At 43.1% G+C, this 271,023-nt stretch overlaps 2 protein-coding genes across 2 annotated transcripts; one reads left to right on the top strand and one right to left on the bottom strand.

The window, feature by feature from the left end:
• Positions 1-22,939: 22,939 nt before the first annotated feature.
• LOC119922839 (p53 apoptosis effector related to PMP22) lies at positions 22,940-51,459 on the bottom strand. The gene is made up of 3 exons (XM_038742461.1): positions 51,072-51,459; positions 24,963-25,103; positions 22,940-24,272 (listed from the first exon to the last, which is right to left on the bottom strand). Exons 1-3 carry the CDS (start codon positions 51,280-51,282, stop codon positions 24,046-24,048), a joined length of 579 nt encoding a protein of 192 aa, XP_038598389.1. The 5' UTR covers positions 51,283-51,459; the 3' UTR covers positions 22,940-24,045.
• Positions 51,460-109,682: 58,223 nt separating this feature from the next.
• ARFGEF3 (ARFGEF family member 3) lies at positions 109,683-256,637 on the top strand. Its single transcript, XM_038741335.1, has 34 exons — positions 109,683-109,808; positions 115,542-115,593; positions 138,357-138,438; positions 142,412-142,543; positions 149,316-149,384; positions 159,566-159,688; positions 171,042-171,084; positions 176,007-176,085; positions 183,415-183,519; positions 184,881-185,208; positions 193,382-193,494; positions 194,059-194,969; positions 200,277-200,443; positions 204,588-204,753; positions 205,816-205,923; positions 206,224-206,439; positions 206,614-206,724; positions 209,358-209,508; positions 213,427-213,750; positions 215,086-215,219; positions 219,794-219,939; positions 221,273-221,452; positions 226,125-226,269; positions 228,327-228,449; positions 233,584-233,690; positions 234,445-234,589; positions 237,367-237,495; positions 242,005-242,181; positions 244,031-244,145; positions 244,473-244,575; positions 246,066-246,197; positions 248,648-248,778; positions 251,877-253,098; positions 255,748-256,637. Exons 1-34 carry the CDS (start codon positions 109,724-109,726, stop codon positions 255,937-255,939), a joined length of 6,546 nt encoding a protein of 2,181 aa, XP_038597263.1. The 5' UTR covers positions 109,683-109,723; the 3' UTR covers positions 255,940-256,637.
• The last annotated feature ends 14,386 nt before the right edge of the window (positions 256,638-271,023 follow it).

Below are 271,023 nucleotides of genomic sequence, written 5' to 3'. Positions count from 1 at the left end.
AGCTGACAACCTTTTTGCTGCAAAGAGCCAGAAGAAATGACATCTTTGAGAAGCTGGTGCATTAAGGGCCAATTGTACAATTTAAACACACATTAGCCCGTTGTTGGGTAGGGACCATCTCTATGTGTTGCTGACTTGTACTTCCCAAGCACTTAGTACAGTGCTCTGCACACAGTAAGCACTCAATAAATACGATTGAATGAATGAATTAAGGAAACTTTCTTCAATCTAATAGTGTTTAAATCCCTCATTCTTCTCCCCCTCCACCCCTTTCCCCACAACAGGGTCAGTTATCAGTGCTTTGACCCAATTCCACCGGCTCACAATGTCATGTGCTGAGGGTCTCAGCATTGTGAGGTGTTTGTCCAGAGGTCATCTCTTATCCTAATGCCCCTGGCAGTGATTTTAAATGCTTCCCCTTTCCCCCTTCCCCTCCCACCCACAGCCCTGACCTCGAGCCCCATTATGTTCCACAGAGAACCAAGGTGTTCCAGAGCCAGAGGTTGCAGGCTCAATTAATAAAGCTGTTTATGAAGTTCTTACCATATGCAGAGCACTGAACTAAGCACTTGGAAGAATGCCATACAATACAGTTGGTTGACACAAACCCTATCCTCAAGGAGCTTTATAGACTAGTGGAGGACATGGACACTGAAATAAATTGCAAATCTGGAGAAGTAACTGAGTTTAAAGATCTTTACTTAAGTGCTTTGTGGGGAGGGCTGTGTGGAATATGTAAGTCCTTAGAAGCTGAAGGCTCAAGGGCTAGGTGACTTAATAAGGAAGGAAAATAGGGTAGGGAAATAATAAATTAGTCAGGGAAGGATTTCTGAAGGAAATGGGATTTTTTTTAGGATTTGGGGGGTTTTTTTGAAGATAGAGTGATATTGGATATAAAGGGAGAGAGGTTTTTTTTTTCCTATGGTATTTGTTAAGAGAGGAGGGAAGGTGTGAACAAGGGGTCAATGGTGGAAGATGAGAGTGTGACACAGTGAATAGGTTGGTGTTACAGGAACAAAGTCTGGGATCTGGGTTGTAAAGGAAGAGGATTGAGGAGAGAGAGCTGATTGAGTGCTTTAAGATCTCTTTTCCTCACTCCTCTCCCTTCTGTGTCATCTATGAACTTGGATCTGTGACCTTTGGGTATTTGATATTTGCCCCACCCTTAGATCCACAGCAAATATGTACACAATAATAATAATGATGATGATGGCATTTGTTAAGCACTTAGTGCAAAGCACTGTTCTAAGTGCTGGTAGGGATACAAGTTAATCAGATTGTCCCACGTGGGGCTCACAGTCTTAATCCCCATTTTACAGATGAGGGAACTGAGGCTCAGAGAAGTTAAGTGACTTGCCCAAGGTCACACAGCAGACATGTGGCAGAGCCGAGATTAGAACCCGTGACTTCTGACTCCCAAGTCCATGCTCTTTCCACTGAGCCACGCTGCTTCTCTACATATCTATATATTATATATTATAAATTATTCATTTGTATTACTGTCTGGCTCCCCCTCTAGATTGTAAGCTCATTGTGGGCAGGGAATATGTGTATTAATTCTGTGGTACTGTACTTTCCCAATTGCTTAGTACAGTGCTCTGCTCATAATAAGCACTTGATAACAACAATAATAATAATGTTGGTATTTGTTAAGTTCTTACTATGTTCCAGACACTGTTCTAAGTGCTGGGGTAGATACAGGGTAATCAGGTTGTCCCACGTGGGGCTCACAGTCTTAATCCCCATTTTACAGATGAGGGAACTGAGGCACAGAGACGTGAAGTGACTTGTCCAAAGTCACACAGCCGATTAGTGGTGGAGCCGAGATTAGAACCCACGACCTCTGACTCCCAAGCCCGGGCTCCTTCCACTGAGCCACGCTGCTTCTCTATAACTAATGATTGATAATGAAGCAAATGGTGAGGAGTTTCTGTTTGATGTGGAGATGAATGGACAACCACTGGAGGCTTTTGAGGAATGGGGTGGCTTAGTGGATAGAGCATGGGCCTGGGGGTCAGAAGGACCTGGGTTCTAGTCCCGGCCACTTGTCTGCTGTGTGACCTTCGACATGTCATGCAACTTCTCTGTGCCACAATTACCTCATATGTAAAATGGGGGTTATGACTGTGAGCCCCATGTGGGACATGGACTGTGTCCAACCTGATTATCTTGTATCTACCGCAGCGCTTAGAACAGTGCCTGGCACATGGTAAGCGCTTAACAAATACCATAAAAAAAGGAGTGGGGAGATGTGGACTGAATGGATTTTTAGAAAGATGATCCATTCATTCATTCATTCAATCATATTTATTGAGCGCTTACTGTGTGCAGAGCACTGTACTAAGCACTTGGGAAGTACAAATCAGCAACATATAGAGACGGTCCCTACCCAACAATGGGTTCACATCAGGTAACAAAGTGAAGTATGGACTGGATGGAGAGACTGGAGGCAGGGAGGTCAATGAAGACGCTGATGCAGTAGTTGAGGCACAATATGATAAGTGCTTGGGCAAGCGGGGTAACAGTTTTGATGGGGATGGATTCTAATGATGGATTCTATTACCTTGTATCTACCCTAGCACTTAGAATAGTGCTTGGCACATAGTAAGCACTCAACAAATACAAATTCTATAATTATTATTGTTATTATTATTATTAATGATGTTGTGAAGGTAGAACCAACAGTATTTGTTTTCAGAATGAATATGCAGGTTGAATGAGAAAAATGAGTCAAGGATAATGCCAAGATTGCGGGCTTGTGAGAGGGAGGATGATGCTGTTGTCTACACTGATGTGAAAGTCAGAAGGAGAGGGTTTGGATGAAAAGATGGGGCGCTCTGCTTTGGACATGTTAAGTTTGACATGTTAAGATGAGATAACTGAGGCACAGAGAAGTTAAGTGACTTGCCCAAGATCACACAGCAGACAAGTGGCAGAGCGGGGATTAGAACGCAGGACCATTCATTCATTCAATCGTATTTATGGAGCGCTTACTGTGTGCAGAGCACTGTACTAAGCACTTGGGAAGTACAATTCGGCAACATATAGAGATGGTCCCTACCCAACAATGGGCTCACAGCCTAGAAGGGGGAGACAGACAACAAAACAAAACAAAACGCCCAGGCCCGTGCTGTAGCAACTATACCATGCTGCTTCCCCAGCAGCATGGCACCAGAATAGGCAATAATCATGTTTCTGTCCTCACTAGTGTAATTGCAGGTGGTAGCCACATTGTAAACTCGTTTTGGGCACGGAATATGTCTATCAACTCCATTATAGTGTACTCTCCCAAGTGCCTAGTACAGTGCTCTGCACACAGTAAGTGCTCAATAAATGTGATTGATTGATTTGAATCTAACCCTTAGTCCTATACATGAATGTTCTAACAGGAATCCTTGATTCAGACATGTGCTTAAATATTTTGAGATTAAATTTGATATTACAATTGTGAGATAATTAAATTGAAATTGTCCACTTGAGTTAAAATTCATTGTCACATCACTGTCCCTGATCCTAACGAATCTATATATATATTTTCATCTATAGAGAGAAATGCTACCTATCAGAGAGTAAAGTAGTAGGAAAATGTCTCATTTTGGGGGTCTTAAGTGGACAGTATGTCCAAAAGTCAAACCCAGTGTAGGAAACAGAAATCAACACAGCCTAGTTACTGCTAGTTACAGTCTAGTTATAGCCAATTCCAGGAGAAGTGGGTTGGGGCAAATTTGGCCAACTGGCCAGCTCCAACAGTGAGTTGGCAGGGGAAGAGGGAGAAAGTGGTCCCACAGCCCCCTCCTCTACTCTTTCCTGGGATGTCTAAAAATGACATAAAGTGTGTTGGGGTCGGAGCAGAAGGAAGTCTGAGAGAAGAGGCAGTAGCAATGGCACCAATGAGGGGAAGGGAGGTCCCTTCCCACATTAGCAAGGATTCAATCCATCCATTATATTTATTGAGCACTTACTGTGTGCAATGCACTGCACTAAGTGCTCAGTGTGCCAGATGGACCTTGAATTATTTCAAAATTGTTTATTCTTTGGTGCCCCCAGGTGCTCTGTCATCTAATGATAATAATAATAATAATAATAATAATAATAATAATAATAATAATGATAGCATTTATTAAGCACTTACTATGTGCAAAGCACTGTTCTAAGTGCTGGGGAGGTTACAAGGAGATCAGGTTGTCCCACAGGGGGCTCACAGTCTTAATCCTCATTTTACAGATGAGGGAACTGAGGCACAGAGAAGTTAAGTGGCTTGCCCAAAGTCACACATCCGACAATTGGCAGAGCCAGGGTTCGAACCCATGACCCCTGACTCCAAAGCCCATGCTCTTTCCACTGAGCCATGCTGCTTCTCTAACATCCGGGAACATTTAGCAAAAGATATGAATGGACCATTTTCAACTCTAATGAAGGTAAATTGTACATATTTGGCCTGACGTTCCTGGTAGAATAGAGCAAACTACCCAATAACAGAAGCACCTGAATTAAGTGGGTACAAAAATTATCTTACTGTGAGCCCATTGTTGGGTAGGGACCGTCTCTATATGTTGCCGACTTGTACTTCCCAAGCGCTTAGTACAGTGCTCTGCACAGAGCCTGAGGCTTTAGAGAAAATTAATTTTAGAGGAAAACAAATACCATTGACTGATTGAATGAATTAGGGATCAATTCTTCAGTAATAAGTAAAAAAAAAAATGAATTTCTGCTCCTGCTGACCTTTGACACAGATTCAGGTACCAGATGATTCTTGGGAAATTTCCAGTGAATAGGAAGGGGAATTAGAACCTCTAGTTTTACTGTAGTTGTTAAATTATCTCCCTTACTTTCATGTGCTATTTAACAATCAGCCTAACCCAAAGTCTTGCACATTTATTAGTACTGTGGTAAGAATGGAGCATGAGGATCAAAATATCAATCACTGGTATTTATTGAGCACTTATTGGGTGCAGAGCATTGTCCTGAGGGCTTGGGAGAGTAGAATGCAACAGAGTTGGTAGTCACAATCCTTGCCCTCAGGGATTGTAAAATTCTACAGTCTAATGGGAGAGACAGGCATTCAAATAAATTATAGAGGAAGTAGGGGCATAAGTAGGATATATATACGTAAGTGCTGAGGATGGGGTGAATGTCAAAGTGCTTATATCTCCATTATAGCCAACAGACAGACCACCATTTCCCCATCTTCAAAGCCCTACTAAAATCACATCTCCTCCAAAAGGTCTTCCTCAACTTTCCATGTCTAAGCCCTGTCTATGCGCTTGAGTCTGTTCCCCTTAAGAACTTGGATTTTCACCTCTTCCCCAGCCCCACAGCACTTTCTGCACATACCCATCTGTCAGTGCACCTGAGGCAATGGCCTCCTTCTCTTACCTTCTGGAACTGACCCTGTATTTCAGGCCAGAAAAGTCCATGATCCAGAAATAGTTGAACCATCCAGGCCCAAGTGTATTTTGGTATCTGAAAGGTCAGAAAATTTACAGGGGAAATTTTGCCCCTCTAGACGGTAAGCTCATTGTGGGCAGGGAATGTGCCTATCAACTCTGTTAAATTGTTATATAGTACTTTTCCAAGCACTTAGTACAGTGCTCTGCACACAGTAAGCACTCAATAATACAATTGATTGATGTGGGAACCCAAATCCTCAGGTAAGCCAGGTGACTGAATTGTGATGCATTCCAGGCAAGAACATCCAGCCTACAGGAGAGCCTTTTTGGATGTCAAAGAAAACAGCCAACTAATAAAACTTGGCTGTCTACTTGTTTTGTTTTGTTGTCTGTCTCCCCCTTCTAGACTGTGAGCCCATTGTTTGGTAGGGATTGTCTCTATCCGTTGCTGAATTGTACTTTCCAAGTGCTTAATGCAGTGCTCTGTACACAGTAAGCGCTCAATAAATACAACTGAATGAATGAATAAAACAAATAGGACAAGTCTTGTAATCTTATATCTCCCCTAGCACTTAGAACAGTGCGTGGCACGTAGTAAATGCTTAACAATTATAATTTTTTTAAAAAATCTCACTTTTCAGATGTTGACTATCTTCAAACTAATTTTAGTCTCTATTATTTGGTCAATTGATGATATTTATTGAGCACTTACTGTGCCCAGAGTGCTACAGTAAGTATGTGGGAGAGTACGATAGAGTAGGTAGGTACGATCCCTGCCTATGAAGAGTTTACAGTCTAGTTGGCAAGATGGATATAAAACTAAGTTACAGATAGGGGAAACAATAGAGTACAAGGATCTGTACATAAGGGGCTGGTCCAAACAAACCAGCAAACTTGGAGAAGCCTTGTTCGAGCCAAAGGCAAGATGATGTTTTTGAGCCGAAGAAAAACTAGATTCATTCATTCATTCATTCAATCGTATTTATTGAGAGCTTACTGTGTGCAGAGCACTGTACTAAGCGCTTGGGAAATACAAGTTGGCAACATATAGAGGTGGTCCCTACCCAACAGTGGGCTCACAGTCTAGAAGTGGGAGACAGAGAACAAAACAAAACATATTAACAAAATAAAATAAATAGAATAAATATGCACAAATAAAATACATAAATAAATAAATAGAGTAATAAATTCATACAATAAATTTGTATCATACAGTAGATGAAGTGGGCCCATGGACTGCAACCCCATTTATAATCAGAGCATAACCCTCTCTGGGACTGGTCTTTTATATTACACTCTAACCCTTCTTCTGGATTGTCCCACCCTCCCCACTCTCATTAGCCATTGCTTTTGAGGTTGGCCCATAAATGGCAGTACAAAGCTAAGCTAGGAATTCATTCCCTGTAAGCCATAAACAGGCCATTAGATCAGCCTATTTTAATCTCATGTAGAGTATATAAAATCCAAAATTATCCATATTCCTAGATTACTAATACCTTTTATGGAGCCCAGATGACAGAATAAGGAACTACTACATTTAAAGGAAAATTAATGAGAGAGATCAAAGGAGAAGCCTCAGAAAGCAACACCTGCTAATAAGTGTCCAAGTTAGCTGCTGAGTCATTGGCTCATTGGCCGGAGAGAAGACTGGTGAGGGAAAAAAAACAATGAAGGGGTTACATGGGATTGCACATGGATTTGCACCCTTTACTCACCCCACCCTCAGCCCCCAGCATTTATGTACATATCCATAATTTATTTATATTAATGTCTGTCTCCCCTGTTAGGCTCTCAGCTCCCTATGGGCAGGGAACGTACCTACAAACTCTGTTATACTCTCCCAAATGCTTGGTACAGTGCTCTGCACATAGTAAGCACTCAGTAACTATGATCGATGTTTGATTGACTACAACGTGGTTATCCTCTTAGCAAAATATGAAGAGAAAAGGAGATTCTCTCCTCTTGGATGCAGGAAGCATAATGCCTTCATTTTTACCAGGGAACAACAAAAAGACATTTCTGTTTTCAACTAATTATGACCAATGGGTTCTCTGGCCATATACTCAGAAGGGCACTGAGGGGCTCTCTGGAAATGGGGGACCCTAATCTACTTCTTCTGTACCCCTTAGATTGCGATCAGAGAAGGGTACCCAAGTACACCCCCTAACCCAATCAAACGAAGCTTAGCTAATGCACACCTGCATCACGCATCATACCTGGTTACCCAATGATTGTTCTTTATCAGTAATGACCCTGTTATTTGGTGACATCCAAGATAATCCCCTAACCCCTGATCCAATCAAACATAGTTTAGCCAGTGAGTGCTTCTACCCTTGTGTCTCACTGAAGTGTTCTGGGGGTGAGCAGGGGTGATGCAGTCAGGAGAGAAAATTGAATGGGGAGAGGACAAAATTAGGGAAGGCTTCCTGACAGAGATGTGATTTTAGTAGGGCTTTCAAGATGGGGAGAGTAGTGGTCTGCCAGAAGTGAAGGGAAAAGGAGTTCCAGGCTGGAAAAAAGCATGAGTTAGCGGTTGATGATGAGACAGATAAGAGTGATGCAAGGTAAGTAGATTGATATTAGAAGAGTAAAGTGTGCAGGTTGGGTTGTAGTGGGAGAGCAGCAAGGATAGGTAGTGGAGAGGGAGCTGATAGAGTGCTTTAAAGCGAATCAATGGAAAAGCGTTTCTCTTGAGTCAGTCGATTGTATTTTGGGGTTTTTTGAGGAGTGGGAAGACATATCGGGAACGATAGTTTAGAAGAATGTTCCAGGTACAGCATGAAGTATGGATTGGAGAAGGGTGAGGCTGGAGGCAGGGAGCTTAGACAGGAGGCTGATACAGTAGTAGAGGTGGGATATGGAAAGTGCTTGGACCAGAGTGGTACTGGTTCAGATGCAGAAGAAGGGGTAGATTTTAGAGACGTTATGTAGATAGAACTGACTGCTTTGGTGACTAAATCTCCCTCTTTTCTCTCCCCCTCCCCATCCCCCCACCCTACCTCCTTCCCCTCCCCACAGCACCTGTATATATATTTGTACAGATTTAGTACTCTATTTATTTTACTTGTACATATTTACTATTCTATTAATTTTGTTAATGATGTTCATCTAGCTTTACTTCTATTTATTCTGATGACTTGACACCTGTCCACATGATTTGTTTTGTTTTGTTATCTGTCTCCCCCTTCTAGACTGTGAGCCCATTGTTGGGTAGGGATCGTCTCTATATGTTGCTAACTTGTACTTCCCAAGCGCTTAGTACAGTGCTCTGCACACAGTAAGTGCTCAATAAATAACGATTGAATGAATGAATAAATGAAAAGTCAAAGGGGAGAGAGAAGAGTCAAGGATAAATCCAAGGTTGTGGGCTCATGAGACAAGGAGGTAATGGTGGTGTTGTCAACAGTGATGGGAAGGTCAGGGGGCTGAGGATAAGTGTACTTAAATACCAAGGACAAATGCGAATTAATCAGAAAAGCCTTGCTGCATGTCTGCCTCTCCTCTGAGGGCAGGGAACTCATCTACCAACTCTGTTGCATTGTACCCTCCCAAGACCTTAGAACAGTGCTCTGCAATCAATCGATCAATCAATCAGTAGGATTTACTGAGTGCTTACTATGTGCAGAGCACTGTACTAAGTGCTTGGGAGAGTACAGTACAACAGAATTAACAGACTCGTTCCCTGCCCAAAACAATCTTACAGATTAGAGCGGGAGACAGACCCTAGGTAAGTGCTCAGTAAGTATGATTAATGGATTGATTGATTCCTTAAGTCTCCTCTGATGCCACTGTCAGAACCAGTCTCCTCCCTGACCTCCCCTTGGTAAATAAGAGATCTTAAGCTAAATCGCAAAGTCTCCCACAGCACTTAATAGAGTGCCTAGCACATAGTGAGCACTTAACAAATACCATAAATAATAGGCTGATGTTTGATCCTCATCCACAGTCTTCTTTTGTCACAGGATGATTGGAGAATAATTCAACAGCACTCTCACTTTCCCTGTTGATGAGCAACTGCCTTATCCCAGGCATATTGCATTGGGAGGGATGATCAAGTCATTTCTCTATTATTATGATTATCATTATACAATTATGATGATAATAATAATAGTGGTATTTCTTAAGGGCTTATTATGTGCTGAGCACTGTAGTTAGAGCTGATTTAATATAAGCAGATAGGACATAGTCCCTATACCACTTGGGGCTTACAGTCTTAGAAGGAAGGAGGAAGAAGAGGTATTTTATCCATCATACAGATGTGTGACCCAGAGAAATTATGACTTACCCAAAGCCATACAGCAATCAAGGGGCTCAGCTGGGAATAGAAGTCAAGTCATCTGACTTCCAGGCTTCTGTTTTTTATGATAAACAATGCTGATCTTTCCGTGAGCCGGGGGAAGCACTCAAGTCATTTAAACTAAGCTTCATTTAGGAGGTGGAAGCTGAGCTCTGGAGACAAAGCCTTGTTTCTCTGCCCAGCTATTAATCAAATAGTCAATGGTATTTATTGAAGGATTAACTGTTTGCAGAGCCCTGTACTGAGCACTTGAGAAAGTACAATATAACAGAGTTGGTAGACACACTCCTTGTCCACAAGGAGTCTACACATAGGAAAAATAGTAAAGTATAAGGATTTGTATACAACTGCTGACTTACTCCTTTCATTCATCCCCCCACCCAAGCCCCACAGCACTTATGTACATATCTGTAATTTATTTCTTATTAATGTCTGTCTCCCCCTCTAAACAGTAAGCTTGTTGCGGGCAGGTAATGTGTCTGTTTATTGTTGTATTGTACTCTTCCAAACGCATAGTACATTATTCTACACATAGAAAGCACTCAATAAATACAATTGGATGAATGAAATCCTGCTGGTTAAGGGGTGTATGTGGGTGGGGGACAGGAGAAGCATTCATCGGTTTACAAGTGATCTCTCCTCTGTCAATCAATCAACTGCTTATATTTATCGAGCACGTACTGTGTGCAGACCTGTGTCCAGCATGGACTTGGCACCAAACACCTTCATATCTGGTATTTTTACTTTAAACATCCAGCATTCCTCTGCCTTGGCTCCTGCTGCTAATTCCATGGCTCTGAAGTGACATCTGTTTTACCAGGGACCTGGGAGAGCTGTGCAATGGTTCTGAAGCAAGTAAGGGGGAATCCGAGGTCTTTCTGGAACTTGGTTTTAGATTCAGTTGGGCTTCATTCATTCATTCAGTCACAGTCAGTCATATTTATTGAGTGCTTACTGTCTGTAGAGCACTGTACTAAGTACCTGGAAGAGTACAACATAATGTAATAGACATGTTCCCTATCCACAATGAGCTTACAGTCTACAGAGGGAGACAAACATTAATAAAAATAAATAAATTACAGATATAATAATAATAATAATAATAATTTTGGTATTTGTTAAGCGCTTACTATGTGCTAAGCACTGTTCTAAGCACTGCAGAGGATACAAGGTGATCAGGTTGCCCCATGTGGGGCTCACAACCTTAACCCCCATTTTACAGATGAGGTAACTGAGGCACAGAGAAGTTGTGACTTGTCCAAAGTCACACAGCTGACAAGCAGCAGAGCTGGAATTTGAACCCACAACCTCTGAATCCCAAGCCAGTGCTCTTTCCACTGAGCCACGCTGTACATAAGTACTGTGGGGTTCAGAGGAGGGACTGAATGAAGGGAGCAAGTCAGGGTGATGCAGAAAGGAGTGGGAGAAGAGGAAAGGAAGGCTTAGTTAGACAAGGCCTCTTGGAGGAGATGTGCCTTCAGTATAGCTTTGAAGTAGAGTAGGGGAGCATAACTGTCAGATATGAGAAGGGAGGGTGTACCAGGCCAGAGAGAGAATGTGTGTGAGATATCGATGGTGAGATAAGTGAGATCCAGGTATAGCGAGAAGGTTAGAATTAGAGGAGCAAAGTGTGAATGCCCTCAAAACGGGACATATAATTTGTTACATTACACTGAGTGCCCATCAGAGCATAAGCTCATTGTGGGCAAGGTACGTGTCTACCAACTCTGTATATTTTACTCTTCCAAGTGATAATATAGTCTTCTACATACACTAAGTGCTCAGTAAGTATGACTGATTGATTAATATGTCACCTGTGTCCACATAAGCAAGGGCCTTCAGGACCACCCCAGCTAGGAGTCGCTTCCTTCTTCATCGCTCTACTCTCCATCCCTCGGTTTTCACACACACACACACAAATACACACATATTCCCTCTCTCTCTCTCTGTCTTTCATTATCTCTCGCCCTTTCTCGCTCCTTCTCTCTCCCTTCTATAGCTGCCTTTCTTTCAGCCTACAATATATAGGTGATAAAGTGCAATTACTAGAATTGACAGCTTTCAGTTTTGTCCTGATGACTTAAGCACCACTCTTCTGGGGCTTATTTCTTCTGTATTTTGAGCTCAGTTTTGTGTTGTGGCATCAATTTCTTAAAAGTTGGAGGCAGAACCTCCAGACTGGAAGAATAACAATGAGGAATATTCTAATCCTGTCAATCCCTTAGAAATTCATTTTGATCCCTTTGTAATTTTTTTTCCTTTGGGAAGAGTTTTTGGGTTTAGAGGGAACAAACAAGAGCTTTGTTAAATTTTTCAGATATTTTGAGCATCTATGAAACAATGCTCAGAATAGTTAGGAAGGAAAAGAAAAGCATTTGATGTGTGGTTATGTTGATTTTACAGTAATTAACTAGGGAAGATTTTCTTCCAAAACACAGCAAAATAGGGTGGCAGTCAGGACAGAAGGAGGGTTGCTCAAGGAAGGAATTAGTGGAAGGAGTGAAGAGCTGTCAAGAATCTTCATTTAAAACCATGGAAGACATTGCATGTCTAATTAAACAAAAGCCTTGTTTGCTTGACTGAAATATGTGCAAATGTGCCTCTTTTCTCAGGGTCAGTTCTTTTCCTCTTTCTGCTGGTTTATTTATTTGTTCAGTCATTCAATCACATTTATTGAGCACGTACTATGCACAAAGCGCTATACTAAGAACTTGGGAGAATACAATATAACAATAAGCAGACACATTCCCTGCACACAACAAGGTAACAGTCTAGAGGGGGAGTCAGACATTAATATAAATACATAAATTACAGTTATATACATAAGTGCTGTGGGGCTGGGGGGCATTTCCACTACCTCTCAAAGGCATACTCTCCTAAGGAGAATGATTAGGAATGATAGAAGAATGCAAGGTCTAAGGAGAGAGGGGAGGAGTCATTTCCAATCAGGAAATTCTGGAGTCCCCCCTCTCAGTGTCGCACCTGGAGCTTTTCCATTTCTCTACCAGTCTCGACTATGAGAGGGAGAGTCAAGCAGAGGCATTTTCATTCCTAGTTTGGGCAGTGGCTACTGAGTGGAAGGCAATGTGCTACAAGTCAAAACTCACCTGTGCTAGGCAGCAACAGCATGGGAGAGAGTCGAGGGTGGAGACTGAAGCTTACTGCGTGGAAGGAGACAGTGGTAAACAACTTCCATATTTTTACCAAGAAAACTCTATGGATACACTACCGGAATGACTGCATATGGAGGTGGGGTGTTCTGGGAGAGATGTGTCCATGGCATTGCTATGGGTCGGAGATGACTTGACGGCACAAGACAAGACAATTCTGAAGTCCACAGAGTTCATTTCCCAGTGACCGAGGACTTGTCACACCACTCTATAGAGGTGTGAGCCAACAAACGTCAAAATCCAGGCAGGGGAGTAAAAGAAGCCCATTAAAATAGGGTACTTACTTCTTCTATCCATTCGCTTGGTTCAATCTTATGTATCTCAATTCAGTGCAGGTGGTGGGCAAAGCACACACGTGTGTGGTATGTATGTTCCAGTGGCTGCAAACAGGCCCAGTTTCAACATGGTATACAAGTATCTAATGTGCTTCGGTTCAGGAGGAAGAAGCCACTAAAGCAAGACTTTTCAGGAGGCTGAGTTGCGGTCACCGACAAAAAGCCTTTCAGAGAAGCAGCGGTGGCCTAATGGGTAGAACACAGGCTTGATCAAGCACTTAGTACAGTGCTCAAGCGCTTAGTACAGTGCTCTGCACACAGTAAGCGCTCAATAAATATGATTGAATGAATGAATGATATCAGAAGAATCTGGGTTCTAATCCTGGGTCTGCCACAAAATGGTAATAATAATGATAATTGTGGTATTTGTTAAGGAACTGTATTAAGTGCTGGGGTAGATACAAGGTAATTGGGTTGGACACAGTCCCTGTCCCACACTGGGCTCACAGTTTTCACTACCATTTTATAGATGAGGTTACTGAGGCATAGAGAAGTTAAGTGACTTGCCCAAGGTCACACAGCAGATGTGGCAGAGCCAGGATTAGAACCCAGGACCTTCTGATTCCCAGGCCTATGCTCTATCCATTAAACCACACAGCTTCCTCATGGGCCTCAGTTACCTCAACTGTAAAATGGGGATTAAGACTGTGAGCCCCGTGTGGGACATGGACTGTGTCCAACCCGATTAGCTTGTATCTATCCCAGCACTTAGTACAGAGTCTGACACATCTTGTCTTGTCTTACGCCGTCGAGTTGTTTCCGACCCATAACGACCACCGACACACCTCTCCCATTACACCCCGCTCTCTACCTGCAATCATTCTGGGAGTGTATCCAGAGAGCTTAGTAAGTCCTTAACGAATATCATAAAACAAATAAACGAACAAAAGAAGAGCTGCCAGCCCTATCTCCTGGGTCTAAGGAGAAGCCTCCACCCATGTGATCTGCTGTGTGACCTTGGGCAAGTCACTTCTCTGCCTCAGTTCCCTCATCTGCAAAATGGGGCTTCAATCCCTTTCTCCCTCCAACTTTTTTATATGTATATGGTGTTTAAATACATAGTATTTGTGTATATATATATGTATATACACCATATATATATATATATATATATATATATATATATATATATATATATGGTGTTATTTACCATATATGTTTGGTATTATCTGGTATTGGCACCTGTCTACTTGTTTTGCTTTGTTGTTTGTCTCCCCCTTCTAGACCTTAAGCCCATTGTTGGGTGTAGGACCATTTCTATATGTTGCCGATTTGTACTTCCCAAGTGCTTGGTACAGTGCTGTGCACATAGTAAGCGCTCAATAAATACACTTGAATGAATGAATGAAGCAAGGTACCCAACAAGATCTCCCACGTTGTTGTTTTTTCTGGCTCCCAGGCCCTCGCTCTGTCCACTAAGCCAGGAAGATACTCCCTTCTATTGCTTCAAGTTTGCAAAGGGGGACATTGGGAGTTGGTCCTGTGTGTTAATGAGGAAATTTAACATTGAGCCAGGCTGACCTTAGGAATCAGCCAATTTAGTAGCTGCGGCCAGAATTTTCTCAGCAAGAACCGTAGGGAAAAGTCGTTAGTGAACCTGAGTTTTCACCCCTTTCAGTCCCATCTTGCTTAGGGGTCATGTGGATTGACTCCATAATGCAGTCACAAACTTGTGTGAAGCGGAGAGGTGATGTGGGACAGGCCAGTTTCCAATATGGCACATTGTAAGTGCTTAACAAGTGCCACAGTTATTATTCTTGCCCACTGGAAGATCATGTAACAAAACAGCTCTCTGTTGAACAGTTCATTTCTTCGATTCCAGAGGGAAAATAAGGTTGCATATTTTCAATGTGCAGGGCTGATTGATTTATTCACATAACTCTTTTGAAGGGAGGAGGGGAGTGCTCTGCACACAGTAAGAGCTCAGTAATTATGATTGAATGAATGAATGACATGAAAAAGAGCCCAATCTCCATGGCTTAGTTTTCCATCCTGCCTTTGATTTAGTGCACAACCTAAACACTTTTAATCCCAGGGAGTGTCTTAAGTGCTGCAAGAATTTAGCTTATTTAGTGGTTTGCCCAAGATTTTTCAATGAGTCAATGGCAGGGGCAAGTTTAAAAACTATAAAAAACACAGAATACTCTATTGAATCACCCTCAAAATATACCTTGAAACGTTCAGGGCCTGAACAGGTCCTGCTTGGAACTCTGGATTTCCTCAGTTCTGATAAATTAAGCTTTATTCATTCATTCAATTGCATTTATTGAGCACTTACTGTGTGCAAAGCACTGTACTAAGCACTTGGGAGAGTACAATATAACAAGCTTAGTTGTATCAGTCCTTAAATATTATAATGGATGGGATTATTGATACACTAACTGCTATTATGAAGAAAAATTGCACATCACTGTCTATAAATGTTATTAATAATAATAATAATGATGGCATTTATTGAGTGCTTATTATGTGCAAAGCACTGTTCTAAGCGTGAGGGAGGTTACAAGGTGATCAGGTTGTCCCAAATGGGGCTCACAGTCTTAATCTCCATTTTCCAGATGAGGTAACTGAGGCCAAGAGAAGCTAAGCGACTTGCCCGAAGTCACACAGCTGACAAGTGGCGGAGTCGGCATTTGAACCCATGACCTCTGACTCCAAAGCCCGTGCTCTTTCCACTGAGTAGTCAAATTTAAGTGACTGCAGAAATAATTTATGGAAAGGGTCATTTATTATAGAAGCTATTGCTCTACCTAGCAAGAATGTAATTCTTTTGCTGTATCCTGATAACTGTATAATGAATGTTGGGCTTTGATATTGGATCCTTGCTCATGCGCACCTTACCCAGCCCCACCTGTTCATACCATAGCCAAGTTGAGGGTTGGGTCAGATCAAGAGGGTCCGGGCTGAGGATTTGGTCAGTGGCAGTAGCCTTGGCAGGCTTTGGGTTGACTGCCCGGTGTAAGAGCAGCTTCAGCCATTGTCAGAATGCACGTTTGTACGGATTTATTACTCTATTTATTTTACTTGTATATATTTACTATTCTATTGTGTTAATGATGTGCATCTAGCTTTATTTCTATTTGTTCTGATGACTTGACACCTGTCCACATGTTTTGTTTTGTGTCTGTCTCCCCCATCTAGACTGTGAGCCCGTTGTTGGGTAGGGACCATCTCTATATGTTGCCGACTTATTCTTCCCAAGCGCTTAGTACAGTGCTCTGCACACAGTAAGCACTCAATAAATACAATTGAATGAATGAATGAATGCGTGGGGTAAGTGATGGAGGGGTCTGGGCCGTGGTGGTCCCAGCAGCACCCCACCCCTTCCCTCATCATTCCTTTCTTCTCCCGCTTCCAGCCGAACCCCTTCCCTCCCTCTCCTGCCTCAGCCTCGGCCTGTACAGCTCTCTGCTAAGGGAAAGGCTGCAGGGTGGATGCCTATGTACCCTCCCACTGGCACATCAATCAATCAATCAATCAATCGTATTTACTGAGCGCTTACTGTGTGCAGAGCACTGTACTAAGCACTTGGGAAGTACAAGTTGGCAACATATAGAGACAGTCCCTACCCAACAGTGGGCTCACAGTCTAAAAGGGGGAGACAGAGAACAAAACCAAACATACTAACAAAATAAAATAGAATAGATATGTACAAGTAAAATAAATAGAGCAATAAATATGTACAAACATATCAAAGAGTGGGCCCCTTCAGTACAGACCCATAGCATACCCAGCCTGGCCAATGGGACCAAGCCTGCAAAACTGTGGGCCCCAGTTGGGAATGTAGTAAACAAATGTTTGTTGCATTTTCTGGGCAGAGAGGCATTGCGTGTACTGGTATGGAATATAGCACCTGTGCAGGTTTCTAGTACGACATATCAAGCTACTATGCTAAGAGTACCCTCTTTTTTGTATTCATTGAGCACTTACTATGTGCTAGGCACTGTTCTAAGTGCTGGGGTAGATGCAAGCTAATCAGGTTGGACACAGCCCCTGTCCCAGTTAGTAATAATTATAATAACAATTATGGTACTTGTTAAGCACTTATTATGTCCCAAGCACTGTTCTAAGCACTGGGAGAGATAGGTACAAGCTAATCAGGTTGGACACAGTCCCTGTCCCTCTTAATAATAATTATAATAATAATTATGGTACTTGTTATGCACTTATGTTCTAAGGACTGGGGTAGATACAAACTAATCAGGATGGATACAGTCCCTGTCCCACTTAATAATAACTATAATAATAATTATTGTACTTGTTAAGCACTTATGTTCTAAGCACTGGGGTAGGTACAAGCTAATCAGGTTGGACACAGTCCCTGTCCCACTCAATAATAATTATGATAATAATTATTGTATTTGTTAAGCACTTATTATGTGCCAAGCACTGTCCTAAGCACTGGGGTAGATACAAGCTAATCAGGTTGGACATAGTCCCTGTCCTACTTGGGACTCACAATCTGATCCCCATTTTACAGGTGAGGGAACTGAGGCACAGAGAAGTTAAATGACTTGTTGAAGGTCACACAGCAGACACGTGGCGATTGTGGGCTAATAACCCAGATCCTTCAGACCCCCAGTCCCATGCTCTATCAACTAGGCAACGCTGCTTCTCCTCTTGTTTAGATGCTCAAAAAACCCAAAGTGGGGTTTTTCAGTTTACTGCCCATCTCCCTCCACTGTCCAGCTTTAAAAGGATGGTTAATTATGCTACCCAGCTGTGGCTCTTCATTGTGTGGCACTGACATACTAGTTCTTTGTTACATTAAGCAGTAAAAAGTATCTAACACGCTCAGGTTATTACCAGATGAGTGTGAGATAATTGTTGGGGAAACAACATTATTGAAAATAAGGATGAAAGGGTGGGGACTTTGAGTGTAATTACAAAGCTTCAAACCATCTCAGCTTTGCCACGGGAAAGCTACCTGCAATGAATAAGTGCTTTTCCCAGCCAAGAGTTTCATCACCTTCAGGCAGTCTAGAGATGATTGCCTCTCTGCAGATGACTCAAAGGCGTTTCCTACGTAGGACTCTTATCCACTGAGGTGTGGAGGCCCCCAGCCCTTGCTTACAGCCAGAAGAAGAGAGAATTACTAACCCAGTCAATCATATTTATTGAACACTTACTGTGTTCAGAGCACTGTACTAAGCACTTGGGAGTGTACAATATAACAATAAACGCATTCCCCGCCCAATGTTGAATCTGTCATACTGTGGGTTTCAGGGTTAAAAGTTCCTGCCACATCAGCTCCTCAGGACCACTGAGGTGTTTCTCTAAATCCATGCCAGCACAGTATTTGGGAGTGTTTGTAAGTTCACAAGGAATCCTGGACTTTTAAACTTGTTAATTCTATTGTTTTGTCTTATGCCGACCAGTCGTTTCCTACCCATAGCGACACCACTCACACATCTCTCCCAGAACACCCCGCTCTCCATCTGCAATCATTCTGGTAGTGTATCCATAGAGTTCTCTTGGTAAAAATACGAAAGTGGTTTACTATTGCCTCCTTTCATTCAGTCGTATTTATTGAGCACTTACTGTGTGCAGAGCACTGTACTAAGTGCTTGGGAAGTACAAGTTGGCAACATATAGAGACGGTCCCTACCCAACAGTGGGCTCACAGTCTAGAATGGGGAGACAGAGAACAAAACAAAACATATTAACAAAATAAATTAAATAGAATAGTAAATATGTACAAGTAAAATAGAGTAATAAATATGTACAAACATATATACAGGTGCTGTGGGGAGGGGAAGGAGGTAAGGCGGGGGGATGGGGAGGAGGAGGAGGGGAAGAGGAAGGAGGGAGCTCAGTCTGGGAAGGCCTCCTGGAGGAGGTGAGCTCTCAGTAGGGCTTTGAAGGAAGGAAGAGAGCTAACTTGGCAGATGTGCAGAGGGAGGGCATTCCAGGCCAGGGGGAGGATGTGGGCCGGGGGTCGACGGCGGGACAGGCGAGAACGAGGCACAGTGAGGAGGTTAGCAGCAGAGCGGAGGGTGCGGGCTGGGCTGGAGAAGGAAAGAAGGGAGGTGAGGTAGGAGGGGGCGAGGTGATGGACAGCCTTGAAGCCAAGAGTGAGGAGTTTTTGCCTGATAAAATTTTGCCTGCTCCTTCCGTGCAGTAAACTCAAGTCTCCACCCTCGACTCTCTCCCATGCCACTGCTGCCCAGCATGGGTGAGTTTTGACTTGTAGCAGATTGCCTGCCACTTGCTAGGCACTACCCAAGCTAGGAATGGAATGGTTAGGCCTCTGCTTGACTCTCCCTCCTGTAGCCGAGACTGGTAGAGTACTGGAAATTCTGCAGGTGCAACGCTGAGAGGGGTGTTACTTCTATAGACGATGGCTAAATCGGGGAACAGGGTTGCCAACTATGCATGACGTTAATCCATCCCAGTAGAATAAAAAAGGCAACATTCTGATGTTTCTCAAGATCCATCTTGAATTGGAACTCCATTATGGATGAGAGGTCCAAAATGGGTTACTAGAGGGAAAGTTAAGGGAGAAAAAAGTAAGGCAGTAAGGTGGCCATCCCGGTTCAGGGAGATGGATGTCAAGGAGGACAACCATCACCTTTGCTTCAAGGGATGACCCAGTAATGGTATTGCTTATAGTTTAATCTCCATCCACCATATTTAAGGAAAAGCAGCATGGCCTAATGAAAAGAGCACCAGCCTGGGAGTCAAAGGACCTGGGCTCCAATCCTGACTCTGCCACTTGTCTGCTGTGTGAACTTGGGCAAATCACTTAACTCCTCTGTGCCTCAGTTTCCTCATCTGCAAAGTGGGGATTCAATACCTGCTCTCCTTCCTACTTGACTGTGAGCCCCATGTGGGATCTGATTATCTTGTATCTACCCCAGCGTTTACAACTGTTCTTGACATATATTAAGCAAAATGCCACAATTATTATTATTACTCACGTAATTACCTCTACCACCCCAATTTTGAAGAGGAAATACAAGTTTTGGGGGTTTTTTTGAAGTTATGATAGTGGTTAGGACTCAACAGTTTTTGTTCGAGATATAGTGCCTGACAAATGCAAGGATAGAAGTACCATCTTACCTTTCTCTTCTTTCTCCTCTCCTTTTTCCTTTTTTCCTGCTCCCCTTATTCCTAGACTTTCCCATTTAACAGCCCCTCCCTTTTAGGTTGCAAAAATTATGCAAAAAAGTGGGGAAATTACGATAGTAAATATGCATGTGCATATTTCCCGTTTGTACGTATTTATGTAGAACAAATAAATCACAAAGAGGTTCTTGAAAAACGCACTTGAATGTTGATGAACTGGACGCAGGATATTTGCTGTGAAAACACTGCAAATATCTCAGAATTCTCTTCCTCCTCCCAGTAAGTCAGTCAGTTATATTTACTGAGCACTTACTGTTGTGCAGAGCACTGTACTAAGCGCTTGAGAGAGTGCAATGCAACAATATAACAGGCACATTCCCTTCCCACAATGAACTTACAGTCTAGAAGGGGAGACAGACATTAATATAGATTACAGGTATGTACATAGGTGCTGTGGGGCTGGGAATGGGGATGAGCTTGTCAGGGTGACACAGACTGGATGTCACTGTGCTTCAGGAATCTGTATCTTTTTTTATTTGGGAAGTGCAGCCTTTATTTAGAAGATGATATGATTATTAGGGTTAATTCCCACATGAAAATTCCAGGAATGGGGGAATACCCTTAGTTGATTTTGGTACTGAATTGTCACATAATCCACATTCCTATGAGCCTGTTGTGGAAGGGCATGCTCCCTAACCAGATGCCAGCCCTAGGCACAACAGCCTGTAGGAATTACGTAGCAGGAATTATCAATCTATCAGTCAATGGTATTTATTGAGTGCTTAAAGCTTGGAGGGCACTATACCAGCCAATCGCTCAGTTGAGTTCACAGACACGATCCCTCCCAAAAAGAAATTTACAATCCCCAGAAGGAGTTTACAGAATTGGGGATCCATCTACTTTTTTGTTGTTGTTGTTGTTTTAACCCTCATGCTTTGTCAAAGTTGTGTGAGACTGTGATGGTCGTTGCGGGAATAGGGGGTGTTAACCCTGGAAAAATTGTATAACTTAGTCTAGTTTCCGGGCATTACCAAGGGGTAAACTAAACAGAAGTATGAAGTATTTGGAGAAGCAAAGAAAATCTTGCATTTTTTCTTCCAGCAGCATCGATATAGCTTCCAAGGGAACAAAATCAAAAAGGTTGCATCCTAAATATATGTTCGTTTTCAGTTTTAAAAAGAGATGAAAGAGGACTGAGTAATTATAAAGCTTAGTTTAGTTTTAAGAAAGTAATATTTTAAAATTTACAATAGAACTAAAAAAAAAAAGAATTCAGCTACCTTGTGCCTACAGACCTTACAGCTGTATTTTTATATTCATTTCTTAGAAATGATGGGACTGTACTAATTCTCCAGTTGGTACCAGAATAGGGTCAATTACCTCAAATTAAGAAAATAGAACACAAAAAACAGTACCAAGGTATGGCAACTACCTATTTTGGAAGTAACATCAAAGATGTAGCCATTTTATTCAATTCTCTCCTCTATGCCAGAGAATATGTGTTTGGTGGTCCGGGGAGCAGAAGATCTGCTTCAGCTCCTCTCTATCTCTTCCCCAGCTTCTGTTCTTTGCTCGTGTTCCTACCTTTGGCATATTCTCTTTAGGCTGTAAACTCCTTGTGAAAAGATGTCATATCTATCAACTCTGTTGCATTTTACTTTCTCAAGTGCTTAGTACAGTGTTCTGCACACTAAGCACTCAATAAATCAACGACGGAGTTGTTATTGGATTTGATTATCTTGCAACTACCCCAGGCTTTTGCAGTTCTTTGGCACATAGTCAGCACTTAATAATAGCCCCAGTATTAATGAGTTAGTCACCCCATCAGGAACTGTGTGGTCAGCTCTTCCCAGACTACTGTTTGCGTAGACTGGGACACTCCTGTGCAAGGACAGAAAGCAAGAAGGGAAGCACAGCTGTTGGAACACTGGATTGATCATTTCTTAGGAAACACCTTCACCCCAGGGCTGTGCTTGGACCTGCCTAGATTTATGCGTTGCAAATGAAGTCGGTGTTTGTTAGTGAGTGAGAGGTGGGAAAGTGAGAAGCAGCGTGGCCTAGTAGATTGAGCACAGGTCTGGGACTCAGAAAGACCTGGGTTCTAATCCCGGATCTTCCATTTGTCTGCTATGTGACCTTGGGCAAGTCACCTAATTTCTCTGTGCCTTACTTATCTGTAAAATGGGGCTTAAGACAGTGAGACAGGGTATGTGTCCAACCTGATTAGCTTGTATCTACCCCAGAAATTAGTACAGTGTGCTTAAATACCATTGAAAATGAGAGAGGAGTACTTTCCTTGTCATTATGTGGCACACAGTGTCTAACCTGGTTAACATGTTTCTCCCCCAGAACTTAGGGCAGTACATGACACAGGCTAATAACAAATACCACAGGGAGTACACTGATCCACAGTGTGCATTTGATTTTTAACAAGGTGCCAAATTATAGGTGAAAAATCAGGAACTCAACTAAATTACAAGAGTAACCAAATATTTGAAAAGTTTCCTATTTGCTCTGAGACAACTCCCACATTTCTACAGTCCACTACCAAAATGTACCCCCATCAGAAATCAAATAAATGTGTAATGGCCCTTGATTCCATGTGTGAAATAAGCCTAAAATAATTTATTCTTACACTTTACTCCCAAATGGAATAAAAGACAATGTTCATATCAGAAACAAGTAATAGGTTACCTGGTTTATTGGGAACAGTCCATACTGAAAATATTTGTCATTTTCTCCTGAACATATAAAAGAATTTGATATATAAAATAAATTTTGATTTATATTATGTTGGGTAGTACATACGATAAAAAAATACAATCCAAATGCATCATCAAGTAGAGAGACGGTACTTCCCAGGACACTTCTGAAAGCAAAGTACACATTTTATTTTCAATTTTTAATTACACAAATTATTTGCATGGAATACCAGGATTTTCAAGTTGCATTTTACGATTAAATGTACACTCTTATACAACCACAGAAACAGTGTAAATTAGTTAGCATAGCACTTCTATCTCCCCATGCCCCAAGGTACCGCTTTAATAGAGAAAAGCTAATTATAACAATCCACTCCAGAAGGAGGGTTACAACTGCAACAGGCAGTCCACTGTGAAGAGTGACCTATCATTCTATTTTCATTACCCTGGATTATATTTTCAACTCAGGTACTGAGTTTTGCACAAATTCTGTGGTGAAAGTTAATGGATATTGCTAAGAATGATTGGTTTTTTGAGCTGCAGAGGATGTTTTTTCAGTAGAGATAAATAATGGCTTTGGGTTGGCGAATTTTTATTTTCAGCCAATGACAATTTACTAAATTTCACAAAGCATCTTCCTTCTTTCCCCATCACATCTTAGGCAACTCAGCCCATAGTGAGAAAACAAAAATGGACTCTACTGAATGACCTGAAATAAGAATGCAATTCTAGTTTGCATCGCATAAAACAATAAATTTGATGTGCTCTTTTTTGGGGAAAAGAGAACATTTTAAAATTAGAGCTAAATTATAGCAAATGTTTGCATGTTCTGGGGAATAAAACAGAGGAACAAAGGAGCCTTTAAATGACTAATCACACAAGACACGAATGCAAAAATATAATACCATTGAAGAGCTTTTATCTAAATTTTTTACATTTTTTTTTACTTTAAACACATGCTGATCCTTTTTATATTTGCAAAAGTACATGTTCAAAACACTCTGGGGAAGAAAAAGTGTTTCTCTGGGATTCAACTGTTAAAGCAATAGTAAGGGTTGGTTTTTCTGCTTTCATTTTTAGTGTTTAGGCAGTAGAGTAGAAATATCTCGGTTTAGCATTGCCCAAGAGGTCGTCTTCATAGTTGGGGAGACAGCAGAAAAAGAAGGCACAGCCGATTTCGATAATGGTAGCTGCCCATCCAAAGCCATATGCCCAGTTGTAGTCATATACGTTGGCAGGTCCACCTCTGTTAATGATATCCTGTGTGTACTTCACTGGATAAATTACCAGAGCAATTATCTGAAATACAGCTATAAAGAAAAACCAAAAAAAAAAAAAAGGCCCAAATGCATGAATGAGTGAGAACAAAAATGATGACAAATATGTTTCCAATGAGGATGTATATATCCATCACCAAGGTCGCTGGGCACACCCCAAGGCCCATTCTGTTGAATGAATCATCAGATCAAGACCTACAAAATGAGACCTTCTTTGGCTCTATTGTTAATGCCATAAAGGCAGAGAGCAAGACCATGTAGATATAAAATATACAAGTACAATTAAGTATGAATATACAAGTACAATTAAGTATGAATATACAAGTACAAAAGACTAATTTTGACCTGGGTTAATTATTTACATAAGAAACCACATGAAGGTCAGAGATATACTAGATTTACCAGCACTTTAAACAGTGCTCAGTGTTTAGAACAGTGCTTTGCACATAGTAAATGCTTAACAAATGCCATTATTATTGTTATTTACTAAAGGTCAAATCGTGACAACACCCCCCTAGATCAGGATAAATGTTTGGATTGACCCCTGCACATTACAGTGCTTTCCATATAGTATTTGAAAAATACCACGATTACTATTATTATACTCGAAATGTTTCAGAGGGAAGGGGATGGTGGGGGGTATTGGCACCCCTCTCAGATGTACACAAATTGATGTTCACCTAAGATTTGGGAACAAAATAATTTATTTCCATTCAATCTTACCAGCAAGTGCGAGCAGGCCTCCAATGACTCGCAGGAAGACAAGCATTTGTGGTCCACAGAGAGCAAAGAAGGAAAGGACAAAACAAATCACTAGGATGATGAAGCCAATGAGCAGCATGGCAGCTGTTGCTCTTCCCCAGGCTAAAAGAAAGAGGAAACAATGTTTAACCACATCTGAGACCCAAATCACACTAGTCTAAGGTAGAATAGCAGAGTACAGATAAATGTCATTCTCTAGTTTTCTGCAGGTGAAAGGATATTTCTTTTAATTTTATTTATAAAGAAGCACATTCAGTTAAAGCAACCTCACTGGGGAAAAATGAATACAGACAAATGAAAAACTGTTTGAGGAAAATTTTGTTTCTTGTTAAGCTTTGAAATCAGAAACCACAATCTCACCCCTCTAAAATGTAAGCCTACCATAGACAGGAAATGAATCTACCAATTCTGTTGTATTGTACTCTCCCAAGTGTTTAGTATAGAGCTCTGCGTCCAGTAAGCACTCAATAAACATCAGTGAGTGACTGTTTTTTTTATGGTATTTGTTAAGTGCTTACTATGTGCTAGGCAGTGTACTAAGCACTGGGGCAGATAAAAGCTAATGAGGTTGGACACAGTCCTTGTCCGACATGGGGCTCCCAGTCTTAATCCCTGTTTTACAGATAAGGGAACTGAGGCACAAAGAAGTTAAGTGACTTGCCTAAGGTCATAGAGCAGACAAGTAGCAGGGCCAGAATTAGAACTCAGGTCCTTCTGACTCCCGTGCTCTAGCCATTAGGACACACTGTTTCTCTTGATCGACAGACTGTGAGCCCACTGTTGGGTAGGGACTGTCTCTATATGTTGCCAATTTGTACTTCCCAAGCGCTTAGTACAGTGCTCTGCACATAGTAAGCGCTCAATAAATACGATTGATGATGATGATGATGACAGGGTAGGATGAATGCTATTGTACCAGGAGATGGAAGAATCCTATCAGAGAAGTGGTTGTTCCAGCAAGTGAGTGTATTAAATGTGCTACTACTTTGTTTCTCAGTGAAGCAGTATGAACATTTAGGAGCAGAGTCATAAACACACATACGGCTACTCCAGAAATAAAAAATTATTGTTGTACACAGTTGCTTTAAACAGACCCTATACAGCCTACAACTAGCCAACATGGGTACTGACTTTCAATCAGCATTCATTCAATCATATTTACTGAGCGCTTACTGTACTAAGCACTTGAGAAGTAGAGAAGCAGCATGGCTCAGTGGAAAGAGCATGGGCTTTGGAGTCAGGGGTCATGGGTTCAAATCCCGGCTCTGCCAATTGTCAGCTGTGTGACTTTGGGCAAGTCACTTAACTTCTCTGTGCCTCAGTTACCTCATCTGTAAAATGGAGATTAAGGCTGTGAGCCGCCCCGTGGGACAACGTGATCACCTGTAACCTCCCCAGCGCTTAGAATAGTGCTTTGCACATAGTAAGTGCTTAATAAATGCCATCATTATTATTACAAATCTGCAACATATAGAGACCGTCCCTACCCAACAACAGGCTCACAGTTTAGAAGGGGGAGACAGACAACAAAAACTTGTTGAGAAGGGGATGGTCCATAGTGTCGAAGGCAGCTGAGGGGTCGAGGAGGATTAGGATAGAGTAGGAGCCATTGGATTTGGCAAGCAGGAGGTCATTGGTGACCTTTGAGAGGGACTGAAGGGAGTGTAGGGGACTGAAGCCAGATTGGAGGGAGTCTAGGAGAGAGTTGGCATTGAGGAATTCGAGGCAGCGAGTTTAGATGACTCGTTCTAGGAGTTTGGAAAGGAAGGGTAGGAGGGAGATAGGGCGATAACTAGAAGGGGCAGTGGGGTCAAGAGGGGATTTTTTTTAGGATGGGAGGCAGCATGGCCTAGTAGAAAGAGCACAGGTCTGGACCTAAGTTCTAACCTCAGTTCCACCGCTTGCCTGCAATGTGATTTTGGGCAAATCACTTAACTTCTCTGTGCCTGAGTTTCTCATCTTTAAAATGGGGATCAAACACTTGTTCTCCCTCCCCGTTAGATGTGAGCCCCAGATGGGAGAGGGACTGTGTCTCATCTTGTATTCAATCACATTTATTGAGCGCTTACTGGAAGAACATCTTGTATCGTGTATCTACCCCAGCAATTTAGTTCAGGGCACGACACACAGTAAGCACTTAACAGATACCTGATTATTATTAAAAATAACAGCCAGATTTAATATTCATTTTCACTTATAAAATGCCTCAGTAGCTTGGAAAATTTTAGGAGTCAATGAAATGCAATTATTTTGCTGCAGACACATCTTTCCTTTAATAGGGTACTCAACTATAACTTTCAGAAAGACTATAGATCATACACTTCTAATTTAATCATACTTTATTCTATAGTTACAAATTTTTTTATTTTCGAAACAGAGAAGCAAACACCTTCCAAAATGATGGAACAATTTTCCCCAAATAAAACAGTCATACTTTAGAGCCAGCAAGAGTGAATGAATGTAATAATTAATATCTTCATAGAATTACATCTTTTATTTAGACAGTACAAAATGCATTTTCTGGAGAGCATTACAAAGAAGATTCATTGTGTATTTGTGATTGTTTTCTGCTTTAGAAAATACTAATAAAATAATTAAGAATAATTATGGTTTTTGTTAAGCGCTTACTATGTGCCAAGCACTGTTCTAGTATATGGTATGATGCTAATGATAAAAGTGTATATTGAGCAATCAAACTGCATAAACAATTTAAAGGAGATAGGTTTGTTTTGCATTCGATGTAGTTATTTTTAATAGACCAATTTTTGCCTTCATTTTTTCCTGAGGCCCCAAGAGTTTGTTGACTCTTTGAAGGTTATTCTTGTAGGAGCTTTATTTACTAAATGACAACTCCTTTCCTAATTTAGTTAGTTAAACCTAGAGGCATACAAAAGATAATTGAATGTGTGTAGACAGAATACTATAAAATGACACCATCACAGAGGGCATTGTTTTCCAAAAGGGGGTAAGTGCTATGGCAGGGGCAGGACCAATTTAAGAACTGTGGTTAAACCTTGAAAAAGCAAGAAATCATTTAAATGCAGAATTAGTGAGAAGCAGTCTGGCTAAGTGGAAAGAACACGGGCTGGGGAGCCTGAGGTCATGAGTTCTAATCCTGGCTCTGCCACTTGTCAACTGTATGACCTTGGGCAAATCACTTAACTTCTCTGGGCCTCAGTTCCCTCATCTGTAAAATGGGGATGAAAACTGTGAGCCCCACTTGGGACAACCTGATTACCTTGTATCTACCCCAGCACTTAGAACAGTGCTTGGCACATAGTAAGTGCCTAACAAATACCAACATTATTATTATTATTATATTCACAGCTCCAAAAATTTATCTGGAGGAAGATGGATCAAGTCAGGGTCTGAATATTAGAATCAAGTATTTTGAGGCTCCTTTCTCAGAGTCCCAGCATGGAGGAAATCCCTAAGTTTAAGACTAATGATGCCTGTTTTTGTTTTCATATCTGCTTTATTCCACCCTCTCTGGAAGGTCTCTCTTCTGGGTAATGAAATAGTTACACATTTGCTGGATTATAGCTGACTCACCACATACCCCTTGCCCATGTCCTGACTCTGGCCGGGAACTCCCTCCCCCTTTATATACAACAGGCAACATTCTCCCTGTAAGCTCATCCTCTAGACCGTAAACTCATTGTGGACAGGGAATATGTCTGTTTATTGTTATATTGTACTCTCTCAAGTGCTTAGTATAGTGCTCTGCACACAGTAAGCACTCGATGCAAGCCTGCTGTGGGCAGGGATTGTCTCTATTGCTGAATTGTACTTTCCAAGTGCTTAGTACAGTGCATCACACACAATAAGTGCTCAGTAAATACGAGTGAATAAATGAGTATATATGACTGAATGAATATCTTCTCCAAGATATTTTCCCTGACTAAACTCCCATTTCCCCATCTATTCACCCTCCACACTGTGTGGCGTATGCATTTGGGTCGGTACCCCTTAAGCGCTTTGATACTCATCACACACCCAGCCCTAAAGCACTTATGTACATAATCTTATATTCCCATTTCCCCTATTTGTAATTTATTTTGTTGTCTGTTCCCACACTGTGCAAAGGGATTTTATCTAATGATGGTATTTGTTAAGCACTTACTATGTGCCAAGCACTGTTCCAAGCACTGGTGTAGATACAAGGTAATCAGGTTGTCCCACCTTGGGCTCGCAATCTTAATCCCCATTTTACAGATGAGGTAACTGAGGCCCAGAGAAGTTAAGTGACTTGCCCAAAGTCACACAGCTGACAAGTGGCGGAGCTGGGATTAGAACCCATGACCTCTTTCCACTGAACCACGCTGCTACCAACTCTATTATACTGTACTTTCCTAAACACCTGGGAAACTGCTCTGCACACAGAAATTGCTCAATAAATACCACTTATTGATTGATTGATTAATATTCTGAGAGAAGGCGGGCAAAAGAAGACAGGAAAAATCCCTTTCTAAGGATGGTTGTTCCTCATTTGTTAAAGACTATATGCAGAATTTCTTACTATAATCATACTGTTTTCTTAGAATTTAAAAAGGTATACAACTCTATCAGAACATTTTCACTTGTGCTTTCTGGTGAGACCATGTAGAATTAGGGATTGTGGTTCGATCATGGAAATCTGTTTGGATACAGTGCGATGGTGTTGAATAAACAGTTGGTCAAATGTGTATTTGCATGTGGGTTATCAGACACGATGCACTCGACAACATGAGTTTTTCTTAACGTAGGTTTTTATAGACAGCAACCCCGTGTAAAATGGGGATTAAGACTGTGAGCCCCCCGTGGGACAACCTGATCACCTTGTAACCTTCCCAGCACTTAGAACAGTGCTCTGCACATAGTAAGCACTTAATAAATGCCATTATTATTATTATTTTATTATTATGTTAAAGGAGAACTAGGTGTACTGTCAAATTAATATGCTCCCTCTCATTATAGAGAGGTATCCTTTCATCACCCTTCTCATTGTACCACAGTTTTATTGAAGCTGTAATAACTTGTCAGTTCCTTAGAAATTCATCCAAGGTATGGGTGCAGGTGAATACAGAAATTTCTGGCAATGAGCATGTGGGTATCCTAGGGCAATCCTTCCCAGCTGCTTGTCCCACAACAATTAGCAATTGTCTTCTCAGGTGCTTTCCTGAACTACAACTCCATTTTCTAGGGGAGAAGGAAGCATAATCTGCCTCCCTCATCGATATTGCAGCCACCATTTTGTATGATTCCAGCCCCTGACTTCAGAGAGACAAACTGGAGCAAGGAAAAATTCTACAGTCTGGTTTTCCAACTTAAGAATCATTCTCCTTGTCAATCCCAAAGGACCGCCTCCAAGACAGAGTGAGAGTTACTTGTGTCTGATGTCCTAATTTTTTTAGGGAATTTGTTAATCAACCATTGGTAATTACCAAATGATTGCTAGGTGCAGAGCACTGTACTAAGTGCTTGGGAAAGTACAATACAACAGAGTTGGTGGACACACTCCCTGCTTACAATGAGCTTAGAGTCTAGCACTTAGTATGAGCCAGTCACTCTACTAAGAATTGGAGACAAGCCAAACAGGTTGAATATAGTCCCTGTACGACATGGGGCTCACAGATGAAGTAACTGAGGCAGAGAAGTTATGTGACTTGTCCAAGATCACACAGCAGACAGGAGGCAGAGCTGGGATTAGAACCCAGTCTCTTAATTCCCAGGTCCAGATTATTTCCACTAGAACATGCTGCTTCCTCTTAAGTTGCTTTCACCTTTTCTAGTCGTCTTCTCAGGTTCAATTCATTCAAGTCAAGTAAGGTTCTTAATTCCATTTCTCTTTTTCTCCCACCTCAAGTCTCTTTCCTGACACTTTTTAGGCTTCCTGGGGGAAAGGAATTTAATTTTGATCTCTCTCAGGAAGAAGTAACGATGTTTAAAAGAAAGTTCTCATTACATCTGACAACATCTGTAAAGAAGGAAATGAGTTTTGTGCAACACCTGATTTAGAAGTGGATACGTAAATAATAGATCCACTCCTAGAGAAAGCATGGGTCCTGTTTCCAGAAAGCTGGATTCAAAATTGCCAACACCCCAGCATCAATTTTAGGGCCTTGGTGGATTCATTATCAATTAAGTTGTAAAATTCTTATTAGTATAATGACTTTGGTTCACGGGCCTAGGTAATACACTGCAAGACTCAACGTGTATGTGTAGTCTAGTCCAATCTGGCTTTAAACTTGTTTAATTACATTCTGGTAAAAATACAATTCAATTGCATTCTAGTCAAATGGGATTCATAATGCAAACAATAGATTTTTACCAAGGACCTTATTTTAAACAGCAACAACAAAACTATATACAGCATTTTAGGATGCTTTAAAGGCCTAACTGATACATTCCGTGCAATAACCTTCAGGGATTTGATATTTATTTGAATTTTAAATTTTATCCCGGGCCAGAGCAGTTATGAGTATCGATGACTCATAGCTGAAATGTCATCTATTCTTGGTGTTCAGATCTTCTTAAAGTTGTCACAGATGAAAGTATTATTTGAAGATGGAGTGAAATTTGCCTGTTGCTAGCGCAAAGCGGCTTCACAAAAAACAACTCTAAGGATACCCTATTTGCTAAAGCTTGTCACAACACTAGAAATTAAATCAATCCACTCATCCTCAGATTCGTTAAAAAAGGCCACAAGTCTACAGAAAGCCAAGCTAGGCAGGGCCGGGACTACTCCTGGTTTTAAGGGAAGGTAAAATGCAAGTAGAAGCATGCTAACTCTGATCCTTTAAAGTCCTGAGATATCCATACTGAGTCATATAGCCACGAGTTATTTTCTAACTCCCACCTTGAAGAGGAAATAATTGTCATGGCATTACAGATTTTTGACTTTTAAAACAGACTATTCCACCCCAGCAAAAAAAAAAAAAAAAATAGGGCAGCTAAGGAGATTTCATTTTTTTTTTTTACTTCTGAAGCTGTGAGACTAGGATTTGACATAGTAAGTGGAAAATACTTTTAATAACACTAAGGGAAAAAAGGATCAAGGAAATGTTAACTTTCAGATATTACTGGGGAGAAAACCTATACGTATGATGTCTAATCCCCAGCTCTGCCACCAGTCGCTGTCTGAATTTAGGTAAATCACTTCACTTCTCTGTGTCTCTGTTACCTCATCTGTAAAATGAGGTTGTGAGCCCCGTAGTGCTCTGCACACAGTAAGCACTCAATGAATATGACTGAATGAATGGGGGACAGTGACTGTGTTCAACTCTATTTTCTTGTATCCACCCCAAGACTTAGTATAGTCAGCTGTGTGACTTTGGGCACGTCACTTAACTTCTCTGTGCCTCAGTTACCTCATCTGTAAAATGGGGATTAAAACTGTGAGCCCCATGTGGGACAATCTGATCACCTTGTAAACTCCCCAGTGATTAGAACAGTGCTTTGCACATAGTAAGTGCTTAATAAATGCCATTATTATTATTATTATTATTATAGTGGCTGGTACACACAGTAAGTGCTTAACAAATACCACAATTATTATTTAACTCTAGCGGCTTTTCTGGGTTTTTTTGTTTGCTTGGAGCTTTGTCTCTGTGCCATCTGCAATGAGAGAGTGGAAAGTCAGCTACGAAAGGGAAAAGTGACTAAATTTAATTTTTAATTTAATTTGCCATTTACCAAACAGTTACTATGTGCAGGGGTAGATACAAAGTTGACACACTGGACAAAGTTCCTGCCCAACACAGGGCTCAAAAGGTACCTTATCTCCATTGTACATAGGAGGAAATTGAGGCTCAAAGAGGTTAAATGACTTGCCCAAGGTCAAACAGATGGCCAGTAGTAGAGCCTGGTCTAAAAGCCAGGTCTCCTGGCTTCCAGTCTCATGTTCTTCCACTAAGCCGCAAATTTTAAAAAAAGAAAAGTATGAATTCCAGTCAGCAGAGGCAAATGATGTGCATTCCAGGCCTTGTAGGGAAATTGGAGACTACTCTGACAGAGTCATGCTGTGTACACACATGAAAAAAAGGATAAATGTTTTTGCCTAGTTTTTGAAAGGGTGGGGGGGAAAGGACAAACAGCCCAACTCAAAACAGTATGTAACCTAAATAACTAAGAAGTTACTAGAAAAAAAAAAATTAGGCATTCAATTTTTAAGACCCTAGAGGTCTTCAATAAACTAGGTAGCATATGTTTGAGGTAATAAAATCAATCAATCAACTGTATTTATTGAGTGTTTACAGTGCGCAGAGCACTGTACTAAGTGCTTGGAAGTGTACAATATAACAAAATAGATAAACATGATCCCTGGCCACAACAAGCTTACAGTCCATCTGTTCAACTGAAAGACTTTGACCTGGTCCTTCATCATATTTTATTAATAAATAATCAGTGGAATTTTTTGAACACCTACTGTGTGCAAAGCACTCTACTAAGGGCTTGGGAGACCACAATGGAATTAGTAGATGAGAACTTTGCAGTCAAGGTGCGAACAGTCGGAAGTGGTAGACAGACTAAAATAAATTACAGATAGGAGGAAGAAGGAAAGGGGGATATTTACATGAGTTAGAGCCTAAGTAAAGGCTGTGCAAGATATGCATATGAGTGATGCACACATCACTCTAGATTGTAGGCTCATTGTGGGCAGGGAACGTGTCTACAAACTTTGTTGTACTGCACTTTCCCAAGCGCTTAGTACAGTGTTCTGCACACAGTAAGCTCTCAATACATAACATGGATTGATTGATCAACTGATATGGGAGGTATAGGTGGTGCAGAAGTCGCTGAAGTAGAAGTTGGGGAATACGAACAGGGAAGAGTTTAATATTCTACTGCTGGAGCAGTGTGATTTCAGAAGGACTTTGAAGATGGAGAGAGCTCAGTCTAGTCAGGCTGGAATGGGGAGGAGTTCCAAGCAGAATGTAGGACTTGAACAAGAGGTCAGTAGCTAGAATAGACTTAACTGTGGTGAAATGTTCTGTAATTCTTCCAACAGATTATATGCAAACTCACGTCTACCAACTCTGTCGTATTGAACTCTCCTAAAAGCTTAGTACAGTTCTCTGCAGAGTAAGCACTCAATAAATACAATTAATGATTGATAAAAACATATGCCAAAGCAGAAATAGTATATAGAAACAAAAGGGAGAAATGATGCACTAAACAGGAAAAAATAACACCTTAAAGCACACTCAGAATGTGTGAGGGAGCTTGCCGATATAAGCTCCTATGATAATGGGAGATATTTAAAAGGCTTAGATCAAGCACCGGTTAGGAACTAATCCTTTCACTTGCTTTTAAGAATAGTGTATCTGACTGGGGTTTATGCATTTTCAGAGCTGTGAAAACGCTGGAAAGAGACCAAATAATAGTTAGAAAAATGATTTAAAACATGCAAAATGAGTCCTTTGAAGAAAGGCTAAAAGAGCGCTTAGTGCAATGTTCAGGACACAGTAAGCGTTCAATAAATACCATTGATTGATTGATGGGAGGTGTTTCACTTGAGGGAAAAAAAGGCCAATGAATGATTAAATAATCTTTTGTGTATTTGAAGACAATTAAAATAGATAATAATAATAATGGTATTTGTTAAGCACTTACTATGTGCAAAGTACTGTTCTAAGTGCTGGGGGGGACACAAGGTAATCAGGTTGTCCCATGTGGGGCTCACAGTCTCAATCCCCATTTTATAGATGAGGTAACTGAGGCACAGAGAAGTTAAGTGACTTGCCCAAAGTCACACAGTTAATAAGTGACAGAGCCGGAATTAGAACCCATGACCTCTGACTCCCAAACCTGGGCTCTTTCCACTGAGCTACACTGCTTGTCTAATGAAACTAATCAGTTATTCTACCTCCCCAGAAAGACCAAATGTGGGATCATTTTGGAGCAAGAAATATACAGTGCCCCTTAATTTAAAATTTTTAATTTCCCCCCAGGAATGTGTCAGATTCTATATCTTTCATATTGTAAATAGAATAAAAAATCATGGGGGTCTGAGGGTCAGTGCCTGTTGCTTTGAGTAAATACCGGTATTTATTTTCTGCTCTCGTGCTCTGAGAATGATGCTGCTGACAAGGGGATCAATCAACCAATCGTATTTATTGAGCACTTACTGTGTGCAGAGCACTGTACTAAGCGCTTGGGGACGATACAAAAGGATGATGATGAGGATGCCTGGGTCCCCTTTCTGACTAGGTGGGGTTCATGGAGGTTTCCTGGACTCTAAGCCCAGGAAGTCCACCTCTGGCTCCAGAGAGGGCACAGTGTAAGTGGGTGAATTTTGCCTCAGACCGTCTTTCTGATTTCAAGATTCACCCACAAGTGAGCCTCTCCATAAACCATATAAACACACAGACACAAAATTGAGGAGGATTTTTTTTTAAAAGATAATTCTTTTAAACCGGGAATTTTCCCATAAAAGGAACTAGTTAGATTTAAATAAATATTTAAGACCATAAACATGAAGAACTCCTTAACTCTAAAAAGGTTGTATAATTTCTCAAAAGTTGTAGACCCTCTCTCCCTAAATACCGCATCCTTGTGTCTTAGCTAGCTTCGGTACTGGATGAAGTTTAACTGAATCCCAGAGTGGGGATTTGAGAAAAAAGGACTTGACGAGCTCTCTTCCTCCCTTCAAAGCCCTACTCAGAGCTCACCTCCTCCAGGAGGCCTTCCCAGACTGAGCCCCTCCTTCCTCTCCCCCTCCTTCCCCTCCCCATCCCCTCTGCCTTACCTCCTTCCCCTCCCCACAGTACCTGTATATATGTGTATATGTTTGTATGTATTTATTACTCTATTTTATTTGTACATATTTATTCTATTTATTTTATTTTGTTAATATTTTTTTTTGTTCTCTGTCTCCCCCTTCTAGAATACGAGCCCACTGTTGGGTAGGGACCGTCTCTATATGTTGCCAACTTGTACTTCCCAAGCACTTAGTACAGTGCACTGCACACAGTAAGCACACAATAAATATGATTGAATGAATGAATGAACTTCCATCTCTTGAATACCTCAAGGCCAAGAAGGCATTCTCCCATCTAGCTCTGAGCCAACTTCTTGGATCCAAGTGGTGTAGAAGTGCAAGAAAATAAAGGAAATTTTGGCTGCTTTAGATTCAAAGTAGTGCACAACTATCACTTAGGCAACTGCCAGAGAGACACAAATCCTGCCCAGCTGCTCCACAGAACCAGTATTACTCCAGTCTTGCTGGATTTCAATGCTGATTTGCCTGGGGCAAGGGGTAAAATCAGATCATTTCTGGCATTCTACCTCTGAGATATGCACACACCCATAAAATTAAGGCACAGATACACTCTGACACCTCCTTTTACACAGAGTCCATTCAGTCACTACTAGAAAATGACCAAAGTTTTTATTTGGCCAAAAAATATTCAACAAAAGCTTTCATGGTTAATCACTGAAACCATGGGAAAAAAAAAAACCTAATTAGTTGCATTTACTGAGTACTTATAAGTGCCACGGTTTGCATTAAGTGCTTGGGGAGTATGCCAAAACTGAACACCTCCTCTTCCCTCCCAAATCCTCTCCTCCTCCTAACTTTCCCATTACAGTTGACACCACCTTCCTCCCATCTCTCACAACATTATCCTTACACTGCCTATCAACAGCATATTCAGTCAGTCACCAAATCCTTACCAGTTCTTTCTTCACTACATTTCCAGAACCGGCCCCTTCCTCTCCACCTGAACTACCACCAAACTGGTCCAAGCGTTGTCATGTCCTGACTTGACTACAGCATCATCCTCCTCACAGACCTCCCTGCCTCCAATCTCTCTCCTTTCTCCCTCCCATATTTCGCTCGCTGCCTGGATCATTTTCTAAAACAATGCTTTGCACATATTTCCCCATTCATCTCTGCAAAAAGCAGAAACACCTAACTTTTGGCTTCAAAGAACTCAATCAACTCTCTCCTTTCTACTTATCCTTTCTCCTCTCCCACCATCCTCCACCTTGCTCCTCTCAAGTCAAGCTACCCACTTTGCCTGATTTTTTTCTCTCTCTCAGCCAAACTCTTGCTCACACTCTCCTGCCTGGAACTCTCGCCCAGAAATCCCACCCACTTCACAGACAGCAGACCACTGCCCTCCCCATGTTCAAAGCATTTCTGAAACTACTTCTCTTCCAGGAACCTTTTTCCCTAAGTTACCTGTCATCTCCCCATTCTACTTCATCCCCTATAGTGACTTCAAACTTCTGTGTCACCTAAGCCCTTAGGGACTCATTCTCTTTTAAAATTTTGTTGCTCCTCACGACTTGTAATTTATTCTAGCATCTGTTTCCCCCAACCCTAACCTCTTTGAGGAGATTGTGTCTACTAACTCTACTGTGTTTTCCACGGCCTAGTGTACTGCTCTGTCCAGAGTTGGCTCTCAATTAACACATTTCATTGGTCAGAAGCACCACAGATAATAGGAGCAAGCAAACATCCCAAATATGTTCACTGTTCAAAGTCAAATTCATTCATTCAATCGTATTTATTGTGCACTTACTGTGTGCAGAGCACTGTACTAAGCACTTGGGAAGTACAAGTTGGCAACATATAGAGACGGTCCCTACCCAACAACGGGCTCATAGTCAAATCATTATCTAGTGAATTTGGGTAGTGTAGCCTGGAATATAGACAGAGAACATGTCTACCAACTCTGCTGTATTGTGCTCTCTCACGTGTTTAGTACAGTGCTCTGCTCACATTAAGGGCTCAATAAATGCCATTGCTTGGCAGTGATAATGCAAACTTTATTTAGAAAGAGGCATGTGACATGAATTGGAGAATTTGCAATTATTCCAACACAATGTAAGACCAAAGCGTTGTTCAGGTTTCAATTGAATAAGGTGTTTTCAATAGAATGAGGTGTTTAAAAGCTTGTAGAGATTTAGGTGCAGGTTACCTACTTGCCCTGCTATTTAAAAAAACCATAAAATTGATTGCAGTGGTCAGGACAGGATCACTGTTGACTGAAAAACTTTCCATGGAATAAGCTCTTTGTTATAAATGCTTGTTGTGGACAACCAACTCTATTGAATTGTATTCTTTCAAACGCTTACTAGAGTACTCTGTACCCAGTAAGCACTCAGTAAATACTATTGATTGATTGATCAATCTTTCCTTTTCCCCTTCAGCCTAAAAATCAGAAAGGGACCATTCAGCACCCAAAAATTCCTAACAGTCAGGATGAGGCTGAAACTGGCAAAAACATTTTCCAGGGTAAACATTAGAGGACCTCACTTTCCCCTAAAAGTGCAACAGAGAAATTAATCTATTTTCTAGAGATAATAGATAATCCAATAATAGCAACAGAGAAATTAATCTATTTTCTAGAGATAATAGATAATCCAGTAATATAATTTGCTTGAATTATTTTCTTTATTCTGGAAAATCTTTATACTTACCCTTTACAATGTAAAAACAACTGTTTTTGGGGGTTAAGTAGCAGAATCCTACAACTGGTACCAACAAATCTTATCACTTGGGAAGATTTGACAGTCTTTAATGTGAAACTGGGTGAAGAAACACATGCTGCCCCAGCTGAAAGAAGCTGGGAAGATAGTGGGAGATCAGTACTATCTGTGCATTCATTCATTCATTCAATCATATTTATTGAGAGCTTACTGTGTGCAGAGCACTGTACTAAGCGCTTGGGAAATACAAGTTGGTGACATATAGAGACGGTCCCTACCCAACAGCAGGCTCAAGCATTCCTACAGAGGGGGGAAAACTGGGTGTCAGATTCATGGTCTGGAGGCTCAACAGATCAACCACGAGGGTCTGAGAGTCAGAAGGTCATGAGTTCTAATCCTGGCTCCTGCTGTGTGACCTTGGGAAAGTCCCTTTATTTCTCTGGGCCTCAGTTACCTCATCTGTAAAATGGGGATTGAGACAGTGAGCCCCACGTGGGACAGGGAATGTGTCCAAAACAATTTGCTTGTATCCACCCCAGTGCTTAGTCCAGTGTCTGGCACATAGTAAGAGCTAACAAATACCACAATTATTATTATTAACCTTCGCTTTGGGAACTCACTGGGGTTTTTGTATCTTCAATCCTCTTCAGCAGTTGCAGATCACATCTGATTTGTACAGAGGCTCTCACAATAGTCTTTTCCACCCAGAGTTTCTGAATTCACAGAAAATCTTTTGGAATTTCTCTTAGAAGGGCCACCTTTCTTCTTGGTGGGAAGATTGGATAAGCAATCCCACACTACAGATAAGGTAGCTGCTGAGGGGGAAGGCCTGAGAGGTAGCTAGGGGCCATACTGTCACTATGCTCAGAGACAAATGTTAAATCATCAGTACTCCTAAAAGGACATCAATTTCAACAATCTTCTGTGATCCACAAAGTAGGAATTTTTCTTCTGTAAATGGAGGTGGTGTGTTCACTTTTAGGTCAGGATGAGGGTTTTGTGGGTTTTCTGGTTTGTTTTGGGGGGGAGGGGAGTGTGTGTGTGTGTGTGTGTGTGTGTGTGTGTAGACAAATACCAGACCACAAAAGATCTGCCTGGAGAGCTGTCTTCAAGTATTCACTTTAAAAGATAACACTTCCACTCTTCATATGTTGATACAACACAGAATCTGACTATATCCTGTTTGTACATTATACGGGGTGGCACCTCAGCCTTACTAAAATACATTTAATCATAAATTTAAAGGATGGCAAAACATAGCCTTACACAGTCTGTAAGCAAGCAGACTGGAGAGGCCAAAGCACCTCTCATTTATTTTTCACATTCAACAAAATTTAAGAGGTCTCCTTTCCTTTTGGTGGAAAATGAGGAGGCTAGGATCCATATCGCTGTTGGCAATGTCCCCTATCTCTAAAATCGACTATCCTGATAGAAAATACAGAGATTGTTTTATGTGTACAGAATGATACTACTGCCAAAGGCAAGGCAAGGGGCTGAAAGAGTGCAATGCTGTAAAATCAGTAACACTCCAGGGCAGCCCTACAACCCCAACTCAGTTACCTTATCTGTAAAATGGGGATTAAGACTGTGAGCCCCACGTGGGACAACCTGATCACCTTGTATCCCCCCAGCGCTTAGAACAGTGCTTTGCACATAGTAAACGCTTAATACCATTAAAAAAAAAAAACAAACACAGCACGGCATACCAACAGAGCAAAAATGTCTGCTTGAACTGCCAAGCCTGAGTTCCTGCCTTATCAAAGTTCATTTGGTTTTACAGCAGGCTTAACCTCTTCCTCCCAATCCCAAGGAAATAGATTATCTCGTTCATTTTCAAACTTCACTCAGTTACCAACTTTCTGTTCATTCTGTTCAACTCTGTTTCTGATGGCCTTACCATTACAAACCTTTTAATGTTTGAGTTTTTTAAATCAATATGCATTACACAATCCTAGCCACAAACACTAAATGAAATGCAGAAATATTTTCAGTATTTTCTTTCATGAAATAATAACTCAGTTTGCTATTACTATAGCATAAGGTTGAGTGCACATTTACCCACAGAGCTGTTCATTTTAAAGTAAATGAGTTTTCTGCTCTCCAGTAAGCTATAAGGACAGAAAAAGTTGAGTTAAATATCTCTGCTCCTTCAATTAGAGTCCAAAGATCAGATAGTGTCTTCAGTTTTATTCAACATGTACACACACAACTCTACCTGATATTAACCGGAAAGGCACATGCAGGCCCATGTATTTTCAACAGCTGAATTTATTTGTGAAACCTAAAGTGCTTTCTCAAAATAAGTGGTCTTTGGCATTTGCAAAGAAACAGAAAAAAAATTTTAATGACAGGTTTATAAATACAGATAAGCATCAAGAAAACCTTCCTTATGGAAAAACAATTGTTTAGAAAATGAACACTTTTTGTTTATGTATTTTATAAAACGAAGCCTCACAAGAGATTTTTGCATAAAACTCTTAATTATGTTTTCACTAATTCTCAAAAAAATCGGAAGTACTCCAATGAAAAACAACAACACAAAGAGTAGAGAAAAAGCAAGTTGTGACATGCACACAAAAATGCAAAGAAAAAAATCCTTCTCTGCTGCTATATCATTGTTATGCTTTTTAAGTTGTTAACCCTTAGATTTAAAGGCATAATCCCCACTCCATAGATTCTCATTAAATTATTTTAGGCTTCAGATTTGGGGTATGCTGTCTAATCAGAGAGATACTCAAATTCACCACTCAATTCATTTATTCAATCGTATTTATTGAGCACTTACTGTGTGCAGAGCACTGTACTAAGCACTTGGGAAGTACAAGTTGGCAACATGTAGAGACGGTCCCTACCCAACCAACATTTAAAGTATTGGTCTATGCATTCTTTGGTATCTGAAGACATCAATTGATGTCTAACAAGAGGCTATTCCCTGGAACCCCAGTGCAGGCGGGGAAAACTTCTGAGTTCCTTGAGTGATTTGAAAGAGTTACTACTCCTTCCAAAGTGCTTTCCTTACTGCCAGGAAATAACTTTAGGTATTCGGAGAATTGGGCACATAGAATAAATTGTCATTTTTATATTTAGTAATGCTTAAACCATGATTTTTTTAAAAGTCAGTCAACTATTTCTTGAGGAGATTGGCAGTGGGAGTCAGGTTGGCAGGGGTGAGCAGGGAGTCAGGTTGAGTGGGGGTGAGCTGAGAACATGCATGGTGGCAAACCAGGGAAATTAAAAGATAGGTTATTCATTCATTCATTCAATCATATTTATTGAGCACTTACTATGTGCAGAGCACTGTGCTAAGCCTTGGAAAGTACAATTCAGCAACAAAGAGACAATCCCTGCCCACAATGGGCTCACAGTCGGAGAAGCAGCGTGGCTCAGTGTAAAGAGCACGGGCTTTGGAGTCAGAGGTCATGGGTTGAAATCCCGGCTCTGCCAACTGTCAGCTGTGTGACTTTGGTCAAGTCACTTAACTTATCCATGCGTCAGTTACCTCATCTGTAAAATGGGGATTAAAACTGTGAGCCCCCCGTGGGACAACCTGATCACCTTGTAACCTCCCCACTGCTTAGAACAGTGCTCTGCACATAGTAAGTGCTTAACAGATACCATCATCATTATTATTATGGGGGGAAACAGACATCAAAACAAGTAAACAGGCATCAATAGCATCAATATAAATAAATAGAATTATAGATATATATACACATCAGAACAAGTAAACAGGCATTAATATTAATAGAATTACAGATATGTACATATATGCACAAGTGCTGGGGGGGGCGGTAGAGCAAAGAGGGCGAGTCAGGGTGATGGGGAGGGGAGGAGGAGCCGAGGTTATGAAGGACCTCTTTGAAAATGGCTTACATAGTTATCCAATGGAATAGTTTGGGATAGTTCTGCTTGGGGGTGCAGAGGATGACTGTGAGTTCTAGACTGTGAGCTCATCACGGGCAGGGAATGTGTCTGTCTGTAGACTACACTACAAGCGTATTCTCCCAAGCGCTTACTACTGGGATTTGCACACACTAAATGTTCAATAAGTACGCTTAAATGAATGAATGACCGCCCCAAGTCACAAAGTGAATATGTAGCATATATGAAATGAGAATTTATAAGATTCGGAATCCAAATTCATTTCTCTTTTATCAGACCACACTGAATTACTAGATTGTTGGGGTTTTTTTTTTAATTCTTCCAGCTACCGGGAGTGATTCAAACCCGTCTCTAACATTCCCTACCCCAACACGAAAAAACTTGTTTGAATGCTAGCTCCAATAACAGCTTAATACTAAAAAGGTATCCACCTTGACACTTTCCTTTCTTAAAACTAGGCAGGGAGGTATTCTGGGTGGAGTAGGTAAAGCATTAAGTGGCAAGAGTGTATGTGTGTATGCAATCAAATTTCATCTGTCAAGCAATCTCACTGACTCACTGTGAACACACTAATGAGAGTTGCTTGAGAAATACACCCCAATCTGTTAGTCAATATAAATTAAACCATTATTTGGCAAGTTAAGGTGATCTCAGCATTTTCTATTCCATGGGCTAAAATGTATAACATCACCCTAGATGAAAAAAATTGAACTCATCAGATAATCTAATTAAAAGAGCTCTCAAAAAGTGCTTACGGAGGATGCTTACATCAGAAAAATGAAATCTAATTATTTTCAAAACAGGTTAATAGTGTTTTCTCTGCAGAGGATTGTTTAGAAAAATAAGTTTATTCTCAAGCTCTTTGTAAACAACATATTCCAATTTGCCAGAATGGAACTGGCCTGTATCTCAGTTTCCACAGCTAGAAAATGAGGATAATGCTAAATTTATTGTGTCGATAATTACCTAAAAGAGATAGGAAAGCATTTGTAAACAAATGAATATTATTCATACAACAAACCTAATGAATTCACAAGATTTATTTTAATATGTACTATAATGTGTTTTGAATGAATATAAACAAAGTATGCATAAACTATTAACAGGGTGACAAGATTTTTTATTAATGAAAAAAAGCAACTTTTGTTTGTGGCTGGCCCAAAATATATCCTGTGAATGCTAGCTACCTCATTTTAGGCATAATCCTTCCAAGTACACTGGAAAAAGCAATTGATTTCAGGTACTTTTACTTTTTTAAAAGGCCCTTAAAACAAAAGACACAATAAATATATGCAATGGTAATTGTGTCTCTGGGGTTAAGCACAATGGCTAGTAATTCAGTGATTTTTCTCCCCCCACTCTGAATTACATTATCTGCCCGCTCCCTCTCTATTGAGGGGTTTAGCAGAAAGAGTCCGAGCTTGGGAGTCAGAGGACATGAGTTCTAATCTTAGTTCCGCCACTTGTCTGCTGTGTGACCATGGGCAAGCCACTTAACTTCCTCTGTGCCTCAGTTACCTTAGCTGTAAAATGGAGATTAAAGACTGTGAGCCCAACGTGGGATGACCTGATTACCTTGTACGTGGGATGACCTGATTACCTTGTACGTACCCCAGTGCTCAGAACAGTACTTGGCACATAGTAAACACTTAATGAATACCATTATTATTATTATTACTGTTATTGATAAGCAGTCCATTGGCTCTCTGTTCTAAACTTGGACTAACCCACCAAAATATCTAAACAAACTCCATCAGTGTCCTGACCTTTTCAATTAGAGGGCCTCTTGGGAAGTCTCCCCAGCCTTCTTCTCTCATTTCTATTCATTCAATCATTCAATCGTATTTATTGAGTGCTTACTGTGTGCAGAGCATTGTACTAAGCGTTTGGAAAGTACAATTCAGCAACAGAGACAATCCCTGACCACAACGAGCTCACAGTCTAGAATCAATAGTATTTACTGAGCACGTCCTGGATCCAAAGCACTGTACAACAGAGTTAAGAGTTAGAGTTAGTGAGAATGAATGGTCAAACCCAAAGGGTTTCTAGATTTTTAAAATTTCCATTTCCATAATCAGAGATTCTTTCAATGGTATTAAGTGCTTACTTTGTGCAACATAACAGAGTTGGTAGACATGTTACCTGCCCACACTGAGCTTACAGTCTAGGGGGGGAGACAGACATTAATATCAAAAATGTATAATATGTAATTTAAAGATATGTACATAAATGCTGTGGGGTTAAGGGTGGGGAGAATAGCAATGCCCAAAGTCACAGATCCAAGTGCATAGATCCATAAATCCAAAGAGATCTATGAATAAAAATTAAGAATACTTAAATCTTAAACAAAATTTAACAAACTTTGAGTCCATATACTGTTTGGAAGAACTGGACCCAGAACAGACCTGGACTTTGAAAATAAGGTTCAAATCCTTCATTTTTAATCCAGAGAAATTTACCAGTAGTTTATAGCCACAAGGAAAAAATTCTCCAAGATAAATGACTATTTGAATCAGGAGACCAGAGTCTTTAGAAGTGCAGGTGAAGAGGTATGGATGGTCATCCCAACTGCAACCTAAGTTATTGCAAGCCTAACAGGGACTCCTGTTGGTTGTGGGGATCTTGAAGCTTTCCCATTCTGAGTCTAAGAGCCTTTAATGGACAGAATTACTTCTTCAGTTCTATGTTTGTCTAATTCAGTGCTCTGCACACAGTAGTTGTTCATACTAAATGCTGCTGCTGAGGCTGGTAGTTCAGATGTCCCTTACCTAGGGGCACAGGGATTAAAGAAGGAATTAGGGGAGGGGAAGGAAAAGGGAGAGAACACCACATAGCATAAGCATTAGCAGCCCAGTGACTAAAATATCAATGGACTTGTCCGTATGACTAAAAACTCACTGTTCTTTTCCTCCCTATTGTTACGTCCTCTCCCTGGAGATATTTCCATTCCCTTTTGTTTCGTGGTTTACCTCTTAGTCAAAGCAGAAGTTCTGTTTTGGGACTGAGCCTAGTACTTTGTTGGGACTTCATATGACCTGTAATGAACATGAACCACTAAACTCACACTGATGAAAATCACCACCAATCTTGAACATTCACTCCAAGTTTTGCCGAATTGTACTTTCCAAACGCGTAGTACAGTGCTCTGCATACAGCAAAGTGCTCAATAAATACGATTGAATGAATGAAAGTGAAATGTATGAGACCAACAACCTTACATGTGAGGAGAGAACTGGACTACCACAAAGCCTAACTCTTATATCAAATCCAACCCTAACCTTTTTCAAGATAAAATCCAAACATAGTCTGTTAAATTGTGCTGAATTCCAAGGCACAACAAAATTCAAAGAGAAAACCTGATGTAAAAAAAAAATGCTTATACCCTTGAGAACCTGTAGGACAGCAAAAATCTAAGAGTCTGAGCCTGGTTCAGACACACCCTATTATGAGACACTCACTCATCCTGACAATAGGCAGGGAAGCGAAAAAGAGCTTTATACTGGTTTCACGAAAGGGCTGTGGTCACTTTAAAATTACTGCAAGCCAAATCCTGTTGCACTAACAATTATCACTGTAGCCAGACCTGTACAATGGTGGTTATCCCTCCCCTCAGTAGTCAGACTGTGTCCCACTTGATTATCTTGTATCTACCCCACTGCTTAGCACAGTCCTCGGAGCATATAGTAAGCGCTTAACAAATACCGCAATTACAGATATGCTGAAGTATGTGTTTGGTGTGGATATTGCTCTGGGGTGAAAACATTTTTACTTAAAGGATTAAGTATAATTTTCGGGTTCAGAGTTTTACTTTGGAGATTTAAAACATTAAAATACTTCTAGCTGTTGAGAGAATGTGAATTCTAGCTAGGAAGTAGGCTCAAGATAATTTCAAATACATGAACCTGGGCTTTTCCTGTAAGAGATCCAAGGCAAACAAAACTATGGGAATGGGAGAGAGGATGGGACACCTCCCATGGCCACTTAAAACATTTCCAGCTAGGGCGGGATCTCAGGTTAGCCCTGAGAAAATTAGCATTCTACTTCAAAGCTCTTTGTCCATATTGTTGCTTCACCGTCGTCAAAACAATCTTTGGGAATGCTGATTAAATCTCCCTTTGGAACTGTTAATCTCAGCCCTTCTGGTAGCCACAAGAAAATTAACAAACTCATGGAAGGCAAAAATCTCACGGTAGGAAAATCCCCATCCCAAAGTATGGGAACCTCTCCATCTAATAACTGATCCTTAAGTTTATAAATAGGCTTCAAAAAGACTCTTAGCTGTTTTGTTTTTTAAATCGACTGATCTGGACTGGAAACATTTTGTAGATTTTTCACCATCACTGGGAAGTGTACCGCATTTTCCCCGGAGTTTTTGCAGCTAGTCAACACACCTATATTCCCAGAGAGTTTGCAAATCACTTTACCAGTGTGGAAACATACAGAACTCCACTCTAGCAGAACTTTTTGTTCAGCTTCCTACATTTTTTTTTTCCGTAGCAGATTAAGACAAAGACTTTTTTCCGTACAACACTGCCAGAAAGGCGTTCCTTCGGGCAAGAGCGAACACGATCTAACCTGGTTCTGTCAAGTATTGAAGGATCTGTAAAAATCAGCATTGCGAAACGCTGAACCAAACATTTTTAAAACTAGAAATAAACTTGTTCCTGGAAGCCTGTTCAACCCTTCCTGATTTCAGTGGGAACTAGGGGTACCTCCCCATAAGGGAAAGGCCGCGTTTTTAATATTAAAGCCATTTCACCGACGGTAAAATGGAAAATTTTCCCAAATTACCTGGGAAAATCAGGGGTACACATTTCCCACGCTTCACCTCCGTAATTTAGCAGCAGAAAGTCGTGAGCCCAATTGGGTTCTAACTTGATGGTAAGAGAAGCAGCGTGGCTCAGTGGAAAAAGCACAGGTTTGGGAGTCAGAGGTCATGAGTTCTAAGGGATTAGAACTCCACCACTTGTCAGCTGTGTGATTTTGGGCAAGTCACTTCACTGAGCCTCAGTTACCTCATCTGTAAAATGGGGATTAAGACTGTGAGCCCACGTGGTACAACCTGATTACCTCGTATCCCCCCTAGTGCTTAGAACAGTGCTTGGCACATAGTAAGTGCCTAACAAATTCTTCAATCGTATTTATTGAGCACTTACTGTGTGCACAGCACTGTACTAAGCGCTTGGAAAGTACAATTCAGCAACATAATAATAATAATACCAACATTATTATTATTTCCTGCACCCTTACTGTGTGAGCAGAGCACTACACTGAGCGTTTATTTTTAACCTAGTTTCTTATGATGGTGTAAGACTGAAAGCTCCTCCTCTAGGTTCGTTGTGGGCAGAGAACATGTATATCCAATTCTGTTATACTGGTCTCTCCCAGGTGTTACTGTGTGCAGAGCACTGTGCTGGGCCCTCGGGAGAGTAACTCCAACAGACTCAACAGGCTCGTCCCCTGCCCTTAACGAATTTACAGTGTAGAGGATTACGAGGCCCTGTGAAAGAATCAGCCCTTTAGAAAACCCATCCACCCCAGCAGATGCCCTGGATATCGAGTCCTTGGTTAATAATAATGGTATTTGTTAAGCGCTTACTATGCGCCAGGCACTGAACTAAGTGCTGGGGGATATAAGCAAACCGGGTTCATTCAATCGTATTTATTGAGCGCTGTATGCATAGCACTGTACTAAGTGCTTGGAAAGTACAATTCGACAACAGATAGACAATCCCTGCCCACCCCGAGCTTTACATATTTAATCTCCATTTTATTCATTCATTAAATCGTATTTATTGAGCACTTGCTGTGAGCAGAGCGTTGCACTAAGCGCTTGGCAAAGTACAATACTGCAATCGAGAGAGACAATCCCTGCTCACACCGAGCTTTACAGATGAGATAACCGAGGCCCAAGGCGGTGAAGTGACTTGCCCAACGTCACCCACTCATTCAATCGCATTTATTGAGTGCTCACTGAGTGCAGACCACTGGACTAAGCGCTTGGAAAGTGAAATTCGGCAACAGAGACAATCCCTACCCAACAACGGGTTCTCAGTCTAGAAGGGACTCCCGGTCATAATCCCCATTTTACAGATGGGGTAACTAAGACACAGAGAAGTTAAGTGACTTGCCCAAGGTCACACGGCAGGGAGCGCTTGGAAGGTTCAATCCGGCAAAAAGATAGAAACAATCCCAACCCAACGAGGGCTCCCAGCCATAATCCCCATTTTTTTTTAAAATGGCATTTATTAAGCGCTTACTATTTGCAAAGCACTGTTCTAAACCCTGGAAAGGTAACAAGGTGATCAGGTTGTCCCACGGGGGGCTCACAGTCTTAATCCCCATTTTACAGAAGCGGGAATTGAGGCCCAGAGAAGTCAAGTGACTTGTCCAAAGTCACATAACTGACTATTGGGGGAGCCGTGATTTGAACCCATGACCTCTGACTTCCAAGCCCGGGCTCTTTCCACTGAGCCACGCTGCTTCTCTTTACAGAAGGGAGAACTGAGCCACAGAGAAGTTAAGTGACTTGTCCAAGGTCACACGGCCGCGAAGTGACCAGGCAGGTGTCGTTTCCCGGGGGCGGGGGGTGGATAAGGGAAGCGCTGTTTCAGCGCTTAGAACAGCGCTTGGCACATTCATTCATTCATTCAATCGTATTTATTGAGCGCTTACTATGTGCAGAGCACTGTACTAAGCGCTTGGGAAGTACAATTTGGCAACATATAGAGACGGTCCCTACCCAACAGTGGGCTCACAGTCTAGAAAGTATGCGCTTATGGCTCAGTGGAAAGAGCACGGGTTAGGAGTCAGAAGTCATAGGTTCTAATCCCGGCTCCGCCGCTGGTCAGCTGTGTGACTTTGGGCAAGTCACTTCACTTCTCTGAGCCTCAGTTACCTCATCTGGAAAATGGGGATGAAGACTGTGAGCCCCTCGTGGGACAACTTGATCATCTTGTATCCTCCCCAGCGCTAAGAACAGTGCTTGGCACATAGTAAGCGCTCAACAAATACCATCATTATTATTATTGTATTATTCTCTGAGCCTCAGTTGCCTCATCTGTAAAGTGGGGATGAAGCCTGTGAGCCCCACGTGGGCCAGCCTGATCACCTTGTATCCTCCCCAGCGCTTGGAACAGTGTTTGGCACATAGTAAGCGCTCAACAAATACCATCATTATTATTATTCTCTGAGCTTCAGTTGCCTCATCTGTAAAGTGGGGATGAAGCCTGTGAGCCCCACGTGGGCCAGCCTGATCACCTTGTATCCTCCGCAGCGCTTGGGAACAGTGCTTGGCACATAGTAAGCGCTCAACAAATATTATTATTATTCTCTGAGCTTCAGTTGCCTCATCTGTAAAGTGGGGATGAAGTCTGTGAGCCCCACGTGGGACAACCTGATCACCTTGTATCCTCCCCAGCGCTTGGGAACAGTGCTTGGCACATAGTAAGCGCTCAACAAATACCATCATCATTATTATTCTCTGAGCTTCAGTTGCCTCATCTGTAAAGTGGGGATGAAGCCTGTGAGCCCCACGTGGGCCAGCCTGATCACCTTGTATCCTCCCCAGCGCTTGCTTGGCACATAGTAAGCGCTCAACAAATACCATCATTATTGTTATTGTATTATTCTCTGAACTTTAGTTGCCCCATCTGTAAAGTGGGGATGAAGCCTGTGAGCCCCACGTGGGCCAGCCTGATCACCTTGTATCCTCCCCAGCGCTTGGCACATAGTAAGCACTCAACAAATACCATCATCATTATTATTCTCTGAGCCTCATCTGTAAAATGGGGATGAAGCCTGTGAGCCCACGTGGGACAGCCTGATCACCTTGTATCCTCCCCAGCGCTTGCTTGGCACATAGTAAGCGCCCAACAAATACCATCATTATTATTATTGTATTATTCTCTGAGCTTCAGTTGCCTCATCTGTAAAGTGGGGATGAAGACTGTGAGCCCCACGTGGGACAGCCTGATCACCTTGTATCCTCCCCAGCGCTCGGCACATAGTAAGCGCTCAACAAATACCATCATTATTATTATGCTCTGAGCTTCAGTTGCCTCATCTGTAAAGTTGGGATGAAGTCTGTGAGCCCCACGTGGGCCAGCCTGATCACCTTGTATCCTCCCCAGCGCTTGGCACATAGTAAGCACTCAACAAATACCATCATCATTATTATTCTCTGAGCCTCATCTGTAAAATGGGGATGAAGCCTGTGAGCCCACGTGGGACAGCCTGATCACCTTGTCTCCTCCCCAGCGCTTGCTTGGCACATAGTAAGCGCTCAACAAATACCATCATTATTGTTATTGTATTATTCTCTGAACTTTAGTTGCCTCATCTGTAAAGTGGGGATGAAGCCTGTGAGCCCCACGTGGGCCAGCCTGATCACCTCGTATCCTCCCCAGCGCTTGGCACATAGTAAGCACTCAACAAATACCATCATCATTATTATTCTCTGAGCCTCATCTGTAAAATGGGGATGAAGCCTGTGAGCCCACGTGGGACAGCCTGATCACCTTGTATCCTCCCCAGCGCTTGCTTGGCACATAGTAAGCGCCCAACAAATACCATCATTATTATTATTGTATTATTCTCTGAGCTTCAGTTGCCTCATCTGTAAAGTGGGGATGAAGACTGTGAGCCCCACGTGGGACAGCCTGATCACCTTGTCTCCTCCCCCAGCGCTTGGGAACAGTGCTTGGCACATAGTAAGCGCTGAACAAATGCCACCGTTATTTATTATTGTTTATTGGTAGGGACACTTACAGTAGTCCATAAGGGACTGGCAGTTTTCCTCGTAGGAGCCGGTCCCGCCGGTTTCCTGGGGGCAGTTCCACCAGAGGGAGGCGGTCAGGCCGATGTCGGTCTGCACCCATCCTCGGCCGGCCAGGGAGAGGATGTCGAAGACGATGGCGCTGAGCAGGAGCAAGGGCAGGATCCACCTGCAGCGCTCGCAGGCCAGGCCGCAGCGCAGCATGGTGCACAGGGAGTCCGCAGAGCACCAGACCCAGGCAGACGGACGGAGAGATGCCCTCTCGGACGAGTGCGGACCAGCTCTGAAAGCTCCGGGGCCAGGGAGGGGAAGGTTAGGAGAAAAAAGAAGAGAAAAAAAAAAGGGGGGGAGGCGTTGGGAAAAACGTGCGTCCCAGCCGGTGACTCAACGCCCACCTGGCAGGGGCTGGCTAGCCAGGCCCAGATTGGCTACTCGCCCTCCCCCTGGGCGCTGGGCGCCGGATAATAAACACGCCCAGGCTCCGATTACAGTTCCCTACTTGGAGGGCGACGCTTAACCCTTTCCTGAGCCAAAGCCAGGAACTCCCCTCCCTTTTTTTTTCATTTTTTTCAATTTTTTTTATTTTTTTTTGAGTTTTTTCCATTTTTTCAATTTTTTTCAATTTTTTTGAGTTTTTTAAGGGAGGGGAGGTCACAATAATAATAATGATCATAATAATGGCATTTATTAAGCGCTTACTATGTGCAAAGCACTGTTCTAAGCGCTGGGGAGGTTACAAGGTGATCAGGTTGTCCCACGGGGACAACCCTTAACCCTCCCCTCCCTTAAAAACAAATCATTTTTTTTCAATTTTTTTTTAAATTTTTTTTGAGTTTTTTAAGGGAGGGGAGGTCACAATAATAATAATAATAATGGCATTTATTAAGCGCTTACTATGTGCAAAGCACTGTTCTAAGCGCTGGGGAGGCTACAAGGTGATCAGGTTGTCCCACGGGGACAACTCTTAACCCTCCCCTCCCTTAAAAACAAATCATTTTTTTTCAATTTTTTTTCAAATTTTTTTAGATTTTTAAGGGAGGGGAGGTCACAATAATAATAATAATAATAATGGCATTTATTAAGCACTTACTATGTGCAAAGCACTGTTCTAAGCGCTGGGGAGGTTACAAGGTGATCAGGTTGTCCCATGGGGACAACCCTTAACCCTCCCCTCCCTTAAAAACAAATATTTTTTTTTCAATTTTTTAAATTTTTTTCAATTTTTTTGAGTTTTTTAAAGGAGGGGAGGTCACAATAATAATAATAATAATAATAATAATGGCATTTATTAAGCGCTTACTATGTGCAAAGTACTGTTCTAAGCGCTGGGGAGGTTACAAGGTGATCAGGTTGTCCCACAGGGACAACCCTTAACCCTCCCCTCCCTTACAAACAAATCATTTTTTTTTCAATTTTTTCATTTTTTTTGAGTTTTTTAAGGGAGGGGAGGTCACAATAATAATAATAATGGCATTTATTAAGCGCTTACTATGTGCAAAGCACTGTTCTAAGCGCTGGGGATGTTACAAGGTGATCAGGTTGTCCCAAGGGGACAACCCTTAACCCTCCCCTCCCTTACAAACAAATCATTTTTTAAAATTTTTTAATTTTTTTTTAAAAAATTTTTTTGAGTTTTTTAAGGGAGGGGAGCTCACAATAATAATAATGATAATAATAATGGCATTTATTAAGCGCTTACTATGTGCAAAGCACTGTTCTAAGCGCTGGGGAGGTTACAAGGTGATCAGGTTGTCCCACGGGGACAACCCTTAACCCTCCCCTCCCTTAAAAACAAATCATGTTTTTTCATTTTTTTCCATTTTTTGTTAATTTTTTTGAGTTTTTTAAGGGAGGGGAGGTCACAATAATAATAATAATAATAATAATAATAATAATGGCATTTATTAAGCGCTTACTATGTGCAAAGCACTGTTCTAAGTGCTGGGGAGGTTACAAGGTGATCAGGTTGTCCCACGGGGACAACCCTTAACCCTCCCCTCCCTTAAAAACAAATCTTTTTTTTTTCAATTTTTTCAATTTTAAAAAAAAATTTTTTTGAGTTTTTTAAGGGAGGGGAGGTCACAATAATAATAATAATAATGGCATTTATTAACTGCTTACTATGTGCAAAGCACTGTTCTAAGCGCTGGGGAGGTTACAAGGTGATCAGGTTGTCCCACGGGGGGCTCACAGTCTTAATCCCCATTTTCCAGATGAGGTAACTGAGGCCCAGAGAAGTGAAGTGACTTGCCCAAAGTCACACAGCTGACAATTGGCAGAACCGGCTTCGAACCCCTGACCTCTGACTCCAAAGCCCGGGCTCTTTCCACTGAGCCACGCTGCTTCTCTATGGCATTTGTTAAGTGCCTAAAGTGTGCCGAGCACTGTGCCACAGCACAGCATCTTGCGCAGGAGTCCATTTATTCAATTCATTCATTCAATCGTATTTCAATCAATAAATCAATCGTATTTCTTGAGCGCTTACTGTGTGCAGAGCACTGTACTAAGCGCTTGGGAAGTACAAGTTGGCAACATATAGAGACAGTTCCTACCCAATAGTGGGCTCACAGTCTAGAAGGGGGAGACAGAGAACAAAACCAAACATATTAACAAAAGAAAATAAATAGAATAGATATGTGCAAGTAAAAGAAATAAATAAATAGAGTAATAAATATGTACAAACACATATACATATATACAGGTGCTGTGGGGAAGGGAAGGAGGTAAGACGGGGGGATGGAGAGGGGGACGAGGGGGAGAGGAAGGAAGGGGCTCAGTCTGGGAAGGCCTCCTGGAGGAGGCCTCCCTGAGCTCTCAGTAGGGCCTTGAAGGGAGGAAGAGAGCATTCACAGTACTGTGACCTCCCCCCCTTAAAAAAATCATTTATTCAATTCACTCATTCAATCGTATTTAACAAGCGCTTTCTGTGTGCACAGCACTGTGACCTTCCCCTTTAAAAAAAATCATTTATTCAATTCACTCATTCAGTCGTATTTATTGAGCTCTTACTGTGTGTACAGCACTGTGACCTCCCCCCCTTAAAAAATCATTTATTCAATTCACTCATTCAATCGTATTTATCGAGCGCTTACTGTGTTCACAGCACTGTGATCTCCCCCCCTTAAAAAACTAATTTATTCAATTCACTCATTGTCGTATTTATTGAGCGCTTACTGTGTGTACAGCACTGTGACCTCCTCCCCTTAAAAAATCATTTATTCAATTCACTCATTCAATCGTATTTATCGAGCGCTTACTGTGTTCACAGCACTGTGATCTCCCTCCTTAAAAAAATCATTTATTCAATTCACTCATTCAGTCGTATTTATTGAGCGCTTACTGTGTATACAGCACTGGGACCTCCCCTCCCTTAAAAAAAATCACTTATTCAATTCATTCATTCAATCGTATTTATCGAGCACTTACTGTGTGCAGAGCACTGTACTAAGCGCTCGGAAAGTACAATTCAGCACCAAAGAGAGACAATCTCTGCCCATAACAGGCTCACAGTCTGGAAGCAGGGAGACGGATATCAAAACCAGTAAACAGGCATGTGCTATGCACTGTACCAAGCGTTGGGGTTGGATACAAGCAAACAGGGTGGAACACAGTCCCTGTCCCACGTGGGGCTCACAGTCTCACTCCCCATTTCCCAGATGAGGGAATGATATTTTCATTCAATTCAATCGTATTTCATAATGATAAATGACGGTACTTTCATTCTTTCATTCATTCAATGAGAGAAGCAGCGTGGCTTAGTGGAAAGAACACGGGATCGGGAGTCAGAGGTCGTGGATTCTAAGCGCATAGAACAGTGCCAGCGCTTAGAACAGTGCTTCGCACATAGTAAGCGCTTAACAAATACCAACATTATTATCCCGGCTCCACCACTTGTCAGCTGTGTGACTTTGGGCAAGTCACTTCACTTCTCTGTGCCTCAGTTACTTCTTCTGTACAATGAGGATTAAAACTGTGAGCCCCCCGTGGGACAACCTGATCACCTTGTAACCTCCCCAGCGCTTAGAACGGTGCTTTGCACATAGTAAGCGCTTAACGAATACCATCATCATTATTATTATTATTCTCTATGCCTTCGTCACCTCATCTGTAAAATGGAGATTAAGCTGTAAACCCCACATGGGACAACCTGATGACCTTGTATCCCCCCACCCCCAGCGCTTAGAACAGTGTTTGGCACTTAGTAAGCACTTAACAAAAACCATCTTTTTATTCAATCGTATTTATTGAGCGCTAACTGTATGCAGAGCACTGTACAAAGCACTTGGAAAGTACAATTCGGCAACAGAGACAATCCTTTTACCCAACAATGGGCTCACACTTGTTAAGCGCTTACTATGTGCCAAGCAGAGGGCAGGACGTTCTGGAGAAAGTATATCCAGGGAATCGCTATGAATCGGAAACAACTCAAAACCATTTAATAATAGTAATAATAATAATTATAACAATGTGCCAAGCACTGTTCTAAGCGCTGGAGTAGTTACAAGGTTATCCCACGTTGGGCTCACAGTCTTAATCCCCATTTTAGAGATGAGGGAACTGAGGCACAGAGAAATGAAGGGACTGACCCAAGGTCACATAGCATACAAGTCGCAAGGGCGGGATTAGAACCCACATCCTCTGACTCCCAAGACTGTGCTCTTACCCTATATTGAGCACTTACTGTGTACAGAGCACTGTTAGAGAAGCAGCATGGTCTAGTGGCTAGAGCCCAGGCCTGGAAATCAGAAGGTCATGGGATCTAGTCCCAGCTGTGCCCCTGGTCTGCTGTGGGACCTTGGTTAAGTCTCTTCACTTCTCTGGGCTTTAATTCCCTCATCTGTAAAATGGGGATTGAGACTGTGAGCCCCACATGGGACAGAAACTGTGTCCAGCACAATTTGCCTGTATCCACCCCAGCGCTTAGTATAGTGCTTGGCACACAGTAAGTGCTTAACAAATACCACAATTACTATTATTATTATTATTATTATTAAGTGCTTGGGAAAGTACAATATCTCAATAAAGAGAGACCATCCCTGCCCACAACGAGCTCACAATCTGGGGAGGGGAGTGGGGTGAGAGACAGACATCAATACAAATTAACAGACATTAATATAAATAAGTACAATAAAATTATGTACTTGTTTACCTCTGATTAGTAATTTTGGATAGGGGAAGGAAAATGTTGACAGTTCAGGAAGCCAATCATATTTATTAATTCAATCGAATTAATGGAGCACAATGTGTGCAAAACATTGTACTAAAGGCTTGGAAGAGTACACTATAACAGCAAACAGACATATTCCTGCCCACAGTGAGCTCACAGTCTAGCGGACGAGCTATTCATTCAGTCTTATTTATTAGGAACTTCCTGTGTGCAGAGCACTGTACTAAGCGCTTGGGAAAGTACAATACAGCAATAAAGAGTAAAAATTCCGGCCCACAACGAGCTCTTACTATGTGCAGAGCCCTGTACTAAGTGCTTGGGAGAGTACAAGCCAACAGAATTAGCTCATTGTGGGCAGGGAATGCATCTGTTTGTTGTATCACACTCTCCCAAGTGCTTAGTACAGTGCTCAGCACACAGGTGGCGCTCAGTAAATATGACAATGAATAAGCAGACGTGTTCCCTGCCCTTTGAGCTATAGAGGGGGAGACAAACCCTTTGTTGGGTAGGGACCGTCTCTATATGTTGCCAACTTGTACTTCCCAAGCGCTTAGTACAGTGCTCCGCACACAGTAAGTGCTCAAAAAATATGATTGAATGAAATATGTCTGTTATAATATATAATTTAAATTTGTGTACCTAAGTGCTGTGGGGTTGGGGTGGGGCTATTAGCAAATGTCCAAAGGTCACGGATCGAAGTGCATAGACGACTCAGAAGGGAAAGTCAACCGGGGTAAAGAGGGCTTATTCAAGGAAGGCCTCTTGGAGAAGATGTGACCTTAATAATGCTTTGAAGGTGGGGGAAGTTGTGAATCTGGCATACATGGAGAAGAAGGAAGTTCCAAGACAGGGGGAGGATGAGGTAGTCTGGCTTATCTGGAGGGGGAGGGAGTTCCAGCCTAAAGGGAAAAGGGTCAATGGGGAGACAGGTGAGATCAGGCCACAGTGAGTAAACTGGTGCTAGAGGAGCAAAGTGTACGGGCTGGGCTGTAGTGGAAGATGAATGAGGTGAGGTGGGATGGGTGTGAGCTGATTCACTGCTTTAAAGCCAGTGGTAAGGAGTTTCTGTTTGATGTGGAGCTGGACGGGCAGTTTCTCGAGGAGTGGGGAGACTTGGACTGAACGTTTTTGTTGATAAATGATCCAAGCAGCAGAGTGAAGTATGGATTGGAGTGGGGAGAGACAGGAGGCTGGGAGGTCAGGGAGGAGGCCGGTGCAGTAATCAAGGCGGATTAGGATAAGTGCTTGGATCAGCATGGTGGCAGGTTGGATGAAGAGGAAAGGGCGGATTTTAGCAATGTTGTGAAGGTAGAACAGATGGGATTTGGTGACAGATGAGTCGAGGACAAAGCCGAAGTTATGGGCTTGTGAGATAGAGAGGATAGTAGCGTTGACTACGGCTATGGGAAAGAAAGGGGAGAACAGGGTTTGGGTGGGAAGATAAGGAGTTCTGATTTGGACACGTTTAATTTGAGTTGTCAGCAGGACATCCAAATAGATTTGTCTTGAAGGCAGGAGGAAATTTAAGACTGCAGAAAGAGAGGGGGATCTTGGCTGGAGATGTAGATTTGGGAATCAAATGCATAGCGATGGTAATTGAAGCAATAGGAGTAAATGAGTTCTCCAAGGGAGGTGGTGTAGAGGAAGAAGAGAAGGTGACCTAGAAATGAATCTTGAGGTATACCTCTACTGTCAGAGGGTGGGAGGCAGAGGAGGAACCAGCAAAAGAGACCATGCCAGCCACTGTCCTAAGCACTGGGGTAGATACAAGACAATCAAATCGGACACCATCCATGTCCCAAGTGGGGCTCCCAGACTTCATCCCCATTTTACAGATGAGGGAACTGAGGCACAGAGAAGTTAAGTGACTTACCCAAGGTCACACAACAACTCGTTAGAACAGTGCTCTGTACACAATAAGCACTCAGTAAATACAATTGACTGGGCAAGGGTTAGAAGCCAGGTCTTCCGACTCCCACTAAGGCCCATGCTCTTTCCACTAAGCCACACATGTGTTCACCTGCAGATACAAGACACCCTCCCAATCACATTTTGGGGATATCTAAAACAAGTCCAAGGAGAAGACATGCCTTTCTGGAGATGTGAGGATTAGGGCTCTAATTCCAGAGGAGGAACTCTTTTGGAAGATGGTTTGCAACTTTTATAATTCCCTGCTTTCACTGGAGCAACAATGGGGAGCTTCCAAGAATCAATCAATCAGTGGTATTTATTGAGCACTTTGCTGTAAGCAGAACACTGTAGTAAGCGCTTGGGAACAAGCAAAAGATTTGGTAGACACATTCCCTGCCTTCAAGGAGCTTACAGGCTACTTACACTCTGTGAAATTTGGCCCGCTTTTCAGAGTTTCTGTTTCTGTTTTCTGTTACCTACTTTAAAGAGATTTTGAGGAATCATGAAATAAAATTTCTAAAAACAAAAAACGTTAGTACTTGTTTAAATTACATATGATCGAATTGTGTGCCTAGACTTAATTTCAAATAAACCAATTTCATCATTTTTTCATTCCAGATAATTTTCCAGAACATCGGCCAGCCTGCCAGTAGTTAGTTGCTTAGAGATTTGTGTCAAGAAAATCATGTTTCCAGGAACCTCAGTGGAGAAAAAAAAATCCATTAAGAAAAAGAAACTGTTCATAACAGTTGTGTTACAAAGCACTAGCATAAATGTTTCAAACCCAGAAGATGAAGTGCGGTACAGAACCAAATTCACATCTAAAGGTATAGGCCACTAGGATAATGAGGTTTAAATAGTTTCTGAGAGGGAGGTGGAGTCTTTTCATATTATTCTTTTGAAGCTTCATCTTTCAACAATTGTTGGATAAATCTAAATCAGCCCGGCGTCAATTGGATACACAGTCCCCCCTGCTGGGTAATACGGGGATTGTCTATCTTTTGACAGGAATTAAAGTTGCATTAAAAAATATTTTAACAATACTTAAGGTTGGAATTCACTAAGGCAAGGAAAAGAAGGAGCCCTTCTGTTTTCGCGTTTAAATTTTGCTTGCCCCCAATGTTCAACCCCTTGTCTTCTTGAACTGTTGACATTTTCTGTTCTCTGTGTACTCGTTTAGCTTTGATTAGCAATTTTGGATAGGGGAAGGAATTTTGTTCTAATCACAGTATCACTTTTCTGGAACAGATACATTCAGAGTTTCAGAACCGCCCACCCTCACTTGATTATCTGTCTTCAAGTGACACTGTTCAAAAGAAATCAGTACCACTTGTGATTCCGTGTTTGACGTTACTTGGAGTCAGAAATCTTGGAAACCAACTCAAAATTCTAGTACCTATGTGAAACATGTAACTCTAAATGTCGTTTTTCTTCTTCATTATTCAATTTCTGCATCCTTGCAAAGCCCATCTATAGGGAAAAGCAACAAGTTTTTCAAACTTTTCTTCCATCAGGACTGGTCTTCTTCAATCTCGACTTTAGTGTTCAGGCGTGCCCCGTGATACATTTCTCAAAAACGTATGCGCTGTGCCATGAATGAATTTGTTGGGGTGTACATTTTCACTCAGACTTACATTCATTTAGCTAGCTTCCATTCTAGAACCAGTCTCAGTGAGGCTCAAAAGATCAGTGAAAATTGCACTGTAACTCTCTCCCCATCACCCTTCTCTCCTCACTCTTCCTCCCGGGGACCTTTTATTTGCCCCCCTGCACACCAAACTTCCAGGATTCCATCTTCCCATGTCTGTTGGGGTCCTCCACCCACATACTCCACTATTTTTCACTGGGAGGGAGCAGTTGAATTTTGCTGTTGCTGCCAGCTTGGTGCTCTTTCTGGATGCCCCTCCCTGGCTTCTTCTCCTCACAGTGGCCCCAGCTGTTGATACCAAAAGGGGAAGGGAAAGAGGTGGGGCAGTGTGATGATGGTGACAGCCACTCCTACAAACATAGTTAAGATCGAGGCCCTCATCCTGTCCAGGGCAGTCCCTGTCCCCATTCTCACGGTTGGGGAAGGAGAGGAAGGATTGCAATGGGAAAGGGAGTGATACCCAATTGAGCGAGGTGCCTGGCACAGGGTGTGGGGAAGTATGTTCAAGATGGCCGTGTATGTAGTTTGTGGTGGCGGCAACTCATGTCTCAGTTTTGTCATCTGTAAAGTTGGGGTTGAACTGGTCTTCATCTCTCTCCTACTTAGAGTGTGAGACCCGTATGGGGCAGGAACTATGTTTGACCTGACTATCCTGTAAGAGTCCCGGTACCTAGTACAGTGCTTGGCACATAATAAGTGCTGCCTGTCCCGCCATCGACCCCCGGCCCACGTCCTCCCCCGGGCCTGGAATGCCCTCCCTCTGCCCATCCGCCAAGCTAGCTCTCTTCCTCCCTTCAATGCCCTGCTGAGAGCTCACCTCCTCCAGGAGGCCTTCCCAGACTGAGCCCCTTCCTTCCTCTCCCCCTCGTCCCCCTCTCCATCCCCCCATCTTACCTCCTTCCCTTCCCCCACAGCACCTGTATATATGTATATATGTTTGTACATATTTATTACTCTATTTATTTATTTATTTATTTTACTTGTACATAGCTATTCTATTTATTTTATTTTGTTAGTATGTTTGGTTTTGTTCTCTGTCTCCCCCTTTTAGACTGTGAGCCCACTGTTGGGTAGGGACTGTCTCTATATGTTGCCAATTTGTACTTCCCAAGCGCTTAGTACAGTGCTCTGCACATAGTAAGCGCTCAATAAATACGATTGATGATGATGATGATATATACATATATAAATATATATATGCCAAATCCAACGGCTCATACTCTGTCCTAATCCTCCTCGACCTCTCAGCTGCCTTTGACACTGTGGACCACCCCCTTCTCCTCCACACGTTATCTGACCTTGGCTTCACAGACTCCGTCCTCTCCTGGTTCTCCTCTTATCTCTCCGGTCGTTCTTTCTCAGTCTCTTTTGCAGGCTCCTCCTCCCCCTCCCATCCTCTTACGGTGGGGGTTCCCCAAGGTTCAGTGCTTGGTCCCCTTCTGTTCTCAATATACACTCACTCCCTTGGTGACCTCATTCGCTCCCACGGCTTCAACTATCATCTCTACGCTGATGACACCCAGATCTACATCTCTGCCCCTGCTCTCTCCCCCTCCCTCCAGGCTCGCATCTCCTCCTGCCTTCAGGACATCTCCATCTGGATGTCCGCCCGCCACCTAAAGCTCAACATGTCGAAGACTGAGCTCCTTGTCTTCCCTCCCAAACCTTGTCCTCTCCCTGACTTTCCCATCTCTGTTGACGGCACTACCATCCTTCCCGTCTCACAAGCCCGCAACCTTGGTGTCATCCTCGACTCTGCTCTCTCATTCACCCCTCACATCCAAGCCGTCACCAAAACCTGCCGGTCTCAGCTCCGCAACATTGCCAAGATCCGCCCTTTCCTCTCCATCCAAACTGCTACCCTGCTCATTCAAGCTCTCATCCTATCCCGTCTGGACTACTGCACTAGCCTTCTCTCGGATCTCCCATCCTCGTGTCTCTCTCCACTTCAATCCATACTTCATGCTGCTGCCCGGATTATCTTTGTCCAGAAACACTCTGGACATATTACTCCCCTCCTCAAAAACCTCCAATGGCTACCGATCAATCTGCGCATCAGGCAGAAACTCCTCACCCTGGGCTTCAAGGCTGTCCATCACCTCGCCCCCTCCTACCTCACCTCCCTTCTCTCCTTCTACAGCCCAGCCCGCACCCTCCGCTCCTCCACCACTAATCTCCTCACTGTACCTCGCTCTCGCCTGTCCCGCCATCGACCCCCGGCCCACGTCATCCCCCGGGCCTGGAATGCCCTCCCTCTGCCCATCCGCCAAGCTAGCTCTCTTCCTCCCTTCAAGGCCCTGCTGAGAGCTCACCTCCTCCAGGAGGCCTTCCCAGACTGAGCCCCTTCTTTCCTCTCCCCCTCGTCCCCCTCTCCATCCCCCCGTCTTACCTCCTTCCCTTCCCCACAGCACCTGTATATATGTATATATGGTTGTACATATTTATTACTCTATTTATTTATTTATTTATTTATTTTACTTGTACATTTCTATCCTACTTATTTTATTTTGTTGGTATGTTTGGTTCTGTTCTCTGTCTCCCCCTTTTAGACTGTGAGCCCACTGTTGGGTAGGGACTGTCTCTATGTGATGCCAATTTGTACTTCCCAAGCGCTTAGTACAGTGCTCTGCACATAGTAAGCGCTCAATAAATACGATTGATTGATTGATTGATGTGTGTATGGGAAGAGGCTTGTAGTTGCAATAAAGACAGAATGGGCTTGTGGCTTGTAAGGATTACAGAGTTGTGATGCTTAAAGCCACCATACACTAGTAGTAAAAAGCAGCGTGGCTCAATAATAATAATAATAATAGCATTTGCTAAGTGCTTACTATGTGCAAAGCACTGTTCTAAGCGCTGGGGAGGATACAAGGCGATCAGATTGTCCCACGTGGGGCTCACAGTCTTCATCCCCATTTTACAGATGAGGTAACTGAAGCACAGAGAAGTTAAGTGACTTGCCCAAAGTCACATAGCTGACAACTGGCAGATCGGGATTTGAACCCTTGACTTCTGACTCCCAAGCCCGTGCTCTTTCCATTGAGCCACTGGGAGTCAGAGGTCATGGGTTCTAATCCTGGCTCCACCACTTGCCAGCTGTGTGACTTTGGGCAAGTCCCAACTTCTCTGTGCCTCAGTTCCCTCATCTGTAAAATGGGAATTAAGATTGTAAACCACACATGGGTCAACCCCAGAGCTTAGAACAGTGTTTGGCACATAGTAAGCACTTAACAAATATCATCATAAATATCATCATAGTAGTGGTAGTAGAAGTGATAGTAGTTGCGGTGGTAATATTTATTAAGCACTACAGTGCTTTGCACATAGTAAGCGCTTAATAAACACCATCATTATTATTTGCAGAGCCCTGGACTAAAGAAACAAACAGGTCTTAGACATGGTCACCGCCCTCTAAGGGTTCACAGTTTTAAAATAGGTTGGGGCATGGTTTGGCGACAGACACAGTAAGAATGATGGAATAATGTAAATACCAAACAACATGGACAACAACATAAAAGTGACCAACAAGTCTGGGGGAAAGGAGGCCCATAGGGGACTTCTGAAATGTGCGGAGGCTGAGCAAAGCTGCTGCTTAAGCGCCACCCCCACCCCCGCTCCCCGGCTGGTTCGTGCAGGGCTTCACTCTGTGGTCTGTTGGAGAGAGAGGGAGAGGGACGTGCCTTGACAACATCATTAAAATCCGCCCTTTCTTCTCCATCCAAATGGCTACTACGCAGACCCATCCCTTCATTCATTCATTCACTCTTTCAATTGTATTTATTGAGCACTTACAGTGTGCAGAGCACAGTACTAAGTGCTTGAGAGAGTACAATATAACAACAGACACATTCCTGCCCACAGTGACCTCACAGTCTAGAGGGGGAGACAGACATTAATATAAATAAACAACTAAGCAGATAGATAAATACATTACGGATATATATATATGTATGCCACGGGGATGAGAGGGAGGATGAATGAAGAACCAAGAAAGAACAGAGCAAAAGGGAGTGGGGGGAAGAGGAGGGGAGGGCTTAGTCAGAGAAGGCTTGAGGGAGTTGTGCCCTCAATAAGGCTTTGAAGTGAGGGAGAGCAATTATCTGTCTGATATGAGGAGGGAGGGCATTTCATGCCAGAGGTAGGATGAGGGTGAGATGGACAAGATCGAGGTACAGTGAAAAGGTTAGTATTAGAGATCCAAGCATTATCCTGCCCTGCCTTGACTGCAGCATCAACCTCCTTCCTGATTTCCCTGCCTCCTGTCTCTCACCACACCAGGCCATACCTCACTCTGATGCTTGGATCATTTCTCAAAAAAAAATGGTCAGTCCATATCTCCCCACTCCTCAAGAACCTCCAGTGGTTGCCCATCCATCTCCTTGCTGTTGGCTTAAAGCTTACACTCAGCTCGTTCTTGCCCATCTCACCTCACCAATTTCCTATTATAACCCAATCCATACACTTTGCTCCAGCACCAATTTACTCACTGTACTTTGAGCTTATCTATCTCAGGGATGACCCTTATCCACAAAAATCCTCTCTCTGACCTGGAACTCCCTCTGCCCTCCCTATACAATAAATCATTATTCTCTCCACCTTCAAAGATGTATTAAAATGACACCTACTCCAAGAGACCCTCCCAAATTAAACCCTTTAACCCCTACTCCTTCTTACTTCTGTGTCACCACTGCAGTTCGATCTGTACCCTTTAAGTACTTGATATTCACCCCACCCTCAGCAACAAAGCACTTATGTACATATCTGTAATTTATTTTAATGTCTGTTTCCCCCTCTAGACTCTAAGCTCCTTGTGGCCTGGGAATGTGTCTACCAACTTAATTGTATTATACTCTCCCAAGCTTCTAGTACAGTGCTCTACATAGTAATAATAATAATAATAATAATGGCATTTATTAAGCGTTTACTATGTGCAAAGCACTGTTCTAAGCACTAGGGGGATACAAGGTGATCAGGTTCATTCATTCAGTCGTATTTATTGAGCACTTACTGTGTGCAGAGCACTGTACTAAGCGCTTGGGAAGTACAAGTCTGCTACATATAGAGACGGCCCCTACCCAACAACGGGCTCACAGTCTAGAAGGGGGAGACAGACAACAAAACAAAACATGTCCCACGGGGGGCTGTGCCTCAGTTACCTCATCTGTAAAATGGGGATTAAGACTGTGAGCCCCACATGGGACAACCTGATCACCTTGTATCCTCCTCAGCGCTTTGAACAGTGCCATGTACATAGTAAGAGCTTACCAAATACCAACATTATTATTATTACAGTCAATCTCCATTTTACAGATGAGGTAACTGAGGCTACATGCTGTAAGTGTTCAATAAATGCCACTGATTGATAGAAATTTGTGACAGTTGCATGACCTTTGGTATTCACCTTACTTAGTGATGTCCTTGGAACTGAAACAAATTTCTTTACCCTAAAAAGAAAAGGGGTGTCTACAGATAGTTGAAGACAGACAATGCCTTTTCTTGGCGGGGGGCACAGGGAGAACCCATCCCCTAAAATTTTAGTTTTGACTGACTTTGCAATTTCAGCAAAAGAGATCATCAATCCGGCTCTGGAAAATACAGTCCCTGCTCTGGAAAAGTTTCCAATTTTTGTGTATGTTGATTGACATGTTAACAGCATTACCCAAATATGCTTAAAGAAATTAGCTCAGATCTGGGAGAGTCTGATAAGGGAGTAATTGATGTATTTTGTGATACAAAAGCCCCTAAGCCCCTCTCCTAATACACTTGAAATGCTTGGAATACAAATACATTGTATTTATTGAGCACTTGCTCTGTGCAGAACACTGAACTAGGCCCTTGGAAGAGTACAATATAACAGAGTTGGTAGGTACGTTCCCTGGCCGCAGTGAGTTTGCATTGTCTAGGGGGAGACAAAATATCAATCAATCAAGTTAATCGAGCATTTACTGTGTGCAGAGCACTGTACTAGCACTTGGGAGAGTATAGTATAACAGATTTGGTAGACATGTTCCCTGCCCACAGTGAGTTTACAGTCTAATTATATTTGTTGATTTCCTGTGGGTTCTCTTCTGTCACCCCAGACAGGCTGCAATATTTTTGTCTCATCAAGGGCAGGCAATGTATCTGTTGTTGTTATATTGTACTCTCCCAAGCGCTTAGTAAAGTGCTCTGCACACAGTAAACACTCAACAAATGTGACTGAATGAATGAATTGAGCAGCCTCTTGTGTAACCTCCCCAGCAAAAGTTTTGTTACACCAAATTTGGAAGGGCATAAAATAATTCTTCTGCCAGGAGCTATGCCAGACACCCAGAGAGAATGTGGGAAGGAGGATGGAAGATGGAGAGTCTTGTCTTTCCCAACTCATTCTCATATTCCTAAACTTAGGAGACTCAAGATCAGAATCGCTAATCCTACACACTCTTAGTGTCTTCAAAAGTTTTCTCATTTATGGTTTATTTTCACGTTAAAAAAATCTCTTCAGAATTCTCAGGGACATATGCATGTTTTGTGCCACCCTGAAAATCAGGCCAGTGCCCAACATTTCTTCCTTCATAGAGTCAGATTCCAAATGTGTGGGTGAGCTGTGGGTCTGTCACATGTCAAAGTTTGCAGGAGAAAATAGTGCAGATTTACCACTAACAGACTAATCCATCCTAGGGTGAGATGGGCTTGAGGGACAAACCCAGACTTCCAGAAATTCTGCTTACCCTCAGATCTCCCTAGGGGCCAGGTGAGTTGTGCATAAAGTACTACTGGACCCGAAAACGTCCATAGAACCCTTGTGGATCATGCCTACTAACAATCTTATATTGTACTTTCCCAAGCATTTATTACATCGCTCAATAAATATGACTGATTGATTGATAGATGGATAAAGTGCTGATGCAAAGATCTGTAAGAGAATCCAGTTCATTTCAGTCACTTTCCTCCCCCTCTCACAGGCAGACATGAAATGGGAGAACTGTGGGAAATCATTTAAATGTTCGGGATTCTGGCTAAATCAAATTTATTATAACCTTTAATTTTGTTTTTATCTTCATGAACATTAGAAATCAACCTGTTGGAAATAGTTATGGTGGTAATAATAATAATAGTTTTCCGTGTTTCCTATGTGCAAAGCACTACAGTATGTGCTGGGACAAGCATATGAATTAAAAACAAGGTCCCTGGTGCTCACAACCTAAGAATATAGACAGGGGGAACAGTTGACAACATCACATAAGGGAGGTGAAATTAAAAACAGGAAACAGCATAAAAAGGCAAATACAAGAATTAATACCACAGGTGTTACAGGTATTTCTCCACCTGATTCTTATAGATAAAAGCATGAATTGGGGAGAAATAGAGAATAATCTTTAATTTACACATGGGATTGTTTCTTAATTATAAAATCTACCAAGAATTGAAGATGTTTACTCATTCTAAATTAAGAATAATTTTAGGTTTTCTAATTTGGCACAACAGATGGCAGTAAAACATTGTGCTTATGCAAGATCAAAACGAGGCCTAGAACAGAATCTCCCACGAGCCATGCCTGTCCAACAATATAGGAATGGATGCAATCAATCAATCAATCAATCAGTGGTATTTGTTGACCACTTACATGTGCAGAACACTGTACTAAGAGCTTGAGAAAATATGCTATAATAGAAATGGTAGACACATACCTGCCCACAGGAAGTCTAGGAAATGCTTGGGAAGCTAAAATGAGAAGTGGTGTGGCCTAATGTAAACAACTATGTGCCTGGGTATCCTAGGATTTGGGATCTAATCTCAGCCCTGTATCCTGTCTGCTGTGTGACCTTGGGTAAATCACTCAGCTCCTCTGTGCCTCAGGTACTTCATTTGTACCTGATGGGATTAAGACAAGGAGCACCATGTGGGACAGGGACTGCGTCCAACCCAATTATCTTGTATCTACCCCAGCCTGGCACATAGTAAGCGCTTAACAAATACTATTTAAATTTAAAAAAATCCACTCTAGAACAGATAGGGGCTGTCACAAGTCTATTCAACAGCCGTGCCAGGGGGACCATCCCAGCCCAAACCACCAGTACAGCATATTCCTGCCTTGTGATTTCCTGCCTTAGAGGGTCCAGGGGTGGCCTTGGAGAGGGATCAGCTTCGTGGACTCTGGAACAAATCTCCCAAGGGGAGCTCTGGAGCAGGTGGTCCTCTGGGATGGGGTGAACCTGGTGCCCAACTCTGCACTGCCATGGTCACTCTTGGAGCCCCTGCCAGCCTGGACTGGCCGCACTGCTCTGCAACTAACCTTCTCACTGTACCGCAATTTCATCTATCTCACCGCCGACCCCTCGCCCGCGTCCAGCCTCTGGCCTGGACCACCCTCCCTCATCACATCCAACAGACAGTCATTCTCCTCCCTTTCAAAGCCTTACTGAAGGTACATCTCCTTCAAGAGGCCTTCCCTGACTAGGGCCTCCTTTCCTCTTCTCCCACTCCCTTGTGTGTCATCCTGATTTGCTCCCTTTGTTCATCCCCTCTCCCAGCCCCGCAGTAATTATGTACATCTCTGTAATTTATGTATTTATTTATATTAATATCTGTCTCCCCCTCTAGACTGTAAGCTTGTTGTAGGCAGGGAATGTGTCTGTTATGTTGTTATATTGTACTCTCCCAAGTGCTTAGTACAGTGCTCTGCACACAGTAAGTGCTCAAAAAATACGATTGAGTGACTGAATGAATGAAAGAATAACTCACACCATTATCATTCTCAATGACCACTCTGGCTCAGGACTGTTTCTACTCGTTCAATCAATCAATCAATCAACCATATTTATTGAGCGCTTACTGTGTGCAGAACACTGAGTGCCTGGGAGAGTACTGATTGTGGGCAGGGAATGTGTCTGTTTATTGTTTTATTGTACTCTCCCAAGTGTTTAGTGCAGTGCTCTGCATTGACTGACTGATTACGACAGTACAACAGAGTTGGTAGGCACATTCCCTGCCCACAATGAGTTTATGAGCTTATTCGCCTACCCTGGTTCTTGGGTAGCAGCAAACTCCAAACTCAGGCCTAAGCAGTATTCAGTGGCAGCATAGGTGGGGCAAAGTTGATAGCAGCTCTGCTCAGAGACTATGGGTGGCTCTTCCCCTCCATACTTTCCTAGGCCAGACTGTGCTGAGCTTTGATTGGCACACTCACTCTCCCATCTACTTTCTCTAACCATGCCCCTGTAAACATCCTCTTTAAGCACTTAGTAGAGCTCTCTGCACACAGTAACTGCTCAAAAAATATGATCAATTGATTGATTTAACATGACTAATTCTGATTCATTTCTATTTTGCATTACAGAGAAGCAACAGGGCCTAGTAGGTAGAGTAGGGGCCAGGGAATCAGAAGGACCTGGCTTCCAATCCCGGATCCACCACTTGTCTGCTGTGTGACCTTGGGTAAGTCACTTCAATTCTCTGTTCCTCAGTTACTCATCTGTAAAGAATGGGGTCTAAGACTGTGAGCCCCATTTAGGACAGAGACTGTGTTCAACCTGATCTGCTTGTATCCACTCCAGCACTTACAAGCTTACTATGGTTGGCACATAGTAAGCACTTAACAAATGCCATTATTGTTACTATTATTATTATTATAATTTCTACCTGTACTGAGGCCAGTGTGGCAGTATTCCAGAAACCTTGTGGATCATTCTTTCCATTATGAACATCGACCAGTTTCCCATTACTTTAAGTGGAGATTAACTGAAGAGTTTCATTTTATAGTGAGGTGACATTTTTACATGGCATTTGGTGAAGATAAATTATTGTTCTTCCCACATTTTAAGCAAATCAATAAAACTAATCAAAGATTAGGTTAGATTTGGCTTGGCAGTTAATCTTCAAAGTAGCTAGAGAATTTTGACAATTAACCTTAGGTCCTAAAAATTACTGGTAGAAGAGAGAATCGAGTGATCGCTTCAGTGAGAGCCATCATTGTTGGATATTCTGTGTGCATGGTCTTAAGAAGCCAGAGAACATAAGAACATTTTACCCAATCTTCAATGCATATTTTAAAGCTCTGCTTATCTTTTCCTAGCTGACTCAGAGATTCCCCCTTTAATTATGTGCGAAACTACCTTCCCTACTGAGCCTTCCTAAAAATGAAATGCCTATCTCATGAGGACATTGCAGCAAAGATAAGTTCCAATAAATATTTTGCTGAGTCCCTGATGTGTGTCATTGACTTTCAAAATAGGTAACCAAAACTCAAGCTAGGTGAGGGAAAAACAGACAAAAATCAGGGAGGTGGAGGCATTTGGAAATAGTAGGCAGATTTTTTAAATGTTGGTAAAAGTATTTTGTGTGCAAATCTATTAATCCATAGTATTGAGTGCCTTCTGTGTGCAGAGCACTGTACTAAGCGCTTGGGAGAGTGCAATAGAACTAGTAGATATGATCCCTGTCCTTGAGGAGTTGCAATCTAGCAGGGGAGACAGACACTAAAATAAATTTCAGATACGAGGAAGTAATAGAAAATAAAGACATGTACTTAAGTGCTGAGTGGGTTGTGAGTACTTAAGGGTTTAGGTATGCAGAAGGCTGAAGTGGTAGTCATGAGATGTGATTCAAAAGGGCTTTAAAAATAGGGAGCGCAGTGATCTGTTGGATGAAGGAGTTTTCCCTAGTGGAAAGAGCACAGGACCGGGGATCAGGACACCTGGGTTTTAATTGTGGCTCAACTACTCACCTCCTGTGTGGCCTTGGGTAAGCTACTAAATTTCTCTGTGCCTCAGTTTGCTCCTCTGTAAAGAGGGGATAAACTACCTGATCTCCCTCCCCCTTAAACTCTAAGTCCCCTGTGGGGTCAGGGGCTGTTTCTGATCCAATTGCACTGTATTTACTCCAGCAATGAGTACAGTGCAAGTTCTGTTCCGGGCACCAAGTACCAAGCAGTAGCCATCTTGGAAAGGTCAAGAAGCATGCTAAAACCCCTCACTGGTGGCTACTGTGAGGCTTTGGCTTATCTCAACTATTATTTGAAGCCAGGCCTGCTGTAACATTAGACTAGAGGATTTTCAATCTTACAGAAAGAATTATATTTTTATCTCGTCTGAACCCAGAGAAGATGTGAGAGAGACTGAGGAGGTCCTATTACCTAATTTATATCCGGATAAATTGGGAAATCTATTGGATCTATGCCAGACCAGTGCATTTTTGCTGACTTTTTAAATAGAAAGCTATTTCCACCATAGCCAGGGGCTCAGCACCTAGCTCACTGTCATAGCAGGGGCTGACATAGACGTTAATAGGTTGGCCGAGGCCTACATCATTACTCATGCTCATGATGAGAAGCAGCGTGGCCTACTGGGTAGAGCATAGGCCTGGGAGCCAGAAAGACCTGGGTTCTAATCCTGACTCCATCACATGTCTGCTGTTTGATCTTGGGCAAGTTGCTTCAGTTCTCTGTGTCTCAGTTACCTCATCTGTAACCTCATCATAAGTGCTTAGTACAGTGCTCTGTACACAGTAAGCGCTCAATAAATATGATTGAATTGAATAACTCTGTAAAACGGGGGTTAAGACTGTGAGCCCCATGTGGGATCATCATCTCTATTTATTTTATTTATTTTATTTTATTTATTTATTTTATTAATCATCATCATCATCAATCGTATTTATTGAGCACTTACTATGTGCAGAGCACTGTACTAAGCACTTGGGAAGTACAAATTGGCAACATATAGAGACAGTCCCTACCCAACAGTGGGCTCACAGTCTAAAAGGAGGAGACAGAGAACAAAGCCAAACATACTAACAAAATAAAATAAATAGAATAGCTATGTACAAGCAAAATAAATAAATAAATTAATTAATTAATAGAGTAATAAATATGTACAAACATATATACATATATACAGGTGCTGTGGGGAAGGGAAGGAGGTAAGATGGGGGTGATGGAGAGGGGGGTGAGGGGGAGAGGAAGGAAGGGGCTCAGTCTGGGAAGGCCTCCTGGAGGAGGTGAGCTCTCAGCAGGGCCTTAAAAGGAGGAAGAGAGCTAGCTTGGTGGATGGGCAGAGGGAGGGCATTCCAGGCCCGGGGGATGATGTGGGCCGGGGGTCAATGGCGGGACAGGTGAGAACGAGGCCCGGTGAGGAGATTAGCGGCAGAGGAGCGGAGGGTGTGGGCTGGGCTGGAGAAGGAGAGAAGGGAGGTGAGGTAGGAGGGGGAGAGGTGATGGAGAGCCTTGAAGCCCAGGGTGAGGAGTTTCTGCCTGATGCACAGATTGATTGGTAGCCACTGGAGATTTTTGAGGAGGGGAGTAATATTCCCAGAGCATTTCTGGACAAAGATAATCCGGGCAGCAGCATGAAGTATGGATTGAAGTGGAGAGAGACACGAGGATGGGAGATCAGAGAGAAGGCTGATGCAGTAGTCCAGACGGGATAGGATGAGAGCTTGAACGAGCAGGGTAGTGGTTTGGATGGAGAGGAAAGGGCGGATCTTGGCAATGTTGCGGAGCTGAGACCGGCAGATTTTGGTAACGGCTTGGATGTGAGGGGTGAATGAGAGAGCGGAGTCGAGGATGACACCAAGGTTGCGGGCTTGTGAGACGGGAAGGATGGTAGTGCCGTCAACAGAGATGGGAAAGTCAGGGAGAGGACAAGGTTTGGGAGGGAAGACAAGGAGTTCAGTCTTGAACATGTTGAGCTTTAGGTGGCGGGCGGACATCCAGATGGAGATGTCCTGAAGGCAGGAGGAGATGCGAGCCTGGAGGGAGGGGGAGAGAGCAGGGGCAGAGATGTAGATCTGGGTGTCATCAGCGTAGAGATGATAGTTGAAGCCGTGGGAACAAATGAGGTCACCAAGGGAGTGCGTGTAGATTGAGAACAGAAGGGGACCAAGCACTGAACCTTGGGGAACCCCCCCAGTAAGAGAATGGGAGGGGGAGGAGGAGCCTGCAAAAGAGACTGAGAAAGAACGACTGGAGAGATAAGAGGAGAACCAGGAGAGGACGGAGTCTGTGAAGCCAAGGTCAGATAGCGTGTTGAGGAGAAGGGGGTGGTCCACAGTGTCAAAGGCAGCTGAGAGGTCGAGGAGGATTAGGACAGAGTATGAGCCGTTGGATTTGGCAAGCAGGAGGTCATTGGTGACCTTTGAGAGGGCAGTTTCCGTGGAATGTAGGGGACGGAAGCCAGACTGGAGGGGGTTGAGGAGAGAGTTGTTGTTGAGGAATTCTAGGCAGCGCGTGTAGACAACTCATTCAAGGAGATATGGACTGTGTTCAATCTGATTACTTTGTATCTACCCCAGTGCTTTAAACAGTGCCTGCCACATAGAAACAGCTTTAAAAATGCCATTAAAAAAAAATGCTCCTGAGTCTGCCTGAGGACTCTGATATTAGCTCATGGACCTGCTTGACAGAGAGTCCCTTGGGTTTTTCCATCCATCCAGCCTGGATTCTGTTCTGTGGCTGGCCTAGCTAGCCTATGATGGTTCCCAGAAGTTAGACAAGAAGTGAGAATCAGCATGCCCTAGTGGATAGAGCCCGGGCCTGGGACTCAGCAGGATCTGGGTTCTAATCACGGCTCTCCCACTTATCTACTGTGTGGCCTTGAGCAAGTCACTTCGTATCTCTGTGCCTCAGTTACCTCATCTCCAAAAAGGGGAATAAGACCGTGAACCCCATATGGGACATCAACTGTGTCCAACCCAATTACCTTGTCTCTATCCCAGTGCTTATTACAGTCCCTGGAACATAGTAAAGTGCTTAACAAATACCATTAAAAAAAAGGACAAGTCAAAAGAACATGAGGTCACGCAAGGCTGGCCACACTCTTGGGCATCAGTCAGTCAGTCAGTCGTATTTATTGAGCACTTACTGTTTGCAGAGCACTGTATTAAGCACTTGGAAGAGTACAGTATAACAATATAACAGACACATTCCCTGCCCACAATGAGCTTACAGTCTAGAGGGTAAGACAGACATTAATATAAATAAACAAACTACAGATATGTACGTAAGTGCTGTGGAGCTAGGAGGGGAGACGAATAAAGAGATCAAGTCAGGACGATGCAGAAGGGAAAGGAAGAAAAGGAAAAGAGGGTTTAATCAGGGAAGGCCTCTTGCAGGTGATGTGCCATCAGTAAGGCTTTTAAGGGGATTGTGGACTAAAGATGTTAAAATGTGGCAGGTAACTGAAGAAGTTAATTCTGCAATTAAATGCTCTAGGGAGCTGGAGCAATGGCTGATGCTCTTGTTCTTTGTAGGTTGAGTCCCTTTTGTATGGGAGTGACTCTCAAATTTTGTACCTCCTCAAGTTGTTTAAGCAGCATGTCCTAGTGGAAAGATCAAGGACCTGGAAATCACAGGGTGTGAGTTCTAATCCCAGCTCCTCCACTTGTCTGCTGTGGTACCTTGCACAAGTTGCTTCACTTCACTGTGCCTCAGTTCCCTCATCCATAAAAAGGGGATTGAGAAGATGAGCCCAACATGGGACAGGGACTGTATCCTACCCCATTTGCTTGTATCCACCCCAGTCCTTTCTCCAGTGCCTTGCACATGGTAAGCGCTTAACAAATACCATAATTATTATTTAAATCTTACTCTCTTCTACCTAGACTGTCAGGCCCCATGTCGGAAAAGGGAATGTGTTCAACCGAGTTATCTTGTATCTATCTCAGCTCTTAATACAGTGAGTGCTTGGTAAATGATAAGTATTAACAAATATCATCAATATTAGTAATAATAATAGCAACCCAAGGATACTTTCACACCAGGGGTGAAATTTGCTTGGAAACCAATTGATTTTCATAACGCTTGCTCTTACCGGAAGTAAAATGTTCTTCTTTTGAGGGGCAGCCCATATCTCGTGCTGCTTGAATCAAATGAGGCCCTATCGATAATGTTATGGTCACAATTAAATATAATATGAAGAAATCCATTACCTACTACTAATAAGCTAAGCTATTTTGCTTCTCAAGTTCCACTGTGACCTCTGGTGTGTTGTGATAGGTAACTATCACAAGCAGCATGGCTCAGTGGAAAGAGCACAGGCTTTGGAGTCAGAGGTCATGGGTTCAAATCCCAGCTCCGCCAACTGTCAGCTGTGTGACTTTGGGCAAGTCACTTAGCTTCCCTGTGCCTCAGTTCCCTCATCTGTAAAATGTAAAATAGGGATGAAGACTGTGAGCCCCACGTGGGACAACCTGATCACCTTGTAACCTCCCCAGAGCTTAGAACAGTGCTTTGCAAATAGTAAGTGCTTAATAAATGCCACCAAAAAAAAAAAAAACAAACTCAAATTAACCCAACCACTTTTGGGAATTAGATGGGCCAGATTCACTCATTCATTCATTCAATCGTATTTATTGAGTGCTTACTGTGTGCAGAGCACTGTACTAAGCACTTGCAAAATACAGATCATCAATACAAGCATAGAAAACATCTGTGGGTCTTTGTGTTGTTTTTGTTTGGGTTAGTGTAAAGTTGTATGCACTAGTCATAATGATTGTTGATATTTTTCAATATCAGTAGTGCATTTTGTTGTCTTTGTTTGGGTTACTGTAAAGTTACATATACTTATAATCACTGCTGGTCTTTGTCAATACCAATACTGCATTAGCTGCCAGACTACATTGCACTTTGGGAGAAATTCTTTGGGTCAGGTTTATACTTCTTTCAACCCATATGTTGAGAGGTGTAGAAACTTACCAACTCCCCAGGGCCATCAATTGACTGTGTCATGTCACCAGCCGTGGTCACTCATTGAGTGACAGGCCAACCAGCTCCAGACAATGGTGTCCCTCATTTCATTGGGAACTTGGGGAGAAGAGGCTTTCTGGACCCAATTCAGCTCTCCCTGGATGTCCTCAAGATGAAGGAAAATGGGTCCAACACAAGTAGAAAGGTTGTCCAGTGGTTGATTTGCTCTCACCAGGGATCTACCCATTCAAAACAGTTGGTATGCTCTTTCAGCGGGTCATCATGCTCTGGTTGAAAGGTGGTGGAATTTGTGTAGACATGTTGGAAGGCTGTTTCTGGCAATCAAACAAAACTCCCACCATTAAAGGCTGCATCTTGACCTTTAAAGCAGAAAGATGCTATTGCAGCAGACACCTGGAGTTTAGGTCAAGACTGAGCCTTCTTAATATTACCTGCATAAAACCCAAGAGCTGAACATAGTGGGCTTCATAGATGTGAGGACTGGGTCCCCTCATGAGATTCCAATTTTCATTAGGTGGATCATCATCATCATCAATCGTATTTATTGAGCGCTTACTATGTGCAGAGCACTGTACTAAGCTCTTGGGAAGTACAAATTGGCAACATATAGAGACAGTCCCTACCCAACAGTGGGATCACAGTCTAAAAGAGTGGGCTCACAGTCTAAAAGGTGGATGACTTGAATATTATTTTGAATATAAGAACTATTGAACTTGGGCTCATTCATACTTCCCAAGCGCTTAGTACAGTGCTCTGCACACAGTAAGCACTCAATAAATACGATTGATTGATTGATTCGAAACTTTTAAGGAACTACAGAAGCAGCGTGGCTCAGTGGAAAGAGCATGGGCTTGGGAGTCAGAGGTCATGGGTTCAAATCCCAGCTCTGCCGTTTGTCAGCTGTGTGACTTTGGGCAAGTCACTTTCATTCATTCATTCATTCAGTCATATTTATTGAGCGCTTACTGTGCGCAGAGCACTGTACTAAGCACTTGGGAAGTACAAGTCGGCAACATATATAGAGACGGTCCCTACCCAACAATGGGCTCACAGTCTAGAAGGAGGAGACAGACCACAAAACAAAGCATGTCAGAACAAAAAATAGTCAGAACAAATAAAATTAAAGCTATATGCACATAATTAACAAAATAAATAGAATAGTAAATATGTACAATTAAAATAAATAGAGTAATAAATCGGTACAAATATATACAAGTGCTGTGGGGAGGGGAAGGAGGTAGGGTGGGGGGGATGTGGAGGGGGAGAGGAAAAAGGGGGCTCCATCTGGGAAGGCCTCCTGGGGAAGGTAATCATCAAAACAAATAAAATTAAAGCTATATGCACATAATTAACAAAATAAATAGAATAGTAAATATGTACAATTAAAATAACTTCTCTGTACCTCAGTTACCTCATCTGTAAAATGGGGATTAAGATTGTGAGCCCCACATGGAACAACCTGATCACCTTGTATCTTCCCCAGCACTTAGAACAGTGTTTTGCACATAGTAAGCGCTTAACAAATACCAAAATTATTATTATTATTATTATTACACTACTTAATGAAGAGAAAACTGGAGATTCAGTTCCAAGAAATGACCTCTTTGGTCAAGAGAAAATTGGCTACAGTGTTACCTAGGTCACACTTCTTAAAGATTAGTTTTGTAAGCAAAGTTCCAACGAGGCAAGAACTTCTGGCTGCACTGGTCTGTATTGAGTTGAATTGTTAGTCAAACTGATCAATGGTATTTTAGTACTTATTGTTCTGGTAAGCACAGTCATGTGCTAAAAGCCATGATTCCTGCTGTGGGTGTAGTGGGGCTAATTGGATGAAACAGGCAGAAGTCAATCATGTAGGAATAGCAGGAGCAAGAACAAAGATGTGGTGGTTAGTAAACCCAGCGCTTAGAACAGTGCTTTGCACATAGTAAGCGCTTAATAAATGCCATTATTATTAAAATCAATATATTGGGGTGAAGTGACCAAATGAATAATTGACTAAGTGTACACGTTAATGCTGAGGATGGATGCCAAGAGCACGAGCTTGGGAGTCAGAGGATGTGGGTTCCAATCCTGACTCTGCCACTTGTCTGCTGTGTGACCTTGGGCAAGTCACTTAACTTCTCTGGGCCTCAGTTACCTCATCTGTAAAATGGGGATGAAGACTGTGAGCCCCACGTGGGACAATCTGATCACCTTGTATCCTTCCCAGTGCTTAGAACAATGTTTGTCACATAGTAAGCACTTAACAAATACATTTATTATTATTATCACTAATAATAATAATAATACTGGGGGGAGGACAGTAATTGTTTCAGATACGAGGAGGGAGGGCATTCCAGGCCAGAGGCAGATCATGGGCAAGAGGACAGTGTGAGATAGATATCAAGTGTCTGACATTAAGTGTCAGTTGTCTAAAGCTCCTATACAAATCAGAAGACATATACAAGGGAACTTTTCCATGGATTAGCTGCCTGTTTTCTCAAGTCCAACAAACATAACATGGCAAAAGGAATTCACTTGAAACAGGCAACAGCATTACCAATGGCCCTTTCACTAGATGCTTGCCATCATTATTAGGCAGGAATCCACCACTTTATGTTTTCCATACAGCAACGCACTTAGGCCTGTTGTAGTCATGGTGATTGACAGATACTTATTATAGCGTTCTTTAAGTGCCAACAAACCAGTGAGAATCTCAGGCTTAGAAAAGATCATCTTTGTTTTATTTCAGACTGCATTATCTTGCCAAATTGACATATTGGTCACCCTTATTTTTGTCATTTAGGGAATGATTTATCTCCAGTATTACAAGAAATGATTATAAAGCAGAATAGAAGCACTTAAACAATAAATCAATAGGGGAAAAAATCTTTCTGAAATGACTCATTAATAAACTCCACTTTAAAAATATTTCTGGAACTCATGAAAAAAACATTTTACATTTTTCTTTGCAGGAAAAATGGGAAAATTTGAGAACAGTTATTAGAAATAGGATTAAATAGATGATATACTGAATATCCAGGAGGCAAGCATGTATGTACTGATTTATGTATTCCTTTTATTCATTCATTTTTGCCTTATTAATAATAGTAATTGTGGTATTTGTTAAGTGCTTATTATGTGTTAAGTACTGTGTCAATCACTGGATCAATCCAGTGTACTTTCCAAGCACTTAGTACAGTGCCCTGCACACAGTAAGTGCTCAATAAATATGATTGAATGAATGAATGAATGAATATCAGCACAATCCCTGGCCTACATGGGGTTCACAGTTTAAAGGGGAGGGTGAACGAATATTCCATTGCCATTTTATAAATAAGGAATCTGAGGTCCAGGGACTGTAAAAGTTGCCCAGCAGGCAGATGGCAGACTTGGAATCAGAACCCAGTTCTCCTGACTCCCACTCAACTAGGCTACACTGCTTTCGGCTTCCTTCTGTTTTAGCAGTCATATCTATATTTTGTATAACTCTTGTTCCCATCATAACAATCAATCAATCAATCGTATTTATTGAGCGCTTACTATGTGCAGAGCACTGTACTAAGCGCTTGGGAAGTACAAATTGGCATCACATAGAGACAGTCCCTACCCAACAGTGGGCTCACAGTCTAAAAGGGGGAGACAGAGAACAGAACCAAACATACCAACAAAATAAAATAAGTAGGATAGAAATGTACAAGTAAAATAAATAAATCAATAAATAAATAGAGTAATAAATATGTACAACCATATATACATATATACAGGTGCTGTGGGGAAGGGAAGGAGGTAAGACGGGGGGATGGAGAGGGGGACGAGGGGGAGAGGAAAGAAGGGGCTCAGTCTGGGAAGGCCTCTTGGAGGAGGTGAGCTCTCAGCAGGGCCTTGAAGGGAGGAAGAGAGCTAGCTTGGCGGATGGGCAGAGGGAGGGCATTCCAGGCCCGGGGGATGACGTGGGCCGGGGGTCGATGGCGGGACAGGCGAGAGCGAGGTACAGTGAGGAGATTAGTGGTGGAGGAGCGGAGGGTGCGGGCTGGGCAGTAGAAGGAGAGAAGGGAGGTGAGGTAGGAGGGGGCGAGGTGATGGACAGCCTTGAAGCCCAGGGTGAGGAGTTTCTGCCTGATGCGCAGATTGATCGGTAGCCATTGGAGGTTTTTGAGGAGGGGAGTAATATGTCCAGAGCGTTTCTGGACAAAGATAATCCGGGCAGCAGCATGAAGTATGGATTGAAGTGGAGAGAGACACGAGGATGGGAGATCAGAGAGAAGGCTAGTGCAGTAGTCCAGACGGGATAGGATGAGAGCTTGAATTAGCAGGGTAGCAGTTTGGATGGAGAGGAAAGGGCGGATCTTGGCAATGTTGTGGAGCTGAGACCGGCAGGTTTTGGTGACGGCTTGGATGTGAGGGGTGAATGAGAGAGCAGAGTCGAGGATGACACCAAGGTTGCGGGCTTGTGAGACGGGAAGGATGGTAGTGCCGTCAACAGAGATGGGAAAGTCAGGGAGAGGACAAGGTTTGGGAGGGAAGACAAGGAGCTCAGTCTTCGACATGTTGAGCTTTAGGTGGCGGGCGGACATCCAGATGGAGATGTCCTGAAGGCAGGAGGAGATGCGAGCCTGGAGGGAGGGGGAGAGAGCAGGGGCAGAGATGTAGATCTGGGTGTCATCAGCGTAGAGATGATAGTTGAAGCCGTGGGAGCGAATGAGGTCACCAAGGGAGTGAGTGTATATTGAGAACAGAAGGGGACCAAGCACTGAACCTTGGGGAACCCCCACAGTAAGAGGATGGGAGGGGGAGGAGGAGCCTGCAAAAGAGACTGAGAAAGAACCACCGGAGAGATAAGAGGAGAACCAGGAGAGGACGGAGTCTGTGAAGCCAAGGTCAGATAACGTGTGGAGGAGAAGGGGGTGGTCCACAGTGTCAAAGGCAGCTGAGAGGTCGAGGAGGATTAGGACAGAGTATGAGCCGTTGGATTTGGCAAGCAGGAGGTCATTGGTGACCTTTGAGAGCGCAGTTTCCGTGGAATGAAGGGGACGGAAGCCAGACTGGAGGGGGTTGAGGAGAGAGTTGTTGTTGAGGAATTCTAGGCAGCGCGTGTAGACAACTCGTTCATATGTCTATAATCTGTATTTACCAATCTCCAATTCACCAATTTACTAATCTTCCCTCTGGATTGGCAGTGTCTTGAGGGCAGGGATGGAGTCTTCCACTTTTGTGATATGCTCTTTTGAATGTCCAGCTTCTGATGCTCTACCATCCGAAGGCCCTCAGTAAATAATGATGATGAAGATGATAAAGAGAATCAATCAATCAATCATATTGAGCTGAGCGCTTACTGTGTGCAGAGCACTGAACCAAGCACTTGGGAGAGTACAGTATGTCAGAGTTGGTAGCCAAATTCCTGGTGCCCCCAAATTGAAAGTGTATTGATTAAGCACTTAGTACAGTGCTCTGCACACAGTAAGCGCTCAATAAATGCGATTGATGATTAATATTTGAAGCCTGAACTTAGAATTTATAAGGACAGAGAAAGTATTACATATTCAAAATAAATCATCAAGATTGTTCCTAATAGCTCAGAGTTAGAAAGTCTTTGGACATAACTGTAAATTCAGAAGCTTTTTCCAGTGACACACTTGGTTCGATTTTTTTGTGTTGTTAATAACTGCAAGAAATCGTGACTGTGACGAGAAGCAAGAAAGAACATTTGCTTCCTTTCATTCATTCATTCATTCATTCAGTCGTATTTACTGAGCACTTACTTGTGCAGAACACTGTACTGTTTTCATACCCAGGTGAATGACTTTGAATATTAACAAAGTATGCAGTTTCCTGGGACATTATGAAGCATGAAGTCAGAAGGACCTGAGTTCTAGTCCCACCTCCACCTATCTGCTGTGTGACCTTGTGCAAGTCACTAAGTTTCTTTGTGCCTCAGTTAACTACTCTGTAAAATGGGGATTAAGACTGAGGGCCCCATGTAGGACATGGATTGTATCCAACCTGATTAGCTTGTATCTACCCCAGTGCTTAGGACAGTGCCAGGCACATAGTAAAACGCTTAACAAATACCATTAAAAAAATGAGATCAGCACGAGAGACTCTACAAAGTTAAACTGATGTGTAATATTTAACAAAAATATTTTTTTTATTTTTCCAGTATTTGGCTCTTCATATACTTAGAAATGACCAACGAAACTATAATCTCATGATATGGACTTGGTTTCTGGAGGGCATAGGATCAATTTACTAATAAGAACCCAAATATATCGTGAACCAGAATGATGTAATAGTAATAATGGTAATTGTTAAGTGCACACTATGTGCCAAGCGCTGTTCGAAGCACTGGGGTAGAAACAGGGTAATCAAGTGGGGCTCATACTTTTAATCCCCATTTTACAGATAAGGTAGTTGAGGCACAGAGAAGTTAAGTGACTTGCCCAAGGTCACACAGCAGACAGGTGACAGGATTAGAAGCCGGGATTAGAAGCCACCTCCTCTGACTCCCAAGCCAGTGCTTTTAACACGAAGCCACGCTGCTTCTCAAACTCTGTTTGAAGCAACACTCAATTAGGAGAGTGGTTCCTAGAAACAGTAATTTTCTGTAGGACTAGGGAAGAATTCAATAGAGAATCATTTCCTGGCCCCTTTGAAGAGCCATTTTACCTCTCTTCGTGGAAAACTTTATTCCTTGTATTTTGCTTCTTAAAATTTCTAAGGAAATAACAATTTAGTTCCTCTGGGGGGCTCCATCTGATCCTTTTAAACTCCTATCTCCGTCCAAAGCTAAAATAACTGGTGTAATTGTCTTCCTGCCTCCAACCTCTTCTCTTTTTAATATTTTTTATCACAGACTGATGCATGGATCATCTTCTTAAAACACACTATGACACATGTCTCTCCACCCTTCAAGAGGTTCCAATAGCTACCAAGTTCCCTCCATATAAAGCAGAAATTCTTTACCATTGACTTCAAAGTTCTGCATCGCCATCTTACATCATTCCCCAACTCATTCTTTTCCTTCCTCTCAAGCCAGCCTTCTAGCTGTACCCAGCTTTCTTATCTCCTGCCTCTGTTCTCTTTCTCGTATTGTTTGTTCAGCTTGAAATTTCCTTCCTCTCCTCATTCAAAACCCTCCTAAAAACCCACCTCCTCCCAAAATTCTCCCCCAGTTAATATCCCAGCTCCCCCTCCCCTCTCGCAACGATGAATTTAGTACATTCATTTTCAGCACCCGTTTATATTTATTCAAATATTTATTTTAGTCACTCTAATTGTACTTCTATTTGTGTTTATCTCCCCTGAGTCCAAACTCCTCATGGGCTTGAAAAGTGTTACTTTATTCTATACCTCCCAAGAATCTAGTACAGTTCATTCATTCCTTCATTCAATCAATCATATTTATTGAGCGCTTACTGTGTGCAGAGCACTGTACCGCACCAATGGGTGCTTAGATAAATGCTACTACAATTTATACCTATCCTCTGTTATTTCTTCAGCCATTTCATTCTGACGTATTTGTGGTGCTATTTCTTATATTCTTGTTCTGCAGCATGTCCTACAGGTCCGAGAATCTGAGGATTTGGGTTCTAATGCTAATCTAATCTAATCCTGGCTCCACCACTTGCTTTCTGTGTGACCTTGGGCAACCCACTTAACTTCTCTGGGCCTCAGTTTCCTCATCTGTAAAATGGGGATAAAATAGACTGTAAGCTCACTGTAGGCAGGGAATGTGTCTATTATATTGTTATTTTGTACTCATCCAAGTGTTCAGTAAAGTACTCTGCACAAAGTAAGCACCCAGTAAATACTTTTGACTGACTATAACTGACTGACTTTTCTCTCTCCTACTTTGGCTGATAGCCCTGTGTGGAACAGGAACTGTGTCCATCTAATTATCTAATATCTACCCCAGTGCTGAGTATAATGCTTGGCACATAGTAAGTGCTTAATAAATACCACAATTATTATTATTTATTATTTAAGGCTATGGCTTCCCATTAAATTGAAAGCACCTGGAGGGCAGGAACTGTGTCTTATTTCTAGTGAAATCTCCTAAGTGCTTATTTAGTACAGAGCTCTGTACCTACTAAGTATTCAGTGAATATCATTGATGATGATGGAAGAGCATGGATTTGGGAGTCAGGAAACCTGGGTTCTTCCCCCAGCACATTGCTGCAGATCCACTCTGCGACTTGAGAAAATCACTGCAAAACTCTGTGCCCCATTTTCCTCATCTGTAAAATGAAAATAGTACTAATGAGAAAACCTGCCTCTCCTTATGTCACAGAAGTGATTTGAAGGCAGTATGTGATCATTTATGGGGAAGCTTCTTAGAAAAATTAAAATGTCATATAAATTCAAGGTATTATTAAAGGACCAAAATGGATCTGCAGAGGAACAAGCAAAGGACGAGAGGAAGCTGGGGTGATTAAATCGGGGTGTCTTCAAGCTTGGGAAAAGTTTTCATGCACAGAACAAGCGGTTAGTACTGTGATCTGCACACAGTAAGTGCTCAATAAATACGATTGAATTGAATGAACATTGGCTGTTATCCATATGCTCCCAGTTGTTGCATGTTTACCTTGCAATTGGATATGCACCCTTTCTTCCCCCCACCTTCAGCCCCACAGCCTGTAGGTACCTATCCACCATTTATTTATTTATATTAATATCTGTCTGCCCCTCTAGATTGTAAACTCATTGTGGGCAGGGGATGTGTCAACCAACTTTGTTATATTGTACTAGCCCAAGCACTTAGTACAGTGCTAAGCACTCAATAAATAAGATTGATTGATTGATTGATTGCAACTGGTAAAATTTGGCATTACAGAATGGACTGTTTGGCTAGTGAGTTGCTTGTTAGGAAGGCCTTCTACACTGTGAGCCCACTGTTGGGTAGGGACCATCTCTATATGTTGCCAACTTGTACTTCCCAAGCGCTTAGTACAGTGCTCTACACACAATAAGCGCTCAATAAATACGATTGAATGAATGAGTCAGCAATGGGAGGCAGCAGCCATCAACAACTCCCTCCACACCCTTCCCATTCTGCTCACCCCTTCCATGCTCTGGATCATTTTCAGGACACTTTTGGGTCAGCTATCCTTATGGGGCCCCAGAAAAATGCAGCGTCCAAATTCCTGCAGAATCAGGTCCCATTGAGATATTTTCTAACAATTCAAAGGTCTTTTGCATGATTTTTCATGATTCAGAGAAGCAGTATGGCCTAGTGGATACACTAAGGGCCTTTAAGACTGTGAGCCCACTGTTGGGTAGGGACTGTCTCTATATGTTGCAAACTTGTACTTCCCAAGCGCTTAGTACAGTGCTCTGCACACAGTAAGCGCTCAATAAATACGATGATGATGGGAGTCAGAGGAACGGGGTTCTAATCTCTGTTCCACCACATTCTCCTTGGGCAAGTTGCTTAACTTCTCTGTGCCTCAGTTACCTCATCTGTAAAATGGAGATTCATTCATTCATTCAATCGTTTTTATTGAGTGCTTACTATGTGCAGAGCACTGTACTAAGCGCTTGGGAAGTACAAGTTGGCAACATATAGAGATGGTCCCTACACAACAAGGGGCTCACAGTCTAGAAGGGGGAGACAGACAACAAAACAAAACATGTGGACAGCTGTCAAGTAGTCAGAATAAACAGAATTAAAGCTAAATGCCCATCATCAACAAAATAAATAGAATAGTAAATATGTACAAGTAAAAAATAGAGTAATAAATCTGTACAAACATATATATGGGTGCTGTAGGGAAGGGAAGGAGGTAGGGTGGGGGGGGTGGGGAGGAGAGGAAAAAGGGGGCTCAGTCTGGGAAGGCCTCTTGGAGGAGGTGAGCTCTCAGTAGGAGCTTTGAAAGGAGGAAGAGAGCTAGCTTGGCGGATGTGTGGAAGGAGGGTATTCCAGCCAAGGGGAGGATGTGGGCCGGGGGTCGACGGCGGGACAAGCGAAAATGAGGTACAGTGAGGAGGTTAGTGGCAGAGGAGCGGAGAGTGCGGGCTGGGCAGTAGAAGGAGAGAAGGGAGGTAAGGTAGGAGGGAGCGAGGTGTTGGACAGCCTTGAAGCTGAGAGTGAGGAGTTTTAGATTAAAGCTATGAGCCCCATGCTGGATATATCCTGTGTACAACCAGCTTAGCTTGTATCTACACCAGCACTTAGCATAGTGCCTGGCACATAGTAAGCACTTAAATGTCATTTAAATGTCATTTAAAAAAGACTGTGCTCCAAAAAACAAAAAAAGCAGCAACAGCTCCAAAAATTAAACTATTTAAAAACTGTAGTTGCAAATGATCCCAGTTTATCTTGCATTTCATTAAGAATTATTCTTAAGAATAGTACTGTTCAGTTTAGTTCAGGCAGACTCCTGGTTCTGGATGACCACAATACAGAAAATACAGTACTACGACATGAACTAATTGCTTTCATGGCCCAGGATCTGTGAATCCACAGCTCAAGATTACATTTAATTGCTGCAGGGAATTCAGTTCCCTCTTCGCCCTGCTATTCCCACTCCTCCGGGAATACAAATGGAAAGCCGGTTCTGTTGCACTATCCGAAAGTATCAGAGGCTCTTAACATAGCAGAAAAGGCCGATAAGTCCTGCTAAAATCTCTGCCCTTTTATCTTGCTCAGGTTCTGTGCTGCTTTACGATAAAGCAGAGAAATTCCTGCTGCCCCTGGGGCAGAAAAGGAGGAGAAGGTTGTCATGGCTGTCACAGAGACTAGAAACTTAACTCCACCAACTGCTAAGAATTTGGGATGAAAAAGCCATGCATCACTTGTTGTCCGCCAGCGGACTTGGCATGACTGACTCCATCTTGTGCATACCAACAGTAACCCTCCAATTTTGTGCAGACTGAAAGCACTCCAGTGTGTGCAAAGCTACATTAACCGAAGTGGCTTCTCTCTGTCTGTGATGTCCCCATCCTGTGCTGACCATTATCTCCTGATAGCATCCTGTTAACAGGGATTTTGACACTAACCAAACCATGATTTATTTTATTCAATCGTATTTATTGAGCGCTTACTGTGTGCAGAGCACTGTACTAAGCGCTTGGGAAATACAAGTTGGCATCATATAGAGATGGTCCCTACCCAACAACGGGCTCACAGTCTAGAAAGGGGAGACAGACAACAAAACAAAACACGTGAACAGGTGTCATCAGAATAAATAGAAGTAAAACTAGATGCACATCATTAACAAAATAAAATAAATAGAATAGTAAATACGTACAAGTAAAATAGAGAGAGGCATGGTTTGGAAAAACGAGAGGGGAGAAGGTCAATCAATCGATAGTATTTATTGAGTGCTTACTGTGTGCAGAGCACTGTACTAAGCGCTTGGGAGAGTAAAATGCCGCCGACAGGAGGAAATGTGTGACTAATGCGTCGGAAGTGGAAGATTCGGGAACAAGAGGTAGTTGGAAGGCTGGCTTGGAAGGAGTTTATCAATCAGAGGTAATCGCTGAGCAAAGCTTACTGTGTGCAGAGCACTGAACTAGCACTTAATAATAATAATAATAATAATAAAGGGTTGTAATTTAACTCAGGATCTAGGAATGCCAAGGTTTCACGTGCTGCACATACGCGGGAATCTTTTGTGTGTGCAGCTCGGTTGGGGAACCAAAGAGGAAGAAGCATCTGGGATCTGGGCTGCTTGCAACTCGTACCTCTCTTTGGAGGTGAATGGGCAGGTAATCAACCTTCCTACCTTTCCTGCTCTATCTGAACTCATGTCTCCGAGTCAATTTTCCTATCTGCGTCACCACCCTGGGTTCTCGAACCCAGTGGCTGATTTACACCGGTTAACCGATTTTGCACCAGACTTTTCGATAACATACTTTTCAAGAAAATGGGTGAACTTTGAAAAATGATTAGAGAAGGGGACACTGATGGAGAGAGAGGAGTTCAAAGGGATGTAATAATAATAATAATAATGGCATTTATTAAGCACTTACTATGTGCAAAGCACTGTTAGACTGTGAGCCCACTGTTGGGTAGGGACTGTCTCTATATGTTGCCAACTTGTACTTCCCAAGCGCTTAGTACAGTGCTCTGCACACAGTAAGTGCTCAATAAATACGATTGATTGATTCTAAGCACTGGGGAAGTTACAAGGTGATCAAGTTATCTCATGGGGGGCTCACAGTCTTAATCCCCATTTTACAGATGAGGGAACTGAGGCACAGAGAAGTTAAGTGACTTGCCCAAAGTCACCCAGCTCACAATTGGTGGAGCAGGATTTGAACCCATGACCTCTGACTCCAAAGCCCGGGCTCTTTCCACTGAACCATGCTTCTCTGATGTTCAGAAGGATTTATAAGATGCTTTATGAAGGAGAAGGCTGTTCAATATAAATCAGACACACTTCACAGTCAACAGAGCACATTTCCACTTTTGCATCCTCATGCAAACATAAAAACCAGAGAAGCAGTGTTGACTAGTAGAAAGAGCCTGGGAGTTAGAGGACCTGGATTCTAATCCCAGTTCTGCCATCTGTTATCTGTGTGACCTTAATTTCCCTGTGCCTCAGCTACCTCATCTGTAAAATATGGATTAAGACTGTGAACCCAATGTGGGACAGGGACTGTGTCCAATCTGATTATTTTGTATCTACTGCAACTCTTAGTACAGTGCCTGGCATATAATAAGTGCTCACCTCCTCCAGGAGGCCTTCCCAGACTGAGCCCCTTCTTTTCTCTCCCCCTCGTCCCCCTCTCCATCCCCCCGTCTTACCTCCTTCCCTTCCCCACAGCACCTGTATATATGTATATATGGTTGTACATATTTATTACTCTATTTATTTATTTATTTATTTATTTATTTTACTTGTACATTTCTATCCTATTTATTTTATTTTGTTGGTATGTTTGGTTCTGTTCTCTGTCTCCCCCTTTTAGACTGTGAGCCCACTGTTGGGTAGGGACTGTCTCTATGTGTTGCCAATTTGTACTTCCCAAGCGCTTAGTACAGTGCTCTGCACATAGTAAGTGCTCAATAAATATGATTGATTGATTGATTGATTGATTAACAAATGCCATTAATTGCTATAGTGTTACATATGCTACCGCTTCTAGACTGTGAGTCCGTTGTTGGGTAGGGACTGTCTCTATATGTTGCCAACTCGTAATAATAATAATAATAATGGCATTTATTAAGTGCTTACTATGTGCAAAGCACTGTTCTAAGCTCTGAGGGGGTTAGAAGGTGATCAGGTTGTCCCACGGGGGGTTCACAGGCTTAATCCCCATTTTACAGATGCGGGAACTGAGGCACAGAGAAGTGAAGTGACTTGCCCAGAGTCACACAGCTGACAATTGGTGGAGCTGGAATTTGAACCCATGACCTCTGACTCCAAAGTTTGTGCTCTTTCTACTGAGCCACGCTGCTTCTCAAGTGTGTACTTCCCAAGCGCTTAGTTCAGTGCTCTGCACACAGTAAGTGCTCAATAAATACGATTGAATATGATGATGATGGTATTTGTTAAGTGCTTACTATATGCCAAGAATTGTTCTAAGCGCTGGGGTAGATACAAGGAAATCAGATTGTCCCACGTGAGGCTCACAGTCTTAATCCCCATTTTACAGATGAGGTAACTGAGGCCCAAAGAAGTTAAGTGACTTGCCCAAAGTCACACACCTGATAAGTGGCGGAGCCGGGATTAGAACCCATGACCTCTGACTCCCAAGCCCGTGCTGTTTCCACTAAGCCATGCTGCTTCTCATATAATCATACATATTATATACATATAATCATACACAAATAACTCCTTATTTGTTAAGTTGAGATGCTATATTTTGAATATAATGTAGAATAAATAATAGTTTGATGTTGTGGAATATTGCATGTAGAAGAATTTTCCAGAGGTTCTAGAACGGGTCCCAATTTATTACATGTAAGTCTATGGGAAACGTACCCCTGATACAGTCATTAATGATACTTCTAGACCGTGAGCCCGTTGTTGGGTAGGGACCGTCTCTATATGTTGCCAAATTGTACTTCCTAAGCGCTTAGTAATGACGATGATGATGATGGTATTTGTTAAGCTCTTACTATGTGCTAAGCACTGTTCTAAGCGCTGGGGGCATACAAGGTGATCAGGTTGTCCCACGTGGGGCTCACAGTCTTAATCCCCACTTTACAGATGAGGGAACTGAAGCCCAGAGAAGTGAAGTGACTTGCTCAAAGTCACACAGCTGACAATTGGCTGAGCAAGGATTGAGAAGCAGTGTGGCTCAATGAAAAGAGCACGGGCTTTGGAGTCAGAGGTCATGGGTTCAAATCCCAACTCTGCCACTTGTCATCTGTGTGACTTTGGGCAAGTCACTTAACTTCTCTGGGACTCAGTTACCTCATCTGTAAAATGGGGATTAAGACTGTGAGCCCCCTTGGGACAACCTGATCACCATGTAACTTCCTCAGCACTTAGAACAGTGCTTTGCACATAGTAAGCGCTTAATAAATGCCATTATTATTATTAGAACCCATGACCTCTGACTCCCAAGCCCGGGCTCTTTCTACTGAGCCATGCTATTCTGCACGCAGTAAGTAATCAATAAATATGATTTAACGAATGAATGATACATCCATGTTTCCAATGAACATTTTATGGCGGTATCTCCAAACTGTAAATTCACTTGGGACGCGGGGAGGGGGGGGTACCTGTCTACCAACAACACTGTAATTGTACTCTCTCAAGTTCTTAGTACAATTTCCTTCACACAGTAAGCACTCAACAAATACCATTGTTGGAGGTAAGTGGGTGTAAATTGAAAAGCAACAATAAAATGCAAAATAAACAACTAACGATAACAAGGTAGAACAAAGGAGTTAAACAAACTTCTTGATCGACTCTATCCTTGAGGAGGCCTGTTTATGGTTTTATGGTGTGCAGATCATGCATCACAATCTCCTGAGTGACTACAAGGAGAGAAGCAGCTTAGAGAAGCAGCGTGGCTCAGTGGAAAGAGCGCGGGCTTGGGAGTCGGAGGTCCTGGGTTCGAATCCTGCCTCCCCCAAATGTCTGCTGTGGGACCTTGGGCAAGTCACTTCACTTCTCTGTGCCTCAGTTCCCTCCTCTGTAAAACGTGGATTAAGACTGTGAGCCCCCCCATGGGACAACCTCATCTCCTTGTGTTCCCCCCAGCGCTTAGAACAGTGCTTTGCACATAGGAAGTGCTTAACAAATACCAACATTATTACTATTATTATTATTATTGTTGTTATTATTATTACAAGGAGGCGCTGAGCAGCTGTTTGGATAGGAGCACGCTATAGCTGCAGGCCCACTAGGGGACGCATCGACCTCAAAGATGATAATAATAATAATACTTGTCCATTCATTCAAACGTATTTATGAAGCGCTTATTTTGTGCAGAGCACTTACTAAGCGCTTGGGAAAGTACAATACAACAATAAACAGTGACAATTCCTGCCCAAAATGAGCTCACAGTCTGGGGGGTGGGGGTGGGGGGAGACAGACGCCAGTAATAATAATAATAAAAATGGTATTTGTTAAGCGCTTACTATGTGCAAAGCACTGTTCTAAGCGCTGGGGGGATGCAAGGTGATTAGGTTGTCCCTGGTGGGGCTCACAGTCTGAATCCCCATTTTCCAGATGAGGTAACTGAGGTACAGAGAAGTTGTGACAAAGTCACACTGCAGACAAGTGGCAGAGCCGGGATTCGAACCCATAATGAACAGACATAGATATAAATAAATAAAATTATAGATATATATCTGTGTGTGTGTGTGTGTGTGTGTGTGTGTGTGTGTGTGTGTGTGTGTGTGCACGCTGTGGGCTGGGAGGGGGGGAAGCTCAAAGGGAGCAAGTCAGTGCAAAGCAGAAGAGCGCTTGCTATGTGCCAAGCACTGTTCTGAGCGCTGGGGTAGATACAAGTTAATCAGGTTGGATGCAGTCCCTGTCCCACATGAGGGTCTTAATCCCATTTTACAGAAGAGGTAACTAAGGTCCAGAGAACGTAAGTGATTTGCCAAATGTGCATATAGATATCATTTTATTTATTCTGATGATTTTGACACCTGTCTACATGTTTTGTTTTGTTGTCTGTCTCCCCCTTCTAGACTGTGAGCCTGTTGTTCGGTAGGGGCCATCTCTATATGTTGCCGACTTGTACTTCCCAAGCATTTAGTACAGTGCTCTGCACACGGTAAGTGCTCAATAAATACGATTGAATGAATGAATGAAAGGTCACACAGCAGACATGTGGCAGAGCGGGAATTAGAACCCAGGTCCTTCTGATTCCAGACCCGTGCTCTATCCACCAAGCCACACTGCAGAGAGACTCATTTCCTGAAGCCTACAATCCTAAAAATCCTAAAATATTTGTAACTCTGTGTCTTCCCATGTCGTCCCCCTTCTCATCTTCTTTGATGTAAATAATATCCAGATAACATAGGCAGATTTCCAGTACTACATTTCCTTACCTCTGCTGGTTGTCCAACGAAATATCAACAGTCCATTAACAGTGAAAGAGAGGTTTTTTTTCAACTCTCTGGAGCACATGACTAGTCACCAAGCACCCATAGTAAAAGGCCCAAGGTAGGTAGGGCCTATGGCTGCATTTCTCATTCAATGAAATTTATTGAGCGCTTATTGTGTGCAGAGCACTGTACTAAGCGTTTGGCAGAGTGCAATACAACAATGACAGACACACTCCCTTCTCACAACGAACTTCTCTTCATTTATATTTCTACATGTCAGAAGAAAAGATTGTGTGTATGAATGTGAAGACAGAAAAGGGGTAAGTAAAAGTGGTTGTAATACTATTTAGTAAGCACCTACTACACCAAGCCCTGTATTCTTCCCAGTGCTTAGTACAGTGCTCTGCACAAAGTAAGTGTTCAATAAATACAATTAATTGATTTATTGAAGGAAGTTCACTTGATATAGGCAGGGCCCCTGCATTCTGAGAGGCTCAAAATCTATGAATAGGGAGGTGAGAGAGTTTTCTTTAAGGGCATTTACTGTATTTACTGAGTGCTTACTGTGTGCAGAGCACTGTGTAAACTTATTGTGGGCAGGGAATGTGTCTTTTTTTTGTTATTTTGTACTCTCCCAAGTGCTTAGTGCAGTGTTCTGCACAAAGAAAAAGCTGAATAAATACACTGAATACTAAGCACTTGGAAAAATTTAATACTTTAGAGTTGTAGAATTGTAGAGTTGCCTTCCCACAATGAGTTTACAGTCTAGAGGGGGAGACAGATATTCAAATAAATTACAGCTAGGGAAAGTGGCAGGATATAAGGATATGTGCATAATTGCTGTGGGGCTAGGGGTGAGGTGACTACCAAGTTCTTAAGGAATGTTAATTCAACTGCATAGGTGAAGCAGAAAGGAGAGTGAGTAGAGGAAATGAGGGCTTTACTCTGGGAAGGCATCACGGAGGAGATGTGATTTTAGTAGGGTTTTGAAGGTAGGAAGAGTGGTGGTCTGTTGGATTTATTCATTCATTCAATTGTATATGAAGGGTGGGGAGTGGAAGGAATTCCAGGCCAGAGGGAGGACATGGACAAGGGGTCAGTGGTGAGATAGACAAGATGGAGGTACAATCAATCAATCAATGATATTTATTGAGCACTTACTGTGTGCAGGTCATTGTACTAAGCATTTGGGAAAGTATAATACAGCAGAATTGGTAGATATGTTCGCTGCCCACAAGGAGATTACAGTCTAGTGAGTAGGTTGGTGTTAGAGAAGTGAAGTGTGTGTGGACATTGGTTGTAATAAATCAGCAAGGTAAGGAGTGGGGAAGGGGAGAGCTGATTGAGTGCCTTAAAGTCGATACTAAAGAATTTCTGTTTCCTATGAAGATGGGTGGGCAACCCCTGGGGATTCTTGAGGAGTGGGGAGACACAGACTGAACTTTCTTTAGGAAAATGATCCAGGCAGCAGATTGAAGTACAGACTGAAGTGGGGACAGACAAGAAGGTCAGCAAGGAGACTGAAGCAGTGCTATGGTGGGATAGGATAAATCATCATCATCATCAATTGTATTTATTGAGCGCTTACTATGTGCAGAGCACTGTACTAAGCGCTTGGGAAGTACAAATTGGCAACATATAGAGACAGTCCCTACCCAACAGTGGGCTCACAGTCTAAAAGGGGGAGACAGAGAACAAAACCAAACATACTAACAAAATAAAATAAATAGGATAGATATGTACAAGTAAAATAAATAAATAAATAAATAAATAGAGTAATAAATATGTACAACCATATATACATATATACAGGTGCTGTGGGGAAGGGAAGGAGGTAAGATGGGGGGGATGGAGAGGGAGACGAGGGGGAGAGGAAGGAAGGGGCTCAGTCTGGGAAGGCCTCCTGGAGCTTGGATTAGCATGATAGTTTCTATGGAGAGGAAGGGGCAAATTAAAGAGATGTTGTGAGATAGAACTGACAGAATTTGTTGACATACTGAATATGCAGATTGAGTGAGAGAATTAAATTGAGGATGATATCAAGGTTACTGGCTTGTGAGACAGGGAGGATGGCAGTGTCTACAGCACTGGGAAAGTCATGGGGAGGACAGGGAAGGTGAGGCATTCTGTTTTGGATATATTCTGTAAGACTGCTACTCTGTGTTATGGGAGAACCCCAACCTCACAACACTTACATACTTATCTTTAAATTATATATAGTAAATTATTTATTTATATTAATGTCTGTGTCACCCTCTAGACTGTAAACTCATCATGGGCAGAGAACATGTCCATTAATACAGTGGTTAGTACAGTGCTCTGTGCATAGTGATCACTCATTAAATACCATTGATTGATTGATTGAGGACAAGGTAGACTCTTCTTCGTGGTATTTGTTAAGCACTTACTATTTGCCAGGTACTGTTTTAAGCGCTGGGGTAGACAAAAGGTAATCAGGTTGTACACAATCCCTGTCCAACATTGGGTTCACAGTCTTAATCCCCATTTTACAGAGGTAACTGAGGCACAGAGAAATGAAATGACTTGCCCAAGGTCACAAAGCAGACAAGTGGCCAAACCAGGACTAGAACGCGACACCTTCTGATTCCCAGGCTTGTGCTCTGGTTAGGCTAGGTTAGACTGCTTCTGTGGGCAGTCACCCTCCCATCACAAGAAGTTCTTGCTCTGATGAACTAATTTCAGTTGATTCATTTTGTGAAAATAGAAGTGTAGAAAAAGAAAATGTAAAAGTTTCTGCCTTTCCACAATTTTCCCAGGAGAGGGATTACAGGGAAGAGGATGGACTCCATGACATTTCTTAGTTTGTCCTTTTCCTGAAATAATTGATTTTTTTTCTTACTTGCTTTTTATGTTTCTTGCTGGCTATAATCCTCCTTCCTAATTGCTCAAATTAATTCCAGTTGGCTGTGGCCGCAGTAGAATATTGGAAAAACTAAAACAAGGGGCAAATTTCAACCTGGAAAATCTTAACAAAAGGCCCCTATTCAAAATCTGAACCTAAATTTCATTTTCTATTTTTTTGTTAGATTTTCCCCTGGAAAAAAGATAAGGAGAAAATAAAGCATAAAATATGTATTGGAATAGCACTTATACCACCTTGTTACTTGATACTGAGGTGGCAACTCATTACTGAGACAACAGAATCTTTATTAGTCTCTCAGCAGGGTCAGATATGTGACATGACTCATCTACTGTTTTCTGTTTTCCAACCAACTCAAGAAACATATTCAAAACACAAAGAAGAAAATGAAAACAGTGTAAATGAATCTGTTAACTATATCAGGAGTAATCTAGGGAAAGTATTAGGAAACAAAGACAAAGGCTTAAGGGGCAATGGTGGCAAAGGAGAAGGACCCTGGAAACAAGATGTATTTTAATTTTATAAAGGTAGAAAACAGACAATGATTTCCTATACCAACCAAGAGAACACCTAGTGTAAATGATTCTTCCTGCTCACATACCTATTCTCACTAGGAAATCAGTGAAAGTAAGAGAATAGTGCATAGCAGAATTCTTAATTTTTTTCAACATGAAAAAGTGATTTCAGTCAATTACATTTATTAAGCACTTATGGTGTGCAGAGCACCGTACTAAGCGCTTAGGAGAGTACAATATAACAGAGTTGGTGGACACGTTCCCTGCGCACCGAGAAACCCCACAAACAGAAATTTGGGGAGTTAATTCATTGAGTTAATTCATTGAACACAGCACCAGGAAAAAAGCAAAACAAGAGACTGTCTCAGCAAACTGACTTTCCTCTTTCCCTCAACTCTTTTTTAAATTTTCTCCTGTCCTCCTTACTACTAGACTAAATTCCTCATGTAACCGCCCCTAACACTGCTCTGGGGTGCAAAAAATATGCTAAAAATCATGTGAGTAAATAAAATACATAGGCCACATTTCTTCTACTGTATGATTTTTGGCAAGATAACTCATTTCAGCCTTAGCTTTTCCCCTTTGCTGCAGAGATAATATTGTTCTTGAGCAGAGTTCAGTTTATGCAAACATTTATAAATACATGGTTTGATGCCAGACAGGGCTTTGAAAATCTCTTCTTTCTATCTATTTGGCTCAGGCATATTAAAAAAAGTACTTCAGCTTTCAGACTGAATCTACTCTTCAATTGAATGAGGCATAAATCTTGAAATCCACTCCCAATTAGGAGAAAAAGACTGGTGACATTATCAAAGTACTAAATGAAGTAGTATTTTGGTTGACTGGGAAGAAGTTAAGTGCTTTACAGGTGCTGAATATTAAAAAGCCTTAAGGAAGCCATGGAACTGCAGCCTTAGATTACATTCATTTAATCGTATTTATTGAGCGCTCACTGTGTGCAGAGCTTGGGAAGTACAAGTTGGGATTACAGTGTTGCCTAGTGGAAAGAGCATGGATTTGGGAGTCGGAGGAACCTGGGTTCTAATCCTGGCTCTGCCGCTTGCCTACCGTGTGACCTTGTTCAATTCACTTAACTTCTCTGTTCCTCAGTTTCCTCAAGTGTAAAAGGGAATCGAAGAGCTTAGTACAGTGCTCTGCACACAGTACGTGCTCAATAAACACTATTGAATGAATGAACGAATGAATGAAATTCCTGTTTTCCCTCCATCTCAGACTTTGAGTCCCTTCTGGGACAGAGACTGTATCCAATCTGCATCTATATCTACTGCATCTATTCCAGTGGTTGCTCAGCCACCTCCTCATCAAACAAAAACTCCTCACCGTTGGCTTTAAAGCATTCTATCACCTTGTCCTCTCCTACCTCACCTCAATTTTCCCCTTCTACTACCCAGACTGCGCACTTTGCTCCTCTAGTGCTAACCTTCTCAATGTGCCTTGATCTTGCCTGTCTCATCGCTGACCCCTAGCCCACATCCTGCCTCTGGCCTGGAATGCCCTCCCCCATCAAATCTGACAGACAGTTACTCTCCCCCATTTCAAAGCCTTATTTAAGGTACATCTCCTCCAAGAGGCCTTCCCAGGCTAAGCCCCACTTTTCCTCATCTCCCACTCCCTTTTGCATTGTCCTGACTTGCTCCCTTTGCTCTTCCCCTGTCCTAGCGCCACAGCACTTATGTACATATCTGTAATTTTATTTATTTGTTTTGATGTCTGACTCCCTCACTCTAGACTGTGAGCTCACCTTGGGCAGGGAATGACTGTTTATTGTTTATTGAACTCTCCCAAGTGCTTAGTACAGTACTCTGCATGCAGAGTGAATGAATTAATAAGACTGACTGACTGACTGAATGAATACTGTAGTGCTTAGTACAGTGCTTTGCACATAACAAAATTATTATTATTATTACTATTATTAGCCCTGAAATCAACACTGTTCTGAAGGACTAGGTTGAGAAAATCTCAGGCCACTGCACATTCCGCCCCTCTCCCAACCCTGCCACTGCACTCTCTAAATTCCTGCCACACGCCAAAGAAATGCAATCATGCAGTAGGCAAGTTATGTCCCTTGTTTAGGGAATCGTAACACAACCAGCACACCAGTTTTCCCATAAAGAAAAGCAGAAGGTAAGAAATGTGAATGGGTAAAAGAAATATGTCAAGATTGAGGCAAATTGAACTCTGGCAGGGGTTTACTTGGTGCTAAACTTCACGGGATAACTGAGAAGAGAAGGCTGTGAGCCTGTTGTTGGGTAGGGGCTGTCTCTATATGTTGCCGACTTGTACTTCCCAAGCACTTAGTAGAGTGCTCTGCACAAAGTAAGCACTCAATAAATATGATTGAATGAATTAATGAATGTAGGTTTGTAGAACAAGGAAATTACATCAGGCCTTTCCCTAAATAGTAACGATTGTATTCATTCAGTACTTACCATGGGCCAAGCACTGTACTAAACACTGAGGTAGATACAGGATAGTCAAGATTATATGGGGCTCACAGTCTAAGTAAAGGGTATAACAGCTCTTAAATACCAATTTTACAGTTGAAAGAACTGAGACCTGGAGAGGTTAAGTGACTTTACCCAAGGTCACACAGCAGACAAGTGGCAGAGTCAAGATTAGACCCCAGGTCCACTGACTCCCAAGGCTGTGCTCTTTCCTCTAGGCCACACTTGCTTCCCACATGAGTTCTATCTGACCATCTGGCTTAAATACGGTAAGGATCAGAACCTGCTGAAATGTATAACCATAGTTCTAGGGGAGTATGAATATTACAACAATTTTGCTTGAGGTTCCTCGAAGGTATACTGTTTCTCTAAGATCAGAGAGGGCTGAAGAGAGACAAGATCACTGCCATCCAAGGGCTTGTTTTTGACCCAGCCCCCTTTATTGCTTTTCTAGTGGGGGAGCAGTAACTAGGGACTCACCCCCACATAATAATAATAATGATGCCATTTGTTAAGCATTTACTATGTGCAAAGCACTGTTCTAAGCACTGGGGAGGATAAAAGGTGATCAGGTTTTCCCACGTGGGGCTTACAGTCTTAATCCCCATTTTACAGATGACGTAACTGAGGCACAGAGAAGTTAAGTGACTTGCCCAAAGTCACACAGCTGATAAGTAGAGGAGCTGGGATTTGAACCCATGACCTCTGACTCCCAAGCCTGTGTTCTTTCCACTGAGCCACACTGCTTCTCTAATCCCTCCTCACAAACACCTCAGCTATTGTGAGAAACAGCATGGCAGAGTGGATAGAGCCAGAGGCATAAGGTCATAGGTTCAAATCCTGGTTCCATCACTTGTCTGCTGTATGACCTTGGGCAAGTCACTTTATTTCTTTGTGCCACAGTTTCCCTCCTCTGTGAGCCTGAGCCCCATTTGGGACAGGAACTGTCTCCAACCCTGTTTACTTGTATCCACCCCAGCGCTTGTACAGTACCTGGCACATAGACAATGCTAAAAATTATTAAAATAATAATAATTTATTATTATTATTACTATCAGCTTGGTCATCTGTAAACCAAGTCCTCTCAAAAAAGGATATTCCAGATATTCTGTAAAGCAATTCCTTCTGGTCAATTCATTCAATCAATAATATTTATTGAGTACTTACTGTGTGCAGAGCACTGTACTAAGTGCTTGGGGTAGTATAACAGGCTTGGTAGACACATTCCTTGTCCACAAGGAGCTTAAAGTCTGGGGGATGGGTTGGCATAAAAGTTCTGTGCAAACATGGCAAAGAGTTTGATGAACAATTTACCTCTATGTAATTTTGCAGGTTTTGCCAGTTTACAGAGGAAAAACACACTAGGGTAGTCCCTGAAACACATTAGTTACTTTAATGTTACAGTGGAATCTTAATCTTTCAAACTTTATTAGACTAAACTTCCCAATGTAGCAACAGAGTTTTCTCTCTAAAGACATAATTTCTCTCAGTAACTGTCATGAGGGAGTGAAAATCCTGGAAAAAAATTGAGATAAAGCTCCTGTAAAGAGGATTTCTGGCATCTCTGGGAGTTTTATGATTATGCTACATGAAACTGAGCTCTTGCCACCTGCTTGGTCTTCTGATTATGGAACCACAAAGAACAAATCATGTAAGCATCAAAGAGATAAAGGTGATTTAACCTTGTATATCTGTTCCTTGGGCAAAATAGCCTGCAATGAAGATGTTATTTCTTATGATTCAGGCACAAATTAGAAGGGAAACTGTTCACACTGACAAAATAAATTGCTTAGTGAACTGAAGTTCCCTTGAAGCAAGCATGATGCTAAAGAAAGATTCTCATTGTGTTTATGACTTGTGAATCATATTTAAAGAATGTCTCTTAAATATATGAAAAGCCCTTAGCCGTTTATGCATTCAGGCATAACAGGATGTGAATTAAAACGATAATGTTCCTGGCAGAGTTGTAGTCGGGGATATAAATGGTGTTTTTCAGGTGATTAACAAGCAAAGAAGAGATATTTGATAACTGCATTAATTATGTGCAAATGTGTGGGAGTGTTTGCAAATTAGCACAGGGTCTTAGGCCCAGGAATTGGATTTAGAACTTGAATAAAATGGGAATAACCACTAAATTTTAATTAAAATGGAAAATGGAAATACCAAGTTCTGTCATTTTTCTCTTAGCATATAAGAAAAGCAGCATGGCTTTGTGGCATGAGCATGGGCTTGGGAGTCAGAGGTCATGGGTTCTAATCCCGGCTCCACCACTGTCAGCTGTGTGACTATGGGCAAGTCATTTCACTTCTCTGTGTCTCAGTTGCCTCATGTGTAAAATGGGGATTAAGGCTGTGAGCCCCACGTGGGACAACCTGATTATCTTGTATCTACCCTAGCACACAGATCAGTGCTTGGCACATAGTAAGCACTTAACAAATACCATCATCATCATCATCATCATATTACACTTACTATATGTACACATATATACACATACATATACAATATAGTTTTATATATAGCATATATATATAGTTTTCCTGTATATTAGAATCAATCTATCAATCAATGGTGTTTATTGAGCGCTTACTGTGTGCACAGCACTGAACAAAGCTCCTGGGAGAGTACAATACAACAAAGTTAACAGTCCTGTTCCCTGCACACAGTGAGTTTACAGTCTAGAGAAGCAGCATTTCATTCGTTCATTCAATCATATTTATTGAGCGCTTACTGTGTGCAGAGCACTGTACTAAGTGCTTGGGAACATATAGAGACAGTCCCTAGTGGATAGAGGACAGGCCTGTGAGTCAGAAGGTCATGTGTTCTAATCTGAGCTCTGCCACTTGTCCGCCGCGTGACCTTGGACAAGACATTTCACTTCCCTGTAACTCAGTTCCCTCATCTGTAAAATAGGATTAAGACTATGAGCCCTGTGTGGGACAGAGACTATGTCCAACCCTGTTAGCTTGTATCTACCCCAGTGCTTAGGACGGTGCCTGGCGAATAGTAAGCACTTAGCAAATACCACATTTATTATTATTATCTTGAGGGGGAGGCTTGTGACACCCCTTTGGGGTGCCTGCCCTCACGGTGACTGCAAATTGTCAAATGGGTATTAAATCCTGCTCCCTCCTACCTAGACTGTGAGCCCCATATGCGATAGGGACTGTGTCCAACCTGGTTATCTTGTATCTACTTCAGCATCTACAACAGTGATTAGCACATAGAAAGTGCTTACCAAATGTCATAATTATTATTACTGTTCCTGTCTATCGCCTCTTCCCTTCCTCCTGCTCCAACTTCTCCCCATCCCTCCCCTTCCCCCACCTCAGAATCTATAGGGCAATTTTCCCCTTGCCAGCATGGACTCAACACCTATGGCCAGGATCCAATTCTACCATCTCTCGATCTTCCAGAAAACTTCTTAGATATAGAGAGCAACAGAGAGAGGGAGAGACAGAGACAGAGAGAGTAATGTTACTGAAATTATGCAAGCACATATATTCTTTATAACAATACTGTACATGTAGTTCCAGTACTACTGATGTTCAATAAATGAGATGATATATAGATTGCATTTTATATTTCATATTAGCAGCTAAGCTCTCCTGTCAGGGAAAAAAAGTAAAGTTGATCTTTTTCTGGGCATGCCTCCAGCTATTTCCAGAGATCTAGATCCAGAGATCTTACAAAAGCAAATTGTTTTCTTCTTTCATTCACTTGGTTTCTGATTTCCCCCATTTTTTCTTTGCTTACCAAGTGTATTGTAACTGCAACCTGAAGTGAAAGGAGAGTGAAGAACAGCGCTCTGCATAAGGTAAGCACTCAATAAACATCTCTGATTATAGAGGCTGAGTATGTTGTCTATAAATTCATAATTGTATGAAATAAACATGATTGCTACTTTTGAATTTCTTTGACTCAAGACTTCACAGTGTGAGAAGGCTCTTTTACGAAAAAGCACTGATGAAACTTTCAAGATTCTACGTTCATTAAAAAGCATTCAGTTATTCGGGGTGTTCATTTAAGATGTTATGCATTGAAAAGAAAAATAAAATCCCTAATAGATGTTCTTTTGCTAAGAATATTAATGGAAAAAAGCTGTCAGAAGGCTATGATATAGGATCCTACGTCATCATTTTGTAGTTTGGCTACCTTCCAAGGAATTCATTTAGTGCAAGGTGCGGCATTCCATCAGTACTAGGCATTGCTGTCAGCATGCGACTAGGGTAGTAAGCACTAACAAATACTTTTCTTCTGATTCTTCTTCTGACCACTTTTAGTAGCTGAGGGACCATTGTTTGGAAGTAAGGAATCATCCAGGAATGCCTTCAATTTGATTTTTATCTTGTCTTCCCTGGACAGGAGAGAGATTTTCCTCCCATCTAGACTGTAACTGGGTTTTAAAATATTCTTGCCATTTCTCCACTTCTCATGAGCGCACTACTGGATAAGATTTAATTCTGGAAATAATGGAGTGATTCCTTTTCTTACAAGAATACAATGCATTAAGACCTTAAGATTTTTTTAATTGAAAAGTTAGGGAAGATGATATTTTTGTTTATTATAAAGGATTTCAGTCAGAATCCATGGAAGAACAAGCAAACAAAGAAACTTACCCTCCCCACCATTCCCCTAGGAACTCAACAGGATTTTGCAATCTTCTCCTTTTGGTTTTGTTGCTTAACTAGATAAACGTCACAATACTTTTTTATGGTATTTGTTAAGGGGTTACTATGTGCCAGGCACTGTATGAAGCGCTGGGGTGGTTACAAGCAAATTGGGTTGGACACAGTACCTGTTCCATATGGGGCTCACAGTCTCAATCCCTGTTTCACATATGAGGTAACTGAGGCACAGAGAAGTGAAGTGATTTGCCCAAGGTCACACAGCAGACTAGTGGCAGAACTGGGATTAGAACTCATGACCTTCTGGTTCCCAGGCCCATGGTCTATCCACTATGCCATGCTGCTTCTCATATAAATTAAAGTAAAAGGAAAATTTCATTTTGAGCTGTTGAAGGATAATTACAGAATTGTTAGGGGGGCAGTATGACTTTAAAGTCAGCAGTGGAACTACTGCCTTGTAGATTTTGCCCCAAACTTCCACATCAATTGACATTGGTCAATGTGAACCTGGGTGGAGTTTTAAAAACCTGGATGCTCCAGAGATTTATTGTCCCAGACATACAACACAGGGACTTGGGTAAGGTCCTAATGCATAAAGATATCAGTTATCTGGTGCAGTCCCAGATTATTTTGTGGTGGGGGACCCATCTTCAGTCTTTTGCGGGACAGACTCAAAGACTCTGGAAGGACCCCTACAATGTAGAATGAAGTCTCAGGACTGAGATTCATCAATCAGAGGTATTGATTGTTTACTGCGCAAAGAGCATTATGCTAGCATTTGGGAAAGTACAACACAGTACAGTGCCTGGCACATAGTAAGTGCTTAACAGATACCATTATTAATACAGTACAGTTAGACATGATCCATGCCCTCCAGGGTCTTATAGTCTTGCGGGGGAGACAGATATTAAAATAAATTACAGCAAGGGGAAACAGCAGACTCTAAGGATATGTACTTAAGTGCTGTGGGAGTGAGGGGGAGTGGGACAGTATCAAAGTGCTTAAGGGTTACAAACCCAAATGCATAGGAAACCCAGAAGGAAGGGAGAATACGATGGGGAAATGAGATTAATCAGGGAAGGCTTCTTGGAGGATGTATGATTTTTGTAGGGCTTTGAAAGTGGGGAGTGGGTTGGAGTCAGATATCAAGGTGGTGGGAATGTAGGAGGGCTTTGAATATGGGAAGAGCTGTGGTCTGTTTGGTGTCGGGAGAGAGGGAGTTCCAGGTTGGGGAAACAGCATGATGAGCAAAGGGACAGAGGAGGGAAAGTTGGGAACTAAGGTACAGTTAGAATGTTAGTTTGGAAGTGGGGAAGAGAGGAAGTTGGGGAGGACCAGATAGAGAAGGCAGAAATGCTAGATGGGTAAAGTTGGTGGAGAGCCTTGAAGCCAGTCATGCAGAGTTTGCGCTTGTTTCTGGAGGAAAATGGGAAGTAATTTGAAGGATTTTAAAGGGTGGGGAAATATGTGCTAAGCCATGCTTCACGATGACCTATGCATTGGTAGGCAGAAAGTAGGGGGGAGACTAGAGGTAGGGAGATACACAAGGTGGCTGATTCAGTGTTCTAGTTGCTACATGACTAGAGTTTTGACCAGAATAGGGTGAATCTGGGAGATAGATAGGAAGAGCTAGTAGGATTTGGCAGTAGATTGAATGTGAGAGTTGTAATATCGCAAGGAGTGGAGGGTTACACCAAGGTTACAGGCTTCTGGGATGGTGAGATAGTGATATTATCAATGGCAATGGGAAAGCCTCTAGACTGTAAGCTCCTTTTGGGCAGTGAATGTGTCTACTAATTCTGTTTTATTATACTCTCCCAAGCCCTAATACAGTGCCTTGCGCATAGTAAACACTCGATAAATATGACAGACTGACGGATTACAATGCAACAGTATAACAGAGGGAAGATGAGTAGTTGTTTTTAAAACATGTTTAGTTGTCTTTGGAGGCATGGGGATTCATGGGATTGCAGGTTAGAGAGCAGGTATATTTGAGGGTCAACCACGTTCAAAGTGAAAGGAAATAATTTTGAAAGGCTTGGGAAAGTAAAATGTTTATACAGTTCATAGTGGCAGTTTGCATTATTAAATAGTGTAATGAACAAAAATTTAACATTCCCAAGTAATTTTTTAAAGTTATATATTCCTTTAAATAGATTTCTTAAATCCTGAATATCCTTAGTTCTGTTTTTGGTCATCAAGATTTTAAAATAAAATTCTAAATTAACCAAGGGAATTAATTTACTATTCATAATCATTTCAAAAAATTGACCAAGGCAGTAAACAGTGTTGTGATTTACGTAACTGCGTTCAGTTCAGCACGGTAGCAAAGGGTCTCGATTTTTTAAATCTGTTTTGATGTGCAGGACTGAATTTTCTTTTTTGCCTTGTGGGTTTCTCATTTATTTTTGTTAAGTCTTTGCGTTTTGTTTATTTTCAAATTCTAACTTCCACTGAGTTCTGTGAAACAGGAAAAGCAACCTCAGCCATGTGTAAAGCCAGCATGAATGTAGCACACAGTATAGTAGTATATGAAATAGGTGAGAGCCTAGCAGGGACTGCTGTCGCTGGGGTCTCTTGGATCTATTCTTTTCTAAGACCGCCGTCATCCCCTGCAACCCATCAACTAGTTGGTATATGCTGTTGATTACATGGGGAATAGGACTGTCTACTTGTCTGTCTCCCCCCTTCTTGACTGTGAACCCGTTGTTGTGTGGAGATTGTCTGTATTTGTTGCCGAATTGTACTTTCCAAGCACACAGTAAGTGCATAATGAACACGATTGAATGAATGAATGAATGAATAAGATATGGTGAAAAGCTCAGTCCAAGCCATGGCTACCTTCAGAATCACTCAGATGTAAGTTTTACTGGCAGTAAGTTGTTTTTTTCTCATACTTTCCTCTTTTCCCCTAAATAATGATGGTATTTGTTAAGTGCTTACTATGTGGTAAGTACTATTCTAAGACCTGGGCCTAACCTAAAGTCTCATGGATATGGCCAGCCATTCCTGAGTATCTGAGCAGCCCAGTAAGGGATGTGAATTTGGCAGAGCTCTAGAAAAGGTGTCCTGGTTTTATTTTTGTGCCTGGAGTGCTCTTAGCGATGCTCCCACGTACTGAGGGGGGCGGGCCCAACTGTTAGCTAGGTCATCTCTGAATATGAAGGCCAGTCACACACACACACACGAAATACAGTAGCTGGAGAAGGGATGAAAGCTACTAAAGAGCCGCAAGTGTGGGAATTTCCTGATCTACCCTTAATGCACATTGGAAGCAAAAGCAATTCAATCGTATTTATTGAGCGCTTACTGTGTGCAGAGCACTGTACTAAGTGCTTGGGAAGTACAAGTTGGCAACAATTTTTCGTGTTGCTCAAGCAGCTGGCTGGTTCTTTAGCGAAGAGGATGCGGTTGTCAAGGATTACACACACTTAGCCCTAAAACCTGGGGAAGCAGCACGGCCTAGTGGTTAGGGCACGGTCCTGGGAGTCAGAAGGCCATGAGTTCTAATCCTCACTTGACACCTGTCCACATGTTTTGTTTTGTTGTCTGTCTCCCCATTCTAGACTGTGAGCCCGTTGTTGGGTAGGGACTGTCTCTATATGTCGCCAACTTGTACTACCCAAGCGCTTAGTATAGTGCTCTGCACATAGTAAGTGCTCAATAAATACGATTGAATGAATGAATGAATAATCCCAACTCCACCATTTGTCTGCTGAGTGAGCTTGGGCAAGTCACTTCACTTCTCTGGGCCTCAGTTTCCTCATAATAATAATAATAATAATAATAATAATAATGGGATTTGTTAAGTGCTTACTATGTGCAAAGCACTGTTCTAAGTGCTGGGGAGGATACAAGATGATCAGGTATTGTCCCACGTGGGGCTCACAATCTTAATCCCCATTTTACAGATGAGGTAACTGAGGCCCAGAGAAGTGAAGTAACTTGCCCAAGCTCACACAGCAGACAAATGGTGGAGTCTGGATTATTCATTCATTCAATCATATTTATTGAGCGCTTACTGTGTGCAGAGCACTGTACTAAGCGTTTGGGAAGTACAAGTTGGCGACATATAGAGACCTGCCCAAGGTCACACAGCTGACAATTGGTGGAGCGGAATTTGAACCCATGACCTCTGACTCCCAAGCCCGGGCTCTTTCCACTAAGCCACGTCATCCGTAAAATGGGGATTGAGACTGTAAGTCCCACGAGGGACAAGGGACTATGTCCAACCTGATTTACTTGTACCCACTCCAGCCTTAGTACAGTGCCTGCCACATAGTAAGTGCTTAATAAATACCATTATTATTATTATTATTAAAGGGTGTGTGCGCGCACAAAATGCCTGCAAGCACACCACAAAACCATTTCATCCGGGCAATGCCTCCCAACTTTCAATCCCGCAATTTCGTGCAAAATCTTAACTAGGCGGGGAAGGCAGAGGACGGAGGCGGGATGTCCGCTGACCCAACCTCGCTCGTGACCCGCCGCTGAGCTCCATTCATTCACTCATTCAATCGTATTTATTGAGCGCTTACTGTGTGCAGAGCACTGTACTAAGTGCTTGGGAAGTACAAATCAGCAACAGAGAGGGATGGTCCCTACCCAACAGCCGGCTCACAGCCTAGAAGGGGGAGACAGACAACAAAACAAAACACGTAGACAGGTGTCAAAACCGTCAGAATAAATAGAATTATTGCTGTATGCACATCATTATTCATTCATTCATTCAATCGTATTTATTGAGCGCTTACTGTGTGCAGAGCACTGTACTAAGCGCTTGGGAAGTACAAGTTGGCAACATAGAGAGACGGTCCCTACCCAACAGTGGGCTCACAGTCTAGAAGGGGGAGACAGAGAACAAAACAAGTCGTATTAACAAAATAAAATAAATAGAATAGATATGTACAAGTAAAATAGAGTAATAAATACGTACAAACATATATACATATATACAGGTGCTGTGGGGAAGCGAAGGAGGTAAGGCGGGGGGGATGGAGAGGGGGAGGAGGGGGAACAGTGGGCTCACAGTTTAGAAGTATAAATAGAGTAGTAAAGACGTACAAGTAAAATAAATAGAATTATAGCTATATGTGCATCATTAACAAAATAAATAGAATAGTAAATATGTACAAGTAAAATAGAGTAATAAATCTGTACAATTATATATACAAGTGCCGTGGGGAGGGGAAGGAGGTAGGGCGGGGGGATGAGAGGAAAAAGGGGGCTCAGTCTGGGAAGGCCTCCTGGAAGCTCCATCCCACTGGCTTCTCTTTTTTTCCTTTTTTCCTTTTCCTCCTCCGCCTGCTTCCCCCCCCCCCGCCCCAGCACACACGCAGCAGGGGCAGCCCTCCGAGCCCAGCCAAGGGGGGTTGAGGGGGTCTGTCCCTGCTCCTCTCTCCTCTCCCCTTCCCGGATCCCTATCCCGGATCCCTATCCCGGGAAAGCTGCCTCCCCGGTTTTCCAGGAGGCAGGCTGGGGATGGGTGGGGGGCGCTCCCCAGGAGCTGCAGCTCGAGGCTAGCACGCCTGCACGGGCCACTCCAGGCAGGGCCGGGGACGGGAGAGGAGGGGAGAGGGGAGGAAAGATAAGGTGGGAAGCGGAGAAAAGGAGGGAGCCATTCCTGAGTGTCTGAGCCGCCCTGCTAAGGGATGTGAATGTGGCAGAGCTCTAGAAAAGGTGTCCTGGTTTTATTTTTGTGCCTGGAGTGTTCTTAGCGATGCTCCCCCGTACTGAGGGGGGCGGGCCCGACTGTCAGCTAGGTCGCCTCTGAATATGAAGGCCAGTCACACTCACACACACACACACGAAATACAGTAGCTGGAGAAGGGATGAAAGCTACTGGAGAGCCGCCAAGTGTGGGAATTTCCTGATCTACCCTTAATGCACATTGGAAGCAAAAAAAAATTTTCGTGTTGCTCAAGCAGCTGGCTGGTTCTTTAGCGAAGAGGGTGCTGATCCCTCCAGAAGGGAGGGAGGGGAGGGGAGAGAAGGGAGGGAGGAAGGTGGGAAGGAGAAAGGAGGGGTGGGGAGGGGAGGGGAAAGAGAAGAGGAAAGGGCAGGAGAGGGGAGAGAAAGGGAGGGGAGAGAAGGGAGGGAGGAAGGTGGGAAGGAGAAAGGAGGGGTGGGGAGGGGAAGGGAGAGAAGAGGGAAGGGCAGGGGAGGGGAGAGAAGGGAGGGAGGAAGGTGGGAAGGAGAAAGGAGGAGTGGGGAGGGGACAGCAGAGGGGAAGGGGTGGGAAGGGGAGGGGAAAGAGAAGAGGGAAGGGCAGGGGAGGGAAGAGAAGGGGAGGGGAGAGAAGGGAGGGAGGAAGGTGGGAAGGAGAAAGGAGGGGTGGGGAGGGGACAGAAGAGGGGAAGGGGTGAGAAGGGGAGGGGTGAGAAGGGGAGGGGAGAGAAGAGGGAAGGGCAGGGGAGGGGAGAGAAGGGAGGGAGGAAGGTGGGAAGGAGAAAGGAGGGGTGGGAAGGGGAAGGGAGAGAAGGGAGGGAGGAAGGTGGGAAGGAGAAAGGAGGAGTGGGGAGGGGACAGCAGAGGGGAAGGGGTGGGGAGGGGAAAGAGAAGAGGGAAGGGCAGGGGAGGGGAGAGAAGGGGAGGGGAGAGAAGGGAGCGAGGAAGGTGGGAAGGAGAAAGGAGGGGTGGGGAGAGGACGGAAGAGGGGAAGAGGTGAGAAGGGGAGGGGAGAGAAGAGGGAAGGGCAGGGGAGGGGAGGGGAGAGAAGGGAGGGAGGAAGGTGGGAAGGAGAAAGGAGGGGTGGGGAGGGGACAGAAGAGGGGAAGGGGTGGGAAGGGGAGGGGAGAGAAGGGAGGGAGAGGGAGAGGAGGGAGAGGAAGAGGAGGGAAGGGAGGGAAAGGGAGGAGGGAGGGGAGAGGAGAAGAGAGAAGGGGCAGGGGAGGAGAGAGGAGGGAGGGGGGAGAGGAGGGAGAAAAGGCAGGGAAAGGAAGGGGAGGGGGAGAAAAGGGTGGGAGAGGAAGAGGAGAGAAGGGAGGGGAAGGGAGGAGAGAGAAGGGGGAGGAGGATGGGGAGGAGGATGGGAGGGGAGGAGGAGGATGGGGGAGGAGGAGGATGGGAGGAGAGGAGGAGGATGGGAGGAGTCCCGGGAGCGAGGAGGCGGAAGAGTGTGACGTGTCCCTGGGTGGCGGGGGGTGGGGGATGGAGCCCTGCCTGATTGATCAGCTGGCACGGGGCTGGCCTTGGCGCGGGACTCGCCTGGGGCCGCGGGGTTCCGCTCCTCGCCTTCTGCCAGCCGGCGTTCCCCCGCGCCCCCCGTGTCCCCCGGTGCCCCCCGTGCCCCCCGCACCAAGGGCAAGATGGAAGAGATCCTGAGGAAGCTGCAGAGAGAAGCGTCCGGGAGCAAATACAAGGCCATCAAGGACAGCTGCACTTGGGCCGTTGGTAAGCGGGGGGCCCGGGGAGGGATGCTGCAGAGGCCGTGGCACCTGTGCCCGGGCACCTGCCACCCTTCGGCTCCGCCCACAACTTCGATTGCAGTGCGAGGGGACGCTGGTACCCGGGAGGGAACGGGGATATATAGCATATATATAATCAATCAATCAATCAATCGTATTTATTGAGCGCTGACTGTGTGCAGAGCACTGGACTAAGCGCTTGGGAAGTACAAGCTGGCAACATATAGAGACAGTCCCTACCCAACAGTGGGCTCACAGTCTATAAGGGGGAGACAGAGAATAAAACCAAACATATTAACAAAATAAAATAGAATAGATATGTACAAGTAAAATAAATAGAGTAATAAATATGTACAAACATATATACAGGTGCTATGGGGAAGGGAAGGAGGTAAAACGGGGGGGATGGAGAGGGGGAGAGGAAGGAGGGGGCTCAGTCTGGGAAGGCCTCCTGGAGGATTCATTCATTCAATCGTATTTATTGAGCGCTTACTGCGTGCAGAGCACTGGACTAAGCGCTTGGGAGAGTACAAGTCGGCAACATCCAGAGACGGTCCCTTCCCAACAACGGGCTCACAGTCTAGAAGGGGGAGACAGGCAACAAAACAGAACACATAGACAGGTGTCAAAACCGTCAGAATAAATAGAATTTTAGCTATATGCACATCATTCATGAAATAAATATGATATATATCATATATATCACATATATCCAGCTCTTAGAACAGTGCTTTACACATAGTAAGCGCTTAACAAATGCCATCATTATTATTATTATTACTATATATCGCGGGGAGGGCAGACGCATGCCTGCGACATCTCATCGCTCTCCCTGTTGACTTTAAGTGCTCAGGTAATACCTTTGAGGATGATGACTTTATTAATAATAATACTGATTATTATTATTATTCATTCATTCAATCGTATTTATTGAGCGCTTACTGTGTGCAGAGCACTGGACTAAGCGCCTGGGAGGTACAAATCGGCAAATAGATGATGGTATTTAAGTGCTTACTCTGTGCCAGGCAAAATAAAAGGGTTGGACGCAGTCCCCGTCCCTGTTAGGGCTCCCAGCCTTAGTCCCCATTTTACATATGAGGTCGCTGAGGGCCAGTGAAGTGACTTGCCCAAGGCCACACAGCAGTCGGGTGGCAGAGGCGGGATTAGAATCCATGACCTTCCCAGGCCCGGGCTTGATCGATTAGGTCATGCTATTTTAAGAGTTTACAACCCTCCCCTCCTTTTGCTGATTGCTCCCTCCTTCTGCCGCTCTCCTGGTTGGGCTGGAAGGAGGCAGGATCGCCCAGCGAGCTGCTCTACAATCATATATAATAAAACAACAACAATAATAAAGATGATGATGATGAATAATCAATCATATTAGTTAAGTACTGACTATATCCCAGCACGGTATTAAGCGCAGAGGTAGACACGGTATAATAATGATAATAATAATTTCGGTATTTGTTAAGTGCTTACTATGTGCCACGCACTGTTCTAAGCCCTAGGGTAGATACAAGATTATCAGGTTGTCCCACGTGGGGCTCACAGTCTTTAATCCCCAATTTTACAGATCAGGCACAGAGAAGTGAAGTGACTTGCCCAAAGTCACACAGCTGACTGGCAGAAGCGGAATTCGAACCCACAACCTCTGATTCCCAGGCCTGTGCTCTATCCACTGAGCCTCGCTGTATAATCAGGTCCCACATGGGATTGATACTCAAAGTAGGGGGAGGGAAAAGATGTATTGGAGACTGTGAGCCAGTTGTGGGCAGAGATGTCTCTCCTTGTTGCTGAATTGTACTTCCCAAGCGCTTAGTACAGTGTTCTGCACACAGTAAGCGCTCAATAAATACGATTGAATGAATGCCTGTTTTGTAGAGGAGCGGAAGGTCTGGCTCGGGAGCTACCCCAGCTCCAGCCTCCACTGGGTTGGGTTTTCCTCGGTCCAGGGCAGCTTCATTCAGTCACTCGTATTTATTGAGCACTTACTGTGCGCAGAGCACTGTGCTAGCAGCTTCTGGACTGGGTGGGGGTCTTACAGGGCATAAAGTCTCGTGTTTTTGTGCAGCCCCGTGGGTGGCCCATGGTGCTTCTGGTGACATTTTGAATCCAATTAACTGTTTCCAAATTGTCCCACTGCCAGTGAGGTCAAGGGCAGCATTGCCATCCCCCTGTCAGGCCCACATGGTCGAATGAGCAAAACACTGGAAGTGAAAGAGGCTTCAAGAGGGGAACCAAACCAAAGCCTCTAGACTGGTTATGGGTTCATAAGGAGAAGGAAATATATTTTGGCCAATGATGCTCCAAAAAGATGTCCAAGGATACCTTCTAGTCTGTGAGCCCGTTGTTGGGTAGGGACCGGCTCTATATGTTGATGACTTGTACTTCCCAAGCGCTTAGTACAGTGCTCTGCACACAGTAAACGCTCAATAAATACAATTGAATGAATGATAGCAGCTAGAGTGGATTTCCTTTTCCCTCTAGACTGTAAGCTCCTTGTGGGCAGGGGACATCTCCACCAACCCTGTTGTAGTGTTCCCTCCCAAGCGCTTAGTACAGTGCTTCACACCCCGTAAGCACTCAAGTACCGTTGATTGATTCCCACTCTGGTCACCAGTCCGTTTCCATTTGATTTGAATATATATATAAAATACAAAGGACATCTCTCTCTGCCCTACATCCTACCAATCAGGTGTCATTGCCGAGGGGGAAAAAATCGTGGTGCACTGGCCCTTGAAAGGAGAAATTAAAATGTCATTAGCAAGGTTTCTGCTGAGGGCCTGTAAAATGTAGGTACAGTTTGCTAGCCAGGATGACATTTTTAAAATACTCCTTAGCTGGTATGCAGGCCACCAATCGGAAGTTAGCAGGCTTCTATTATTAGTGCTTGGTGTATTGAAGCCTTGTAGTATAATGGCTTATTTTTTTTTTTTGATTACCTTAATATATTTACCCTTGCACCTTAGAAAATATTGAGACCTTTTAAAGGAATTTTGTGAACAGTGATTACCTGAATAGAATATCATTAATTCAAGCCATATAAGCAAAAAAAAAAAAAAAAAAGGGTCACAATTCCACCATAGGCACTTTAATGCACTAGAAAATGGTAAAACTGGTGATTAAAATGCTGGAGACTGAGAAAAGGTGGTGCGGAGAACTACATTGCTGATTTTTGTTTCACCATAGCCATTCGGTGTAATTTAAGATGTAAATACCTTTCAGGCAGGGTTGCAGCTGGCTAGGAAATATGTTAAAATAAAATATAGGGGAAGTTTAATCTGGTGAGGGTACATTCCTGAAATACTCTTGTTGTTCTGTATTTGCAAAGTTGAAAGAGTTGGTATTTAAATATCCATATTCCCCAAACTCATTTTACAGTTTAATCAGTTTAACCTTCTGACCCTACCATCTTGGTAAAGTTCAAATCCTATTCTGATGGTACTGAAGCTTGGAGCTGTATTGCATACACCATATATTTTCATTCATTCAATTGTATTTATTGAGCACTTACTGTGTGCAGAGCACAGGACTGTAGGGAAGTGCAATTCAACAACCAATAGAGAAAATCCCTGCCCACAATGGGCTCACAGTCTAGAAGGGGGGAGACTGATATCAAAACAAGTAGACAGGCATCAAAAGCATCAAAATAGATAAATAGAATTATAGATATATGCACATCATTATTAAAATAAATAAAATAATAAATATGTACATATATGCACAAGTGCCAAGGGGCAGGGAGGGGGAAGAGCAGAGGGAGCAAGTGGGGGTGATGGGGAGGGGGAGCAGAGGAAAAGGGGGGCTTAGTCCAGGAAGGCCTGCTGGAGGAGGTGAGCTTTTAGTAGGGTTTTGAAGGGGGAAAGAGTGCTAGTTTGGCGAATTTGAGGAGGGAGGGTGTTCCAGACCAGAGGTAGGACGTGGACCAGGAGTCGATGGTGGGGCAGGTGAGAATGAGGCACATTGAGAAGGTTAGTACCAGAGGAGCAGGGTGTGCGGGCTGGGCTGTAGAAAGCGAGAAGGGAGGTGAAGTAGGAATGGGTAAGATGATGGAGAGCTTTGGGGAGTTTTTGCTTGATATGGAGATTGATAGGCAACCACTGGAGATATTGAGGATGGGGGTGACATACCCAGAGCCCTACTGTAGAAAGATAATCTGGGCAGCAGAGTAAAGTATAGACTGAATAATAATAATGATGATGATGGCATTTGTTAAGCACTTACTATGTGCAAAGCACTGTTCTAAGCCCTGGGGAGGTCACAAGGTGATCAGGTTGTCCCACGGGGAGCTCACAGTCTTCATCCCCATTTTACAGATGAGGTAACTGAGGCCCAGAGAAGTGAAGTGACTTGCCCAAAGTCACACAACTGATAATTGGCAGAGATGGGATTTGAACCCATGACCTCTGACTCCAAAGTCCAGGCTCTTTTCCACTGAGCCACTGAAGTGAGGGGAGACAGGAGGTTGAGAGATCAGAAATGATGCTGATGCAGTAATCCAGTCGGGATATGATGAGTGATTGTACTAACAAGGTAGCGGTTTGGACGGAGAGGAAAGGGCAGATCTTGGCGATGTTATGAAGGTGAGACCATCAGGTTTTGGTGACTGATTGGATGTGTGGGGTGAATGAGAGAGTGGAGTCAAGGATGACACCAAGGTTACGGGCTTGTGAGATGGGAAGGATGTAAGTGACAGGAAAGTCTGAGAGAGGACAGGGTTCGGGAGGGAAGATAAGACGCTCAGTCTTGGACATGTTGAGTTCTAGGTGGCAGGAGGACATCCTGTGGAGATGTCCTGAAGGCAGGAGGAGATGTGAGCCTGGAGGAAAGGAGAGAGAACAGGAGAGGAGACGTAGATTTGGGTATCATCCACGGAGAGATGATAGTTGAAGCCGTGAGAGTGAATGAGTTCACCCAGGGAGTGAGTATAGATGGAGAACAGAAGGGGACCAAGAACTGACCCCTGGTCAGAGATAAGAGGAGAACCAGGAGAGGACAGAGTCAGTGAAGCCAAGGTTGGATAGCGTGTTGAGGAGAAGGAGATGGCCGACAGTGTCGAAGGCAGCCGAGGGGTCAAAGACGATTGGGATAGAGTAGTCATCATTGGATTTGGCTAGAAGGAGGTCATTGGTAACCTTTGAGAGGGCGGTTTGAGTGGAGGGGATGGAATCCAGTTTGGAGGAGGTCCTGGAGAGAGTTGGAGGAGAGGAATTCGAGGCAGTGAGTGTAGAAGACTCGCTCCAGGAGTTTGGAAAGGAAGGGTAGGAGGGAGATGGGGCCCAAAGCCAACTGGAAGGTTGAGCTAAAGGTTTTTTCAAAGTCTCAGTAAGAATTAAGTACTCATGGGTTGCTATTGTTTTCCTGTTACTTTCTGTGTTCTCACCTAGCAGTGCTCAGGGCAGTGCCTAGTACTGTGCCTTACACTCTAGAAGGCACATTTGGGAGAGGGGACAGAAAAAAGGAAACAGGAGGCATAGTCCCTGTCTGAATGAGCATCTTCCATTCTTCATGTCATAGACTGTCAAGACATGGTTAGTGATGTGGCTGTATATTCAATTTATTACTATAGTTATTCAAGCCAGCTCACTTGGGGAAAAGCGGCTAGTAGAGGGGTTTTTGAGATACATAAATTAAGTCTGGGAAGCTTACAAACCATGAACAGCTTTAGCCTTTAGCCATATATTTCTTCCTTTGAAGTCTTCTGTTTTTTTTCATGCAGAAACTTTGGGAGGACCAGATACTATTGTCAAGATCCCACCATACCAGCTGAGGTAAGGAGGCATGGGTTTTGAGTATGTTTGAAGTCAAAATTTAAAGGAAAACCAGTGACATGCTGATGATTTGTAATGCCATGCTTCCTCGCTTGTGACATTTGTTATGCATACTCATCCATGACATTAGATAAAGTTAACATATGAGACTGAATTCATTGCTTAGGATGCCATTTTTTCCCTGTATGCTACTTGTATCCAGTTGATGGTCAAATCATGTCTTTTCTTACCACAGAATTTTCTGTACCCATACCTTCCTCTCTGATCTCTTTGCCCCTTACCTCATTCAGGTTTTGCTCATGTTCCTCCTAGACTATTATAATTCTCTTTACTAGCCTAAAGTCTACGTTCACCCTCAATCATATCCCAAATTCTTCTGAGAACAAGACATCCTTCCCTTCCCATTACTCAAAAAGCCTTACAGGCATCTTCTTCACCAGCTATAAACTGTTTATTTCTCTCTATAATTGATCTTTTCTTCTCTACCCAAGTTTCCTCAAACGCACATAGGCTAGAATAAAGGATTAAAGAATGGAAATTTCATTTCTTAAATCCTTTCCTGTTTCTGAACCAAAGTTGTACATGCCATCTTCCTGTCCCTCCCTAGGAATGGAACAATGGTGAGCTGTCCCTCTGAGGATGGCAGGTGGAGGATGAAAGAGATTTTGCATATGGCCCTGAGGTTTTGCACCCCTTGTCCTCCTCTCCTCCACTGTTCCACATAGTGGCAACTCTTCAGAATACTATGAAGTTGCAGAAAGCAAGTCGGTCCAGAATGGTAACTCCATCTTGGTCTATCTTGGATGAAGAATGATTTCTGGCATCAGGCTTCCAACTCTTCATTTAGAGTGTAAGCTTGCCTTGGACAAGGAAAATGTTTACCAAACTCTGTCGTATCGTACTCTTCTAAGGACATAATAAGCACTCAATAAATACCATGGATTGATTCATTTTATGGGGATTGTGAGGTATTTCTTCAGAGCCCCTAAATTAGCTTCTGTACCTTCATTCAACAGTGGCACCGTGAGAGAAGGTGCACCACGGCATTTTCATGGACAAATTGCAAACACACACCTTCAGCAGTATCAGTATCAGGATGCAGTATCACCTTCAGCAGTGTTATCTTTAAACAAAATGACAACTGGGCTACAACAATGTCACACTATTTGCTGAGCGAGAACAAGTATTCATTCATTCGATTGTATTTATTGAGCGCTTACTGTGTGCAGAGCACTGTACTAAGCACTTGGAAAGTACAATTCAGCAACAGATACTATCCCTACCCAACAACGGGCTCACAATCTAATGCTGGCAATTATTAAGTGCTTTACTTTAGGCCAAAGCGCTCTACCTGGCACTAGGCAGCATGGTGTAGTGGATAAAGCAGAGGGCTGGGAGTCAGACAGTCATAGGTTCTAAACCCAGCTCAGTCTGCTGTGTGACCTGAGGCAAGTCACTTCACTTCTCTGGGCCTCAGTTACCTCATCTGTAAAATGGAGATCGAGACTATGAGACCCATTTGGGACAGGAACTGTGTCCAATCCAGTTTGCTCCTATCCACCCCAGCTCTTAGTAGAGTCCCTGGCCCATAGTAAGTGCTTAACAAATACCATTATTTCTATTGTTAAGTATAATCAGTAAGACACAGTCCCTGACCAACAGGTGCTCAGAGCTCTGCTAACTAGGAATAGCACTTAGGTGTTTCATACATCCAATTAGCCCCAAGACCTTGATTCCTTCTCACACTCCTCCAACCACTCTTTCTTTTTACAGCTGTTTGAAAAATGACCTACTTGCTTATTTGAATAAATCCTGACTTTCTTTATCTGCCTTTTTTCATTTGTGCACTAGAGGAAACTGGAATAGGTAATAATAATAATGATAATGATGGTATTTGTTAAATGCTTACTAGGTGCCAAGCACTGTTCTAAGCACTGGGATATATACAAAGTAATTAGGTTTCCCACGTGCAGCTCACAGTCTTAATTCCCGTTTTACAGATGAGTTAACTGAGGCACAGAGAAGTGAAGTGGCTTGCCCAAGGTCACACAGCAGACAAGGGGCGGAGTCAGGATTAGAACCCATGTCCTCTGACTCCCAAGCCCATGCTCTTGCCAATAAGCCACACTGCTTATATCCAATATGGTATGTGTATATACCTGTGTATCTGCAATTCTATTTATATTGATGTCTGTTTACTTGTATTGATGTCCATCTGCCCCCTCTAGACTGTGTGTCTGTTGTGGGCAGGGATTGTCTCTCTTTATTTGCTGTATTGTACTTTCCACACTACTGGTTAATCTGTGTTGTATTGTACTTTCCACACTACTGGTTAATCTGTGTTTGACCCAGATCCTTGGAGGTTGACAGTAAAAAGCAGTTGTGTATCTGTAAGTTCGCCCTCTAGACTGTATTCCCATTTTGGGCAAGGAATGAGTCTATCAACTCTGTTGTAATCTCCCAAGTGCTTACTACAGAGCTCTGCATAGAGTAACTGCTCAATAAATAATACCATTGATGATGTAGGGTGCAAGAAGCTACGTATTAGAGACAGCAGAGGTGTGGCTTTGGTATAAAAAGTTGACAGTAGTCAGTAGAGCACTCTTTGAGTCAAGAATGGGTGAAAAAATCCTTTCTTTCCTTCTTTAATATGGTTTTTGTTAAGCACTTAGTAGGTGTCAAGCACTGTATGAACACTAGAGTAGATACAAGATAATTAGGTTGGACAAAGTCCCTGTCCTGTGTGGGACTCACAGTCTAAGTAAAATGGAGAGCAGATATTGGAGTTCCCATTCTACAGATAAGAAAATAGGTCCAGAGAAGTTGTGAGGAGAGTGATTATCTGGCGGATTTGAGGAGGGAAGGTGTTCCAGGTCAGAGGTAGGATGTAGGCAAGATAGATGAGATCTGTGTAGCTGAGATGGGGGTGATAAAGTGATAAAGGGTGATGTTGAGTGGGTAAAGTTGTGCGTAAGTCTTTTGGAGATGGGGAAACCTGTAGTCTGAAGGGAAAGGGAGTTCCTGGATATAGGGAGGACATGAACAAGGGGGTGTGGGCAACACAGATGAGATCGAGGTACAGTGAGTAGTATGGTGTTAGAGGAGAGATGTGTGCAGGTTGGCTTGTGAGAGTTTAGCAAGGATAGGTTGAGGAGAGCTGATTGAGTGTGTTAAAGCCAATCGTCAGGAGTTTCTGTTTGATGCAGATGGCGGTCACAATTGGAGGTTTTTTGAGAAGTGAGGAGGCATGGACTATTTTTAGAAAAATGATCCGGGCAGCAGAGTGAAATATGGACTGGAGTGGGAAGAGACAGGAGACTGGGTGGTATGCAAAGAGGCTGCTACAGTAGGTGAGGCAGGATAGGATAAATGCTTGGATTAATAACTTGATACCAGTTTGAATGGAAAGGAGGGGCCAGATTCAAGCGATGTTATGAAAGGATTTGCTGACAGACTGAATATGTGGGTTGAATGAGAGAAATGAGTCAAAGATAATGTCAGGTTTATGGGCTTGTGAGACAAGGATGGTGGTGTTGTGTACAATGATGGGGAAGTCAGTGGAAGGACAGGGTTTGGGTGGGAAGATGAGTTTGGTTTTGGAATGTTAAATTTGGGGTGTTAGTGGTTACGTCTGAGAAGAGATTTCCTGAGGCAGGAGGAAATGTGAGACTGCAGAGAGAAGTCAGGGATGGGGAGATTTAGGAATCATTTGGGTGTAGGTGATAATTGAAGCCATAGGAGTGAATGAGTTCTTCAAGACAATGGATGGAGATGGAGAATTGAAGGGGTCCCAGAACTGAGCCTTGAGACACTCTCAGCGAGTGGGAGGCAAAGTAGGAGGTTGCGAAAGGGACTGAGAAGGAGCCGCCAGAGAGATAGGAGGAAAACGAGGAGAGGATGGTGTCAGTGAAGCCAAGATTAGAAAGTGTTTTGAGGACAGGGGGCTGGTCCAATGAGTGATATTTATTGAGCACTTACTGTGTGGAGACCATAACACAACAGAGTTGGTTGCAGGAAGCTGAGGGATCTAATCAGGAAGTCAATCTTATTTATTGAGCACTTACTGTGTGCAGAGCACTATACTAAGTGCTTGGGAGAGTACAAAATAACAATAAACAGATATATTCCTTGCCCACAATGAGTTTACAGTTTAGAAGATGAGTTTACTTGGGTGGATTAGGATGGAGTAGTGGCCATTGAATTTGGCAAAGACAGACATTGGTGACCCAAGAGAAGGCAGTTTCTGTGGAGAGAAGGGGGCAGAAGCCAGATTGAAGGGGGTTGAGGAGAGGAAGTGGAGGAGTCTGGAAAAGAATGGCAGGAGGGAGATGGGGCATCATGAAGTCAAGGGAGGGTTTTTTCCTTCTCCGTTTAGATCTTTAGGATGAACTGACACTTACGTTTGTAGTCTGATTGGCTGATAGCTGTAACTGTAGAAGATCACAGGTTAAAAGATCATCTATATTTAGGCCCACAAGATGGACCCTGCTATTTACACAGTGGGAAGAGTAATTACCTGTTTGCCTCAGTGAATAACAGGTTGTTGCCTGTCTGTTGTACACCTCTTGCATGTGTGTGGGCTCCCACCCATAGAAACTTCACATAGAAGCAGTGTGCCCTAGTGGATAGAGCACAGGCCTCGTAGTCAGAGGGTCCTGGGTTCTAATTCTGACCCTGTCATTTGTTCGCTACGTGACCCTGGGCAAGTCACTTAACTTCTCTTTGCTTCAGTTACCTCATCTGTAAAATGGGGATTAAGACTGTGAGCCCCATGTGGGACAAGGACTGTGTCTAACCCTATTTGCTTGTATCCATCCTGCCCTTAGTACAGTGCCTAGAACTGCTTAACAAATATTATTATTACTACTACTAATAATAATATACAGCCCCATCACCACTGTCCCTAATTGTCCCTCAAAACCCAGTCTCATTTTCATCGGGTTGTACAATGGGATGAGTGGTTATTCCTCAACCTGCTGGCTCTTCCTGGAAGTTAAGGTGATTTGAATTGCCTATCAGAATCAACAAGGCCTGCAGTATCCCCACCTCTTAGAAGTAATAATCTTTATTAAGTGCTCACTACATGCAAAGCACTGTATGAAGTACTGGAGACGAAATATGAGATGAGGTATAAACATGGTCCCTGGCTCTCAAGGACCTCCTAGTCTAGTACATTTTAGAAATCTTATCTCTTGAAAATCATCTCCACCACAGAAGATCAAGGGGTTTATTAGACCTCCTCAGGTCACTCCAGACTCCAGGAACTCTGACAACTTGTGTTTCAGCCCTAGACCAAAGCTGATTGACCTTGAGGAGTGGAAGGGGGTGTGGGTGTTTACCCAAAAATATCTTTTAACTGTGCCCCGAAACAATTTTTTACTGTGCTTTGCCCCAAACCCTGTCCAGGAGAAGAAAATAAGCTCAATGGTTGGGGGTAGTGAGGGCTTTAAAACTTCTAGATGAAGATGAGAGACTCCTTTAGTTATCCTCTGTATCTACTCCCTCATTTTCTATGACTTGCTCCAAAGTCAGACATGGCACCTTCATTTTATATGACACTCTGTGACAGTAAACTTGTTATTAATGTTTGCCTTCCCCTGTAGACAGTAATTTCCTTGTGGACAAGAATCACGTCTACCAACTCTGTCGTATTATGCTTTGCCAAGTTGGCACCCAGGAAGCCCTCAATAAATACCACTAATTGATTGACTGTATGCATATTAAGCAGCTTCTCGAGCCATTTTGTCACATGCTCTCTCAAGTCCACATTGTTACACTGGTTTGTTTAGCACGGAAAACCTCAATTTAAGTGTGTAATATGGAGATACTTTGTTAGCACTAGACCAGAAAGCTATTTTTAAAATGATTATAGGCAATCCAAAAGAAATGGATTAGGCCTTGAGGTGCTCTTTGGCATGGCCTGGAGATGTATATGTAAACACCAGCAGTAGAGTGCATTTGGGATCTATTCCTCTTGTTGTGTTTAATTGCTAAAACAATTGGTTCATCAATCTCTGTAAAATCAGGGTGGTATTTTAAGGAAAAATGATAAATCACCATATTAGAAAAAACCAGTAGGTCAAAAATGAGGCCATTCAGTAAATATATTATTTCCTCTCTCCCCGATCAAGCCTTTTGATTGAAAGAGAAAAAAAAAAAACATTTGTTGGGTGTTGTACGGATTATTGTAAGAATGCTTTTCATAATTTAACATTGCCTTATAGGCAGCCTAGACACTAATGGCTTAATTTAAAAATGGGAATGGTGCCACAGAGAAATTATTTTCATATTGAGAAGGCTAGGAAACTGGATCTGAATTGAAGTGCATAAATTTGGTCATAAAGAGTTTATCTCCTTCTCTCTTCCAAGAATGGTCCTGGGGGAAGTGGGGTACACACACGGAAGCCACCCCCACGTTTTGTTTGCTGTAAGCTCTGTAGGCTGTAGCTCACCGTAAGCTCACTGTGGGCAGGTATCACGTCTACCAACTTTGTTGTACTCTCCTTGGTGCTTACTGCAGTGTTCCACACACAGCAAGTGCTCAGTAAATACAACTGATTGATTTTGTTCCCCTCTCTCTCGTCTCTCTGCCATTGCTTGGCTAAATTGGAAATGTATCGGCCCTGCCACTAAACCTGCAGTATGTTCATGCAGCCATTATTCCAGTTAATGCCCTTAGATTTATTTATTCAGAGCGATGAATGCACTAAAATTAAGGGTTATCCATTTGAAGGAACTCTAGGGCCAAAACGGTACACGGACCTCTGTCTCAACTTCAGCCCTTAACTTTATGATCTTATCTGAGCCAAGTTGGATAAGGTCTCTCTGGATTCCTTGGAGAGACCTGGAGAATAAAGCCAGCTGAGAAGAAGTCAAGCAGTCCTCCTGGAACAGGACCACATGGCAGGTTACATGAGTTTAAAAGTTGGGGAACGGTGAAGGGCTGTGGGTATTTCGGATTAGAAAAAGGCATTCTCTCCAACTGTGCTGTTCCTAAAGTCCTGCCAAGTGCCTAGGGAATACCTCAAATATTTGTTGATGGTAATGGCCATGCAAGTCAGGAAGACTTTTTTTAGAGCTACTTCTATGTAGTTTTGTCAGTAATCCAGTTGGTTAATTTTTGCCAAGAGTGAGGTGATGTAAAGTCTTAGTCTGTTCCTAGGTTCAGAACTGGCTATACCAGTCTCCTCTGAATCCTCATTAGCACAAACCTTTTCAGTATAAAATGGCCTTGCAACTTCAGGGTCCATTTCTAGATTGTGATCCTGTTGTGGGCAGGAATTGTCTCTATTTGTTGCTGAATTGTACTTTCCAAGCCCCTAGTGCAGTGCTCTGCACAGAGTAAGCTCTCAATAAATACAACTGAATGAATGAATTTGTGCATTAAAAGAAGGTAGCTTGTGTGTGGAGATCAAATGGGGCATGATGACTTTAGAAAATTGGAGATTGTGGGGGAAGAGGACAGATTTGTGGAGAGCCGATGTTTGGAAGAGAAGGCCGATGAGGAGGTTATGGTCAAATAGAGGAATTTCAGCATTGAGGAAGGTAGGGACTGTACAGTGACTAGAGATGATGAGATCAAATGTGGGCCCAAGTTGGAAAGTGGGTGAGGTGAGGAGGAGCAGGAGCTCATTGGAGTTGAGGAATTAGAGGAAGTGGACAATGGAAGGGCCACTGGAGACGTTCACATAGATAGTGAAGTCCCCAAGGATCACTGTAAGGATGGAGCTAGAGAATAGGAATGAGAGAAAGGTATTAATATGGTTCAAAAAGTTCCTTCTTTGTGGCACAGTCCAAGGCTCTCGGTGCATGGAGGAGTTGTTGAGGGGGTGTCATCCCCTCCCTCTTGGCATGGTCTCAAGGCCCTGGAGTGGGGAGGTGAGGGCTGGGAGCATCAGCGTCCCCTCCCTCTGGTGCCGTCCTAGTCCCTCAGGGCATGGAGGTGTGGAGGGGACAAGGAGGCTGGCATCCCTTCCCTCAAGCAGGAGTCCAGTCCCTGGCATATAGGGATGGAGGGACTGAGGGGGAATCGCCGACCCTCCCCTTGGCTTGGTTCTAGGCCACCAGCTTGTAAAGGGAGGGTTGGGGGCACAAGGGTTCAGCCTCGCTTCCCTCCAGCGCAGTCCTAAAATTTGTAGTGTTTGCCAACATTCAGAAATAGACTATATTTTTATTTTATGAATCAATGGGAATCTACAGCAATAGTTATTTGCAGTCTTTTGCTTTGAAAGTATACTGGTTTCAATAAATCAATCAACGGTATTTATTAAACATTTACTCTGTGCAGAGCACTGTAATAAGCTACAGTACAGCTGGTAGATATGTTCCCAGCCCACAAAAAGCTTACAGTCTAGAGGAAGGAAAGGTAATCTATATTTCAAATGCACCTCCAACCGCCCCCCCACCGCCCCTCACCCCACCCCACACCCCCCGCCCCCTGAGAAGCAGCGTGGCTCAGTGGAAAGAGCCCGGGCTTTGGAGTCAGAGATCATGGGTTCAAATCCTGGCTCTGCCAATTTTCAGCTGTGTGACTTCGGGCAAGTCACTTCACTTCTCTGGGCCTCAGTTTCCTCACCTGTAAAATGGGGATGAAGACTGTGAGCCCCCCTTGGGACAACCTGATCGCCTTGTAACCTCCCCAGTGCTTAGAACAGTGCTTTGCACATAGTAAGTGCTTAATAAATGCCATTATTATTATTATTATTATTATGTGTGTTGTATTATATTACTTAATGACAGCCCCTATGAAATAAAAACATGGAATTGGATTTTGGTGCAGCTTCCTTGGCACCACAGAATATACTTCTGGTGAGCAAGGGAAGAAGGGATTGTCAATCCCTTATAATTGTTTTTCTGTCCCATTTGCACATGGGTCTGCTAGACCTCAGTCCTTTCAACCTACAAAGCTTTCCTAAAATCCCACCTCCTCCAAAATGCCTTATCCAATTAATTCCCCAAATTCTGAGTTATATCAACTAAACAGTTATATCTAACACGTATTTATTTATATCCAGCATCAACAGAACACGTGTTCACTTGTACACTCAATTATTCTGATTCCATTTTTTGTAAATATTTTAATGTATGTCTCCTCCATTAGAGTGAGACATTAGAGTGTAAGCTCCTTTTGGGCAAGGAACGGATATTGTCCTTTTGTTGGACTTTACAGAGTGCTTAGCCAGTACACTGCTGTTAGTGAACACACAATAAATACTGTTATTACTATGGCTACTAGAGGAAAAAAAACTTTGCTATCATTATCTTTAAACATAAAATATAATTTCATGCATGTTTGTAAAAACACACACATATATCCACACTGTTCATTTAGGTAGTTTGGTCTTTTACAGTCTCTAGTACAGGGCTCTGCATGCATTAAGCACTCAATAAATCCAACTGATTGATTGCTTTCATCTATTTTAGCAATGTCCTCTGGAAAGAGTACTGGATTGGGAGTCAGATGATCTGGGTTTCAATTCTGGCTCTGCTACCTACCTGCTGGTGACCATGGGCAAATCATTAACTTATCTGTGCCTCAGTTTCTTCATCTACAAAATGGGGATTCAATATCTGATCTCCCTCCCGCTTAAAGGCCCCTGTGGGTCAGAAACTGTGTCTAACCTGATATCTTTTATGTGTCCCAGGACTTAGTACAGTACTTGACATATAGTAAGCACTTACAAATGCCATAATTATTATTGGGAAGCAAGTTTGTCCTATCTTTCCAGTACACTAAAAATATTGAGTAATTTTGTGTTTGATATAGGATGTAATGCTACTTTATAATTTATTCCACAGTGTGCTGAGTGGAAACATGCAGTGCACTGCAAACATATGGTTTTAATCATTTTTTCTATGTTAACAGCTGCTTTGCAAGACTTCTAAATTCTAAGATTGTTTGATTTCAGTCCAAGGGCTAAATGTAATCCCCAAACAAGTGAAATCTTTAAATCCCAGTTTGTCATCAGAAGCTCCCTTTTGCCTTTCAAATTCTTCATGCAGCTCTCCAGATTATCAACAGACCCAAGGTAATTCAGTGGACAAATCAGTGAAAATATCCTCCAGCTATTCCTTCAGGCTAGGGAAAAAGAGAAAAGAACATATAGTGGTCGCTTGACAAGGAATCACATCATATTTAAAAATTTCATTGTTACCCACATTCCCCCTTAAGGTCATTTTTAGCTTCTGTTCATATGATTAGATTTCTAAAAGTTCATGTGGTATGAAATGTACTGGTATATATAGTAACAAGGCCCTGAAAACATTGAATAAATTAAAGCAGATGCCGTGTCCATTTACTTTTATAAAGTTCTTTGCTTACTTAGGTTCTTTTCATATGATTTTTTTTCCTGAGTGGAGAGCTACAGTGCTGTTCACACATTGCAGTAAATGGGATTTGTCTTTAGATTTCACGTCTTCAGAAGTATAGCTTTTTTGTTTGAAATGGCTCAGAAATTAAACATTTGTTCTAGTGTTTCATTCCTAATGATGCAACAAATCCAACTTTTGTTCTCTAAAGTAATTATTTCCAGTTTTAGAATTAAAAGTATTAGGATATAGAACCAATGAGGGTACATGTTGGGCATTCTGTGGGATTATTTACAACTAATGTTTTAGAGTATTATTATTTCTGTATTAGATGATTGGGAGCATACAATAGACATAGAAGATACAGTCACCACTCATGGAGCTGTCAGTCTCTGGGAGAAGGCAGGTAGATATAAAATATTACAAACTGTAGGAGCAGAAAGAGTAGCAAAGATACAGCTGGTAGTAGAAAAAATATGAAAATATGGATAAGTAAATAGTGAAGACAAATTAAAGTGCACATAGTTAATAAATCAGTGTTAAATGTCTACGCTTTTGACAATGCTACCCTCCTTGTCTCACAAGCCTATAACCTTGGCATTATCCTCGACTCATCTGTCTCATTCAACCCACATATTCAGTCTGTCACCAAATCCTGTCAGTTCTGTATTTGCCACATCGCTAAAATCCTTTCCTCTCTGTCCAAACTGCTAAATACTGATCAATCAATAAATTATATCTATTAAGTGCTTCCTATGTGCAGGGCACTATACTAAGTGCTTGGAAGAGTACAACATAAAAGACACATTCCCTGTCCACAATGAGCTTACAGTCTAGAGAGGGAGACAGACATTAATATAAATAAATTACGGCTATGTACATAAATGCTGTGGGGCTGGAGGCAGGGATGGTGAATAAAGGGAGCAGCAAGTCAGACTGATGCAGAAGGGAGTGGGAAAAGAGGAAATGAGGACTTATTCAGGGAAGGCCTTTTGGAGGAGATGTGCCTTCACTAAGGCTTTGAAGGTGGGGAGAGTAATCGTCTATCGGATATGAAAGGGGAGGGTGTTTTGAGCTGGAGGCAGAATATGGGCAAGAGGTTGGCAGCAAGATAGAGACCGAGGTACAGTAAGTAAGTTGGTATTGGAGGAGTGAAGTGTGCAGGCTGGGTTGTAGTAGGAGAGTTGTGAGGTAGGAGGGGGCCAGGTGATTGAGTGATCCAAGCACTAGACTGTAGACTGTAAGGTCACGGTGGGCAGGGAATGTGTCCGTTATATTGTTGCATTGTACTCTCCCAAGCGCTTAGTACATTGCTCTGCCCACAGTAAGTGCTCAATAAATAAAATTGGCTGACTGAGAAGCACCTGCTTTGACTTCTGCATCAGCCTCCTCATTGACCTCCCTGCTTTCTGTTTTTCCTCATTCCAATCTATACTTCTGTTGCCCAGACCAGTTTTCTAAAAAATGTCAGCCTTTCCCCACTCTTCAAGAACCTCCGGTTGCCCACCCATCCCCTTACCTTCGGGAAAGGGAGTTCCAGGTCAGAGGGAGGATGTGGGAAAGGAGTTGGCAGTGAGATAAATGAGAGCAAGCCCCAGTGAGCAAGCTGTCACTAGAGAAGCCAACTGTGTGGGCTGGGTTGTACTAGGAAATCAGCGAGGTAAGGTCGACTGCAGACTCTCTAGACTGTAAGCTCATGATGATCAGGGAATATATCCACTAATTTTGTTGTATTGTTCTCTCTGAAATGCTTAGTATAATGCTCTGCACATAGTAAGTGCTCAGTAGTTACCATTGATTTATAGAAGGGGACAGGTTGAGCATTTTGAAGCCAATGGTAAGGAGCTCTAAAGAGTAAAGGTTACACATTTTTGCCATTAGGTGTATCAAATTCTCCCACAAAGTGTGTTTTCACTATGAATTTTGGCTAGAACGTTGAAAGAGTATTAGGAAACACTCATCTGACAATGTGAGCTTTTCTGGTTACAGCATAATGTGCCATCAGAAGAAATAGCCTGTGCGTATTATGTGGCATCACAATGAAAGAGTACTAGAGTGTGACTCTTCCATAATGTAGCAGTACAGTGCTCTGCACATAGTAAGCACTTAGTAAATACGATTGATCATGTTTGCTAGTTCTGTTGTATTGCACTTTCCCAAATGCTTAGAGAAGCAGCATGGCTCAGTGGAAAGAGCCCAGGCCTGGGAATCAGAGGTCCTGGGTTCTAATCCCGACTCCGCCACTTGTCAGCTGTATGACTTTGGGCAAGTCACTTTAACTTCTCTGTGCCTGTTACCTCATCTGTCAAATGGGGATTAAGACTGTGAGCCCCATGGGGGACAACCTGATTTCCTTGTATCCCCCCAGTGCTTAGAACAGTGCTTGGCACATAGTAAGTGCTTAACAAATACCATAATAATTATTATTATAGTACTCTGCACATAGTGCTTAGTAATAATTTATTAACTTGGAATTTTGTGATATTGCAGTCCCCTATAATGTGAAAACTTGTTCACTGTAGGTCTCCTATAGTTCAACTTTCTTAAACGCAAGCCCTGGGAGGTCAGCCTAGCAGTTCTTTAAACATGTAAATATAAATCTGTTGACATGGCTGTCATATTTCATTTGTGGAGCTGAAGATGTGACTGTTAAATATGCTTATCATAGCCTCTGGAGACATAATATGCTTGTCTTAATATGGCATTTCCAGTGACTGCTGTGTTTTATATTTGTAAGCATGTCTCTTTTGTAGTGAGTATATCTCCTTTCCATTTTAATATGTCGTCTTTTGAACAATTGGTTGTTATGTTGTCTAATTTTCATTTTTTTGGCAATAGTGTCAAGCTTCTGTCTGGGGCTTTATGTCTGCATATAAATGAAGGTTTTATTGAAAGGTCTAGTGAAGTTACTAATAACCTGATGAGCTTTTTCCAGATGTTTAATGGCTTCTGGGACATCTAATTATAGGAGCCTATTTAAACTCTGCCTCTCAGTTGTGTGTGTGTGTGTGTGTGTAGCTGGACTAGTTTTGCTCGTGTTTTGTTGCCCTCACTGAGAACTTGAGCTGCCAAAGGAAGATGTGACAGCACATTTAATCATATTGTTTCGATCTGGGCAGTGGTGATTTGTCAACTTAGCATTTGATTAATAATCGAGTTGTTACTGTCTAATAAATATTGAAAGAATCGTAGAAAAGACACAATCCTCTCAGTGTGATGCGGTGGCTTTATAAACTGTTTAGGTATTTGCAATGACAACTTTTGGTTGTGTTTGGAATCTTCAAAGATGTCAAAGTATTTCAGGCTATAGCCCCAAGAAGCACTGGATCTAAATGACTCCCCCTCGTCCCCCTCTCCATCCCCCCCATCTTACCTCCTTCCCTTCCCCACAGCGCCTGTATATATGTATATATGTTTGTACATATTTATTACTCTATTTATTTATTTTACTTGTACATATCTATTCTATTTATTTTATTTTGTTAGTATGTTTGGTTTTGTTTTGTTTTTTTCTCTGTCTCCCGCTTTTAGACTGTGAGCCCAATGTTGGGTAGGGACTGTCTCTATATGTTGCCAATTTGTACTTCCCAAGCGCTTAATACAGTGCTCTGCACATAGTAAGCGCTCAATAAATATGATTGATTGATTGATTGATTGACAAGTCTGAAATGCAGCTGTCCCTGGGAAGGAAGCAAGACAGCTGTTTCTTGTTGCACAACAGGATGACATGATTTAGAACCACCTAGGTGAATATATTCAAATTCCTTCTCCCTGCAGGAATATCCCAAAAGCGTAACATTGGATTGCAATAGTAGGAGACAATGTAGCTGCCAGAAGCTGCCAGATTTCCAGGGTGAAATCCAGGGTCCTTGCTGAAAAAAAAAAAAGCTTTCTTCGTCATTTTTCCATAGAATACGGATTTCTTATATTTGTGTCAGGGTTTTCTGTCAGCCAGCAATACCCCACTGAAGTCTTTGTTCTTTTTTTGTTTATAGAGGTAATGAAATGCAGTGCGTCAGTCAGTCAGTTGTATCTATTGAGTGCTTATTGGGTGCAGAGCACTGTATTTATTAAGCACTTCGGAGAGTACAATATAGCAATATAACAGACACGTTCCCTGTGATTGGCTTCAACAGTCAGATTGTCTCTATTCTAAACTGAGCTTTTCTTATGGTATTTGGTAAGTTATGTACCAGACACTGTACCAAACACTGGGGTAGATACAAGGTAATCAGCTTAGACGTAGTCCATGTCCCACATAGAGCTCAAAGTCTTAATCCCCATTTTACAGCTGAGATATTTCTTCCTGATAGTCTGGCTTCCTTCTTCTTGTCTTGCCTTTTGATGTTTACTATTGCTCAACGATAACTATTTGAATCAGAAACAAAATGTAGACTTAAATGAATAGACAGTCATTAGGAAGAATAAAAATTATGTAACAATTTATTTCCATGAAATTCCTTCCATGAAATTCCTTCAAGTTCTATTTGAATTTCATAAACGACTGAAAAACCAATAAAATGACATACATTTTTTTAACCTGTTTTCCTGGTTGTCTCTGTAGCTTTTAGATTATGAGCCCCTCTAGACTTTAAGCTTGTTGTGGGCAGGGAATGTGTCCTTTATTGTTATATTGTATTCTCCCAAGCGCTTAGTACAGTGCTAAGCACACAGTAAGTGCTCAATAAATACGATTGAGAGAATGAATGAATGAGCCCATGAGGGACAGGGAGCATGTCTAATTTCCAGGTATACTCTCCCAGTGCATAGTACAGTGCTCTGCACACAGTGTTTCATAAATACTATTACTACTACTACTCTAAGTTGGTTCATCAGTCAGTCCATCAATCATATTTTTTGAGCACTTACTGTGTGCAGAGAGCGGTACTAAGCCCTTGGGAGAGTACAATATAACAATATTTATTCATTCATTCAGTCATATTTATTGAGCAGTTACTGTGTGCAGAGCAGTGTACTAAGTGCTTGGGGAGCACAGGTCAGCAACATATAGAGACGGTCCCTACCCAATAATGGGCTCATAGTCTAGAAGGGGGAGACAGACAACAAAACAGAACATGTAGACAGGTGTCAAAATAGTCAGAATAAATAGAATTAAAGCTATATGCACATCATTAACAAAATAAATAGTAAATATGTAGAAGTAAAATAGAGTAATTAATCTGTACAAATATATATACAGGTGCTGTGGGGAGGGAAAGGAAGTAGGGCGGGGGGGATGGGGAGGAGGAGAGAAAAAAGGGGGCTTTGTCTGGGAATGCCTTGTAGAGGAGGTGAGCTCTCAGGAGAGCTTTGAAGGGAGAAAGAGAGCTATCTTGGCAGATGTGTGGAGGGAGGGCATTCCAGGCCAGGGGAAGGATGTAGGCCGGTGGTCGACGGCAGGACAGGCGAGAACGAGGTACAGTGAGGAGGTTAGCGGCAGAGGAGTGGAGGGTGCAGCCTGGGCTGTAGAAGGAGAGAAGGGAGGTGAGGTAGGAGGGGGTGAGGTGATGGGCAGCCTTGAAGCCAAGAGTGAGGAGTTTTTGCTTTATTCGTTGGTTGACAGGCAGCCACTGGAGATTTTTGAGGAGGGGAGCACTGTGCCCAGAGCATTTCTGCACAAAGATAATCTGGGCAGCAGAGTGAAGTATAGACTGAAGTGGGGAGAGACAAGAAGATGGGAGATCAGAGAGGAGGCTGATGCAGTAATCCAGTCAGGATAGGATGAGAGATTGAACCAGCAAGGTAGTGGTTTGGATGGAGAGGAAAGGGTGGATCTTGGTGATATTGCAGAGGTGAGACCGACAGGTTTTGGTGGCGGATTGGATGTGAGGGGTGAACGAGAGAGCGGAGTCGAGGATGACACCAAGGTTGTAGGCTTGTGAGATGGGAAGGATGGTAGTGCCATGTACAGTGACAGGAAAGTCAGGGAAAAGGCAGGGTTTGGGAGGGAAGAAAAGGAGGTCAGTCTTGGACATGTTGAGTTTTAGATGGCAGGCAGACATCCAGATGGAGATGTCCTGAAGGCAGGAGGAGACACGAGCCTGGAGGGAGGGAGAGAGAACAATATAACAACCATAGCTATGTAGCTGATGGAAATAGATGACTAATTTACTGTTACATGGTATCACAGCTTTAGAATTCTGTGGAAATACTACAGTAATTTATTTCCCAACTTGGAAACAGAAATTGTACAGATACATAGTGTAGAAAACTTTTACTTTTTCAATAGAGCAGACAGGAGTGAATCTTGTATTTGTCTTTTCATGACCAATAAGAATTTTATTATGACAGAATATTGGATTTTGGCACTTTCCCCTTTGCAGCATTGCTAGAGGATCAAGAGATCACTGTCCATATGGGGTATTGAAAAGGAGTTAAATATGTGGCGTAGCCCATCTCCATTATAGATTTCATCCTGGGAGTGAATTAAGCAGGCCATTGTTCTCTAATCCGTTTCTTTCTCCCAGGATGAAGAAACAGGATTTTTATGATTGGTTATAGCAAGTAACGGTATTGCTCTAACTTTTTTTAGGTTCTGTGATTTTGAAGCTGTCATATCTTCCTCATGAACTGGTAGGAAAGAATTAGAATGGAAGGGGGTATAAAAAGGCAAAATGATAAAAGATTGCAGAAAATCAAATGCCGGGAGGCAGTGTGGTAGAGTGGAAAGAACCTAGAACTAGGAACCAGAGGACCTGAGTTCTAATTACAGCTCTCCGACTGTCCTGCTGTCATGTGACTTCTCTGTACTGTGGCTTAGTGCAAGAGCATGGGCTTGGGAGTCAGAAGATGTGGGTTCTAATCCCGGCTTCATCACTTGTCTGCTGTGTGACCTTAGGCAAGTTGCTTAACTTCTCTGTGCCTCAGTTACCTCATCTGTAAAGTGGGGAGTAAAACTATGAGCCCCACATGGGACAACCTGATTTCCTTGTATCTACCCCAGCGCTTAGAACAGTGCTTGGCACATAGTAAATGCTTAACAAATACCATAATTATTATTATCTTCATTTCTAAAAGGAGGATAAGATACCTGCTCTCCCTGTTTTTAAGATTGAACCCCAGGGAGATAGGGACAGTGTCCAATCTGATTATATCCATCCCATCATGTTTTTATGGTATCTGAGTACTTACAGTGTGCCAGGCACTGTACTAAGCGCTGGGGTAGATATAGAGAATCAGGATGGACACAGTTCCTGTCCAACATAAGACTCACAGGCTTAATCTTCATTTTATAGATGAGGTACCTGAGGCACAAGAGAAGTTAAGTGATTTGCCCAAGGTCACACAGTAGACAAGTGGTGGAGTTGGGATTAGAACCCAGATCCTCTAATTCCCAGGCCTGTGTTATGTCCACTAGCCCATGAGGCTTCTCACTTAGCACCATAGCACATAGTATTTGACAATCACCTTTGGAATAAAGAAGACTCATTCTCTCATAGTATATTAACATCACTATATATGTAAGAAAAACTTAAAAAGGAATTGAGATCCAAGGGTTCTTCTGTAACTGTTCTATCTTCTTACTCCAGTTTCTATCCCTAACCTTTGATTGGCATTTTCTCCAGTGATAGCCATGTGATTGCCGCTGACTTAAACAGTTTTAGTGCTCAGCAAATCAGGGTAGTAAGTAGCCACCCAGTATCTATAGTTGCTTTGTTACTGTGACATGGTGATGAGAAAGATACTGCTGAAGGATATTGCAACAAAAACAGGAAGTGACACAATGGTGTAATTCATCCTCCTGTCAAAAGACGCATTGAAAGCAGAAAGTGTTGTGACCTTAATCAGTTTTTCTATATAACACAGATAGCAAGGCTGCAGACAGGGAATGGGAGGAGAGAAGGATTATTTTGGTAATTGAACCTATTCTCATTCTCTGCTGCTATTGAAACTTCCTAGCTAGAATCTAGTCATGAAATGAGAGTCTTTTTCATATTTCATATATTCTGTGTCTGCTGTTGCCGGGTCCGTGCTTAGATGCAGGGCAGCAGAATGGTAAACATTAGAAATTCTTGACCAGATCTGCCATAGGGACTATTCCTATTCTGTTTCTTGGGTGGTTTATTCAGCTATTTATTCCTCTGGACTCTGTAAGATGCCATAATCTATGCTGCATTTGCATCCTATATGAAGAATATAGAGTGATAAAATAGTGTAATAAAAATAAAGACAGCCCCTTGAGAGCTCATCCAGTCCAACTTTCTACCTCTGACCAAGAAAATAATAAGCAATCCTGGGTAGATGGATGTTTGTTCTTCCTTTAAAGATCTCCAGTGATGAAATTATCTCAGTCTTCTAGTCCAGGGCTTTATCACTCTGAATCGATAAGATCTTCCTATTGTAACAATTGAAATCTGTCCTGGTCTTTTTAAAGCTCATTTCCTCTTATTTCATCTTTAATGAATATGGAGAACAATGGGCTCAACATCCTCCCTCCAAAAAACCCCTTCATTATCTGGATTAAACACGTTCCCACTGGGGCCCAGGAATCATGTAACTTCATTGCATCACATTGCATTTGACTCAGTGTAATGGTGTCACTGTGCCTCTTGGCTGCTTCAGAGCAACAGCTGTTGCTACCAGAGGGGAGGGAAAGGAAAGAAAAAGGAAGGGAGAGAAAGGAAGGAGCAGTGGGACAAATCAGCCTCGACAGAAATTAGATTCTTCCCATTCCATTCCCTCCCTCTCTTTTCTTCCCTTTCCCTGGTTCCAGGGATGTGAGAGGGCAGTGCCCACATAGCTTGACATGGGCAACAGCGGCATGCCCCTGCTTCTTTCACCATGTGGACCCATCTGTGGAGGACCGATGGCCACTCACCCTGTTCTGTGGGAGTTGCAGTGACATCATCAGAGAAACATGTCCAGCTCTCTCCAGTTTGGAGCAAGACAGCATCCCTCCCCACCCCATGGGAAATTCATTCATGCATTCAATCATTTTATTAAGCACTTACTTTGTGCGGAGCACTGCACTAAACGCTTGAGAAAGTACAATACAACAATAAACAGTGACATTCTCTGCCCACAACGAGCTCACAGTCTAGAGGAGGGGAGACATCAATACAAAAAATAAAATTATAGATATATACATAATTGCCGTGGGGTTGGAGGGGTGTGGGGAGGAGAGCAAGTCAGGGTGATGCAGAAAGGACTGGGAGATGAGAAAAAGTGGGGCTTAGTCTGGGACGGCGTCTCAGTGAAAAGTAAGGCTTGGGTTGTGCTGGAAGGGTGTTTGTGCAGGACAGGAGGTCCCTGAGCCTGCCTTGTTAGTGTCTGTGACCTGTTCCTGCCCTGCCAGCTCTGAGGAACTGCCAGGTGGGAAGGGATCCTCTTCCATGAAGTGGCAGGAACTCCTTCCCGGGCAGAACGGGGTCAGGATTTCATCAGTATATATTGGTATATATTGAGCACCTACTTTGTGCAGAGCACTGTACTAAGCACTTGGGAGAGTACACTATAACAAAATTGGTAGACACATTCCCAGGTTAACCTGAGTAATTGATGACTCCCCACTAGTGGATAGAACATGACCCTGGGAGTCAGAAGGACCTGGGTTCTAATCACAGCTCTGCCACATGTCTGCTATGTGACCTTCGACAAGTCACTTCACTTCTCTGGGCCTCAATTACCTCATCTGTAAAATGGGGATTAAGCTTGTTAGCCCCATGCAGGACAGGGACTGTGTCCTACCTGATTACCTTGTGTAATAATGATGGCATTTGTTAAGCACTTACTATCTGCAATGCACTGTTCTAAGCACTGGGGAGGATACAAGGTGATCAGGTTGTCCCAAGCGGGGCTCACAGTCTTAATCCCTATTTTACAGATGAGGTAACTGAGGCACAGAGAAGTTAAGTGACTTGCCCAAGGTCACACAGCTGACAATTGGCGGAGCCGGGATTTGAACCCATGACCTCTGACTCCCAAGCCTGTGCTCTTTCCTTTGAGCCATGCTGCTTCTCTATCCCAGTGCTTAGTAAGCACTTAACAAGTACCATTATTATTATTATTATTACTCCCCTAACAAATGACTAGACTAGCAGGACTTTTAAATTTTTTAATCTTGAGGTTTTACCTAGAGTACCCTTCCTTCTTCCCAGCCCATTTCATACTCACCCCGCCTTACACACAGAGGGATATTTACTGAAGCCAAAGCAAAACAGCAATAGCCAGAGCATGTGATCAGAAAAACTAGCTCTCTGCCAGACCTTTTGCCCCTGTAGCCACAGGGCTGCTTCTTGCTGTGCTCCCACATAGGGACACAACTCCGAGGGCAGCAACAGAGGCATCTTCTCTTCTCAACTCTTGCTGGGCTCCCTGGAGTTCTCACCTTGGCAAGGGAGGGTAGGAATAAGAAGCGCATTAATAGCAGGAGCTAGTGCTGCTTCTGTCAAACTAATTGTTCCCCTATAATACGTTGGAAAGCCTCCAGTCATATTCTGGTCCGGACCAAACTCCTCTAGTTTTACAGCAAAGATATTATGTGGGTTATGTCATGTGGGTTAATCTATTGCTTCTCCCTGGTTTATGTGGCCTGGAAGGAAGGAGCCCAGAAGATTAGTACAGTTTTTTAAATTTATTTACAAAGCTGTTGTGCAACCAACAGCTCTGCCCAGTTTTCTAAGATCTTTCCCTGCTGATGACTCACGTCGTTCCCCATTACGACTGTACCCACAGGTCTGTCTTTATCCAAGACTGTCAATCACAACTTAAACTAGCACACTTAATGAAGACACACTCGCTAGGATCCTGTTCTCCAGATGTCCTCCGGGATTGGCTGCCCCTTTCCTGAGCCTCTCATGGCTCTGCTCCCAGCTTGCCCTGTGAATGGCAGGCCGCCCGCATGAATTTTAGCTGCTGCTGATCGCATCCTGGACCTCTGCACCAGACAGCCGTGTGACTCCTCTGGGTACTGAGAAGCAGCATGGCCTATTGAATACAACATGCCTGGGAGTCAGAAGGACCTCGATTATAATTCCGGCTCCACCACTTGTCTGATGTGTGACTTTGGGCAAGTTATTTAACTTCTCTGTGCCTCAGCTACCTCATCTGTAAAATGGGGATTAAGAATGTGAGCCCGATGTGGGACAGGAGTGGTGTCCAACTCGAGATGCTTTTATTCACTCCAGCACTTTATGTGGCACACAGTAAGTGCTTAATAAATACTAAAATTATTATTATTACCTGCCACCCCCATCGTGGCTCTCAGGACCCTCGGTGTCTTCCTGTAACCAGAACTCCACGTGGCCCACCTCACTGGCTCTCCCCCCCGTCACTGAGAAACCTTTTTTTATGGTATTTGTTAAGCTCTTACTATGTGTCAAAAACTATCCTAAGCACTGGGCTAGATACAAGTTAATTAGGTTGGATACAGTCCCTGTCCCACATGGGGCTCACAGCCTGAGTAGGAGGGAGAACAGACTGAGGCACAGAGAAGTTAAATGATCTGCACAAGGTCACACAACAAGCAGGTGGCCGAGCTGGAATTAGAACCCAGGTCCTCTGACTCTGAGGCCCGTGCTCTTTCCACTAAGCCATCCTGCTTCATCCTACTGTGCCCTGCCCTGCAGCACTCGGCAGGGCAGAGAAAAGCAGCCGCAGCCTGGCAATGCCACCACAAACCTCTGGAAGACTGAGGCGGTTGATGCTGGAGCATTCACTATGGCCGTGGTTGGAACTGGGGATTCTGGACTATGTTATGGGGATTATGTTGCCAACTTGTACTTCCCAAGCGCTTAGTGCAGTGTTCTGCACACAGTAAGCGCTCAATAAATATGACTGAATGAATGGCTGAATGACTGAATGAATAAATGACTGTGAGGAGCCTGAAATTCTGCTCCCCTAACTGCAGTACCATACTAAGCTTTCTGTCTTTATGTTGTCTTAGCGTTCTGTCTTCATCTCTCTGTGTGTATCTCTCACTAGTCTCCTCTCCTATTATTTTTAGATTGTGAGCCCCAGGCACCATGTCTAATTTCCACTTGTGTGTTCTTTCCCAATGCCTAATTTCCACTTGTGTATTATTTCCCAATGTTGTGTACAGTGTTCTGCACACATTAAGCACTTAATAAATACTATACTGGGACTACTGTTCTGTCTCAGTTCAAATTTGAACTTAAGCTACAACAGGGAGGGGACAAGTTGGTTATCCTAATGCTTGAAGAGTCCAACCCTCTTAAAATTCTCAAGTCTTGTGTCCTTACTAAGCCCAAAGAAAAAAATAAATGTGAGGCTTTGCATTTGCTTTTCCTGAAGCTTAACTGATAAATGGAAAGCTAGGAGCAGGTCAGTGTCTATTTTTGCAAATGGTTGCCTTGCATTTGTTGTTTGCTATTAAAAGTGGTTCATTTTTAATATCTGTCCTTGGATTTTTGGAGGGAGGCGGATCTGGAAGACAAATACCATTTGGCTGCTGGTTTTTCTAAGTTGACATTTTTCCTTGTTTGTGTGTGTGGCAGGGAGAAGTGCCTTCTTCCTCTTCAGCTTGCTTTGGAATCCAAGAATGTGAAATTGGCCCAGCATGCTCTAGCAGGGATGCAGGTACGGCCTTCAAATAAATATCTTGGTACACATTTACCAATTCCTTTTGACATTTCAGATCAGGCCAAAACCTACTTAATGTGGGTAATAGGATATGATTACTACAGACATCAATAAGGAAATGTCTCATCTTGAAAGGAACACAGTTTAGAGCCCTGAATGGGCCAGATATGGGTAGTCTGAGTCCAGATGATATATTCAAGATAATTAAATAAGAAATAAAGCAGGACTGCCTTGTCTGTTGGGGCTAGTATTTAAATAAGCCCTTCACTATTAAGCCCATTAGTATTAAAGGAGTCCTTCTGTGGCTCTTGGGTGCTATGAATGTGTATGAGTATAATCTAGTGTAGTTCTCCTTGTAGTTCTCAATTCAGGAAATGGTAGGAACAGCAGGTAAATACAGATTTCTGTCTCTGTCTTCGTTTAATTTCATTAATCTCTGAGTCCAGCCCAGTGGGATGTAAAAGCTTAGATCAGTGGAAGATTAAACTCTACCATTCATTCATTCAATCATATTTATTGAGTGTTTACTGTGTGCAGAGCACTGTACTAAGCGCTTAATCAAAGAAGAAATAAGTGTGCATTTAGCCCTTCATTCTTCCTCTCAAGACTACTTAGTTCCACAGTGGACAGGCAATAACCCATCAGTCAATCAATTATTGACTATTAATTGATTATTACAGTAATAATCAATTACTACTATGTCATTATATTTTATCATTATTCTACGTAAAACACTCTTAAGTGCTTTGGAGAGTACATAGTAGTTAGTAAGCATGATCCCTGTCCTCAAAGAGTTTTCAATCTAGCTGGAGGATAGGCAGTAAAGTACAGGTAGGAGGAAGTAACAGAGTTTAAAGATATGTACATTAGTGCTACAGGGGCAGTGCCCAAGTGCTTAGGTGGGTGTGAAAGTGGTGAACTGGCAGGAGGATGAAGAGGAGACTGTCTGAGCCTAGCTGAACTCAGCCAAATTTGGCTTTAGACTGGTCCAACCTAGCTCTTTACGTTTGGGCCTCTTAGGGCTCCAGCACAGTTCCTTTCCCAACCAGAGTGTTTTCCCACCGAGCACTGCCTTTCTGACCACTATACTCAGTCTTTAAAGGTACATGAACTACTCCAGCATTCTATTTCTAAAGCGGGGTTTCCTAACTCCTATTTTCTTGGGCCCTCGATAAGATTGGCAGTTCACAACCTGATTTGAACTTGATGCTGTGGTGTGAACTTGATGATCTGGTGCAGCACAGTTATAGATATGTGGTACTTGGTGAGGCGGTGTTTGCAGGTTGAAGGAATTTTGCTTAGAAAATCATTTCTTTAAGGGTGTTCAAGTAGGGTAATGCCTAAAATATCTAAGGCCAACGGTTGTATTTTCTCTTTGAAAGATATGAACACTTTCGCCCTAAAAGAGTTAATGCATTTCCAGAGTGTGGCCTGAGACCATTTTTTTAAATGGTATCTGTTAAAATCTATTAAACACTTACTATGTGGCAGGCACTGTACCAGTCACTGGTGTACATATAAGATAACCAGGTTGGACACAATCCATGTCCTACACAGGGCTCACAGTCTTATTCTGATTGATTGATTGATTGATTCTCCATTTTACAGATGAGGTAACTGAGGCACGGAGAAGTTAAGAGACTTGCAGAGGGTCACACAACATACAAGTGGTAGTGCCGAGATTAGATCAACACTTAGAACAGTGCCAGTGCTTAAAACAGTGCTTGGCACATAGTAAGCGCTTAAAAAATATCATCATCATCATCATCAATCGTATTTATTGAGCGCTTACTATGTGCAGAGCACTGTACTAAGCGCTTGGGAAGTACAAATTTGCAACACATAGAGACAGTCCCTACCCAACAGTGGGCTCACAGTCTAAAAGGGGGAGACAGAGAACAAAACCAAACATACTAACAAAATAAAATAAATAGAATAGATGTGTACAAATAAAATAAATAAATAAATAGAGTAATAAATATGTACAAACATATATACATATATATAGGTGCTGTGGGGAAGGGAAGGAGGTAAGGGGGGGGGATGGAGAGGGGGCCAAGGGGGAGAGGAAGGAAGGGGCTCAGTCTGGGAAGGCCTCCTGGAGGAGGTGAGCTCTCAGCTGGGCCTTGAAGGGAGGAAGAGAGCTAGCTTGGCGGATGGGCAGAGGGAGGGCATTCCAGGCCCGGGGGATGACGTGGGCCGGGGGTCGATGGCGGGACAGGCGAGAGTGAGGTACGGTGAGGAGATCAGCGGTGGAGGAGCGGAGGGTGCGGGCTGGGCTGTAGAAGGAGAGAAGGGAGGTGAGGTAGGAGCGGGCGAGGTGATGGACAGCTTTGAAGCCCAGGGTGAGGAGTTTCTGCCTGATGCGCAGATTGATTGGTAGCCACTGGAGATTTTTGAGGAGGGGAGTAATATGCCCATCATTATTATCCCAGGTCCTTTTGATTCCCAAGCCTATGCTCTATCCCCTAAACCACACTGCTTCCATTCTTGCCTATTTATTCAGTAAAACATGTTCAGTATATAAAGTGGGTAAGATTTGTAGAAAACCCTTTCTGTCTAAAGAAAGGTTACTTGGATAGTTTAATCCCAGGTCCACTCATTTTTTATGTACAATAGCTTCCCTTACGTAAGACAGTACAGTTGGGTTTTCACATAAGCATGGTTGTCTTCAGAGGGTAAGTTTGACAGGATAGCTGTTAAAGCTGCCACTTGTCTGCTGTGTGACTTTGGGCAAGCCATTTAACTTCTCTGAGCCTCAGTTACCTCATCTGGAAAATGGGGATTAAGACTGTGAGCCCCAGGTGGGACAACCTGATTACCTTATATCTACCCCAGCGTTTGGCACATAGTAAGCACTTAATAAATACCATGATTATTATTTTATTATTATTAAAGGGAACTAATAGTAGCATCACAACTTCCAAGTCAGGTGTGGAGTTTTCTCTCTTCACTCACTTTTAACCACTCTTTTCTGGAATGTTTCTAGGATTTCTTGATTCCTATGTAGCTCCATCTGAAGGTAAGGGCATGAATACTCCTTAGTACCAACTTCCCCTTCTAGGTAATTGGGACCCAAATCACAAATCTGAGCTCTGCCACTTGTCAGCTGTGTGACTTGGGGCAATCACCTAACTTCTCTGTGCCTCAGTTACCTCATCTGTAAAATGGAGATTAAAAGTGTGAGTCCCACGTAGGACAACCTGATTACCCTGTATCTACCCCAGCACTTAGAACAGTGCTGACACATAGTAAGCACCTAACAAATACCATAGATATCATTATTATGAGAGAGCACTGCCAGGGTAAGAGCAGCTCAAACCAGGGACTAGATATTGTGATAGTAAGATCCTAGGTTCTGATTTCAAGAGGCCCAGGGGCTCAGATCTGGGAGTCAGGAGACTTGGGTGCTAAATGACTTCAGGTAAGCAACTTTCCCTCTCTGTACCTCAGTGCCCTCATTTGCAAAATAAAGAAACAATTCCTGCCTCCTAAGCAATGTTACGAAGACAAAATGAGATAATTGATGTGAAGGTGGTTTGTAAACATAAAAATACTATACAAATTCAAAGTACTATTTTTATACCAAAACTTGCCTCCTGACCCAATGGAAATCGTTATGTTGAGGGGAGTTAGGATATGGTGGGGGAATAAATATCCTGAGGGGTGTGTTCTGATGCAGATTTTTTCACCCTCTTCCTTGCAGTCCTATACACATACTAAGCACCTTAGGATTTTATTTCTGAAAAAGTTCTGTAGCCTCTCTTGAACATTGAAGAATTAAAAGCAGAGGAAAAAATGTGGAAAGAAGTCTTGCTACCTTTTTATGGTAGATTTCTATCATGGCGTCATCATTTGGGATCTTCCATAATGATCTCCAGGAAAAGAGAGCAGCTATGTACCTTGGACAATAAAATCGTCAATGCTTAATAAGTTGCAACTGAGATTGCTGCCTTGTGCCTCTTTACAGAAGCTTCTCTCTGATGAGAGGTTTGTATCCATGGAAACAGACTCCGATGAGAAGCAGCTGCTTAATCAGATCCTGAATGCAGTCAAAGTGACTCCTTCCCTCAACGAGGACTTGCAGGTGGAAGTGATGAAGGTTAGTGTGACATAGGTTTCAGGTCTGCGTCATCATGACGGAGACAATTCTGACCTCAAGACATTAGACTTGGGTAATCTTGAAAATTGCCTTATAGTGGAGCTGTTCATTTGTGCTTATGTTGCCAAGGGTAACCCAAAACAAATAGGATTTTTTCAACTTTTCATGATTATGTGGTGCATTTTAATGCAACCTAGAACTATATATGAGGATGCAAATTCAATACATTCATAAAGAGATATGACCTGATCAGAGACGACATGAGTTTCATCACTGTTTTTGGAGACTGTGCCTAAAACAGTAAATGAATCCTGTCTTTCCCCAGACGCAGTCTCCCCTGCCTCCCTCTCATTCATTCATTCAATCGTATCTGTTGAGCGCTTACTGTATGCAGAGCACTGTACTATGTGCTTGGAAAGTACAATATAGCAAAAGAGAGAGACAATCCCTGCCCACAAAGGGCTTGCAGTCTAGAGCCCAATGCAGGGGAGGGAGAGAGACGGGGTCTCATCCTCTCCTATTCCTCGAAACTCTCAGGGAATGGGGGAGGAATTGGCTTACTCCTTGCCCCTGCAATGCTGCTTTCATACCATCCCACCCCCACATCCCTCTTTTTCCTTCCCCTTGAAGTCCATGTTACCCATCTCAGTCCCAGAGTTTAGCACATACTAAGTAGTTAAGTGCCATAATTATGAAAATGATTACACAGTGTCTCAGCATGCTGGAGACCATATCTGTCTGGTCTCTAAATTGTGTTATCCACTGAGTACTCTGGCACACAATGGTGGTTGGTCGATACTGTCTCAATTTAAAAGCAAACATAAGCCTGGCAGTTCTGGGAAGTGCCCAGAGATATGACTTTGTGAGTGTCAGATATCAATCAACACTTGGTATTTATTGAGCACTTGCTATGTGCAGAGCACTGTACTAAGCGCTTGGGAGAGCATAATAAATGGAATTAGTGGCATGTTGGCCTATAATGAGCTTGCAGTCTAGAACCCGTTGTGGGCAGGGAATGTGTCTGTTTATTGTTGTATTGTACTCTCCCAAGTGCTTAATACAGTGCTCTGCACACATTAAGCGCTCAATAAATATGACTGAATAAATGAATGAATGAAAGGAGATCTTGGATGGAGGGTTTGGGGAGTGGATTTGAGACTGGATTATGGGAAGCAGCAAGGACCTTGATAGATCTACACTATTGCCATCCAGGCAGTAGTTGAAATGAAAGAAGCAGCGAAACAGAAGAAGAATTAATTTACATTTTTTCTTGGCTTCCTTAGTGATGACCTTTTCTAGTATTTATGAGGGGTTTTATCTTTTGAATTAAATAATGAAGCTAAAGCTGTGCCTAGCATTTGGTTAGTATAGCTTCATTATAACTTACACTTGTTTAACCCTCAGTGACCCCAACATTCTTTCCACTGGAAAAAGATCAGCCGTATACAATTTTCACCAACCCCAGGGACTAGCAAAATTGAGCATGGAAAGGATAAATATCTACGGTGTTGACTTAGACACAGAAGGAGAGGGAAAAGACTTAATTTATGGTGCTCGCTACCTGTTCCCTGTGATTAAACCGGCCATTGGTTAACTGGTACATGGGAGCTCTAGGGGCACACTCAACTGATTGCATGAAGCAACGCTTATCTGTATGCTTCTGCTGTGTAGCTAAGTCTGTATAACCCATGGAACTTCCCATTTAAGTGAAACTTAATGACCTTTTACTGTTAAGTACCCCATGTAAACCAAGAAATAAGGCCTACTAATTTCTCTTGAGTTTTTCTCCTGTTGAATGGGGTCCATGAAAAATGGGCAGACCTCCTTCTGTGCTGCTTCAACAGGAGGTCAGAGTAGGCAACAGAAGCCCAGAGCTCCTTAAATTGTTTTTTCCTAAAATGAAAGTTAATTTCTAGGGCTTTTTCTTAGTAGACTAGCTTCTTGTCAGGAAATTTCCCTGTGGGGTGGAAATTCCACAGGAAAATTTCTTGGTCTAAATTAAAATTGGGGAACAAACAAAAATTTAGAGACCTGGGAGTGAGGAGACCTGGCTCCTCTGTGACCTTGAGCAGTTCATTTAACCTTTCTGTGCCTCTGTTTCCTCAACTGTAAAGAGAAGCAGTATTGCGTAATGGATAGAGCACAGGCCTGGGAATCAGAAGGACCTGGGTTCTAATCCTGGCTCCACAACTCCACAACTCTGCTATGTGACCTTGAGGAAGTCACTTCACTTCTCTGTGCATCACTTGCCTCACCTGTAAAATGGGGATTGAGACTGTTAGCCCCATGTGGGACATGGACTGTGTCTAACCTGATGGGCTTGTATCTACCCCAGCATTTAGTACAGTACCTGGTACATAGTAAGCACTTAACAACTGTCATAAGAAAAAATACCCAAATGCACCAAGTACACCTTATGGTGACTGGCTTAAAGCATAGGCAATCACCTCTAATGGAATTACTTCTATATCTTAGCCTCTCTTTTCCTAGGCTGCATTATCAAAATGGGAAGGTCAGATCAAAAAGCCCTATTTAAAATTTTGAAAGTTTCTGTGTGCCGCATCATTCTTGAGGGTTCTGTTTAAGGCAAAAAATATGTAAAGTTTGTTTATGGAATAAAAGTCATTTGGTTCTCCTCTGAAAGCTGGAGTTCACTGCAGTGATGCTAAAAGATCAGTGGTAAATAGACTGCTGGAGTCAGGAAGAAGGGAATGTGATTATATGGGTACTGTCCATGCTTTTGTCAGTCACTTCACCTTTTCAGTACCTTCTTTAGAACCCCACTTCCATCATGATGAGCTGTTTGATTTTTCTCCGTGATAATCGAAAGGAGCCATATGTAGCAACCTTTTCTAGTACAGGAAGAGAGATAATCATTTTCCTACTCTGTTGCCATAAAGTAGTTTTACCTGCATGGGTAACCTATTGGCAAAGAAGCCATTTTAAATTTTTCCTAAACTCCTTCAGAGGAAGTGAGATCTAGTAGAAGGAATACAGTTCTTGTGCCAGAAGACCTGAGTTCTAGTTCTGCCTTTGCCACTGAACTGCTGAGTAACCTTAGGCAAGTCACTAACACCTCTGTGTTTCAGTTCCCAGTACTGCATCTCTTCTTGAGGAAGGCAAATGTGATAACTGATGTGAAAGCACTCTGAAAAATAAAAACTCTTGTCAATTCAAGCTACTATTCTCTGACCTCATTTAAACTGACAAATACTTAAAATGAATAAGCATCTTCAAGAACAGGTGTTGAAGGGAATATTTCTTTCCAGGCTCCTGATGTAGTTGGAGCAGTACTAACAATGATAATTAGTAAGTGCTTACTATGTGCAAAGAGCTGTGTTAAGTGCTGCTGGGGTGAATACAGGGTAAACATGGTCCATGCCCCACATGCACTTGGATCTGTTCCCTTTGGGCATTTGATATTCACCCCACCCTTGGCTCCACGGCATTTAGGTACATATCTGTAAATTATTTATTTATACTAAGGTCTGTCTCACCCCCTAGACTGTAAGCTCACTGTGGGTTGCAAACATGTCTACCAACTCTGTTACATTATACTCTCCCAAGAGCTTAGTAAGAATAATAATAATTATTATTATTATTATGCTATTTGTTAAACACTTACTATGTGCCAAATGCTGTTCTAAGAGCAGGGGGGAATACAAGGCAATCAGATTGTCCCACGTGGGGCTCACACTTTTAATCCCCATTTTGCAGATGAGGTAACTGAGGCACAGATAATTTAAGTGACTTGCCCAGGGTCACACAGCAGACAAGTGGCAGAGCTGGGATTAGAATCCACATCCTCTGACTCCCAAGCCCAGGATCTTTCCACTAAGCCATGCTGCTTCTCTAGTACAGTGCTCTGCACACAGTAAGTGCTCAATAAATGCAATTGATTGATTAAATTGAAAAATAACAATAAATTACAAAATAACAACAACAATGTAGAACAAAGTGGCTAAGCACAGTTCTTAGAGTAAGGAATCCTCACACATCTCATAATTTATCTCAGTCTTTCCCTACAAACTGCCACAGCCTCCCCAGTGTTGGAACAGTTTTCTGGGTTCTGCAGAGCATTGGGCATCTGCTCGACGTTGGCCTGATGGGAGGCAGTGAGGGTGGTCCTCCCCACTCTATCTTGAGACCCGATCCCGGGGCCTGTGCCAATGCTAATAAATTCCTGGGAGGCAGCTAGGTGACAGTGATCCCTCCTTGTAGCCATTAGGAGCACAGTGAAGTTCCGTGCCTTGGTATAATGGGCCATGGCCCCAGTGACACGGATCCTGTGGGGTGTCCTGACTCCATGTAGGCTCAATTTTGTGCACTACATTTGGCAAGACATTGACTGGAGTTTTTTTATTTGAAGAGGACACAATGTGGGCCAGGGTTGGCTTCAGGAAGACGGGGAGAGGAAAGCAGTGGTTTCAAGGTGACTCTCCAAAATGACTGCTGTTTGGTACATTCCCTAGATAGCCGAATTAGACTGCCTCAGCATGGTGGCTGCACATGTGCAACATCAGAGAGGGTGGGGAGGAAGTGGAGCTGACATGCAGTGTCCCTGTGCCGCTGCTCCCCGCTCTCTATGGCATTGCATGGACAAAGCTGCCATCTTGGGAGGACTTCAGTTTTCTAGTGACCCCCTGCTTCCCCTTCCCTCCGTGCTGTCCCGCAAAATATGAAGGATGCTTCCAGAAAGATGTGCTAATTTGTCAGTCTTAAACTCTGGGAAGCAGTAGAATTGTTGCCTGCTCTAGATTGTTAGCTTCTTGTGGACAGGTTCTGTCTCTACCAACTCTATTATTGTACTCTCTCAAGCAGCTAATATTTGCTCTGCACACAGTTAAGTGCTCAATAAATATGACTGATTGATTCCCCTCCCTTCAGCTGTTCCCCTTCCACTTTCCTGAGCCCTTGATGCCCGGCAGGCGAGTGTGATGCTCTGAGGATTTGGGGAAGGCAGCAGGTGGGGAAGGGGAGAGGAAAGGAGCAGTGTGGCTTAGTGAACAGAGCACAGGCCTGAGAGTGAGAAGGACCTGGGTTCTAATCCCAGCTCCACCATATGGCTGCTGTGTGATCTTGGACAAGTCACTTCACTTCTCTGTGGCCCAGTTACCTCATCTGTAAAAAAATGGGGTTTAAAGTGCGAGGCCCAATATGGGACAGGGACTGTGTCCAACCTGATTAACATTTATCTAACCCAGTGCTTAGAGCAGTGGTTGGTACATAGTAAGCATTTACCAACAACAATAATAATAACTATTATTATTATTGGGCGCATAGTGACCAGGGTAGAGTCGTCTCAAGGTAAAGGAAGGGTGGCTCCAAATTGGGCCGGGAAGAGAGGCAGCTACAGCCTCCGGGACCAGGAAGCAGGAGCCAGGAAGACCTGGTTGTGCCAAATAAAGGGAAGTAACTGGCAACTTGGGAGCCAGGATTGAGCTGCGTTTTCTGGTGGAGGTTGGAGAAGCACCCCCGATTCCTTACTTGGGGGAGAAAACCTGCAGTTCAGCATGTTTCCCTAGGCCTTAAATCTACCTCATCCTCCTTGGGTATAGCCACGGGCCTGGTGCTGCCCAGGATTGGAGTGAGTGTCCTGTGCAGACTGATGGCAGTGGGCAGCTGCCACAGCCATGAAATTGCCAATGGAGATTCTTACAGAGGACTCCCCGTGGGGGTGGCGGGGCACAGCTGGCAGACTCTGAAATCGTTGTTTCACTGTGCAGGCTAGACTATAGACTTCAGACCGTGAGCTCGTTGTGGGAAGGGAATGTGTCTGTTATATTGTACTCTCTCAAGCGCTTAGTCTAGGTCTCTGCACACAGTAAGTGTTCAATAAATATGACTGACAGGTGGTGCAGTGTAATGATGTCACGCTAGGTGCTCTGCCTGCCTGCTACATAATAATAATAATAATGATGGTATTTGTTAAGTACTTACTATGTGCTAAGCACTGTTCTAAGCCCTGGGGTGGATACAAGGTTATCAGATTGTCCTACGTGGGGCTCACAGTCTTAATCCTCATTTTACAGGTGAGGTAACTGAGGCACAGAGAAGTTAAGTGACCTGCTTGGCCTTGCCTCCTCAGGGCAACAGAAAGCCTCATGTCCAGAAATCCATGTGTAAGGGCAGCATTCAGTTTTAGTTGATAAAATGGCCATGAAGTATGGCCTGTGAGCTATCCAGAATTATGGATTTTTTTAGCAATAATGAAGTTTAAAAATCAGTTTAATCTACTTTATTAGTTCAGGGGTGCTTGGCTATTGACTTGGTGATTGATCAATGAGAATATTAGTTTTTAACAGATTGAACTATTCGCTAGTGCTGTGGTATATATTCAGGCAGGGCATGACTCAGTTCTGATGAGGTCCTACTGCCCTTTGTAGTTCTTATGAGCTACCTCATTAAGCAAAAAAAAATTGTGCTAAAATTCTCAAGCAGGGGCCTTACACTCTCTGGCCAATCACTTGAGAGTCGCACAAGTGATTATTTCCTTGCTAAGCTTTAGTGAGTTGCAGGGTAATTTGATACACCTCTCAAACAGGCTATGTTTTAGGAATCATATGTATTGACAGGCAAATTAAATGACCAATAGTTAGGGAGAAATGTCTGGAATAAGAGTAAATATTTTAGGGAAAATAAATGTTAATAGAGAGAATTTTCAAATGTGTATGAAACTAAAGACTGTGATTTTTTTCTCTTTCTCCTTTCCTGCCTCCTCCCCTCTCCCTGCCCATCTATTCTCCATCCTTTTTTTTAATCTTTGTTGAAGGTTTTACTCTGCATAACTTACTCCTCCACGTTCGATCTGAATGGAAGTGCAGTGTTGAAGATCTCTGAGGTGAGAGTCCCCCATCCCAGCTCACCCTGGGTTGCTGTCTGTGCTTGTGTTGCCTGCTTTGAGTTCCTCTTTACTGTTAATGGCAGTCATGATTAACAGACCCAAATTGGGCTGGAAGGAGACACCAGAACCCTCCTGGAGCTTTCTTTCTCCAGTAACTCTTTTTATTCTGCTGTTAATTTCAAGTGGTAAGACTCCAAACAAAGCTGACCACAGTTACTTCTGGGGAAAACACTCTAGTGAAATGCTCCACTGACCAAAGCCAGCTAAAAATGCATTTCCCAGAAAATTTTGACTGCTCTGAAAAAGGGGGAATTGGATTTTGTGCTGCCCCTAGTTTGAACATTTGGAAAAGTGGTGTGGCCTTGTGGGAAGAGCATGGTCCTGAGAGTCAGAGGACCTGGGTTCTAATGTGACTCTGCCATTTATGTGCTATATTTCCTTGAACTTGTCACTTAACTTCTTTGTGCCTCAGTTACGTCATCAGTAAAATGGAGATTAAGACTGCAAGCTCCATTAGGGACCAGTGTGTCCAGCCTGATTATCTTGTATCTACCCCAGCGCTTAGTGTCTGGCACATAGTAAGCGCTTAACAAATATAATTTAAAAAAACCCAAAACAGTCAACTGGGCATTTTCCAATAATGCACCTCCCCTTCTTGAGCAACTCATTGCAAGCAAAAGGGACCTAGGGAAATCAGTGATGCTTCCAAGAACAAGTCATCACCAAGGGTACTCACAAGTACTCAGTAAAGTGCTCTACACCCAAAATTTCAATAAATATCATTGATGAATTATAGGCCCCCAGGATTTATTCTTATTCCGCTGGCTCTTGGTAGCACTGTAGCTCCAAGTTTGCCATTCAGTTTAACTGAGACTAATTTTCCAGTTAATTGTCAGGATGCACAGTGGTTTATGAGAACTACAGATTTTTTATAGGGGAATACATCCAGATGGGAAGAACTAATGCCATGTTTGATTGTTCTGACATTCAAGTAAATCTGTTTTTGAGGAAGAGGGATATGATAACATTGGTGTGTAACACCAGTGAGACTCGACGTGCAGGGGTTGAAAGGGTTTGTGCTAAAAATCCTTGGTGTTCTGGGAGTATGTTTAATAGAATGCCCTGCACAATGGGGCTCAGTGTTGATCAGTTGAGGAGGAGGATGGTGATACTAGATTACATGTCAATCTAACATAAATCATTCATCCCACTGGAAATACTTTAGTGAAAATGTTTCTTTACAAATATCTAGGAATAGAACTGTTCCTTATTACACTTGCATCACCTGCTTGGGACATTTTGAACCTTAAATTACAATCATGTACCTGAAATTTTCAAAGCACAAGGAGAGGCCCTTTTTTAAGATATTTCTTATACCTTATCTCAATTTTCACCCATACTCCTCAATGACAGATTTGTAAAAGCCAGATTTTTAAGGGTATAGTTCAATTACCTGGGGAGATGGCAGACTCTAATTCATGTTTGTAGAATAATAGGATTGCTTTTTATTTTTTCCATAGAGCTACTGCCCATGGAATAATAAATCTTTTAAACTGGTTTTTCAGGAATGGAGACTGATTTGTTAAACTAAACAAATTTTCTTTATCATGAAAACTGAGACTCTTTTCCCAATCCACCCCAGAAATTGTAATCAGAGTGCAAACCAGACACATGTCTGGTGGTTGGCCCTCAAATGAATCTTAAGTTCCTTTCATTCAAGTGGTTCCTCTTGGAGTAAAGGTTGGAGAACCTCAGTCAGGGTTGGAGAACCTCCACAGCACAGGCTGGGCATTTTTTCCCAGGGAGCAGGGATTTGAGAGGTAGGTCTTTGTGAACACGGGGCACTGCTAAAGCTTTAGCCACCAAACACTTTGCCTTTTCTAATCTTCAGTTTCTGGGGACTAATTTGCAAAGGGTGAGGTCCAGAGAAATTTGTCAGGGTTAACAGCTGCTTTAAGTGGCAGCTCCTAGAAGCTAGGAAGTAGGATCAGGGATTTCACAGTCAAAACCTTTTTTTTTTAAAGGGTACTTGTTAAGCACTTACTGTGTGCTAAGTGCTAGGGTATCTACAAGATAATCAGGCAGGCTCACATAAACCTAACAGTCTAAATAGAAGGGAAAAGGATTTAAATCCCTGTTTTACAGATGAGGTAAGTGAGGCACAGAGAAGTGAAGTGACTTGCCCAAGGTCACACAGCAGACACATGGCAGATTCAGAATTAAAACCCAGGTCCTCTGACTCCCTGGACCGTGCTCTTTCCCCTAAGCCATGCTACTTCCCTTGGACAGGAACCCACTTCTTCTAATGCCTAACTGGTGCTGTTGGCTTCCCATCTTTCTTTTACACAGAAGTCACATAAAATTGATATTAGGGATCTGTGCTTAGAACAGTGCTCTGCACATAGTAAGTGCTTAATAAATGCCATTGTTATTACTATTATTAAAAATACATAACCCATGTCGTCTTCTTGGCCCTTTCTCCTTCTGCACTTTTTATTTGAATCCCCTAAAATCTCCTTAATTTGCTTTTCCTTCATCATGTCTCTCCACAAACTCTCTTCTTAGCCTCTCTCTCTGGTGCTGTCATTTTCCCAGAAGTCCCGAGCCTCAGCATATAGCAGAGCCCAAAGCTTTTCAGCAGAAATGCCACCGCCTTCTTTAATTTGAGGGCGATCTGCATAGAGCACCTCTGGCCCCATGCCAAAAACTCCATTACTTTTTTCTACCTCCCCATGGGCTGAACCTAAAATTCTGTCTCTTTCCCTGCTTCCTAAAGTGAAGGGAACCACTAAAGTGGCATCCGTGGATTGGACTCCTTCAAGGGCTTAGTGGTTGCACTGGGCATATTCAGGAGGTATGGAAATATTTTGGGTCAGGGAAGAAGTTTTTTTTTCCTTCAGTCATATTTACTGAGTGCTAACTCTGTGCAGAGCACTGTACTAAGCACTTGGGAGTGAACAATATCACAATAAACAGACACATTCTGTACATTGTTGAGATTGAAGACCTGGATTTCCTGGACAGACTGAGTTGGAAGCAACCTACTGTCATCTCAACCTCTCCTGTTCTCATGTCCATAGTCTTCTCATCACCCCCTTCTCTTTTTAGCTCTGGCTCATTACCAGCAATGGCTGCTGATTTGGAGATAGTCTGAGTCCCAAATGACCCGGGCCATGCACAGACCCTGTCTCTGAGGGCTGCAGCTGGGAGAGGACTTTACAGCAGTAATTCTCAGCTTTCTGGAGCCAGGAGAATTGGCCCCAGAGCTGTCAGTCCTCCAGGAATCATCTGGAAGCATTCCACTGTGCTCTGGGCTGCTCCTGTTATGGAGGAAAAAGCCCAGCCCTGCTAATAATCATGATGGTTTTACAGCAAGAGAAGCAGCATGTCCTAGTATGTAGAGCACGGGCCTTGGAGTCAGAGGACATGGGTTCTAATTCTGACTCTGCTAATTGCTTGGGCAAGTGACTTCATTTCTCTGTGGCTCAGTTTCCTCAACTATAAAATGGAGATAAGATACTTGTTCTCCTTCCTACTCTCAATTGTACTCTCCCAAGCACTTAGTACAGTGCTCTGCGCACAGTAAGTGCTCAGTAAATTGAATGAATGTGGGAAAGGGACTATGACTGACCTAATTAACTTGTACTTGCCCCAGAGCTTAGAAAAGCATTTGACACGTAGTAAGCGCTTTACAAATACCATTAAAAAAGGGGGAAATTTTGGCTGAACAGTCGTCATCATCATCATTACCACCATCATTACATGCTTACTGAGTGCCCAATATGAGCAGAGCTGCGGCTACTATATAAGAAAAGTATAAGACCAGGAGAGAGGATTTGGATATGAATTTGAAAATGACTCCTTCTAATGTTACAGACACATTCCTTTTGTCCTGTATCTTTTTTCTTGTCCATGGAAAACTGCAATCAACCAGTCAATGGTATTTGAGTGCATATTGTGCGCAGAGCACTGTACTAAGCACTTTGGAGAGTGCAGTACAACAGTTAGTAGACATGTCCCCTGCCCACAAGGAGCTTACAGTTTTAGAGGGAGAAAATGCCCATTAAAATTAATTACGGATAATGAGAAACTGCAATGAGTAGCATTGGTTTCCACTCTAATCTCTATTAGTGTTGCCAATTAACTGAAGATTTAAGAGTTAGCATTTCATTTTTTACAGTCAGGCCTGCAATTAAGTTTCTTCTTTATCATAAATAAAGCAGACAGGGAGAACTGGTAAAATCGAATCTCCTCAGAGATAGAAACTGTGGTTTCACTTTCCTCTAACCACACAGTCAAGGAACCATGAGGAAGAACCTATTTTCTCTGATGCAGTTAGTTGCTGTGTTCAGTTTGTCAATTCTGAGCTCAATCCTGCCATTGGTGGAGTTGAAGTTGCAGTAATTCATTCATTCATTCATTCAATCGTATTTATTGAGCGCTTACTGTGTGCACAGCACTGTACTAAGCACTTGGGAAGTACAATTTGGCAAAATATAGCGACGGTCCCTACCCAACAGTGGGCTCACAGTCTAGAAGGGGGAGACAGAGAACAAAACAAAACATATTAACAGAATAAAATAAATAGAATAAATATGTACAAGTAAAATAAATAAGTAAATAGAGTAATAAATATGTACAAACGTATATACATATATACAGGTGCTGTGGGGTAGGGAAGGAGGTAAGGCGGGGGGGATGGAGATGGGGAGGAGGGGGAGAGGAAGAAGGGGGAGAGGAAGGAGGGGGCTCCGCCTGGGAAGGCCTCCTGGAGGAGGTGAGCTCTCAGTAGGGCCTTGAAGAGAGGAAGAGAGCTAGCTTGGCAGATGTTGGGAGGGAGGGCATTCCAGGCCAGGGGGTGACGTGGCCCGGGGGTCGATGGCGGGACAGGCGAGAACGAGGCACGGTGAGGAGATTAGTGGCAGAGGAGCGGAGGGTGCGGGCTGGGCTGTAGAAGGAGAGAAGGAAGGTGAGGTAGGAGGGGGCAAGGTGATGGAGAGCCTTGAAGCTGAGGGTGAGGAGTTTCTGCCTGATGCGCAGATTGATTGGTAGCCACTGGAGATTTTTGAGGAGGGGAGTAACATCCCCAGAACATTTCTGGACAAAGACAATCCGGGCAGCAGCATGAAGTATGGATTGAAGTGGGGAGAGACATGAGGATGGGAGATCAGAGAGGAGGCTGATGCAGTAGTCCAGACAGGATAGGATGAGAGCTTGAATGAACAGGGTAGCGGTTTGGATGGAGTGGAAAGGGTGGATCTTGGCAATGTTGCAGAGCTGAGACCGGCAGGTTTTGGTGACGGCTTGGATGTGAGGGGTGAATGAGAGAGCAGAGTCGAGGATGACACCAAGGTTGCGGGCTTGTGAGACGGGAAGGATGGTAGTGCCGTCAACAGTGTTGGGAAAGTCAGGGAGAGGGCAGGGTTTGGGAGGGGAGACAAGGAGTTCAGTCTTGGACATGTTGAGTTTTAGGTGGCGGGCAGACATCCAGATGGAGATGTCCTGAAGGCAGGAGGAGATGTGAGCTTGGAGGGAGGGAGAGAGAGCAGGGGCAGAGATGTAGATTTTTGTGTCGTGGGAGCGAATGAGGTCACCAAGGGAGTGAGTGTAGATCGAGAACAGAAGGGGACCAAGAACTGAACCTTGAGGAACCCCTACAGTAAGGGGATGGGAGAAGGAGGAGGAGCCTGCAAAAGAGACTGAGAATGAATGACTGGAGAGATGAGGAGAACCAGGAGAGGACGGAGTCTGTGAAGCCAAGGTTGGATAGCGTGTTGAGGAGAAGGGGGTGGTCCACAGTGTCGAAGGCAGTAATTCAGAAAAAGATCCGTAAACTGCATTTTTTTCAGATTAGAAGCAGCTCAATTTATTACAAAAAGGTTTCTTCGATTGGCAGTCATAAACTTAAAGGCCTTTTGGCTCTTGACATTGATTTGACAGTACTGTTTTAGAGACGTTGTTAAGGCGGTCATTGCCATTGGAGCTGAGCCTTTACTCCTTCAAGAGAATTTGATTGCCCCAGGACTAGTTGAGAGTCCTCAAAGTCCTCAAACAAGGACTTTGGCTAACACGGAGAGACTCTCCAGCTATAGTAACCTGATGGAAAGGAGGCACATCAGTGTCCAATGTCTCCTCCCCGTCAGAAAATTAAAGAGGCTTCATTTTTCCTGCGATCTTAAGGGCCAGACTATTTGGGGATGTTCCAATGGTTCTTAAGAGTTTCAAGATTCATGAGGTGGTTTAGAAAACAATGCCAGGGGTTTAAAGTGGTGAATATAGCACAGCAAAGGAAAATTTAAGTGTGTACTCAGATTGTCGTTGTGGGCAGGGAACACATCTACCAACTCTGTTATACTCCCCCATGCACTAAAATACGGTGCTCTGCACACAGTAAGCATTCAGTTAATATGATTGATCGATTGGCTGTTGGTCCTTTATGGGTCTTTTCAACCTTGGTCCCTTATTTGGGTAGGATTTCATAATCAGGAGAACAGCTATTTAGAGAACTGGAGATGGACAGGGGGGATCAGACACAGTTATTCAATGGTATTTATTGAGCACTTATTGTGTGCAGAGCATTACACAAATCACTAGGGAGAATTCACTAGAGTTGGCAGACACAATCCCTATCCTCAAGGAGTTTATGATCTAGTGCGGTATGTTACCACCATCAGTAGGATGGCTATTGAGAGAAATGGAGATAGAGAGGACCAGATGCTTAAATTCAAACTCCCCGCTGATATTCTCCTCCCTCCTTGGGTGTACACTTTACCCATCATGCAAACACAGACTAGAGGTGAGTGAAGAGTAGGACCTAAAGACCCTGGTAATAGCCCCACATGTGGCTCTGCCCTCTATTTTCCCTTTCACTGTACAGTATATATTCCTTTTAGAATCACTGCTGGCAGGCCTCCCTGCCAGGAAAGTATTCTGCTAACCTCAAATTTGAGTCCTGATCAATCAATGGCATTTATTGAGTGCTTACTGTATGCAGAGCAGTGTATTAAGCACTTGGGAGAGCGAAATATGACAGAGTTTGTAGATGTGTTTCCTGCCCATACGGAGCTTATGGTCTAGAGGGGGAGTAGTTTAGAGTCTCATCAGCATAAATGAGATTTCAACCCCCCTCAAAATAATTCCTTGTTGGGAAAAGCCCCTGCTCCTTTCCTTGGATTCTGGTGCCCTCATTCTGTGTACTGATTCATCCAACAAGTGCTGTGATCAGAAAGACAGGAAAAGCAAGCCTCTGGAGTCTTATGATCTTGTCCTCCAGGCACCAAACTCTAATAATGCCAGATTTCTTCCTGCTTGTCCCCTTTTAGTAAAATTTGAAAGCAAAAATGAAAAAAAAAAAAAACCCACTGAGTTTCCAGTGGGGCAATGGATATTATTTGGTAAACAGTGGATAAAGAAAACCCCGATTGCCATGCTGTATGTCAAGCTTTGGTTATTTGTCAAACCACTGATTGGAGAACGTGGTTATTGCATCCTTCGTGGCCCATAGGTTCATATTCTCATTGCTCCCCATTGCTTTTTTGTGTTTGTTTTTCTTCACTAATCCCTTTGTGTTTTTGCTCTTAGTTGTGTTTGGCATGTCATAAAGCTGGATGTCCTCGAATGCATGAAATGATCAAAATGTCCATTGTGCAACTCTTCACCACCCTGTGCCATCGTGTTTTCACTGGTGTGCAGGGGCCTGTGTCCTTTCGCAAGGTATTAATTTTGGTCATTTTTGTGTGGTTAATGCAGAGGCTGTGAAGAAAATACGTGTGCATGCATGGGGAGGTCGGGGAAAAAATATGAAGGTCGTCCAAAGAGGAAATCAATGTGCCCTTTCTCCAGAAACTCAGCTGGTCTGCTAATTCAGTTCTTTCACAACACCTCTAGTGTCAGATTATGGCTTTCAGCAGCTATATGAAATAATGGCTTTCAAGCCAAGAAAATTGGCCAGTTAAGATTAAAGGATTAAGATTAAATATTGTGCCTCTTCTTCCAAGTTTGGCGGTGGTGATTTTGATCTCGTGAGCCCTGGGAACAAGTAGGGGCGCAGACTGAAGGAAAATAACAGACAAATTAGGGTCCATTTTCACTCTTTAAAGAGGAACCCTTCTGAGTAGTATGACAGGAAGTTCTGATTTTCCTTATATTAATACAGCTGCCCTTTAATTGCCAGGCTAGCAGGATTTATTAAACTCCCATGTATTGTATTCCTCTGTTGAATATGGTATGCACTTTGCAGAAAAATTTTTGAGTTTCCAAAAATAAAGTAGAATTGGTAAGTCTTTCATGAACTTTGTACATTTTTTAATGGTATTTGTTAAGCGTTTACTATGTGCCAGGCACTGTACTAAGTGCTGAAGTAGGTTAAAGCTAATAATAATAATAATAATGTTGGTATTTAAGTGCTTACTATGTGCCAAGCACTGTTCTAAGCACTGGGGGATACAAGGTAATCAATGTTGTCCCATGTGGGGCTCACAGTCTTAATCCCCATTTTACAGATGAGGGAACTGAGGCCCAGAGAAGTTAAGTGACTTGCCCAAAGTCACACAGCTGACAAGTGGTGTAGTCAGAATTAGAACCCATGACCTCTGACTCCCAAGCCCATGCACTTTCCACTGAGCCACGCTGCTTCTCTAAACAGGATGGACACAGTCCATGTCCCACATGGGGCTCACAGTCTTAATCCTCATTTTATAGATGTGGTAAATGAAGCACAGAGAAGTTTAAGTAACTTGCCCAAGGTCACAGCAGACAAGTGGTACAGCCAGGATTAGAATGCAAGTCCTTTTAACTCCCAGGTCTGTGCTCTATTTATTAGGCAATCTGCTTTTCATATGTATTTTGAATGCTTATTCACCAAGTGTGGTACAGGTAACATTTTCTGTGGCATTGGAGTATGCAACCAAGTAATAGAAAGTGGAACAAAGCACTCTTGGAACAATAACCTTGGAGCAGGGTGGCCTAATGGATATAGCATGGGTTTGGGAGTAAGAAGGACCTGTGTTCTAATGTCGTTTCTGCCATTTGCCTGTAGTGTGACTTTGGGCAAGTCACTTCTCCTTGCCTCAGTCATCTCATCTGTAAAATGGGGATTAAGCCTCTGAGCTCCACGTGAGACATGGACTGTGTCTAACCTGATTAGCTTGTAGCTACCCTAGTGCTTAGAACAGTGGCACAAAGAAAGCGCTTAGCAAATACCATAAAAAAGACTGCTTGTTTTAATTCATTTTATTATCAGGGTGGATTATCCTGGTACAGTTCTCAAAGATATTTTAGTTTAAGGACAGATGAGTCAATCTTACATTGTAAAATGTCCATTTGTGCCCAATGATAGTTTGAAGTCCTTCTACTCTGATTTGTGGTCAGGGAGAAAGCTCTCCAGGTAAATAGCAGTATTTCCCCTACCTCTCCCGCTCAGTTGTAGTCTTGAAACTTAAAAGTTTGCTATTCCACTGAAGACAGTGCATTGTCTTTAAACTCTATGGGACTTATCCCTAGAGCACATACCATAGATTCCTCAAGGCTTTTTTTTGGTATTCTTCTGTATGTTTTCTGCCTTGAAGAATCTCAAATAATTCTTTTTCATTGGAATGTACAGAAGAAATACTAATTTACCACATAATAGAAAAAGGTGTATGTGTTCTAACTGCATATAGATAGGAGTAACACAATACATTTACGTGCCTTAATGAAAAATAAGATATTGGCAATAAGCAAACTTTTTCCCACAACAGTAAGCACTCAATAAATATGATTGATGATGATGATGATGATAAATCAGAATAATAAAATGGTGTATTAAAGACCAAACGAAGCCTGAAATCTTTCCCTAATATGGCACCGATCAAAATTTGTTTTTTATGTTTTTAAAGAGCCAATTTCAGGTTACTTTCTTGGGATGGGGTGGGAGTGAGAAAAGGAAGGATTTCTATAAATGAATTTATTTGGTATTCATGACAGTGTCCTGAGTTTCTAATGAGCTCCTACCTCCTTCTGTGGGCATTAAAAATAATGTAATTAGCAGTATCAAAAGTCTAACTAGCATCCTAAACTAAGTCAAGCTGACTTTCTGCGCTGAAGGGAATTTGACTTCCTCGCATAGGGTTGGTTACCTAAAATGTTTCTCTCTCTGTGTATATAGTGTATACGTGCTGCTATCTTGTTTCCCTCACCAGGTTTGCATTGAGACATACGTATCTAGCTGTCACCAGCGTAGTATTAACACTGCCGTGCGGGCGACTCTCAGCCAAATGTTGAGTGACTTGACTTTGCAGTTACGGCAAAGACAGGAGAACACGGTGAGCCTCCCGGCAGATTGACGTGCTGATCAGCTTCCTGGAGGGTATCCTATGTATTTTGTGAACCCGTTGTTGGGTAGGGACTGTCTCTATATGTTGCCGACTCGTACTTCCCAAGCGCTTAGTACAGTGCTCTGCACACAGTAAGCGCTTAATAAATACGATTGAATGAATGAATGCAGTGCAGAGAAGCGGCATGGCCTAATAGATTGAGCATAGGCCTGGGAGTTGGAAGCTCTCGAGTTCTCCTCCTGGCTCTGTCGCTTGTCTACTGTGTGACCTTGGGCAAGTCACTTCTCTGTGCCATGGTTACCTCACCTGTAAAATGGGGATGAAAACTGTGAGCCCCTTGTGGGATATGGACTGTATCCAACCTGATGAGTTTGTATCTCCCCCAGTGCTTAGTACAGTGCCCAACACATAGTAAGCACTTAACAAGTACCATAATATTATTTTTATTCTTACTGCACGCAGAAATACTGCACGATGTGGCACTGCACACTGCTGCCTTGTGCACTAAGGTACTGCACACAGTAAGTGCTCAATAAATACGATTGAATGAATGGTACTGTGTGCTGGGGCACTGCGCATTATGGTACTGCAAGCTGCAGTAATGTGCATTGAAGTGTGCACTCAGTGGCACTGCACATTGCTGTACTGTGCACTGAGGGATTGCCCACTGTGGTGCTGGGCCACTGCACCCAGTGGCACTGCATGCTGCAGTAATGCCCACTGAAATATGCACTCTGTGGTACTGCACACTGTGGTGTCACTCAATCGTGTCCTGATTGCTCCTGAGGGGGTTAATCACTTTTTTTTATAACTATCTGGTTCAAGTATGCTATTATTTTCCCTGTAAGTTTCCCCAGTTCTCTTCAAATTTTTCTTCAGGGAGTTTATTTTTTTTTTGGGTGAACTTTTCTGTGATAGAAGGGTTTTGGAAGAGGGGTTGATTTTGTTTTGCAAATAGCCAATTCCCTAGAAACAACACTGTGCTGTTGGACCATTGTTCACCCCCTGAAGTATGTTAGGTGTTTATTTAAATAGAAAATATAATCCTATGAGGTTTGGGACTGTGGGAAAGGAAATGGTGAACAAGACAGAATCACCAGCAGCAAAGCCATGGAAGAATTCAGTTCACCGGTATCAAGGTAATGCCCATCGCATCCCAGCTTCTCCTGGTGGGGAATGTGCAGGGAGGGCTTGGAGGCAAAATCGCCAAACAGCGGCTAATAGGTGGGCCAAAGGGGAGGGACCAACGCATAGAAGACAGGAGAATTGTTTGAAAAATATGGTGAAGCACAACCTCGAAGGATGGAGCTGATTGGGAATGTGGGATGTCTCTTTAAGAGAATAGGTTTCAGGGAGAGCTGGTTAGTGAGAGGCAAAATTGAAAAAGGGTTGCGCTGTGCAGATAGAAGGTGTGAAAACCCGGGGTGATTTCTATCAGTGACCAATGTAAGAAGGATTGTCAGTCCTTAATCAGTCTTTTCATCCTCTTATGGATAAGACTTTAATGTTACAAGCATCATCTTCAAACCCGAGGGATGACTCTGTGTACATGTGTGTGGGCGTGGGTGCGTATGCCTGTTATTTTTTAACCAGAAGGATGCGAAGGGAGGAGGGTGTTATGATTTTTAACTGGGAGGATTTCAGGAACAAACTAGCTGATTTCATTTTGTTGTGTTGTTTAAACCCATGAGAGTTGTTTGTTCTAAGCTTGAATGTATTGTCTAAATTGAGTTCTTCGGGGCATATTCTATCGTCATTATCTTCTTGCATGTATTAACTTTTCAGGGTGTTAATGAAATGATGATTATTCCTTAGGACTTGTGTTTCTAATGTTATTCATTTATTCAATCATATTTATTAAGCATTGACTGTGTGCAGAGCACTGTACTAAGCATTTGGGAAAGTACACTACAACAATAAACAGGGACATTCCTTGCCCACAGTGAGCTTACAGTCTAGAGGACTGCAGTCTAGAGGAAAGCAATTCACTGCTTTCATCTTGCTATCTCCCTTAGAAATATTTTGTTCAGTTTTAATTGTATTTAACAACAATGTGAAAAACACTGAGAGGTAACTGCAATTGTAGTGTGAATTCTGGGTTCCATGTTTAATTTCAAGATTTGGCGAATGTTCCTATATTTCCTCCTAAAGTACAGTGTTAAAAGCCTACAATCAGAAAAATCAAAAATAGCTATTGCTTTTATATTCATTTTTTGGAGTAAGGTATACATGCACCATTAAATTTTATTTCATTGAGGTTAGGAATAGACTCCATCTTGTCATTTCTTAGATAATTTACTTTGTGCTTTTTGTGGCCCAGGGGAATTCCTTTGGAAAATAACCAGGACTTTAGGGAAAATCTATCAAACAATCATGGTATTTATTGAGGGCTTACTCTCTGCAGAGCACTGTACTAAATGCTTGGGAGAGTACAATACAATAGAGTTGGTAGATACCGTTGTTGTTTTCAGCTTTTCCTCCCACCTTTCTCCTCCCTTGTCCCCTTCTCTCTTAATTAGACTGTGAGCCTCATACGGAACAGGAACTGTGTCTAATGTGATTTTCTTGTACCTACCTCAGCACTTAGAATATTGCTTGACATTTATAAAATGCTTAATAAATACCATCATCATCATACAATTTATGCCCATAAGGAACTTAGTAATTATGATATTTGTCATTCATTCATTCAATCATATTTATTGAGCACTTACCGTGTGCAGAGCACTGTACTAATGGAAAGTACATTTTGGTAACAGAGACAGTCCCTACCCAACAACGGGCTCACGTCTGGAAGTGGGGAGACAGAAAATAAAACAAAACAAAAAAAGTAGACAGGCATCAATATCATCAATATGAATAAATAGATAGATAAATAGGTAGAATTGTCAAGTGCTTTCTATGTGCCAGGCACTGTACTAAGTTCTGGGGTGTGTACAAGCAAATAGGATTAGGCTCTGTCCTTGTCCCAGGTGGGGCTCACAATCTCAAAACCCATTTTACAGATGAGGTAACTGAAGCACAGAAAAGTGAAGTGACTTGCCCAAAGTCACACAGCAGACAAGTGGCAGAGCCAGTCTAGAAGGAAAAGCAGTGTTTTAAAATAAGGAGCTACCTTCCCCAAATCGACCAACTGGTTCACAGTTCTTCAAATGTGGAATCTTCCTATGTAGAGCTCATTTGCTACCTTGTAACAGAATCAAATACAGTGTTTAATATTAATCCTTAATCTTGAATGAATAAATACCATTGATAACCGGGGTTTAGTAATTGAGGCTTTTGTATTCACTTTTGGTCTCAATTTGAACTGAAATTAGAGTCATAGTTTCAGGTTGGTTTCCCACTTGAGATTTTCTGACTGGGTGATAGTATAATGTCTTCAGCACAATTCCTGTCCTAGTTTGTCTAACACTGATGCTACGTTGGTTAGAGTATGAAGGGAAAGCAATAACCACATTGTATTAGATAATGAAGTTTCAGGAGAACTGTAATATTTTGTTGAGCTTTTTTTCTGAAAGTATTGGATTTGACCCTTCCTCCCAGGGACATTTTTTTAATGAGAAGTGCTTAGTATATGCCAGGCACAGTTCTAAGTGCTGGGGTAGATAAAAGATAGAAGTGAAGTGACTTACCCAAGGTCATACAGCAGACAAGTGGCAGAGCAGGAATTAGAACCCAGGACCTTCTGACTTTCAGGCCGTGCTCTACTAGGCCACACTTTCTCATGGTCCATTAAAACAATCAATCGTATTTATCAATCAGTCGTATTTATTGAGCACTTACTGTGTGTAGAGCACTGTACTAAGCGCTTGGGAAGTACAAGATGGCAACATATCATCATCATCATCATCAACCGTATTTATTGAGCACTTACTGTGTGCAGAGCACTGTACTAAGCGCTTGGGAAGTATAAGTTGGCAACATATAGAGACAGTCCCTACCCAACAGTGGGCTCACAGTCTAAAAGAGATTATCAAACATGTGATTCTCCCTGATTTTAAATTCTGATCTTCATCTCCACCTCCAAAACTGTATGGAATCGTTCAATAAATAGGAGACCCTGGGGGCCATATGCCATCCTGCTAGGTGTGCATCCTGATCCCATAGGAATCCTGAGCCCATGGTCTCCCCTAGTCCTAGCCTGCCCCTTCCGGCATTTAATCTTAAAAGCCTTTTATTTCCCCCTGGATATCTAGACTCTCCCTGGCTTACCCATAAAAAATGTATGATAATCAAGATTTTTAATCTGATAATCAGCTAGAGGGTAGGGAGCAAGCTATGCTTAATACAGTGCTGTGTTTAAATAACACAGAGGGAGTGTTTAATTAATACCACCGTTTAATAAATACCACTGCTTGATGTTGGAATACTCTCACATCCTGAAGTAATAATTATGGTATTTGTTACCGCTTTCTATGCATCAAGTACTTGTCCTAAGCACCGGGGTAGATACAAGGTAATCAGGTTGGACACAGTCCCTGTCCCATGTGGAACTCACAGTCTAAAGAGGTAATAATAATAATTAATAATTCTGGCATTTAAGTGCTTACTATGTGCCAGACACTGTACTAAGCACTGGGGTGGATCACAGATCGGGCTGGACATAGTCCCTGTCTCATGGGGGGCTCACAGTCTCAATCCCCATTTTACAGTTGAGGAAACTGAGGCACAGAGAAGTTAAGTGACTTGCCCAAGGTCACACAGCAGACAAGTGGCAGGGCGGGAATTAGAACCCATGACCTTCTGACTTCTAGGCCCTTGCTCTGTCCACTTCAGCATGCTGCAGGTATTAAATCCCCAGTTTATTGATAAGAAAACTGAGGCACAGAGAAATTATTTGCCCGAGGTCACACAGCAGCCAAGTGGCAGAACTGGGAGTCCTTTGACTCCAGTGCTATGCTCTTTCCATTAGGCCTCACGAGTAAAGGAGAAAATGAAGGGTTTGGAGATGCAGGGTGTAAGAGCCCTTGTGGACTGGGTCCAGCTTTATGTCTGACCCAGCTGGAAGGGGAAGAGACATAAAAGTGTAGCTGTGCTCCTAGAGAGCCAGAAACTACACCTGGTGAAGAAAGAAAATCCTCTTATAGAGCCATAAAGCAATCCTCTAGACTGCAAGCTCGTTACGGGCAGGGAACATTTCTGCTTATTTTGTTGTTTTTTATTTACTCTCCCAAGGGCTTAGTACAGTGCTCTGCACATAGTGCTAAATAATAATCAATCTCATTTTTATTGAGCACTTACTGTGTGCAGAGCACTGTACTAAGCACTTGGGAAGTACAAGTTGGCAACATATAGAGACAGTCCCTACCCAACAGGGGGCTCACAGTCTAGAAGGGGGAGACAGAGAACAAAACCAAACATATTAACAAAATGAAATAAATAGAGTAGATATGTACAAGTAAAATAAATAAATGAATAAATAGAGTAATAAATATATACAAACATATATACATATATACAGGTGCTGTGGGGAAGGGAAGGAGGTAAGATGAGGGGAATGGAGAGGGGGACAAGGGGGAGAGGAAGGAGGGGGCTCAGTCTGGGAAGGCCTTATTATATAATAATAATAATAATGGCATTTATTAAGCACTTACTATGTGCAAAGCACTGTTCTAAGCATCGGGAGGTTACAAGGTGATCAGGTTGTCCCACCGGGGGCTCACAGTCTTAATCCCCATTTTACAGATGAGGTAACTGAGGCACAGAGAAGTTAAGTGACTTGCCCAAAGTCACACAGCTGACAATTGGCAGTCGGGTTTTGAACCCATGACCTCTGACTCCAAAGCCCGTGCTCTTTCCACTGAGCCACGCTGCTTCTCTAGCCACACTGACTGATTGTCTGATTGAAGGATTTCAAGAGGTCTCCTATTCTACTTCTTCCTTAAGGCAGGCTTGCATCTCAGCCCTTCCAGGGAAATAAATGCTGCCTATCTTCTTCTTAAAAGATCTCTGGGCCAGGGAAATCCACTTCTCCTCTTTAAACAGTATTTTAAAAATCAATCAATCAATCGTTTTATTGACTGCATTTCTGTGTGCAGGGCATTGCTCTAAGTGCTTGTGAAAGTACAGCATAATAGATTTGGTAGACTCAATTTCTCCCACGAGGAGCTTACGGTCTGCAAGCTAATACTTTCTTCTCTCCACCTCCTATCTCTCTCTCTCTTCCCCCTCCATTTTGGAACATCTCCCAGGCTAGGCTACTACAGTGTTATTGGTGAATATAGTGACTCCCCATTACCCTTATTGTTGGGGAGGATAGGCAGTGAAAATGGAGCAAGATACATTACAGGGGTAAATAAAGCCCTACTTGACAGGCAGTCAAATGAAATAATAAATTAAATGATCATATGTATGTGCTCTTCATTAGTAATTTTATTTTAACTAAATCCAGTGCATTTCTTTGAGAGGTGGTGGAGATCAAGCTCATATCTAGACTGTAAACTCATTGTGGGCAGGGAAAATGTCTGCTAACTCTGTTGTATTATCATCATCATCATCATCAATCGTATTTATTGAGTGCTTACTGTGTGCAGAGCACTGTACTAAGCGCTTGGGAAGCACAAGTTTGCAACATATAGAGACAGTCCCTACCCAACAGTGGGCTCACGGTCTAAAAGGGGGAGACAGAGAACAAAACCAAACATACTAACAAAATAAAATAAATAGAATAGATATGTACAAGTAAAATAAATAAATAAATAAAAAGAGTAATAAATATGTACAAACATATATACATATATACAGGTGCTGTGGGGAAGGGAAGGCTTATACGCCCAAACACTTAATACAGTGCTCTGCACATAGTAAGCACTCGTATTTGATTGATTGACTGATCACCTGGGAACAGTGGCAGATAGGATAACAGATAATTAATGATAATTATGGTACTTGTTAAACACTTACTATGTGCCAAACACTGCTGTAATTGCCGGGATTGCCATCAGGTTGTTTCGGATGCATAGTGACTTTATGGACTTTATCCATAGAGTTTTCTTGGTAAAACTCTAGCCCTGGAGTAGATACAAGTTAATCAGGTTGGACACAGTCCCTGTACCACATGGGACTCACACTCTTATCCCCATTTCATAGATGAGATAAGGCCGAGAGGGATAAAGGCTGCTGGGCTATGGGCATGTCCTGCCCCTCAGCTCATGTTCTTTGTGAAGGACACTGCTAAAAACAGATACTCAGTGAACATAAGCCCCCACAAATGAATGATAAATGTAACTCAATGACCGATAATATATACTAAATTAAAAATGACCAAAACATTTAGAAAATATTGAGTCTCTTATACTAAGTAATTTTTAATGGTATTTGTTAAGCCTTTACTGTGTGTCAGGCATGCTACTAAGCACTGGGGTAGATTGAAGCAGCGTGGCTCAGTGGAAAGAGCACGGGCTTTGGAGTCAGAGGTCAGGGGTTCGAATCCCGGCTCCACCACATGTCTGCTGTGTGACCTTGGGCAAGTCACTTAACTTCTCTGAGCCTCAGTTCCCTCATCTGTAAAATGGGAATTGACTGTGAGCCCCACGTGGGACAACTTAATCACGTTGTATCCTCCCCACTGCTTAGAACAGTGCTTTGCACATAGTAAGTGCTTAACAAATGCCATCATCATCATCATCATAGAAGCTAGTCAGGAGGGATGCAGTCGAGGTCCCATGTGAGACTCACAGTCTTAATCCCCATTTTACAGATAAGGTAACTGAGAAGACTGTGAGCCCTATGTGGGACAGGGACTGTGCCTAACCTGATTAGCTCTATCCACCTCAGCATTTAGAACAATGCTTGACACACAGTAAGTGTTGAACAGATACCATCATCATTGTCAAGTAAAGTGACTTGCCCAAGGTCACACAGCAGGCAGGTATCAGAGCTGTGATTAGAACTCAGTAATGGTTTAGATTATGTTTAATTTAGAAAGCGCATGGCCTGATGAAAAGAGCATGGGACTAGGGGTCAGAAGATCCAGGTTCAAGTCATTCATTCATTCAATCAATCATATTTACTGAGCTCTTACTGTGTGCAGAGCACTGTACTAAGCGCTTGGGAAGTCCTGGTTCTGCCACTTGCCTGTTGTGTGATCTTGGGGCAATAATAATAATAATGGTATTTGTTGGTAGCTTACTATGTGCCAAGCATTATTCTAAACTCTGGGGTAGATACAAGGTAATCAGATTGTACCATGTGGGGCTTACAGTCTTCATCCCCATTTTACAGATGAGGTAATTGAGGCAAAGATAAGTTAAGTGACTTGCCCAAAGTCATACAGCTGACAAGTGGCAGAGCCGGGATTAGAATCCATGACCTCTGACTCCCAAACCCATGTTGTTTCCACTAAACCATGCTGCTTCTATCACTTATCCACTCCATCCCTCGGTTTCCTCATATGTAAAATAATAATAATGGTATTTGCTAAGCACTTACTAAGTGCCAGCACTGTTCTAAGCGCTGGGGGAGATACAGGTTTATCAGGTTGTCCCAGGTGGGGTTCACAGTCTTAATCTCCATTTTACAGATGAGGTAACTGAGGCACAGAGAGGTTAAGTGACTTGCCCAAAGTCACACAACTGATAAGTGGCAGAGCCAGGGTTAGAACCCATGACCTCTGACTCCCAATCCTGTGCACTTTTCACTAAGCCATGCTGCTTCTCATTAATAATGATGATATTTGTTAAGCCCTTACTATGTGCCAAGCACTGTTGTAAGCACTGGGGTAGATACAAGGCAATCAGCTTGCCCCACATGGGGCTCATAGTCTTAATCCTCATTTTACAGATGCAGTAACTGAGGCACAGAAAAGTTAAGTGGCTTGCCCAAAGTCACACAGCAGACAAGTAGTTGAGTCCATATTAGAACCCGTGTCCTCTGACTCTCAAGCCCTTGCTCTTTCCACTAAGCCACAAATACAATGTCAGTTCTCCTTCCTTCATTGACAGTGAGCCCAGTGTAAGACAGAGACTGTGTCAGCTCTGATTATCTGCTGTCTTTTCCAGGGCTTAGCTTAGTGCTTGGCTCATAATAAGTAGTAATAATAATGATTATATTGGACTTCAAGCACTGTTTTAATTGCTGGAGTTGATACAAGTTAATCAGGTTGGATGCAGTCCGTCCCACATGGGGCTCACAATCTAAGCAGGTAAGTACTTAGTAAATGCCATTAAGATAATGAAGATGATGATGATGTACTAAGTATCACATATATTCATAACTTAGTTGCACCAATATTTGAGAAACACTTTGATATTTGAGGGGTAGGGGAATACCTATCTTTGGTACTGTTGCATAAGGTAACAATCCCCAGAAGATTTAATGAAAGTGCACCGCATAATGGAAAAGCACTGGAGTAATTATCATCAATTATGTATTATTTCTGTAATGTACAGCACCACTGCTGACCATTCACTTTGTGGAAAGATATAAACTAAAGTTTGAGTCTGGGAGATTGATGGGAAAGAGAAAGACTCCATAGCCATTGAAATATTGTTGCCCAGGTTTTGAGTGTTTTTATCATCATCATCATCAATCGTATTTATTGAGCGCTTACTGTGTGCAGAGCACTGTACTAAGCACTTGGGAAGTACAAATTGGCAACATATAGAGACAGTCCCTACCCAACAGTGGGCTCACAGTCTAAAAGGGGGAGACAGAGAACAAAACCAAACATACTAACAAAATAAAATAGAATAGATATGTACAAGTAAAATAAATAAATAAATAGAGTAATAAATATGTACAAACATATATAAATATATACAGGTGCTGTGGGGAAGGGAAGGAGGTAAGATGGGGGGGTTGGAATTTTCATTCATTTTCCTTCCTGTTTTCTCTCCCTGTAAATGTACACTATCATATGTCCATTTTGGGGGTTAGAAATAGATGGCTGATATGGTCCTAAAGTCATGTGGTTAGTGATTCTCCGAGTCAGAAGATATGTGAACATTGCACTGTTTGCTATTCCCTAATGTTGGTCCAGTGGAAAGAGCAGGGCCTAGTAGATAGAGTACACACCTTGGAAGTCAGAAGGACCTGTGTTCTAATCCTGACCCTGCCACTTGTCTGCCGGGTGACTTTTCATGCATTCATTCGGTCATATTTATTGAGCACTTACTGTGTGCACAGCACTATACTAAACATTTGGGAAAGTACAATATAACAGTAAACAGACATATTCCCTGCCCACAGTGAATTTATATTGGGCAAGTAACTTCACTTCTCTTTGTTTATTACCTTGTTGGTAAAATAGGGATTAAGACTGAGTCCTATGTGGGACAGGGACTGTGTCCAACCTGATTAACTTGTATCTACCCCAACACTTAGTACAGTGCCTAGCACATAGTAAGTGCTTAGCAAAAGTCATTAAAAAAAGAGCGTGGTCCTGGGAATCGGGAAACCTGGGTTCTACCTTTAGCTGGCCAACATGGGTAAAGTCTTCCAAGGCATTTCTCAAGGTTCTGCACCCCTGCACACCTACTCATTCGTTGCACTGATTTGCACCAGTGGGAACCTGCCTGCTTGAGATGAGAGTGCAAGGAAACTCTAGACTGTAAGCTCTTATGGGCAGGGAATGGTTCTATCTACTCTGTCATATTGTACTCTCCCAAAGTGGTTAGTACAATGCTCAGCATGAAGTTTCTTACCACCCACCCTTTGCCCATATTCTGCCTCTAGCCTGGAAACCCTCCCTCCTCAAATCCAACAGACAATGACTCTCCCCTCCTTCAAAGCTCTTTGGAAGGCACACCTCCTCCAAGAGGCCTTCCCTGCCTAAGCCCCCCTTTCCTTTTCTCCCATTCCCTTCTGCATTGTCCTGACTTGCTTCCTTTGTTCATCCCCCTCCCCCAACCCCACAGCACTTATGTACATACCTGTAATTTATTTATTTATATTAATGTCTGTCTCCCCCTACTCTAGACTGTAAGCTTGCTGTGGGCAGGGAATGTGTCTGTTTATTGTTGTATTCTCCCAGGTGCTTAGTACAGTGCTTTGCACACTATAAGCACTCAATAAATATAATTGAATGAATGAATAAATAAATATGGTTGATTGGAGGGGTGCTGCACAAGCTGCTGGTACTAGATTCAAGTCCTCTGTGTCACAGGACCAAGGTTCTGCCACCATTCCTGATGGACAGAGGCTCCATCACAACTTTACTTTGTTGAATCTCGTGAATTATGAAAAATAAACTGGGGTTGGTAGGATGGGTGCCATGTCAGCCATGTTGTCATCAGTGAGAGATCAAGATTCTGAATTGCATTAATACCCGATGACTTGCGTTGTTCAAGATTCTAGACTTGGCTGCTGTGTGCTAATTGCTCTGTTTATCTTCCCTTACTAGATAATTGAAAACCCAGAAGTCCCTCAAGATTTCAGGAACCAAGGTATTCACTGTATTTTCTGATATACCTGGAGAGTGTTGATATACCTTATTTTGCTCAGTAAGTCTCCTCCCTACTGCATCAGCCTTCTCTCTGATCTCCCATCCTTGTGTCTCTCCCCACTTCAATCCATACTTCATGCTGCTGCCCGGATTGTCTTTGTCCAGAAACGCTCTGGGCATGTTACTCCCCTCCTCAAAAATTTCCAGTGGTTACCAATCAATCTGTGCATCAGGCAGAAACTCCTCACCCTGGGCTTCAAGGCTGTCCATCACCTCGCCCCCTCCTACCTCACCTCCCTTCTCTCCTTCTCCAGCCCAGCCCGCACCCTCCGCTCCTCTGCCGCTAACTTCTTCACTGTACCTTGTTCTTGCCTGTACTGCCTTCGACCCCCAGCCCATGTCCTTCCCCTGGCCTGGAATGCCCTCCTTCTGCCCCTCTGCCAAGCTAGCTCTCTTCCTCCCTTCAAGGCCCTACTGAGAGCTCACCTCCTCCAGGAGGCCTTCCCAGACTGAGCCCCTTCCTTCCTCTCCTTCCTCTCCTCCTCGTCCCCCTCTCCATCCTCCCCATCTTACCTCCTTCCCTTCCCCACAGCACCTATACGTATACATATATGCATATATGTTTGTACATATTTATTACTCTATTTTATTTGTGCATATCTATTCTATTTATTTTATTTTGTTAGTATGTTTGGTTTTGTTCTCTGTCTCCCCCTTTTAGACTGTGAGCCCACTGTTGGGTAGGGACTGTCTCTATATGTTGCCAACTTGTACTTCCCAAGCGCTTAGTACAGTGCTCTGCACACAGTAAGCGCTCAATAAATATGATTGATTGATTGATTGCATTTTTTCAGGCCAGTTTCCTCTATTTTACCTGTAGCCTTTATAAAAGAAAATTTCATGTTCTGACAGCTCTTGATTATTAAGGAGTCAATCGTTTAAATTTGTGGATTTTCCAGGCCACTTGCTTCTTCTTCCTTTTGCTGCTTTCTCCCTTTTTACCACACCAGGGCCCTTAGCACTTTTTCCTCATAAGGAAGAATAAGAAAAGGAAAAATAAGTGGAATTCAAATAAGTCCACTTTACTCCAATGCAGCTTTAGTTGAAAGTGAAATGATTGATTAAAATAGACGTGAGGGATTTTATCCATATATTCCAGTTGCCCCTGGCACCTCCCTTTCCCATTACTTGAATAATGGAAAGTTGATTGTACAAGCAACTCCTCAGAGCCAAAAGACCGTGATACGCAAAATCCAGAGATAAATTATTGACATATCGGGATCTGGAAGCCCCTTCTGACATTTTATCTAATCAGCCCAGGGAATTCAATTCCCTCCTCCGTGCCTTTCCATCCCTTGGTGCTGTTCATTTCCCACTCTGCCCTGCTCTGAGCAGCTTTCTGCCTCTTCCAGACTCCTAACCTGGCACTTGTCTTTTTCCCCGAGTTCTGCTTCCCCAGCCCTCCTCACTTTTTTTTAAAAAAAGTAACTCAAGACACTTGCCGTGTTCTGCTGATGGATTCACGTTGTTCTCTGCTCCTGCATGTCTGTAGCTCATGGAGACGGGCATAGTTAATCCCAACAGCCTCAGCACTGGAGGGACAGGAGAGAAGGGAGGGGTGCAAGTGGCTGTATTAGGTAATTGGGGCATCTGGGGGGCAAGCAGGGGCCCAGCAGGAATCTGGGGTGAGGGGTGGCCGCAGAGAGCATGGACCCGGTCGCTGAGCAGTGACCCTGGGGGATGGTGCAGAGTCTGTGATGCCTGGGTGCCAGGAGATAGAGCACTAGACAGTAAGAGTTAGGACAGAGAGCACAGAGGTATCCAGGCTAAATGGTGCTCAGAACTGAGGTCCAACCACCCAGAAGCGGTAATCCAGTAGCAGGGAAGCAGCATGGCCTATCAATCAATCAATCAGTCGTATTTATTGAGCACTTACTGTGTGCAGAGCACTGTACTAAGCGCTTGGGAAGTACAAGTTGGCAGCATATAGAGACAGTCCCTACCCAACAGTGGGCTCACAGTCTAAAAGGGGGAGACAGAGAACAAAACCATACTAACAAAATAAAATAAATAGAATAGATATGTACAAGTAAAATAAATAAAAAAATAGAGTAATAAATATGTACGAACATATATACATATATACAGGTGCGGTGGGGAAGGGAAGGAGGTAAGATGAGGGGGATGGAGAGGGGGACGAGGCGGGGAGAGAGCTGGGAGAGAGAGCCTAGTGAATAGAGCTGGGGCTTGGGCGTCAGAAAGACCTGGGTTTTAATTCCTACGCCGCCACTTGTCTGCTATGTGACCTTGGGTAAGCCACTTCACTTCTCTGTGCCTCAGTTACCTCGTCTGTAAAATGGGGATTAAGTTTGTGAGCCCCATGTGGGTGGGACAGAGACTGGGTCCAAATCGATCATCTTATATCTACCTCAGAGCTTAGAATAGTGCCTGACACATAGTAAGTGTGTAACAAATACCATCATTATTATTACTAGGTGAGGAGTTGGAGAGACAAGGGTTAGGGGGATGAAACTGGGGGCAGTCCCTAAGAATAATGGAGGTAATGAGTGACAGAGAGGAGTGGGGGGGTGACACCTACACTGTACTTTTTAATTACTTGTCGGGTTTAGTCACGTCTGGAGCAAGAAAATAACTAAATATATTTAAGTCTGTGGGAAAGGTTATCCCACAGTGGTGGTTTATAATACACCCATGTTTTGGGGGAACATCCTAAATTCGAATCTTGGGGTATGCCTTTTTATCAAATACAAATCAGGCCTGAAAGACAAACATCAGTTCTTCCCCCTCTAGACTACAAGCTCATGCAAGCTCATTGTGGGCAGGGAATGTGTTCGTTTGATTGTATTGTACTCTCCCAAGCTCTTAGTAAGTGGACCCAGGCACTGAGCAGTGACCTCAGGGGAGGATATGCACACTAAGCAAACAATAAATAAATAATATGATTGATTCCATAGCACACATTTTATATATGTGTTTTGGATATAACATTATTGGGGAATTAGATATTGTTCTTCTGACAAAGCCCATCTATCTATCTATTGAGAAGCAGCGTGGCTCAGTGGAAAGAGCACGGGCTTGGGAGTCAGAGGTCATGGGTTCTAATCCCGACTCCGTCACATGTCTGCTGTGTGACCTTGGGCAAGTCACTTAACTTCTCTGAGCTTCAGTTACCTCATCTGTACAATGGGGATTAAGACTGTGAGCCCCACGTGGGACAACCTGATCACCTTGTATCCCCACCCCAGCGCTTAGAACAGTACTTTGCTCATAGTAAGCGCTTAACAAATGCCATTATTATTATTATTATTATTATTATCTGATTAGAGCACCATGGGATATCAGAAGAAATGGCTGATCCAAACTTGTGTACTAGAACAAAAATTTTCCTTAAAGTAGGATTTACTGGGAATGCATCTGGTTAAAAGAGAGCTGAATATACTACATGAAACACCAAATGATTATGGGATAATATCTACCTCTGTAACTAATGCCAAGTTGTTAGTTTCTGTGCCCTGGATAAGAATTGAGAACATTGGTTTTCTCTCTCTGCCTTCCCCTGAGAGGTAGCATGGCCTAATGGAAAGAGCCTGGGGTTCATGGGACTTGGGTTCTAGTCCTGGCTTCTACACTGGTTTGTTGTAGGATCTTGAACAAGACATTTAACATCTCTATTCTTCAGTTACCTCATCTGTAAAATGGGACTTGCTCAATCAATCAGTCAATAGTATTTATTGAGCACTTGCTCTGTAAGCCCTATGTGGGACAGGGTCTCTGTCCAACCTGATTATCTTGTAACTACCCCAGCGCTCAGTATAGTGCCCGGCATATAGTAAGCACTTAACAAATGCCATTTAAAGAGAAAGGAGGGGACTGTGGCAAAGATATTTTTTCCAAAGATGAAATGAAAATTTGGAAGAAATTTGAGCAATAAAAACTTATAGTTCATATAACATTATTCTTCTACTTTTGCCCCCAAGGCTCAAATAGTATCAAATAGTGCCCCCTGCTCTGGGCTCTCCCCTTTCTTGCCTGCTGCTGTATCTTCACATTATTCCCATGAGTTCCTGAAAGAACAGCTCTTACTCAAAATTTCCAGTTTCTCAGTAATTCTGGACAAGATATATGTTCACTGTTCATTCATTCATTCAGTCATATTTATTGAGCGCTTACTGTGTGCAGAGCACTATACTAAGCATTTGGGAAGTACGTCGGCAACATATAGAGACAGCCCCTACCCAACAACGGGCTCACAGTCTAGAAGGGGGAGACAGACAACAAAACAGGGAGACAGGTGTCAAAATAGTCAGAACAAATAGAATTATAGCTATATGCACATCATTAACAAAATAAATTGAATAGTAAATATGTACATGTAAAATAAATAGAGTAATAAATCTGTACAAATATATACAAGTCCTATGGGGAGGGGAAGGAGGTAGGGCTGGGAGCATGGGGAGGAGGAGAGGAAAAAGGGGGCTCAGTCTGGGAAGGCCTCCTGGAGAAGGTGAGCTCTCAGGGCTTTGAAGGGAGGAAGAGAGCTAGCTTAGCAGATGTGTGGAGGGAGGGCATTCCAGGCCAGGGGAAGGACGTGGGCTGGAGGTTGATGGCAGGACTGTTAGGCAGAAGCATTGAGTGTTCAGTCTCCTATGAAATATCGTTTGCTTTTAATTTGCTTTCCAGTTAATATTCATGCCTCCCCATAAAAAGAGGAAGGTTTTCCAAGTTTTCAATTTGACTATTTCTCCTTTTCCAGAGGAGGGATTGTGGATCAGTCACAAGCAGCCTGTTCTTGATTCTGAGTCCAGCTAAGAAAATAGACACTGGGAAAGACTTTGAGGAGGCTTGCCAGTACAGGATACCTAATTGTGGTTAATTAACACCTCTAATTTTTATGTTTTGAAGGATCGACAGTAGAAGCTCTCTGTGACGATGTTGTCTCTGTCCTCACTGTCTTATGTGAGAAACTTCACGCTGTTATCAAGTAAGTGGCTCAGATTCCCTAGACATATGCACTAGGTCAGTACTTAATGATCTTGTTTGTGTCTAGAGCGTCTCTGAAACGTTTTTTTCTTTCTTCCAATTTTACATTTTAAAGTTTGCACTTTGCGTTCCTCGTATAAAAAATTTCCTCCTGCATAGCCATGAATCTTCAAATCCCTGTGATTAGGACCCAGATAGCCTTTTCCATGGAGCAGTACAGTGCCTGTCTTCTACTGTTTCCCTCCAATTCAACTGTATTTATTGGGTGCCCAAAATGTGTGTGGCAATGAAGATGTGCAGCAGTGGATGATCTTGACTTTGTGATGATGCACATAGGAAGCATTTTCCCTTTCCATCCCACTCTGTCACCCTCTCCCCTGACTGTTAACTCCTCTTGGCCTTTTCCTCCCTGTTACTCTCATAAATCTCTACCTTTGCTGCTCCCCAAGCCAGGCTGGTCCCAAGCCCACAAATGGACCTGCCACCAGCTCTTTATTTCAAACCGTGTCTTCTGCTGGATGCTCCAACCTTCCTCCCTGTAATCATTCCCTTGCAGCCTTGGCTCCTTGGGACCTCTAGCTCATTGTGGGAAGGGAATGTGTCTGTTTATTGTAATATTGTACTCTCCCAAGTGCTTGGTACAGTGCTCTGCACACAGTAAGCACTCAATAAATATGATTGAATCAGTGAAACTCCAAAGCCATGGGAATGGGACGAGACCAGGCAGGGGAGGAGACCTGAGAAGGGACCACCTCCTCCCCATCCTCAAGTCCTCTGTCCCTGCCATCCCATCCATAGTTCCCGGATCCCGGAGGGTGTGGGTTTCGATGGGATTTGCCATGCATAGAAGGGGCAGGGCAGGGGTGAATGCGGCAGAGCAAGAATTAAAAAAAAAAAGAAGGGAAGCATCATGGCTTAGTGGAAAGAGCACGGGCTTGGTAGTCAGAGGACATGGATTCTAATCCTGGCTCCATCACTTGTCTGCTGTGTGACCTTGGGCAAGCCACTTAACTTCTCTGTGCCTCAGTTACCTCATCTGTAAAATGGTGATTAAGACTATGAGCTCCACGTGGGACAACCTGATTACCTTGTATCTACCCCAGCACTTAGAACAGTGCTTGGCACATAATAAGGGCTTAACAAATACCATAATAATAATAGTAATTTTAAAAAAGAGATTTCCATGGTCGGATAGCTATGGGTGTAGGATGCAGATAGTGGGGTGGCAGGTTTCAGTTTAGGGCACATAACAAAGCTGCCAAAGCAGAAATTTAAAATAAATTCTGAGAGGGCTGGATGAGTGGAGATGTAGGAATAGGGGAAGTAGGGGTTAACAGCTGGGCCGTGAAAGATGATGGGGGGACAAAATGTGCAAAACGTTAATGCCTCTATAGCTCTGAAGGCACAATGTTTTTAATTAATCTCTCATAATTCATATATGGATTCCCACAGAAGAGAGAAAATCTGATCTCTACCCTTAAGGAGTTTGTAAGCTAATATCCTCTTTTTCCTTTCACTCCACATCCCTCACACACCTCCACAACTCCAGATTAGTACCCCCAACACATTTCTTCTTCTTCATCATCATCATTATCATAAGTATTTATTCAATCAATGCCTACTGCGTGCGGGGCATTGTTTGGGGCATTTTCTAGGGAGCAAATACTAAAATGGTTCAACTTCAATTTGCTTCTTTATGAGTGGCTGTTCCTCTAGTAGCACAGCCCTAGAAATTGATTATGTTTGTTAATGTAGGTACTCTGCATTCATAGCAAAGCCATCATACAGGGGGCTGAATTTTCACAGGTAGGGGTGAAACGTCTTTTGCCAGTAACATTTATTTTAGTGAACAAGAAGAGGTAGTTCAATTTGAAGGGATGGGTGGAGCTTTTTCAGTCCATTCATTCAGTCCTATTTATTGAGCACTTACTGTATAAAGCACTGCACTAAGTGCTTGGAAGAGTATGATATAACTATAAACAGGCACATTCCCTGCCCATAGCGATACTAGAGCTAGTAATACAGTGTACCCATGGGGCAAAAAAACAGCTGATTATTACTCTGAGTAACACTTTTGGGAGAATGCTATATATTTTAGTATTGTTGCTTCACATAGTTTGGGAAAAAATTAAAAAAATGCCAATTTTTATCTGTTAAAGTGATAAATTTCCCTTCAACCTTTAGAGCAGTTTTGTTGTTAATAGATTTTCTGGAAAAGTACATTAACAAACATCTGTTTCAATTTTCATTTCTGGGAAAAGGAAGTATTTTATCTCTTTGTATGTAAAGGTTAGATATTCGTCATCTGGACAACAATCCTCCCTCCTACTTAGGCTGATAGCCCTAAGTGGGGCAGGGACTGCAAATGACCTGATTAACATGTATCTCACCTAGCTCTGAATGAATGAATGCTTAGCTAATACCATAATAGCAATAATAGTAATAAAAATTGAAAAAATTCATTTGAATCCCACTGTTGCCCAAAGCAGTGGGAGATTTGAAGAAAAATCAAAAGATCAGGGTTCCTCCTGCAGAAGTGACTTAAAATACAGTAGCAGCACCTCCATTCACAAGATTTGCAGAAGTTTATTAATAGAATGCTCTGTAGATAAAGTGAAGAAAAGGCAGTGCCTAGATCCCAGGGGAAAAGGATTTTTGGAAGGTTTATGGTAGTTGGATAAATTCTTTTTTTCTGCTGGCCCACAGGGAATCTCTTCGAATCAGGCTTGTCAGGAAGATTTATTTACCCTGGACAATACTGGGCTCAGTGAGCCATGTGTTTGGCTTATTACTCTGTCTACTTTCCTCTCTGTATGTCATTCAGTTACTTAACCCCTTGTTCTGAATTCAGCTTGGTGGACCTATGATTCCAAGAGTGTTTCAAGGGGTTTCCCCAAGCTAGTTATGTGTAGCTCAGCCGATACCCAGCCTATCTGCTCTGGGCTTTGCCCTCTTACACCACTTTTCTCTGTGGATAATATGTCATGGAAATAGTTCAGCGATGAGCAGATAATTCAATCCGCGACCATGAAGTCCTCAAACTAAAGATTAGAAAAAGTGATGTATCGACCCTACAAATGGACAGGTTTTCCCAGTGCTTTTGGAATGAAGTGCTGGTTGCTAGGATTCTTTCTGCCTGAAATAATTCCATGCCAAATGACTTGGACTGATAAGGAGAGTAATATTAAACAAGAGGTAGAGTGAGAGTGTGTGCCTATTTGTACAGAGGAATGGGTAGGTGGTATTTGTCAGCCACCTGAGTGACATGACTCCAATTATGGCTGGAGGCCCCCATTTTGCAGACTGTTCCAGCCCACAGGAGAGCTGCCACGCACGGTTTCCACGGAGACTCCAGCCCCCGTGTTGTCCTGGTAACACTTTTCTGCCACTCCATGGTTCAAAGCTCTGAGTCTACATCCTCAGAGACCTATTATGAGCCAGATCAATCAATCGTAATTATTGAGCACTTACTGGGTGCAGAGCACCGTACGAAGCACTTGGGAGTTGGTAGAATCACTCCCTACACACAACAAGCTTAAGTCTAGAGGCAGATCAAAAGACTACCCTAAGGACATCGTCTGCAGTGGCTCTGATTCTCAAATAGCCCTCTGATTTTGTCTTTTTTAGGACAGAAGAGGTTTGCTGGCACATTTTACATTTTCGTTCTTGCTGATGGTTTCAATTTCTGTTCATGCTAGGGCAGCTAGTGGTTTTATAGTGGCTGCCCTGGTGACCTTCTAAAATTCATAAATGTTAAAACCCTCAAAAATATTGTTTTAGCAGTTACCTGAAAGCTTTCTTGTTATTGATAGATCAACAGTTGATGGAAACTTTATTAATTAGGCATGAAATGGAATAATTGGATTTTCCTGTGTGTTTTGTTTTTGTCCTAGGCCCCTCCAGGTATCCATCAGTCAATCACATTATATTGGGCACTTGTGTACAGAGAGCTGTATTAAGTGCTTGGGAGGGTACAGTATAATAGATTTGGAAGATACATTCCCTGACCACAATGAGTGCTTAGTAAAGTGTCCTGCACACAGTAAGTGCTCAGTAGATCCAATTGAATGAATGAGCTTAGGTGTAGTCTAACTATGGGGGGAGGGGGTGTAATTGAGAATCCTCTTTTGAAATCTCAATAGATTGTGTACATAAATATCCCATAGACTTACTTATTGAAACTTGCTGAAAAGAGCAGTCACTGGTTGTCTATTTAACACACACATGGTAACCATCTCAGTATCGCACCACTCAATTCCCCCTGCATCAGGTTTGGGTCCACTGCCAACCAGCGTAATGTCTAGCGCACTGACAGCTGTGACTTACAAAATCCCTGGTCTTGTTCTGAAGTTAGTTTCGCCATTTGTTAAAGTTTCAGTTCCTTGTGCATGGAAAAAGTGTCTCATGCTTCTGGTGTACTTTCCCAAGTGCTTAGTACAGTGTATTGCACCCAGTGGATGCTCAAATACCTTTGCTGCTGCTGTTACTACTACTACTACTACTACTACTACTACTACTACTACTACTACTACTACCGCCACCAGTGTCATAGGGCTATTGATTGGTGAATGTGTCTTTCAACAATTCTAATGATTTATCATCATCATCAATGGCATTTATTACTGTGTGCAGAGCACTGTACTATGCTCTTGGGAGAGTATAGTGCAGCAAAGTTGGTAGACATGTTCCTTTCCCACAATGAGCTTACAATCCAGAGTGGGAGACAGACTTTAATATGGACAAATAATTTGTAATATATAATTTTTAGATTTGTACATAAGTGCTGTGGGGTTTAGGGTGGGGCAGATATCAAACGTCCAAAGGTCTCAAATTCAAGTGCACAGATGACACAGAAAGGAAGAACAGGGGAAAAGAGGGATTAAATCGGGGAATGTCTCCTAGAGGAGATGTGACCTTAGTAAGACTATGAAGGTGGGGAAATTTGTGGTTTGGCTTGTATGGAGAGAGAGAGAGAGAGTTCCAGGCTAGGGGGAGGATGTGGAGAAGGTGTTGGCGGCAAGATAGATGAGCTCAGGGCACAATGAGTAAGCTGGTGGTAGAAAAGTGAAGTGTGCAGACTGGGCTGTAGTAGATCGGTGAGTTAAGAAAAGCGTGAGCTGAGCTGATTGAGTGCTTTAAAACTAATGAAAAGGTGTTTCTGTTTAATGTTGAGGTGGCTGGGCAGTCTTTGGAGGTTCTTGAAGAGTGGGGAGACATGGCCTGAACTCTTTTTAGAAAAGTGATCTGTTCAGCAGAGTGAAGTATAGGCTGGAGTGGGGAGAGACAAGTGACAGAGGTCAGCAAGGGGGCACAGGCAGTAGTCAAGGCTGGATAGGATAAGTGTTTGGATCAGCATGGTAGAAGTTTGGATGAAAAGGGGAGGGTAGATTTTAGCAATGTTGTGAAAGTAGAACCGACAGGATTTGGTGACAGATTGTGTTTTGTAGGTTCATTCATTCAGTTGTATTTATTGAGCTCCGTCTGTGTGCAGAAAGTACAATACAGCAATAGAGACAATCACTGTGGACAATCACAGCCCACAATGAGCTCACAGTCTAGAGGGGGAGAGATATACATCAATACAAGGGAACAGGCATTAATAAAAATAAAAAAAATTAAAGATATATACATGAGTGCTTCAGGGTAGGGAAGGGGGGAAGAGCAAAGGGAACAAGTCAGGGTGACAAGGAACCGAGTGGGAAATGAGGAAAAGTGGGGCTTAGTCTGGGAAGGACTCTTGGAGGAGATGTGCCTTCAATGAGGCTTTGAAAGGGGGTGGAGAGTAATTGTCTGGCAGATTTGAGGAGGGAGGGTGTTCCAGGCCAGAGGTAGGATGTGGGCCAGGGTTTGGAGGCAAAACAGGTGAGATTGAGGCACAGTAAGAAGGTTAGCACCAGAGAAACGAAGTGTGCGGGCTGGGTTGTAGGAAAAGAGAAGCTAGATGAGGTGGTGGGGGGCAAGGTGATGGAGAGCTTTGAAGCTCAAGGTGAGGGTTTTTTAATTTTTTTTTATAGAAGGTGGATAGGCAACTGCTGGAGATTTTTGAGGAGGAGGTTGACATGCCCTGAACGTTTCTGTAGAAAGATAATCTGGTCAGTAGATTGAAGTATGGACTGGAGTGTGGGGAGGCAGGAGGTTGGGAGGTCAGAAAGGAAGCTGATGCAGTAATCTAGTCGGGATAGGATGAGTGATTGTACTAAGGACAACATCAAGGTTATGGGGCTGTGAAATAGGGAGGATAGTGGCATTGCCTACAGAGATGGGAAAGACAAGGGGAGGACAGGGCTTGGGTGGAAAGGTAAGGAATTCTGTTTTTCACATGTTTAGTTTGAGGTATTGGCAGGACATCTGAATAGAAATGTCCCAAAGGCAGGAAGAAATGTGAGATCTTGGAGAAGGAGAGAGGTCAGAGCTGGAGTTGTAGAGTTAGGAATTATCCACATAGAGATGGTAGTTGAAGATTTGATCCCCAGCCAAGGGAGACTAAAAATCTAAGCGGGGTAGGGAGAACAAGCACAGCAGAAATACGAAAGGCAATTCTGATTAGAAACAACAGCCCCACATCAAGTAAATTACTGCTGAGTGGAAATAGCCCACAGGCTCCTCACCCCTCTCTTCAGGGATGCCCTGGGTCCTAACAGTTATAACCTTTCCACCGTTCTGCATGTGGGAAGGTAGCTTTCTTATGGTCCCACCTTGGCAGGCCTGGTTTTCTTCCCAAACCAAGTAATAATAATGATAACAATAATGACGGTATTTGTTAACTGCTTACTAGGTCCCAAGCACTGTTCTAAGCACTGGGGTAGATACAAGGTAATCAAGTTGTCCCACGTGGGGCTCACAGTCTTCATCCCCATTTTCCAGATGAGGTAACTGAGGCCCAGAGAAGTTAAGGGACTTGCCCAAGGTCACACAGCAGACAAGTGGTGGTGGTGGGATTAGAACCCATGACCTCTGACTCCCAAGCCCGTGCTCTTTCCACTAAGCCACGCTGCTTAGACGCAGGCAGAGGTGAAGCGGAGGTGGGGACCAGGGTGGGAGGCTGGGGAAAACTGAGGCCACAGGCCTTAGTCTGGAGTCCCAGTGTTGGTTGTAGAAGCTGCCACCACAGCTTCTCCATGTCCTGCTCCTACAGGGAAAGTCTTTTCCTCCATACTATCATTAAGCACAAGCCAAAATCAGATGGATTATGCTATTGGAAATTCAGACTGTTTTCAAATAGGTGCAAAGGGAGAAAAATCAAAGGCAGGGCAGTAAAATGGGGAAAAGTGATGCTGGAAGGATTAGGATTTATGCCGTTGAGACTACTGCAGGTGTTCATTCTTTCTAGTGAAAATCAGCAGTTGCAGCTTCTCTATCTGGAGTGCATTCTGTCCATGCTCAGCAGTTCCTCCACCAGCATGCACCACCACAAAGCCTTCACTGACCTCATTTGGTAAGTACATGCATCATTGTCTCCAAATATTGCTTTCCACAGCTGATGACCTATAGAACTACATTATTTTTCCTGCCCAAATCTAAAAATGGCTACAGTACACACTTGACGTAAATCACTGTGATCAGAAAGCTCATGGAATAATATGTCCTTTTTCATGACTGTTAGCTCCCAGATCTGTTTGGAAAGAGCATGGGCTTTGGAGTCAGAGGTCATGGGTTCAAATCCTGGCTCTGCCAACTGTCAGCTGTGTGACTTTATGCAAGTCACTTAACTTCTCTGTGCCTCAGTTACCTAATCTGTAAAATGGGGATTAAAACTGAGCCCGCCCCCGGGACAACCTGATCACCTTGTAACCTCCCCAGTGCTTAGAACAGTGCTTTGCACATAGTAAGTGCTTAATAATAATAATAATAATAATAATAATAATAATAATAATAATGATGATGGTATTTGTTGCCATCATTATTACAATGATGGTACAATTACAAATACCAACATTATTATTATTATTCAAACTTGTAGATCTTGCAGTATCTCAGAATTCCAAAGGACAAACTGCTAGCTATTAGATAATATCCTACACCGGTGTCAATTTGTATGCCAATTCATCGATATTTTTTGAGCACTTACTGTTTGCAGAGCACTGTACTAGGTGCTTGTGAGACTACATTATAACAGAGTTGGTAGATATGTTATCTGTCCACAAAGAGCTTACAGTCTAGAGGCTGAGACAGATGTGAATGTAAACAAGTAACTTATGGATATGCATAAGTGCTGTAGGGCTGAGGGAGAGGTGAATAAAAAATGAAAATCCAAGTGCAAATCCAGAGTCTCATCCCCAACTCTACATTGTTTTTAGAGTAAGGGATTAGAGGTTAGGAGAATGAGATTCTGTTCTTGGTTTAGCTCCTGATTCTCCATTTCATTACAGCCAAGTCACTTTCTATCCTATTCCTAATCCCAGATATGGAAGGGACTCTGGGGAGTTAATTGAATCTTTCTGGGCCTCCTTGCTTCTCCATGGGAAGTGGGAATAGTAATATTTGCCCATAAAACACTGTGCAATTTACAGAAAAAAAGAACAACTTTTGCCATCACCCATTTTTGTAGACTGTTACAGCTTGACCACGTCTTAAACTTCTTCTGAAATGCTTTATTTATATTGGTATTCTACTTTGTTCAAATCGACTTGAGACAATCAGAAACGTTATCGGTAATACACACAGAGATGCACTGTTAAAGCAGAATACCAACTCTTGCCCTTCATTAATATAGCTTTAGTTGTCTGATCTCTATAAAATAACCAGTTTTCCCCTCCCGGTACCAAAATGTTTCTCCGTCTCTCTTTCTGTCCCCAGGAAGCATCTGTGCCCGGCTCTCATAGTGATCCTGGGCAACCCCGTCCATGATAAAACCATCACTTCCGCCCACAGCAGCGGCCCCAGCTTTGAGCCCATCTCCCCTTCGTCGGGGGTCTCCGACCACGGCCGAGGATCGGGGTGCTCCTCCACGGCCCCGGCCCTCAGTGGGCCCGTGGCTCGGACCATCTACTACGTTGCGGGGGAACTCGTGCGATTGGTGGGGTCGGTGGAATCCATGAAGCCGGTGCTTCAGTCTCTCTACCATCGAATGCTGCTGTATCCCCCACCACAGCATCGAGTGGAAGCCATCAAAATCATGAAAGAGGTAGGAAAGGACGGAAGCCTGTCCTCTCTGGGATTGTTTGTCTCGTCTGCTCCAGATCAGAAGTTCCTGCAGGGCACATGCTACCTACTCCAACCCAAAGTTCCTTGCATAGTTCCCTGGACCATGCATTTCGCTATTTATCTATTGGCAGAGGCGCTTGACTGCCAGAACTCACTAACCAGACAATTTGACCTCCTCAATTTGTCCTATCACTGTTTGGTTCCTTTTTCTGTAGATATCCATTTGGTTTTTTTTTTTTTTTGAAGTTCAACTACCCTACTATCCAATTTTAGGTATATTTCATATCCTGTCTCCTAAGCAACTCAAGTCCAAAATTCGTATTTGAACGATGATTTTTCAGTCAGTACTCCATTGCTCAAATTATTTAGAGTTAGCATAATCTGATACTCTGATCCCACTGCACAGTTCCTCATGGGAGTCAGGGGAGGGAAATGTCTGTATCTTCATTATCTATCAGAGCTCAAAATGAGGAATGGACTGGCTTAAATCCCCAATTGTACTCCTACAACTGGAAGTTCTGAGATTTAGAGTATGTGCCTTGAGAGTTATCTGGGCTACTACTGTGCTCCTTTGACACTACGAGCCTACGCGTCACATTTACATCTGGTCAGTGGGTGCAATTGTATCCCAGAATTTTTTTTATAAAAAACCCAGAGTGACCCCAGCCTAGTACTTATACTGTGCAGTAGTGTCCCACATCAACATGGTTAACCTCTGCGGTCCTCACTGCCCATGTTCAGGATTTCTTCTGAGTCTGTTCTCCATGTGAGGTACCTTATGTGGTCCTTCAAGAAGCACTCCCATAATAATAATAATAATAATAATAATAATAATAATAATAATAATAATAATAATAATAATAATTTGGTACTTTTAAGTGCTAACTCTGTGCTAACCACTGGATAACCACTGGGGCAGATACAAGTCGATCAGGCTGGACACAGTCCCTGTCTCACACAGGATTCACAGTCTAAGTAGGAGGGAGTAGGATTAATCCCCACTTTACAGGTGAGGAAACTGAGGCACAGAGAAGTTAAGTGACTTGCACAAGGTTACACAGCAGACACTTGTGACTATTCCTGGCAGTTGCACGCCCCACTTCCCAGCGCAGGAATAGTTGGAAAACTTGGCTTTCCTCAGAGGCCTGCCACTTTCATGGTTGTATTTTGAAGTTCTCCAGACTCCCTTTTCTTATAGTAATAATAATAATAATAATGGCATTTATTAAGCACTTATTATGTGCAAAGCACTGTTCTAAGCACTGGGGAGGTTACAAGGTGATCAGGTTGTCCCAAGGGGGCTCACAGTCTTAATCCCCATTTTATAGATGAGGTATCTGAGGCACAGAGAAGTTGTGACTTGCCCAATTGACGGAGCCTTATCCTTCCTGAAGGACCACAGAAGCCACCGCACATGAAAAATAGGTTTAGTAGAAATCCTGAATGTAGCTGACTAATTTGGGCAGTGAGAACCACAGTTGGCTCTGCCTATTCAACGTCAGAACTTTAAATCAGGCTTTTCTGGGAATGGTGCCTGAAGCAGCTCCTGCCAGAGGTGGAGTTAGGTACACGGCCATGTTGGCAGCATCCTTGGGAGCAGTTGTTCAGGAGGATTCATCAATCATAGATAGAGAACTGCATATCTTGCATCATGCTTTATATTCACTTGTAGCGGTGCTGCAGTCCAAATTCCTACTCTTAAAAAAGTTCATATACTCACATAGCCACTGCCTGTGCTCTGTCCTAAAGAAATCAAGCCCTTGGCACAACAGAAGCTGGAGGTGGCAAGGTGGAGAAGGGTGGTGTCAGTAGAGGGGCAATTTGCAAAGCCACAGCCCAGTGGGAAGACTGTGAGTCTGGAAGTGATGGGACCTGGTTCTAATCCAGGTCTCCCACTTGCCTATCATGTGACCTTGGACAAGTCACTTAACATTTTCGTATCTCAGTTTCCTCCTCTGTAAAGTGGGGCAGAATTACCTGTTCTTCCTCCCTCTTAGATTGTGAGGCTCAAGTGGGACACTGTGACTGAGACCTGATTATCTTACATCTTCCTCTGCACCTAGTACAGTGCTGCTAGGCATATAGCAATCACTTAACAAACACCACAATCATGATCACTATTATTGCTCCAGGAGCCTGTATCCTCTCCACTAAATAGCAAAGATAGAGCCATATCTCCACCCTCAGGGAGCAAGCTGATTACAGCTAGTGGCATTGGCCAAGTAACAAATTTTCAAAAATTAAAGAACTAAAGATTTTACCTCAACAGGCCAATCACCGACTCATATTCCCAACCTGAAATGCTAACCTTAACCATAAGGAGGTTTTAGGAGATGATGGGTGTTGGCTGGTGGGTTTCCATTTTGGAAGCATCTTTTATTGGACCTGAGGTATTCAGCTTTAGGCATTTTGAAGTCTGGTCTTCCGCCCCTAGCCATCTCCTCACTCCCTAGTCATTCATTCATTCAATCATATTTATTGAGTACTTACTGTGTGCAGAGCACTGTACTAAGTGCTTGGGAAGTACAAGTTGGCAACATCTAGAGACAGTCCCTACCCAACAACAGGCTCACAGTCTAGAAGGGGGAGACAGACAACAAAACAAAACATGTGGACATGTGTCCCTACTGTTGAAGTGCCTATGTGCAATAGCACGTCATGATATTTTTCAGTGTCACACTATAAAGTGGAGGGAACTGAGCAGTTAGGTAACTTACCCAAAGGCACAACAGTTTCATGACAGAAATAGCATGCAAACATTCATTTTTATGAGAAGATCATTAAAGTAGTTGAGATTGTTTATCTCAGAGAAGAAAGGGTTAAGAGGTGACTTTAAAGCAGTCTTAAAATAAATGAAGGTGATGACCTCAATGTCCACTGACGTCTAAAGATGAGGAAAGAGGCTTACATTAAAGCAGGAGAGATTACAGTTGCATATTACGAAAAATGACTTGACTTTCAAAAATTGAGATGAGAGATTATAAATTGAGATGAGAGATTATGCAGTTTCCATCCTTGGAGATCTTTAAGGCTTCAATAGATTCATTCATTCATTTAATCATATTTATTGAGCGTTTACTGATATTTATTGAGCACTTACTATGTGCAGAGCTCTGTATTAAGCACTCGGGAGAGTACAATATAACAATAAACAGAAACATTTCTTGCGTACAACCATCTTACAGTCTAGAGAAGGGGGAGGCAGGTATTAATATGAATAAATAAATTATAGATATGTACATAAGTGCTGTGGGGCTGGGAGGAAGGAAGAACAAAGGGAGCAAGTCAGGATGCTGCAGAAGGGAGTGGGAGAAAGAGAAAAGGTATGCATAGTATGGGAAGGCCTCTTGGAGGAGATGTGTCTTCAATAAGGCTTTGAAGGTGGGGAGAGTAATTGTCTGTCGGATTTGAGGAAGGAGAGCATCCCAGCCTTCGGTTCTGGCTGGCTTGGTTGGTCATATGCTTGGAGACAAGAGGTTAGCCTAAATGACTTCTCAGAACCTCTTCTAGCACCCTGGTAGCCTCTCTTCTGTGGGGCCAGCTGAGTTAACTAAGAACAGCCGGTATTCTGACTTGGTTTCAAAGCCAACCATATTTGCAGACAGGTAACTTAGATACCAAATGTTCAGGGCTTAAGTACACAGAGAAACCTGTTTGGTGTCCAGGATGTTTGTTTTTGCACTTTGGAGTTTGAACCCCATATGTGCCATTTCCCTGTACTCAATCATAGGAGCTCTAAAGAAAAATACAGTGATACGTAAGCACTGCATCTTGCAAATCACATATGCTCAGTATCTCATTTTATGGTCCCATGCTCTCCCTTTCCCCATGTTCCATCTGTTGAAAAACTGGACAAATGAGCAGTTGTCAGAAGCAGAGTTCCAGCTCACCTCCTTCCCTCTTTCCCTTTCAGGGCTCCAACTTAGTGGGGATTCTTTTCTCTTTGCAAGGATCCAAAACCTTCAGTCTTAGCACCCTAAGCAACTGCTACAGTAGTCTTGTGTTGCGCTCCCCGTCTGAAGAATCCAAGTTGTTTATTTTCTTGACCCATCTTTTACTGAATGTATTTGCTTATGTATCAGCCCTGTACCTCTCTTCAAGGCAAGATTCAGCTTCCTGCGGGCCCCAGGGTAAATGAATTTTGCAAGTCTCCTATGTGAACTCGTTGTCACCAATATGCTGTGTATGATTTCATTGGAGGGGCTGAATTATCCAGCTCTTGCTGCTGCTATTGCCTGCTGCAGTTTCCCCACTTGTCCACTTTATCTCTCAGTCACAACCTTTACTTTGCCCGGAGGTGAGCAAGTGTGCTGCTCGGCCATGTGTGCTCCAATGAAAAGCAGAACTGGAATCTGCGCTTTGTACAGACTGGGAGTCTGGTCTGGCCCAGTGGACTCCAAGAGCCATAGTGCTCAACTGCTGGTAACTGCTAAGGGAGAGCGCACAGCAAAACGGAGACGTGCTTTTCTGAAGATGAGTTTCTTGTGTTCCCCTGGCCATTAATCTTCTTGTTAGTAATAACGATAATAATAATAATAATTATGGTTCTTGTTAAGCGCTTACTGTATGCCAAGTGCAGTTTCAAGCGCTGGGGTAGATATAAGTTTATATACAAGGATACAAGGTTGGACACAGTCCCTGTCCCGCATGGGGCTCGCAGTCTTATCCCCTTTTTAGAGATGAGGTAACTGAGGCACAGAAAAGTGAAGTGACTTCCCCGAAGTCACACAGCAGACCTGTGGCATAGCCGGGATTAGAACCCAGGTCCTTCTGATTCCCCGGCCCGGGCTTAATCCACTGAGCTACGTTGCTTGCTCATTGTCGCTGACACTGACAAGCCTGAGGTGTGGGTCCAGCCTGGGAAGTTGCTTGGAATAGCAACCTGGAGTGGGGAGGAAGAGGAGTAGGAAATGGAGGTGGCAGTGCTGGAGAGTTAGGGATGGGGACTTTCAGTTAGCAACTCACAACCCCTAGAACTCATGATCCCAGCCAGACCAGGCTGAATGGTCCAGAGCCCCCTAAGCAAGGCCGCACAGACTGTGAGCCTGTTGTTTGGGTAGGGACCATCCCTATATGTTGCTGACTTGTACTTCCCAAGCGCTTAGTACAGTGCTCTGCACACAGTAAGCGCTCAATAAATACGATTGAATGAATGAATCCGGCACAGTACCCACTCACCTCCAGGGGGAAAGGATGGAGGAGCTGGGAACAAAGCCATTCTTGGGAATGGCTGAGCTCCTTCCTTCCTCTCCCCTTCGTCCCCGTCTCCATCCCCCGCCATCTTACCTCCTTCCCTTCCGCACAGCACCTGTATATATGTATATATGTTTGTACATATTTATTACTCTATTTATTTATTTATTTTACTTGTACATATCTATTCTATTTATTTTAATTTGTTAGTATGTTTGGTTTTGTTCTCTGTCTCCCCCTTTTAGACTGTGAGCCCACTGTTGGGTAGGGACTATCTCTATATGTTGCCAACTTGTACTTCCCAAGCGCTTAGTACAGTGCTCTGCACACAGTAAGCACTCAATAAATACAATTGATTGATTGATTGATTGGGAGAGAGGGCAACAGGAGTGGGTAAGCCTGTGGGGCTGGAAAAGAGGAAACAATATAATAATAATCATGGTACTTGTTAAGGGCTTACTATGTGTCCAGCACTGTTCTAAGCACTGGGGTAAATACAAGTTTATATACAAGGATATACTCACACTCTTAATCCCCATTTTACAGATGAAGTAACTGAGACCCAGAGAAGTTAAGTGACTTTCCCAAGGTCACACAGCAGACATGTGGCAGAGCAAGGATTAGACCCCAGGTCCTTCTCTATCCTCTAAGCCTGTGCTCTACCCACTAAGGCTCGCATTCTGTCCACTAAGACAGAGAAGCAGCATGGCCTAATGGCAAAAGCCTGGGCTTGGGAGTCAGAGGACATGAGTTCTAATCCCGGCTCCCCCACTGTCTGCTGTGACCTTGGGCAAGTTGCTTCACTTCTCTGTGCCTCAGTTACCTCATCTGTAAAATGGGGATTGAGACTGTGATCCCCACATGAGACGGGGACTGTGTCCAACTTGATTTGCTTATATCCACCCCGGTGCTTAGTACAGTGCCGGCACATAGTAAGTGCTTAACAAATATCAGCATCATCATTCAGCACATTCAGGAACCACCACCCTGGCATGCTGTTGGGGAGGGCAGGATCCCCAGCAGGTGCCTCAACTCTGGCCAATGGCCCTGGGAGTTTCCTAACCCAACAAGTTCACCACCTAGTATAGCTGGGGCCCCATCTCTTAAAGACCGGTGAAGAAGTAGAGTCAAACACAGATGAACAGGAATGAACTCGTTCCTGACTCCGGTGGGGATGGGATTTATTGTGCAGGGTTGGGGGAGCGAGGACCTAAAACCAAGTCTTTGAGCTGCAGTCCTGGAAACCCCTGTGTTAATCTGGTCCTGCCTCTTTTTCCTGCTGTAGAATTCTATGTCTATTCAAAAGGAAGGCTATAATAATAATAATGGCATTTACTAAGCGCTTACTATGTGCAAAGCACTGTTCTATGCACTGGGGAGGTCACAAGGTGATCAGGTTGTCCCACGTGGGGCTCAGAGTCTTAATCCCCATTTTACAGATGAGGGAACTGAGGCACAGAGCAGTTAAGTGACTTGCCCAAAGTCACACAGCTGACAATTGGCAGAGTCAGGATTTGAACCCATGACCTCTGACTCCAAAGCCCATACTCTTTCCACTGAGCCACGCTGCTTCTCGTAAACTCTCGCAGATAGCTGTTCCTACCTCCAGATTTATTTCAGCTTCTAGCTGCATATTCTTGGAAGTGGGTTAGCAAAAAAACTGTATAACTACTAGCAAGATCTGTGATGATCCAGAATAAATAACAAATAATGGGCCTGCTTTCTTATCATCCAAGTAAATCTTGAAACTGGAGAGCTGATAGCTTTGGGACCTTAAATGCTATAATAATATGGCAAGAAAAAAATGGCAAGACCTGTCTGATTTTGAGCCAGAGACAAATGGCACGAACCACAATACCATGTGACTGGCCACATTCCCGAGGCTGGCCCAATCTCAGATGGACCTCAGGGTAAGAGAGATACAGTTTGGATGACAGGACCTGGACCTTCTGGGAGTCTTCCTTGGCCCAAAAAATCTGGCAAGCACTAGCTCATTCATTCATTCAATCGTATTTATTGAGCACTTACTGTGTGCAGAGCACAGCACTAAGCACTTGGAAAGTACAATTCAACAACAAAGAGAGACAATCCCTGCCCAAAACGGGCTTACAGTCTAGAAGGGGGGGAGAAAGACATCAAAACAAATAAACAGGCATCAATAGCATCAATATATATAAATAGGATTATAGGTATATGCACATCAAAACAAGTAAACAGGCATTAATATAAATAAATAGAATTATAGATAAGTACATATGTATATATGTACATATAAGTACATATACACAAGTATACTTGTGTATACAAGTGCTTTGGGGCGGGGAGGAGGGTAGAGGAAAGGGAGTGAGTGGGGGTGATGGGGAGAGAAGGGGGAGCTGAAGAAAAGGGGGGCATAATCTGGGAGGATCTCCTGGAGGGGGTGAACCTTTAGTAGGGCTTTGAAGGGGGGAAGTGTGCTAGTTTGGTGGATGTGAGGGGTGGGGGGGGGGGGGGGGCATTCCAGACCAGAGGTAGGACGTGAGCCAGGGGTCGGTGGCAGGACAGGTGAGAACGAGGCACATTGAGAAGTTTCATTACTTAAACTCCCACCAGAAGCTAGTTTGGGGCCCCACCAGACTCACATATCCTTGGAAGTTTCAAAAATAACCTCATCTCCTTGGTAGTTTAACCTGCAGACAGTCTGGATCCCTGTGGGATCTGACCTGAGAGAATAATAATAATGGCATTTATTAAGCGTTTACAATGTGCAAAGCACTGTGGAATGTGCCCCACAGGACAAGGGGAAGTCTGGACAGAACTGTACTCTCCATGTGATGCTGGTCTGTTTGATTTGGGGCGTGAAATTTAGTTTCCAGTTAAACTCCTTTTGGGCTAGATAGCATGCTTATTTCCTGTCATACTTAAAGTGATTATGGTTTTGTGATTTCTTTCTTTCTCATAAAAAATTATTTTTCTTAAAGATACTCGGTAGTCCCCAGAGGCTCTATGATTTGGCAGGACCCAGCTCTATTGACCCAGAATCCAGAAGAAGAACAGTCTCCAAAAGGAAATCGCACCTGGATCTTCTCAAACTGTATGCTGTTGTCACTATTTCATATTACTCCCTAGTGAACACTGTTATTCATTTCAAGCAGTCCACCCAGTCCAAGCAACAGATTGAGGTTTTGTTTTACAAATTTATCTACTAGGGAAAGAGCTTTTACATCCTTGGGGAGAAAAAAAGTGATATTGGGGGAATTCATCAGTGCCCCTTGAGCTAATTCATTCATTCATCCAATCATATTTATTGAGCGCTTACTGTGTGCAGAGCACTGTACTAGACACTTGGAAAGTGCAATTCAGCAACAAATATGTGCCCTTTACACTAGCAGAGTCACTCCCGAAGTAGTAGCTAAGTCAAAAGATTCAGGGTGCCTGCAGTGAATTAAAGAGTTTACACATCCCTGTTTGCACCCAGCCCCTGATAGTAGGAAATTTTAGAATTCCAGTCCAAACCCAGAAGTGCCCTTCCCTTGTGTTGAGCTTCTTTAAAGTTTTGGTAATGGCTCTTCTAGAAAGTCCTGAATGTTTCTGGGTGTACTTGTGGGAACACATTTCTGAGTTTTTCTTATCCTGGGTTCTTTTTCTAATTGAACAGTATCATGGATGGAATGGCTGAAGCCTGTATAAAAGGTGGCATTGAGGCTTGTTATGCCTCCGTGTCTTGTGTCTGTGCCCTGCTCGGTACTTTAGATGAGCTAAACCAGGGAAGAGGCTTGAATGAGGACCAGGTCCAGCTGGTTCTCCAGCGCCTGGAAGAACTGAAGGACGGAGTGGAGTCGAACCGAGACTCCATGGAGATCAACGAGGCTGATTTCCGGTGGCAGAGGCGGGTGTTGTCCTCCGAACACACCCCGTGGGAATCGGGAAATGAGAAAAGCCCCGACATCAGCATCAGTGTTACCACAGATACGGGCCAGACCACTTTGGAGGGGGATATGGGGCAGACAACGCCAGAGGACCACCCTGAGGATCAGAAGAACGGTTTGCAGTCACCAGAGGTCCAAGAGAGAAAGGAACCTCCCAGTAAAGAACCAGAGTCCGAAGCCATAGACCAACCAGATGTCGTTCAAAGGAGCCACACGGTTGTTTATCCGGATATCACCAACTTCCTGTCAGTCGACTGCAGGACTAGGTCCTATGGATCCAGATATAGTGAGAGTAATTTCAGTGTAGATGACCAAGATCTTTCAAGGACTGAATTTGATTCATGTGACCAGTACTCCATGGCTGCAGAAAAGGACTCGGGCCGGTCAGACGTATCAGACATCGGGTCTGACAACTGCTCGCTAGCGGATGAGGAGCAGACGCCACGGGACTGTCAGGGTCACAGGTCACTGCGCACTGCTGCGCTCTCGCTGAAACTGCTGAAGAACCAGGAAGCTGATCAGCACAGCGCCAGGCTCTTTGTCCAGTCTCTGGAATCGCTCCTCCCCAGGCTCCTGGCTCTCCCCAGTGTGGAGGAGGTGGACTCCGCACTCCAGAATTTTGCCTCGACCTTCTGCTCAGGTTTGCAAGCAGCTATTTAACTGTATGGCCAACTGATATTTTAATGGGTTATTACCTCAGAGCACCCCCTTGAACCCACACAAGGCATCCTAAAATCTCACTGGACTGCCTGTGCTTTGGTTCAAAAGAAGGAAAAGGAATTCTCAAAAATTCTACTGATGTAGGTCACCTAGAACTCTTGAAAAGTTTTATCCATCCTGGCCAGACAGCCAGGCTACTGTCAGAGGGCACACTCTTCCACTCAGGAGGCTCCCTCCCCAACCCCGTCCTTCCTCAATAAATCCCATCCCATGTCCAAACCCTTACCACTCCACCATGCCCCAGACCAGCCCAAAAAGAGAGAGAAAAGCCAGGGAGAAAATGGACTCTGCAAAACTTAGGGGTGGGCACAGGGTGAATTTGGGGCTAGCTGGTTGCCTCCCTAGCTTCCTCTACTCAAGGCCCAACGATGCATTAACAGGCCCTGCATGCCAGAGAGCTGAAACTGGCTGAAAAGGGCATCCATTTATCCGGTTTTGCAGTACAGTCTCGTTTTCAATCAGCCTGATCCCTGTCTACTTCAGGTTCAGCACCAGGTGCTTTAATGTCCAGTGCTTTAATTTCCAAGTCTGAGCATCGCACAGCTCAGATGAGGTGCCCAAGTTCACATGGACTTGGGAAGTGAAAACTGAGGCTCTCGAGAAATACTCTAGGAACACTGAACTCAACAAACTTCCATATAATGGCACGCAGGATGCCTCGTTATGTTTTATCTGTGGCATAACATGGCATCACCTGGGTTGTCTTGCCCCATATTCAGAAGGGCCACCAGTGGCCATCATATGGCTGATTAAAGTCGTATGGTCTCTTCTGACCTCCCATTATAGACCACTGGAATTTCTAATGAGGTTATTTTACATTTGCAAACAAACACACGTAGAACTAATAATGTGGGGTTTACAGAGATCTTTTATTATGAATGGGAAAAATGGCTAAAGAGTCTGCACTACAACATCAGCACTATAACACCATTATCCTTGGCATGCTATTATTACCTTTCCCTACTCTGTTTATTCACTCAATTCCAGCACTGCCCTTATATTGGTTTCTTTGGAAGCTACGGTGATCACTAAATAAAGACCCTGTCAAATGACTCTGGGCCGGAGGGACCTATAATAAGAAAGGGCCAAAGAGAGGCTTATATGAATTTGTGAGGAGGGGGAGAAAGCCAGTGACTGACCCAAGCATGGAGAGGCCCTTGACTCTGCCAACTTCTCCCGGATTCCCTGCCAAGCTGAGAGAAACCTCCCTTCCCATTTCTTTCTCTCTCTCTCTCTCTCTCTCTCTCTCACTCACTCTCTCTCTCTCTCTCACACACTCTCTCTCTCTCCTCATTCTCTTTCTCTTACTTTCTCTTAATTATCATTATTTCCTCTCATTCTCACCCCCCCCACACCTCTCAGGACATGGATTGTGTCAAACCTGACCACCATGTATCTACCCCAGCGTTTAGAACAGCACCTGGCACATAATAAGCACCTAAAAACTAAAAAAATTCTCCTCTTCTCCAAAACTATCCGGGCTGACTCTATCCCTCACTTTTCTGTAACTCTTCATCTAACTCACTAGTATCTTTGTCGAATTAATATAGTATATCAACTTTTTACTGAAAATGGTTATTTAAACACTTAAACACTGGCCCTCTCCCCTCTTGTAGAAGCCGAGAACTGGACCGCAACAGTGGTCCAGTCTGCCTAGAACCAACTCTGTTTCCAATAATGAAACATGATACATGGAAGCACTGACATCCATCCTAGTGGCTAGGGATGAACTGTCAACAGATAGATTTTTTTTCTCTCCACACATAACTTGCAGTTCTGGCTGAGGGACTTTTGATATTTGTAATCCATGGAACAGTGAATTTTTCCATGGCTGCTGCTGACAGTTTGGTGCTTATAAAATTATATGCTGTGAAGATGTACAGTTGGACCTCAATTAGAAGATTTTTTATTTTTTTTCAACTGGCCCATATCTAGATTTATTATTCCTACTTGCAGGACTAATAGGTTTATCCAAAACAAATTCAAACCCTTCCATTTTCCTTATCTTTATGAAGCCTTTAAAGTTGTGCAAGGACCTACTTTTGCCCACTGGTTTTGGTTTTCATAGTGTTTTTCAGTGAATCATTTCACCCCATCTGAAACTCATCATGAGGAGAGATGAACATTCGAAAGAGAATAGAATGAAATGATAATAAGGAATCCCATTTCTTCTATTCCTAAGCAATTTTGAGGAATGTGAGCTGAGCCCCGATTTGAAGGGGGAGATAGGCCAGAATCTGCATGTAAAAATTCAAGCCCCTCAGGTGTACCTCAGTATGCGTATGTATAAGTGGCCAAAAACTTATGAAAAATAAAATCCTGTATGATGACAGGATTTCAGAGATATGCCTGCCAAATAGCATTTTGGAATCAATGCAATATGAATATCCTGAAATATTGCTTATATAATATCAAAGCTGATTATGAAGAAAGGAATCTGAGGGAGATTTTTCAGATCTAGGGCAGTGGGGTTTTTTTTGGCACTCTAATATTGTGTGAACTGCCAAACTGTAGATAGTTAAGATAGATAGATAGTTAAGGGTTGATGGCTGTCATTCCTTGAGCCCAGACATAGCTATTTTGAGAGCTGTTAACCAATTTTGAACAATCAATAGTATTGATCCTTTTTTTACATTGAATGCTCACAATGGGAGATTGGCTTTCATTAACCAATGAGCACTTCCTCTGTGCAGAGCACTGCACTAAGTGCTGAGGAGTATACTGTACAGTTAGTACACATGATGCCTACCCTCAAGGAGATTACAATCTAGTGGAGGAAATACACTCCCTTCCAATCATTTTTTTGCATTTTAATTTGGACCTTTTCAATCTGCTTTTCCACAGACGCATTTGGTAAAGTCAGAGCCAAAGGTAGCTTGGGTTTTTATGGTTCAGATAAATCAATTGATCCAAACTTTTGAAAAATATTAAACAATTCAAATATTCATACTACTAGCAGTAAGATGACATTAATAGAAGAATGACTAATAAGCTAGTAATGAACATTGAAGAAATTTTGCTCAGGAAAAGTGGAGTGGCTTTTGTTAATATGACCTCAGTGATACAAGGTGATCAGGTTGTCCCAGGTGGGGCTCACAGTCTTAATCCCCATTTTACAGATGAGATAACTGAGGCTCGGAGAAGTTAAGTGACTTGCCCAAGGTCACACAGCAGACATGTGTGTTTGCAGTGTGCACAGTACTGTGCTATGCACTTGGGAGAGTTCAATACAATAGATTTGGCATCCAGGCAGAATAAGTGTTAATATTATGCTCTAGCAAGTAGGGGATTGTTAATTTTATGATCACCCACAAAAGCTATGTAGAGTATGTAATGAAGCTTGTTGTGGGCAGGGGACGTGTGTACTAACTCGGTTGTACTGTTCTCTCCCAAGCGCTTAGTACAGGGCTTTACACACAGTTAGCACTCAAAAATGATCATTGATCACTAGAGCAGAACACCTGTGTGTGAAGGATTAAGAAATTGTTGTCCTCCCTGAGACTAAGTATTCATCTTGCCCTGGTTTTATTTTGTAAGTTCTCAGTTTTTAGTAAATCAAGTGGCTAAGGACCACACTCTGTGTAGAAATGTAAACCCAGTTTCAAATTGGCCAGATCAGTTATTTCAGATATAGTTAGATCTGTTAGCAATGATTCCAAGTTGCTTCTCACACTACACTGTAGTGAAGGTTGGGTTTTGGCATCTGTCTCTGATCAATTTTGCATGACCACCCAAACCCACATTAGCCTCTGGTCCGCTTTTCATGAACCGAGCAGCATAATCCGCTTGGGTTTTTTCTTTTTTTAAATATGCTGAGGAAATATTCCTAGTATTTTATTTATGAGGAAATTTTGGCAAGGGCCCAGTATCTAGGCCATCTATAACATCGCCTCCGTCTTCATCGTAGATAAAAGTATCTCTTATCAGTGATCATTAGGCAATAAATTGGCAGCCTCAAACTGCAGCTCACTGCCATCGTACAGAAAGAGGAGCTTCTGCTATTCACCAAATCATCTTCCTCCTCCCTAAGAGCCTTGACATCCTCATCGACCTCTCAGGGCAGAGTGCTACCGTCCTTTGCCTGCACGAGACCCTTCCTTGAACAGTTACTCATTTTTTAATCCCACCCTCAAACAGTTATTCACTCTCTAAATCCACCCTCAGTTATGCACCTAGTCCACGCCCCCAAAGTGACGTCAGTGGAAAATCCAAGAAGCCAGCCGCCCAGACCTTGCAAACCCTCAAGAGGCAAGACAAACATTACTCTTCCTTTTTTTTAATGTTGTGGTTTTTGTACCTTTTTTTTTTTAAATCCCAGCACCCACTCTTCTTATAAAAACAGTGTTTATACTTGCAAAAGATGGCTTTTGAAGTTATCGGATGTTTCAAACTTTGCCTGAGTGTCTTTGTTTTTTAAATAAAACTCTAAAAGCCATCTTCTGCTTTATATCCTCCTCCTGCCATAGACATTATCCTTTAAGTAATCCAGTGTTAATCTACATCCTAAATGGAGAACTGGGTGTGGGGTTCCTTTTATTCTGGAACCATCTATGTAGAAAAAATTAACATAGAGATACAAATAAATATCCCAGTAACTGACTTCTGAGTTCTACTGTTTAACTCATGACCTGAAAAACATTCGGAAACTTTGTCATATTTTGTCTGAGGAATCAAAAGGATAATGCCAGAATGGCGCTGAGGAGAATAATTGTCAGGTATATTTCTCATGTAGATGTTGGTAATTTGCATGATCCATATCTATTGTTAGAGTTAGGCTAGAGTCTTGTCCAGTTTTCTGTCGTGATATGAGGGTCGGTGTGCTTGACAACGTCGGATGGGGTGACAGGACACCTGAGTTTCGTTCCTGGCCCCATAACTGGGATTCTATGTAACCTGGAGTAAGTCACTAGACCACTTCTCAGAAGTGAGAGTGTGACTTGCCCCTGGAGACCCTCTAAACACCAATCTGAGGCTTACAAAATTAAATATCTATTTGAATATGAAGCATTTTACTTTTGTTTCTCTCTTTGGGGGAAACATATCGGGAGCATGGGGAGAAATTTGGCCTTCGCAAGAGATCCTGGTGTTAATTCTGCATTTCAGTAGTAGTGTGTGGAATGTTTGACTTTCCCCCGTGCCCAGAATTAGCCCCTGGTTCCCCATAAACTGAACCTACCCATGTGGTTTGCATATTTCATTAAAGAGATCCTTGTTGTCTCTCTGGTAGGTTTGATTCAGTCTCCAGGGTTCGATGGGAACGACAGCCTCAGCTTCCAGACGCTGATGAGCGCAGACAGCCTCTATGGGGTCTCTCACTATACTCTTTTACTCAACCTGAAGCTGTCCAATGGTGATTACTACCGAAAAAAGCCAACCATTGCTCCCGTGACGCTGGTGAGTGCAGCCTGGCCCCTTCTTGAGATGCTCTCCCTCCTTAGCTTCAACAAATCACAGCCCTCCCTTTATTTCAAAGTGAAGATCACATTCCCTCATCAAAACTTCACCTTCCTAATCATAGCAGCCTATTAGCTCCTCATCACTCACCTATTCATTTGATATTTGATAGCACTTGGGAAGCAGCATTGCCTAGTGGATAGAGCATGGGGCTGGGAGATAGAAGGACCTGGATTCTAATCCCTGCTCCGCCACTTGTCTGCTGTGTGACTTTGGGCAAGTCACGTAACTTCTCTGTGCCTCAGTTCCCTCATCGGTAAAATGGGGATGAAGACTGTGAGCCCCATGTGGGACAACCTGATTACCTTGTATTCCCCCCCACCCCCGCAGTGCTTAGAACAGTGCTTGGCACATAGTAAGTGCTTAAAAAATACCATCATTATTATTATTATTATTACCTTGTATCTACCTCAGTGCTTAGAACAGTACCTGGTATATAGTAAGTGATTAAAAAATACCATTAAAAAATTATTAGAGATACATCTCCTCCAAAAGGGCTTCCCCATTTATGCTCTCTTTTCCCTGGCTCCCTCTTCCTACTGCTTCATCTATGCACTTGGATCTGTGACCTTTGGATATTTGACATTCTCCCTACCCTGAGTGCCACAGGACTTATGTACATATCTTTAAATTATGTATATAGCTTTAAAATATACACAATATATTACTTATTCATATTAATGTCTGTCTCCCCCTCTAGACTGTAAGCTCATTATAGGCAGGGGATGTGTCTGCTAATTGTGTTTTATTGGGAGAACAAGTGCTTAGTATGGTGCTCTACACTTAGTAAGCACTCAGTAAATACCATTGATTGAAGGACTGATTTGTTCACTTGAATGGTATGATCTGCCAATTCATGTTTCCTGTGTTCCTAATTGAATTGTAAACTCCCTGAAGACAGGGATCATGTCTTTCACTTCTTTCCCCTAATTCCTAATATACAAAAAGTGCTATAGTTTTAAAGACCTGTTCCGAGTCGTATTTTCTAAATTGAAATAATAAGAGTTATGTACCCTTTGCAGCTCGGTCTAGTGGCTGGACCACAGGCCTGGGAGTCAGCAGGACCTGAGTTTTAATCCATCCATCACTTGTCTGCTGTGTGACCTTGGGCAAGTCACTTTACTTCTCTGTGCCTCAGTTACCTCATCTGTAAAATGGAGATTGACTGTGAACCCCACGTGAGACCTGGACTGTGCCTAACCTAATTAGCATGTACCTACCCCAGGACTTAGTATAGTGCCTGGCTCATAGTAAGCGTTTAACGAATACTATAAAAATAGGCAGAGAATATGTTTCGGTCAAAGATTTGCCTGTTACTTATTCCATTTTGGAAGGGTGGAGGTAGGAAAGAGTTCTGTGTAGTGTAGAGTTGCTGTACCATTTGAACAGTATTTATGGACCACTAAGCCTCTTGCCTGTCAGAGACTTTGATGAACAGTAAATGCTTGCTGGAGTCTGACTGGCAGTGCATCAGTTCAGCAAACTGGGTTGCTACATATGCACATTCCCCATAGTGGTTTAATTTTAAAAGCATTCATTGTCATCTTAACTTGCATCAGATGGCACATGAAGGTCTATCTCTTGTCCCTGACCATTAAATGGGGTAAAAAGAATATGCCAGACTAAGCCCGGGAAGAGCCTTCATTTTATTCCAAAATTGCCTTTATTCTTACTCTTATGCCAAATTGAATTCAGCATTTTGGCAGGTAGTAAGCAACTTATTATGGACATTGGTTAGAGAAGCAGCATGGCGTAGTGGATAGTGCACATCATCATCATTATCAATCGTATTTATTGAGCGCTTACTGTGTGCAGAGCACTGTACTAAGCGCTTGGAAAGTACAAGTTGACAACATATAAAGACAGTCCCTACCCAATAGTGGGCTCACAGTCTAAAAGGGGGAGACAGAGAACAAAACCAAACATACTAACAAAATAAAATAACACAGGCCTGGGACTCACAAGGGCCTGGGTTCTAGTCCTGGCTCTGTCACTTGTCTGCTGTGTGACCTTGGGCAAGTCTTTTCATTTCTCTTTGCTCCAGTTACCTCATCTGTTAAGTGGGAATTGAGACTGTGAGCCCCACATGGGACAGGGACTGTGTCCAACCTGATTTCCTTGGATCTACCCCGTCACTTAGTACAGTGTCCGGTACATAGTAAGCGCTTAACAAATGCCGCAATTATTATTATGAATTATTATTATTTCTTTCACACATTAGCTTAGAATCCCCAATTCTCTGCTTTATCTTGTTTGATTTTTTAATATAAAACGTATAGTAGTAGTAATAGTATTTACTAAGCCCTTACTTGACACAGCATTGTACAACATTCTTGGAGAGAATACAAGGTTGAGAATTAGTCCTTGTCCCTCAGGGGCTCAGTCTAAAAATAAAAATGGGAGAGAGGGGGACTGGTGGAAGAAGCATAAGGAGAGATGAAACAAAATACTAAGACAACATATAGACAAAAACAAAGATCAGTAGGGTACTGTGCCTCTAGGAGCAGAATTTCAGGCTTCTTACAGCTCACAGTCCACAGTCAAACCATGGCCACAGTGATCGCTAGAGCAGTAGCTGTCACAGTCTTCCCGAAGTTTCGTGGAGGCGGCACCAGGCTGCTATGGTTGCTTTTCTCTGTCTTGCCAGGGGAATGTAAGGCACGTTGGGTTGGAGGTTCTTCAGTGATGTGGAGGAGAACTGGTGCGGAATCCCAGGGAGGCACTGCGGCCTCCAGGTAGAGAGGATGCGAAGAGCCTTGACAGCTACAATGAGGGGGTGGCAGGTCCCCAGTGGGGCAGTCTGGGGATGTGATCAGCAGCCACTTAAGCCCACATGGGCAACCCAAGTTGCAGAATTCAACTGTATAAGTACCTTTTTCAATTTGTAAATTATTTTTTGTCTGACTAGCCCATCTGATAATAATTTTCTTGTGGACAAGGAATGACTACTTGAACCTCTTTTATACTCCCCTAAACACTTATAAAAAAAAAACATACTGGTCTGTCTCTTGTGATTTTTTTTTATCCAAACTTCCCTTCTGGAGAAGGTGACGGTTACATGAACAAAATCAGCTTTCTTTTCCATTTGTCTATTTGTCAACCACAGTCAGTCCCATGGGGTGAGAAGACTAGTTAGCACTCATTCCGTGGCTACCATGAGCGTGTGGCTCTTGTGGAGATGTGTTTAAATCTTTCAGACTTTTAGAAGATTTCCACTCCGGCCCTGGAGTCAGTAGGCCGGGAAACAGAGAAACCGTCAAAGCAAATCGTAGAATAGTCATTCCCCAAATCCTGTAGATAAATATTTAAAGATGAATTTAATTCCAAGGAAATTAGATCTAGAAGGTATGGGTCCTACTTCTTTTCTGACTGCCTCAGATTTCTTGGTGGGTTTGATAGAAGCCTTAAGGGAAGCAGCATGCCCTAGTGGATCGAGCACGGACCTGGGTTTAATCCCGGCTCTACTACTTGCCTGCTGTGTGACCTTAGGGAAGTCACTTCACTTCTCTGTGCCTCAGTTACCTCATCTGTAAAGTGGGGTTTTTTTAAGACTGTGAGCCCCATGTGGGGCATGGACTGTGTCCAACCTGATTAGCTTGTATTTTCCCCAGTGGTTAATAAAGTACCTGGCACATAATAAATGCTTAACGCATACCATTAAAAGAACCCTGAAAAATTTGATAGCAGCTTCAGTCAGTAGACTGCATGCAGAATACAGGACTAAGTCCTTAGGAGAGTATGATGGAGTTAGTAGACATGATCCTTGCCCTCAAGAAACATACAGTCTAGTGGGGAAGACAGACACACTATGGCGGGAGATAGACATTAAAATAAATTATTTTAACACTTGGTACGTATTAAGAGCTTAATAAATGCCATTATTATTATTATTATGTAATCACTTGATGGTTCAATCGATGGTATTCATTGAGCACTTACTGTGTGCAGGGCACTGTACTAAGTGCTTGGGAAAGTACAATGCAATAGAGTTGGTAGAAGTGGTCCTTGACCAAAAAGAGCTTAGAGTCTGCAGGGGTGGAACTTAAGCCCGTAAGTAATGTTGAATTTGTTCTCTCGCCTACAGAAAGAATTTATGAAGCAGATCCAAACCAGTGGAGTCCTGATGGTCTTTTCCCAGGCCTGGATTGAGGAACTTTACCATCAGGTGCTCGACCGGAATATACTTGGCGAAGCTGGATACTGGGGAAGCCCTGAGGAGCATAGCCTTCCCCTCATCACCATGCTGACCGGTCAGTCATGCGTCACCTTGTGGCATTTGGTAGTGAGAGATGACACTCTTGACTAAAGTCTGGCCGAGAACAGTTCTCTTTTATAAAAATCAGACTCTGCTGGCCTCCTTTGGAAAGCAGTTGAGCACTTTCTGGGCATTAGTCCCAGAACTCCTCCTGAAAACCGTGTGCAGATCTGTCAGCAGTCTGCTTTCCGTTGGGATTTTGATGATAATGCCGAATGATTTGATTTCAAGTTGGCTTCATTTTCACCTCCTCTCTTTCCCCAGGGGATTTTTTTATTTCCTACCCGATAATACAGGAAATGGAGTTGATGCCCTCCATGGACAGTGGTGCCTTTATCTGGAGAGTGCCAAGATTTAAAGGCATTCTCCAATTAAAGTTTAGAAATTCTGTGTAACTTTGTAGAGAGCACTGTCTAACCAGGCTGCGAATGCAATAGAAAAAAATACCTCTGCAAATGGTTCTCTTCCAGCCGGCCAGCAGTTCATCTTCACAGTTGCCCTCCTGCTAGCTGGAAGGATTATTTTAGAATGGAACATATATGAAATAGCTCAACCAGTGCTCCTGTGGCAGAGATGATTGTCAAGTGCCCTCTATCAGATTAGGATGGTGGGCTCAGGAGAAGCAGCACGGCAGCTAGAAGTAGCTCTAGTCTGTAACCTCATTGTGGGCAGGGAATTATCTGGTATATTGTTATATTTTACTCTCCCTAGTGCTTAGTACAGTACTCTGCACACAGTAAGTGCTCCATAAATACAATTGACTGACTGACTGACTCATGGATAGAGCATGAGCCTTGGAGTCAGAAGAATCTGAGTTCCAATTCCGGCTCCACCACTTCTCTGCTGTATGACCTTAGGCAATTCACTTCTTTTCCCTCTGCCTCAGTTCCTTTACCTGTAAAATGGGGATTAAAGACAGTGAGCCCCATGTGGGACATGGACTGTATCCAACCTGATAATCTTTGTCTACCCCAGCATTTATTACAGTGCCTGGCACATAGTAGGTGCTTAACAAATATTTTTAAAAGAGAGAGAATTAAAATTTTGTATTTTGCAGACCTCGATGGATTGGAGAGCAGCGCGATAGGCAGGCAACTGATGGCATCAGCTTCTACTGAGTCTCCTCCCACCCAGAACAGAAGGCCAGATGATTCCCTTGTAGCAGGTAATAATGAGGAGTGAAGTCACTATTAAGTGGGCTGTTCTATACTCTTGGTAATGCCACTTTGGAATAGAATGAGTCGTGGCTTTCCGGGTGACTGGGATTCAACCAAATGGGTGCGGCATCAGTCTGTAGAGTTCACCTTTAAAAAATACAAGTAATGAATTTCTTATTGAGGTGAAATTTGGCTCAAAGTAGCCCCCAAACCCCTCCCCACTGGGCATTTCATCCATCTCCACTGTGAATCCAGCAACCTCTGCCTTTCGAGAAAAATGATTCTCAGCCTTGTGGTGTTTGCTCTAGGTGTTGCATTTGCCCGATACCTCCTTATCGGCTGCTGGAAGAACATGATTGATACGCTATCCACGCCTCTGACCGGCCGCATGGTGGGAAGTTCTAAGGGTTTGGCGTTCATCCTGGGGGCCGAAGGCATCAAAGAGCAGAACCAGAAAGAACGAGACACCATCTGCATGAGCCTGGATGGGCTGAGGAAAGCAGCCCGGCTGAGCTGTGCTTTAGGTATGGGCAGGTGATGGCTCCTCTTCCTCCTCCTCCTTCTTCTCTTTCTCCTGCTTGTCCTCCTCCATTTCCTCCTCCTCTTCTTCCTCCCCCTCCTCCTCCTCCTCCTCATTTAAGGGCAGGAGTCTGGGCAGGCAAGAGATCAGGGAGTAACAGGCTTTGTTTCAATTGAAGGAGTGGCTGCGAACTGTGCATCGGCCCTTGCTCAGATGGCGGCTGCTTCCTGCGTACAGGAAGAGAAAGAGGAAAGGGAGGCTCAAGAACCAAGTGACGCCATAACCCAAGGTAAATAAATATCTTGGAATCAGCAGCTTTCACATTGTGTTGAGCATTCGAGAGTGTTAGTTAAAAGAGGACCAGTGAAAGTTGACCGCTTACTCTCCACTGGCTTCTTCCCCACTGCTTTCAAACATGTCCATGTATCCCCTATCCTGAAAAAAATCCTATGGCACCCTCCAATTATCACCCCATCTCCCTCCTACCTTTCCTCTCCAAGCTCTTCTTGCATGTTTTTAACACCAACTACCTCCACTTCCTCTCCTCCAGTTCCCTCCGTGGTCCCCTGCAATCTTGGCTTCTACTACATGGAAACTGCCCTCTCTAAGGTTCTCCAGTGACCTCCTTGTTGCTAAATCCAATGGCCTCTATTTCATTCTAATTCTCCTTGACCTCTCAACTGCCTTCAACATTGTGTGCCTCCTTCTCTTGGAAACACTATCTAACCTGACCTCTGGGCCACTATCCACTCTTGGTTCTCCTTCCAGCTCTCTGGTGGCTCTTTCTCAATCTCTTTCAGAGGCTCCCACTCTGTTTCTTATCCTCTAACTGTGGGAGTCCCTTACAGCTCAGTTCTGGGTCTCCTTCAGTCTCCATCAACACATTCTCTCCCACAGCTTCCACTACTATTCCTATGCGATTGATTCCTAAATCAACCTCTCCAGTCCTGACCTCTCCCCTTCTCTTCAGTCTTGCAGTTTATCGTGCCTTCAGGACACCTCCACTTGGATGTCCTGCTGACACCTCAAGCTTAACATGTCCAAAACAGAGCTTCTCAACTTTCCACCCAAGCCCTGTCCTCCCCAATTAATCAATCAATCAATCAATCAATCGTATTTATTGAGCGCTTACTATGTGCAGAGCACTGTACTAAGCGCTTGGGAAGTACAAATTGGCATCACATAGAGACAGTCCCTACCCAACAGTGGGCTCACAGTCTAAAAGGGGGAGACAGAGAACAGAACCAAACATACCAACAAAATAAAATAAGTAGGATAGAAATGTACAAGTAAAATAAATAAATAAATAAATAGATAGAGTAATAAATATGTACAACCATATATACATATATACAGGTGCTGTGGGGAAGGGAAGGAGGTAAGACGGGGGGATGGAGAGGGGGACGAGGGGGAGAGGAAAGAAGGGGCTCAGTCTGGGAAGGCCTCCTGGAGGAGGTGAGCTCTCAGCAGGGCCTTGAAGGGAGGAAGAGAGCTAGCTTGGCGGATGGGCAGAGGGAGGGCATTCCAGGCCCGGGGGATGACGTGGGCCAGGGGTCGATGGCAGGACAGGCGAGAGCGAGGTACAGTGAGGAGATTAGTGGTGGAGGAGCGGAGGGTGCGGGCTGGGCAGTAGAAGGAGAGAAGGGAGGTGAGGTAGGAGGGGGCGAGGTGATGGACAGCCTTGAAGCCCAGGGTGAGGAGTTTCTGCCTGATGCGCAGATTGATCGGTAGCCATTGGAGGTTTTTGAGGAGGGGAGTAATATGTCCAGAGCGTTTCTGGACAAAGATAATCCGGGCAGCAGCATGAAGTATGGATTGAAGTGGAGAGAGACATGAGGATGGGAGATCAGAGAGAAGGCTAGTGCAGTAGTCCAGACGGGATAGGATGAGAGCTTGAATTAGCAGGGTAGCGGTTTGGATGGAGAGGAAAGGGCGGATCTTGGCAATGTTGTGGAGCTGAGACCGGCAGGTTTTGGTAACGGCTTGGATGTGAGGGGTGAATGAGAGAGCGGAGTCCCCAAGACTTCTCTATCACTGTAGACAACTCCAGCATCCTCCCTGTCTCACATGCTCATATCCTTGGCATTATACCTGCTATTTCTCTTATCTAATGTATTTTGACAAATGCCATCCCTAAATTTTAAGCTCCTTGAGGGCAGGGATCATGTCTGCCAGCTCTATTGTACTCACTATGTTCTCCCAAATGCTTAGTACAGTGCTCTGCACACAGTAAGTGCTCTAAGCTTGTTGTGGGCAGCAAATGTGTCTATTGTTGCAGCGCTGGACCCCTGGTAATCACTTAACAAGTGCTACAATTATTATTAAAGGGAAAGGGTAGAGAGCAAAGCAAGATGAATAAAATCTTAGAATCATAATGCTGTAAGTTCTTATTTGAAGCAGTAAAATATGGGAGTCTGCTGGATCTGTAGCAGATTGGAGCCAACCTCAGGTTCTCTGGATGAAGTGAGACTTTGAACCTTAGTGCCACACACACACACACACACACACACACACACACACATGCACACACACACATACTCTCTCTCTCTCTCTCTTTTTAATGGTATTTGTTAAGCACTTACTATGTGCCAGACACTGTACTAAGCACTGAGGTGAATACACCATCCCTGTCCCACTTGGGACTCACAGTCTCAATCCCCATTTCACAGATGAGGAAACTGAGGCACAGAGACTTGCCCAAGGTCACACAGCAGACAAGTGGCAGATCCAGGATTAGAACCCATGACCTTCAGACTCCCGGGCCCCTGCTCTATCCACCACGCCATGCTGCTTCTCTGTGCTGCTCTTTCTCTTTCACGTGAAAACACACATACGCACACACACACACACACACACGTCCCCCCCCCCCCCGCCCCCCCATCAACCAACCATGATTTTAATGAACAAATTTCCTTCTGCCAGTGAAACAGAAAGTGGAACAGAAGCTGGAGCAGATTGGGAAAGTGCCCGGGGTGTGGCTCCACACAGCCCACGTGCTCTGCATGGACGCCATTCTCAGCGTAGGCTTGGAAATGGGAAGCCACAATCAAGACTGTTGGCCGCATGTATTCAGGTACTTACAGTGATGAATGATTGCCCATGAGCCCCACCGTGGCCAAGGGCGGTGCCAAACTGCCAGAGTGACACTGTCCTAGATTGGTGCCCTCCGGGTGGATGGGCTGGCTGAGCTAATTGAAGCCCGAGTGAGAGTTTGAGGTGTGAAGACAGAGCTGGAAGGAGCATTTTTATAGATGTGATGAAGGACTGTGAGAGGATATGTTTAGGAATTGTGCTCTTTGTACTTAGAGTAGCGCTTAGAACAGTGCTTTGCACATAGTAAGCGTTTAATAAATGCCATCATAAAACCAAGAAATTTTATTGTTTATTTATGGTATTTAAGTGCTTACTATATGTCAAGTACTATTCTAAGCTCCCCCCGTGCCCCCGGCCCACGTCATCCCCCGGGCCTGGAATGCCCTTCCTCTGCCCATCTGCCAAGCTAGCTCTCTTCCTCCCTTCAAGGCCCTACTGAGAGCTCACCTCCTCCAGGAGGCCTTCCCAGACTGAGCCCCTTCCTTCCTCTCCCCCTCGTCCCCCTCTCCATCCCCCCAATCTTAGCTCCTTCCCTTCCCCACAGCACCTGTAGATATGTATATATGTTTGTACATATTTATTACTCTATTTATTTATTTATTTATTTATTTATTTATTTATTTATTTATTTGTCTTGTACATATCTATTCTATTTATTTTATTTTGTTAGTGTGTTTGGTTTCGTTCTCTGTCTCCCCCTTCTAGACTGTGAGCCCACTGTTGGGTAGGGACTGTCTCTATGTGTTGCCGACTTGTACTTCCCAAGCGCTTAGTACAGTGCTCTGCACACAGTAAGCGCTCAATAAATACGATTGATTGATTGATTAAGCACTGGGATATAAGATAAACCAGTCGGACACAGTCTCTGTCCTACGTGGAGCTCACAGTCTAAGTAAATAAGAATTGAGTCTGGAATGAGAAAGCTGATACAGTATATGTAGTTGCATTTTGGAAAATAATCGAGCATATGTGGCAGAAAACAATTTTGGAGATTAGAGATGATAAGAAGCTGAGTATGAATCAACAATATAGCACTTTTTTCTTAAGCAAGCAAGAATCTGGGACATTTAGTCATATGAGATGATCCTCTAACCATATTGGATTCTGGCAGAGTACCCTTTACTAAAAGAGCTGTATTCAGTTCTGAGCTCCACTGAGAAGCAGTGTAGCCTAGTGGATAGAGCACAGGCCTGAGACTCAGAGGATCTGGGTTCGAAGTCTGCACCTGCCACCTTTCTGCTGCATGACCTTGGGTAAGTCCCTTAACTTCTTTGTGCCTCAGTTACCTCATCCATAAAATGAGGATAAAGACTATGAGCCTCATGTGGACATGGACTGTGTCCAACCTTGTATCTACCTCAGCGCTTAGTACAGTGCTTGGCAAGTAGTAAGCACTTGACAAATCCTATTTTTAAAAAATTGATGTGCAAGCCTCCTGAAGGATTCAGTGCAGAACCCCTAAATGACTTAAAGGTTGTAGAATTGAGGAAAGATGAAAGGAACTGAACTGACCAGCCTGTGGTGTGATCCTATAATGGTTTTCAAGTGTAGTAAAGGCTTTAATCCCATATACCAACAACTGAGAACAGTGCTTGACACATACTAAGCGCTTAACAAATGCCATTATTATTAACTGCTGAACACTGTGGCCTGAGCTAAGGAAAATGGCTTGCTGGTGACTGGGTTACAGAGGACCCATCCCAGGCTGTCTGAATGTGTGAGAGAAGGCTGGGACATGGGTGTTCCAGCACTAAAATTTGGTAATCATGTGGAGCAAAGTGATTCTAAGCGGAAGGGGAAATTGATGATGTGGTATCCATTTCTCCGATGGGAAGTAATTTAAATAATAGTAGTAGTAATAGTATTTATTAAACACACTGTGCAGAGCACTGAACTAAGCCCTGGGGAAGAACACAGAGATGAGAATTAGATATCTGGCCCTCAAAGGGCTCTCAATCTGAGAATATAAACAATCAATCAGTCAATCAATCGTATTTATTGAGCGCTTACTGTGTGCACAGCACTGTACTAAGCACTTGGGAAACACAAGTTGGCAACACATAGAGACGGTCCCTACCCAACAGTGGGCTCACAGTCTAGAAAGAGAAGAGACTGGCAACAGACCCATAAGAAGCAATGAAGCACTAAGCAGCATAAAAGACATCTGCACAGAATAAAAGCAGAAAATCAGCAGTTGTATTCAGTTCATTCAGTTGTATTTATTGAGTGCTTACTGTGTGCAGAACACTGGACTAAGTGCTTGGGAAGTACATATCGGCAACATAGAGAGACGGCCCCTACCCAACAACAGGCTCACATCTAGAGGAGCAGAATTTTAGATACTTTGGGTCTCTGAGTTCAGGGAGTCCTGTAGCCAGAGCCTCCCCTACAGCATCCACCAGCCCTCCTGGGGTTTTGTGGAGGCCTCACGCTGTGGAAGGCAGGATGGGCTGGAGTCTCCGTGATGTTGTGGGGGAGGAGAAGAGCTGCACCTGTTCCTGAGGAGGCAGGGTGGCCGTCTGGTGCAGGGGACGGCACACAGAAGTATGGACAGATGGATGTGAGGGTGCCGCAGCTTTTAATTGCATGGCCTGGCATGCACAAAGCAGTCCTGGATCTGGAGCCCGGGCAGTGCAGAGGGCAGGTAACAGTGTTCCCTGTTCCTTCACTCAGCTAAGGTAGAGTGGGACCCAGAATCTCAGGGAGGGAAGGTGAGGTGGCAGTTACCTATTGTTTCACCTGGTGGAGAGGCTAAGTCCCTTTCTAGACTGTGAGCCCGTTGTTGGGTAGGGACCATCTCTATATGTCGCCAACTTGTACTTTCCAAGCGCTTAGTACAGTGCTCTGCACACAGTAAGCACTCAATAAATATGATTGATTGAATGAGTGAATGAATAAATATATCGGATCTGGTTATCTTTTGTATTCACCCCTGTGTTTAGCTAAGTGCCTGGCACATACTAAACTCTTAATCCCCCTAGATTGCAAACTTGTCCCCCTCTAGGCTGTAAGCTTGTTGTGGGCAGGGAATGTGTCTGTTTATTGTTGTATTCTCCCAAGTGCTTATACAGTGCTTCGCACATGGTAAGCGCTCAATAAAAACGATTGATAGACTGATCTTAATAAATACCATTTTTAAATACCCTGTGGGATTACATATTTGTATTCTCTCAAATTGATGACAGAATAAACAGGTCACGATTTAATCCACATAGGATGACTTTCTGGACTTAGGTCAGAGGCGGACAGAGCAATGTTTTCAGGGACATTCAGAAGAATGTCAGAGCCAGACAGCGTGACTTGAAGTGGGTGTGTTGTACTTTCTCATTCATCTAGTACAGGCTTAGCACTCCATAGACCCTCAGTAAATGCCACTGATGATGAGGATAGGAGTGACGCAGGCTTTGTCTGTGCTATTAAGTTCTTGTCAGTCAGTCAGTTGTATTTATTGAGCACTTACAGTGGGCAGAATACTGTACTAAGTTCTTGGGAGGGTCGTCTTATGCTGTTGAGTCGTCTCCGATCCATAGCGACTCCATGGACACATCTTTCCTAGAATGCCCCACTCTCCATCTGCAATTGTTCTGGTAGTGTATCCATACAGTTTTCTCAATTTGACACTAAACAGACACACTCCCTGCCCACAGTGAGCTGACAGCTTAAAGGGGTGGGGGAGACAGCCATTAATATGAATAAATAAATTACAGATATGTATGTAAGTACTGTGGGGCTGGGAAGGGGGGATGAATAAAGGGAGCGAGTCAGGGTGACACAGAAGGGAGTGAGAGAAGAGGAAAGGAGGACTTAGGGAAGGCCTCTTGGAGGAGATAAGCACAGAGCTTTTCACTGTGTTGCAGCAGTCCAGATTTAGCGCCTCTTCCTTTCCGGTTGCCTTTAGAGTCTGTGAGTACATCAGCACCTTGGAGCACACCCACTTCAGCGACGGCACGGCCCAGCCCCAGCTGACCATCAGCCAGCCCCAGCAGGCCACCGGCGGGCCAGGACCGCAGGAAGGGCATGGGGCTGAAGACCCGGAGTCCCAGGAGCCGAGCGTTGAGCAGGAGACCTCGCTGAGGAACGCCCCCGTCATCCAGCCTCCTTCCATTCAGGAGCTCATCAAGGAGGGCAGCAAGGGCCGAGCACTGGACTTCCGGGGGGGCAGCCTGATGAGCGGGAGCAGCGCCGCCAAAGCGGTCCTCACCCTCTCCACGCAGGCGGACAGGTAAGAACGGCCCTGCCGTTTTAGACTGTGAGCCCACTGTTGGGTAGGGACTGTCTCTATATGTTGCCAACTTGTACTTCCCAAGCGCTTAGTACAGTGCTCTGCACACAGTAAGTGCTCAGTAAATACGATTGATTGATTGATTGATTGGGATGCTCGCCCTTGCTCTCTCTCTTCCACCGCACATGTAAGGGAGTCATTCCTTAGCATTCCACACAGTCCACAGTCCGGCCAAGAAACGGCACGGCCTAGTGAAAAGAATATGGGCCCAGGAGTCAGGAGACCTGGGTCCTGATCCCAGCTCTGCCTCTTGCCTGCTGTGTGACCTTGGGTAAGTCAGTTCTCAGTGACCTCATCTTTTATATCCTAATGATTAAAAAGGCATCTTGTGCAAACACACTAGAGATTTGTACTCTAAGCACTTCCATAGAGCTTAGAGTACACTCCACTCCACCTCTCACCCCCAGAGCACTTTTTTTTGTTTGTTTTAGTGTGTGTTAAGCACTTAGTATTTGTCAAGACTGTTCCAAGCATTGGGATAGATACACATTTATCTGGTCAGATGTAGTCCCTGTTCAACATGGAACTCACAGTCTAAGTAGAAGGGAGAAGGATTTAATCCCCATTTTACAGATGAGGTCATTGAGGCACAGACAAGTTAAATGATTTGTCCAAGGTCACACAGCAGACATTTGCTGTGGGCTGTAAACTCATCACAGGCAGGGAACTTGTCTACTAACTCTGTTATACCGTACTCTCTCAAGGCCTTATTACAGTGCTGTGCACACGGTAAGTGCTCAGTGTCCACTTGTCTACTGTGTGTCTCTGGGCAAGTTACTCCACTTCACTGTGCCTCAGTTACCTCATCTACAAAATGGGGATGAAGACCGTGACCCCCATGTGGGACATGGACTTTGTCCAACCTAATTAGCTTGTTTCTATTCCAGCGCTTAGTACAGTGCCTGGCACATAAAAAGTGCTTAACAAATGCCATTTTAAAAAAATATTCCGTTAATATCATTCTCCTGCTTTTTTGAGGAAGTTGGTGACCAGAGAATAAGGGAAAGAACTTTAGTCAGCAGACACTGGGAACAGGATGGATAGGGAAAGTTCACTTTCATGAGAGAAAATGATGAGCTTTAGGGACTGATTGTGAGCTGGGCAAAATGAAGCCAGGCAGGCACCATACACTGCAGACAGGCCTGGAGATTCCAGAGTGAGCCTGAAGCTGCTCTGAGATGGTGGCAGCAGTCAGCTGCATTAAAGATGATTTTCCTCCTGTAGAGGATGCCTTACTTTGTTTTCAAGTTTCACTTCTTGCCCTTTTGCCCCCAGGCTCTTTGAAGATGCTGCTGACAAGCTGAACCTCATGGCGCTGGGAGGTTTCCTTTACCAGCTGAAAAAAGCTTCCCAATCCCAGTTGTTCTACACAGTCACAGACACCGTTGACTACTCTCTAGCAATGCCAGGTAAGCGTTTCACAAAGGAAACTGGAACCAAAGACTTTTGGCTGGAAGGGACCATAAAGGAGCCCATTAGCAGACCTGAGTAAACCAAATCGGATAACCCACTTCCTCATGTATTCTCTCTGGCCTCTAGGATTAATCTTGAATTCAATCTGCAGTTATATGTGCTGGAAGTTGCAATATTTACTCTCAAATGGGAAGACATCCCAAACAGTGAGGTCCAGGGAAGTGATCAGGTTTCAAAACACTTTGCAGCTCCTCACATCAAAGAATAAAGGGATGCCTTTACATGCACCATCAGCCTCAAAGCAATGCTCATCCCATCGTGCCTTCATTGGCCTGATGGGTGAGAGAGGACAGCAGAAGCAAACCCAAACAGCTGCAGTACAGTGACCTCAAGTAGGGTTGGTTGAGATTTAGACATGGTCCCTAACCTGTAAAAAAAAAAACTCACAGTGTAAGCCGGGAAGAGGGGGCTGCCGATAGCCACGTAAGAAATGATGAAACGATAAAAGGACAAAAATAATACAAGTCACAAGAACAGTGATAAATACACTGGAGTTGCATGGCCTATTGGATAGAGCACAGACTTGGGAGTCAGAAGGACCTGGGTTCTAATCCCGGCTCTGTCACTTGTCTGCTGTGTTACCTTGGGCAAGTCACTTAGCTTCTCTGTGCCTCAGTTCCCTCATCTGTAAAATGGGGGTTAAAATTGTGAGCCCCTTGTGGGATATGGACTGTGTCCAACCTGATTATCTTGTATCTACCCGTTAGATATTGAATGTGGCATAGGCTGGTATTGATGAATCTCCACAAAAAGCAATGATATTTCCAACCAAGCCTCTCATTGACACCCTTGTAGGATGGACTTGATCACTGCTCTGAGACTTTTAGATTGGTTTGAAGTTTGGTGCCATTTTGATTCCACCTCCCCTTCAGCTTCTCAAAGAGTACCTGATTTGTTTTTGCTTCAGCTTCTTATACTTCTTTGTCCCTCAGTCTGAGTTCATCCATTCATGCAGTCGTATTTATTGAGTGCTTATTGTGTGCAGAGCACTGTACTAAGCACTTGGGAAAGTACAGTCCAACTATAAGGAGAGACAATCCTTGCCCACAGCAAGCTCACAGTCTAGCGGGAGGGAGACATACATCAATACAAGTAAGCAGACATCAATATAAATAGATAAAATTACAGATATACATTAGTGCTGTATAAGTGCTGCAAGGGGAGGGGAAGAGCAAAGGTTGCTTGAGTGCTGTCAAAATAGTTCCTCCCTCTTCTCTTCTCCCTCCTTCCTCTTCTCTCCTCTCTCGTCCCTCTTCCCTCCTCTCACCTCTTTCCTCTCACTTCATTGAATCAATCAATCATCAGTCATATTTGTAGAGCCCTTCTGCTCTTCTCTCCTCCCTCTTCTCTCCTCCTTCCTCCCTCTTCTTTCCTCCACTTCCACTCTAATAATGATCTTTGGCAGCCTGTAGTGTTTCCAGGGTGAGATCTGGAATTTATCTTTTTCAGGCTGCTTTTCTAGCCCTGAAAAACGATTCAGTCTCTTGTGTATGCATGTGCTCCCATGTCACGGTCTTCAGCTCGGACAACTCCCTTTTCTAATACCATTGTATCCTGGGGAGTTTTGAAGCCCTCAGCACTAAGAGGACCACATTCTGTCCCCAGGGTGGTTGATTTAGTCAAAGCAATTCTAAGATTGAGGAGCTATTTTCAGCTTGTGAAAAACCTCAAAACACTCTGCAGCTCCTCACATCAAAAAATAAAGGGATGCCTTGACATGCATCGAGCCGTTGCAGGGGTGAGGTGCAAGGGGGAGGGCTGTTGAGATCACACACGATCTACAAATTTCTGGGTCACTCTGAGAGGGGTGAGTCTGGGTCAGCCACATCATCTGCTCTGCTCTGAAAAGCAGGCAGCCCGATTGCCTTAGAGGACGCAAGTGGCGGGGATCGTCTCCTTTCTATGCCTTCAGCCTTCCGGGGTAGAATGTGTAATAATAACAATAACAACAAATGGTAGTTATCAAGTCCTTACTATCGTCAAGCACTGTACTAAGTTCGGGGAAATAGAAAAACTGACATGATGATACAAAATAGACTTTTCCCCACCCTTTGTCCCCCATCCACCCCCAGTGGAAAAGAACCCCATCATCAAATGCCACTCTGTTAAGAAAAATGGTGAGAAAGCTGACTAGTGCAATTAATAATGTGAAGCAGAATGGCCTAGTGGATAGAGCACGGGTCTTGGAGTCAGAAGGTCATGGGTTCAAATCCCCCCTCCGCCACTTGTCTGCTGTGTGACCTTGGACAAGTCGCTTCACTTTTTGGGACCTCAGTTGCCTCATCTGTAAAATGGGGACTAAGATTGTGAGCCCCGTGCGGAACAGGGACTGTGTCCACCATGATACGCTTGTATTCACCCCATCTCTTAGTACAGTACCTGGCACATAGTAAGCACTTAATGAAAGCAGGTCAGGTTGGACATAGTCCCTGTCCCACGTGGGGCTTACAGTCTCAATCCCCATTTTACAGATGAGGGGACTGAGGCACAAAGAAGTGAAGTGACTTGCCCAAGGTCACACAGCAGACAAGTGGCAGATCAGGCTTCTAGACTGTGAGCCTGTTGTGGGCAGGGATTGTCTCTGTTGCTGAATTGTACTTCCCAAGCACTTAGTACAGTGCTATGCATACAGTAAGTGCTCAATAAATACGATTGAATGAATGAATGAAATACTATGAGTACAGAATTATTAAAAGCTTATAATTATAGTCAGTACTGTGATAGAAGGTAATCAGATTAGACACAGTCCCTATCCCACGTAGGACAGTATGAGAGACAGGTATTTTAGCCCCATTTAGCAAATGAGGATACTGAGAAGCTATGATTTGCTTAAGGTCACAGAACAGTTAAGTGGCAGAGCCGGGACTAGTATCTGGGTCTCCTGACTCCCAATCTCATGATTTTGTTGCTTGTAAATAATGTTCCTTTTAATACCAAATATTTAAAAATAGGTTTCTCCTTCATTTTCTGTCTCATCTTGTGACCAAGAGTTTCTTGTTCCCTTCTGAGACATGAGACTTCACAGGGATTTTCCTGGCATGTTTTCCCTTTTAGAAGCTGTCTATGGTCACAGTTGCAGGAAAGAGACAAAGTTCTAAAGCCAAGATTAAAAACATAACCATGCAGCCAAGACTGAATTTAAAATCAGTTATTTTCAAATATCGACAGCATCTGTGGTTTTCAAGTGCAAAGCAATTTTCTGTTATCTATTTTGGCTAAGGTGATTTGAAAAAAAACCTGTTAGATCCCTTATAAATTCCAGAACTTGGAGAGTGGTGTCTTCCTCCTACACCTGGGCAAGGACACTGTTCGTCATTTCAACACAGTCTGGGTTACCGGGCCCTCCAGCCTTGTGGCACATGCTTTACTCTGCATGTAGTGTTGTGCACTTTGAACCCTGTGACCAAGGTTCACCTGGTGCTAGCTCTGGAGAGGAGGCTCGTGGAGCCCTTGTCAAAACAAACAAATCTCCTAATATCTCCAGCCGACTGCTTCTTTCAGGACTCTGGGTTCTTCCTTGTGAACTGAGATTTTGATCCCAAAGAAACCGAGAAGCACTGTAGCACTCTATTTCCCCAATCTCTTTTTTCCATTTCAACATACTTTCTCCTATCAATCAGTGGTATTTCAATCAGTGGTATTTATTGAACGCTTACTGTGTGCAGAGCACTGTAGTAAGCATTTGGGAGAGTACAATGCAACATAGGTGGTAGACATATCCCCTGCCCAGAGCAAGTTTACAGTATAGATAGTGAGACTAAAAAGAAGAAACAATTTGGAAGAGTTCACACCTCTAGAGAAGTGCTATTTTAGAGAACTATAAATCCCGTCAAGATGTGGAGCACAGGCCCAGGAATATGGGGATCTGGGTTCTAATTTCAGCTCTACCACTTTGCTGGGTGACTTTGGGCAAGTCACCTAATGTCTGCTCATCTATAAATGTGAATTATGCACGTAATGATAATAATAATAATAATAATAATGGTATTTGTTAAGTGCCTACTACATGCCAGGCACTGTACTAAGCACTGGGATGGATACAAGCAAATCGGGTTGGACACAGTCCCTGTCCCACATGGGTGTCTCAGTCTCGATGCCCATTTTACAGATGAGATAACTGAGGCACAGAGAAGTGAAGTGACTCGCCCATGGTCACATAGCAGACAAGTGGCGGAGCCGGGATTAGAACCCACAACTCCCAGGCCCCTGCTCTACCCACTAAGTGTTCTCCCATCGCCTAAGACTGTGAGCCCCATTTGGGACCGAGACTGTATCCTCTCTAATTATGTATCTACGCCTGAGCTTAGTACAGTGCTTGACAATAGTAAGGACTTGATAAATACCATTTATTGTTATTATCATTATTATTACATTATTTTATTATTATTACACACACAAGAACCCAGTGTCCTGATGCCAGTCCTCCTCCTGACTGCACTGATGTCCTTGTTCTGAAATTGTTGATGTGAATTGAGAGCTTGGAGCTGTTTGATATGTTACTCTCTTGTAGGAGAAGTGAAATCCACCCAAGACAAAAGAAGCGCTCTCCACTTGTTCCGCCTTGGGGATGCGATGCTCAGGATTGTACGGCGCAAATCCCGACCCCTCCTCCACATCATGCGCTGCTGGAGCCTTGTGGCCCCCCATCTGGTGGAGGTGAGGGGGCTTTCAGGGAGGAAGGGAGGGCCCCCACAACTCTCCGCCATGGGGAGAGTCATTTCTCCCCCCGCCCCTGCCCACCATGGGACTAGGGCCGTGTGTCGTAGAGCTGGAAGAGCCAATGGTACCTTTGAAATATGGGAGTGCTTGTCCACCCCTTCTGCCTAGCAGACAGCCCAAAGAAGAAATTCTACACACCAGGCTCCCCCTTTCCATGTCCCATGTCCTCTATAGAGGGTACTTATAAGCTCTATCTCTCTCTCAGAAGCACCTCGGATTGACTGAGTCATTACCGGAAAAACAGGCAATTTCAAATAATTGCTAAGGACAGTTTGGTTCTGTTTCTAAATAAAAACATCGATGTACTGCCAAATTCCGCCATTTCCACAAGGACTGGAAAGTGTCCACTTTGTTATAGTAGCTTTCCTAATGTTTGTTTCATCTCTATCTTAACTATGTAGTCTCATCCCCAGATTTTTTCCTGGAAAAGAAATATTCTGGCCAATAATTTTCTTAAAAAAACAAACAAACCCTTTTTTTCACTATTTGGAACTTACACTTGCTCTTACAAAGCACCCTTTCTTGGGTGACAGAGCGTGCGGGAAATTTTGTCACTTTGAGAGCACACCTTCGACATAAAAGGGGTGTTCTCGTTTTAGAGGTGGAAAAAAACTGAGGTACCTCTGTCCATTTCCAGCAGAAAGATAGAAAGCCCAGAACTTTGATTTTCTGGCCATTACATTAGCCACCAACACTTCATAAGCCCATCTGCATCTCCTGTTAGAGATGCATTCAAACTGGGATGGGAGGAATGCCAGCTAAGGTCAGCCAGAGAGCTGCAATCTGTCCTCTGTTGTCTCTGGGTGGTGGTGAGTGATGCTGGAAGAGCCACTGGAAGCCCCACAACTGTTCTTCGCCACTCTTCCAATAGAGAAACAACAGGGAGATGGTCTCCTGCTCCCTCTCTGGCCATGACACCAGCTGGGGATGATAAGCATCAAACTATCTCAAAATACCACGATGTGTGAGGTAAAATCGAAGGCACCAGGTCCTCTGACTTTTCAATTTTTCATTGGAGCACCAGCGTTTTTATTGCAACACCAGCGTAACTTGGGCTTTGTCTAAAGACGGTAGTCCACGAGTGGAATTTTTCCTTTGATCGGCCACAGAATCTTCCAGTCTCATGACACCAGGGCTCGTTAAGGACTCATCTTTATCCCTCAGCAGCAGGGAGACTGCCACCGACCTGGCAGAGCCACACAGAAAGCAGTCCTTTCCTGGCTAAGGCTTCGATGGCTTCCCATTCCCCTTTGCTCGTTCTCTCCCACAGGCGGCCTGCCATAAGGAAAGGCCTGTTTCCCAGAAGGCAGTTTCTTTTATCCATGCCATCCTCACCGAGGTTCTGACAGACTGGAGCGAGCCCCCTCATTTTCACTTCAATGAGGCGCTGTTCCGCCCATTCGAGCGCATCATGCAGTTGGAGCTGTGCGACGAGGATGTCCAGGACCAGGTCAGTGCACCCCCCTCCTCCCCGCCACTTACGTCTTCCCCCTGCAGAGGATAGCTCAGGTCTGACAACTTGGCCCGCCACGAGAGGTGGCATTCTCCTCTAAGGGCATGCCGTCATTTCAGCTGTAACACGGCTAGAGCTGTGTTTTTGAAGAGACTCGTGTTTTGTTTTTGTGATTCCCACTGATTCACTTGGAAAGAAAGGGTTACGGATTGGATGGTTTGAAGCCATTTTTCAAAAACTGACATTTTTCCATTCAAATTCCTATTATGCGCACCGCCGGCGTAAGCGCATTGCATCCTTGCTGCAAACTGTTATTTTACTGTATTAAATACTCTAAAGGTTCAAAAACAGAAGGAATTGTATGACGCAGTGGAGTCAAGCTGAGGCAGAGGGTGGTAAGTGTGACAGCATCACGCTTTGGTCACATTGCAGGCACCAAATCTACATGTGCCAACTTTAGATCATATTTAATCAAAAGAGACTTGCTCCCTAGTACCCTCAGGCCTGCTGTAATGCAAGACTTGTGTTCTGACAAAACCCCTCGTTAAACAAAACTCGCACTGTAGTGCTCACCCTCTGAAATGGTTTCATCTGACACCAAGGTGCGCTGTATCCAAACAGGCTTACATTTCTAGACTGTGAGCCCGCTGTTGGGTAGGGACCGTCTCTATATGTTGCCAACTTGTACTTCCCAGGTGCTTAGTACAGTGCTCTGCACACAGTAAGCGCTCAATAAATACGATTGAATGAATGAATGAATTCTAGCAGCGTTCTAGCCAAAACACATAGTACAAGCAAACATAATGGCAGAATAGAGTGTACTTTCATCAGGTTAGATCCAAACTATGTAATGAAACGTGTTATAGTAGAAATGATTATTATTTTCAAGAATTGGTGTGTTAGGGCTTCAGATCCCACATCTGAGCTCCGCCACTGGTTTTCCAGCTCTGCTAAGTTGTTTGCTGTGTGACCTTGGGCAAGTTACTTCACTTCTCTGTGCCTCAGTTACCTCATCTGTAAAATGGGGATTGAGACTCCAAGCCCCACAGGGAACAAGGTCTGTGTCCAACTTGAATTGCTTGTATCCACCCCAGCGCTTAGTACAGTGCCTGGTACATAATAAGCACTTGACAAATACCATCATCTTCAACTAGGGAGACTTGCTGCAGAGGCAGCAGTAGTGGCTCAGTGGAAAGAACACGGGCTTGGGAGTCCAGAGGTCATGGGTTCTAATGCCAGCTCTGCCACTTGTCAGCTGTGTGACTTTGGGCAAGTTACTTAACTTCTCTGAGCCTCAGTTACCTCATCTGTAAAATGAGGATTAAGACTGTGAGCCCCACGAGGGACAACCTGATCACCTTGTATCCCCCCCGACCCCGGCGCTTAGAACAGTGCTTTGCACATATTAAGTGCTTTACAAATGCCATCATTATTATTTGCCAAGTGCTTAAGGTGTTCCAGGTATTGTACTAAGGACTGGGGTACATGCAAAACAATCAGATCAAACACAATCCCTGTTCCATGTGGAGTTCACCGTCCAAGGGAGAGGGAAAACAGGTATTGAATCCCCGTTTTACAGATTAGGAAACTGAGGCGTAGGGATGTAAAATGACTCGCCCAAGGTCACACAGCAGGCTGGTGGAAGGTCTAGGATTAGATCCTCAGTCCTCTGACACCCAGGAATGTGTTCTTTCCACTAGGACTTCCCTTTTCGAATATGAGGTTGATGAGAGGCCCAGCACTAAGAACAGTGCTTTGCACATAGTAAGCGCTTAATAAATGCCATTAGAAAAAACAGAGAAGCAGTATGGCCTAGTGGAAAGAGGTGGGCCTGGGGGTCAGAAGCCCTGGGTCCTAATCCCACCTCTGCTACTTGCCTGCTATGTGATTTTGGGCTAGTCACTTCCCTTCTGTGCCTTAGTTTCCTCATCTGTGGAATGGGGATTCAATACCTGTTCTCCCTCCTACTTAGATTTATGAACCCCATATGGAACAGGGACTATATCCAACATGATGAACCTGTATCTACCCCAGCATGGTACCTAGTAAGCACTTAACAAAAAACACAGTACAATTATTAATAACAATAATAACAACCATAACAGTAATAATTGCTAACTGCAACTGTGTCCTCTATTAAGTTTCCATCTGGAGCAGAGCGTATTGAATTTGGAGCTCCTTTGTTCAGCAAGATTGTCAGTTTAGTATTAATGGTCCATTTCAAATCAGCGTGGCTTAGTGGCAAGAGCCCGGGCTTGGGCGTCAGAAGCCGTGGGTTCTAATCCCGGATCCGCCACTTGTTTGCTGTGTGACCCTGGGCAAGTCACTTAACTTCTCTGTGCCTCAGTTACCTCACCTGTAAAGTGGGGATTAAGACTGTGAGCCCCACATGGGACAACCTGATAACCTTGTATCTACCCCCTCTTGTATCTTGTATCTCTTGTATCTCTATCTTAGAGAAGCAGTGTGGCTCAGTGGAAAAGAGCCCGGACTTTGGAGTCAAAGGTCATGGATTCAAATCCCGGCTCCGCCAGTTGTCAGCTATGTGACTTTGGGCAAGTCACTTCACTTCTCTGGGCCTAAGTTCCCTCATCTGTAAAATGGGGATGAAGACTGTGAGCCCCCCGCGGGACAACCTGATTACCTTGTAACCTCCCCAGCGCTTAGAACAGTGCTTTGCACATAGTAAGCGCTTAATAAATACCATAATTATTATTATTATTACCCCAGCGCTTAGAACAGTGCTTGGCACATAGTAAGTGCTTAACAAATACCATTTTTATTATTTTTTGAGAAGCAGTGTGGCTTTGTGGAAAGAGCCCGGGCTTGGGAGTCAGAGGTCATGGGTTCTAATCCCAACTCTGCCACTTGTCAGCTGTGTGACTTTGGGCAAGTCACTCTGTGCCTCAGTTACCTCATCTGTAAAATGGGGATTAAGATTGTGTGCCTCACGTGGGACAACCTGATCACCTTGTATTCCCCCACAGTGCTTCGCACATAGTAAGCTCTTAACAAATACCATCATTATTATTATTTCACACAGAGGCAAGCTGCATATGAAGGCAATTGAATTTGCATTCTCAGAAAGGAGCTCCTTCTTTGAAGGGAATCTGGACCTTTGAGAGTTGGATTTCCTAGTTACGGTGCTCTCAACAGATAATCCCTCAATATCGTGAGAACCACGCTTGACTCAATGTGGGAGAGATGCCCAGTCAGTTATGCTGCGATTTGGGCTGTTCACCTGTATCCCACAGGACTCTCCCCTTCCCCTCTAGCCCTGCAGCTGAGTTGATATTGCCATCCCCCACTCAGTAAAAGGTGTGTGAGTGGGGAAGAAAAGGTGTGTGAGTGGGGAAGAGGGGGTGATTGGAAACTCTGAGGAGGGGCAAGGGCCGGTGGAATGGAAAAAATGTGCTACTGGTTGTACAGGTATGGAGGCTTTCCTATGGAGTCATTTTGGCTAAATAAATGCACAGAAACAAGATGTGTGAAGCTCCCAGTTGCGGATTTCTTGACACTGTAATCTATGGGGACACTAGCTGCGAGGGCCAAGGACATTACATTGCACATAGCACAAACAAAAGCACTGACTTTGAACGGTCCTCAAGTGTTTGCCAAGCCCACCTGCTCTACTGTAGGAACCACCTCGAGAAGGTTACATCCAGCCATGGGTGCGGTTTAGTGTGGCTTAGTGGAAAGAGCCCGGGCTTGGGAGTCAGAGGTCGTGGGTTCTAATCCCAGCTATGCCACTTGTCTGCTGTGTGGGCAAGTCACTTAACTTCTCTGTGTCTGTAACCTCATCTGTGAAACGGGGATGAAGACTGTGAGCCCCACGTGGGACAACCTGCTTACCTTGTATCTACCCCAGCGCTTAGAACAGTGCTTGGCACATGGTAAGCGCTTAACAAATACCAACATTATTATTATTACTAGTTTTTAAACAAAAGTAAGATTGCTATTTAAGAATGTAATTTGATATTGTAAGGAATAATAATAATAATAATAGCGTCATTTGTTAAGCAGTTACGGTGGTCAAGCACCGCACCAAGCACTGGGATAGATAAAAGTTTATCAGTCAAACACAGTCCCTGCCCCACAAGGGGCTTACATTCTAAGTAAGACAGAGAGCAGATATTGCATCCCCATTTTACAGGCGAAGAAACTTGGGTGCAGAGAAATAAAGTGACTTAGCCACGGTCACACAGCAGGCAAATGATAGAGCCAGGACTAGAACCCAGGTCTTCTGACTTCTGGGCCCGTGCTCTTTCCATTAGGCTTGTACATATTTATTACTCTATTTATTTATTTATTTTACTTGTACATATCTATTCTATTTATTTTATTTTGTTAGTGTGTTTGGTTTTGTTCTCTGTCTCCCCCCTTTTAGACTGTGAGCCCACTGTTGGGTAGGGACTGTCTCTATATGTTGCCAATTTGTACTTCCCAAGCGCTTAGTACAGTGCTCTGCACATAGTAAGCGCTCAATAAATACGATTGATGATGATGATGATTAGGCCACACTGCTCCTGTCAGGTGTAATATTTACATATTCTAGAAATGATATCCCCAAACATAGAGGAAGGTGAGGGTCATTGCCTTTCCCAGGAGTCGTGCTGCTGCTTTTGAGTCCGGGAGTATGTTTGAGAACATCTTGCTTTGTCTGCATCAGGTTATCACATCCATCGGAGAGTTGGTGGAAGTGTGTTCCGCACGGATCCAGTCTGGTTGGAGGCCTCTGTTCAGTGCCCTGGAGACAGTACACTGCAGCGACAAGTCGGAAATGAAGGAGTACCTGGTGGGCGACTACTCCATGGGTAAGAGGACTGGAGAGATGTCTTTACTCCAAATGAAGTGGTTCTTAAACTGTTCCTCACTGGGCACATAATAAATGTTCGTGGTTGACTACAGGTGAAAAAGGGGTACAGAGGAACAGACATTGAGCTTGGGAGAAGATAGGGTGAACTACTCCACGTAAGATAACGAACTGCAGTATACCACCGTCAGTCAACCAGTGGTATTTACTGAGTGCTTATTGTGTTTAGAATACTGTTCTAAGTGGTTGGAGAGGACAGTAGAGTTAGTAGATATCAGACACTATCCCTACCCTCAAGGAACTTACAGTCTAGGTAGCCCCAAGCACTTCGATTATTTCAGAGCTTCCCAGTGACCCTCCACAGCCACAGTTCCATTCATTCATTCGGTCATATTTATTAAGCACTTACTATATGCAGAGCACTGTACTAAGTACAATTCAGCCACAAATAGAGCTAATCCCTGTCCACAATGGGCTCACAGTCTAGAAGAGGGGAGACAGACGTCAAAACAAGTAAACAAGCATCAGTAGCATCATTACAAATAAATAGAATTATAGATCCATACACATCATTAATAAAAATAAATAGAATTAGAATTATAAATATGTTCATATATGCACAAGTGCTGTGGGGTGGGGGGGGTAAAGCAAAGGGAGCGAGAGAAGCAGCGTGGCTCAGTGGAAGGAGCACGGGCTTGGGAGTCAGAAGTCATAGGTTCGAATCCCCGCTCCACCACTTGTCAGCTGTGTGACCTTGGGCAAGCCACTTAACTTCTCTGTGCCTCAATTACCTCATCTGTAAAATGGGGATTAAGACTGTGAGCCCCACGTGGGACAACCTGATCACCCTGTATCCCCCCCAGTGCTTAGAACAATGCTTTGTACATAATAAGCGCTTAACAAATACCATCATTATTATTCCCTTCCCCACAGCACCTGTATATATGTATATATGTATATGTATGTGTGTATGTATATGTATATATGTTTGTACATATTTATTACTCTATTACTCTATTTATTTATTTATTTTACTTGTACATATCTATTCTATTTATTTTATTTTGTTAGTATGTTTGGTTTTGTTCTCTGTCTCCCCCTTTTAGACTGTGAGCCCACTGTTGGGTAGGGACTGTCTCTATATGTTGCCAACTTGTACTTCCCAAGCACTTAGTACAGTGCTGTGCACACAGTACGCACTCAATAAATATGATTGATTGATTAGAGGAAAAGGGGGGCTAGGTCTGGGAATTAGTCTCCACATTGCTAATGTGGGTTGTTTTTCTTTACCAATCCCATGCATTAATAATGATAATAATAATGATAGTATTTATTCAGTATTTACTACGTGTCAGGCACTGTTCTAAGTGCTGGAGTAGATACAAGCAAATCAGGTTGGTCACAGTCCCTGTCCCACATAGGGCTCACAGTCTTAGCCCTCATTTTACAGATGAGCTAAATGAGGCACAGAGAAGGCAAGTGGCTTGCCCAGGGTCACAGAGCAGACAATTGGTGGAGCCAGGATTAGAACTCAGGACCCTCTGAGTCCCAGGCCCGTGGACTATCCACTAGTCCACGCTGCTTCTTTCATTCTACGTTCCCCAGCTCTACCCACATGTGTCTCAGCCAAGTGCCAGTTTGTGACAGATCCATATTCTGCTGCCACCCATTGGGAAAAATGATCGAGGGCAGTCTCAAGAGACTGATTCCTTCCATCAGTCAATCAGTGATATTTATTGAATGCTGATTGTGTGCAGAGCACTGTACTAAACACTTGGAAGAGTACAATACAATAGAATTAGCGGATGTGTTCCCTGCCCACCTGTAGGCAAACGGTCTTTGTACAGCTGGTGACTTTGGGTCGCAGCCTGTTGGTTAGGGACCGTCTCTATGTGTTGCCGACTTGTACTTCCCAAGCGCTTAGTACAGTGCTCTGCACACAGTAAGTGCACAATAAATACAATTGACTGAATGAATGAATGTCTCTCTGATAGCTGCCTTGGGTTCAGTGAACATGGTGGATATAAAACTTAACTTTCTCAACTTTCTGTTCCCCAGGCAAGGGTCAGGCCCCTGTCTTTGATGTCTTTGAGGCATTTCTCAACACAGACAACATCCAAGTCTTTGCCAATGCGGCCATCAGTTACATTATGTGCCTTATGAAGTTTGTCAAAGGATTGGGTGAGTGCAATTTTCCTTTCATTTTTGCTTTATTTGGGTTCTTGTGGGGATGGTATTTTTCTGAAAATTAGCCTGTCAGAATTCTACTGTACTTGGCCATATTACATGTTAGGACTTCAGTCGGTAATAGACAATGCATGCGATGTATCAAGAACCAATGCACTTGTGAAAGTTTCAGTTGCAGCCTAGTATTAGATTCTCTAGTGGGATGATGGCCACTTAGGCCCACTGGGGCAAGCAAAGCACCTGGACTGGCCACTAACTGGTGGGAATAAAAAAGCTGCCAAGCCAGAGCTGGAACCCTACAGGGGTGTAGGTAAGCTATTCATTCAGTTTCAGACCCAACAGCAGTGTGAGAAGCAGCGTGGCCTAGTGGAAAGAGCACGGGCCTGGGAGGGAGTCAGAGGACCTGGGTTCTAATCCCAGCTCTGCCACTGGCCTGCTGGGTGACTTTAGGAAGTCGCTTAACTTCTCTGTGTCTATTTTCTCAGCTGTAAAATGGAGATTCAATACCTTTTCTGCCTCCCACTTAGACCGTGAGCCCAGGGTGGGACAGGGACTATGCCTATTCTGATTAACTTGAATCTACCCCAGTGTAGTCTGCTTTTTTAAATGTTATTTGGTGAGCACTTACTGTGTGCCAGGCATTGTTCTAAGTGCTGGGGCAGATACAAAGAAATCAGGTTGGACACAGACCTGGTGCCACATGAAGCTCATAGTCTTAATCCCCATTTTACGGATGAAAGAACTGAGACACAGAGAAGTTAAGTGACTTGCCCAAGGTCACAAAGCAGACAAGTAGTAGAACAGGGATTAGACCCCAGGTCCTCTGATTCCCAGGCCTATGCTCTATTCATACATTCAATCGTATTTATTGAGCGCTTACTGTCTGCAGAGCACTGTACTAAGCACTTGGGAAGTACAAGTTGGCAACATATAGAGATGGTCCCTACCCAACAATGGGCTCACAGTCTAGAAGGGGGAGACAGACAACAAAACAAAACGTGGACAGGTGTCAAGTAATCAGAATAAATAGAAGCAAAGCTAGATGCACATCATTAACAAAATAAATAGAATAGTTAATATGTACAAGTGAAATAGAGTAATAAATCTGTAAAAACATATATACAGGTGCTGTGGGGAGGGGAAGGAGGTAGGCCTGGGGGGGTTGAGGGAAGGCCTCCTGGAGGAGATGAGCTCTCAGTAGGGCTTTGAAGGGAGGAAGAGAGCTAGCTTGGCGGATGTGCGGAGGGAGGGCATTCCAGGCCAGGGGGTTGACATGGGCCAGGGGTCGACAGCGGGACAGGCGAGAATGAGGTACAGTGAGGAGGTTAGCATCAGAGGAGCATAAGGTGTGGGCTAGGCTGTAGAAGGAGAGAAGGGAGGTGAGGTAGGAGAGGACGAGGTGATGGAGAGCCTTGAAGCCAAGGGTGAGGAGTTTTTGCTTGATGCGTAGGTTGACTGGTAGCCACTGGGGATTTTTGAGGAGGGGAGTAACATGCCCAGAGTGTTTCTGCACAAAGATGATCTGGGCAGCAGCGTGAAGTATAGACTGAAGTGGGAAGAGACAGGAGGATGGGAGATCAGAGAGGAGGCTGATGCAGTAATCCAGTTGGGATAGGATGAGAGATTGAATCAGCAAGGTAGTGGTTTGGATGGAGAAGAAAGGGCAGATCTTGGAGATATTGCGGAGGTGAGACCGGCAGGTTTTGGTGACGGATTGGATTGGAGGGAGCAGAGTCGAGGATGACACCAAGGTTGTCACCATGCTCTATCTACTAGGCCAAGCTGCTTGTAAGCACTTAACAAATGCAATAATGGTAATAACAGGAGCAAGAAGACCCCTCACCCTCCCCTCAAGGGGGCACAACAGAAAAGGTAGCCAACCCCTTGGCAGCTCCACTTCTGGACAGCCTCCACTTAAATCCCAGAAGCAGGAGGGAAGACAGCCCAGTTGCCCAACCTGCTCCAAATGCTTTGTCCCTCCTCCTGCAGGAAGCGTCCCCAGTTAACTCACAATACCCCAAACACCCCAGTCACATCTGACCAACAGCCACCCTTATAGTAATAATAATAATTTTGGTATTTGTTAAGCGCTTGCTATGTGCAAAGCACTGTTCTAAGCGCTGGGGAGGATACAGGGTGATCAGGTTGTCCCATGTGGGGCTCACAATCTTAATCCACATTTTACAGATGAGGTAACTGAGGCACAGAGAAGTTAAGTGACTTGCCCAAAGTCACACAGCTGACAAGCGGCGAAGCCGGGATTTGAACCTATGACCTCTGATTCCCAAACCCGTGCTCTTTCCACTGAGCCACGCTGTACCCTTAGCACATAGTAGTTGTGAAAGTATTTTATTAAGCACCTACTGCGTGCAGAGTACTGAACAAACTTGTCAAAATGTCAGGGAGGGTTGGTGATCGATGCATAAGGAAAAATGAAACTATATAAATGCGATAGCAAATACAAGAAGGATAGGGTGCTGTGACTAGAGAAGCAGAATTTTTGCATCCGTAGATCCGAGAGTCCACCATTTACAAGAGTCACAGCTGCAGCAACAGCAGCAGCCACTACACTAACATGCCCAAAGTTTTAAAATGTGTGGAAACTTCACACCACCCGCATATATTCAATCCAAGATCACCTAGAGGACCTCGACAGGTGGGCTCTCACCTTGCAGCAAACAAAAAAAAATTATCTAGTATAATAACAGTCTATTGCACAGTGAAATACCATTATATGTAACAGTTTTCTGAAAGGAACACTGGATCAGTGAATGACAAGTTGTCCAGACCTAGAGTATCCATCAACTGCGGAGGAGAAAATTTGAGTTCATTCATCCCTACCATAGTCCTCATTTTACAAAAGTGGGAACCACAGCTAAAAGGTTGAGAATGACTTTCCCTCATGCCACACAAGCAGCAGAACTGGAAAATAAGCCCACAGTTCCATCTCCCAGACAAATGCCTAAGCCACTAGTGCTTCCTCCCAGCAATTTTTCAATCATTGATCTGGGCCACATTTTCCCATTATGCCATTCTCTGCTTCTTCAGTTGCACAACGCGACCTTTTGGTTTATAGATGCTGTGGGCTGTAACTGAGCTGAAGCTAATACATTCTCAACCGTAAGAAAAATAGTAGGGGCTCAGCTTGATTAAAAAAAAAAAATAATGGCATTTATTAAGTGCTTACTATGTGCAAAGCACTGTTCTAAGCGCTGGAGAGGTTACAAGGTGATCAGGTTGTCCCACGTGGGACTCACAGTCTTGATTCCATGCTTGATCACAGAGCTACTCTTAGTCCTGTTTTCCTAAGACTTCCACTTGGGAAGGAAAAGGACCTTTGCTCCAGTTGTGGTGGGAAAAATAAGACAGTGTTGTCAAGACCGCCTTTAGCGTGAGTGAGTACTTCTGCCATAATAATATACCTTAAAAGAAAGTTTTCGATGTGCAGATCCTTTTTCCTCTGTTCTAACTTACATTAGGTGCCCCCGAATTGCCCAGGATATAGAAATGTTAACTACAAGAGCATAAGGAGATTTATTAAAATTCACATGGAGATCAATTATGAATGAAAAAATTATTCTAGAGTAAGCTAAAATGTTTTATAAAAAGCCTGGTCCCCATGAGAAATTAACTGTGAGCATGGTCAAATAACCTATGGAAATCATTTATGCTCCATTGCATTTTGTTCAGTAAATGTTTTATTTTTACTATAGATCTCTGAAAATTGGTGGGGACTTTTGGGGGATTGGTGGAAGCATGGAATCCAAACTGTCCTTCCCTTTTAAAACCCCTCTCCAACTTGAGTCCTTCAGAAATCTTACTTCCTCCGGGAAGCACTTGATATTCACCCCAACCTCAGCCCCTAAGTGGTTATTTACATATATTCTTAATGTATTTTACTGTCTGTCTCCCCCAATAGTCTGCAAGCTTTTTGTGGACAAGGAACACATCAGTCAGTCGGTCAGTCATATTTATTGAACATTTATGGTGTACAGAGCACTGTACTAAGCACTTGGGAAAGTACACTATAACAATATAAAATATGCATTCTCTGCCCACAACAAGCTTACAGTCTAGAGGGGGAGACAGACATTAATATAAATAAATAAATTGTGGATATTCATTCATTCATTCAATCATATTTATTGAGGGCTTACTGTGTGCAGAGCACTGTACTAAGCCCTTGGGAAGTAAAAGTTGGCAACATATAGAGATGGTCCCTACCCAACAACAGGCTCACAGTCTAGAAGGGGGAGACAGACAACGAAACAGAACATGTAGATAGGTGTCAAAACCATCAGAATAAATAGAATTATAGCTATATGCACATCAGGGCTGGGTTCGAATCCCAGCTCTGCCACCTGTCACCTGTGTGAACTTGGGCAAGTCACCCCACCTCTCTGAGCCTCAGTCCCCCGATATGTCCATAAGTTTGTGGGGCTGGGAAGGGGGATGCAAAAGGGATCAAGTCAGGGTGACACAGAAGGGAATTGAAGAAAAGGAAAAGAGGGCTTAGTCAAGAAGAACTTCTTGGTAAAGATGTGCCTTCAATAAGACTTTGAAGTGGAGGAGAGTAATTATCTGTCACATATGAGGAGGGAGTGTGTTGCAGGCCTGAGGCAGGACATGGGCAAGAGGTCGGCAGTGAGATAAATGAGATCGAAGTACAGTGTGAACGTTAGCATTAAAGGAGCAAATTAGAGGAGCCTTTAGAGTTAGAGTTAAATTAGAGTTTCAAATAGGGGCCTGATTTTAAATGGGTTATGATACGTATCATCAGTAGGATCCAAATAAGAGCAGTTTATAATAATGATGGTATTTTGTAATGCCTTTCTCCAAATCTTTCTCCAAATCCAGTGCTCGACACACAGTAAGCGCTCAATAAATACCAGTTGTTGATATTCCCAGAAGTGGGAATTCCCAGTTCCCAGAAGTGCAGTGTCCCTGCAGTCTCATCCCTGCCATCTTTGCTGTGTAACGCTAAGCCTGGTGCCATGCAGAAGACGTGTTCCCATGAAGGACAAGGATTACCATCTGTCGGGAACCCCAGATGTGATCACTTCCCTTTTGATTAATGTGGCATTTTTTCCTTCCTCCATCTCCCTTACCTTCTCTCGTCCTCTTCCAGGGGAAGAAGATTGTAAAGAGGTGGGTGGTGACTGTGGCCCAGTGTCAGGATCCGCATCTACGGATTTGTGCCTTCCTGCGCTGGACTATCTGCGACGATGTTCTCAGGTGTGTGGAAATTGCACAGCCCCAAGTGAACACACAAACTTGAGACATTTTGGCCTGTTACATTCATGTGCAGGTGAAAAACTTTCCACTACCATTAGAGCAATTAAGGATCAGGCTCCCCTTTCTGGAACAGAAGAAACTTGACTACTTTGGGCATACTAAGATCAAGGAGTGGGAGAAAAAAATTACTTTGCTTGGCTTATCAGACCAAGACATAAAAGTTTCAAATAGGGGCCTGATTTTAAATGGGTTATGGTACATATCATGAGTAGAGCAATTCATAATAATGATGGTATATTGTAATGCTTTCTCCAAATTTCTCAGAGCCCTTAACTACCTTTCAGTCTTTAGGCCAGAATAAATCCAGAATGGAAGGTCTGAAACAATTTTCCTCTACATCTGTTTCTTTGAAATTGAGGGAAGTGTTCAGATGGGCATTTCAGATACATGCAATTACCATTTTGCAAAATGCCGGTAGAAAAATCAATTTCTTCCCCATGATGTCTAGTGATGTTGAGAATGCTTACTGTGAAGATCTGAGAGTGGGAGGTTTGGATAATTTTTTTCAAGGAGTCTGCCCTGTTTATGAATTATGGGGAGAAGGTAGCGTTAACATCTCAGATCTATTTCTGTCACTGATTATATGTGACATTAATAGCACATCATTACTGAATTAGTCAGTTTTGATCATTTTACCCAGAAGTTCCATCCCTTATTCACCTTATTTAATCTTTGCCTTGGTTTTTCCATCTAGTTGTTAGCCAAAATCTACAAAATGCCCTTGAAGCCAATTTTCCTTGGAGGACGGCTTGCTAATTTGCCCCGAAGGGCCCAGGAGCGATCCGCCAGCAGTGAGGATGGGATCGAGTCAGTGCTTTCTGATTTTGATGATGACACTGGTAAGTGAAATGGTAATTATAACCGAAAAAAAATAAGACTTTTCTCACACCATCCTATGTGGAATTTTCCCAAAAACATTAAATGATGTTTTGAACAATCCTATAATTCCCAAGAAGAATCCAGCTAGGTTGCTCATATCCATTTTTCTGCTAATCAGCTCATTTTCACAGTGACATCTGTGTCAACGATCCTAACAACATATTATACAGAAAAGTTGATTAACAGCCATCTAAGACATAAACAATTGATGTTATATAGTAAACTCCAGTTATACTACTGCAGGATATGTGATTTTGGAAAAAAAATGAGTGGTCACTGGAGTTCCCCAGCAGGCTCCTTACCCTATATCAGTTTTATGCATGGCAGGGGTATTGAGTAGAGCAATAGAGTAGTGCTTCCAATACTAATCACAGGACTTTATGTTTTATAAGTTACCACAGGAGTTTTCAAAAGCCATAAATTCATCAATTCCCTGGTGTGCTCCACCCAGCAGGAGCTCAACAAATAGCTGTGGAGCCCAGCACATGCCTTGCCAATTTCCCAAAGTCCTCAGCAGTTTGCTATGATGGTCATTTTGGATTACTAAACCCTTCCCTAGGGGAATACTGGAAATTTAGCAAATTGGAATGGCACTGAGTTAGTGCATCTTTAATAAAGTCAGCTGGTATTGTCCTAGAACCTCTCTGGAAACTTAATTGATTATATCAGAATTCCTTCCCTCAGTCAAGATCTATGTAATTGGAGAGCTGAGGAAAATGAGGGTATTGACAGAGAGAATCCTTTGAGCCATGAGACATGGGAAGAATCTTAAAAATTCAGTTTGAGGACTCCTGGCCCAAAACCAGGTCAGGCAGCCTGTCCTCCAAATTAGAGCTCAGACCAGTGGAATTTTGTTGTGCCCACTTGCCACTCTGTTTAAATTGATTACCATGCTGGACTCTCAGTCTGAGAAAACCAGTGTTGTTCTAGGATGGACTACCAGTGGCGGCATCCAACTGGAATTCTGTCTTTTAGCACAAGTTAAATACTGGATGCTCAATGCGGGCTTATACTGTGAAATGACCTGCTGTTTATTAATGATAATAATAATAATAATAACGGTGGTATTTGTTAAGCACTTACTATGTACGAAGCACTGTTCTAAGCACTGGGTGGATACAAGGTGATTAAGTTGTCCTACATGGGGTTCACCATCTTAATCCCCATTTTACAGATGAGGTAACTGAGGCACAGAGAAGTTGTGACTTCCCCAGACTCACACAACAGAAAAGTGGCAGAGTCAGGATTAGAACCCATGACCTCTGGCTCCCAAGCCCGTGCTCTTTCCACTGAGCCAGGCTGCTTCCCAATGCTGTTTGCATTGTGAAGCCTGACTTTAGCATGTAGGAATATCTGTTGTAGAGATCTACCTTCGGGGTATGGAATGTAGTTAGAAGAAAAGAACTGAGAAAGGGGGTAAATATATCTTGGAGAAGTGGAAAATAGTCTGAGACAAAATTCCTGAAGTCTAATGATTGTCAAATTCCAATCATCTATGTTTCTAAAAATAAAACTCAACCCATCATAATCCAATGGATGAAAAACCTTGAAAGAAATGGGGATAGGATAATAGTTCAGGAATGGGCTATTAGGAAGGCTAAAAATAGAGGTTTATTTATTGTTTTTGTTGACTACTGGAACATTGGTGACAGCATCAGAAAATTTGTTGGCAGTTAACTTATAAATGCTTGATATTTTGATGATTTCTCAGTAAGTAAATCATTCACTGTGTAATACCTACAGGGGAAAGCCAATGATCAAACAACCATAGGTTGTCTGAACTAATTGGCTATCCATTGGAAGGCCTAGAAAATAAATCCTTTTATTTTCAGAACCAGTAAGCTTTTCAGAATGAGTAAACCTACTCTGTCAGGATTCTGAGTTCAGAAACTGTATTATAACAACAATTTTGTAATCTCATTTCAAAGTGAACCCAATTCTGTTCCTCACACGGGCCTAACAAGGCTTCCAAGGAACCCCAGGCACACAAGCTAATAATAATAATAGAGCCCCCAGCCAACCTGGTATTCGCAGTCTAAAGGGGAGGGAAAACAGCAGGTGTTGAATCCCCATTTTACGGATGAGGAAACTGAGGCACAGTGAAGTTAAGTGACTTACCCAAAATCCTACAGCAGCATGGCTCAGTAGAAAGAGCACGGGCTTTGGAGTTAGAGGTGATGGGTTCAAATCCAGCTCCGCCAATTGTCAGCTGTGTGACTTTGGGCAAGTCACTGTGCCTCAGTTACCTCCTCTGTAAAATGGGGATTAAGACTGTGAGCCCCCCGTGGGACAACCTGATCACCCTGTAACCTCCCCAGCACTTAGAACAGTGCTTTGCACATAGTAAGCGCTTAATAAATGCCATTTTTAAAAAAGTGGCAGGGCCAGGATTAGTCTTCTGGTACAACATTATATTCTACTGCAGGCTGTGCCAGTGTCAGGGCCCCTTTGGTAGCATGGCCATGGCTGAGGTGGGGCACATCTGGCAACCACAGAAAACTGGAACAATTGTGTTGCAGTCCATAAAGTTCTGTCTATCTCCCCCTCTCTCTAAAATCTCTTGAGGCTGACATTTCTGTGCACCAGTTTTCACTGGCAGGAAGCTCTCCACTCAGCCACTTCACAGTGAGTCGTGCCGCTGTAGCACTTCTCTCAGGGCAGTCCAGCTTATGGCATATTAAACCGAAGGGAAAATTGAGCTGATTGTTTCACAGTCTGTATGTTTCATTGTTTCCAGGTCTTGTAGAAGTCTGGATCATCCTGCTGGAACAGCTGACAGCTGCAGTATCCAACTGTCCTCGTCAGCACCAACCCCCAACTCTGGATTTGCTCTTTGAGCTGTTGAGAGATGTGACAAAAGTACCTGGTAAATCCATCTTGGGGGGGCGAAGGGGGGGGGGAGAGAGAGAGAGAGAGAGATTTCTCTTTTTCCTCTCAGTATGCTTTGCATATAGTAAGCACTTAAATACCATCATTATTATTATATGAGCTTTTACCATGCATTTTGGATAGAACACTGATAATTAGTTAATATTGGTATTTGTTAAGCACTTAATATGTGTCAAGCACTGTTAAGTGCTAGGGTCAGTACAAATTAATCTGATATGACACAGTCTCAGTCCCACATGGTGCTCACAGTCCAAGTAGGAGGGAGCACAGGGATTGACTCCCCGTTTTACAGATGAAGAAACTGAGGCACAGAGAAGTTAAGTGATTTGTCCAAGGTCACACAGCAGGCAATTGGTAGAGCTGGGGTTAGAACCCATGTTTCCTGATTCGTAGGCCCATGGTCTTTCCACTAGGCTACACGGCTTCTCTGTTAAAGATTAGAAATGTCATTCTGTCAGCAGGCATCTGTCTGAATAGAATGAGATGTGATGTCAGAAGAAAGGTTGTGTGTGTGCAGTGGCATCAGAAACATTGGTCGTCTTAACCTGAGGTTCACTGAAATCTTAACGTCTGCATTGCAGGAGAACTAAACATAAGAACTGAATGTACTTATGTAAGTGAGGACACCCATATGTTCCTGTGGGTGTTCTTCTTTTTGGCTTTTATAAATATGCTCCTGGTGCCTGCATGGAAAACAGTTTTTTCCACAGTGCTGTCTAATATACTAGCTCCAGGGGTTATCCATCCACCTCCACATCAAACAAAAACTCCTCACCATTGTCTTTAAAGCACTCAATCACGTCGCCCCCTCCTACCTCCCTTCACTACTCTCTTACTACAACCCAGCCCATACACTTCACTCCTTTAATGCTAACCTTCTCACTGTACCTCGATTTAGTCTATCTCACCGCCAACCCCTCGCCCACACCTCCCTCTGGCCTAGAAAGTCCTCTCTCCTCAAATGTGACAGGCAATTACTCTCTCCCACTTCAAAGCATTATTGAAGGCACGCTTCCTCCAAGAGGCCTTCCCTGACTAAGTACCCACTCACTTCTGCGCCACCCTGACTTGTTCCCTTTATTCAACCTCCCTCCCAGCCCCACAGGACATTTGTACACATCTGTACTTTATTTTACTGTCTGTTTCCCTCTCTAGACCGTAAGCTCATGTGGGCAGGCAATGTCTGCTTATTGTTACATTGTACTCTCCCAAGCACTTAGTACAGTGCTCTGCACACAGTAAATGCTCCACAAATATGATTGAATGAATATAGTATAGTTGCTTTCATTTATCTGTCATATTTTGGAAGTTTGAAATGTATCTTAATGAGTCAAATACAGTTTTTTTCTGAGACTGATCAGACATCAGCACCCAAGAGAGTTCACCAGAGGTTGGTGTCGCTCCAGTTTCCCATAATATCCTACATCATTCTAAACAATCAGTACTGATTGCCAGAGTACTAATTCAAAATTTAAAAAGGAGGTTGTAGTCGTAGTTATAAGCACAGCTCATGAACACAGCATCTACACTTAACTGGAAAACAAATCCCAAAAGTTAATCAATAGTGCTTAATGGAGCATCTGCCTTCTGTGGGCAGAGTACCATACTAAACAACTGGGAGAGCATGAAAGATTTCTCACCAAGGAGTTTACAGACCAGTGGGGAAGATAAACATTTAAATAAATTACAGGTTGGGGGTGGTAGCAGTAAAACTGCGGATGCTGTATTAAGTGCTTAGGTAATTACGGATTACTCAGGAAAGGCCAGTGGAGGAGATGTGATCTCAGAAGGGTTTTGAAGAAGGGAAGAGCTCTGGTCTGTCTGAAGGGGAATGGAGTTTGAGGATAGGGTGGGGGGAATGTGAAGAGGATGTTGGTGAGGGGAGAGAAGAGAAAGAAGCACAATGAGCTAGTAGTGTGGCTTGAGGAGAATGAAGATTGCAAGCTGAGATGGACTGATGGAAGAGGGCTGATTGAATACTTTAAAGCCAATGGTTGGGGATTTCTGCTTGATAAAAAGGGAACAGGCAACCTCTCCATTGTGTTTTGAGGAGTAGACAGGCATGTGTAGCACAATATTTTAGAAAACTAATCCAGGCAGTAAAATATGAACTGAAGAGGCCCACAAGGAGGCAGATGCAGTAATCAAGCTGTATATACTACGACGATAGCCTGGGCCAGCGTAGTGATCATGCTGAAGGAACAGATGCTGGAAATGTTGTGAGAGAGGGAGGGGTCAAGGAGAGTGAACAAAATGCAGTCTTGAAAGACTGGTAGGATTGTGGCTCTGACCACTGTAATGGGAAACTGAGGTGGAGGAGAGGATTTGGAGTTCAGTTGTTCAGTTTAGGATGGGTTGTTCATTCATTCAATTGTATTTATTGAGCACTTACTGTGTGCAGAGCACTGTACTAAGCACTTTCAGGTTGTTGAGGTGTTTGGTAGGGCATCCATGAAAAAATGTCCTGCAGGCAGGAGGAAATGTCAGATTACAGAGAAGGAGAGAAGTCAGGGTTAATGAGATAGATTTAAGAGTCATTGCATAGAAGCGAAGGCTATAGATGGTAGATTTCTAGACTATGAACTCATTATAGGCCAGGAGCATGTCCACTAATTCTGTTGTATTGTACTCTCCCAAGAGCTTAGTACAGTGCTCTGCACATAGTAAGTACTCAATAAATACTGTTGATTGATTGACTTGTAGAAGTGGTAACAGAAGCTATTAAAGTGGATGATCTCCCCAAGGAGTGAGTGTAAATTTAGAAGAAGGGTATTCAGAACAGAGCCTTGAGTGACACCTGAAGATGGAGGGAAGGAGACAGAAGAGGGGGATTGGCCAGAGTATTAAAACGAAAACCAGAAAATAACTTTGTCTTAGAAAAAAAAAAGATTAGGTAGTACTTTCAGAAGGCGGGCATAGTCAGCAGTGTTGAAGGCAGTCAGAGAGGTTGAGGAGGATAAGCAAAGTAGATTTCAGTATATTTGGCAAAAAGGAGATAATTGACATCCCTGGAAAGGGCAGGAGCTGAATTTTATAGAGTAAAGAAGGGAGTTTGAGAAGAGGACTTGGAAGCAGCAGGGATTTGGACAGAGATGGGAGGAGGGAGCTGGGGTGATACCTGGATGATGCAAGGTGTTCAGATAAGTTTTGGGGTTTTTTTAGGATGGGAGAGACACGGATGTGATTATGTTGTCAACTTGTACTTCCCAAGCGCTTAGTACAGTGCTCTGCACACAGTAAGCGCTCAATAAATATGATTGAATGAATGAAAAACACCTTCGGAGAGTGAGTGGTTGAAAATGATGGTCAGGGAGGGGAGTATGAGGGAGTGAGAGTGTTTTTAGGAGATGGGAAAGGATTGGGCCAGTGCCACAGACAAGAAAAATAAGGGTGTGGGAGACAGTTGGATGGGTAAGGGGAAGATTTTGGAGACCTCAAACTTAAAAGTTAAGGTTTCTGTAGGCCATAAATCATTAAGAAACAGAACATTTAGTATAATAAACAACAAAAAGCTGATACACTCCACCTGGCATGTTCTGTTACATGGTATAGTGGATAGTGCACGGGCTTGGGGGTCAGAAGGCCATGGGTTCTAATCCCAGCTCCGCCACTTGTCTGTAGTGTGACACTGGGCAAGTCGCTTCACTTCTCTGTGTCTCAGTTGCCTCATCTGCAAAATGGGGATTGAGACTGTGAGCCCCACATGGGACAGGGACTGTGTCCAACTCGTTTGCTTTTATCAGCCCCAGTGCCTAGTACAGTGCCTGGCACATAGTAAGCACTTAACAAATCTCATCATTACTATTACTGTAAGTAAATGTTGCTGTCTATAACTTTTCCTAAGATGATGTTATTCATTCAGTCGTATTTATTGAGCGCTTACTGTGTGCAGAGCAACTGTACTAAGCGCTTGAATTATCATAAGGCAATCCATTTTATAAAATAATAAAAAAGTTAAGCCTGAAAAGAAGTAACCTCCAACAAGTCCCAATTATTCTTTGAAACAGTGAATGTCTCTTACATTGCTAAAATGCAAAATCCTTTTGTTTAGACCCCTACAAGACAGGTGGCATTCATTGGCAAATGAGTAATAATAATGATGGCATTTGTTAAGCACTTACTATGTGCCAAGCACTGTTCTAAGTGCTTGAGGGGTACAAGGTAGTCAGGTTGTCCCATGTGGGGCTCACACTTAATCGCCATTTTACCGATGAGGTAACTGAGGCACAGAGAAGTTAAGTGACTTACCCAAAGTCACACAGTTGACAAGTGGTGGAGCCGGGATTAGAACCCATGACCTCTGACTGCCAAGCCCATGATCTTCACACTGAGACATGCTGCTTCTCTAACGGATCAATGTTTCCACCCGGTTGGCTAGCCCCACTTGATAGTAGTGATTCAGGCCCTAGAACCAGCTTCATTTTATCCTTTTGGAAGGCTTACTTGTGAGACAAGACTCATATTATTTTTTTTTCCTATCTTTCAGGCCCTGGGTTTGGCATCTATGCCGTTGGCCACCTGCTCCTTCCTGTGATGTCCCTGTGGCTCCATCGAAGCCACGCCGACCATGGCTACTGGGACATTGCTGCTTCAAATTTCAAGCATGCCATTGGTCTATCCTGTGAGCTGGTGGTGGAGCATATTCAAAGCTTTATCCATTCAGGTAAAAAGGGTCACTGCTAATACTGTCAAACTCAGTAGAGCTAGATTTGAGTCTTGGAGCTTGCTAAAGCTCAGCCCTGGAACCTATGGATCCTATGGCCTCCTCCAGGAGGCCTTCCCAGACTGAGCCCCTTCCTTCCTCTCCCCCTCTTCCCCCTCTCCATCCCCCCATCTTACCTCCTTCCCTTCCCCACGGCACCTGTATATATGTATATATGTTTGTACATATTTATTACTCTATTTATATATTTATTTTACTTGTACATATCTATTCTATTTTATTTTGTTAGTATGTTTGGTTTTGTTCTCTGTCTCCCCCTTCTAGACTGTAAGCCCACTGTTGGGTAGGGACTGTCTCTATATGTTGCCAACTTGTACTTCCCAACCACTTAGTACAGTGCTCTGCACACAGTAAGCGCTCAATAAATACAATTGATTGATTATGGATTGCCACTTTAGTTATGAAAATAAAAACAAAAATGATGTATTTTTCAAAAAACACCTTAGATATTGAAAAGTTCTAAGTCTCATACAGTAGCACAGTAGTCAGCTGCCCTTTCAAATAAACTGTCTATGTAACAATGTGCCATGGTATTGTGGCCACTATTCAAAAGGACAATAACACCACACATCCAAAACCATTACAAATTTTGAAAATAAAATAACATAACCACCAAACTCGACATTTTTCCTTTCTAACTAAACACTGGTCTTTTATTTCAGACAAAGAGGCAAGACAAGTTAGCAGAAGCCCTTTCTCTAATTGTTGTTTCTTTAATAAATAAATTCCAGACTGAGGAGGAGGAACAGAGTCTGCTCTTTCAGCCACTCTGAGTCCCACTCCAGGCCTCTCCGGCACCAGGGCCAGAGGGATCCATTGCCTTAATCCAGGAGCCAACTGCAAGGATTTTAGGAATATATACTGGTTTTCAATCATCAACAATGGTATTTATTGAGCCCTTATATTATGTGTCCCCTTCTAGACTGTGAGCCCCCTTCCAGACTGTGAGCCCGTTGTTGGGTAGGGACCCAACATATACAAGTCTCTATATGTTGCTGACTTGTACTTCCCAAGTGCTTAGTACAGTGGTCTGCACACAGTAAGTGCTCAATAAATATGATTGAAAGAATGAATGTGTACAGCACCCTACTTTGCACCTGGGAGAGTACACTACAGCAGGGTTGTATTGTGATTCCTGTGGTATTTTCCCCAGGGTTTCAGTGGAATAGAGCAGTAGAAGTAATAAGGGCATTTATTGACTGCTAGGGGAAATAAGAAACATGTTCACTGCTTGCAAACAAACTAGATATTCATAGGTTATGCCCCCCCCCCATTATTTTGCATCTTTTAAAATAGCAATAATAATAATAATTATGGTACTTGCTAAGTGCTTACTACGTCCTCTAGACTGTAAGCTCGTTGTGAGCTGGGAATGTATCTATCAACTCTGTTATGTATGTTGTTACATTTAGTCTCTCAAGCACCTTAGTATAGTGCTCTGCACTCAGTAAATGCTCAATAAATACAGTTGATTTATTAATTGATTGCCAGACACTGTACTAGGAGCTGGGGTAGATACAAGATAATAAGGTTGAACACAGTCCCTGTCCCGCATTGGGCTCACCATCTAAGTTGGAAGAAGACAGGTATTATTTAAATTCTCAGTATTACTTTTTTCCTTCTTTCTGATTTCATGTGGATGCCAATATATTAATCGTCCTTGCGAAAAGAGACAATACTCTAGGTTGGTAATGCTAACAAGTGGTACAGTGCTCTGCACACAGTGAGCGCTCAATAAATACAGTTGAATGAATGAATGAGGTGAAAACTTACATTTTCTGCCTTGAAGACATTAGGTATGAGAATATGATCAACACAATGCTAAAAGATCTCTTCAAGCTGTTGGTGGCATGTGTGGCAGAGCCTACAGAAACTATTTCCAGAGTTGGTTGCTCCTGTATTAGGTAAGAAAAATCTTTGTCTCATAATTTAGGGTTGGTTGGTTTTCTTATGAAGGAGAAAGGATTCACGGCACTGCCTTTACCTAAAAGTCATATTTCCACTTGGTCCAATCACCTCACAGGCCCGTGGCTTTGCTGCTCCAAACCCCAATTCCATCTCTAGCCGTCTCTGCAACACATAAAACCTGGCTATAAAATCTCATATTGTAATTAAGAATTCCTGCCTACACTGTTTCCAAAAAATGAGATCTGGTGTTGGAGAAATACGTCTCCCCAAACCGAGCTGTTCCTCTCATTGGTAGAAATCATTGTACCTGGTTCTGTTTCCAGGTATGTCCTTGTGACAGCAGGACCCGTTTTCACTGAAGAGATGTGGAGACTCGCCTGCTGTGCGCTGCAAGATGCGTTCTCTGCTACGCTGGAGCCAGTGAAGGTGAATCCTGCCAGGGAAGAGAACGGGCATGTTGGGAGTCCCTTAACCCACTAGATCACCCTATCCCTGCTGCGCCCTTTACACACCAGCGATCTTCTTTAAATAATTTACCGGAGGACACCGTGGCCTAGTGGATAGAACATGGACACCTGGGAGTCAGAAGCACATGGGTTCTAATCCCAGCTCTGCCACTTGTCTGCTGTGTCACCTAGGACAAGTCACTTGGTTCTCTGTGCCTCAATTCCCTCGTCTGTAAAATAGGGATTAAGACTGTGAGCCCCACGTGGGACAGGGACTGTGTCCAACCTGATTACTTTGTATCTACCCCAATGCTTAGAACAGTGTCTGGCACATAGTAAAGCGCTTAGAAAATACCATTAAAATAAAGGGTGGGTTCGGAAGCAATTTATAGGTGAAGGATTGATCTCCGCAGGACCTGAATAGCCAGTCAGAATAGATGTAGGACATAGCTGGAGATTGTTGAGGCCAGCTTGTGACTAGTTTATGCTGTACACCTCTATTTCCCTTGGCCTCATCACAGCTGTACCCTTCTTTGCTATTGACCTCTGCAGTTACCTTTTCCCCATAGGATTATTTAATCCTATCCTGGACTAAATCTGACAGTCAAGAAGGAAGAGCCTTTCCCCTGTTAAGATCCGAGAAGCAGAATGGCCTAGTGGAAAGAACAAGGGCCTGGGAAGGCCTGAGTTCCAATCCCAGCTCTGCTACATATCTGCTCTGTGGCCTTGGGCAGGTCACTTAACTTCTTGGTGGCTCAGTTCCCTCATTTGTAAAATGGGGATTAAGACTATGACCGCCTTGTGGGACGTGGACCGAGTCCAACCTGATTAGCTTGTGTCTACCCCAGTGTCCAGTACAGTGCCTGGCCGCCTAATACCACTGGAAAAGAATAAAAAAAGGTCTTGGGTGGTTGCAAACTGCCTCTAGAATATATCACTTTAGTCCCTGTCTTTTAGTCCTTGCTGTTTCCCTCACTTTACTAGATACGGTGCTAAACAACAAGAACACACAGAAGTCATTTTTCTTCCATCTAGACTGTAAACTCTCCTTAGTCCATATGCTTGTTGTGGGCAGGGAACATGTCTATCAACTCTGTGGTACTGTACTCTCCTAATCGCTTAGTACAGCGTTTTGCACACAGAAAGTGCTCAATAAGTACAATTGATTGATTCCCATAAGCGTATGTCAGACCACTGCCTTTTCTTTTGTCTTCTTGGCCCTCATTTGAAGCCAAACTTTCCCAAGACCATCGACCTTCCTAGAGACAGGCAATTAAGGCCTCCCCTACACTGCCTCTTTAGTGCACTGCCTGTGGTCCAATGAAAAATAACTGTCTGTATCTTTAGGGAGGAGCCAGTTTGGTAGCAGTGCTTGGGGAAGCCCTATGTGGTGGAGCTCAGACTTGTCATAGGGCCAAGAAGCAACTTCTGAGGCTTCCAGTGAGAGTTAACTGTTGTGTTTTCCTTTAGAACCTGTTGGGCTGTTTCCACAGTGGAACTGACAGCTTTGGGAGTGATGGCTGTGAGGTGAAAGTGGCAGCACCCTCCCCTTCCCCCAGTGCCGAGGCAGAATACTGGCGGATCCGAGCCATGGCACAGCAGGTAATTCATTCACTTGACTTTCAGGAGCTGTGAACAATATGGTATACAGAGAGAGCTATGGAGTTAGGAACCTGTGCTGAACAAAACCATTCATTCATTCATTCAGTCGTACTTATTGAGCACTTACTGTGTGCAGAGCACTGTACTAAACGCTTGGGAAGTACAAGTTGGCAACATATAGAGACGGTCCCTACCCAACAGGGGGCTCACAGTCTAGAAAAACCAGAACTAGCTAGTGTCAAATCGACCTCTCCAAAAGTTTGAGAAGAGGGTTTCTTGGAGTGTAGGAACCAATATCCATTCTCCAGCTCCAGGCATTAAAGCTTAAAAGAGAGGAGCCAGGTTGGTCTTCATTGGTGATAGACGTTTCCTGTTTTAGGTTAGCTCAAGTCCAAGCCTATCCTATCTTGAACCCCACTTCCTTACCCTATGTCAGGAGGAAGTATGGTATTAGTAAAGTTACATGGGTTTCTAGGGGAATGATTTTGGTTGTCAAGAGGATAGGAATTGATAGGGGAAATTCTGCCTCAATTTATGTATAAGTAAGCTTTCTTTTGTTTTTGCAAATGACAGTATTATTATTATGGTATTTGTTAAGCACTTACTATGTGCCAAGCACTGTTCTAAGCGCTACTCATGATGTCAGACATATCTGCCTTTCGCATTCCATTCTAACTTGTGAGCATGAATAGCACTGCATAATTAAGGACCACTAGACACAGTTGTCTAGTAAGTCTGCTTTGAATGATGTCAGGCAGTTTTTAGGGCGTCTTTTCTAGCCCCCTCACCATTGAGAGTGAACCAGACTGTATGGACACCCACTTTGACAAATGAACAAATGCATTTCCTGGTGTTAGCCTGTTGTTGGGTAGGGTCCATCTCTATATGTTGCCAGCTTGTACTTCCCAAGCGCTTAGTACAGTGCTCGGTACTCAATAAATACTATTGAATGAATGAATGAATATCTTGTATCCTAAATCCAATCTTAGTGTTCCTTTGGAATACTAAAGTGTCAAGTTATACTTCTGCATAATTCCTCTGACATTCCTCGATAAGTAATAGGTTATGGAGTTATACAATTTAAACCAATTTCTGGCTCCTGCTTGATTCATGTCTATAAAGTCAGGGTTAATGTTAAAATTGTGGTAATGGTACATATCTATAAATTATGAGATAAATTATTCATATTAATGTCTCTCTCCCCATCTCATTGTGAGCAGGGAATGTTCCTCCCAACTCTGTTGCACTGTACTCTCCCCTAACGTACTACACAGTAAGCACTCAAATACCACTGATGATGAGTAGTATCAATATGTATTTCAAAATATGGTACCTGCAAGACAGTCATTAAAGTATTTGACTTTAAAATGTGTAAAATATATTTGCCATGGGGGATTTCCCTCCCCTCCACCAATATTCAATAGAGTCTGGGGTTTCCTTGGGAGTCTTATCATTCTTGCTCCCATTTTCCTCACACCAAGGTTGATTAACGTTACGTTTTGGACTGCTGCTGGACAGTGCTACCCTACATTAAACAAGGGTGCCTCAGCAGTGCTACATGCACCAGCAGTTAGATGCAAAGTCATCATCATCATCCACAAATATTTGTCATGCAGTTAATGTTGAACAGAAATCATGAAGATAAAAGCTAAAACCTGAAATTTTGAAAATAAAATCAAATTTTTTGCTACTACTAAACAAATAAACCTGATCATTCCTGAAGGGTTTTCTTTTTAATCCCCCAAATTACCAAAGTGTCCAGTAAGTGGCTATAAGCTGGAACCAGAGAGAATTTGACTAGTGGCAAGAGCCCGGGCTGGGGACTCAGAGGTCATGGGTTCTAATCCTGGCTCAACCACTTGTCTGTTGTGTGACCTTGGGCAGGTCACTTCACTTCTCTGTGCCTCAGTGACCTCATCTGTAAAAAGGGGATGAAGACTGTGAGCCCCACATGGGACATTACTCTATTTCTCCCCCATCTTACCTCCTTCCCTTCCCCACAGCACCTGTATATATGTATATATGTTTGTACATATTTATTACTCTATTTTACTTGTACATATCTATTCTATTTATTTTATTTTGTTAGTATGTTTGGTTTTGTTCTCTGTCTCCCCCTTTTAGACTGTGAGCCCACTGTTGGGTAGGTACTGTCTCTATATGTTGCCAACTTGTACTTCCCAAGCGCTTAGTACAGTGCTCTGCACACAGTAAGCGCTCAATAAATACAATTGATTGACTAGAAGGAACATTGCTTCTGCCAGTGGCACTAAATTGTTTCTCTCTCTTTTTAAACAGTATCACTGTATTGAACTTTCCTTGGAGTCATGTTTATGGGGAGTGTGCTTAGTATAGTGCTCTGTGCATAATAAGCACTCAATAAGTACCATTGAGTAACAAGATGAGTCGATGCACTGAATTGCTTGTTTGGTGTTTTGTTCATTTGACAGGTGTTCATGTTAGATACGCAATGCTCCCCAAAGACTCCAAACAACAAGGAAGGATTTGAGCATGCTCAGTCCTGTGTACTTATCATTGAACTGCCGTCCGATGAGAAGCCCAATGGACATACCCAGAAAAGGTATGCAGCTGTACTGAATGGTGGTTTCTTAAGTAAAAAGAAATGCCTCCTGCCTACTCACCAGCCAGATTTGGGTTCACCGTGGTTTGACCAAGACTATAAAAAATTATTTGGGGTTCAACTTTGAGAGGGTTTTTCTCAAACATTTCAAAATAGCTTATGCACAACAGCTTCCCTGCTGTGTGACCTTGGATAAGGCACTTCACTTCTCTGGGCCTCAGTTACCCCATCTGTAAAATGGAGATTGAGCACCATGTAGGATAGGGACTGCATCCAACCTGATTATCTTGTATCTACCCCAGTACTTAGAACAATGCCTGGCACATAGTGAGTGTTTAACAAATACCATTGGGGGAAAAAAAAATCAAACCTACCTCTAACTTCTCATGAGATAAATATTCCTGTTATCTTCAGTCAGAATCAGGTTCCTAACTGACTGTTACCCTTTAATTATAGGATATTTTGTCACAATGAGAAATTGTAACAATCAAGCAATTGGGTTTTGTTTTGCTTTTTGGACTGTTTCCCTTTATGGCAGAGGCAGGATGAGCATATTCACTTTTCTTCAAAATTAAATTCCTCAGTCTTGGTTTTAATATATAAAGGGGAATTTGTTTACTAATACAAATGAAGTAGTGAAAAAGCCTGCTATTTCCCCGGGGTGCTGCCCCCATCTTTCTCTGCTGGCCCTGTCCTCCTCTGCCATTCTGCCGGTCTCTGTCTGCCTTGCCTTATGTGCAAGCTCAATGTGATCATTTGTGAGCATGTATAAATGCGTATGTGGTGAATGATGTTTATTTTAATGTATTTACCTGTGTGATATGTACAGGTCTGGATGTTCTATTTCAAGTACAGCTATGGGTATATTTAAAAACACATCTGTTGTTATTCAGAATAGATGGTTAGCACAGATTGCTATACCATCTGCTCTTGATTTTTTTGACCAATTTCTCCTCCTTTGCACCTCTCCACTAGAGGTGGAAGGCATAGTGCAGGGGCCCTTTTTTTTTTTTACTGGTATTTAAGCACTTACTATATGCCAGGCAATGAACTAAGCACTGGGTAGATACAAGCTACTAGGATTGGATGCAGTCCATGCCCTACATGGGGCTCACAGCCTAATCCCTATTTTGCAGATGAGGTAACCGAGGCCCAGAAAAGTTAAGTGATTTGCCAAAGGTCACACAGCAGACAAGTAGCAGAACCAGGATTAGAACCCAAGTCCTTTTGACTCCCAAGCCCATGCTCTATCCACTAGTCCATGCTGCTTCCTGTGGGCCTTGGAATGGTAGTGTTCCCCTAATTAGGCTATTTGGCACATGGTGAGCAACTGGGAGGAAGTTGAAACCTGACTAAAATGAAATTACTGAATCCCCATTTAAACCCAGTTAATTCACTGGCTGTACAGAAATAGGTATTTTACTCCTTTCCTCACTGCTCTAACCCCCTTTCTCTTTTCCTCATTTTTTTTCTTCAATGCTGCATCATTTAACAGGAAACTGGGGTAAGGGAATTTCTCTTTCCCACAATGTACACAACTTTTACATTATTTTACAAGACTTTTTTCCAAGATCCTGTAATTGGTAAAGATGCTCGGGACTTTTGGCATCTGGTATTTTCTGTAAAAATGATGCCAGAGACTCACAATTCAGAATCCCCAATTGTCCATGAGTGGGCTATTTAAGGACTTCATTATCATCCAAGTCGTCAACTTAGCTAGGGTTCTGAAAGAACACCTTTTTTCCAGGTTCCAGATCCAATCTCCATGAGTTTGGGTCCTTCCAGACATGGAACGCGGTTCCAGGAGGCTGACTTGGTTCAGTTCCCCTTCTCAAATGATCAATCAATCAATTAATCAATCCATCATGTATATTGAACACTGTACTTAGCACTTGGGAGAGTAGACTATAACAGTTGGTAAACACATTCCCCGCCCTCAGTGTGCTTCCTCGGGGCTTTTGGAGGAAGAGACAGAGTATCTCACCATGTTTCTTGGATCTTGCAGTGCTTGCATTTGTGTTCTAGTCTGGTTCCGGTGTTTACCAGGAGAAGCATCCCATTTTGAGAAGTCACAGCCGCAGGCAGCCAAACACATAGGAGAGTATTCCTCAGTAGACACTGACCGACTTACAGGCACTGAATTTATCAGTGGGTGCATGGGTTGGTGTGACACAGTGGCTGGTTCCCACAGTGACAGGCCAGGTGAGGGGAGGAGCAGATGATCTGGAGGTAAAATGGGATCTTTGCACCATTCCATCTCTCACAGTATTGGGATTGTAAGGTATTGGAAAAGAAGAGTAGCCTGTTTTCCTGCTAGCACACCCACTTTAGTGCATGTGATGAATGGTGAAGAGAACCAAATGTAACAGCAGAACGAGAGAGAGACTGGCTAGCATAACCTCATGTAGCACATATGTAATTATTTGAATATTTTAAATGTATGGAATAGGTTAAAGTTCCATTTAAAGCATTGAATTGCATTTGGGAGCATCTAAAAAAATAGCTCGTGAGGAAGAAGAAATAGAATCCTTTCAGCAGAATATCCCTGGCTGGCTTTAGCTTTGCACTGCAAACCAAATTAAAAGTTGCTATAAAAACATAAGGGGGCATGGTATTAAAAGTGAAGATAGAGCAAAATCAAAAGGACATGATACAAATTGTTGAAATTTGAAAACATCGAATATTTTCATTCATTACATGGCCTTGACTAAAAAAAAAAAAAAAAAGACCTGGTTTGTACTATCCCCACAGTTGCATTTTTTAATTTGAAATTAGGATTCCCTCAGTTTCTTCAAAATGTGATGCAGAGCAGTAACTTGGTATCATGGTTCATGTTAGTTCCTCGGGTTCTATTAAGAACAATTAGAATGATGCTCATATTCTGGATATAAATCCATAAAGTTTTGTCTTAGGGAAGCAGCGTGCCCAACAACTCTTTATATTGTACTCTCCCAAGCTCTTATTACAGTGCTCTTCACACAGTAAGTGCTCAATGATTGATTATTTTGTCTATTGAATATGAAGTGATTAACGGTGACCCACAGGTATCATTTTACAAGATAATGGGCTGCTAATTTATATTTTCTTTCTGCTTGAAGAATTCCTTTCAGGACAATTGTAGTGAGTTTACTTTCTCATCAAGTGCTGCTTCAGAATTTATATGATATCTTGCTGGAAGAGTTTGTGAAAGGCCCTTCCCTTGGAGAGGACAAGGCTGTGCAGGTAGCAGACAACAAGCTGGCTGGCTTCCTCAGGTACATATCCATGCAGAACTTGGCTGTCATATTTGACTTACTGCTCGACTCCTACCGGACAGCCCGGGAGTTTGACACCAGGCCAGGGTTGAAGTGTCTCCTGAAGAAAGTGTCTGGCATTGGTGGGGCCGCCAATCTATATCGCCAGTCAGCCATGAGCTTCAATATCTACTTTCACGCACTGGTGTGTGCAGTGCTCACCAACCAAGAGAACATCACGGCTGAGCAGGTGAAGAAGGTATTATTTGAGGATGACGAGAGAAGTACGGATTCTTCTCAGCAGTGCTCTTCAGAAGATGAAGATATTTTTGAGGAAACTGCCCAAGTCAGTCCCCCACGAGGAAAGGAGAAGAGGCAGTGGAGGGCTCGGATGCCTTCTCTAAGCATCCAGCCCGTCAGCAATGCTGACTGGGCATGGTTGGTCAAAAGACTTCACAAGCTTTGCATGGAACTGTGCAACAACTACATCCAAATGCATCTGGATTTGGAGAACAACGTGGAAGAGCCCCCGGTGTTCAAAGGTGACTCTTTCTTCTTCCTTCCCTCCTTCCAATCTGAAACGTCCACCCCATCAACAGGCGGGCTTTCTGGCAAGGAGACACCCTCAGAAGATGACCACAGCCAAATAAAGGATCCGCCGCCCAGTACTGGGACCCCAAAAGGGGTAGCTGGAGAAATACCGACGATGCCACCGAGCCCCAGAGGAGAGAAGAAGGACCAAGGCAAGAAGAAGGAGTGGTGGGAGAATGCAGGGAATAAAATCTACACCATAGCCACAGACAAAACTATTTCCAAATTGATGACAGAGTATAAGAAAAGGAAGCAGCAGCACAACCTAACCCCTTTCACCAAAGATGCCAAGGTGGAGAAGAAGGGAGAGACCCTGAACATTAGGAGTCAAGACTCACCACTCCCCCAGCGCCCTCAGCAGCTGCTGGACCAAGGTCAAATGAGGCATTCCTTCAGTGCTGGCCCAGAAATCCTGAGGGCAGAGAAGAGACCCCGCTCGGGCTCCACAGCGAGCTCCCTGAATATTTCTGTAAGAGATGCCGAGGCGCAGATCCAGGTAGGTCTCGCTCCTTCTACGGAAAAATTGCCCAGGAGTCGGAGGAGCCTGAAAGGCAAGATTTTGGTAAAATTAATTTGTGAATCAATCAATCAACCAATCGTATTTATTGAGCACTTACTGTGTGCAGAGCACTGTACTAAGTGCTTGGGAAGTACAAGTTGGCAACATATAGTGACGGTCCCTACCCAACAGTGGCTCACAGTCTAGATTCACCAAAAAGCTGTCTGATTGGCAAGCTACATTATAATTCTGTCACCAGATTTGCTGGAAAGAATTGGAAACTAATGTGGGGCTAATTCTTTAAAAATACATCAAAGACTTGGTATCGGATGGCATGTCTTGTGACAGAAAAAACGTAGAGTTAAAACAGTTCCTGTGAAATTCCAAATACCTTTCAATAACTGAACTGAGAATTTAGCTTTCTGAAATAGGCAAGAATGGCTTCGTTTCTCTTCTCTCCGTCAATTCTTCATTTATCATCTCTGTCTTCACCCTCCCCAACATGGATCTCTCTCTCCTATTCAATTGCCCTTACCTGTCTTCCCAACTATGCCTCCGTGTCCCTTCTCCCCGACCCCAGTTTCATCTCCACGTCCCCTTCTTCCCCTGCTGGGCCAAACTGTTTTTCACCAACAATAAGTACAGGCTTTTCACTTCCCTCATGTTTCATTGTCAAAATGGATGTCTGAGTAACAATATCATGTGCATCCTATTTGAGGCCTTCCACCCACTTCTTCCAGGCAGGTCATTTCAGTGACAGAAGGCTCGCCACTCCCTACAGTGATCATTTTATGGCCGCTGCAATGATGGTGGCAGCAGTCACAGATAAAAGAGCATTTACCTTTTGCTTCTTAAGGCTTCCATTTATAACATTGTTCAGTTTTACACTCCAACTTGACACAAAGTTATCAGAAACCTGCGGACTGCCTAAAAATAAATAGATAAAATATATCAGTGTTGAGGTAACATGAGTGAGTAGCATGACGGAAGGTGGATTTAGTCACAGAATGCCCCAGGGAGGTGGCATGTTGTTTCTTAACCTTGGGCAAAATTCAGTAGCCCCATTCCTAGCTCTCTTAAAGAGGGAAGCTAGTGAAGCAGGCCCACACAGCCTACAGGAGCTGAATATGAGACAGACAGTATTAAAGTAATTGGAAACCACCCAACAGGCACTTTCATTAACTGACACACCTGGCTTTTGAAAGAAGGCTCTAGACCTCAAACTCCATGAAAAACATCTTACTGCTGGCTCTGGAAAGCATCTGTTCAGATAGTATTGAATATATTACAGTTTCATCTTACAACACAAGGGTGTCTTAACAGAGTGGTCTGTTGTTTTCATTTAATTTTTTATATCAGCTGCCTCAGACATTTGATTCCCCATACCCATATTTACTCTGAAAGACCATCCATAGACGTAGGATGACTGTAAAGCATCCTTGCTAATAACTGTTTCTCAGGGCAGATGACAATTTTTGCCAAATGAATAAGAGAATGGGTGTTTGATTTACTTTGTTCCCTGTACCTCTGCAAGGGAGAAAATACTGGGAAAAAATGTTTTATTAGTGTTACTGCTAAATGTTTGGCCTTTATATTCAAGGCTGCACAAAATTGTGACTTAGGAAAGAAGCCTTTACCAAAGTTTTGGTTATTCATTCATTCAATCGTTTACTGAGCACTTAGTGTGTGCAGAGCACAGTACTAAGTGCTTGGGAAGTACAAATCGGCAACATATAGAGACGGTCCCTACCCAAGCAGTGTGGCTCAGTAGAAAGAGCATGAGTCAGAGGTCATGGTTTCAAATCCTGACTCTGCCAATTGTCAGCTGTGTGACTTTGGGCAAGTCACTTAACTTCTCTGTGCCTGTTTCCTTATCTGTAAAATCGGGATTAACACTGTGAGCCCCACGTGGGACAACCTGATCACCTTGTATCCCCCCAGAGCTTAGAACAGCGCTTTGCACATAGTAAGCTCTTAACAAATACCATCATTATTATTAGAGAAGCAGCATGGCTCAGTGGAAAGAGCGAGGGCTTTGGAGTCAGAAGTCATGGGTTCAAATCCCAGCTCTGCCAATTGTCAGCTGTGTGACTTTGGGCAAGTCACTTAGCTTCTCTGTGCCTCAGTTACCTCATCTGTAAAATGGGGATTAAGACTGTGAGGCCCCCTATGAGACAACCTGATTGCCTTGTAACCTCCCTAGCGCTTAGAACAGTGCTACATAGTAAGCGCTTAATAAATACCATTATTATTAGAAGGGGGAGATGGACAATAAAACCAAAAAAGTAGATGTGTCAATACCATCAGAATAGATAGCATTATAGCTATATACACATCATTAATAAAATAGAGTAGTAAGTATGTACAACTAAAATAGAGTAATAAATATGTACATATATATGCAAGTGCTGTGGGGAGGGGAAGAGGGTAGGGCAGAGGGAGGGAGTGGAAGCGATGGGGAGGGGAGGAGGAAAACAAAGATAACAGTGGCGGGCGAGTGCCTAAACCTGAGGAAAATACAGTTACAAGAGGACAATTCTAATTAACATTGGATATTATAGTAGCAGAGGGTACTAAGACCCTACTTGCTGGAGCCTAATATCTGTTAAATATATTTTTTCTTCTTTAACTTTCGTTTTCTTTTAGGCCTGGACCAACATGGTATTGACGGTTCTCAATCAGATTCAGAGCCTACCGGACCAGACATTCACTGCCCTCCAGCCGGCTGTGTTCCCTTGCATTAGCCAACTGACTTGTCACGTCACTGATATCCGTGTTCGCCAGGCTGTGAGGGAATGGCTGGGAAGAGTCGGTAGGGTCTACGATATCATTGTATAGAAGAACCCCATTGCTAAAGCAAGCAGAGACCGTTCTGAGGATTTAGGATATGCTAACAACATTCCCTCCCCGGTGTGAAATTGGTGTCCAGAAAAGAGATCCCTGAATGAAACAAGGAACCTTCAGCTTAGTTGATTTTCTAAAATCAGCCCAGTTGCTCCCAACAGGAAAACAATTTTTAAATTTTGTTTCCACAGAGTCTATGCTATCAAATTGTACCATTCGAAGTCTTGTGAATTATTTCCTGAAGGGGAGATAATTTCCAAAGGGCTGCATTCTTACTGTCCTTCTTGAAAACACATTTGCCAGTGAAAAGATATAACAACTTGACATGCCAAAATGTGCTAGTATTTCAGGGTGGTGTAATAAGATCTAGAAAATGTAATATCCAGTGGTGTTACATAGTCAAAAACAGAGAGTACATATGACTGTAAGGAGGAGCAAGTCTCTTGCAGTATTATTCATGGTTGTAATAAGCGTGAATATCCTTTATCCTGTACCCTACTCACCCTGCCCTCAACCTTACAGTACTCTATGTACATATCTGCAATTTATTTTGTCTGTTTCCCCTTGTAGACTGTAAGCTCCTTGGGGGCAGGAGAGGTGTCTACCAACTCTGTTGCAATGTACTCTCCCAAGCATGTAGTTTAGAGTTCTGCACACAGTAAGCATTCAATAAATATCATTGATTGATTCAACTCTAGGATGTAAAGAACTCTTAGTAGCATCCTTAAAACGTATGTACCAACTTCACCTTGTGGAATACCACTGCGATTTTCTGTACTGAGGGGCAAAATTCCAGCAGATCTCAACCATATTAGTTCTTGGTACTCAACAATATCCTTTCTGACTAGATTTGCATTGTTTAGGAAAAAGTCAGTGGGTGTTCACCTGTCAAAAGTAGTAGAGTTAAGGCCACCCAGAGTCCCTGCCAGTTTGGAATTTAAAAAGGGAATTAATGATAAGTATGATAACAAGAAGCAGCATAGGCTAGTGGAAAGAGCATTGGCTTGGAAGTCAGAGGACCTGGGTTCTAATCCTTGCTCCACCACTTGCCTGCTGTGTGACCTTGAGCAAGTCATTTAACTTCTCTGTGCCTCAATTACCTTAGTTACCTAATTTGTGATCAAGTCCTCCTCCCTCAGATTTAGACTGAGTCCCATATGGGACAGGGACTCTGTCCAACCTGATTATCTTCTATCTACCCCAGAGGTCAGTATAGAACCTAGTAAACACTTAACAAGTGCCACTTAAAAAGAAAATTACCACCCACTTCTTACTTTCTTTGATACCTGGTTGCAAAGGCAGTCTGAAGGAGATGGGTCAGGCACGTGAACTGTGAATGCATAGTCCTTCACGTTGAGGATTAGGGCTTACTCATTACAATATATTTTATGGATTTTTTTTTTACAAAATCATATGCCACTGCTACCACCAGTACTAATCAGTCCATCTTATTCCTGGGAGTTTTGTGCACAGACTAGAGATTAGCAAAAGGCACAAAGACTTTTTTTAAAATGACATTATTCTATTTGAAAACAAAATGTCATCTAAATACTCAGTATTGAACATTGACTTCTCAGAGGCTGGGGAAGGGGGGAATGTTTGGGCATTGATGGTTTATTTGCCAAGTGTCGCCTGATCAGTGAAGTCAGTGTTCCTGCCCCAGTGAGTTATCAGTCAGGTAAGCCATCAAATTATATTTTTCTCTACACTCTCTTGCCTTTCCTCAGCCTACATCCCCATGGTACCCCTATCCCCAGTCCTTCCATTCCCATGCCCCAATCCTTTAGCCCCACAGTTTTGTGAGTTCAGTAGCCCCAGGGTACAAAAGATTCAAGTGGCTTACCTGGGTGGCAGCCGGCTGGCTTAATTGATCAGGTAGATGAACCACCTTGAGACCGAGCGCACTGAACATCCATCCAGGAACATGACAGCCACAGCAAGATTCAGCATGTGGAAAATCCAACGGACACTAGAATAAAAACTCTTCCTTCTCATGGACGTGACATCTCCTCTAACCCGCTTTGGAAATATTGTTTGGTGGATTAAGTGTTGCCATTCAAGAACTAGGAGAGTTCCACCTAGTTTGCCTCGAAGCTGCCAGTATTTTGATGGGAGACCACCATCAAAATCTAGGAAACTGTAGTCCTGCCTAAAGGTAGAGGACTGGGTGAGATGATATCATAACATCTCTTACAACTTAATGTCGATAAATCACTATGTTGTAGGCGTGACAGTGTAATTTGAGACGAGCTGCCATGTAAAGCGTAGCTCATTTTTTATAGGATTTTTCAAATTTTCAAGACTTCAAATCATAAGCAGAGAGTATGTAGTTGGGAGTTACATTGCAATTACTCCTGTAGGGATACCTGAACTTTACAATAACATTCAACATTGCCTAGTATTTTTCAGTTTATATGAACAGTACCTTCTCCTATTCAAAGGAATCAATTTTTTCTAGTGAGGTTTCTCCCAGATAATAGGGGAACCTAAAAAGGGCAAGGCCCAAGGTCTTTGGAGTGTTTTGAGGCCACACAAAAGCCACATTCATTCCAGAAGAAGCAGGTGATGATAGTCTAAATAAATAGTAGAAAGTAGCAGAGAGGAAATCAAAAGGAGAACACTGAACAGGATCCAAAGCATCTGGTGTGCTGACAAGAAGGCACTGTACTAGAAGGTAGAAGGGGAAGCAGGGGTTAGTTTAGGCACAGACCCTGTCTTAGGGTTTAAAAGCCAGTGCTGTTTCTTTGAAATTCAGAACGATGCAGTACACTGCTTACTCCACACCAAAGTATTCCGTCCTTGGAGTTACATATAGGCAATAGATAAAACTAATTGAATGAAATACTAATCAAACTGGGCCTAAGTGATGGGATGATAGCTTCCACTGCCAGCTTTCAGGCAGCATTTGGCAAAGCCTGAGTCTGGTAGCAGTAACACTGTGAAACGGTTTTTCTGAGCTTTTCGATGTGCTCTTCAATAGCTGAAGATAAAGTCTCCTGAAACCCCCAGTGTACCTCTACTTGTTTCTGAAAGGTTAGGGGCTCAGTTTTGAAAAATGTGTAGAGTAGTGCTTCAAATTTGCAAAGGCTGAGACATGGACCATAACCCATTTGGGGATAATAAATTCCTTTTGAGGTGGAGAAGAGTGGAGCCAACAATAGCATTTAAAATGCCATGTACCTGGGGTTGCTACTCTGCTATAGAGACATTAAATGCAGACTACACCGCATCCTTGAAAGAAAGGAAATTGTATTTGTACCTATTTTATAGACACACAATAGCTTCAGGAAATGAGACATATAGGAGGAGGGCCCTAATGTTTGAATTTTTAAAAATGGTAAAATCTATTTTTTGTTTTCAAAATACACCTAACCTCTTACACCTTGGCTTAATTTTGAGGAGGATGGGAGAAAGGCAGAGAGATGACTGCTCCTCTCATCCCTACCAAAGAATATTTTTCTAGGGAAATCTGTTTCAGACCCTGGTAATTTAACATGCCTGACAAAATGGTCATCTATTATCAGTTCCATATTTCTTTAGAGAATTCATAAGTGCAGTTAGCTGCAAAATCAGTTTGACTTACCAAGCATAGAGACAGAAGCTGAGGTTATCCTCAACCAGACAAAGCTCGGGATTAAAGTCTTGGTGTTCTTTTCCATTTGCTTGTGAATTTCCGATTACCCTCTTAGAGCTCTTGTTGCGTGGCGGTTTTTCTAACAGGACAGAAGACAGTGAATGTACAAACCACATAGCTGTAAGCATCATCTACATCGTATCATTGAAGGAAATTGGTCATGTTTTTCAATCACGGTGTGTTTCATGTTGGTTCTTTAAGTTGTCTTGAAGGTGATTTTAAATGTAAAGTACACAGTGCTTGAGTTTGTTCTATCCAGGCAAACTTAAAGAAATACTTTATACTTTCAGAGTTATACCCAACAATCCCGGCTCTTGGCTAGTATAGAATTTTAACTGGGGACTTCCCAACTGTTAATATACAGATTTACTGATTGACCACAAATTCATATTTTTCCTTGGAAGTCCAGTGTTCTAGAAGTTAAATATTTCATTCAAAAACCTTCTGAAAAAAAAAAGCAGCCAAACATATTTTTCTGCTATTTCAAAGCTAGAGACTTACCCTTTTAATCTGTACTGGCTGGTATCATTTTAGAGAAAGATTCAATTTCTCGTATAAATATCCCAATCATCTGTTTGGTCCGGTAAAAAGCGTATGATATATAGGTTCACTCACTCTTTACAGTAATGCAAATAAGTTTGCCAAATGCTTGTGCATACTCTGTGTTTTGTCTTTTCATTCATAGGTTTTCTTATGCTGTTTGGTTAATTTGTAAAGTACTTCTAATCAGTGCTTTCCTTGGATACAGGACCTCTCATGGAAAGTGTAGCTCATGTAACTATCTGTGCATGCATATACTGCTTATGTGGGCTTTAGAGTCTAGATATGGTATTTACTCCCTTCCGGTCCGGAACTGTTTGGGAGCAGGAGGATGTGAAAGTTGGTAGTGTGATTGTGGAAGTACAATATAAATGATGAAGGCAAAAGGCACTATTGAAAGAATACAAGTTGTCCTAAGGCATAAAGCCCCAGCCTGGGAATCAGGGAAGGGAGATAATAATAATAATACAAATAATAATAATAATGGTATTTGTTAAGCACTATGTGCAAAGCACTGTTCTAAGCGCTGGGGGGGGATACAAGTGATCAGGTTGTCCCACCTGGGGCTCACAGTCTTAATCCCCATTTAACAGATGAGATAACTGAGGCACAGAGAAGTGAAGTGACTTTCCCAAAGTCACACAGCTGACAAGTGCAGAGTCAGGATTAGAACCCATGACCTCTGACCCCCAAGCCCGTGCTCTTTCCACTGAGCCACGATGGCACAGTTCAGACTGCTGTACAGTGTGTGTGTGAGGCAGTGGGCTGGATCATTTCACACCCCTTCCTCCTCTGTAGAACCCCTTGCAGGGCCTATGTAATATATGATCATGTACTTTGGTTCCTATAGGAAAGATTTTAGCTTTTAACATTATGTATTACCACCCTTCTGCTTTAACTGATTTAAAACTTTTTCTTTTTTGGTAGTTATACAAAAAAAATCATCTGACGTGATTTATGCTCAAAGGTGGCCCCACTAGCAATCTGTTCTTTTGGAACAATTTCCCTTCACCCATTCCTACTCAAGAAGGCCAAAGAGAGGGTAAAAGTTAGTAGCATCTGTTGACCACCATGTTCTCCTAGCAGCACCCAGCCGGCTCCAGTTAGAGAGGTTTTCTTTGGTCATAGAATTGAGAAGACTTCAAAATGGGCTAAACTTAGTTTCACAGGCATCACTAAAGTCTTAGTGTTGTATTGTCCTCTCCCAAGCATTACAGTGCTCTCCACACAGTAAGTGCTCAATAAAATCATTGATTGATTGATGGATTGGCTAAGTGGCTACACAAGAGGTAACTGATGCCGGAGTTCATATCTATTCTCCAACCATTGTTTAAAAGGAGTGTTGCATGGATGAGTAGTGTCATGTTTGGGAGTGGGAGAGTGTTTTTTATTTTACATCGCCAGATCTCACTTCACTTCTTTATTCTGTACTTCCCAAGTACCTAGTACAGCACAATGCACCAAGCTGGTCCTTGATAAATGCTAGAATGTTTAAACCAGTGGAAACCATTCTACCAATAATTTAATTGTATTTATTGAATGCTTACTGTGTGCAGAGAACTGCACTAAGTGCTTAGGAGAGTACAATATAACAATACAACAGATACATTCCTTGCTGCAAAAATTTTCAACCCACCAGAGTCTCTCAAAGCCCTCTCCTCCATTAATAAAGAGTGTCTTTGCTAAAATAATAAACTCTGAAGGAGTTTCACTTCAATTCCTTCTCCATCTGGATTGTAAGGTCACTGTGGGCTATGAACAAGTCTACCAACTCTGTTGTATTGTACTCTTCCAAGTGCTTAGTACAGTGCTCTGCACACAAAAAGCACTCAGTAAATACAGTTGATTGGTTGATTCTGCTGCTCCACATCCAACCAACTGGTCCTAACATCAAATTGAGTTAATGGTCCCTTTGTTTTCCCAGTCTTATGCCAAAGATTTAGCTATTTTTTTCTTCATTTTAAATAGAAGAAAAATATCTGGACCCCAGTTACCATGATGCAAGTCACAAACTAAGTTATCTACAAAATGCTTCACACAGTGCTGGTCAGACATTCACCAGAAGCCTTGGACCTTTTCACATGACCAATCCCAAGGGAATACAAAAATTGGTTTTACGGTCATATCTCCTGTATCACTTTAAGTTAAAGATTCATTCAAACTTTTTGACAAGTGAAGTGAAAACGATTCTCCCCATTTCCTCCCTTATATGTTGGTCTGTAACTGTTTTATTGGTTGTTGTCTGATCCTGTTCATTGTCCAAGAGGTCACTGTAAAATGGCTTGCAAATGTATTTTGTGTAGATTTTATTCAAGTTAAATTCGGAAAAGAAGATATTTTAAAAAACAATTTGTTGTTTGTGTTGTAGAATAAAAAAGCAAATGAAAAAAGTTGAAGTCTGATACATATGCTTTTAAAGGTTATTTTGTCATATATTTGAATGAGAGTTTCATATGCCGTATCAGAGCATTGTCATTGAAAGATTGGGGGTGGGGTGGGGTTCCCTGGGATGGCAGGCATCCATCTGGATGGCTGCCCGCCCCCTAAAACTCAACATGTCCAAGACTGAACTCCTTGTCTTCCGTCCTAAACCCTGCCCTCTCCCTGACTTTCCCATCACTGTTGATGGCACTACCATCCTTCCCGTCTCACAAGCCCGCAACCTTGGTGTCATCCTCGACTCCGCTCTCTCGTTCACCACTCACATCCAAGACATCACCAAAACCTGCCAGTCTCACCTCCGCAACATTGCCAAGATCTGCCTTTTCCTCTCCATCCAAACCGCTACCCTACTTGTTCAAGCTTTCATCCTATCCCGTCTGGATTACTGTATCAGCCTCCTCTCCGATCTCCCATCCTCCTGTCTCTCCCCACTTCAGTCCATACTTCATGCCGCTGCCTGGATTCTCTTTATCCAGAAACACTCTGGGCATGTTACTCCACTCCTCAAAAATCTCCAGTGGCTACCAATCAATCTACGCATCAGGCAGAAACTCCTCACCCTCGGCTTCAAGGCTGTCCATCACCTCGCCCCTCCTACCTCACCTCCCTTCTCTCCTTCTCCAGCCCAGCCCGCACCCTCCACTCCTCTGCCGCTAATCTCCTCACTGTGCCTTGTTCTCGCCTGTCCCGCCATTGACCACCGGCCCACGTCATCCGCCTGGCCTGGAATGCCCTCCCTCCCCACATCCGCCAAACTAGCTCTCTTCCTCCCTTCAAGGCCCTACTGAGAGCTCACCTCCTCCAGGAGACCTTCCCAGACTGAGCCCCCTCCTTCCTCTCCCCCGCCCCCCTCCATCCCCCCCCACCTTACCTCCTTCCCTTCCCCACAGCACCTGTATATATGTATATATGTTTGTACGTATTTATTACCCTATTTATTTATTTATTTTACTTGTACATATTTATTCTACTTATTTTATTTTGTTAATATGTTTTGTTTTGTTCTCTGTCTCCCCCTTCTAGACTGTGAGCCCACTGTTGGGTAGGGACCATCTCTATATGTTGCCAACTTGTACTTCCCAAGTGCTTAGTACAGTTCTCTGCACACAGTAAGTGCTCAATAAATATGATTGAATGAATGAATGAATGACCGACCATCAGCTATTGGAACTAAGTGGGTTGAAGGGCTCCTCACGCCCTCCCTCCTGCCTGAAACTCCCCCTTCACTTCCAGAAGATTGCTGCTCTCCTCTCATTTTCAGAGTCCTCCTGAAATCACTCCTCCTCCAGGAAGCCTCTCCTAATTGATGTTGCACCTTCACCCTATTTGCCCCTCTCTTCTCCCTGCCTGCCATAGCAACTTATATACCTACATTTACACATGATTGCCTCCTCCTCCAAAGACTGGGAGCCCCATGTGGGAAAGGAACTGTGTCCAACCTGACTAACTTGTATCTACCCCAGCACTTTAGAACAGTGCTTGGCACATAGTAAATGCTTAACAAGTACCATAATTATTTTTATTGAGTGCCTAAGAAATTCCCTTATCCTAAGGTCTCTAAGTCTCTCGATGACCCAGCTGATTCCTGTGTGAGGAACTGATATTGGGACACAGTAAGCACTCACTACAATTGAATGAATGAATGAATGAATGAAAAGCCATTCTGTCTTTGAGAAACTCTGTAACATTTTTTTAAATAATAATAAGTGCTTACTACTTGTCAAACTCTGTTCTAAACTCTGGGGTAAGTACAAGTTAATTAGTTCGGACACAGTCCCTGTCCCACATGGGGCTCACAGTCTCAATAGGAGAGAGAACAGGTATCAAATCCCCACAGCTGAAGGAACTGAGGCATAGAAAAGTTAGTGACTTGCCAAGGTTACCCACCAGACAAGTGGCAGAGTCAGGATTAGAACCCAGGTCCTCTGACTCTTAGGCCCGTGCTCTTTCCAGTAGGCCATGGTGTTTCTCCTACTTAAATGGATCAATCACTCAAACATAAGTGTATGCAGGGCACTATACTATGCACTTGGTACAACACAACATATACATCACAATATAACAGACATCCCCTGCCTACTTGTACTACTACTGCAGAAAATGTCATATTCCTTGGCTGGGCCTGAACTCAAAGTGTCTCCCTGGAATATGCTTATCCTCCTCTGAACTGACAATCAGTCAAACTGAATTCTGCTGTTCTCCCACCCTTCCTAAGTCCTTCCTACCAAGGCCAACTCCACTTCCTCTCCTCCTTCTCCACCTCTCAATCTCAGGCCGTCTGAGCATCTGGGGCACTGGTATCAATAGTATATCCCAAAGGACTACTAGCTCCTAAGTGCCATTTGCATTCCAAATCCCCACAGTTCACAATAACAGTCCAGCTTGGCTAAGTGAGGAAAGTCAGCCAGAAGTGAGAATGGCTTGGCTAAATGGAAAGCCAGGTTAGTGTCCTTACCAGAGTTGGGCCTTAGATTTTCCAGTCACATGGGGTTTGAGCATATATGATGACTCTATTTCTTGTTAAAAATGAGGCAGTGCTTTCTCTGTATTTCAGAAGTTCTACTATTTTATTTCAGACACATTATTTTAATAAATGAATTAGGGTAGTAGGGATTTTTAATTCATTTTACTCATCTTCCCTCCCAAATCCTTTCCAACTGACCTTCCCATCACTGCTGGCAACTTCACCATCTACCCTGTCTCTGAAGCCTGAAGGCTTGGCATTATCCTTATCTGCTCTCTCTCATATTGCATATTTATTATGTCACCAAATCCTGTCAGATCTTAACATCATCGCCAGAATCCGCCCCTTCCTTTCCATCCAAACCATAACCGTGCTGGTGCGAGTACTTGTCTTTTCCCAACTCGACTCTGGCATCAATCTCCTCACTGACTTCCCTGGCTCCAGTCCAAACTTTTTTATGGTATTGGTTAAGTGTTTACCCTGTACCAGGCACTGTACTAATCACAGGGGTAAACATAAGCTAATCAAATTGGACACAGTCCCTGTTCCACAGGGGCTCAGTCAGTCCATTTTGCAGATGAGGCAACTGAGGCAAAAGGAAGTTAAGTGACTTTCCCGAGGTCAAACAGCAGACCAGTGGTGGAGCTGGAATTAGAACTCAGATCCTCTGACTCCTAAACTTCTACTCTTTTTACTAGGCCACACTGCTTCACTCTGGATCATTTTTCTAAAACATCATTTGCTTAGAACAGTGCTTGGCACATAGTAAGCGCTAAACAAATACCATCATTATTATCACTCTGCACCCATTTTTGATCAATGTCTTAAAGCAATCATTCCACTAACTCCCCTCTACTTATCTTTGCTTCTCTCCAACTACATCCCAACTGGCTCACTTAGCACCTCAAAATCCAACCTACCCACTGTGCCTTGTTCTTGTTTCTCTTGCTGCCAACTCTTTGCTCATGCCCTCCCTTCCTCCTGAAACTCCCTCCCACTTCACTTTCGGCAGGACAAACCCTTGCTCTCTCCATCTTAAAGGCCCTTCTGAAATCCCCTCTCCTTCAGGAGGCCTTCCTGGATTAATCTCTCATCTCCCCATCCTATTACCAGTACTACACTTCCACATCACACTATGTATACATTTTTCTGCTCTAGTCTTTCCTCCTACCTGTCTCTCCTCCTAGACTGTAAGCTCCTTGATACCAGGGATCATGTCTGCTAAATCTATTGAACTCTCCCAAATGCTTACCATAAGCGTTCCGCATAGAGTAAGTGCTCAATACATGCTACTGATTGATTCTGCACTCATTTGCCCAAACTGCCAGTTTAAACCCTGAGGAGTAGTCTATCGGATGGAATATGCATAAACTGTACTGTTACCCATAAAAATCAAGTTTTGTGGAAAAAGGTTGGAGGAGAGTGATCTTACAATTACTTCATTTGTTTTTGCTCTTTCTAAATGACAGCTACTAGGGCAGTGGAAGGCACTTTGCCTACTAATAATTGAACTGCAATATAACAGCTGCCTGGTGACTATAGAGAATCAAACAGGAGTGTTCGATAATTCAATCAGTGCCTGCTGTAATTACCTCTATTCTCTACTCCCCTTTGCTGAAACCCCCTCCTACAACTGAATGCTTCTCCGTCCATGACCATAACCTAAGCCCAGAAGGAAAGAAGGAAATCAATTTCAGGTTTTGTGGGATCAGGGTAATGGTTTCCTCTCTTTCAGCATTACACAAGGTCTATGAACAGTGCGGGCTTTGAACACTGTCCCGTCACAGTCATTAATGCCACATTCTTCAAGAGCTCCTGCTGAAAGGGAGAGCAGAGGTGGCTCTACAGACGGTGGTGGGAATAGAAACTCTGAGACTTACTACTATAACATTTGCTTATTAGTAATTCTGTTTGTCACCGCCCGATTGCAAGCACACCCTAAAACGACATTCATGCTGACTCAGAGGTAGAGGGGAAAAGAAGCAAAGTTTAAAGGTGACACCATTCACTTTGTCCCCACGACTTTCGGGGTAGAACCGCTAGCTCACATTTGAGCCAAACATACCGAGGCAGAAAGCAAATAAAAAAAAATGATGTGGTCGATGCAAGATGGCATAGCCTAGTGGATAGAGCATGGGCCTGGGAATCAGAAGGATCTGGGTTCTTATCCTGGCTCCGCTATGCGATCTTGGGCAGGTCATTTCACTTCTCTGGGCTTCAGTCATCTCTTCTATAACATGGGGATTAAGACTATGAGCCCCAAGTGGGACAGGGACCGTGTCCAATTTGATTAACATATCTACCCCAGCGCACAGTAAGCACCAAAAAATTAAAAAATAAAAAAGGCATAGGAGAACAATGAAAACAAGGTCAAGAGCAGTTGACAAAGAAAAGAGCAAATGTGCAGCCTGGATGGAAGCATCAGGAGGTTACTTACTGATCCGTTTGGACTTCAGGGAGTTATCCCATGGGCCGATTCCCGTATCTTCAATTTCAAACAGCGGATGTATTTTCCTTTCCACGGAGAAAACTTGTCATGCTTCCAGAATCTGGTATGAAGTCAGAACTTTTATCCAGACAGCTTTGATAAATATTTAATCACTCATCAGAAAGCTAATATCATCTTTAGCCCAGAGAGTGAGCTCACACAGCACATGAAAAATAAAATAGAAACTTAATGCAATGCTGTGGCTTTCATGAATTGACCAAAAGTGAAGACAGCCTATTATCTCAAGTCTATGAGAGCCGGTCTACCTAATCCTTTCATCACCCATACGTTTGTTTCTATTTATAGCTTCCCAGTGATAACATCATCAAGCCATTAGCTACTGTAGGTTTCTACCACTAATTTAGTCTGGTGGCACAATTAGTAAAGGTTCACAGGGGGAATAAAACACATCAGAGGCATGTCAACAGTTAGTTACTAGTTTTTAAGGAGTGTTTCTCAGGTCTTGTCTCATATTATGACCCTCCCCAGGGCCACCTATGGAACTTTAAAAACTGGCTGAGTCCACTTTACAATGGAGTGCTTTTGTAGGATTTAAAATGAATTCTCACATCCCTCAAATATAAAGTATTAGTTGAATTTAGCGGATAGCACCTCCATAAATGAGGAAGGTTAATGAAACTAAGAAAAGTTAAGCAACAACTCTAGTTTGTCAATCAGTCCATTGAAAATTTAGGTAAAAATAAGTCGAATTTGCAGTCAGACTATCGCTAATATCAGGCCCTCTGAATCTGCTCAGAACATAGAGACTAACCTTTCATTTTGAGCATGGAAGGGAAAAGGGGGTTGGGATTTTAGTGGGGAATGAGGAGGCAACAAAGCCCAGAAAGCCTATATTTTTGGTCTTTTCAAAGTCAATTGGAAACTATCCAGGATCAATCAATCATATTTATTGAGCGCTTACTGTGCGCAGAGCACTGTACTAAGCGCTTGGGAAGTACAAGGATCACCACAGAGCTGTGGTGATATTGCTGCTGAACTCTTTGCAGATTATCTTCCTTTTCCAGGAGCAGAGCGTTATGCTGTTTCAGTGGTGTGAAGGCCACTTTTTGATGTAATAGTTTTATTAACGGCTTGAGCTCCGGTCTGTGAGACAGTGGTCTGTCTACCATTCTGCTCCAGGCATGGATTTGGGGCCCATACTTCTCTGAGGTCCCTGTGTGCCATACAGTGATGTAGTCATTAAGATACCCCAGAATACACAATGGGCATTTCTCCTTGATATTGTTACTTCCAGCAGCTGCCAACACTTTGGGCATGGCCAAGAAAAATCATGTAGATTGGCTCCACCTAAATGACTCAGATAAAAAAAAATCTACTTTCACCGGGGATATCTATGATACCAGCAGGACTCAGACAGGAGTGTGGCTTTTAGAAACCCACATGGAGGCTTCCAAATCAAATTAAGGAACATTGTGTGACAGGTGGAGGGCTGCCGAAGAAAAGGAGAGCCAATGTTATGCAGACTGCCTAGAAAACCCCAAATTCTACACTCTAATAGTAATGATAATAATAATCATAATAATAGTGGCATTTGTTAAGTCCAACTATGTTCCAAATACCACACTAAATGCTGGGGTAGATGCAAGTTAGTCAGGTTGGACACAGTCCCTGTCCCTCCTGGGGTTCACATTCTAAGTAGGAAGGAGAAAAGACATTTTATCCCCCTTTTATAGATGAGGAAACAGAGACAGAGAACTTAAGTGACTTGCTCACGGTCACACAAGAGGCAACTGGCAGATCTGGGATTAAAGCCTAGGTCCTCTGATTCCCTGATCCATGTTCTTTCCTCCAGGGCATGCTGCTTCACCAAAGATATTATATGCCCCTGTTCATGCTATCACTATACTTATGCAGAGGGAAGACAGCTTCAGTCTCATCACTGGCAAGGAGAGACTCTTAAAGAGATGGCAACAACTCCCAGCACAGGTCTGGGAATCAGAAGAACCAGGTTCTAATTCCAGCTGCACCACTTGTCTGCTGTGTGACCTTGCACCAGTCACTCCACTTCTCTGGGCCTCAGTTACCTCGTATATAAAATGGGTATTAATACTTAATATTAATGGATATTAAGCTTCATGTGAGACATGGGCTGTGTCCAAACTGACTAGCTTTTGTCTACCACAGCCCCTAGTATAGTGCTTGGTGCATAAATACTTTATGAACACCATAAAAAAAAAAATTCAATGTTCTCCTCAACAAGTACTGTACTGTCAAAGACATGGCCCTGCAAAACATACAAAACCTTTCAATACGCAAAGACCTGGCATTTGTGCTAACCATTACAGAAATTACCACAGCAGCCAAAGCCATGAATAACAGAAAAGGACTCGACAATAGCATGCCTGCTGAAATTTAAAATCATGGGGAAGATACCCTGCCTCACAAGATCCTAACCGGAGTTTACCAAAACTTTCTTACACTTTAATAATAGTAATGATAAAAATAATTGTATTTGTTAAGCACTTACTATGTTACAAGTATCTACTAATTAATCAACCTTATTTACTGAGTGGATCAACTACTAAAGAATATAGTCCACTGAACACCCCCGAAATCATAATGTGGCTTCAGACCCCAACAAAGCCCAGTGGACATGATTTTCATTGCCCTTCAGATACAAAAAAAAAAAAAGTATAGGAATAGCACCAAGATGCCTACAAAGCTTTCATAAACATTTTGAAAGTACTTGAGACCATTAGTAGACCAGAGTTCTGGAAATTACTTAAATTTGGCTGTTTTGAAGCTTTCTTCAAGATCTGTAGTCTGCTTCCCAAGTTCAAAAGTCTTTTCAATGTTGATTGGAAACTATTCTGGATCCCTCCAGAACCTAAACAGTGGCATCTTGAAACATCACGGCCTAGTGGAAACAGCACGGTTGAGGAGTCAGAAGGTCATGGGTTCCAATCCCGGCTCCGCCACATGTCTGCTGTGTGACCTTGGACAAGTCACTTCAGTTCTCTGTGCCTCAGTTACCTCATCTGTTAAATGGCAATTGAGATTGTGAGCCCCACAAGGGATAGGGACTGTGTCCAACCCAATTTACTTGTATCCACCCCAGCACTTAGAACAGTGCCTAGCACTTAGTAAGCGTTTAACAAATACCACAATTATTATTACATCACTGTGGAAAGCACAGGGACCTTAAATGGTCAATGGATCAGAACTGAGAACTTTCTGATCCATTCTTATTTGTCAGTAAAACAAAGCAGGGATATATAGTTGGCCTAATTTTGTTTAATTTATTCTATGCAGGAATGCTGGAAGATGTAACCTAAGCCATGAAAGCAGGTATTAGAACATCCTTTTGTATCTCTGGGAAACTCTTCCAAATCAACAGACTTTGAGGATCAGTGGAACAGTCATTCAAGAATTTCTGAAGGCAAACAATCGTGTCCTAAAAATACATGCAAATGCTTCACCATACAAGTCAGGCGTTATAGGCTGATAACTACCCCTCTAGACTGTAAGTTCTTTGTGGGCAGGGAATAT

Source organism: Tachyglossus aculeatus, chromosome 2 (genome assembly GCF_015852505.1).
Source record: "Tachyglossus aculeatus isolate mTacAcu1 chromosome 2, mTacAcu1.pri, whole genome shotgun sequence".
NCBI classification, from domain to species: domain Eukaryota; kingdom Metazoa; phylum Chordata; class Mammalia; order Monotremata; family Tachyglossidae; genus Tachyglossus; species Tachyglossus aculeatus.
This window is presented reverse-complemented; position numbering and strand designations above follow the sequence as displayed.

Coding starts and splice junctions, on each gene's coding strand:
- LOC119922839 (XM_038742461.1), bottom strand. CDS start 51,282: ATGCTGCGCTGCGGCCTGGCCTGCGAGCGCTGCAGGTGGATCCTGCCC. Junction 25,104..51,071: donor CCAGTCCCTTATGGACTACT/GTAAGTGTCCCT, acceptor TCTTTCTTTTAG/CCTGGGGAAGAGCAACAGCT. Junction 24,273..24,962: donor AGGCCTGCTCGCACTTGCTG/GTAAGATTGAAT, acceptor TTTTCTTTATAG/CTGTATTTCAGATAATTGCT.
- ARFGEF3 (XM_038741335.1), top strand. CDS start 109,724: ATGGAAGAGATCCTGAGGAAGCTGCAGAGAGAAGCGTCCGGGAGCAAA. Junction 171,085..176,006: donor TCAAGATTTCAGGAACCAAG/GTATTCACTGTA, acceptor TATGTTTTGAAG/GATCGACAGTAGAAGCTCTC. Junction 226,270..228,326: donor GGTGGGCGACTACTCCATGG/GTAAGAGGACTG, acceptor TCTGTTCCCCAG/GCAAGGGTCAGGCCCCTGTC.